The 288,358-nt window shown below is 38.1% G+C and overlaps 4 protein-coding genes and 2 pseudogenes across 4 annotated transcripts; 3 read left to right on the forward strand and 3 right to left on the reverse strand.

Moving 5' to 3' along the window:
- The first annotated feature begins 13,060 nt into the window (after window positions 1-13,060).
- LOC128855340 (NADH-ubiquinone oxidoreductase chain 5-like) lies at window positions 13,061-14,303 on the forward strand (annotated as a pseudogene).
- A 14,119-nt stretch (window positions 14,304-28,422) lies between these two features.
- LOC128855347 (RYamide receptor-like) lies at window positions 28,423-200,923 on the reverse strand. The gene is made up of 4 exons (XM_054090200.1): window positions 199,111-200,923; window positions 157,688-157,801; window positions 130,125-130,368; window positions 28,423-28,554 (listed from the first exon to the last, which is right to left on the reverse strand). Exons 1-4 carry the CDS (start codon window positions 200,013-200,015, stop codon window positions 28,423-28,425), a joined length of 1,395 nt encoding a protein of 464 aa, XP_053946175.1. The 5' UTR covers window positions 200,016-200,923.
- On the reverse strand, window positions 137,186-138,795 carry LOC128855604 (phospholipase A1-like). Its single transcript, XM_054090637.1, has 3 exons — window positions 138,725-138,795; window positions 138,385-138,658; window positions 137,186-137,931 (listed from the first exon to the last, which is right to left on the reverse strand). Exons 1-3 carry the CDS (start codon window positions 138,762-138,764, stop codon window positions 137,208-137,210), a joined length of 1,038 nt encoding a protein of 345 aa, XP_053946612.1. The 5' UTR covers window positions 138,765-138,795; the 3' UTR covers window positions 137,186-137,207.
- Window positions 200,924-200,927: 4 nt separating the features above from the next.
- Window positions 200,928-211,236, reverse strand: LOC128855354 (piggyBac transposable element-derived protein 4-like; annotated as a pseudogene).
- Window positions 211,237-225,681: 14,445 nt separating this feature from the next.
- LOC128859967 (phospholipase A1-like) lies at window positions 225,682-226,967 on the forward strand. The gene is made up of 3 exons (XM_054097151.1): window positions 225,682-225,756; window positions 225,823-226,096; window positions 226,193-226,967. Exons 1-3 carry the CDS (start codon window positions 225,717-225,719, stop codon window positions 226,914-226,916), a joined length of 1,038 nt encoding a protein of 345 aa, XP_053953126.1. The 5' UTR covers window positions 225,682-225,716; the 3' UTR covers window positions 226,917-226,967.
- A 48,460-nt stretch (window positions 226,968-275,427) lies between these two features.
- On the forward strand, window positions 275,428-276,716 carry LOC128855606 (phospholipase A1 VesT1.02-like). Its single transcript, XM_054090639.1, has 3 exons — window positions 275,428-275,477; window positions 275,548-275,830; window positions 275,913-276,716. The coding sequence occupies exons 1-3, from the start codon at window positions 275,438-275,440 to the stop codon at window positions 276,628-276,630; spliced, it is 1,041 nt and encodes a 346-aa protein (XP_053946614.1). The 5' UTR covers window positions 275,428-275,437; the 3' UTR covers window positions 276,631-276,716.
- Window positions 276,717-288,358: the final 11,642 nt, after the last annotated feature.

A 288,358-nucleotide genomic window follows, 5' to 3' on the forward strand; every position in this document is an offset into this window, starting at 1 on the left:
GTTGCATTGCATAGTAGTACCAAAATGTTGCATGCGGCAAAAAAGTGTCTTAAGATTTTATTGCCCATTGCCTGTCTGCATTTTACTTGCTAGTGGCGTCTTATTTTTATGCCTATACCATGCAGAAGTATCATATAAGTACTCTATTGAGCTAACTATTGCGTGGTGTGATTAACACTTACACATTTTTATGGGGCTCCAGTTCGGAGAACTTCCCAGATCGCTGAATTTTTATACCCACGCTCACTATTGCAGCAAAATATTAGAGACTTGTTTACATTGCTAATATTATGGAATCCCCACTGGTTCACACATATATGTATGTGTGTATATGTGCAGACTGTATGTCAAAATGTTCAGAATACCGGAGACGTCGGTTTGGATGTGTGTCATGACCATTCACGATGTGAAAAAACATAGAGCACATGTAGTTCTTGAGCGATTCCATGTTAAACTAGCCAAGTAGGATATTTTGAACATTTTTGTGAATTCCTTGAATACAATAAGAAGAAAGGGCTGAACAAATTTTGAAAAAAACATTTAATATATTAATTTTCAGATTTATTCAGTGATGAAACTTGTATATGTATGTATGTATATATAATTGGCACGTACACCCTTTTTGGGTGTTTGGCCGAGCTCCTCCTCCTATTTGTGGTGTGCGTCTTGATGTTGTTCCACGTATGGAGTTATTTAGGGCAAAATATCTTGGATTTTTTAACATTTTTTTTTAGTTTTTGAAAAAAAAAAAAATTAAAAAAAAAATGTTTTATTCAATGTTGAAAATTTTTGTATGGGGCTTTTTAAAGTGAAATATCCACGTTTTTTATTAATTATTTGAAAAAACAGGCTACTAAAAAAAATTTGTATGAAAAAATTATAGCATGAAAAATGTCAAAATAATGGCTTGGAATGCAAATCGTATTATACAGCACCAAAATGAGTTAGAACTACTGCTGCACACGGAAAAAATTGATATTTGCCTTATATCCGAAACACATCTAACTAAGCAAATGTATATTACATTTAAAGGTTACAATATGTACTGCTCAAATCATCCCCTAGAAAATGCAAGAGGTGGCAGCGCCATTATTATAAAGAAATCCATATATCACTTCGAGGATGCAAAAATAAGATTAACAGAGTTCCAAGCAGTAGCAGTCCTCTCTCGACGAACAAAACTAACACTCTACAAGACCCTCATCATGCCCGTCCTAACGTATGGCGCAGAAGCGTGGACGATGACAACATCCGATGAAGCGACGCTTGGAGTGTTTGAGAGAAAGATTCTGCGTCAGATTTTTTGACCTTTGCACGTTGGCAACGGCGAATATCGTAGACGATGGAACGATGAGCTGTATGAGCTTTACGACGACATAGACATAGCGCAGCGAATAAAGATCCAGCGGCTTCGTTGGCTGGGTCATGCCGTCCGAATGGATACAAACGCTCCGGCTTTGAAAGTATTCGATGCGGTACCAGCTGGTGGTAGCAGAGGAAGAGGGCGGCCTCCTCTGCGTTGGAAAGATCAGGTGGAGAAGGACTTGGCCTCACTTGGTGTGTCCAACTGGCGCCGGTTAGCACGAGAAAGAAACGACTGGCGCGCTTTGTTAAACTCGGCCAAAATCGCGTAAGCGGTTATAGCGCCAATTAAGAAGAAGAGAAGCAGTAGCAGTTTGTATAAAACTATCTGAAGCTGATTTAACAGTAATAGCGCTATACAGTCCACCTAGACATAACCTAAAGTCAGAAGACTATAAAACACTTTTTGAAAACTACAATGAAACACAATGCGAAATATGTAAGATGGGGTTCTCGCCTAACAACAACTAAAGGTCGTGAGCTATGGAAAGCGGCAAAACAACTTGGCTGCCAAATTATCTCAACCGGAAGTCCAACCTACTGGCCTTCAGACCCTGACAAAATCCCCGATGTTATAGATTTCTTTGTAGTCAAACAAATACCAAACCATATCATCCAAGTAGAAGACGGCGCAGACCTGAACTCAGACCATTCACCTATTTTTATGTATCTTAATGGCAAATCAAAATTTAACGAACGAAGTCCCGTACTCTCAAATAAAATGACCGACTGGAATTTTTTCAAGTATGAACTCGATACGTATATGGAAAATACCGACACAATTACCAACGAAGAAGATATTGAAGACGAAACAATAAAACTTACAACACATATTCAGAAAGCAGCTTGGATAAGCACGCCAGCAAGCAAACAAACACGAGATAACCATCAACAAAGATATCCACAAGAAATATCAGAAATATTAAGAGAAAAAAGAAAAGTAAGAAAAAAGTGGCATTCAACAAGGGTGCCCTCCAAGAAAACTGAACTAAACAGATTAACAAAATTGCTCAGAGAAAAAATACAGGAGCTTAAAAACAAAATCATAAAAAACACTCTGAAAAACTTATCAGCAGAAAACACAGGTGAGTTCTCGCAAACGACCAATTCAACATAATCCGCCAATAAAACAGCAAAATGGTATTCACATTTGGGCTAAAAGCGATGCAGCAAAAGCTGACGTATTTGCCAACCACCTGCAGAAAATCTTTCAACCGCACCGAAAAACAATAAATTTCACTTCGCCATCAACTGTACAAGAGTTCGTTAAAACAAAGCATTTCAGTATAGATGAAGTTGCTAACGAAATTTCCAGTTTAAAATTAAGGAAGAGTCCAGGGTTCGACTTAATAGCCGCCGAAGTTTTGAGAAATATTTCAACTAAGGCGCTAATGAAATTGACTTTTATAATGAACGCATGCCTAGATTGGAAATATATACCATTCCAATGGGAAGTATCCGAAATAGTAATGATACCTAAACCAGGCAAAAATCCGAATGAAGTGTCATCTTACCGGCCAATCGCTCTGCTTCCAGTAATAGGTAAACTATTCGAAAAGCTGTTCTCCAAACGCTTAAAATCTATAATTGCATGTAGAAACATCATACCCTCACATCAGTTTGGCTTCCGGGAAAAACACTCTACCGTCGAACAAATACACAGGATAACACATACAATAGAAGACGCGCTAGAGAGTAATAAAGTCTGCTCAGCAATATTCCTTGACGTTGCCCAGGCATTTGATAAAGTATGGCACGAAGGACTACTTTGTAAATTAAAATCCCTTCTTCCGTTGCAGTTCACTGACATTTTGGAATCGTATATAACAAATAGGTACTTTAGAGTAAAGCAAAAGCAGGCGTATTCGGAAATACCTAAAACAAATATTGGCCGGAGTACCACAAGGCAGCATACTTGGCCCAGTACTGTACCTACTCAATACTGCAAACCTGCCAGTACCGAAAATGTGCAAAGTAGCTACATTCGCTGACTATACATGCATCTTAGCTGTTGGATCAACTGAAAACGAATCCATCCAGAAACTGCAGAAGTCCATTGACGAAGTAGTCACATGGACTGAAAATTGGAATATAAAGCTAAATGAAACCAAATCAGTTCACGTGGATTTTACTAATAAAAAATTATCTACAAACCAGTTCATATTATGTCAGCAATAGTGCCAAATGCTAATAGTGCAAAGTATCTAGGCATGACTTTAGATGTAAAGCTCAAGTGGAAAGAGCACGTGAAAATCAAAGCTGCTGAGCTGAATCTAAAGACGCAAAAACTCCAATGGCTAATTGGGCAGAAACTCTGAGCTATCAGCTCAAAATAAACTCCTCATTTACAACCAAGTGCTAAAACCGGTGTGGACCTATGGTCTTCAATTATGGGGATGTACTGCATAGACCAACATCGACATTATACAGCGCCTCCAAAATAGAGTAATCAGGGGAATCGTTAAAGCTCCCTGGTACGTGCGTAATGAAGATCTGCACAAGGATTTAAATTTAAAAACCGTCTCAGACACAGCCAATCTCTGTGCAGTTAAGCATGCTGAAAAATTAAAAAAAAAAACACACATTAACGCAGAAGCTTCCGTACTAAGGGATGTAGCAACTGTAAAAAGAAGATTAAAAAGAAAGAAACCTCAAGACTTAGTTGCCAATATTGTTTAAGCTAGTTCAAATTGTGAAATGAAAATTACTTATTAGTTTAATATTAGGTGTAATCTTTATGGAATGTAAATAAAAAACTATAACATTTCAATAAAAAAAAAAAAAGTGTTGAAAATTTTTGTCTACAGTTTTTTCAAATGAAATATGAAATATCTTCGTTTTTTATTCATTATTTGTAAAAATTAAATACTTAAAGAAAATTTGGGGGAAAAAAATTCAATGAAAAAATTACAATTTATTTCAGAATTTTGCAGTTATTTAATATTGAAATTAAATTGTACGGAGTTTTCTCAAATTTATTTCTTTTATTAACTATTTCAAAAAATAAAATACTTAAAGAAACAATTTTTTTCAAAATTTTGGTAATTTTTGATCTTACTCAAAGCTCAAAATTTTTATACGGAGTTTTTTGAAGTTTTTTTCTTTTTTATTATTTATTTAAATACATAATAAAAATACTTAAAAAAAAATTGGGGGAAATTTTTTTATGAAATTTTGGAATAAATTTACTTACAAAAAAATGGTGTTACTTAATTTTGAAAATTTTGGTATAAAGTTTTTTAAAAGTGCAATACCTTCGTTTTTTTATTAATTATTTCGAAAAAATACGTAAAAGAATTGGAGGAAAAAATTGTTTATGAAAAAATGGTAATTTATATTTTTTCAAATTTTATAATTATATTTTTTTTCAAAATTTTTGTAATTTTTGTAGTTATTAATGTTGAATTTTTTGTGCGGAGTTTTCTCAAATTTATTCCTTTTATTAATTATTTGGAAAAATAAAATACTTAAAAAACATTTTTGTTTTAATTTTTGTGATCATTCAAAGTAGAAAATTTGTATATGGACTTTTTTCAAATGAACTATCGTCGTTTTTTATAAATTATTTAAATACTAATTGTTTAAATAATTTAAAAAAAAAATTTTATGAAATTTTGGATTAAAATTTATTAAATTGTTATTTAATGTTGAAAATTTTCGTATGTAGTTTTTTCAAGTTCAATATCTTCGTTGCCTTATTAATTATTTGGAAAAACATACTTATAAAAAATTGGGGGGAAAAAATTACGGAAACAAAATAGTTTAAGAAAAAATTTAATTTTTTTTTTTAATTTTTTGTAGTTATTGTTAAATGTTGAATATTTTTCTGCGGCCATCAAAGCCACGGTTAGCAAATGGGTAACTACCACCCACAAACGAGCTTGGCAGGCTGAGAGAGGCTGCAGATGGACTAAACTGATGTTACCTGTCATGTCGGATCGACTGTCGCAAATCCTCCTGTCATTAAGCAGAAGGGACTGCAGACAGCTGATTGGACTGATGGCGCGCCACTTTCTGTGGACGAAGCACATGGAAAGGTTGGGCATCTCAGACAGTGTACTATGCGCAGCTTGTGAAGAAGAGGATGAGACGGTGGACCAATTCCTGTGTGTCTGCCCCGCCTTCGCTCGAATCAGGTTTGAGGTCTTTGGCACTGATATGCTAAGAAGGGACCATCTTGGCTCCGTGGCACCACAAGATCTACTCAGATTTCTTCGGAGATTGGGTAGATTTAAAGAAAATTAAAAGGGAATCCTAGTGTAGTACAATGAACTTAATTAATGTCTGAGTGTATTAATGTCTGAAGGTATCGAATTGATGCGATTGAGCCGAGCACTGCGCGAGAAGCGGCCGCAATACGCGGAGAGGCATGAAAAAGTGATTCTACAGCATGAGAACGCTCGGCCTCACGTTGCCAAAACCGTTAAAACCTACCTAAAAACCTACCGGAGACACTGAAATGGGAAATTTTACACCACCCGCCATATTCTCCAGATATTGCGCCGTCCGATTATCACCTGTTCCGATCGATGGCACATTGTCTAGCTGACCAGCAGTTCTATCCATATGAAGACATCAAAAAATGGCTTAATGCGTGGATAGCCTCAAAAGATGAACAGTTTTACCACGACGGTGTACGAGATCTACCAGAAAGCTGGGAAAAAGTAGTAGCCAACGATAAGCAATACTTTCAATGATTCACTTGTAACTATTTTTTCAGAATAAAGTTGTATTTTCATCAAAAAAAACAACGATAACTTAGTTGCGCACCTACATAATTATTTTATTATTGGTGGATAGTGGTGATTCCTTTCCCATAAGCCAATACATATTTCAATACTTCAGTTCCATTTCTTCTTTCTTTTTCTTTACATGTGCGTTCCATCTTAGCTTGGCGTCTAGAATCCCCAGGTATAATATTTTGCAGTATTTCAGTTTGTGTGCCATTTATATAAATTGGAACATATTAGATTTTGTTCTGGGTGAAGTTTATATGCACACACCTCCTTTCGTTTAATTTAATATGACATTTATTGGTCCAGACGCATATTATAATATACGAGTAATAATATAAATATGAATGAATGTATTTTAATTTCGAAAAGGATACGAAAATGTAAGCAGCTTTTAGTTTTTAAATCATTGCTGATTTTAATTTAACTTTACTTTTTTTTTGGTTTTTGCTATACACTTAATATACAAACACATAAGTCTGTACGTGTACATTTTATGCTAATAGGTTCACTCATATAAATTCAAGTGTTTATTTTAAATGCTTTTGTATAGCCCATTGAATATAGAACTCGTGTTTAAACTACAAATTTCGTAAGCATCACAGCAGCTACTACAACTTAATTCAAAAAACCAGTTCAACACCTGCAACATTCTTGCAAAGGCTATAAGGTGATCTTTATTCTGTATAGAAAAAAATGTAAAACCGTATGAAAGGTGTAAGAATTGGCACTTGGACTTTTGGACGTGGAGGAGCTTCACAGTTGCTTCTGGTTATTTTCTCGGTAGATGGTTGTAGTGATCGATATTTCGTAAAGTATCGATCAAACAATTAAAAAGTTTATGCTCGTTGTCAAGATGACATTTCACACTAAAAAAATCGTTTGCTGTTTTTTAGTTGTTCCATTCAGTTGTGAGTTGCAGGGTGCTAACAATGGAAGTCAGCAAAGGGAAAATTTGGTACATTTTACTCGGAAAATGTCTGCATGCCGCCATAAAACAACACGCCCCATCAGGGCAAAAGATGGGAGACTACGAGAGACATCGAGCAAATGCAGCGCTGAAGCATTCCAAATCAAGAGAGCAAAGCCACTTTGGAACCTTCATGCCATAATTCCCCCTCCCTCTCCAAAATATCTTCTTCTCCACCAATCAGCAACACCAGATACTCACTGCTATAAAATCGCTAAAAAGCCATGAAGCGAGTGACTACGAAGATCTTCCAGCAGAGGTGTTTAAGGCTTGCACAGAGCAGACTGAAAATCTTCTTCAGCCTATTTTTAATGCTATCTGTGCTAAAGAGAAGCTCACCGATGATTGGTTACAAGGCATTATGTTGGTACTGCCAAAGAAAGGTGACCTTTCGCATTGCAAAAATTATAGGGGAATAATGCTGCAGTGAATAGTGTCGAAGAGCCTACCCAGTGTGCTGTTAAATAGCACCAAAATCATCATAGTCAACACTTTGGGGAAACAGCAAACAGGCTTTAGAAGCAACCGATCCTGCGCCGATCAAATCAGCACTCTGAGCATCATTGTGGTACAAGAATGGCAGACAACCCTCCAACTAATGATGGTGGACTACAGCACAGCTTTGATAGCGTATCTCGTATCGCTTCATGTTCGGAAATTGATTGCGCTCATTCGCGCTCACTATAACAACTTTAGATGTAGAATTTTGCATAATGGTAACTTGTTCGAAAGTATACCAACCTGTACTGGAGTATGACAAGCATGCCTTTTGCCTCCGTTGTTGTTGCTGAAAAGCTGTACCGAGAAAAGAAGGAGAGGTATTGAAATTATGTTAACATGAACACCATGAAGATCTCGTTTACGGCTATGATATCTGCCCCTTATCCGTCAAACACGCCGATATCCAGAACAAAATTGAAGACTTATTCTCAGAGCGACAAGTCAATTGTCGACTTATTCTCAACAAATCAAATCTTTTGTTTATTATTCCGTTGTTTATGCCAAATCATCATGGCAAATTACACGATTGAACAGCACGTTCAAATGATAAAACTTTATTATCAAAATGAGTGTTCATTAACGCAAACGTTGCGCGCATTGCGCCCATTTTTCGGTAGACGTGGTGGCCCTTCAAAGTCGACTCTTCAAGGTTTGGTGGCCAAATTTCAGATGACCGGGTCAGTAAACAATCAGCCAACACCCGTACGTTCAAGGAACGCAAGATTAGCTGAGAACATTGCCGTGGTCCGTGAAAGTGTACAGCAGAACCCGAGGCAGTCTATTCCTCGCCGTGCACAAGAACTTGGCCTTTCGCAGACTTCATAGACAACGCCATTTGTTCGCTGACTGGGCTACGAATCGTTTGGAAGAGAACCCCAGTTTTGGGCGAAAAATCATCTCTAGTGACGAGGCGCATTTTTGATGAATGGCTGTGTAACAAACAAAATTGCCGTATATGGGACGACACCAATCCACACGAGGTTGACCAGGTGATAATGCATGCTCAAAAAGTTACCGTTTGGTGTGGATTTTGGGCCGTCGGCGTCATAGGTCCGTATTTTTAAAAAAATGACGTTGGTGAGGCGGTCACCGTCAACAGCGAGCGCTACACAACGATGATAACCAATTTCTTATGGTCCATATTGAACCATATGGATCTAGACGACATGTGGTTCCAGCAGGACGGCCCTACGTGCCACACAGCAAACACCACGATTGACATTCTGCATGAACGATTTGAGGGTAAGGTTATCTCTCGCAGGGGTGATGTGAATTGGCCACCAAGGCCATGCGATTTGACCCCGCTAGACTTTTTCCTGTGGGGTTTCTTGAAGTCTCAGGTCTATGCAAATAAACCACAATCGACCGATGCTCTAAAGGTGAACACAACACAGGCCATCGCTCAAATTCAGCCGGATCTATGCGGAAGAGTCATTGAAAATTGGACTACTCGGATCAGTTCCACCGTAAGAAGCCGAGGCGGGCATTTGAATGATGTCATATTCCACACTTAATGGCATATATGCGCCTTTCAAATAAAAAAATAATTTTGTCAATAACTTACACACAGATTGTTTTATTCTATTTCAATATCTACCAGCCCTTATTGAAAAACCCCTTATATTTGTCGATTGCAGTAAAAAAATAGATTTTTTGAAGCCGATTGATAAGAGGCCCGCCCCCCTTTAATTTGCTGTAGGAAAGTTTTACCGAAAGAGCGAAGTCTCTCATCTGTAGATGGGATTAAAAGGCAGGTTGAGTCTGGCTGCATGATCCTCTATCTACCAGTGACCTGTAAGGGTTCCAGTGATACATGAAATGTTTGAGCGAGAGCATTCTAACAGGTAATTCGTCCTCTGGATGTTGTACGACGCCCATGTTTTTCTTATTGCTTCCATCTTCTTTCGGCGAAAGCATAGTAGTGTGACGCGCTGGATGATTTCATTGTATTGAATGGGGTAGCAACTGCCACCACCTCTGCTATGTCTAGCGCCGAACCTTTTCTTGGCAGCTCATCCGATATCACATTATTCACTATATTCCTCTGCCTCGGAACCCATATGAGAGTAATTTGAAGCCAATGCTCAAGCAGTTCTAGTTCCCTTCTACATTGTGAAACTTGTTTGGATGAAATGGAGTTGGATTCTAAGGCCTTAATAGCTGCTGGACTGTGTGAAAAGATAGCTACTCTTACACCAATTTCTTTGTAGTGTTTCAGTGATTTGCAAGCTCCCCTGATTGCTAGTAGTTCTGCCTGGAACAAGCTGGCATAGTCAGAAAGTTGGATTGGTTTGGATATGTTCAGCGGCTCCGAACAGAGGCCAGCTCCCATACCACAGTACTTAGGGGTAATTCTGGACTCCAAACTAAGCTGGAAATTAAATGTTGAAGAACGGGTAAGGAAGGCAGAAATTGCTTTATATGCCTGTAAACGTATGCTTGGAAGAAGATGAGGTCTTCAACCTAAGCATACATTATGGTTGCATAAGACGGTTATACGACCTATTCTATCGTATGGTTCGGTAGTTTGGTAGAAGGCTCTAGGGAGAGAGTACAATACCAAACTACTCGGAAGAATACAAAGATCAGCATGTGCAATAACGGTCGGTGCAATCAGATCATGTCCTAGAGAGGCTCTCAATGCACTGACACACGTTATTCCAATAGACCTACATATTAAGAAGACGGCAACCATGAGTGCATTTAGGTTAAACGTCATGCTAGTCTATTATTGCACAAAGTCAGTTAACCTCGGAGAGCACTGATTACATCGTCCCAACGGTAACATTCAATAGAAATTTCGGCACTTTATTTCCATCTCAGGAGGAATGGAATAAAGGATTCTCAATAAACCACTTCGATACTTCGGAAGTAAAATGGATTGCGGAGTTAGAGCTGATATATATTCTTACAGATTTAAAATTACAAAAATCTGTGCGCCTCCCTAACAGCAACAGTGTCTTCCAGGCGGAAGACTGGCAATTGGGGAAGCCTGTAGGCTACTAATCGGATATTTCTCTTTCAAGGGTAATATCGCTATTCTCTCGGATAGCCAAGCTGCAATCCAGGCACTGGGTTCGGCCACAACAACCTCCAAAGTGGTGGAACAAAGTAGGAATAGCCTCACCATCTTGAGTGAAAACCATAAAGTTACCTTAATCTGGGTCCCGGGACATCGGAACATTGAAGGTAACGAAAAAGCAGATGAACTGGCAAGAGGGGATCTGCCATGAATAACGCTCTTGCAGAATCGGTACTTACACCATTAGGTGCAGTCAAGAGCACAATTTCCCAAAAATATCTCCGAATCGCAGACTGTAGGTGGAAAGTCCAGACGAAATGCAAAATTAGCAGAACGTTATGGCCCACCTACAACCTCAAGCAATCGTCGGCATTAATAAAAATGAAACGACGGGACGCCTGGAGACTAACGGCAGTCATAACTGGCTTTTAGTCTATTGGAGATGGGTATCCCTCACAATACATACTGTCGCAGTTGCAAACAACCGGAGAAAAAGGAGACAATCTTCCATTTCCTCTGTGAATGCCCTGCCCTATGGAAGGACAGAATGTTAACCCTGGGCCAACCGCTGTTCGAGAATCTCGAACAACTATCTGGCTTAGACGTTAACAACCTATAGTCATGCTGTAAATAACTGGCAAACAAGTTGGTAACGAGGATGTGGCAACAAAATGGCGCGGAAGCGCTAGTTGGATTCTGGAAGAATCATCACTTTAACCAACCAACCAACCACAGTTCATTTGAGAGCCGTCAGAGTAGATTTCGACATCGAATCTACCAATCACTTTTCCTTTCCTCCATTCGGCTCTTGGTGGAAGACGTACCGTGAAGTCTTTCTTGAAGTTCGCATCGGGGATTGTGAAGTCTGATTTGTTTTTGAGCAATATGGGTCTCTGTAAGAGGATCTTACTGTGACCGTACAATCTTGTGGAAAAAGAAGGTGGATTGGCCATACGCTTCGCAGAGATGCAAGTGAAATTTGTTGCCAAGCCTTGGTCTGAAACCCGCAAGGTTGGTCGCCCAAAAATGTCATGAAGGATAACGGTTTAGAAGGAAGTAGAAGATTATGGAAAGATGTGGAACGAAATTAAACTACTGGCTAGGTAGGTAGGTTTAGCAGCCGCATCGCACATAGAGACAACGATGCCTCTTAGACCACGAAATGGGTTCGTTGTGAACCGCAGGGGCTGAGCTGTATTTACCTATCCATATTAAACCATCCTGAGCTTTTGACAAAGCTTAAAAGGTTGTTGATACCTAAAATGTATAGATTATCTATATTCGTTAAGAAGTAGGATTTTAAAAATCGGTTCCTGCTTCTGGCTAGAGCTGGGCATGTTCAAAAAAGGTGTTGAATTGTTTCCAACTCCTCCTCATTTCTGCAGCTACGACAGAAATCATGCTTGTAAACGCCTAATCTCTGCATGATTTCCTATGAGACAATGTCCTGTGAGGGCCCCTACTAAGGTCCTGATTTGAAGTCTATCCAGTTTTATAATACTATTGGACAGACGTAAATTTAGCCTTGGCCATGTTTGCCTAGCAATTTCACAGGTGTTACGCTAATCCATCTTTGATTTGTAGACCTGATTAATGCGTCCTTAATGAGAAGCTTACAAGTTGCGAGAGGTATCTCCATAAAATTACTTATGTCTGGGAAACAGGTACCTTCTCTTTCAAGTTGGTCTGCCCTACAGTTCCCTGGTATATCTCTGTGGCCTGGAACACAGCATAAGATTATACGATATTGTTTGGCCATCTCATTTAGAGATTGGCGACAACGTAAGACACTCCTTGATGTTGTTTGGAATGCATACAGGGCTCGTAGGGCAGCTTGGCTGTCTGATAGAATGCAGATATCCGTTGATGATATTCTGTTTATCTTTAGCCATTTTAAGGCTTCATGAATAGCGTTTATTTCGACTTGAAAAACAATACAGTAATCTAGTAGTTTAAAGGATTCACTAGTAGAAAGCTCTTCGCAAAATAACCCTGATCCTACACCGGTATCCATTTTAGACCCGTCCGTGTAGATCTTAACGGGTGTGTTGGGTGTTGGATCTTCTTCAAACCATCCCAGTCTAGAAGGGATTTTCATTAGGAAATTCCTTTCGAAGCAGAGAATGGGAGGGTGATAATCACAGTCACTGGGTATATACGTGTAGGAGTCTAAGATTGTTGAATGTCCATATGTGACAGTCTTCCATTGTGAGCTCGCTTTGAGCCTTACAGCGGAGCAGGCCGCTAAGTATTTGCAGAAGAGATCTAGGGGTGGCAGATGTAGTATGATATCCAAAGCCATCGATGGTGTGGTTTTCATGACGCCACATATTGCTAATGCCGTCAGCAGATGCCTTTCGTAGTGATGTAGCAGTATTAGGACCGGAGCCAGATTCCGCCGTGGGGGCTATCTCAGCTCCAACCGGGTTCTTTAAATTAGACGTCTTGTCCTTATTATAGACCCTCAGTGTTATGGACGAAAACCCAAAGCTTACTACACCGTCAGATCGCGCCAGTGCGTCCACCGAGTCCTTGCAGACTACGAAAGTAGCGCTTCGGTACTCACCTTTGGGATCGTCCAGCTTTGTGACCTTCCACGACGATGTAGGAAGCTCCCGATTACATACCCGAATTTCAAGGATCTTCTGATGGCTCCGCTGGTAACCAGGCCCTAGCTTTTGGTAAACTGGGGATGTCATCCCTTGAAATTAACTCGAGTTTAGACCCAGGCTATACTTCGCCGATCCTTGAAATGGCTACTTTATAAAGATCAGTTGATCTCTGATCGGCACAGGCTATAAGCTTCACGTGGCTCTGATGCCATCCACTATCGCGACAGAAAGGAACTAGACCAGGATTCTCCTTCAGACTCTTGTTACTGCTGGAATTTATTTGTTAATTCGGTTTAATATTTTATTTTGTAATTCTTGAATAGGTCAAGCTTTACTTTTATTATCTGGGTTGACTATATTTATAGCTGGACTAGGAGCTAATTTTGAATTTGATTTGAAAAAAATTATTGCTTTAACTATTTTGAGTCAGTTGGGTTTAATTATAAGAATTTTGTCAATAGGATTTTATAAATTGGCTTTTTTTCATTTATTGAGTCATGCTTTATTTAAAGCATTATTATTTATGTGTGCTGGAGCTATTATTCATAATATAAATAATTCACAAGATATTCGGAATTTATATACCTTTAACTTCTGGTTGTTTTAATGTTGCTAATTTAGCTTTATGTGGTATACCTCTTTTAGCTGGATTTTATTCTAAGGATTTAATTTTAGAAATTGTGTCTTTCAGTTATATTAATATATTTTCTTTTTTTCTTTATTTTTTTTTCTACTGGATTAACAGTATGTTATTCTTTTCGGTTGGTTTATTATTCTATGACTGGTGAACTAAATTGTGGTTCTTTAAATATATTAAGAGATGAAGGATGAGTTATGTTGCGTGGTATAAGAGGGTTATTGATTACAAGAATTATTGGTGGTAGTATGCTTAGATGATAAATTTTCCCGACTCCATATATAATTTGTTTACCAATTTATTTGAAATTATTAACTTTATTTGTTTGTATTAGTGGTGGATGATTAGGTTATTTAATTTCCAATGTATCTTTATTTTATTTTAATAAATCTTTAAATAATTATTTAGTAAGTTATTTTCCTGGTTCGATATGATTTATACCTTATATTTCTACTTATGGTGTAATTAATCCCCCTTTAGTTTTATGTAGAATTGTTTATAAATCTTTTGATCAGGGGTCATCTGAATTTATGGGAGGACAGAATTTATATAATAAGTTGGTTGAATATTCTCAATTATATTATATTAGTTTATTTTTTACATAATAATAATTTAAAAATTTATCTTTTATTATTTGTTTTATGAATTACTTTCCTTTTTAATTTTTTTTTTTTTTATTTTATTCAAGTAGCTCAAATTATAGAGTATAACACTGAAGATGTTAGGGTAATTATTTAATTCTTGAATATAGTATATAAGTTTCCTTCCAAACTACTGGCTAAGAACAAAAAAAGATAGAGATGTTTTATCGAGGCCTGATGCTCCAATGGGAGAAACAGGAGCTGTCTCTTAGCATAAGCTGATGATATATTTATATATATGTATGCACGTACATATATTTGTTGCGTTTACCACATATTTATTCATAACATAAAGATATGCAGCGTAGCTGTGAAAAACATTGTAAATGCCATTTTTATATCCCTCTTTTTCGGGAAATTCCCGTTTCAGAGATTAGCGTAAATTAACGCAATGACACGGGATTTTTATTAAATAAGATCTGGTATTGTATGTATGTATTTGTGTGTGTATATAAAGTACTTGTGTGGATAGATATGTACATACTGCATTGTCTCCAATATTAGCAACAACAAATATTGCCTTAGCATTTAGTTGTAGTACTTTATGTAACCAGGAATCGAACTGAAATTGCCACGCGGATGCACTTTTCGAAACTTGGTTAACTTTTATCGGCGTTGTTTTTTTGTTTTTTTGGCGTTGATTTTGTTTTTAGGTGAAAGGATGCTTGCTATGCGGGCTTGTTTATGTCATAAGTAATAAACAGCAATGATAAGAAAAACAACCAGATTCAATGCAATGACCGCTATGGCAGGTGAAGCGGAATGGAATCGCAGAAGGCCGCAGATGAAGACGCATTGGCGTGTAATCGAAGCAAATGCAAGCAAAGCTGAAAAAGGCGAGTGAAATAAATATTAAAAAAAAAAAAAAAAAAAAAAATTGCCATGCAGAGGCGTGCAAATGAGTGGATGCCTATACATACATACACACACACACACATTCGTATTTGCGCATATTTGCCAGTACTGTTTGCATGCGATGAGTTGAACTCGGGTGCACACATGACACTTTTAGCAACTTGAATATATGCAAGCTTAGCGCTATGAGGGTGTGTGTGTGTGTGTGTGTGTGTGTGCGCGTATGCATAAGAGGTGGATTATGCAAGCCTGCTGGAATGAAGTTGTGCGGCTAATCACTGATAAAAAACACAAATGAAGTGGAATCTTTAGTTCACTGACGCACAAGCACACAAACACACAGGCGCGCATCTTTGGCGTTTTTGCCTAAAAGTCAAACGGCGGCAGCTGCAGTGGCACATTGCATAAATCACATTTGGTTACATTCGAATTTTAACAGGAAAAACGATTTGCATCACAAGAACAACTAAAAAACGAAAAAAAAAAAATTCACCTTAAAAAAGGATAAGCGATTAGCTAATCGGGCATTTGCATGTAAATGCTTTATTGGCAGTTGGTGAATCTCTGCCTGCATATGGTAGTACATGCACACACACACAGATAATAGGTCTATTTATAAGTTCGTGCGGTTTTACAACAGATGGCGTAACTTGATTATTATTCCATCGATCCACATTTCCAAACATTCATTGGAGAGCTACTGTCGTAAGGCACAAACGTCAGTATAAGTTTTTTATTTGAAGCGTAAACAACAATATTTTTACCACACTTGAAAATGTCGAATTTCGTGCCAAATAATGTGTTTTTGCGGGGAATTCTTCTTCATTATTTTAATATGAAGAAAAAAGCAGCCGAAAGTCATCGTATCTTGGTGGAAGTTTATGGTGAGCATGCTCTATCTGAGCGAACGTGCCAGAAGTGGTTTGCACGCTTTAAAAGTGGTGATTTTGGCTTGGAAGACGAAGAACGCGAGGGTGCGCCGCCAAAGATCATGGATACCGAATTGGAGGAATTGCTCGATCAAGATCCGGCTCAAACGCAAGAAGAGGTTGCAAAAACTTTGGGAGTTGATCAATCAACCATTTCCAAACGTTTAAAAGCCATGGGAATGATCCGAAAGGTAGGCCATTGGGTGCCGTATGAATTGAAGCCAAGAGACGTTGAACGCCGTTTTATGGCATGCGAACAACTGCTTCAACGGCACAAAAGAAAGGGTTTTTTGCATCGAATTGTGACTGGCGATGAAAAGTGGGTCCATTACGACAATCCAAAACGTCGGGCAACGTATGGATACCCTGGCCATGCTTCAACATCGACGTCGGCGCAGAATATTCATGGCCTGAAGGTTATGCTGTGTATCTGGTGGGACCAGCTGGGTGTTGTGTATTATGAGCTACTGAAACCGAATGAAACGATTACGGGGGATGTCTACCGACGACAATTGATGCGTTTGAGCCGAGCACTGCGAGAAAAACGGCCGCAATACGCCGATAGACACGACAAAGTTATTTTGCAACATGACAATGCTCGGCCACATGTTGCACAAGTGGTCAAAACATACTTAGAAACGCTCAAATGGGATGTCCTACCCCACCCGCCGTATAGTCCAGACCTTGCGCCATCCGATTACTATCTCTTCCGATCGATGCAACATGGCCTGGCTGACCAGCACTTCCGTAATTACGATGAAGTCAAAAAATGGATCGATTCGTGGATTGCGGCAAAACCGACCGAATTTTTCACAAAGGGAATCCGTGAATTGCCAGAAAGATGGGAAAAAGTAGTAGTAAGCGATGGACAATATTTTGAATATTAAATTTGTAACCATTTTACGTCAATAAAGTTTCAAATTTCGAAAAAAAACCGCACGAACTTATTCATAGTCCTATTACATAACATACATACATACGAACGGTAGCGGGAGCATGAAAAGCAATCATATAATTTACATACAGACTTTATTAATTTATTATGCGCATTCGCATAAAGGCTCCTGGCCGCACAAAACACGTTGCATACCTTTCACTGAGTATTTAACTTAAGCTGCGGGCAACATGCTTTCGCACTTAATTTTATTGATCAAAAATTTAATTTTGTTTAACAAAATTGCCTTTCATTTTTACGCTACACTAACACTTCGACTTGCCTACGTCTACTCGTATGTATTTTGGTATGTATGTAACTAAGTGTGTCCAGCAAATTCATGTGCCTACCACACAACTGAAAGGTGACACTTTTGACAGCCAACCAAAAAAAAGTGACAAATAATCCGTACGCTTTAAGGCTACAATTTAATCCACCTGCCAACCAAAGCGGCTTGCCATTAAATGTCTACAACTTTCTGGCCAAGTAAACGTAAGGACGCACAAAGAATGGCTACGGACACACATATCGACAAGTGCATACCTACATACGTTTGCCGTTTACTCTGCAGAGGCCCCGATGGAAATTTATTTGGCAACTATGTGCGTACAGTTTCCATTTAAAAAAAAAATTGTTTAATTTTTTTCTTATGAAAACATAAATAATGAAATATTTTTGTATATTATCACGTATTTTATCAATTTATCAATAAAGGGGTTACATATGTCCAGAAGCGCCCAAAATGCTCTAAAAGAAAAACTGTTTTTAGAAGGGAAAACAGTAGAAATAATTATAAAAAATTGTATACATTGTTAATTAGTAGGGTAAAGTAGGGTACCTGTGACTATGGGGCAGCATTGACTTTAACGTTTTCGGTGTCAAATCGATTCAAAAACTTCGCAAACTGTACGCAGCCTAACATAATAACACGTGCTTATATGTAGTTTGGAAGTTCTCCATAAATGTTCAGCGGAGCAACACGTGTTTAAATGATTTTCGATTGGGTGATGTAATTTTTATGTACCGCTACGTAAGCATGTTTTAAAATAAAAGCAATTGATTTCTAAAGGCTAAAGTTATTAAATGGTGCTTCGAGATTTCAATTTTGGAAAAAATCGGTAAGCAACAATAAGGTTCTAAGAATAAAATAATCAAAACAATGAATGTGGATAAAGTCATTTGGGGCACATTTGACAAATGTGCCCTATGTAGTGATTATGTTAATATGTTTGGTAACTGTAAGTAACTTGGCTTATTTATGTATGACTTTTGTACAGTAATGGGACGGAACTATAAGAAAAAATCATCTGGAAAAGAAATTCATGAAGAAAATATTAAAAAAGCCATGAATGATGTAAAAAATGGATATGAGACACAAACTTCGGCAGCAAAAAAATACGGGCAATTTGTGAAAAAGACTCATTCCAGCCAAAGGATATATATAACTTAGATGAAAGTGGAGTAACTACGGTCTTAAAACCTCATAAGGTAAGTAAGTAAGCTAGTTCATCTGATACAAAACATCGAATGTCATACCTGTCTAGAAAATTTATTATATCTCGGTTTCCTATTCTTTTAAATAGATTATTGCTCAAAAAGGTCAGAGAACAGTGTCTCAAGCCACTTCAGCAGAGCTTGCAAGCCTAGTCGCCATTGTTGGGATTATATGTGCCACTGGAAACCATTTGCCTCGGTGTATGTGTTTTCTCGTACACTATTTAACGAAAGATTCACATATGGATCTTTCCCAGGTTCATTGCCTCTGCACTTAAAATCTGGCTGGATGACTTCAGAACTATTTATCGAAGTAGTAAAATATATAAAATGCAGCACTAATTGTTCAAAAGATAAGCCCATTCTCGTTTTACTAGATAACCAGTCATCTTATAGTAGTCTCGAAAGCATTAACTTTTGCAGAGATAATGGAATTGTGATGCTATCTTTTCCACCTCATACCTCGCACCGTATGTCCATTTTCAGACCATTTAAACAACTTTGTCGAAAGAGCTTCAACGATTTTACTGTTTGCAACATCGGAAAACAAATAACTATTTATGATGTGGCAAAATTAACGATAAGATTTTGTTCTGGTTAAATTTGCTCCTAAAAATCAAAAGCCATTCCACTATATTGGTGAAATAACGGAAAAGTTCAGTAATAACGCTTTTAACATAAACTATTTACGAAGATTTGCACCCAATAACTGGGTGTTGGTAAAACCAGAGGTAGAAGACATCGCACTAGCTTCAAGAAGTAAAATTGAACTTAAATTACCACAGCCAACTAATCCAGCTGGCACATCTCGATGCAGGACGAAGTATTTGTTTGATGTTAACTTTGGATACTACTATTTTAAATAATCAAATACTTTTTAATTTACTTTGTTCTCTCTTACAAATTTTTACTATATTATTATTTCGATATAGCTTCGATGGAAAAAAAGATGCCTGTGTTTTTGTTTTGTTGAAATAAATATATTTATTTTGTTTTTTGAAATAATGTCTTTTTTTTACGTTATTGTAAGTATAAAATAAAGTAAACAACACGATGATCAAATGTGCCCCTTTAAAAGTCAAAGGTACCCCTCCGGCGGGGCACATTTGATAAATTGGCTATTTTTTAAAAAGAGGCCGAATAAAGTATTTACACTGTCTTTTGTAACTCCTTGGCCAGTTCAATATTAAGATTAATTTCTAATAGTTAAGATCAATTCTTAAAATCTACGTTTTTCTCGAAAAATATGTGAGAAATATGGCTTCGCAAAAAACACACATGTCACAGGTGCCCCACTTTCCCCTACTTCAACTTTATAAAAAAATTTATTTTAATTTTTCTTTACCAAACTTAGTATTTACAAAATCACGAGACCCGAAGTACTGTGAAAAAAAATTGCCCCACGGTCTGCATCATTTCTTATGGAAATCAAATCTATAGAGAAAACACTTTCGAATATTTAACACAAAAAGCCGAATCAAAAATATTAAAAGCTGTATGAGTTATCATGCCGATCGTACCGAAAAAAGCAGTTCAAAGTTTGAGGTACAGGAGCGCGCGGACCGCTCTCTACCTCTCTCTCTACCTAGTTAATGGGCTGTAGAAGCTATAATAATAATATTCTTAAGATACTATACTTTCGAAATATTGAAAAAGACATGAATTTTTTGAAAATTCTGGACGTATGTAACCCCTTAAGAAGCGGAAACGCGTCCCCTACATTCCCAATCACCATATCGTGTTGGCTACGGCTCAGGCAATTTTAACTGTATACGGGTTGATGGCCTTCGGTTAAGGTTTCAAGGGATCATTTTAGTATTCAGCTCATCAGGGTTTTCCACCATAAAAGCATAAACAGGAATGACGCGCTGCTACAACACTGTAAATATTATGAGCTGAGTAGTGGGACTACACCCTATCAGCTAGCTCAGAAGAAAGGAAAGGTAAGACCACGTCTCGCAAAGTCTTTACTGGTGGTTAAGAAACGCAATGCCTTCGAGTTTGGTGACTCCGTTGTAATGGAATTCCGTTGAAGCATTCCCGGGATCCCGCTTTTAGTCGCAGAACTAATTGATTCATTATTTTACAACAACTTAACTCTAAAAAATGTCATCAACAGGGTTCGAAAAACTCTTCTACCATATAATAAATAATTGGGTTTTAAATAAACTTTTCTATTTAAAGTAAAAACTATTTCGTTAGTTACAAAATAAATGGCATTCATTAAATTTATAGGTATTTAATAATACAGTAAACTTTCTTTAACTCGAACCACCATTACGGAATTAAAATGTTCGATTTATGGAGACTTCCATTTAAAGAATATTATTTTTTTTGAAGGAACCACCATTATGAACATAAGTGAACTCATTTATTAATTCAAAACCAATTTCATTCCACATGCAATGTAAAAGTTATAATGATTTGAAATAATCAGAAATTATTCCCTGCAAACCTACTCTCCTTTTGAAGTTTTTCGTCAAAGTAGGTGGTAGGAAGGGGGGGGGTGTGGTTTGGTTGTCGAAATAATACACTTAGACCTTTCGTAGGTCCATTGTGATACCACTGGAACTTATCCTTACCCTTTGGTTTCCTTTTCAAACCATCCGATAACTTTAATAAACGAGCAAAGCTTCGTTAGTTTTAGATGCGCTATGTCCGCTACATCAGTTAAAAGTGCCGTATCAAGAGTGCGGAACCTCATTATAGCTAAGCTTTTACACTCACATAAAAGGTGTCTGACTGTTTCCTCTTTTTCTGTATTAAGACAGCGTCTACAGAGATTGAAATACGGGAGTCCTAACCTCCTAGCGTGACTGCCTCTTAAACAATGACCAGTTAATACCCCTATCATTTTTCTTATAACTTCTCTGATAGCTTTTTGATCGACCGCTGCTCCATTTTGTCCATGTCTGTCTGCTTAGTTTTGTATTTACGTGGTTAATGGTTTCCCTTTCTATAAATAGTTTACAAGCGGCTATAGGCATAGGTATCAGCGTCTTATTCACTTAGAGATCCAGCGTTGTACCGGTTCCAGCAAGTTCATCTGCCTTGCAATTCTCTGCTATATTCCTGTGGCCTGGCACCCAAATAAGGTGTATTTTGTATTATTTTGATACGTACTTTAGAAGTTTAAAACATTCTAAGACTGTTTTTGTCGAGTGCGTTTTAAATTCTAGCGCTTTTATTGCTGCTTGACTGCCCGAGTATATGAAGACTTCATTTGTGGATAACGCTCTCGTTTTTATTACCGTAAGTTACTCTTTTATGGCAGTGACTTCCGCCTGAAATACACTGCAATAATCAGGTAGGCGAAAAGATTGGCTAACTTCGAGTTTATCGGAGTAAGCCCCTCCACCTACTCTGTTGTCTAGTTTTGAGCCATCTGTATAGATGTTTATATCATTTTTCGTAACAATAAGCCCGTTATCCCATTCCTATTTGGAAGGAAATACTGTGACGAAGGATTTATTTAAGTTGAAATCCTTGGTCTTACAGAAATCCGCTGTACCAGGAATGCAGGGGAATTTTTCTATAATTAAACAGCGCTTGAAAGAGAACGATTCTAACTTGTTCACAATATTTCCTTAAATAAGAACTTCAGTGAAAAAAATTCGACATCATATGGGATTTTCTTATTCGGGGACTACAATCTAGAATCGGAAGGCCAATTCGAGTATATCGAAGTTCTAAGAGATTAAAATTGAGTTTACTTGCTCTCTAACCTATCTCGAATTACTTTGAGTTAAAGAAAATTTGACTGTACTTTAATGTGCTCATATCTGAGATATTAGCTCGAGATATGCCGAAAATAGGCGGCCGCGGTAGCCTAATGGCGTGACTATCATTCGGAGAATGTAGGTTCGAATCTCCGGGAAACACCAGAATGTAGAAAAAGTTTGTTCTGATAGCGGTCATTTTTGTATGTAAAAGAAGTTAAGTAAAATGCCTAAAGAATTTAAATGTCGTTTTTCGTTTTTTTATTGTAAAAATTACTGAAAGTACCCTACATTTTCTAGACCACCGGGACCTCTTAAGGATAGTTGGTAAAATATTTCTGTTCTCAAAGCTTTATGGATTTAGCAGACAAAACTTTTTTTCATAAAATTATTTCTAGTTGAAAAAAAAGGAGGAGATGATTCAGGGTGGATGAGTTTTATTCCATCAGCATTCTATCCAGGAGGCCGCCGTAGCCGAATGGGCTGGTGCGTGACTACCATTCGGAATTCTCCGAGAGAACGTATGTTCGAATCTCGGTGAAACACCAAATTAAGAAAAACATTTTTCTAATAGCGGTCGCCCCTCGACAGTCAATGGCACACCGCCGAGTGTATTTCGACCATGAAAAAGCTCCTCATAAAAAATATCTGCCGTTTGGAGTCGGCTTGAAACTGTAGGCCCCTCCATTTGTGGAACAACATCAAGACGCACACCACAAATAGAAGGAGGAGCTCGGCCAAACACCCAAAAAGGGTGTAAGCTGTAAGCGCCCATTATATATATACATATATATTCTATCAAGCAATTTTGTCGTATTCTTTAGAACTGGTTGGTATTGAACACATGGAGTTACCATTTCATTGGAGAGTTTGCGTTACAACCCATTTTCAAATAAATCTTCTGAGTCAGACTTATCCGAGGAGTTGATGAATCCAAACTGCTTTCTTTCATGGCAGTATTGCGAGTATAACTCTTCCTCTTATAAACCCGCTCTAATATTATGTAAAATGGTCCTTATTTGTCATACTTCTGAAACCTTTGCTTCATCTCGATATCAAAAAGCCGTCAACTAATTGTCGAGAAGTCAAAGCAGCCACAGAGAACAATAGTTACGCTCGGATCTGTAAGAGCTGCAAGGGCATGTGGGATATTTGCCTTTAACAGCGTGGCGTGCTTGGCAATCAAATAAATAAGCCAGCTTATACTGGGGTATTCAGTATGGAAGTCGGGTACTCAGCTGCGATTGATGCCGATGTTTTATTTTAAATTTTAATAAGTGTCTTGAAGGATTGCTGCTATGCGAACAATACCGAAGCAATTCAAGCAGACGAGGCGAATATTGTTCGAGGCGTACAAGAAATATAATCCACACTTGTCTATAATATTTTAGAATGCATTACAGCAAGGACTGTCGGACATACCTTAAAATGTAGAAACACTTTTCAACAAAAAGTAAAAAAAAAATATTTATTATTTATGAAAAAAAAAGTATAAATTATATTCGCACTCAAAACATTTTTGTGGGCAGGTAAATACCTCAAGACGTGGTGTGTGATTTTTTAGTCAGAGCAAAAAATTATAAAATCACAAAGCAATCACATCGGAATTCTCAGCATTTTATCTACAGATGAATAACTGATAAATTCGAAAAATCAAATTTAAGAGGGTTCATCATCCCGATTGGGGCATTTTCTTAAATTGATGTGTGTACATGTCCCTACCTTCTCTCCGCAATGACCTTAATGCCCACCGCACCGCTTTGAGCGATTTTGCTTGTCACTTGCTGACACATTTACCAGATAATATTACGGTGCTTACTCGCCTTTTGGGCAACCGTAAATCAAAACGAGATATACTCATGTTTACGCCCAAATTACTCGCAAGGTGATCAATTATAATTTCATGCATTTTTTCTCATAAGTATGACATAAAAAAAGGTGTAAGGATGTGTATGTATATGCGAGAGTTTATTGAACATGTACCTATGCATATGAACATTTCATTTTTGCTTGCGTTTGTATGGTTGCTTTTAAGGTTACTTTAATGTATATTAGGTATGTATATACTTTTCTCTTGAAACGCATATTGATAAAAGTTTTTTTTCCTCTATTTTGTCGAAAAATGCAATTTTAGTTCGTACGGTTTTGACCGTATTGATTCGCAGTGGACGAAGCTTCCGACCTGCCAAAACACTGCATTAAGGACCGCGACAGGATGTCTTCTGATGTCACCTATGCAACACCTACATAATGAGGCTCTAATGCTGCCTATTAAGGAGCATAACAAATTGCTCAGTGCTAGGGTGTTACCGTAGGCCTCACCCATGCAGATACCTGCTCGAGCCTGAGCCACCTCTCAGGCACATCAGGAGGCATTTGCTCAACTACGCGTACGAGATCTCAGACAAAACCAACAGACAGCTACTGGATTGGACAGTGTACAGACAGGCCATAAACGACATTCATCGGTAGACTCTCACCACCTTCTTGAGCTCCCGACTGCCGAATGCCGCTATCGGAGTCCAACCGCCACCAATCGCAGACGAAGATCTACAACTTCCCAGAGAGCCCCGCGTAACCTTGGCACAATTGCGCTCTGGATATTGTAGCAGGCTAAACTCCTACTGATAGAGAATCGACCCCGACATACTAAACATATGCCCAGCATGTGAAGGCACCCCGCACGACACTAGCCACCTTTTCACATGCCTCATTAAACCCACTCATCTAACACCCCTCTCCCTCTGGACCCAACCCGTCGAAACAGCTAGTTTCCTGGGCCTACAGTTAGATGAGCTAGGCGAAGGCGACCGGTGATTACGCTACACTAACAGGGCAAAGGTACTCCTACAACAACAACAACAACAACAACAACAACAACAAGACGATTGGAGAGCGCCTGTGGCGGGTGCTGTCACAGCCTCCTGGTGGTCAATCGATGACTCAAATTCTCGTATGAACGGTCGGTCAAATAAATCCCATCGTTTTGGAAGTTTACGAATTGCTGAATTTGAAAATTTTTCTCGTCAAACGAAATGTTCGGAAATTGACCGCTTTCGGCCAGACAAAGCAACTCCTTCGCTTTCTCAAGTCTGACTTATTGTTGCATTGGTGTGAGATTTTGCGCCTGTTGCATCTTGTAAGGCTTGACTTTGAGATAATTTTTCAGTATGCGGCGGATACTATGGTCAGATATTTTCAGTTCTTTTGCCATTTGATTGGCACTTCGTCGGGGATTTCACTCAAGTCGCTTCTTCACTTTTTCAACTATTTCATGAGACGTTGCAGTCTTTTTATGACCACCTCCATGACGTTTCGCGATGCTACCAGTATCAATGTAATGAGTAATGGTGCGGTAAACAAAAACTTTGTTTACTTAAGGGTGCTAGAGCTCACGAACAATCTCTGGTTGTGATTTTCCAGCAATATATATTACTAGCAAACCCGGCCCCCTTCGCTGGGCACACTAAAATAGAATAGATATGGTTTAGAACAGAAAATATATGATTTTCATATTATTTATTTCTTTATTCTTTATTCAAGCGCTTTGGCATAAACAATATTTTTCGTTTTTCTATTTGTTTTTGAGTAAATATAAAATATAAATTGAAAATCAGGAAAAAAGAAGATTGTTTTTAAATTTCAAATCAGCGCAAACGAATAACTAAGAAACAATCGTCTTTTTTCCTGATCATCCATGAATTTTTCGTTTCAATTTATATGTTTTATTAAGCATTGGATCATTTTTAACCATTATCCATTTATATTTTTCAAAAAAAAAAAACGAAAAAAAATTTTTTTTTCCACGAACACATAATTTCATTTGAACATTCGGATTTCACATTAAATTCTGAAATTTGGTTAGAAATTATTCCTGTTCCAAAATCCACTCCAAAAAAATTCACAAACAATTTTTACATGTTGCACTTACGTTTTTTCCTTATGGCATCCAAATCAGAAAGAAATATAGACACATTGTAACTCACACTGTCAATTTGACAGTTTAGTTCCGCCCCAAGCGTAAAAAAAGTAAGCGACATTATGGCTGGTTCAAAAGAACGCTGTACCCGTTGCCAGTGCTCCGAATTACAACCAAACTTTACGAAACCCATTTTCAATACTTACTTAACAATGTGCGTAAGTTTGGTTTAATTCGGTGCAAAGACACGGCGGGTACACGTTTTGGCATATATTTCGAGGCGCTAGTCATCAATAGGTATGAAAATTACCCCGTATTAAAGCACTTATCAACAGCTTTCATTTGATACCCATATTGTACATACACAACCAAAGGTTACCCGGGTCCACGTTTTGGCCTATATCTCGAGACCCTAGTCACGGAGCGGATGGAAATACTCTGAACTAAAGCATTCACCAACAGCTTCTATTTGATACCCATATTGTACATACACAACCAAAGGTTACCCGGGTCCACGTTTTGACCTATATCTCGAGACCCCAGTCACGGAGCGGCATGAAAAATATTCTGTACTAAAGAATTTTTAAAATCGGTCCAGTAGTTTTAGAGCCCATTCATTACAACCAAACAAACAAACAAACAAAATTTTCCTCTTTATAATATTAGTTTAGAAGTATAGATAAATCGCAAATGCCAGGTGTCTCTGGAAAAAATGTCGGAATATTTCTGCATCCATTTTATATGAGTTAATTGTCTGACAAATAATGTTAAAAAAAAGTTGGCCAAAAGGGGACGCTAGTCGCTCAAAGGCACTACTTAATCGATCAAAGAAAAACGTTTCCATGTTACTTGCTTTGATCAAGTGAAATTGTCGTCTGGGTCGACGTGCTCAAATATTGAATGGAATCCATTTCGACTAATGCAGAAGCTGCAAGAAAGGAGGACGAGTCTGCCGGACAACTGCTCTGTTACTATCCTGGGTGGTAGATACATTGGCTCATCGTTATTAAATTGTACTAATGACCTTGGGGATATAAGTGTCAGCCAGTTCATTGGGTTTGCACTTAAAATAAATAGCAGATAAACTGAAATGCATCGGCAAGGGTCTAAGTGAGTTGGTTGCAAGACCGACTGCCATTTCCGCCTATGTACCGACTTACCTACCTTGATTCTTAAGGGACCGCAAAGACAGTCAAGTTTGGTTGAACCATTTTTGTTTTACTAACAATTCCAGTCCAACTTTCCTCCATCAAATTGGAATACAAAGAATGAAGCCGGTGTCCAACTTCGTTATAAATGCCAAGCCCATAAAAATGTGTTTCTTGCTTTTTAACCGCGCTGTGCAAACGGACGTGAAACGACATGGATGCCTACCAATGAGGCATATAAAATATGCAAATAAACATAACAAAAAAGAAATAAAAAAACACAAAAAAGTATACACAAAAAATTAAATTGTCAAGCAACAAAAAAGGAGCTGAAGAAATGGTACTAAATTGCAAATGTTACCGAACAAATGAGATTTTTGCTGCTGTTGTTTCTGTTTCTTTTGCTGCTAAACGTTCGCAGCCTCATCAGAGCCGATACAAATGCTAACCTTGTAGACCTTGCAGTGCCAGCTTGAGTGCTGTGTCATGCCAAAAAACATTACCACAGCAGCAGCAACGGCAACACCAGCAACTGAGGAGCAAAACGAAAATTCACAAGCTCAGTGATTGCAATGTCGTGGACATGTTGTCTGGCACTTTGCAAATTGTACTTTGGTGTTGTTGAATTGCACTCTTTTCGGTTAAAGTTGCAACTTTGGGACTCTTCCGTATTTTCGGCACACAAAAAATATAGTGAAAAACAAAAAACAAAAACAAGAAAGTATTACACAAAATACCCGTTAAGGCAACACGAGACAGCAATTGAAGGTTTCAGGATATTTTCACAAAAATTCCATTTAGACAAATACATACGCGACCATAGGAACCATATGAAGATACACAAGTACGTAAGTAAGTAAGTGTACGCTGCTCTCGTCTTTTCATCACTTTTGTTTCTCTGTAATTTTCAATTGAGTCACTGTAAACTGATAGGAAATGCAACGCTTCATTGGCCCGCATTGGCAGAGAAAACGTGCAGACGTGCCACATGACCAAGACATTCGCCATTCAGCTGGCCAGCCAGCCAGTCATGCAGCCAGACCTGCTGGGCGATCATCTGCTGGTGCTGCTGCTGATGCTGCCGAAAGACAATCAAAGAAGCTTTGCGGCTTGTGAATAAATGAAGCAAAAGCAAAATTTGGCAACATAGTTACCGATTTTAAATGGGTTAGACAATGATTTGATTTCTTCCTTATTTGATTTTAACATTTCCCCCCCCCGCCCTGCATGCACTAACTCCTCTCACAGCTACTTAGTTAACCACTCAGTGATGTCGTTGCTGCCAGCCATATGCAACTTTGAAGCGCATTGAAAGAAGCCCGTTATTTGCACAGCTGCTTCACTGGAATTTACGTTATGCAATCGACAAAGCAACAACAGCCACCGGCCGGCTGTCCCTATTAGGTAGGGTAGCGACATTAGGCGGGCGCACGGACAGGCAGACATTAAAAAGCTTGATTGTGAGGAAGTGGCGGTGCTGTACGGAAATCCCAGAGACTCTGCCAAGTTGCCAAGTTGACGTTGAAGATGCCGTACTTATTGTTGCTGTGGCTGGCAAGTAGTCGCATACGCGCGCACATTTATCTTCCTGCCTGCTGTCATCTGCACATTCGCCTGATGCACACGCTAATATTAATTGCTACAACGCCACCACAGCTGACATTTAGCTCAAAATATCTAATTAGACTTGTAGCCAAAACCTAACAGCCTGCCGCCAGTCGCATTTCTTCGTATGCCTATCTTGTGAATGTGTGTGCATGTAAGTGTGTGGCCGCATGCGTATAAACGCCTAATATTGGCTGTTAAGCTCGCAATAAGTGCATCCCACTAAACCATGTATTTATCCTAAGCCAAAAATATAGCAACTGCCGTAGTCGAACGGGTTGGCGCGTGACTACATTTTGGAAGTGCGTAGGTTCGAATCGCCGTGACAAAAAAGGCGGTAATGATAATAGCGGTCGCCCCTCGTCAGTCAATAGCAAACCTTCCTGTGTATTTTTGCCATGAAAAAGTTACTCATAAAAAATATCTGCCACTCGGAATCGGCTTAAAACTGCAGGTCCCTCCAATTGTGGAACAACATTAGGAAGCACTCTACAAATAAGAGGAGCAGCTCGGCCAAACACCCAAAAATGGTATAGACGCCAAGTATGTATATAGACTTATGTGGCTCTGGACCGCATCACAGTGCCCTCCTACACAAAGTGCCATCGCAGTAGAGATGCTGATGGTTTTGCGACAAATCAGCGCACAAGCACAGTTGTGATAACTTATCTGTTGGCAAATCTACACGTAGATATGTATATGGGTGTGGATGTGTTTTTGGGTGTCGCACGCTTGTTAATAACTAAAAATATCCATGTGTCTAAATACATTTTAGCTCAGATTTAAGTACATTTCCAGCAAAACACCCACAAAACTGACGAGGCCAGACGCTGGTCATACCATGTGGGTGGCATTTTGACAACGCAACCAAAGTTAGTCGGTATGCAGAGACATAAATATGCAGCGAATATCGTTGCCAACATTTAAACAGCAAATATTTCTTTGTAATACTCCCGCGCTGAATTAGGCCACAGGTTGTGTGCTGAAAGTAAAACTCAAACGCAGATTTTACCAATGAAGAGCCATTCTCCTCTGACATCTTTCAGTCGGCAGACTGAGTGGACAAATAAAACACTTATACAGGGTTGCCCATATTCGACGGATCCATCGGGAAAACCTGTATCTTTTGACAGGGACGTCAGATCGCTTAATGACATACTGCGTTGGAAGCATCAGCGCAAGCAGATTTTTACCATGGAATAGTACACGCCACGCGAGCGTTCCCAATTTGTTGAAATTTACATTCAACAAAAGAAGTCAGTTGTGAAAACTCAACGTGCGTATAAAAAATTATGTGAAAAGTGCGCCTTCTAAGAACACCATTAAAAGTTTGTACGAAAGGTTTTCGACTGGTGATGCTCTTTCTAATCCAAAGAAGCCAAATCAAAACCGACCAAGGCGATCGGACGAGAATATTGCTCTTGTACGGGCCAGTGTTGAGACGTCGCCAAGGACATCCTAAAATTGCCGTTCTCAGCAGTTGGGCATTGCTCGGACCACTTTACAACGAACTATCCGCATTGATTTGCATTTATTCCCGTATAAGATTCAATTGACGCAAAGACTGTTGCCTGCGGACAAGCCTCGTCGATTGGAATGGGCCCAAAAAACGCATGGGTCCGTCGAATATGGGCAGCCCTGTAGCTTAGCTGATGCATCTGAGTATTTGGGCGATAGTAAACAAATGTCGCCCGCATAGTCTAGGTCTTCAAGGAATAAGTAATAAATCCGGCAAAGTTTTCCTAAAAATAATACAAATTTACCGCGCACACCTTAAATGAGACTCTCGAAAGACTTTGTTTACGTTTCTTTATTTTTAATTTTTTTTACTCAACCTATTAGCCTTGGAAATAATCATTTTTATATTTGAGCACAAAAAGCAGAAATAAAATAGAAGCAACTTTTCGTTTTTTTATTATTGTTATCACCCTGAATAGATTCGCCTTAGTTGCAGATGTGAACTTTCCAAAAAATTTTCAAATATCTACAAAGAACCCTTAAAACACTAACATGTCGCTCACTTATGAGCCGCCCTTTGCAAAACGTATTTTGTTTGTAGCGCAGACATATTTTCGCCTCTAACTAAGATTGTCAAGCAAATAGTAAATATTTTCCCGGCAATGTTCCGCCTTTCTAAATTATGCCTTCATTATTTATATTTATACGAGCATCGTGATTGGCCAACATACCGTTACATTTATTAGCACACTCATGACAAGCAAAACGAAAACAAAAGAAGTAATTTCCAAACAAAAGAAATATAAAAGGCCCAAACGCAAAAACAAAAACAAATAAAAAAATAAAACTTGAATGCAAATTCCGCACCAGATGCAATATTTATTGCGCTAATTCGCGTAAGGCTGCCAGTTCCGCTGTGGGATTTCCTATATAACGAACTTCTCAGCGCCAACGCAATGCAACACAAACCCACACACACACACATATATCATTTGTACAAATACTTGTTGCACGTTCATTAAATGCCTTGCAACTCAACAACGCAACGCGTTTGTGTCTTAATTCTTTTGTTGCATTCTTCCCCCTCGCGTCTGCTCCAAGTGGAATGACTGTGCACAATTTCATTGCTAATTGCTTTTAAATGTATTCACTCCGCTTATTACTGAAATTGAGCATAAAATTAAGGCAACCTGCAGTGCGCGCCGCCAAAGCCGTAGACTGATGACGAAGGAGTAAAATAAAAGCGACAAGCGAAAAATTTGTTAGCTGTTAACTGTAATGGAAGAAAAAATGTACTGCAAGCTGCTTTTGCGTCAGAAAAAGCAAATGTCGCTGTTGTAGTTAAGATTCTAGCTGCTCATTTTTTTCTGATTTAAAAACGTTTGTTTGTTTGTTATTGCTTCTTTCTGCTTATTTCTCTCCAGTTTTTCTGCGCTTTGTTGCGATGGGTTTTTTTTGCCGCCTCCAGCTGGACTTTGTTGTGCCCAGCAGCTCCTTTATTTCTTCTTATTTATCTATATATAGTACCTAATATATATTTATATACTTTCATATACAAGGTAGCTCAGAGGGCATCACCACATTCTCTTTTGTTGTAATTCCAAAAAGAGTAAAACAAAATAAGTTCGCACGACATTAAGCAATAAATTTCATTTTTTAATGTTTCCGAAATAGCATCTGATAGGCGGTTGCTATCAGCGTTTATGCAAAGGCTATAGACAAATAAGCATAAGGTGACCCACGCACGGATTACATTGGCATATTTTTATTTTATTTTTTTTTTTTTTTATTTTTTTTTATTAAAATTTCAATTTTCAAAAATTTAAATATAAAGTTTCAGCTCTTAAAAATTTATCCCGGGGTGAGATTTATTTATTTAGGAGTGAAAAGTTAATTTTGAAAAGTCGTAAGCAGTTCTCATTTCCGTCGGCTGCTTTGGTCGCATTTCAGTGCTACTATATTAAAATTTTTGTTCAATGCGTTCGGGAGCAAATTGAAAAATGAAAGGATGACGCCGTGCCAAGCGATTCAAGTATTTTGGGCATTGTCGCAGATATTTTTAAAATTTGGCTTGTTTTTTACCATTTAATAAAATATAATAAAAAAACTAATATAATACCTTGGCAAGTGCTTTATTTTTTAGTTAAAAAATTGTATGTAATTTTTGTGAACATTCTATGAATAGCTGAAAGTTTCATAGTAAACTTTGAAGCAAAAAATTGCTTGCCAAAAATTTATTTTCTGGTAAAAACTTATGGTATGATTTTTTTTTGTTATTTAATGAATAGCTGAAAGTCTCATGGTAAACTTTTAAACTTCCAAAAAAAAAATTGGTTGGCTTCGAAGTAAACTTTCAAGAAAAAAATATATTTTTTAGTAAAAATTTGCATGAAAATTTTTTCTTGACACTTTGTGAATAGTTGAAAGCCTCATGGTAAACTTTGAAGCAAACATTTTTTTTAAGTAAACAATTTTCATTATTTTTTTTTTGACATTTCAAGAATAGCTTAAAGTTTCATAGTAAACTTTCAAGCAAAAAATATATTTTTTAGTAAAAAATTTGTACGAAATTTTTTTTTTGACACTTCGTGAATAGTTGAAAGCCTCATGGTAAACTTTGAAGTACAAAAATTTATTTTTTAGTAAAAAATTTTTATAATTTTTTTTTTTTTTGACATTTCAAGAATAGCTAGGGGTTTCACAATATATTTCCAAACAAAAAATTGCATGGCTTCATAATAAACTTTCATGCAAAACATATATATTTTTTTAATTTGTTTGAAATTTTTTTTTGACACTTCGTGAATAGCTAAAAGTTGCATGGTAAAATTTCAAGCAAAAAATATATTTTTTAGTAAAAATTTTGTATTTTTTTTTTTGACATTTCAAGAATAGCTGAAAGTTTCATAGTAAAATTTCAAGCAAAAAATTTATTTTTAGTAAAAAAATTGTATAAAATATTTTTTCTGACATTTTATGAATAGCTGAAAGTTTTATGTTGAACTTACAGATAAAAAAATGCTTGGAAAAGAGTATTTTTAGTAAAAAATTTGTATGAAATCTGTTTTTTGTTATTTTGAAATTTCAAAAAATTAAATTTGAAATATTTTGTTTTGGACATTTAATGAATAGCTGAAAGCTATCTATAACTTATATCGAGTTATATTTAACTACATACAGCGAACTAATAAAAATCAGTGCAAAGTCCTGTTCTAGTGAAGCGCTAACAAAAGTTTTATTTTTTCTTAAAAAACTTGTTTCTAAATAATTAAAGAAACAAAATTTTTAGAAATGTTAAAAATAACCGCAGATAGTTGACTTTAAAAATTCTACACCAAAATGTTCAACACTTAATAAATCAAAAAATTATTAAATTGTTTTCCAAATTTGTTGTGTTTAACCTTTATTTTATAGAAGCCCACAAATAAACCAATTTTTAAAACTATTTAAAAATTCGTCCAAAGTACCTCGATCACTTAACTTGGACCAGCTCTAAAACAAATTATAACTTAAAAAAAACTGAATTTTGTATACAAAAAATATTTATCAATAATTAAATAAATTTTTTAATTTTACAATATAAAACAAAAAAATTTTGTGTTCCAAATTAGAAAACAAAAACAAATTTATTTTTAATTTTTCAATTTAAATTTTTATTTTTTAAATTTTCAATTTAAAAAAATATTTACCTGTTAATTTTTCAATTTAAAAAATAATAAATTTTTATTTAAAAAGAAATTTCATTTTCCAATTCAAATAGTTTTATTTTTTAATTTTTCAATTTAAACTTGTTTTTATTTTTTAATTTTTCAAGTTAAAAAAAAAAAAATTATTTTTCATTTTTAAAAAAACTTCATTTTCCAGTTAAAAAAAAATTTAATTTTTCATTTTAAAATTGTTTTTATTTTTCAATTAAAAAAAAATTATTATTTTTTAATTTTTCAATTAAAAAAAAAACACTTGTTTAAGTTTTCAATAAAAAAAATATATATGTTTTAATTTCCGAAAAATTTTATAAATATTTTAATATTTAATTTAAAATTGTTTTTATTTTTTAAATTTTCAATTAAAAAAAATTTATTTTTTTAATTTTCCAATTTCAAAACAAAATTTTTAATTTTTGAATTTAAAAAAGAATTTATTTTTTAATTTTTGAATTTAAAAAAATTTATTTTTCATTTAAAACATTTCATTTCCCAATTTGAAAAAAAAAATTATTTATTAAGTTTCCAATTTAAAATTGTTTTTATTTGTTAATTTTTCAATTAAAAACAAAATAATTTTTCAACAAAAAAAGAACTTATATTTTAGTTTTTCAATTTAAAAAAAAAATTGGTTTCCAATTTAAAAAACAAAAAAAAAATATTTTTAAATTTTTCAATTTAAATTTTTACTTTTATTTTTTAAATTTTCAATTCAAAAAAAATTTACCTGTTAATTTTTCAATTAAAAAAAAATTATTTTTCATTTAAAAAAAACTGCATATTCCAGTTTAAAAAAAAATGTAATTTTTCATTTTAAAATTGTTTTTATTTAGTTTAGTTTTTCAATTAAAAAAAACATTTTTTTAATTTTTCAATAAAAAAAGATATAATATATATATATTTAAATATTTAAAAAAAAAGTTGTATATATTACTTTTTAATTTAAAATTGTTCTTATTTTTTAAATATTAAATTAAATAATAATTTATTCTTTAATTTTCCAATTTCAAAACAAACCTTTTAATTTTTGAACTAAAAGAAAAAAAAAAATTTTAATTTTTGAATTTAAAATTGTTTTTATTTGTTAATTTTTGAATTAAAAGAAAAAAAAGTATTTCTTAATTTTCCAATTAAAAAAAAACATAATTTTTCAATAAAAAAAATATATATTTTAGTTTTTCAATTTAAAAAAAATTTAATTTATCAATTAAATTTAACTTATCAATTAAATTTTTTTTTTGTATGTTCATCCTGCAATTAGTAAAGATTTTCCTCATGTACTGATATTGGCCAAAACTATTTCAACATCAAGTTCTAAATTTTAATCAACATTTACATGCCTAATAAAAAAGTTATCAACAGAAACTAAAAGTACAAAGAAACTCAAATACAACTCTTGCCCACCACGGATGACAACCCTTATTATTTTTATTTTGCTTTGGAGAAAAGTTAATTATTATTTTTTTTGGTTTTGCAATTTTTTGAAGTTTTATATTTTCCTCACATTTGACATGTGGTTGATTCAAGAACACACAAAATCACAATAATTTTTCCATTATAATTCCGTCTATTTTTATGAATACGGAACCACTAAATGTTTCAACAAAGTCATCTGTCGGTAGGCCTAAGAAAATTACTGTTTCTACGGCTTGGCACCATAGAGAGAGTGGTGTTAAATTAGCTGGTTTGAGCTGGCGCGTTAAGGGGTATTTCGGATATTTATTCATAAAATGGAACCACTTTTAATATATCGGGGTCTATTCTGTATAAAGAGGAGCTTAACCTGCTGCTATATCCAGAACATAGTTGTGCCAGTGTTATGCGACTTTCGCGAAGCAACTGGATCACTTTGTCAGCGACGTGATGTGGTTGGTTTCCGATGCGGCATTTGAAAGGGCGAGAGCTTGTGAAGGCACCGATGGACTCTCCGTATATTAACCAACTACTAATGTATGCCGAAAACTCAGCAGAAAGTTGAAAAAGTGTGGCACTTTGGATGCACCTAGATGGTTCCCCGATTTCAGCAGTTAGTCCTTCGGATTAAGCGTTCGGAATACTCATTACTGAAACTGGCCGTAGAGCTCTTTGAGCTGACTCTTAATAAAGTGCATTCATCTATATTAAATTTCTTGTTTCAGATTTCTAGATTTCTTGATGGATGCTATTCTTGAAGGCATGGACCAGATATCTGCATAAAAAGTAATGTCGAGCTGTGAGAACGGCCGATCTCTCGTCAACTAAAATACACTGCCTAATCGAGAAATACACGACGACACAGACAATGTGCAGCGGCTTCGTTGGCTGAGTCACGTCAGCCGAGTGAAAACAAACGCTACGGCTCTGAAAGTATTCGATGCGGTGCCAGCCAGGAAAAGGAAGGCCTCCTCTGCGCTGGAAAGATCAGGAGAAGAAGGCCTTGACTTTACTTGGTGTGCCCAACTTGCGTCGGTTGGCACGAGAAACAAGAAACAACTGCAGGGCTTTGTTAAATTCGGCCAAAATCTCATAAGCGGTTATCGCGCCAATCTAGAAATAAAACGGTTTAGAAAATTGGTGCCACCGTCTTTGCTGGAAACTCATATCCCCCAACTCATGCCATCAATGTGAAGAAATCGTTGAATATCATCCGGTACTATTCGTCAATGACGCTTATCATATTTGCACAAAAGAAGGTATTCCGAAAGTTCGCATATCCAAAGGTAATGCAGTCCATCTTTCAACATTAATTTCTAGAAAAAATCAAGCACTTCGTTATTCAGATCCAATCTTTGCTAAAAACTATTTGAAGGGATCAACTAAAAATGACCAATTGCCACTTGTGCTGATGGTACTGGCTCCTCCGCGTCACTATCTCTCAAAGCTTGGATGTCTCCCTGTGCATTGCTTGTTCGAGGACATCCAAGTACATTTCGAGGTCGGCTTCAGCCAATCTCTTCTAGTCAAGCCACCACACTTTCTGATTGTTTGCTGAATATGGGCCACACGGTTAGGATATATCTTTCAAAATTAACAATGACTTAAAACCATACAGAATTGTTTCACAAAAGTACTAAAAATTCCGTTTTTGGTAGTGTAAACTTCTCCATTTTGAAACACAATAAAGTTCGTAACTGCCACCTTTCAAATGTAAATGGCTCAAAATCACCAAGGTTGCGAATTTCAAAATCGGTTTTATGACAAAAAAAATTGCAAGCTATAAGGATGACTATTAGTTTAGACTGTTGCTTAATTTGAATATTTTTAAACCTTTACAGGGCAGCGCACAGAATTCTTTATTTTTTTAGTAATATTGCTTAGTAGTAAATATCTTGTAGAAAACCATCATTTCGGGAACGTTTTCCTAAGTTTCATAAAATCCGCAAAAACCAAACAAAGCGCAGAATTTGAGCTTTGTTTAAAAACATGGGTATATTATGTATATTATCTACATATATTGAATAAGCAATAATGAAATCAATACATTCAAAATTTTCTACAAGGAAAATACGTCAAAAAATTAAAGAAGATGCTATTATTCCGCATAAAATTTAAGAAATTTCAAAATATTTAAAACTCTTATAATCGAATTAACGTAATATGTACAGAACAAAAGTTCTGTAATCTAATAAATATATATATAATATTTAATATCTCCATTTATGCGTATTTTATTGAAATATTGTAATGTTCCCGAAAATGATCAACCGTTCCCGGAATGACAAAAATGTTCTCGAAATGATTATATTGATATAATTAGGTAGAAATAAGGAAATATTTAAATTATAAACAACCGTTTAAAGAACTAAGTTATTTATTTATTTATTTTTTTACAAAACTTATTATTTTTCAAAAACATCAATATCATTATCAAAATAACAATATTCTTGACTTTTTTTCTTTTTTTAGCGTCGGTGTTGAAATTTTATTTGCTCAAAATCAATATACGATATATCCTTAGATTTCAGCTTAAATTTTCTAATATTGTTACGCACAGATCTCAAAAAGGGTACTAAGATTTCTTCATCATCGTCATCGACACATGTCTGGTAGGTAGCAACATATCTGAAGCAAATATTTGGCTTCTCAGTAGGAACTTTAACAACCAAGAAATTCCCAGCGGATACGAAATCTGTTTAACTTTAATCTGCTGACGACGAGATATTGTCTCTAAATTTTCATTGTCCGAGGAAAATGACCAGTATTCAGATTTATTAATTTACTCTATTTTTAAATCTCAAATCGTTATCTGTGATCATGGGCTCTTCGTCAACAGGAGATTCAACTGCAGGCATAAAAACTTTCTCAGGTTCAACTGCACTCATATTACAAAGGCTAGAAAGCCTCGATAGTTTTAGCTCTTTATGAAAATGTTCGTATCGATATAATTGTATTAAAACGTCTAGTCCTTTTTGCCAGTACACTTTTGTGATGTCCATTATACCTGGAATAGCATCCAGAGGCTTTGGAACGCGGTTTTTCTACTCAATTACGTTATCTTCTGGGATTACTTTTACTTCGATAGCAGCATTTTTGAACAAATCGGCGAATTCTGAGGCTGTTCCAACATCATTACCCATCAAGACATCTTTTCATCTTTTTCGGTATCCTCCTACCCCATCCATTGGGCCTTTACCATGACCAGCCTCGCCTTTTTTTTCTATAATATTCTCTCTCCCGTTTAATGTCTTTCTGCTCTTCAGTCATCTTATCCAAAAACTTTCTTCTTCTAGCATTCACTTTTTATCTTTGGTTACTTGCGCTGCACTATCCTTTTTAAGCTTTTTTTGAGATTTTGTTTTATTTTTTTCTTTACCAGGAGTTTCCATTATGCTGTAATTATAAAAAAACAAAATTTTAAAATAAATTTATTAAAAAATTGTAAGTGATCCGCCCTTGGAAATAATAATCATCATTCCGAGAACGCAACAGTCATTTCGGGAACGTGTCATCATGTCCGGGAACGTTCCCGAAATGACCGTTCACGAAATGACGATTTCAAATAAGCGCGCGCTTTGATTAGACGGCGGCCATCTTAAATGCGATCTGGGTTTGCCAATAGGAAAAGTGTGAGTTTACTTTCTTATTTCGTGTCGTAAAAAAGAATTTCATCAATAATTAAATGTAATAATTACGTTCCCGAATTGACGGCCTATTGATGTACGCTCTACGAATAATGAATTGAAAGGTACTTACCAATTAGATTTATTTTATTTGACGATAAATACTCTGACAGCCCGCTTTGTTATTCTTTTGTTCACCGACTGACGTTAGACACCGAATGGCTGCATTCACTTAAAATTATTTTTGATCTATTATCGATACGTTCACTGAAATGACTTGTGCGGTATCGGACAAACTATATTGGACATTTTCATAGTTAAAAATAAATAATCTTTTAGTATCCTTTCTAAAACTAAATTTTGTATAAAAAATACGATGTATTAAGTAATGAAATGGGTAACTTACCTCAAATTTTTATATTAAATTTTGGACTTGTTGCTGAAGATTGTACATTAGGACGCGTTCCCGAAATGATTATCCATGCATGTATATTGATTTTATTTAAAATTTGCTTTATTAATTAGTTATATTGTTTGATGTAAACACAAAGCAGGTTAGTTGAAGTAATTTATTAATTTTTTTTTCTCAAATAAGTCAAGATTTAAGACATTAAATTGCTAGCAAAGCCAATTCTGCACCTTGGTGATTTTGAGCCAAATGCAGTTATAAAAAAGTTACATAAAACACCAAAAGAAAAAAGTTTTAGCAACTTCAAATATTCTCATACTTTTGCTCTATTTTTTTTATAAATAGAAGCGACTTGTGCAGCTTTTACAAACCTCAGTTGACTTCAACTTCGCCAACGACAACCACCCAAGCAGACAGCATTTGTTTCAATTTTTTGTTGCGGCCGTTGATCGGCTGTACGAATATATTTATCTTCTCCTCGTTTTGCGGGTACTTGTGAACTGCGCTTTGTAGATTTTTCAGAAAAATGCTGATTTCCCTCACGTGCCCTTGCTTTCTTGGCCCTTTCACTCCCACACAAAGCTGTGAATTATTATTTTTTCGCTATCCTACGTTTATTCAATTATTTTGTTGTTTTTTATTTCTCGCAGGAGAAAGTGCTAGAAAAATACAAACAAAAGAAAAAACAAAACCATTTCCCATGGAATTCAATTGCACTTCAATGCCTCGCCGCTGCGGCTCTTGCTTTAAGTGGAGAATTTTAGTTACGATTTAAGTGTGCACACATACATACATACATCTGCTCCCGCAACATTTTTTATCTGCTCATATTTGAGATAGATGTTTGTGTGTTGGTAAGTACAACACTGCTTAAATTTTGTGGCATTAAAATGTAATCAAACTAAATCTTGAAATTAAATCATGAAATTAGTGTAAAAAATTGTATAATTTGAATTTCTTCAAGGTGCTGATTGTTGGGTAAGAAATATTGAAAATTTGCTGTAGCTATAAGTTTTTGAATTTCAAATGAACTTTACTATCGTATTGACTCAAGCTCTTTGCTTAAGCTATTTGGTTTTAAGTCGCTCTTCAGCAAAAGTCTACCCGACTCTCTCTCTTCTTTGCTGACGGGCAGCGTCTTTAAGTTTGGAGTTTCTTTTTTAGCACCGTTTCGCTTTGACAGCTCTCACAGTGACACTTACGAATCAAATACCGTTGAGATATCTCAATTTATACTTAAGTTTACATAGACCTTTCTAATATTCCGCATACAAACTCCAATCTTTTCAAACACAAAAATCTCAACGATTTCCAATCAAAGGCTGCCTGTAAAAGATCTCACACTATTCAGTTACAAGTAAATATTTTTTAGGCTACCACTAACTAAAGTTATGCGCTCTAAATTTAATATCCAAATATGCATACCAGTGCAACAGCTACAAGAATTTAAGCTAAACTCTCAAAAACAAACAAAAATTCATTTCCTAAACTCATAACGGAAATCAGTTCATATTCAATGATGTTTTTGCAATAAAGTTTCAAAACGGTTTTTGTGAATGAATGCACAAACACACACATTTTATTATATAATACCCGAATTATTATCGCATCGGCCTAAATTTTCCAGCCAACAGCAGCTCATCAAATGCAGCCATGAAGCAACTTCAACTGCCTGCCTTCTCAAGTGGCAAGAAGTGTGCAATGAGGAATTTTCTATTTAATTATGCCACCATTTGAAGTGTACCTAATTTGGTTGAAAACATTTGTTCATGAAGAAATTTAATTATGCATTAAAATATGCATTCCAACTGAGCTGGTAAAAACTCGACCTAAATCTTTTCAATTACTTTGTCTTCGCATTGTTTCAAGTACTGGTATTTAGTGCATGTGCGCATAGATCGTCTGAGCTATAATTAGCTACATACATACACACATACGTGCCTATATATAATACTTGTGCTCATTTCAGCATAGTGAAGTCAATGGGTCTCTGGTGCATAATTTAACAACTCAGCCAAGGTTTATTAAGCAATTTACCAAGGCTTAAACAACTTAAAGGCGACTCCTCATGGTAGCAGCCTCCTCGTAAAAATATAAAAAATATATAGCCCACCTGGGTACTATTGAGCATATGTTACATATACCTAAGCCTGAAATGAAGTGTTTAAGAAGCAAGTCATGGCTTGTTCAGCTTCCTTGTAGCTGTGAAGCTGTGACGCTCTACTTTTTCATGAGCGAAAAATACTTAGGCGACATGTGAGCAGATATATGGACCACCAAAGGGGCGATAAATACACAAGTTTTTTCTTTTAAGTAATTATTTAAGTGCTAGTCTTTAAGAGCGTACAACAATAGTCTAGACTTAATGCTTCAAAAATAAGTAAGGAAGAGTTTGAGGTCAAGACTAAGGCCAAGTGTTGGATACAGTGGGGAAGGAACTAGAACGAATCATCTGTGAGCGTTAGCAGAAATACGTAGAGGTGCCAACAGGACTTGCGGGGCGACATTTTGGCTTCAGGTGAGTCAACAGCCAACGCCATTCGACTGGTGGCCGAAATAGCGAACGAGGCTATTAATAGGACAGGTCAGGCATCGGGCTCTATAAAATACTGCGCAGTCATAACGCTGGATATACAGAACGCTTTGAGCCCAGCAAATGGGACGCTACTTCTTTCATCACTGAGTGGTATTGGAGTGCTTTCGTACCTGCTTCGGATTATCCGGAGCTGTTCGATGCCAGTAGCCTTGAATACGACACAGCTGACAGATAGTGTACCGCGAGGTTCTTGGCCCTACTTTGTAGAAAGCAATGTGCGGTGGCATCCTCAAAATGGAGCTACCCATAAATGCGACACTGGTGGGATACGCAGACGATATTACGCTGGTTGTAGGCCCGAGAAACACATCTACAAGAGGCCCTGCAAGTTTAGAGGGTGAGTGCTTTGCGAGTAGCCTGTGCTTACCGGACAGTATCGGAGGATGTAATTTGTGTGATTGCGGGAAAAATTCTACTGGATATCCGAGCACGTGAAATAAACCGTCTCTATCCAGGGCAAGGATAAGATGGAACGACGCGCACATCAAATCGAACTTCCCGACAAGTGCTGGATTGGACATGAATCAGTGTTCTAGAAGAGGTCGACTCAGACATACCGAGCTGAGTTAACGACTCACAACCATATCATACGTAGACAAGACGGTAACGCACACGACAGTACCGCACACTTTCAAAGTTCCATCTGCTTTATAACGAAAGTAATGGAGACCATCAGAGAGGTATAACCTCCACACATCATAGGAAGAGAGACTGGACGCAGGTTTTTTTTTTGTGGTTGATATCGACAATCATGGCTTCGTCCTCGATGTAGCGGAAATGCGGTCCCAGGGTGGAAGTCAGCTGAAACGTGAAGGTCTGCTTTGATGGTAGCATGACCCACATATCATTGGCGCGACGGCATCAATCGAATGTTTCTGACATTTTTATTCTTCCCTTCAAACAAAAAAGTTCTAGTCACACCTATATTAATAATTTTTGTTATACTCTTAGTCATAATCATAATTACAGTCATAGTGATAGTCATAGTACAATAAAAGGCTTAGTCGTAGTTCAAGGATCATTGTGTGGCAGCCAGCAAAAAATCGCAGATAGTACACAGTGCGCTTTCAAGACTTATGCCAATTATAAGGGGACGACAGCTGTTTTCAATGGTCACCATATCCGTGATTACAAACGCAGCGCCGATCTGGGTAAATGCGAAAAAATCGCTTATGAAAGAAATAAGAACACGCGCTTAGAGTTGCGGGAGCTTATGCTTATCAAAGAGTTGCAGAGACTGTATAATCTAGTGCGCGGTAAATCGCTCGGTGTCATTGAAAGGGAAGAGAGGCAACGAACTAGAAGAGAGTGACAGCAACGCTGAAACCTTTCAAAAGATGTTCGTTGGACGCACAAACTGATACCAGACACAGCGAAATGGTATCGAAGAAAGCACGGAGAAGTTGACTTCTAACAGGTGGCGCTAAAGTAATCCTCCTTTCAGAAAATGCTATAAATTTTGCCATTGGCCCCTAATGTCAGTTCTGTTTTGACATTTGTGTAGTAAACACATGCGAAATACACGTTAATAAACAATGTTACGCTACACTGCTCCAGAACGCGGAATATTGTGAATTTCGTTGCAGATTTCCTCGCCGTCCAACGCCTACTGGTGAAACACTGCGACGTTTATCCGCTCGCCTCGAAGAGACTGGTACAACACGAGATGCTGCCAGGCGTGGCAGACCCAGGAGTAGCCGTTCTGCAGAGAATATTGCTGCTGTAGCCGAGGATGTCATGGAAGCGCCGCCGACATCGACCAGACGACGTGCCACGTAAATGGGTATCAGTCGACTGTCTTTACAGCGAATTTTGGTACAAGATTTGAAGATGTTTCCGTACAAAGTCCAGACGGTGCATCAGCTGTTAGCTGCTGACCGCCAATCGCGTCTAACATACGCTCAAGCCATCCTTAATCACCACCACGAGGAAGATGATTTTTCATCAAAAATAATCATGAGTGGTGAGGCCCATTCCATCTTAGCGCAGGAGGAGTCATCGGACCTTTTTTCTGCGAAGACGTCGCAGGCCAAATGGTTACTGTGAATGGTGAGCCCTACAGAGCAATGATCAACGAGTTCTTTTTGCCGCAACTTGATGAATTGGGATTGGAAAACATGTGGTTCCAACAGGACGGTGCAACGGCACACACTGCACGTGCCACAACCGATATGCTGAAGGATGCATTTGCCGGGCGCCTAATCTCCCATTTTGGCGATTTGCAGTGGCCAGAAAGATCGCCTGATTTCACCGCTCCAGACTTCTTTTTGTGGGGCTTTTTGAAGTCGCGGGTTTATGTCAACAAGCCTCAGACTCTTGCAGCTCTTAAAGACAATATCCGTCAAGAATGTGAGGACCTATCGCCGGAAGTTTTGGCCAAAGTGATGGAAAATGCCATAAAAAGGGATCAAATGGCAATCAAATGTGGCGGCGGCCATTTACATGACATCATATTCTCGACTTGATGTAAAAAAATTAAGAATCAAAGTTGTTCATTTTTTTTTTAAATTACAGCCAAAAAACATCCCAAGGTTACTTTTGCGCCACCTTGTACATAACGTAACAACTGAGCGGACACGGATGCTTTAAAAAGTATCTGCATCGCTTTAATTTAGAAAACGACCCCTTTTGCCTGGTCTGCCCTGACCAACCAGAGAGGGCAATGCATGTGACATTTCGGTGCCCGCATTTCGACTATAAAAGAGCAGATCTTTGCGCGGTCTTTGGCGAGTATACCACAAAGGCAAATCATACGATGGAAATGGGCGATAAACCTGCAAAATGGCGGACATTAAGTGGTGTAGTAGCGCGTATAATGAAAACGCTGCGTGATAAAGAATGGCTCCAAAAGGCTAACCTGCGCTATCTACAGCTTGATCTTGAGGTAGATAGAAATGCTGAAGAGTCGTTGCAAGACGAACACCTGACAGATTCTCGTACTGACAGAGACTAATTATCATATATTAATTTGAGTTAAAATACTCAATAACGGCTTCTCGACGTATTACTTAATGGCACGGTTCCGGGAGAAGAGCCAGAAAAAGTTTTAGTTAAAGCTCGAGTTAAAGTCCCACATTGGCGGCCGCAATAGCAAAAAACAAAGCGCATAGTCGTGTTGATAGTCATATGTCGATATACAATCATGGGGTATCTAAAATACCTTGGCGTCTATATTGATTCCAGACTAAACTTCAGGGAACAAGTTAGGGTTGTTAGTGTGAAAGCGAAAAAGGTTAACAAGGCGTTTATGGGTATGCTAACGAACATAGAAGGATCACAGGAGAAGAAAGTTTTTTTGTGACGGAATCTAAAAGTTCGTTCGTCTCTCCAATCTGGGCTCGAGTAAATGAGTGCCATTTTAAAGAAACTCCGCAGGTCAGTACAGAACAAGCGTGTTGAGCACCGCGGTGGGCTGTAGCACTTTGTCGGATTACGAAATTCGCGTCTTAGCTAGCAAAATGCCTATAGAAATCCGATAAAATGAACAGAAGAGGTTGCACGGCTCGCAAGGTCCCACGCCGACAGAGGAACTCAAACAAGCAGAAGGTTGAACCTCGATAGCTGAATAGCAATCAAAATGGGACCAGCCACCAAAAAGCTGGTAGACGCATAGGTGGATCCCACGGATTAACGAAAAGATCTGCTCGGAGACATTAATTTCCTGCTGACGCAGCTTTAAAGCGGTCACGGATGCTTCCAGAAATATCTGCATCGGCTAGACTTAGCTGGTAGCCCTTATTGCCAAGAATGCTTGTACAAGGAGCAGACTGCCGAACTTGTAGCATTTTATTGCCGCAGGTTCGCTAAGAAACGCGATGACCTAGCAAATAAAACTGGGGTGTTTCTAATGCTTAATAATCTAGTTCCACAAAAGCTTGAGTCAAATGAAAGGTGGAGCTTCGCAACATTGGTTGAAGGTGAAGAAATGATGCTAGAACAACTGGCGTATTGATAAAATGCAGTAAGACGAACAGCAGACGAATGTAACTGACGACTGAGCTAATAACTCACGACAGCCTCCAGATGTAATTACCAAATCGTTATCCCGGTAGGGTAAGTCCCTCGGACTTGAGGTGTTTTTAGTGGCGTTAAAATCCCACACTGACTAAGGCTTTCAATTGTTTTGACCACTCGCAATAGTCATAGTCAAGGTCCCAGTCTTAGTCATAGTAGCAATTACAGCTATTTTCATAGTCCTAGTCAAATCTTGGTCATTTTTCTGTTTTTGTCAGGACAACTAGAAAGTGCAGCTCTCAGACTTCACCTCAGAATTCTCTTTTAATTTTCTTTAAATCTACCCGATCTCCGAAGAAATCTGAGTAGATCTTGTGGTGCCACGGAGCCAAGATGGTCGCTTCTTAACACATCAGTACCAAAGGCCTCAAACCTGATTTGAGCGAAGGCGGGGCAGACACACAGGAAGTGGTCTCATCCTCCTCTTCACAAGCTGGGCAGAGTACCCTGTCTGAGATGCCCAACCTTTCCATGTGCTTCGCCCACAGAAAGTGGCCCGTCATCAGTCCTACCAGCCGTCTGCACTCCCCTCTGCTTAATGACAGAAGGGTTTGCGACAGTCGATCGGACATGACAGGTAACATCAGTTTTGTCCATCTGCAGCCTCTCTCAGCCTGCCAAGCTCGTTTGTGGGTGGTAGTTACCCATTTGCTAACCGTGGCTGTGATGGCCGCAGAAGGGAGTGGCAAAACGGGCTCTGAGCCAAAGAAGTTGGCCTTAGAGCCCACCTTCGCTAAGGAGTCAGGCTATTATGTTTACCGACATAGTTCAGCCTGGATTTACACGACTTGACTACACCTGATGTGGTTGGAGGGCTGTCTAAGGCCATAAGCGCAGCTTGGCTGTCGCCGCAGACACATATAGATTTGCCTCTCCATCGCTTTTCCACAACAAAGTTCATCGCTTCTTGAACTGCATACATCTCCGCTTGAAACACAAATACATGCATTACAAGAGCAAAGTGCAGTTTTGTCCTGCTGGATTCCACGTAGACCCCAGAGCCGGAGCCAAGCTCGGTGCTGGAGCCATCCGTAAAAATGCGAAAACAGTGTTTGCCGGGCTCATTTTCTGAGTCTTCCCACAACTCAGCCTCGGGTAGCACTACCTCTATCTCTTTTCAAGTACGACTCTTGTTGGCATGGAGTTAAGGGGCACGGAGAGAATCGTTGGATCGACATCCATGCCTTCTGTGTGTTCCAATGCCGGACAGGGGCCGTACCAGTTCCCATTGTGTTTCAGCCTGCAGATGGCCTTCAAGGCCTCTACTTGAACGAAAGCATAAAGTGGTGGTAAACCAATCAGAGCATCTAATGCCGGGCCTGAAGTAATCGGAAAAGCTACGGTGCAGCATATCGCCACACTGCGTTGTAGTCTCGATAAGGTCCTCCTGACTCCCACTAGAAAGATTCTACTCATCCAGACCACTGATGCACAGGTGATAATAGGTCTTAGCATAGTCGTGTAGATCCATAGGACCTTGCTAGGAGAAAGACCCTACGTTTTCCCAAAGACACCTTTGCACTGCCAAAAAGCTGTCAGCGCTTTGGATTTCTTTATTTCAATGTGTGATTTCCATAGGAGATTACTATCGAGAATTACTCCAAGATATTTAATTTCCTTGGATAGATAGATTGTGACTCCTTTTAGCTTAGGCAGAACAAGTCCATCAAGCTTCCTCCTTCTGGTGAAGGGGACAATACCAGTCTTGGCGGGATTTGCCGATAGCCCATTCGCACAGCACCAAGTGTCAATCCGATCCAGAGTTTTCTGCACTTTCCTGCAGATGTTAACAAGCGAAGGGCCTGTTATCAAACAAGCAACAATCTTGGTCATAGTCATAATTATAGTTATAGCTTAGCTATAGTTAAGTCATAGTCGTAGTCATATTCCTAGGCATAGCCCGAGTCATGATTACAGTGTTAGGAAAAATTTATCCCAAAGTCCATAATAACATCAACGAGTATTTTAAAGCTTGTACAATTCTTCTCAATACATTAAAACTCGCTGCCCCATAAAGAAAACTTCGTCCGCAGTCCTTTCACTAAGCACAACCGACACCAACACCAGTCATACGCCAACCACCAGTTCACCATTAAATCGCATTAAAAAGGCGATACACCGAAGCGCCAACTACTCTCCAACACACAGTTGAGGCCCTCCCAACGCCCAACATCCATCAGCGCAGTGATGCAAACAACAACGGTAATTACCATGAAAAAGCACTCAGAGAAAAAAAAAAAAAACTCCAGGCTATAATTATTACATGGATATTTTTGTATATATTTATCTAATTAGCGCTTACATTCCACGTTAGGTTTTCGGCCGAGCTTCTACTTATATTTGTGGTTGGCACCTTCATGTTGTTCTATTTACAATCGAAAGTTTGTAATGTTTCATGGTGCCACAGTAGAAGGTTTTAATTGAAAACTTTCTAATTACAGAAGTCCGCACGGATGCTTGCGATTGCCTGGCTGTGGGTGGCCGCTATTACAAAACCAATTTTCTATAACTTGGTATTTCATATCCATAGTGGGATCGGAACCTGGGACAAGCCGAATGGTGAGTGTAGAATAGTACGAAGCAATAAGCTATTATTTTCAACTTAGTTGGATTTGTGGTCTGTCACCCTACCGCGAGGCAACCACCTCAATTCGGTTTCAGTTCGGTGACAAATAACTAAGTGCTGGTTACGTACGGAATACCCACATAACTACAAATTAAAATAGATTTTGCTGTGGTAACAGGTGTATGCTTATTTGTAGGTATATACAGCTGTGTTCACAATAATAGCAGCGCCACATATTGCAAAGCTTTGAATATTTATTTAATTTTGATTTCATGTTCTTTGGAGATCGAGAACCTTGGATCTTGAAAAGGCTCACACATTTGCTCGTCACTTATCTCGAGTCTTTACACCACATGAAATCGAACCCTTGCTAAGCAGTGCCGAAGAAGTCAAAGACACCCAGGAACTCGTCCATCGGATGCGGGTCGCCCATAAAAGAATTTTAAAAGCCACAATGAAACACACAAAAGAAAAAAAAAGCTAGAGGATATGATATCATCACTGGAGAACTTCTCAAACAACTGCCCGATAAAGGAATCTCTTTTCTCACGTACTACAGTGGGCAAAAAGTAAGGTGAATTTGGTTGTAAAATGAAAAATCTTTATTTATTATTGTAAATCAATTTCATTGCCTTCAAAATAATCCCCTCTCGATGAAATACTCGTACACTTATGCCAACGATTTTTTCAATCCCCGAAACATGCCAAATAGTCCATTTCCGGTATAGCCATCAGCACCTTCTTCGATTCAGCTTTTATTTCCTCAGTCGACTCGAAATGCGTTCCCCGGAGTGGTCTCTTGAGTTTTGGGAATAGCCAGAAGTCACACGGAGCCAAATCAGGCGAATACGGTGGTTGCGGAACGATATGCGTGGAATTTTTGGCGAAATGGTCACGAAGAACGAGTGCAGTGTGAGACGGTGCTTTATCGTGATGCAAAAACCAAGAGTTGTTGGCCCATAATTCTGGTCTTTTTAGACGAATTGCTTCACGTAAACGACGCATAACGCTCAAATAATATTCCTTATTAACAGTTTGGCCAGGTGGAAGGTCTTCATAGTACACCACACCGCGAAAATCGAAAAAAACTGTCATCATGACCTGTATTTTTGAACGACTTTGACGTGCTCTTTTCGGTCTGACCTCGCCTTTAGCACGATATTCGCTTGATTGGTCGGTTGTTTCAGGGTCGTAAGCATAAATCCAAGTCTCATCTCCCGTAATGATGCAATTGAGCTTGTCCTGATAGTCTGAAAGCATTGTTTCACACACATCAACGCGACGACTTTTTTCCAAGAATTTGAGAGTTTCGGTACCAAACAAGATTTGACTTTTCGTAGGCTCAAATGGTCTTTCAAAATAGTTTTCATAGATCCTTCTGATATTCCGATCATATCAGTAAGGTCTTTAACAGTCAACCGACGATTTTTGAGCACTAACTCCTTCACTTTATTGACGTGTTGGTCATCTGTTGACGTCGATGGTCGTCCGGAGCGCTCCAAGTTATCAACACGTTCTCGACCCTCTTTGAAGTCTTTGTACCACTTATAAACATTTTTCTGCGACATGGTCGAATCACCAAATGCCTTCTGGAACATGCTAAACGTTTCCGCAGCCGAAATTTCATTCCGCAAACAAAATTTGATGACACTTCTCTGCTCAATCAAATCAGACATTGTAAAAATCGAAAAATGCACTCTTGGTCGTTTGGTAAACACAAGCGTAAATATATTACTGATAATGACATTCACATGAAAGTTGGCCCAGATGTTATTAATAGTGCTGCCAACCCATGAAAAAAATAAGTAGAGCGAAATTTTAATCCCGCGAAGTTTGACAAATAAATTCACCTTACTTTTTGCTCATCAGTAACAACTGATTTTGTTTGGTCCGAAGCCCGTTCTGCCACTCTCTTCTGCAGCCATCAAAGCCACGATTAGCAAGCGGATTACTTAAACCCACCAGCGAGCTTTGCAAGTTGAAAGAAGCTGCAGGTGGAAACTCAAAGCATTCGAGCAGAAGAAGTATTGCACGGCCACATTCCTCGACATATTTCAAGCCTTTGACTGCTTTTGGCAAGACAGCTTGCTTTGTAAAATAAAACTCACTCTACCCATTAATTATTATAGGTTAGGTTAGGTTAGCCAGGCTGCTTGCCTAAGACAAAACACTCGGTGGTCCTAAGGCCCATTGAGATACCTGCATTTGATTTGCATTCCCTAACTAAGTTACTTAAAGTACTTATGTAGGTTCATTAGATCGTTTTAAGAAAGTAACTAGTGTCACCATTGATACATTTTGTAAAATTTCCAGCTCTTCAAAGCAATAACCGCCAAAATATTTGGCATGACTTCTTTGAAGTCTGGGGCATTCTCGGAGGAGGTGTTTTACCAACTCAATGTCTTCTTCATCTCCACAGCTCCTGCAGAAGTAATTATGATGAGCACCCATTATACTGGCTAACGTTATAACACCTGTAAGAACGCTGGTAGTTGATCTCTGAAATCCAAGCTGAAGTTTTGTCCTTTTAAGAATCAGTTTTGGCCAGAGCACTTTGGCGATCCTGCAGTTAGTAGTCAGCGACCCCCTTCTATTGGTTTCTGCGATTACGCTCTGGTCAATCGCCGTGTATAATTCGTTTAGAGGAATGCTTATGTCCTCTACTACTCGTTGAAGGTCAAGCACAGAGCCTTTCTTTGAACACTCTTCTGCTTTTTCGTTTCACTTCACTTCAGAGTAGCCGCGTACCCAACTAAGTGTGGTGTTGTGTTGTTGGATAAGCGAGAGCGACCTCCTGCATTCTTTAATACATCTTGAATTGATGCGCGCCGAGGCCGGTGCCTTTATGGCTGCTTGACTCTCAACAAAAATGATAAGAATGGTAAGGTTTGCCGGAGGTGAATCCTTTAGTTTTATCGCCTTTACTGGTTTGTCTATAGCGTAGATCTCAGCTGGGAAAACGCTACACCAGTTTGGTATTCAAAAGGGGTAATTTAAGAAAAATTCTTCCGAGAACACTTCCGATCTAGTGCCGTTGGCCATCTTTGAGCCTTCGGTGTAAATATGGTGACCTCTATTATCTGATATGCCACTATCATCTCTGCCACTTCTTTCTGTCGGGCTTTCGTATTTTATAGTCTTTATTCAGATCTATCTTGGGAACCAGATAGTCTGTTTTCGGTGTGTCTTGCAAGTGTTCCACAGATTGTAGAACTAACGCCTGATCGTGCGTGCTTTCTTTTTGCCTGTCTGCTGCTTTAATCCTGTAAGCAGATTTTGCCGCTATTCTTTTAACATAAGTATTAGGGGATGGAAGATGTGGAATCGCTTCCAGTACCGCCTGAGGCGTCACACTACAAAAAAAAATGTTTAACTCAAGGTTTCAAACTTTGCTAAAAATTTAATAAATTTTTCAAAAAATAAGTAAATAAAAATTTAAAATTTTCAGGGTATGCAGCTTGGTCTGATGTAGTGCAAGCTTAGAGTGGCTCCACTTATTCAATATTTTCTATTGGCTGTCTTGGCTGTCTTGGCTGTCTAGAGACTGATTGAACCTCGGCTTTGACTTCGATTTTGGCCATGCTCGGCCTCGAAATTTCGGTTCGGTTTCGGATCGCTTTTGAGCAAAAAAGAGCCTAGGTAGGTAGATAAGATGGCAATAGTACACCAGGTACGCTTCAAGTGGCACTTACGTGCCGTTTTGATACCATAATGTGGACCACCACCTGTGAAAAAATTAAGAGAAAAAAACCGTCTACAGCCATCCAGTGCTGTTGATGTAGCGGAGGAGAGAAAAGGGATCTCGGCTGGAATATTTCTTCAAGTCATCCCCAAACGGCACGCTAAGGAATCTCAAGCGTCTATCCGCCAGAGCCAGACATTTGCAGAGAAAGTCTTCCACAGTCTCTTCCACAAAAAGAGCGTAACTTTGATCGAAAATTTCAGTGAACCTATTTTTGATAAAATATTTAATCAAAGCATTCACAAAATTTTGACGAAAATTCTGACTAAAAGTTTGAAACTTTGGTTATTATTGCCTTTTTTTCAAAATTAACTTCTTTTATTAAGAAACAAAAAAGTAAATAAAAAATAATAATTAGTTGAAACTTTCCAATGGGTCGCGCTGCTATTTTTGTGCACACCGCGTGGGTGCTGCACTACCGACGCTTGTGCGAAAACGCTTTTATTAGCTGTTAGTTTTGGTGCGTGTGGATTATTTATAAAAATTTAATTGAAGCGCTGGCGCTGGATGCGAGCAACGTACATTAAATTTTGTTACATTCTCATTTCACTTCGCCTACTTTGGCGCTTGTTGTTGCTTCTCGCTTCGCTGCTGTAATTGGCCTGCAATTCGTTTGTTGCTGTTGTTGTTTGTTCCTGTCAGCTTTGGCGGTTAACGCATATCTACGTTGACTCACTGATCTCTATGGCTGTGTGCTGTGCATATTCCATTGGTCCCACACACACACACACACACGCCGGCGTAATTTAAATTGGGTTAATGTGGCTCAAAGTGCTTGTGACTATGGTGGCTGACCGCGTTGTTGTCAGTGTTGGCGCATAGTGGCATTACTGCGTATTTGCTGTTGTCACACAGAGTAGCAGCACGCAGTTGCATGTGGTACACACCCACATTCGTGCAAATCCTAATTGAGTTCTCCATTTTTTGTCAGCAATTTATTTCCAATTGACTTCTTGTTAAAAGTACTTTTCTTTTTGCAGTTTTCGCTTGACAGCTTTATCGATTTGTTGCCGTTATCGTGGGTAGTTAGGTGTGGCAAGATGTGGCACTTAATTATCAGAGTTGTTAGAGAGAGATGAAGTTAGAAAATGAGAAATTGCGTCTCTGAATAGTTGAAGTAATTAATGTTTAATCGGTATTGCTAAACCACTTTTTTGTGACTTCATTTGACACGTTAATAGATCGAGATTTGGTTTTGCATACTTGCAAATATTTTTCACGCAATTTCAGACACATTCGGGTGCACTTTTATTTGCCTGAACTCATTACATAGCAGGGAATTCTCTATGCCTAGTAATATGGCACACATAATACTAATACAAGCATATCTGTGGCCAAGGTGCTATGTCGTGGGGACAAATACTTCATTGTGAAGGGAGTGTGAGACCGCGAGCATGTACAGGGTGCGCCATCTTTTATGTCGGTGTGTAAACGCTGAATAACTTTGTCATTTATCAACCGAGTCGATCGGTACATACATGTTTTCGATACGTCAATTCAATACAATTTCAACCATGGATCGCAATCGATGCTATAAAACCCGAAATGCTTGACAAGGTGATGATAAACGCAGAAAAAAGATCGCAGGTTGTGAAGGTGGCTAATAAAGGTGGCCCTTTATTGATATCGTATTCAAGAAATAGTTTTAATAAATTGTAAGTAAACAAACCAAATAAAAATGTCTCACTTATTCAAATTAATTTTTTTTTTCAAAGTTATTCAATGTTGTCTTACCGATATATAAGATGAAGCACCTTGTATTATCATGGCAAGATTGATTGTACACACGATGTTAAAAGAGCTATGCTCCAGAGATATCGTTGCTGCAAAAAGAAAGTACTGGAAGAGTGGAAACAGTGTCGAAGGTATCATAGTCTCGGCCCACCTACCCTGCGACACTTTACCCACCTCCTTCGAGAGTGCTAAGAGAAGTAGTCAAGTATGCAGAAGGCAATAATCTGGGGCTAATAGTGGGCTGTGATGCCAATTCACAGAACATTGTATGGGGAAACAGCAAATACAACTCCAGAGGTCACAAGTTACTGGATTTTATCCTGTCATCTGATTCAAACCAACTTTTGTGACCAAAAGGAGACAGGAGGTGATTGATTTAAACACTTACCACTAGGTCAGTTGGAAATCAAATCAACCGATTGCGAGTTTTTGAAGAGGATTCCTTTTCGGATTATCGTCTTATCGAATTTCTGATCATCGTTTTATCGAATTCCGACTGGGAATTGACACAATATCAATACCTTCCGGTAGGAATCCTCGAAATGTGGACTGGGACAGGTATGGTAAGCTTGTAACAGAGCGATTACCAAACCTGAAAAAACTCAACTCAATAGAAATGATTGAAGATGCTAGTGAGAAATTAGAAGGTACTTAATCAATTCCTTTGATTAAAGAAATTACTGAGAAATTAGAAGGTACTTTAATCAATTGCTTTAAGGAACTGTGTCCACTCAGGCAAAGTAGACAGCGGAAAGCGGTTCCTTGGTGGAACCCTGAACTGTCGAACTTTCGTGTACGGCCCAGAAAACTTCTTAATGAGACCTTGAAAATCCAAACATAGGAGAACTGGATCAATCATCGTCTTACACAGAGGGAATATAAGAAAAAGTACGGAAAGCCAAATTCGAATCCTATAGAAATTTGTCCACTAACGTCGAAGAAATGAGCGAAGAAACAGCGCGACTTTGTAAGGTCCTACATCTAGACCGCTTTGTAAGGCTGGATTCCATTCGAAAACCTGATGGTTTATACATCATTTCCAAATCGTAAACGTTTAATGCTCTACTCGAAACCCATTTTCCTGGTAGTAGAACTCTCTCTGAAGTTGAGAGTGGCATGAACAATAACGGTAGCGACGGTGGAACCTCTAGGTACAGCTGGTATATTGCTAGTCGGATAGTGACAAAAGAAACGAAAAGGTTTTCCTTGTCTTCCTTTGAGAAGTTTAATTCCTCTGGACCTGATGGAATATATCCAGCAATGCTGAAGAAAGGAGGAGACAGGCTGATTAAGGCCCTCAAATGGATCTTCACAGCCTGTCTTGCACTTGGTCATATACCATCCCAATGACGACGCGTAAGTGTAGTATTTATTCCGAAACCAGGAAAAGACGTCTATTCCCTCGCATTTTCCTTTGAGCGAGTTCAACACTTCAAACATTTGGAAGTGTTAATAAAAAATGACAACAGTAGTGACGACGCAATATAAGACAGAATGTTGGTAGCAAATAAAGCATATTACTCCCACACAAAACTGCTGAAGTCTGAACTGAAGTCGGCTGCGACAATTTCAAGAAAAGACGAAAGAGACTTAAGAGTGTTTAAGTGAAAAGTGTTCCGAAGGCTGTTTGGCCCCATACGCTACAACGATGAGTTTCTTGTTCACTCCTCTCGGGAGCATAGGGCCTCGCTAAGACTCAGCCTTGTGTTGGTTTGGTTAACCTATTTTGATTTCTCACAGGGTAGGTGATTACCCAACCGCTACCAGCCTTAGTAGTGGGAATGCCTACCTGTCGTTACTTAGAAACAACGCCTTCTCACTGCTTGGAGCGCCATCTGTGTGTCACATTTTTCTACCAGAAGGATCACACAGATGGTTTAGGAATTCGATAAAATGGCGTGTCTGCGCTTTTACCGCGGTTGCTTGCTTCCTCTTTCTGGCGCCAGTGATACAATGTGTAACTGTGTGCTTTTCTTTGTTTTTGCTTGTTTTAGCAGCCTAAAAGCAAGTAATGCGCTGACTATTGTGCGGGAGTAAGGATGCAAAGGATAAATTTTTAGGTTTGAGGAATGAGTTTTTTTTAGAAACAGGGAATGTAGGTAAATAAGGAAAAGTGCGAGGACCGTGCTTTAGGTGGGATTCCAACCCACAACCTCTGGGATGTGCACTTACGCTAGACTACCGCGAATAAGTCATAGCCGACCTGAAAAGCCTACGAGTTAGGAGCTGGAAGTCTACAGCTATGAACTGTGCAGATTGGAATAGGATTGTGGACGAAGCTAAAACTCAACCTGAGCTGTAATCCCTACTTGATGATGATGATGAAGCATTATAGCTTTAACGAACTATGACGAACTTAAGTTGAATAATTTTTACAAATCATATTATGAAACTCTAATGGTTTCTCCATAGCTTTTACTCAAGCAAGTTTTTTCTGCGGTCAATAGTTAATGCAAAAGAATTAATGGAAAAATTGATAAATTCTTTAATTGCAAACATCTGGTGAAATATAAAGGTTGGTTAAATTTCAAGGGCCGATCTTGAATGTGAACCACACCTAAACTTCAACGACACCGTTGGACTTCTTTCTTTGGGGTTATTCGAAAGAATAGGTGTACGCCAGCAACAATTCAAGAGCTAAAAGATGAGATAATTCGGCAAATTAACGGCATAGAACCTCAATTATGCCTCAGTGTCACCGAAAATTTGGACCATCGGATGGAGGTGTGCCGCCGAGGCCGCGGTGGCTATTCGGCCGATATTTTGTTACATACGTAATTGAGCTATACCAATATTATCATAATAAAGAGAAAGGACAATAATTTCCTAAAAAAATTGTATTTTATCTAAAATCAAAACCGGCCCTTGAAATTTAACCACCCTTTAAAAAAGTTTGCAAAACTTTTTAGCGCACTTATTTTACACTTCAAATGCTATAAAATCACAAAGTATTAAAAGAATTTAAAATTCTTCGCAAATATTATATCTGACCGTAAATGCACTCAGATTGCTTTCATTTGCATTAGAGTTATTTAGAGTGGCTTCAAAAATCCTTTCGTCAAAAAAAAGGAATTAAACTGTCAATATTTTCGTACGAATATTTTCGTGCGACTATTTTTCACTCTTTCCAACGTGAATTAACAAGACAAGAATACAGTGATGAATTAAAATCAGTAAAGGGCGAGTAACTACCATCCTTTAGCACCGCAAAAAACTGGTGCAATGAATTTATTTCGCCGACGAATTCCGGGAAGGTCGGCCAAAATCAGTTGTTGAGCCAGAAAATATCAATGCTGCGCACGAAATTTTTGTTCAAAACCATTCAGCCACATACCGAGAGGTTGAGTCACCCTTGGGCATTAACATGACGAGCATCAATAAGATTTTGCATGATTACCTTGAGTTAAAAAGGGTGTGCTCGCGTTGCCTTCCACACAATTTAAAAAACGCCCTAGAAGTGAGATTTGAAGAAAGTGCTTCGAAACTTCATTCAAATTAATACAAAAGTGTATTAATCATCATGGCGAATAATAAAAAAAATTGTTCTCAGATAGAAATATAATAAATAGCAACCTTCGTATGTTACATTTTATTTTATTATATATTAAACTCGAAAGTCGAAAATAGTGGCGGCTTAATTCTATAAATAAAAGCTGTATATATGTTCCCCTTCCCCTCTGCTCTCTGCCATCTTTGTTTGTATTTACATGATAGCAAGCCTACATCACCAACACTACTGTAACCTACTACATTAACCTATTGACTAAGGCATCCAACTAAGGCATCCACATACACGAGCAAATGTGGAAATCATCAATCAATCTCAATCGTCTCTGCTACGATTGTTGTTACTGATGCTTTGCTTTGATTAATAAGTCGGAGTCAAAGTGCGAGCATTGAGAACTCTACAGCATGACCTTCCTCCACTCAATACTTTTGATAGGCAGAACCACAACAACAGCACCAGGATTAACATCAATCAGTGGATTGCAAGAGCTAGCAAACTTTCGCTTTAATTTTCTCTCCCACTTCATTTGGTTACACTCTAATACTTTTCAGAGAATGTGTGTTTTGCTATGCGGTTTACCATTTAATTTTCGTAATGTACTCCCAATGGAAAATATTCTCACCTTTCACCCTGCATCAACTAACTTTGTATGGGGGGTAGAATTTCATTCGTTTCAATGGTCTTATTTTTACTTTTGTTTGCTAGCTTGGAATTAAATTTGTGTTTACATTTCAGATGTTTTGTTTTCGGAAATGGAAGAAACAACATTGAACGAGTTAATTCAAGAATTACTTTTGTTTAATGAAATTGCAGAGAAATCGACAGAGAAAAACTTTCGAATGGTTACATTTTCCCCTTTTTTATGCCTGCAAATTTGTGCTCAAGGGTATAAAAAATGTTTTCAATAGCGGTTGTGTTAAACAGCATAGAGGAATATACATTCACAGTGGTAGATATATTCGCAGTTATAGCAAAATGCTCCGAATGATGAGAAGAGTCGTTTCATCCATGTCTCTCTGTCCGTCCCTCTGTACGCACGATAACTCGAGCAAATATTAATTTAATATAGTGCTATTTGGTACTCAAAATTCTCTTTGTCAGATTTAGTTTAGAAATCTAAAGAATAGAAAGTCATAGAGTCTGCCCGGCCATGTTTCTACGTAGTCGCCTCGGCTGAATATTCACACTGCGAAGGCCTCGTTACAAGGGTATGGGTTAAATTTGGAGAATCCATGCTTCTCACATGGACAGCTCTATGTGGCTTGCTCACGTGTGGGAAAACCTTCTGATTTATTCGTCTACGCACCAGATGGAAAAACAAGAAATATTGTGTATCCCACGGCACTTCAACAAACATCGAATTGAAACGAAACTTTGTAATGTCAGAATTTTTTCGAAATAAACAAAATCAATAAAATGGTTTAGAATGAATTGAATATTTGTGTACTGATTTTTCTTTAAAGTTATTTTTCTTAAATTTATTTTAGTTGTTGGTGTAGCAACGCGCGCCGGGTACAACTAGTAGTAGATAAATTCGAGTAAATGTACTCGAACTCAATAGGGAATGAGTTTTTCAGCACCAGAGACACAATGCACTGGTCCAAGAAACGAAAATATCGCAGACGCAAGTACTTCTTATTTTTTGAACTATAATTTAAATGATGGGATGTAAATCCATTAAATGCCAGGGTACTCCACTTTCTTTATTTTGTTTTTATAAAGGGTGGTTAAATTTTAAGGGCCCATGTTGAATGTAAACCGCAAATAAAAGTCAAGTTTTTTCCAGATTTCATTTAACACTTTTCAATTTCAGACTAATTCAATTTGAACTATGGAAAGACACATAATCGAACAATGCGTTAAAGTAATTCAGGCTTATTATGAAGACGGGCGTTCAAATCAAAATGCATATCGAAGAAAATTATTTTCAGTGATGAGGCACATTTTCATCTCAGTGGATTCGTCGATAAGCAGTATTGCCGCATTTGGGCGAATGATAATCCAAGAGTGATTGACGAAAAACCAATGCACCCACAAAGAGTGACTGTTTGGTTCTGTTTATGGGCTGGCGGCATCATTGGGCCGTATGTTTTCCAAAATGAGGCCGTTCAGGCAGTTACTGTGAATAGTGTTCGCTAACGTGAGCTAATAACGAACTTTTTATGGCCCGAATTGGAAGATATGGATGTGGACGATATGAGGTTTCAACCGGACGGTGCCACTTGTCACACAGCTAACGAAACAATGGCTCTTTTGCCCGAAATATTTGATGGCCGAATAATCTCACGTCGCGGCGATGTTAATTGGCCGCCAAGATCATGTGATTTGACACCGTTGGACTTCTTTTTTTGGGGTTATTTGAATGAAAAAGTGTACGTCGATAAGCCAGCAACAATTCAAGAGCTAAAATATGACATAATTTGGCGCATTAACGGCGTAGAACCTCAATTATGGCTCAGCTACAACGAAAATTTGGACCGTCGGATGGAGGTGTGCCGCCGAGGCCGATATTTTGTTCCATGCATAAATGAGCCATACCAGTATTATCATAATAGAGAGAAATGACAATAATTAAAAAAAAAAATTGTATTTTATTCAAAATCAACACCGGCCTTAAAACTTAACCATACTTAATAAAAAAAACTGTTCTTGGTTGTGTCGTTAGTATGGCAGCTTCTTCCTATTTGAGCTTGTATATTTCGACGTGGAACTGAACTTGTCCCGTTACTACATTATTTATTTATTTCTATTTTTTATTTCTATATTGGGTTATTTTAATTTTATCCGATAGGTGTATGCGACCTGCTTATCGAGTAGCCATTTTGCGACTGCCGTCAGCACTTCAATGCAAAATAAACCATTCCACACCATAAACAAGAAATGGGAATTTCTCAATGGGGAATATTGTTCAAAGAACCTTGGTCCACACTCTTTGCGGCTTCATAGTAGGTTAGGTAAGGTTAGCCTGGTTCGCAATAAGCCACGTATAGACCTTTTGGTCCCTAGCGATATCAGATGGAGACCAACCTCTATGAATACCTAAAGTAGACATCATATAGGATGTCAGCGCTTTTGGCGAATCTAGGCAGCGCTGGCCGATCCGCTTTTGAGACGTCCTCCACACCGTCAGACAATGGCAGGCATTTTAAACGAGTTTTCATAGTAACTCAGCATAATTTGACAGCCCCAATTGAAGAAGCCTATTTGCTTAATGAAAGTTTGTAAAGCAAAAAATGCTGCGTCACTAAATTTAATAAAATGTGGCTTCATCAGTGCACTTTTTAAATATTTTCAACACCTGCGACTATGACTGCATCAAACGTTTGCCAAAAAATACAAATTAACAAAGTGTGACTTTTAACCGCACGCACGCACGTCATTAATAATTTTAGATACGTAAACATAAGAAAACAAAAAACAGCAACATGAAATTCCAGAAAGCAATGGAAGACTTAAACGAATATGAAAAAAAAAACAAATTGCATTTCACGCTTAAACCACCGCAGCGCATCTCCAATGGAATGCAAAAGTTATTATGCGTTTTTAACGAGGTTGATCTCAATTACTTAAGTGTATATGTATGTGTGTGTGTGTGCGTGTGCGTATAAAACAAGTCAACTAGTCAAACTTGAAAATTTGCGAGCCAGCTCAAACAAAAACAAACACAGAAATCTATGTTTGCGTTAAACGCAATTTGGACAAAATTTTAGAAGGTGGCCGACCACTCGCTGACCTTGCAGCGGCCTGTGGCAACTTCAATTCAATTAAATGCAACTCACTTGAAAAATAGCAGCTAATAGCTTGCGAGCGCAATCTATTTTTATGTCACACCATAATGAGTAGAGCCAGACGATCACTTTTTGCCAACACAAACACAAACGGCCAATGGATGGCCGGCAGAGAAGTTCAACGCGGCTAAGAGTACAATGGCAAAATTTGGAACAATTGCAGATGTACGCAAATAAATTGAAGTGTTTTGAAACTGAAATAATAGAGAAGAAATAACAGTGAAAAATAATTAACGCAATTTAAATTTGTTGCAAAATACCAACACACAAATTTGTGTGTTGCAGCTCACGTCTCTGTTTGACTATTTAAAATCATATTGTAAATAACTGCGTTTTATTTTTAAATAAAGGGTGGTAAAGTTTCAAGGGCCGGTGTTGATTTTGAATAAAATACAATTTTTTTAAGAAATTATTGTCATTTCTCTTTATTATTACAATAATAGCATGGCTCATTTATGCATGGAATAAAATATTGGCCAAATGACCGCCGTGGCCTCGGCGGCACATCTCCACCCGATGTTCCAAATTTTCGAGGACGCTGAGACATAATTGTTGCTGGCTTATCAACGTATACCTTTTCTTTCAAATAACCCCAAAGAAAGAAGTCCAACTGTGTCAAATCACATGATCTTGGCGGCCAATTGACATCGCCGCGACGTAAGATTATTCGGCCATCAAATTTTTCGCTTAAAAGAGCCATTATTTCGTTAGCTGTGTCACAGGTGGCACCGTTCTGTTGAAACCACATATCATCCACATCCATATCTTCCAATGCGGGCCATAAAAAGTTCGTTATCATCTCACAATAGCGCACACTATTCACAGTAACTGCCTGACCGGCCTCATTTTGGAAAAAATACGGCCCAATGATGTCGCCGGCCCATAAACCGCACCAAACAGTCACTCTTTGTGGATACATTGGTTTTTCGGCAATCACTCTTGGATTATCATTCGCCCAAATGCGGCAATTCTGCTTATCGACGAATCCACTGAGATGAAAATGTGTCTCATCACTGAAGATGATTTTCTGCGAAAGTGCGCGAATGCATTTTGTTTTGAACGCCCGTTTTCATAATAAGCCTGAATAACTTTAACGCGTTGCTCAATTGCGTACCTTTCAACAGTTCAAATTGAGTTACTCTGATATTGAAAGGTGTCAAATGAAATGCAGAAAAAAATCTTGACGTTTCGGTGTGATTCACATTCAACATCGGCCCTTAAAATTTAACCACCCTTTACAACTCCAAGTACTCCAATCGAATGCCAACAAATTACGACCGACGTACCGACATGACAGAGTTCGTATAAATTAATAGTAATTATTTATGACTTTTTCTTCGCTGCACTTTTCACACACACACACACACACACACCATTCCATACACGTCACTTTTGCGGCATTTTTACTTTTTTTTTAATATTATTTCGAATTTGCAATGAGTGATGAGAGCACAGTTCGCTTGTCTTGTTTCCAAAATTAGCAAGTCGATTTATTTAATTTGCTCTGCGCCATTAGTAGTTATGTTGCGTTGTCGATGTGAGGTAATGAGCCATGCAACATGACACAACAAGAAGATGAGCAAAAACTAGTAACAACCATTGTGCATAAAATGGAATTACAAAAAAAAAGTGTCTTTAAATGAATTTTAATGCGAAATTTTTGTACTCTGCGTAAGCTGTTTACATGCCTCGAAAATTCATCTCAATTTAGGTGAACGAAAACTATCAACTTAATGCTGCGACATTAACTAACCCAGCAAGCAGTTTTCTAAATAAGTTTACCAAATAATTGTTTTTTTCCTTGTTCACTCCTCTCGGTAGCATAGGGCTTCGACAAGACTCTTCCATCATATACGGTTCTGTGCTGTTGTTTTTGCACCCATGTGATGTCTGCATCTGCTAGTTCGCGCAGCATCGACCTTCTTCAAGTGTGTTTTGGTCGACCGCGACCTCTGCTCCCTTGCGGGCTTCAGTCCAGTGACATTCTCGTGATGCTCCCTGGTGGTTTTCTCGATGTGTGACCTATCCATCGCCAGTTTCTGCGTTTGATTTGCCTAAGGATGATCGTTCCTCGATCGCTAATCTCCACAGTGCGTCGTTACTGATGGTGTTTGGCCAGAATATTTTGCAGATAATGCGGAGGCATTTGTTGGTGAAGGATTGCAGCCTCTGAGTGATGGTGTGAGAGACCAGCCATGTTTCGCTTCCGTACAATAATACTGCCTTTACGCATGAGCCGAATGGTCGTAGTTTAGTGCGCCTGGCGATTTGCGTTCGCCTGAATGCCACCTTTGCTTTGTTTAGCCTGCAGTTGACATCTTCATCTGCTCCACCATCTGCCGTGATGATTCAGCCGAGGTAGCAGAAGTTTTCAACGAACTCCACCGGGAATCCGTCAACCATTATCATCGGCCTTTCATTATTGTGGTTAACTCTCATGGCCCTGGTCTTGGCGTAGTTTGGGTAAAAAGAAATCCATTATTTTTGTTTAAAATTTTTGTGCCAATGGTTAGAAGGTTTTCATGGTCGATCACCTGGGCGATGCTACGACTACTAATATGCCGACCAACTTCGATTATTTTTGTGATTTTCTCGACATTTTCTTTAACACCAAAAATACCAGAACGGAATCGGCGAAACCAAAGTGCACCTAATTATCGGCTCCATAAGGTAGGTAGGTGTAGGTAGGTGCTGGTCTGGCACTCCTCAAGTAGCACTAAAGCGCCTCTTTGATACTATTAAGTGACCTTCAACAGGCAGATATCTACAGCCAGCCAGAGCTGTTGATATAATGGAAGGGATTGATTGAATTGGCGCACTGCCCCAGGCTTTTGAAGAAAGGAGCGCCCAGTGATCTTAATCGTCTAGCTGCCAAGCCCGGACATTTACAGAGAAAGTGCTCAACAGTCTCCTTCTCTGAAAGGTCCCACAGCTTCTGCAATGGGGTGTAAATAGTAACCCTAACTTTTCCGCGTGTGTGCCGATCGTCCAGTGACCGGTTAACACAGCTACGAGTTTGGAAATTGAATGGCGAGGAGTCCAAAGAACTTTCTGAGTCCTTCATATATCGTACTGGAGCCAAGGGATTTTCAAACTGGCACATGAAGAAATGGAGCTAAATCTTTTCTGCGCTTTCCTGAGAAATAATTTGTGCAGTTCCCCTTTAACAACTGTCAGGGGGATGCCGATGACCGGGTAGGAGGTCTCTTAGGCGAATTCAGTCCCCTTCCGGGCAAGCTCATCAGCAATTTCATTTCCCTCTATGTTCCTATGTCCTGGAACCCAGATCAGATACATGTTACCTACTCACCCAAGAGATTTTATCTCCTTCTTACACGAATTTACAAGTTTCATTCTGCACCATGGCGTCGTCAGAGCCTTGGTAGTGGTTTGACTATCGGAAAAAATGCCAATATCTCCCTTGCTCTCGCGTTCCCTAAGCATTTTGCATGCTTGCAGGATCGCAAAAACTTTCGCTTGAAAAACACAAGCAGTATTCGGCAGTTTAAAGGAGATAGATAAATTGGCTGATTTAGAGAAAACCCCTACTACAACTCCCTCTTCCATCTTGAAAACGTCAGAGAAGACAGAGATGCAAGCTTCGGTGCAGATGTTCCCCTACATCCAATCCTGCCTATTTGGAAAGATTGCCCTAGCACGACCCTCAAACTCTAGTTTACGGATAGAAAGATCTGTTCGAAGTTCGGAGAAATACGGTGCTAGCTGCTCGAAAATGCTACCATGTCCCTTGAGAGATTTCCTCCAGAGGCCAACCTCCTTTAACCTGATTGTAGTTTGAGCTGCGATGAAAATGACGGAAAAGTCGATGGGAAATAAGTGCAAAAGGACATTCAGGGCAGCACTGGGGCAAGTTCTACATGGTCCGCTGATGCCAATGCATGCTGTCCTTTGTACCCTCCCCAGTTTAGTGATATTAAAGCCCTTCCGAAGAGCTTCCCATCAAACTAAGCATATACACTATACTGGCATTCTTTACCCGATTTTTAATGTGTAGCTTCCAATGGAGCTTGGAGTCACGCCAAGATATCTATTGTAACTTCCGATGAGAGCGGGAGAACGTGGTTGTTTAATTTGGGAAGTCGAAGGGGTGGAGGTTTATATTTTCTGGTAAATAGCGCCAGCTCCGTTTTGTCGGAGTTGACTCGGAGGCCGCAAGTGGCAGCCTAGCAACTGAGTACAGCCAGTGACCTTTTCAAAATCTCAGCCATGACTGAGGGAAACGGTCCCGATACCATCAGGACCAAGTCATCGGAGTATGCTACTATCTTAACCCCGCCCTTATTTAGCATTGTGACTTTAGCCCCTCTTGCGACAGAATTACACCATTCACAATTCACCGGCTACATAAACACCATTCACAATTACAGTACAAGTTGAATTAAACTTTGAGTTAGAAATGGATTCAATGGTTCGGAAGATTTTAAAAATGTTGGAAAACTGTTTCGGTACTGCTACTCTAAAGAAGAAAATCGTTTACGAGTGGCATTAACGCTTGACGACCGTAGTGGCAGGAATTTGAAGAAAACCTCAATAAAGTGAAGGAAAAGTTGATCAGTATCCGCAAATTAGTCATCAGAGTGTTGGCAGAGGACTTCAACATTGCTTATGGGTCCATTCAGGATTTTGTAATTAATGATTTGGGTTTGCGGCTTAGTGCTGCTGAGAAAAAAAAATTATATTTTTTGGCAAAAGAAACAACAAGGAATAGCACTTTGGGTTTGCAATGCTTTAGCGATAAAAATCAGCTGGTTTTTATAGGTTCACTGTGCAACTCTTGAAATTACTGAAATATAAATATTCAAGTTGAAGCAAAAATTATGAAAGTATTATGGATGACGAGGCATTCAAATCGAATATGTATGAAAATAATAACAAAATAAAATTCTAACTTTAAATCATTTCAAAATTAAACCCTCTGTTAAAACCTGTAAAGGTTTTGTCCAGCACAAAACTAAACCAGAAATTTTGCTTCTCCGTTTCTAACTTCTTTTTTTTGCATCCAGCTTCTTTCGGTACAGCTTATGCTACTTTATTAGATATGGACACACTAAGGCATTATTAAATGTTTATAAAATTAACTATGCCTTTTGTTTTCAAGTGTTTTTTCTTTCAAATGGCATAATTTTTACTTTAAATAAGAAAATATGTACAGCTGTGAACATGAAAATAGCAGCACCCTAAAAAAATTATTTTCAAGCCATATATTTATTTCCAATAAATCACATAAAAGAAAATTTCAATATCAAATATCTACGAAGGGTTGAGGAATTTCAGATGAGTAGAGTTTATCTGAATGAATATGGAAGTTAGATTAGCAGCTCGCAACCAACGAAAAAAGGCACCACACCATAAGGTGACACCAAAACATAAGAAAAGCAGAAGGAAAGGAACCAGACAAGTGTAAGACGGGGTTTTCGATTAGAGGACGACGACCAACTGTGGCTAATTACGTTCGTATTAACCGCTTCAAGCTACTGATGAATTTCACCAGGTGTGTGATATTTAAACTCGCAATGTCCGCAGGTGTAGCGAAGAAGTCAGAACCCAGATGTCTAAATATTTGCCCGACGAGAGCAGGGCAGCTGAGAAGAAAGTGCTGATATGATTCCAGCTCAATCTCCAGAGAGCTTCTGCAAAAAGAACTTGAAGCAACCCGAAGTCCACCGCATAGCCACATAGCGGGAAATGTCCTGCAAGGATACGAAATTCGAGAGCTGCGGCCTTAATAGAAGTTTCCTGTTTCCGCCCGTGCCCAGAAGAATCTTGCGGCTTTGCATGTTTGCTCACTAGCCCAGCACGCAGCGTGGTATATCTTCCCGGAATAAACCATAGGTTCTCAAGGAAACCCCAAACCTCTCGTTTTGCGATGAAGCAGTCTCCAGGGTCCCCTGTTTATCCAGCTCAACAGCCCAGCAGTTTCTTTTCTATGCCATAACCGTGACCAAAATGAGCCTAATATCGTAATATTGGATGTATGGTAATTGACAGAAAAGTCATGCATTTCCCGACTAAATAACAAAAAAATACGTGTGCCATTATTTTGACCAGAGAGCAACATATTTGAGTTACATCGAAATCGAAGAACATGACCGAATAGCCCGGTTGAATTGAAATGGAAAGCACCTATATGAAATTCAAGTGCGAAAAACGCACCTTATTATCAATATGAAAAAAACAGAAAAAAGGGGAAAAATTTGATATCAAGTGAAATAAAGTTTTCAGTAACTTTTGAAATTAAATGGGGTCCTCTACTTTTTTCTCTGCTTATTAATCCTTCAATAACTTTTTATTTACTTTTATGGCAAATGGTTAAATTACAGCTCGTTCCAATCTAAAATCTGATAGTTGTTTTAATTGAAACAGTTTGCAGTTACGAAGGCAAGGAAAGATTAACAGTCACCACACAAAAACAACAAAATTAACTACCAGCAAACGTTGTTGTGCAAACATTCGCAACACCATACATATGATGTGCCACTGGCCATTGTTGCCGTTGATTGGAGTCATCCGTAGACGTTGGGCACACCACATACACACATACATACATACATTCATTTAGCAACGACACATCGCATTTAATACTACATTCGTAGCACACATTTGATGGAGAAGGTGGGGCAGCTGAGGTGGAATCATGCCAAATGCGAAACACAGCCAAGTAAGGCAAAACGAAGCTGTGCCAGTAGATGCCGGCCAGTCAATTGCCCAACTAACCGCCTGCCCGAGTCACAGCGTATAAGAGGCAATGCGTCGAATAAAAGCGAATTGAGCGAAGTTGAGATGAGCTGAACTGGGCTAAGTTGACCGCATGACCGCTGCTGTTGGCTGCCACATTAATTTGTGCTGCCAGTCTCGCTACTTTACCATCTCTCTGCCCATCGGAGCGGTCTGGCCAATGTCTGTAGTGAGCAGATGTTCTGTGAAAAGTGAAAGGGAATCAATACGTTTTACAGCAAGTAGACACATAAGGTGAATAAAACCGAAAAAGAGGAACATGTCCACAAATGAACAAAATGTTTCGCACTCACACACACATACACACATAGGCACAAACATGAACGAACGGTTGTAAGCACGCATGTAATTTTGTTTTTATGGCTGCTGTCCAGCTTGTGCCCATCTACTTTTGCTATTTTGGTGATGTTGAAATTTAATGCCTTTCAAGTTAACATTTAATAGTTGGCCATTCTGAATGTGTGAATGGATTAATTATTGTTTTTTTTTTTCTGTTATTCCTGTGCGCACTAGTTTACTAGGGTAGCCAAACTGTAGCTGTATGCGCATAACGCTTGCGTGTAACAGGGGTAATTTATAGGGGCACCCTATATAATCAATATGGAATACTTCTACAGGGTGTCTAATGAAATTGCTGATAAATTCTGAAATAAAGAAGCATCAACCCCTTCTTCAGATCCAGATTCATGCAAGAGAAGGTGATGAAGCTAATTGAAAGACTCATTAGAGTTAACTACCTTACTTGAAGCACCCGAAGCACGAGCATCAGCTGTTTGTTAGTTAGGTAAATGACAGTCCAGAGTAACGTTTACAAGTGCGCGGAAGCATTTCGCCGAGAATAAGTGTTCTAGTCCTCCCATTCTTAGACGAAGCTACCTCATAAGCCACCTGTTTAGCCGGCAAAATATCTGACCGTAGTATCCGCCGCATACTGAAAAGTTATCCAAAGTCAAGCCTTACGAAGTTGCAACAAGTCAGACTTGAGAGAGCGATGGAGTTGTTTCGCTTGGCCGAAGCCGAAAGCGGTCAATTTCCGAACATAAAGTTTTCTGACGAGAAAAGTTTTCAAACTAAGCAACTCGTAAACTCCTAAAACGATAGGTTTTATTTGACTGATCGTTCATACGAGAATTTGAGTCATCGATTGGCCACCAGGAGGCAGCACCCACCACAGGTGATAGTTCGAGCCGCTGTAACCGCAGATGGGTGCTCTCCAATCGTTTTCATCGCGTCTGGCGTCAAGATAAATGCGAAAGGCAAGCATTTCGGTGGCAGACTATGAACATATCAGCAGGACTCGGCACCGTCTCAAAAAGCTCGAGTGAACCAAGAATGGCTAAAACACAACGCTCCGAACTTCATAACGTCCACAAAACGGCTCTCAAATTCACCAGATGCGAATCCGGTGGATTATTCTCTTTGCGCTGTTTTGGAGAGGAAAGTCCGAACTAAACGATTCACCAGTCGCGAGGCGCTGAAAAAAGCCATTGGCCGCGAGTGGGCCAAAATACCTGTAAGTCACATTCGGGCAGCTTGCCATTCGTCCGTCTCAAGGCCGCAGGCAAGTCAAAAGGTGGTTATATCGAGCAAAAGTGAATTGGTTATTAATTTTGTATTATTTTCACACATTTTTTACTTTGAATTGAATAAAAGGAGTTTTCCCGACTAAATGTATGGCCTTTTTAATTGGTTACGCTTCGAGTGCCAGAACCGGTATATACATCCTTTGTTAGGTGTCTGGCCGAGCTTCTTCCTCCATTTATATTGTGCGCCTTTAGGTGGTTCCATAAATGGAGAGATTTACAATTTTATGCCACCTTCAAACAGCAGATGGTTTCTTATGAGGACGTATAAATGGATGTTTGACATTGCCTGCCGAAGGGCGACCGCTTTTAGAAAAAACCTGTCTTATCATTTGATGGTATATGGCCACAATAGGTCTCGAACTAGGATTCCTACCGAATGGTAGTCGATCTCAAAACCACACGCCTACGGCGGCTTCTCTTGATTAGACTGCATATTTATTTGTGTGGAATCTGCAGATTCTGCAAAATAGAGAACAACGCATACATGTAATAGAATCCCAGGTCAACGGCAAGATACAGTTAAATTCCGGATACTTAGACTCGCTAGGTAGGTAGGTAGGGTAGCTGTCGTAAAGACACACTTACCTTTCGTAGGTCGCTGCTAAAGTTACCCTTCGAGGTAGGACTAAAATATATTCTTCAAACCGTTGAATGGGGGCACAATAGAGGTTTAAGTCGCTCTTTATTCGATCGATAACAATGTGTAGAAGTAGCCTTCTCAACTCGGGACGTACGAAAATGTGGTCTCTATTATAATGAATAATAATCCGCCTTCACTGAGATCGTTTGACAACTTTCGTTTAAAGAACAAGTACAGTCCAATGGCGGATTCAGATCCGAGTACGCAAAAGCTCTCTATGGAAAAATAAATAGCGTATACCCCATGTTCTGGGATCTATTGCTTCATATACAGCTACTGAAATGTTCAAGGAAGTTAGTTACAAAGAAGACCTGAATGGAAGAATGAACATATACGATTACCAGAGGTATGTTTAGATCAGATGTCGGCAAAATTGACATTGCGAGTGAGTTGCTGAACACAGAGTAATCGAACTGCACAGTGGTGAAAATACAGGGTTGCCCATATGCGACGGACCCATCTGGCAACCTTGTATCTTTTGACAGAGACGACGGATCGCTTAATGAGATACCGCGTTGGAAGCGTCAGTCCAAGCAGATTTTTACCATAGAACAGCACACGCCACGCGAGCGCTCCCAAATTGTTGAAATTTACATTCAACAAAAGAAGTCATAAGAAGAAGAAAGAAGAACAAAATCATCTTGTCCGATGAGGCTCATTTCTTATTGAATGGGACGGTAAACAAGCAAAATTGCCGTATTTACGCCACTGAAAATCTTCACGAAATTCAAGAGGTACCTCTTAACGATGAAAAAGTCACTGTTTGATGCGGCGTTAGTGCGAAAACGATTATTGGGCCATTTTTCTTCGAAAATGAAGATGGTCAAGCTGTTACCGTCAATCAGGAGAGATATGATAACCACTTTTGTGATGTCAATTATTCGTCGAAAGCGTATGAGGCAGTTCTGGTTTCAACAAGACGGCGCTCCACCACACACAGCTCGCACCAGAATCGGTTTTTTGAAGAAATTGTTTCCTCGTCGTTTGATGTCGAGAAATGGCGATTTTGACTAGCCACCGCGTTCACCCGATTTAACGCCACCTGACTACTTCTTGTGGGGATATTTAAAATCAAAGGTTTATATTAATAAGCCAAAAACCATAGAAGAGCTCAGGAATAACATCCGTGAGGAAATAGCCACTATTCCAGCCGAAATGTTAGCTAAAACTTTGAAATTGCTGCAAAACGGACACAATACGCCGTACAGGCTGTAGGCGGCCATTTGGGAGTTATAATATTCAAAAAGTGATGTCAACAAATCTACTTGAACCAAATAAAATGACTGTTATCGTCCACATAAAAAAAATTGTGTTTTCCTTTGATTTAAAAAAAAAAACACATGGGTCCGCCGAATATGGGCAACCCAGTAATAAAATTTAAAGACCAATTACAACAACTATGAAACATTAATAATTTCAAGTATGATACGTATACAATGATAGTTTATATATTTGTATAATAAAGGGTTTCCCAATAAGAGGTGTTATTTTGATATTCAAAGAAAAATGCTATTTTTTAATGTAAGTGATCGGACGTTTATTTCATTATAAAGAGGAAGGTATGCCGTTAATAGTGGAAAATAACATCAGGCAAATGACCACCACGACCACGCTTACAGGACAATATCCTTTTCATCAAATTTTCCATAACCGAATTGCCAAGTGGCTGCCCTATGTTCTCGATAGCCTCACGAATTCCATCATTGAGGTTTTGAACCGACCTTGAGCTGTTGGCGTAGACCTTCTCTTTCACGTGGCTCCGAGGAAAAAAGTCACAAAGTGTTAAATCACAAGGTCTCGGTGGCCAATTGTGATCACCTCTTCGAGAGATAACACAGTCCGGAAACTTTTCCCGTAAAAGATCGATGGTTTCGTTGCTTGTGTGACACGTAGCGCCGTCTTGTTGAAAATAAAGGTTGTCCCGATCAATACCATCCAATTCCGGCCACAAAAGATCGTTCATCATCCCTCGATAGCGCAATCCACTCATTGTACATCACTCGTACATTACCTTTTCATTCAAGATAAATTTGTATATGAAAAAATTACCATTTAAATAATAAAAAAACGTGATAACTCTGGTGCAAGTGAAGCAAAATTATTCAAATTTGATACAACTAATAAACGCATAAAATGGAAAATGACTTTGAGAGGTTAAATTTCGCGGTGCCACACCCACTTTTGGGTAAATTGGTATGCCTTCATAACGACTTAATAAAACTCGCTAAATGTTATTGAGATCGGCTAAAAACCACGCCCACTCTGTTCATATTACGACCAAATTTCCATCCGTGCCTCTGATGTTGCAAGCTGTAACTTTCACCGTTTATGAATTTGTTTGATTCCAAAAATTAGCAACCAACCCAAATTAAATTATACTAAAAGATAAGCTGTTTCATATAGAAAATCTATTTCATATAGACAGAATCTAGAATTTCCTTACCATTTTTAGTTAAAATTTTGAGGTCAGTTCATTGTGTGGTTTGATAGCATTCAGAGGTGAAAAATTAGAAAATATCTTCGGCTTGGACGGTAGCTCAATGGATACATCAAGAGAAAGAATACAAACTCTACTTGGACATAAAACGTAAGATCAACTCAAAATTTATGCACTTCCAATCGGTGGACGACCAAAACAATTAATTGAACTGAGCAGTGTAAAATTACACTAAATATACTCCCAATAGCTCAAAATTGAAAAAGGACGTCAACAAGTTGGATATGGCTAACTGAGGGCTACTTCTACACTACCGCGCTGAATTTTTGAGTTGGAAGAATGAAGTTGAATTTTGAGTTGGAAGATCTCTGCATTGTGTAAAGCAGGTATCTTCTAAAATTTTTGAAAAGTTCACATTGCTGTGAAGGAGATCAAGACCAGCTCCACATGTGGTATTACAACGAGCTGTGAGCCTGGATATGTCTTTTAGTGCTGCAGTCTAACATAACCAACTGCACTGATCATAATTGACTGTATTCGTATCTATGCCCGATGGATTTGCCTTAAGAGGTCCGCTACGTCGGGACAGAAAGAGACTTTGCAAGTTTCATTTATTTGAATGCTAGGCCTTGGTTGAATCTTGACAAATTTTTTTTTTTAATTAATTTTTTCCCCCCAAAAAATATACGAGAAATGTTGAGAAATAAGATTAGTTTTCAATTTCGTGGGCAAGGTGAATTCGATTTTCAATTTTTTCGAATCTTTTCAACAGTTTCGAATATATGGCATATTTAGTTGGTTTTTGTCAGGTACAAAGTTTAGACGTGATTTGCTATGCTCGACGATTTTCTGCTATGGAAAAAAAATGTATGAAATATTTCCGAATTTATTGGCCAAAATAACGCCTTAGTCTTGTTTCTATCGCTGTACTCACTAGGGTAGGAGCATTGCCTCCGAGGATACACCCGCTCTTGATTATTTTGGCCTGGCGCTGGTTAAAAAAAAAGTATGGAAAAAATGATGGAAAAATGACAGAAAGAAGACAAAGAGCAGCCCTTTCGTAAGGAAACCACGATTGCTTCGCTCGCCACCAAAAAAACGAAAACCCTTCTTACGAGCGGATCTTTGTCAACTAGAAAAATCAAAGACGGTCGCGAATTAGAAGTAAGAGTAACGTCAAAATAGGCTAAAAATACTGCTAATGCGCCCAATGCGCTGTCACAAACCCCTGTATCTGCAAAGGACGCAAACACAGAAAGGGAAAAAACTGCATCTCCGCGACAAGAGTTTATTCTCAAAATGCGAGCTGAAGAAGAGGAAGGCGAAGAGAAATGTTTGAGAGTGGTTAGGAAGATGAAAGCAGTTATATTGAAGAGTAGGAATACTTTCACGGAAATGAAGAGCGGGGTCTCAGAGCTCGATGAGCTATTCGATATCATGAAAAACTGCAGAAGAGGTTAGATTCGAGCTCAGAAACCCGACAAAGGAAACAAAAGAAGTCAGAGGTGACACTCCCGCAACAGCTCGAAAAACAGGTCGATGGTTTTCGAGAAAAGCGACACAACTCAAAATTGACTCAAATTCGGACTTTTGTCGTTAAAAGCAAAAATCAACTACAGAGTTTATATATTTTTATGTGGAAAAGCGTCATAAGTGAATCTTGAAGCAATACTGAGAGATGGCGTTAGTGTCGTTTTGTCAGGTGATCGAATTGGCGCATGACCTATCTAGAAAACTGACCCAACTCAGTTTTGTATTTTTGAATTATGTCACTTTTCTCGAAAACCATCGAGTTGCTTTCCAGGAGAGTACTCCTTTAACCGCAAAACAAAATGCTCCAAATCCTGCCACACCCGACTCTTCGAAGAAACTAAGAGTTCGAAAGCCTGAGAAATGGCAAGTGGTAAGCCGGCAAAAATCTGAACCCATTACCATGCCAAAATTAAGCGATGAAGCAAGGAGGCTATAGTGAATCAAAAGGAGAATGATCAAGTTTTGTTTTAATATTTTTTTTACTAAATACAAAAAAATTATTTACTAAATCTACTAAAAGGGTGGTTAAGTTTTAAGGGCCGGTGTTGATTTTGAATAAAATACAATTTTTTAAGAAATTATTATCATTTCTCTTTATTATGATAATACTGGTAAGGTTCAATTACGTATAGAACAAACTATCGGCCAAATGGCCGACGCGGCCTCTGCGGCACACCTCCATCCGACGGTCCAACTTTTCGATGACGCTGAGGCATACTTGAGGTTCTATGCCGTTAATGTGCCAAGTTATCTCATCCTTTAGCTCTTGAATTGTTACTGGCTTATCGACGTACATATTTTATTTCAAATAACCCCAAAGAAGCCCAACGGTGTCAAATCGTATGATCTGGGCGGCCAATTGATGTCGCCGCGACGTGAGATTATTCAGCTATCAAATTTTTCGCGCAAAAGAGCCATAGTTTCGTTAGACGTGTGACAAGTGGCACCGTTCTGTTGAAACCACATATCGTCCACATCCATATCTTCCAATTCAGGCCATAAAAAGTTCGTTATCATTTCACGATAGCGAACACTATTCACAGTAACTGCCTGGCCGGCCTCATTTTGGAAAAAATACGGCCCAATGATGCCGCCAGCCCATAAACGGCACCAAACAGTCACTCTCTGTGTTTGCTATGGTTTTTCGGCAATTTGAAAATTTGCCCCATCACTGAAGATGATTTTCTTCACGAAGTGCGCGATATACATTTTGATAATAAGCCTGAATAACTTTAACGCGTTGCTCGATGGTGTATCTTTCCACAGTTCAAATTGAATTAGTCTGGAATTGAAAAATGTCAAATGAAATGCAGAAATAAGCTTGACGTTTAGGTGTGGTTTACATTCAACATCGGCCCTTAAAATTTAACCACCCCTTACCAAAAAAAATTATTTAGAGTGATGAAAATCTTTATTTGGACCTGTACGCGCTCTGTTGTTTGTATATTTGAATACTGCAGCTACCTGGTTCACAAGTGTTAAATATGATTGACGTAAATTCAATGAAATATTCAAAAATTATAAATTTTCTTATACGGTGATTAGTTTTGCGACACTTTGATTGTAAATAAATATTTTTCGAGCAAAATAAAAAGTCCCTTTTCTTTTTGAAATTACCTCACTGCACCTCCGTTCTCATCATATCCAAGGTCTAGTATACCTATGTATCATATTTTGAATGATCTCCGCAATTTAACCGAAATTTAGCTAACTAACTAAGCTTCTAAACCACTCACCTTCGGAGTTGAGACTAGGCAGGTACGTTTCTGCCCTCCTTAAATCTATCAGCTTTGTCAAGAGTGATGCATTATTCTCTTCAACTCTTCATTCTCTTCAATATTGCTGTCTCACGGACCTTAAGGTAAACAATTCTAGTTAGCGCACAGAACAAGTTTTTACTGTTGTTGGCTTCATTACTTTGAGTCCTAATGAATTCTACAAAAGTAGTCTTGCAGCGAAGGAAGTGGCATTCCTTTGAAACTTGGGAAACGCCATACTAATCTGGCCGAAAGTATACAGTTTGATGTGAAGCCACACATATTTCCTTGGCTCCTTGGCACCACAAGATCTACTCAGGCTTCTTTAAAAAGGGAACCCTAGTGCAGTGAAATTAACTTAAATAAACTTAATTGTGTATGAGTGCTGTACTTCCTAGTCTGTCCCGACAAAAAAACCAAACAAGAAAAACCTTTCCCACCTCCATTTTTTAGCCATTAAACACAGATAGTAATACTACCTAAATGAGGCTTACTACCGTGACTTTTTATTGTTGATGCTGTTAATCTGAGCACTTTTGCAAAGGCAAACTATCTGGCAAAATGGGAACAGCAAACCAAAAAAATCATAAGAAATTTCAAAAATTCGCAAAAGTTGCCACAAATGACTTTCGCGTAAATATAATTTTTAATTACTAAAAATTAATCCAGTAGGCAATAAAGCTAATTGTTAAATTGGCAATCTGATTGTGCAACGAAATACAAATTGTAATAATAGGAATGCTTTTGTTGTAATCAAAAAAATTGATAGAAATGAGAGTAGATAATTCCACTCGTCTAAACGAAATTTCATACTTGCACACGAATACTGACGTACTTGCATTTGCGACATAAGTGGAATGAAGTTACTGTCAAGCATTTTGATTACTTTCTGTAAAGTTTTCCTATTCGAATTCGAGTTTAGGCTATAAATTGTTGCAAAGCTGTTGAATGAAATATTTTCAAATGGGTTTGCAAAAATAAAAAAAAAAAAAAATAAAAAATAGCCACACTATGTAAACTCATTTAAGTACTTTAAGGAGGTAGGTATGTGAAATGGTTGAAGTTCCAGCCTGGCACTCCTCAAGTAGCACGAAAGCGCCCGCCGCTTTGATACCATTATGAGACCTCCAACAAGCAGATATCTACAGCCCGCCAGAGCTGTTGAGATAATGGAGAAGATTGATGGGATTGGCGCACTGCCCCAGGCTTTTGAAGAAGCGAGCGCCTAGTTACCGTAATCGTCTAGCTGCCAAACCCGCACATTTACAGAGAAAATGCTGAACAGTCTCGTTCTCTGAAAGGCCCCCCCCACAGCTGCTGCAATGGGGGTTAAATGGTAACCCTAGCTTTTCCGTGTATGTGTCGATCATCCAGTGACCGGTAAACACAGCTACGAGTTTGAAAATTGAATGGCGAGAAATCCAAAGGACTTTCTGAGTCCTCCGTATATTGTACTGGAGCCAAAGGGTTTTCGAAATAGCACATGAAGAAATGGAGCTCCATCTTTTCTACGATTTCCTGAGAAAGAATTTGTACAGTTCCCCTTTAACAATTGTCAGGGAGATGCTGCTGATCGGGTAGGAGGTCTCTGAGACCAATTCAGTCCCCTTCCTGGCAAGCTCATCAGCAATTTTACTTCCCTCTATGTTCCTATGTTCTGAAACCCAGATAAGAGAAATTTTACCTGCACACCCAATAGATTTGATCTCTTCCTTACTGGTATATATCGGTTTCACAGATATTGACACTAATCCATCTTTGATTTACAGAACTGAAAATCCTCGATATCCTAAAACATATTGAGAAATGTGCAAAGGGCATTCTTTCACATATCTTTGTCTGGACCGATAAGCTTCCAGCTTGAACTGGTTAAATCCGCTATTTTCTCAGTACTTAATCAGTTCTTTATTTATTATTTCTTATCGGTTTCAGTTGAAAAAAATAACCAGCGTGTGCTCGGGTTATCACACATCCTTCAAGGCCCGGAGATATATAAGCTAGTACGGCAAAATCCTTCATTAACTTTGTGCTTGTGCCTGCTGGGCGAAAAATCTAATTTTCGACTGCCGATTTCGAAACATTCACATTTTTTGCATTAGAGCTTGAATTTACAGTGAGTATTCATTTTCATATCTTTGCTGTGAGTAGTTCAATGGTATCCACCTGATCACATCAAATATTTTCCACCTTCATCTTCTTACAATTTACTTTGAAAGGTTCTCGGTCAGTGAACATGAAATGATTTCATTCTTATTTTTACTTTGTGATTTATTTCCTATCTTCACTCCTCTTCAATCTACATTTAAGCTATTTTTAAGTCTGTTCACGCTTTTTTAACGATTTTATTTGTAAATTTGTTGCATGTTGAATCCTGGAAGTTACAGACTCATCTACCGTGCCGTGCAACACAATCAAGTGTCAGTCCATGAATAATTCACTAAAGTGTGTTGCCACCACTGTTGTAGTTGTTGGTGTTATTGGAGTTGCTGCCACAACCAGCCAACTGCCAGCAGTCGTATAAATTCATTGTGCCTGCCACTGCCTCAGTTGTAGCCCACATATGTGACATATTGCAGTGATTTTACGTTTATTACCACAACTAAGTAGAGGGGCGCGCGCACGTGTATGTGTTTCCAGCGACAACGCCAGCAGCAGCAATAAAATCATTCAGCAAACACATAATGATGCGACTGGAGAGCCTGCAACAAGCGTAGTTAAACACAGAGACCCTTCAGGGAAAATCACTCGTACAGTAAAATCGTAGTAGAAAATCACTCGTGCAGTAAAATCGCAGTAGTAAAATCAATCCTCAATTCAGTTTTAGCACTATTTAACCAATCTATTTTGATTTGAGTTATTTGTAGCTCTTTTTATGCGTACAAAAGCAAATCCCTTATTTTTATGCGCTTCAAGAGCGACCTCATTTACTGAGGCACCAACATTAATTTTTCTACAAGGAAATCCATTATTTTTGCATGCCAGTATAGGATTTATTTAGCATTTCAAATGATGATCCTATTTAGGTCAAATATGCACTGTTCTGTTCGATTGCTGATTGCCATTTTGAAAGTAATTCAATCAATTGCGCTCTCATAGAACCTCTCACCCGAATTGGCAACAAATAGAAGCAGTGCCACTGTTTTTTTGATTCTGCCGATGATTTGTGCTTTACAGTGTACGAGATGAAGGTTCTGAGAAAAATTTCTTAATAGGTATAGCATAAATCAACGTGGCATTAATTTTTTTTTTTTTTTTATATTCAATTTATTATCAAGGACATAAAACAGAACCCATATGCAAGTCCGAAGCGGTATAAAACATCAGCAACATCTGTAGGGAAAATTCGGAAGATGAAATTTTATTTGAATACCTAATAAATGATAAAAAAGCTAATGGTATATTTATACAAATATTTTATCGTAAGAATATATAAGAGTGACTTACACGGCCGGAGTAGCCGAATGGGTTGCTGCGTGACTATCATACGGCACTCAGAGAGAACGTAGGTTCGAATCTCGGTGAAACACCAAAATGAAGAAAAAGTGTTTTTCTAACTAATAGCGGTCGACCCTCGGCAGGCAATGGCAAACCTCTGAGTGTATTTCTGTCAGGTAGTTACTGTGAATAGTGGCTCTAGAAACAATGGCTCTTTTGCGCGAAACATTTTATGACCGAATAATCTCACGTCGCGGCGATGTCCGCTGGACTGCTTTCCTTGGAGTTATTTGAAATAAAAGGTGTACGTCGATAAGCCAGCAACAATTCAAGAGCTAAAGGATGAGATAGTTCGGCTCATTAACGGCATAGAACCTCAATTATGCCTCAGCGTCATCGAAAATTTGGACCATCGGATAGAGGTGTGCCGCCGAGGCCGCGGCGGCTGTTTGGACACTATTTTGTTCAATACATGATTGAACTATATGAATATTATCATAATAAGGAAAAATTACAACAATTTAAAAAAAAAATTCTATTTTATTCAAAATCTACACCGGCCCTTAAAACTTAACCACCCTTTATATACAAGGGAAGTCCAAAATAAACAAGACTGACATCGTAAAAATATTTTTGATGGGGCCATCTTTTTAATGAGTTAGTGAGTTGCAACTTAAATCCCTGGCTGACTTCCAGTGAAAGCTTGTTGACATTCGGTTCAGTGGAAGCGAAGTTATTGCGTCTAAAGTGTCAGTATGTTTGTGTCATCGGTACAAAACAGAGTTTCCAACAAAGAGCTAATATCAAATTTTGTTTTAAAATCGATAAAACGTTTACCGAAACATTTGAGTTGCTTAAAAGAGTTTATGGCATTGATTGACTATCTCGTGCCAGAGTTCATCAGTGGTTTATACGTTTCAGAAATGGTTGTGAGGACATAAATCACAATGAAGACTCGAAAACTCCATCGAAATTATTAGTACAATAAATTTATTAAAAATGAACAAAAATCATCGTTGAAATTCATGGAATCGATGGAATCGGATTTGAATATCTCCAAAACATTGATTTACCACATTTTAACTTAACATTTGGGCTTATGAGAGGGCAGTGCACGTGTCATTCCGTACAAGTTAACTGAGGATCATAAATTGCTCAGAATTCAACATTCGAAAGACCTAATTAAAGAGGCGAGAAACATGAGAATTTCCTTTGGAAAACGTAAAGGTCATCCATAAGGCGTATACCGACAACCTGAAGGACATTCCGAATTCCGGTCAATGACCTGAAACACTTTTTCGAAAAGCTTTTAGATCGCGCAAAACGGTCTATCGACGCCAGAGGGGACTATTTTGAATAAATAGACTCGATGTTATCAGAACAAAGCTCCCGTAGTCTCTACTTGAGATCAGTCTTATTTATTTTGGACTTCCCGTTTTGATACCATAATGTGGACCACTACCTGCGAAAAAATTTAGGGAAGAGAAAATCGTCTACAGCCATTCAGTGCTGTTGATGTAGTGGAGGAGAGAAAATAGATCTCGGCTGGAGAATTTCCTCAAGCCATCCCCACAGGACACGCTAAGGAATTTCAGGCGCCTAGCTGGCAGAGCCGGAGATTTTCTAGAGAAAGTGCCCAACAGTCTCTTTCTCTGTACACAGCTTCTCCGCATAAGTTCCGATCGCCCAGTGGCCAGTGAACACCGCAATGAGTTTGAAAATTGCATGGCGAAGAATTATCATCATCTTAAGCGTCCTGTTCCTATCGTATTGAGGCCATAGTGTTTTCGAAACAGCACACGATGAGACAGACCTCTTCCATCTGTTTTGCGCTGTTTTGAGAAAGAAAGTGTGCAGTTTCCCTTCAACAGCGGTCAAGGGGACACCGATGTCTAAGAAAGGAGCAACTGAAACCGATTCTGTCGACCTCTTTCTGGCAAGCTCATTCGTAATTTCATTTCCCTCTATATTCCTGCGCCCAGGAACCCAGATAAGGGAAATGTTTCCTGCACGTTCGAGACGCTTGAGTTCCTCCTTACAGAAGTTCACCAGAAGTGAGCTGCAATACGGCGACGACAGGGCTTTGATCGCAGCATGACTATCGGAAAAAATATTAATGCCTTCCTCCCAACAGCGATCTGTAAGTATTTTGCATGCTTGCAGGATCGCGAAGACCTCTGCTTGAAAAAACGCTGCTCGTTTCCGGCAGTTTAAAAGAGAGTGAAATATTGGCTGGCCTACTCCAGATTCCATCTTGGATCCGTCAGTGAAAACGGACCTTCCAAACTTGCCTGCTCGGAAAGATAGCCCTTTCACAACCCTCGAAACCCAGTTTGCGGATGGAGAGATTTGTACGAAGTACAGAGAAGGAAGGGAAGATCTGCTTCAAGACGCTACCATGTCCTACAGGAAGTTATCTCACCAAGTCCCCAAGCTTTCACTGGAAGTCAGCTGGGGATGTAAGTTGCAACGAAGTAACTCATTAAAAAGATGGCACCATCGAACACATTTTTATGACGCCAGTACTGCGTTCCTTCTTTTGCATGTTTCGGTATTCCTTCAGAGATTAATCGTAAATACGTACGAAGGGTCTTCCAGCCGGCGGAGAGAATTGAAATTAATCTAAATACAAGTATTTCCCGCCGTAAAAGTAACTGGCGGCAAGAAATACATCCTCATCGCAATTCTGTGCAATTTAATGCAAATAAATTTTGGCAGCGGTTACCCTTCAGTACGTTAGCCGTTGTCCGCTGCAATTCTGGTTAGCGAATAAAACTCTTTAGCAAAAAAAATGGAACAATGGGAGTATTCAACTCAAAAATCAAGTGCCAAAAATCAACAGCTGCTAAACTTATTTCAGAAAGCACAAAATATGCTTCAGAATAGTCAATAGTATAAAAAAAGTCGAATATTCTATAATCTTATGGTAATCCATTATTATTATTATTATGTTATTTGATAAATTTTGTTAGTCTCTAATAAAATTTGTTTTGTTTGGAAGGAGAGACTAGCGTTCAATAAATAGATACATAAAAAAAGGTCATAACTTGCAGAGAGGGTAAAATGTGATTCAGGGTATATTAAATATAATTACTTAAAAATTTAAAAATCTTTCAAACATGTACTTTGCAGTACATTTTAAGCTCTCTGAAGTATGATACTTAAAGGATTATATACCTTGCGAGCCCGAAAAAATGGACAATTTTTTTTTATATGTTTTAGAACTTTTGTTCAAATGAGGGATATATCATATTGAATGGTAACTCTCGAAGAATATATTTTGGTGTTTTTATTTAAAAAAATGTTATTATTTATTGTTGATATCGCCCCTCCCCCGAAACGCCGTTTTCTAGAAGATGCTTGCGGTGTTCACGGTAGCGCATGAGCAGCTCAACTGAAATCAAACAAATTAAATGATTGTTGTAGAAAAATGATTTTTAGTGAATCTGAACGGTTTAAAAAACATTCTTTTCGATATGAAAACCGCTTTGCACAAAAGAAAAAACGATTTTTAAGGGGCTGAAAAATTAAAAAAGAAATAATTCTAGCGTACTATGCAAATATTTGTAAAAAGTGAACCGTTCAGATTCACGAGGTTGTAACTTCGAATAATTAAAAAAAAAAGTTTATGCAAATCGGACAAATAAAGGGCTTTTCAATAAGGGCGGGTAGATGTTGAAATGGAATAAAACAAGCTGTGTGTCAGTTATTGACAAAATTATTTTTTTATTTGAAAGGCGCATATATGGCATTAAGTGTGGAATATGACATCATTAAAATGCCCGCCTCAGCTTCTTACGGTGGAACTGATCCGAGTAGTCCAATTTTCAATGACTCTTCCGCATAGATCCGGCTGAATTTGAGCGATGGCCTGTGTTGTGTTCACCTTTAGAGCATCGGTAGATTGTGGTTTATTTGCATAGACCTGAGACTTCAAGAAACCCCACAGGAAAAAGTCTAGCGGGGTCAAATCGCATGACCTTGGTGGCCAATTCACATCACCCCTACAAGAGATAACCTTACCCTCAAATCATGCCAATCGTGGTGTTTGTTGTGTGCACGTAGCGCCGTCCTGCTGGAACCACATGTCGTCTAGGTCCATATGGTTCAATATGGGCCATAAGAAATTGGTTATCATCGTTGTGTAGCGCTCGCTGTTGACGGTGACCGCCTCACCAAAGTCATTTTCAAAAAATACGGATCAATGATGCCGACGGTCCAAAATCCACACCAAACGGTAACTTTTTGAGGATGCATTATCACCTGGTGAACCTCGAGTGGATTGGTGTCGTCCCATATACGGCAATTTTGTTTGTTAACACAGCCATTCATTCGAAAATGCGCCTCGTCACTAAAGATGATTTTTCGCCCAAAACTGGGGTTATCTTCCAAACAATTCGAAGCCCAGTTAGCAAACAAACGGCGTTTTTTGGTCATCAACTTTGAGCTCCAGGGTCAGTTGGATCTTGTACGGGTGTAGGTCCAAGTCCCGACGCAAAATTCGCCAAGTTGAAGTCTGCGAAAGGCCAAGTTCTTATGCACGGACCGCGGCAATGTTCTCGCCCGATCTTGCGTTCCTTGAACGTACGCGTGGTGGATGATTGTTTACTGATCCGGTCGTCTCAAATTTGGCCACCAAACGTTTAAGAGCCGACTTTGAAGGGACACCACGTCTACCAAAAAATGGGCGCAATGCGCGCAACATTTGCGTTAATGAACACTCATTTTGATAATAAAGTTTTATCATTTGAACGAGCTGTTCAATCGTGTAACTTGCCATGATGATTTGGCATAAACAACTGAATAATAAACAAAAGATTGTCAGATTGAATAATAAATAAACAGATGTCACCAAAACAAAACGGCTGCCACATGGCGCCAAAATCGACCCGCGCCAATTGGAAAACCCTTTAGTTTTTGATAAATAAGGATCATCGCGACGGTAATTTTCAAAAAACACGACGTCGAGATAATCGCGTCTAAAGTTTTGCATGCACTTCATTTATGGATAAGGTCGCGCGCTTCCACGGTCTGTATATTTCGTTCTAGTGCTACGATCTTTATGATTTCTTGAATTTATATTTTTAAGATGATGTACTTTCAGAATATGTCATAAAAGAATTTTCGATTTTTTAGTCCAGCACAAGGTATATAACCCCTTAAGTGGGGAAACCGGTTTAGGAGGCCAACACTTTGGTGTTTTTCGAGAATTTTTTGAACAAAGAAGGAATAATGAGAAATTGTTTAAGTTAAGCGGATATTTTATTTCTATGTTTATGTACATTTTTAAATTTTTCTGAAGCTATTTCCGTGGGAGATAGTAGCGTTAGAGCGTGCCGTCCATCCGAGTGTCTCGCTGGTGGGAATTCCTCAAGCTGCAATTTTTCTCTGAAATCAACAGCAATTTTTTTTTGACGTGATAACGTCTTATAATTCGATTTAACAGGCTGCACGCACGAAAAAATGTGTCGTTACCTTGCTCATTAGTGTTACCTTGCTCATTTGTCGTTACCTTGCTCATTTGTCGTTACCTTGCTCATTGCCGTTACCTTGCTCATTTGTCGTTACCTTGCTCATTGCCGTTACCTTGATAACTGCAAGCGAGAGCGCGGAACGAATGACAAAGAGCACAATCGGCCCCCGCGTTCGGCAACGCTCGACATCTGGCTCTGTCCTACTTGAGTGAGCATATATATGTATGTATATGTATGATACGCGCATTTGTATATAAATTCACATACTTGTATTTGCATATGCCTTCTTCCTGTGTGCATGGTAATGAACCATTTCTCTGTTGAGAATAGGACGATGATAGAAAAAGTAGGAAATGAAAGGGAGTGTTTCGAGTGTAAAGTGTCTTGAAAAAGGCAAATCGATGATGATGCCTCTAAGTGTTGTTGACTTATTAACGTCTGATGCACAATTGAAGATATCTTTCATGAATTTGATAAATGTTTCGTCATTTTTCACGTTTGTGTAAATGTAACTTGACCTATTCCATTGCAATTCCATTTACCTCCTCCTCTATATCCGTAGCCAACCATTCCATCAATATTTTCTTATGACGTTGTCACGTTAAACTATCGTCAGTAAACCGACCTTACAGGCAACCTCTTTTTTTAATTAACAACATATTTCCTAAGAACAGGAACCTAATTGTGCTAAAAAAATACTGAAAATTGCATGCTTTTGAGGCGCTTGAACACAAAGTAGTTTTTTTATACCATATTTTTTCATCTATTTTGCTTAAAAAACCATATTTTAAATAATAATATAATCCCAGAATTAGGTTCATATAGATTAGAATTGAATAAAAAAAATCCCGAAAAATTTTAGAACGATTGGTCGATAACTTTTTAAGCTAGAATGCCCACCAGTTGAAAAAAAAGTAGTTTCGAGAAAAACGTCGTTCTATCTAACGCGCGCTACGGTGCGGAATCGACGGGCAGTCACTTAAGTGTTCATAGAATCGGGAATAATGCGAATTTCGCTTTAAAATTTTTACCACATATTCTTGAGTAGTTATACTAAATATTTATGCAATAAAAAAAAAATCGATTTTTTGATCGATCTAAGCCGGTTTCCCCCCTTAACACCTTCTAAAATACTAAAAATAATAAATAACAAAAATTGATTATCTTCAAATACATTTAACTCTCTCTGCACCATTGAAAAACATGCATGCATTTCAGAGCTTGTGAAATTTCCTGCATGGCATCCACGTAAACGCCCATGGCATGCAACGAAACAAAAATAACACTAAGTAAATCTAACTGTGATCAGCCAGCGTTGGCTGTGGCCCACTGCGGGACGCGACTCCGACTCATTGTGCCATTTTTTAATTTAACTTTTTTATTTTTCTTTTTTTTTCTTTATTTTCACTTCTCCCTGTGCGCTCAAAAGCAAATGCAACTTGAATTAACTGGAAATCCGCAAGTGTGTGTTTTTCATTTTTTTTTTTGTTTGTTTTGAATTTTATTTCTCTGTTATTATGTAATTTGAAATCTCACTAACAGAATGGACAACAGCAGCGCATAAAGAAAACCAACAGACATTAATGAATGACGGTTGCAAAGGCAGAGAGAATAAAAAAATGTAATGTGCTTCCAAGCACTCCAACAGCCAGAGCCCAGTAGCATCAGCACCAACAAAAGCAAAAAGCACAAGACGCGCTGTAATCGACAATGGCAACTAAATAATGAAAAGTGAGAGGATTCCCAGTACACTTTTGTACTTTTTTGAGTTGCTGCTACACGGGAGTCGGAACGGATTGGACTAAAAAAAGAAGTGTGCCCGTAAATATAAACAAATAAACAGGTGGCTAAGGTGGATGCTTTGATAAACATACGTGTGCACGCAGATGTGTATGTATGTATGTAAGTCAGACAGGTCCGTTTGCCCTATTTCGGTACTGTGTTCCATAGCTGATTTTATGTGCTGCACAGTTTCACAAAGGTGAGAATTTTTTGGTTAAGTTTGAATGAATAGAAATGATTATTTATAAAATTTCAGTTTCCAGTCATTGCGGATAGTTTAAAAGGAGCGTAGTGAGGCGCTTTTACTCAGAAGCTTGAATTGTGGAATCTTTCCAACCAATGTGGCGTCTCTCATTTGAAGTTTTATAACTGCTGGAATGTATTGGATTTTCTTCTTTTCCTGATTTCTTGACAATCAGATACCGATCAAATATTGTTACTACCATCTCGAAGTGCGTTAAATCAGGACACCAAAATATACAAAAATATCGAGAGCGTACCAAATTATTTCTGATTTTCAAGAGGCGTTGAATAATTAAAGATATGAAGTTGAAAAAAAAGAAATACTCTATTTTCTCCGAAGATGGCTGTAGTGATCGATATCTAGTAAATTATCGATTAAACAATTATCGATCGAAATACACCGGCATGTTAGTGTTCGTAGCATCGCCTAGGAGTCAGGAGGTCGACTATAAAGCAGTTTAAAACCATTTGCGCAAAATAAAAAATAAAAAGAGTGCATTTCCTTTTGCCCAACCTGATATATAAATTATCTGAAGTATTTTTCTCTCGAGTGGTCTAAGGACTGCCCTAATGACGATAAGGTCACTGACTGATTTACAAAAATATATCAGAAAATGTGTATTTGTATTTATTGTTGGATTGGAGATAAATGTTAAGAGATAAAATAAGCATACAACATTTTTCCTGTCATTTGAAATTTAACATTCACGGTGGGCATCAAATCTTGCTCCAATGGAATGGTATGTAAATAATTACCAGAAATTTTCATCTAAGGTATGAACTTTTTAATGTAAATTTTTAGAAAAATTTCGAGCATGCGCTTTTGTAGCCCACTGAATTTCTTTTAGTTTTATGAGGTTGAAAATTTTGAAATCGGCTCTTACGTTTAGTGTTATTTTTTTTAAGGTAATATATAATAACTGGAATACCCCTCTTGGGTGGTTCCCTTACTAAATTTTCGTCTAAAATTTTTCATGTAAATTTCTTAGAACTGCATGCCCGAAAATTGCCTAAGCATTCATTATAAAAAGTGAAGCATTTAGATGAATTTTTTTTCAATTTTCAAAGAAATTTTTGTTTTTAAAGCCAAGCGATTTTTTAGCTGCTTAATCTCACCTTATTTTACTGAATTATCATGTAACTGCGTACCCGAAATTTTTTTTTTAATTCGCATTAAAAAGTGCAAAATTTAGATGATAATTTTTTGAATTTCGCTAAACTTTTTATAAATTTTGAAGATCTGAATTGTATGATTCAAAATCGAACAAATTTTGAAAAAACGAAAACAGTTCTTGCTCGAAAACTTTTCAAATATTTCAAGAAAAAAATCTTTTATGGCACATATTGAAGGTTGAATTAGTTTTAAAGGTGACACACAGATGGCGCTATTTATCACTTTATCGCGTTGGCAATACTGAATATATATTCATGACAAAGCCTCATCCCTAGGCTTTGTTTATCAGTATCTGTCACTTCGCTGAAGTATAAACAACGCAGTGTTTTCGTGCTCCGAGTATGTCAACTTTCGTGCCGTCGAAACGCAATTTGCGGGAAGCTTTGCTTTTCTGCTTCAATTTGAAAAAAATACAGCCCAAGCCCGTGAATTGCTGCAGGAGGCCTACCCAGACCATACTACGTCGATTTCAACATGTGAGTACTGGTTTCGACGATTCAAAAGTGGTGATTTTCACACCGAAGACAAGGAGCGTCTTGGCCAGCCCAAAAAGTTCGAGGACGTGGAATTGGGGGAATTGGTAAACGAGGACTCGTGCCAAACCCAAGAAGAGCTTGCTGAATCATTGGGCGTTGATAAATCAACCGTTTGCAAGCGTCTAAAAGCGATGGGAATGATCCAAAAGCAAGGGCATTGGGTCCCGTACGAGTTGAAGCTGCGCGACGTCGAACGGCGACTCTTTACGTGCGAATTGCTGATCCAGCGACAAAATCGGAAGGGTTTTTTGCATCGGGTGGTGACTGGCGACGAAAAATGGATCCACTACGATAACCCAAAACGCAAAAAATCATGGGGTTTGCCCGGCCACGCATCAACGTCGACGGCCAAGCAGAATATTCACGGCAAGAAAATCATGTTCTGCATTTGGTGGGATCAGGTCGGCGTCGTATATTTTGAGCTGCTCCAACCGGGCGAAACAATCACGGGGGATCGTTACCGACTGCAATTGATGCGTTTAAGCCGGGCATTGAAAGAAAAACGGCCGGAAACGGTAAAAAGGCACGTCAAGGTTATTTTGCAACATGACAACGCTCGGCCGCATGTTGCTCAACCTGTCAAAAAATACCTTGGAACGCTTGGCTGGGAAGTGTTACCCCACCCGCCGTATAGTCCAGACATAGCTCCCTCCGATTATCATTTGTTCCGGCATATGAGTCTCGATTTGGCGGACCAGCGGTTCTCCTCGTACGAGGCTACCAAAATATGGGTTGAGTCATGGATAGCCAAGCAGCGGCCAGAATTTTGGAGAAACGGCATCCGGAAATTGCCCGAAAGATGGGCGAAAGTTGTAGCTAGCGATAGCCAATACTTCGAATAAAATATTTTGTACCGTTTTTTCACAATAAAGCCCCAAATCTTCGAAAAAAACCTTTAAAACTAATTCAACCTCCAATATTACACACGTTCCGAGACTTACTTACTAACACACATTCAGTAAAAATTCGATTAGCAGTTTGCTTGTACTTAAATTAAATCTAAAGATACGATTATGATATGGTGGAGCAAAATTAATCACCCTGTCGGAAGGTTTCTAATTTTTACAAATGACGCAGAATTTTAAAAATTTTTTTTTTGTCAATTTAAGCTAATTAAGTAAATTTTTTGGAAAATCAAAGTTATATAAAGTGGCGCAAAATTAATCATCCTATAAGAAAATTTAAAGTTTTAAAAAAATGGCGTCGTAAATCAAATAAATTTCAAACTAGCGAACTGTACAGCTACAGTACTATATACAAAATTAGCATACAAGATCGGGAAATTTTTTTTTTTTTCGTTTTTTTAAATTTTAAGGAACGTAAAAATAAGAAAAATTGTTAAACTCGACCAAAATCCCTTAGGCAGTTATCGCGAAAATCAAGAAGAAAAATGTTCATAAGAGGTTTGACATAAAAATATTTAATTAACTTTGTAAATTAATATTAGAAAATGAAATATATGCACTTCTCGAAGAAACCTACTTATAACTCATTGAAATCGGTTATGAGGCATTGAGGATGACAAGTTCTAATCTTAAGGGGGAAGTCTACTGTGAATTTTTCAAAAAATCGATTTTTTTTTTATTAGCTTAAAAAATACTTTGAACCCTCTTAAATAAGGTACAATATGTGTTACAGCTGGCTAAATTTTTCTTCGTTGAAATTTCGACCTTTTCCTGAAGCGCTCCAAAGCGCGTACCTGCTATACTGAAGCTTTAAACGCATTTTTCTCGAAACTAAGTTTTTGTATACGGTGTACACGATATCTCGAGTTCTGATAAATGAATCAGCTTAAAAATTTAATTATATATTCTCTGTAATAGTGTCTCTCGTCTGACATAGGATTTTTTTGATATCGTTATTTGTTAAATTGTTATAAACAATAGTAACATCAATTTTAGGCAAAAAAAAGAAAAAAATTTCAAGAATTTTTTTTTCAACGCCAAAATTTTTTATCGACATAATCCTACGTCAGACGATAGTCAATACTATGTATATGATAACAATATTTTGTTTTTTTGTTTTAGATCACCGAAACGTAAGATTTCATGTACACCGTTTAGGCACCTAAGAAAAGCGGACCTGCGCTTGCAGAAGTGCCACAGCGGCCATTTTGAATATTTTGACTTAAAATTTTTTTTTCAAAAACTTAAATATATAATAAAGATAAGAGTTTAAATAGATTTTATGTACGAGCAATATTTTGTTAGAAATAAAATCCGGAAAATAAGCCTGTTTTTTCCCTTGTCACAGTAGACTTCCCCCTTAAGTCTCTTCATCGGCAATAATTCTGACACTTCCGTGGCAATAAATAACCGAGTAAGAGCGGCAAATAAAGCATTCTTTGCATGCATAAAATTATTCAAGTCTCGATTGCTATCAAAAGCTCAAAAGATGGCAATGTATAAAGCGACCCATGTACGACCCACCGCACGAGGTATGGGTACTTACAACAACAGGCATCGACCAAAAACTGAGTTTTGAAAGAAATACACTGCGAAAAGTATATGTTCCCTCCGCTGATATGCCGGAACATATCGAATAAGATACAATCTCGAACTCGATGCAGTAATTCAAAATGGATACGCAATATGCTTTATTAAAAAGTCAACAAATCAGATGGCGGGGGCGCACGTGCCCGAATGCCCAAATGGAGAGCCGATAGTATAGCGTTCCATAGGTAAGTGGTTGGACGGAGGGATCGAACAAGACGAAACAAATGCTTGATTGATGAGGTCACAGACGATTTGCGGAAAATGGAGTTCGTAGCAGATAATCGATCGGAGTGGAGAGTCTAAGTTGTGAAAGAAATGGTTTGCACAAGACTGTAGTGCTATTGGAGCTAATGATGATGATGTGCATTAAGATTATTTGAAAACAACGCTGTAATAGAGCACTGAGTGTTTTTTTTTTACTTTTTTCCATTATTTGCGAGACCACATTTTAATGCCGTATTTTTTGTTTCAACTAAATTTTTTATTAAAAAAAAATGTTTCTTATCAAAAACAAATTTTAAGTGCGTAAAAAATTACGATTTAAATTGTCACGTGCAAGTAGCTAATTTATCAAACTAAAAATTACAATAATATTAAGGATTTTAATGCTCTTCTTCTTGATGGGTGCGATAACCGCTTACGCTATTTTGACTGAGTCGTTCCTTTTTCGTGCTAACCGGTGCCAGTTGGACACACCAAGTGAAGCCAGGTCCTTCTCCACCTGATCCTTTCAACGCAGAGGAGGCCTTCCATGCCAGAGCATTTGGATTTTAATGTTAATATTATATTAAGAAATTTCGGAAAATTTAACAAATTTTAACGATCTCTAAGATACATTTCTGTAGATTTAAATTAAAAAAAAACAGTGCGTGCAGCGTAGTGCACATAACAGAAGTGAAGCTTTCACGGCAGATAAAGAAAGAGAGAGAGAGCCGAGAGAGAATGAGAGAGAAAGAAAGGCGGAGAAAGAGGATTTTTTAGAATTTCAAAAGCACCTATAACCCATAAACTCGGGATTGACACTTTGGGTTCTCATGGGATACACTCTCAGTGGGCCAGTGACTAAAGAAAATTAAGCTATTCCTTTCCACCTCTACATTTAATAAGCATTGCGCTGAAAGGCAATATAAATATTCACTTCACAAGTCACTTTTCACCTCAGTGCATTACAAATTTTAACACTGTCCGACCACTACTAGGACCGTTTCCGTATGTGCCCTAGATTTACATTTAAGATAACACGCGGAATTCGCATGCGGTCTGCGTAGGTACTTCCTCGTCTTTTGTGGAATTTAATACCCCACACACCCAGCCACATGCACACCAACACACCCCCGTTCGTCAGCATTTGTTTAGCTTAGCTGCATCTGTTGATCAGGTTTTCGCTCATTTCTCGCCAACTTACGTACCCTCACTCACAGGCGTGTGTATGTGTTAGTACGCATGCATGTATGTGTATTGTATTTGCTGCAAGCCGCAAAATGTGCCAAATTAAAAGATATCCATCACATAAATTACCTGCATCGAAAGTGTAATTGTTATCACAGCAGCATAAGCCAAGCACCGCCACAGCTAAGCGGCTAAAACAATAGCAAGTCAGCGCGAAATTAGCCATGCGCTCATGCGCACGCACATTTACACGCCAAAGCAAACAGCAAATGAACGTAAGAGTGGCTCATCAGCTGCACACAAGACACGCAAAGCTCCAAGCAGTCGAATCCCAAACCGCCAACGCGTCTGATTAATTTTTTAGCTGCAAAGCAAAGTGAATTTCGTAGCCCGAAAAAGTTGGCGCTCATTTTTTTCGTTTTTTATTTCTGTTTGCTGATTTTGTATCTTTGGTCATACGTCGGCGGCAACACGCTTCACCTATTTGCTACGGTGCCGTTGAGTGCGTGCAGTTTTGTTGTTTTTGACGTGTACGTGGCTGACATATCTAGCCGGCGGCAACTGACGTGCAAAGCCATCGTCAAACACCGGTAATGTTGCTGCCTGCGTGTGTGTGTGCGTGCGATGTTGTGGCTGCTGAGGTGATGGCTACTGCCGACATTTTTCAATTATTTATTTTGCAAATTTATGCGAATCATGTCAGTGGTTTGTTGGTTTTAATTGAATACGATTTGTTTTTTCTTTTATTCGCACAAATTTGTCATAAAATTTAAATGACAATCACACGAAGTATTTTGTAAATGTTTGGCATTAATTTTATTGGCGAAAATGGGGCTAATCTTTCTTTTTTTGTTCTTCTTGTTTTTAATGATTATTATTATTATTGTGAGCACTGAAAAAAAAAACAAATAATAATAAAATAACTACTGCACTCCCTTCATGGAATCAGAGCATTTCTCTGAGCCCCACTTCCTCAATAAATGCAATAGAAATAATCGTCAGAGCCAATGACTCCAGCAAGCAGAGATTTATAGCTTTTAAAGTTCACTTCATAGCCTGCAAAGATTGAAATTCACAGACTTCTATAAACAAATAAAGATCGTCAAAAGCTCCGCTGATAAACGAAAGTTTTCTACATTTCCATTTAGAACAAAAAATTTGGCTAATCAACGCCGTACGCAGCAATCTAATCTCTGCCTGTCCAGTTCAGTGAATTTTTAGCAGAAATTTTGTCAGCGAAAACTAAATAGACTAAAATTTTATTAACCCTCTCATGCCCGATGTTGCATATCTGCTACATTGTGTTTTCCAGCCTCTAACTCCCGTTATTTTCTAGTTATTGTTTTGAATTTTCTTTTAAATTATAGCTTACTGTGTTGAGAAAGCAAACAGCAAGTTGTTTGGCAGTCAGCTGTACACGCTTTCAGTCTGTAGCTATATTTGTGAGCGAGAAGTTGAACAATTGGTTTTGCGAAAAAACGGTGTTCTAAAAAAGTGGAAGAAAATTATAAAAATAATTATTTCATCCTGAAACCAACATTACTACATAAATGTAGAAAGGTAAGAGAGTATTTAGAAAAAAACCCCACATGAAAATATTTATTATTTAGTTTGCCTGTAATAATTTTGTTATTTTCGTGTTGCGTATATGCAACATTAGTCAATTGTGGTAATTTTCGAAAAATATAATTTATTTCAGTATACTCTTTCTAAGATGCACCCAAAACGTCTGACTCAAGCATAGATTGAAAGAATTGCCAACTTTGATTGGGATGATTCGGCTGACGATGAAATTGAAGAAGAAGAAGATCAAAATATGGAGAAAATTATAGAGGAAACATTGAAAAATTTAGATAACAGAGCTGAACATGTGAAAGTTGGTTTGATTGACCAAATTATTGGAAGCAAAGATGTTGAAGATTTGAATGATAATGAAATCGTTGTACAGGAGGTAATGGAAAAAATTGATTTCAATAGTTTGAAGTGGAGTAGCTCTGAGTTTATGGAATGTGAGACCACCTGGAAAAGTATTTAAATTATGCAGCAATGCGGTGAAAAACCCCATAGAATATTTTAGAACTTTCTTTACGGATGAACTTTACGGATGAATACGTGAGGAAACGATATGCCATGCAATCAAAGGAAATACAATTGAGATGCACTGTACCTGAAATGAAAAGGTTTGCTGGCCTGGTACAGTTCGAAGCAACCGATTGAAAAATTGTGATCTAAGCAGTGAGAAAATCCTTCAAAAGCGAGGAAGTGGATCAAGCGATTTCAAATATGAAGAAACGTACAACTTGATTGCTTGCCGTTGGTATGATAATAAGAGCGTACAACTGGTTTCAAATTATGTAGGTAAGAATCCCATGACTGAATGCAACAGATGGTGCCGCAAACAGAAGAAATTTATAACTATACCTCGCCCAGATCTTGCAGACATGCTGCTTGAATTGTACAAAATCAACCACAGCTCAAATGAATGGTACATGCGCGTAGTATACAGGTCCATAAATTCGAGTTTAGTAAACAGTTGGTTGTTATACCGCAGAGACATTGCATATACAGACGGCGAATCAAAGTATATGCCGCTTATAAATTTGCAATTGGATGTTGCTGCCAAACTTTTGAACGCAAGTCTAACTACAGATGTCGCTAAAAAGGAGAGGTCGTCCATCATCACTCCTTTTGACAATGAATTCAGGAACTGCACCATCTTCCCCAGCATCACCAGCTCCATCAGCCCCAGCTGCTTCTACAGGCTTTGAATCAAATCCCTATAAAAGAGCTTATGTTGAAGACCCACCAAAATCACTATGACTTGATGGTTATAATCATTGGCCGGAATGGAGAATAAGAGGCAGATGTAGAGTATGCACCACTGGGTTTCCAAGCTGTAAATGCAGCAAACTTGTGTTCCAATCCCCAAAAACACTGTTTCGTGTTTTATCATAATTACATAAAATATAAATTAACGGCATTTGTAAAAGAAATAAACTTGTTTTTAAATATATACCACCATTGCCCAATGTTGCATATACGCAACATCCTGTAGCACTTGAACCAGGACACCTAGGACCTTGAAGTTTTGAACAGTTAATATTGATGTCAACCCTATCTTAAATATTTACTCAAAAAAATTCTAGCCCCGTCCATTTTAATTCGGGCATGAGAGGGTTAAATAAAAAAAAAAATATGCCGTACGTGGAGTGAGACTATCGATGCCTCATTCATTCCTCACAAAGAAATTTTACTAAAATATGCCTAATAATCGAAAAAGAAGGAAAAGAACCAAACAGGTGGAGAAAGAAAGAAGTGGCTTTGGATCAGAGGATGACGAGCAACAGTGGCTAATTACGTTCGTATTCATCATTTCAAGCCACTGATGAATTTCACCAAGTGTGTGATATTTAAACCCGTAATATTCGCAGGTGTAGCAGAAAAATGAGAGCGCAGTTGAGAAATAGGTGGTGAGATGATTCCACCTCTTCCTGCAGACAGCTTCTGCAGAAAAGAGTTGAAGCAATCCCAAATCTCACCGCATGGGCACCTAATGGACAATGTTCGGTAAGGATACCTACCAAATTCGAGATCTGCGGATTTCTTACCCTTAGGTGTACGTGCCCGATTATGGTAGAGGAGCGTCCCCGATCTGCTCGTGATCAAAAAGGTCCAGGGCTTTACATGTTAGCTCTTAGGCAACCCAATTCTCTCGTTTTGGGATTAAATAGTCTCCACGGTCCCCTGTCTAGCCAGATCATCAGCCAGCCTTTGCTATATATGTATATATATAATTGGCGCGTACACCCTTTTTGGGTGTTTGGCCGAGCTCCTCCTCCTATTTGTGGTGTACGTCTTGATGTTGTTCCGCAAATGGAGGGACCTACAGTTTCAATCCGACTCTAAACGGCAAGTATTTTTTTATGAGGAGCTTTTTCATGGCCGAAATACAATCGGAGGTTTGCCACTGACTGCCGAGGGGCGACTACTATTAGAAAAACTTTTTCTTAATTTTGGTGTTTACCTGAGATTCGAAACTACGTTTTTTCTGAACTCCGAATGGTAGTCACGCACCAACCCATTCGGGTACGGCGGCTACCTTTGCTATAGCGGGCCAAAACCAATAAAAGTGATCTGATTTATAATCCCCTTCCCATCAGGGAACACATGTTGGGTTATCGATTATTCCAATGAAATCTAGTTCTTTAAGAAGACCATCGGTATTACACTGGTGCTGTAGCCTCAGCTGTCTTTTGTGCATTAGATCCCGTTCCCTACCAATGTTTATTTTGTGCGTAAAGCTCTAGATCCACTTAATCGGTCCTGCAAATTCTCAGCCGATAGGTGTCTTTAGACGCATTAGGTCGGACCCATTAGTTCAGCCGCAGCTCTACTGCTTTTCAGTTCATTATCGAGTTCGTTACTCTGAGCAAGACAATCCTCATCGCGAGCGTTTCCAAAGTATTTAAGGCAGTCTGTAGTAACTGTAGACTCTAATCTGGTATATTCGCTACCACCTCCCTCCCAATTATCTGTCCCTCTGCACTGAGTATTGCGAAAATATCGGATTGAAAGACTGTCGGCAGAATAGCCTACGCGTAAGCGAATCCAAAATAATCCTTCAAATGCTATACAAAACCAGCTCTATTTCAGTCTTGGGAGCAGTTCGTGAAAAAATTGTTAGTCAAGTTTCTTATAAGAGATTCTGATCTCTCTACTGTTATCGATTACGCAGATTGATGTTGTATTTCCTTTCCAAGACTAGATGCTACTCATCACCAGCTCAGTTTCGGTCTTGGAAGAAATTCGTGAAAAAATTACATTTACATTTAGCTGCGCATTCAGAACGTGTTGGGTTGCCTATAAATGTAATGGTTTTAGACCTGTCGCATTCGTATGGGCAACCCATTCAAGATATCAAGAAAGTTACCTACATAATTAAAGAAGCAGTGGATTGGTTGCTTTCTTCGGTAATTGCCATTAAGGAAGTAAATATTTACTCCGAAAGCCAAGCGGCAATTAAAGCCTTGGGCTCGTTGTTTATGCGTTCGAGATTGGTCGAGGAATGTCTGGCTTCTCTCTCGATTGTATCCGAATACCGCGATATTAGGCTCATTTGAGTTCCCGGTCGCACATGGCATGGAAGGAAAATGCTGGGCTCATGAGCTGGCTAGACAGGGAACTTTGGATACAGTTTCCTTGCGAAATGAGAGAATCGGGATTCCTTTAAGAACCTGTGGTGTACTCCTGAAAAGATGGGTCTCGAGTCAACTCAGCGAGCGCTGGGCTAGTGTACAAATGTACAAGGTCGCGAGATCCTTCTGCCCACGCGTAGATCGGGGACGCTCGAGGGAACTCCTAAGGCTGACAAAGACCCAGCTCTCGAATTTGGTGGGTATCCTTACCGAACATTGGCCGTTAAGTGTCCATGCGGTGAGACTTGGGATTGCCTCAAGTCCGTTCTGCAGAAGCTGTCTTGAGGACGAGGTGGAATAATCTCAACAGGTTGCCAAATTAGCACAAACGGTGGCCCTCCAGCTAACGTTGAATGCAGAATAAGTAAAGCCAGAGCATCCTGGCATTCCAAGCAGCTAACCACGTAGGATTTTTAACTCCAACGTAAAATCAGTGCTCCTATTTATATGACTTTGCAACAAGATCTGTGGCCATTTCAATAACAACAAATCTTTAGACCATCAGAAATCGCTGCCTTAGAGTCATCGTACGTACGTGGTGGCCCGTTAGATGGTTGTCAAATGAAGAACTCCTCACCCCACGTAGGCAAAGGTCAATTGAAATTGAGATTCCCGTGCATAAGTGGAGATGGTATGCTCATACTTTGGGAAAATTAGCGTCTGACAGCAGCAGAATTAGCGTCTGACAGCAGCAGTGATGATCAGCGCAAGGGACTTCTGGAGAAACGGGCTCCACACAAACAGCGATGACTTCCCAGCGATAACAGCGTGCCTTTTGACGCTAAGGAAACTCAAGCACCTACCCGCCAGAGCCGGACATTTGCACAAAAAGTGTTCAACAGTCCCTTTCTTTGCAGGATCCCCACAGCTTCTGCAATAGGGTTTGTACGGAAGTCCAAGCTTCTCCGCAAGAGTACCAATGACCCAGTGACCTGTGAACACCGAAATGAGTTTGGAAATTGAATGTCGGAGGATTCCCATCATCTTAAGCGTTCTATTAATATCGTATTTAGGCCATAGTGTTTTCGAAATAGCCCTCCATCTGTATTGCGCTTTTTTTAGACAGAAATTGTATAGTTTCCTTGAACAACGGACAAAGGGACACCGATGTCTGAGATGGGAACAACTAAAGCCAGTTCTGTCGACCCCTTCCTGACCAGCTCAACAGCAATTTCATTTCCCTCTGTATTCTTGTGCCCAGGATCGCAGTTAAGAGAAATGTTCCCTGCACGTTCGAAACGTTTGAGTTCCTCCTTACAGGAGTTCACCAGAAGAGAGCTGCAATACGGCGATGACAGGGCCTTGATCGCAGCTTGGCTATCGGAAAAAATATTAATGTCTCCCTCCCAACAGCGATCCCGAAGTATTTTGTATGCTTTCAGGATCGCAAAGACCCCTACTTGAAAAAAGTTGCTTGCTTCCGGCAGTTTAAAGGAGACCGAAATGCTGGCTGATTTAGAGAAAACCCCCGCTCCCACTCCAGATTCCATCTTGGATTCGTCAGTGAAAACAGAGGTACCTATGTATATCCGTGCCGACTCTCCCCTCATTTCAGTATTGCCTGCTCGGATAGCAGGACCCTAAAAACCCAATTTGCGAATGCAGAGATCAGTACGAAGTACAGAGAAGGAAGGGGAAATCTGCTTTAAGATGCTACTATGCCCCACTGGCACATGCCTCCAGAGGCCAAGCTCCTTCAGCCTAATAACGCACTGAACAGCGATGGATTCAACTTGAAGATCCACAGGAAGTAAGTGCAGAATAGCGTTGAGCGTAGCAGTGGGACAAGGTCTACAAGTACCAGGGACCACACATACAGTTCTCGGTACTCTCTTCAGTCTAGTGGTGTTGTAGCCTTTCTGAAGAGCTGCCCAGCAAACTAAGCAGTCATATGTAAAAAGTGGTACATATAAAGTACGACACGTGGCTTGAGACCTCATTTTTGGACGAACATAGATGTACAGTCGTAGAAGGCTATACTGGCCTTCGTAACTCGATTCTCTATGTGCAGCTTTCTGTAGAGCTTGGGGTCAAGTATTACACCAAGATACTTAACCTCCGATAAGAGTGTAAGACACTGTAAAAGTTGCCACTGTTTATATTGCGCAGTCGAAAAAGTCTTTTCGTATTTTGTCAACAGATGTCGTTGGAGTCATCTATCTCCAGTGCTACCAATCACATTGTGTCATATCATATAGTGTTAGAAAGGTGGCATTTTAAGCTTCATTGAACCAAAAAAAAAATTAAATTCGGAGAAGTTGGAAAAAAGTTATAGCTGTTCAAAAATGAGTGAAAATAATGAAGAAATTCGCAATATTTTGAAATTTTTGTATAAAAAGGGGAAGAATGCCACGCAAGCCACCAATGAAATTTGTGAGGTTTACGGAGACGACGCTGTATCAGTTCGTGTAGCACAACAATGGTTCGCTCGCTTCCGTTCTGGAAATTTCGATGTGAAAGATGCACCTCGCTCCGGTCGACCTATCGTTGAAAAAGTCGATGAAATTATGGAAAAGATTGATCAGGACCGTCACATAAGCTGCCATGACATCGCCAAGGTACTAAACATTCATCATCAAACGGTTTTGAACCATTTAAAATAGGCTGGTTACAAAAAGAAGCTCGATGTTTGGGTACCACATGAATTGTCTGTGAAAAATTTAATAGACCGAATTAACATCTGCGATTCTTTTCTGAAACGAAATGAAATCGAACCATTTCTGAAGCGAATGGTAACAGGAGACGAAAAGTGGATCAAATACAACAATAAAGTGCGAAAAAGATCATGGTGGAAGGGTGGTGAAGCTCAACAAATGGTCGCAAAGCTAAGATTGAAGCCTCGAAAGGTTTTGCTGTGTGTTGCTCCAACCAGCTCGAACGATTGATTCTACACTTTACTCTCAACAACTGATGAGATTGAAGCAAGCAATCGAAAAAAAAACGGGCAGAACTGATCAGCAGAAAGGGCGTCGTCTTCCATCAGGACAACGCTAGGCCACACACATCTTTGATGACTCGGCAAAAACTGGGAGAGTTCGGCTGGGAAGTTTTGATGCTTCCACCATATAGCCCTGACCTTGCACCATCGTACTATCATTTGTTTCGGTCAATTCAGAACTCCCTTAATGGAGTAAAGTTCACTTCAAGAGAAGCCTGTGAAGATTACTTGTCGCAGTTTTTCGCTGAGAAGCCACAAAAGTTTTACACTGATGGAATAATGTCTCTAGAAGAAAAAGGCAAAAGGTGGTCGACCAAAATGGTACATATTTGGTTTAATAAAGTTCATTATAAATATAAAAAAAATTAGTTGAAGTTTGTTTAGAAATACGAAAAGACTTTTTCGACTACCCAATATTAAATTAGCTGAAAATAACTAGCCGACGGAGCTACTGGTAACATCCAGTGTGATATAGATTTTTAAGGTTCAACATTCCTAAACTGATCGGTGGTGATTTAGCCTGTAAAAATTTATAACATTTACTTGAGCATAAAAACAAACCGCCTTTGAGGAAGTATGCAGCTTTTCAACAACTTAAAATAAATATAATATTACAACGTATTACGAAAGGGCCATGCAAAATCCATTTCATTTATTGATAGGAGATTAAAAAGCTTTAACTTCGTATTGTAATTAAGACGCAACACGCCATTAAAAGTGCTTTGAAAATATTTGAGCCACAGTAAATCGTACGCCAATCCATAAATCAAGTAACTGAAACATTCGAAAGTGCTTGCGGCTGCATACCGAAATCATTTACTCCTTTTTCCCTTTGCAGTCGCATCGATCGCGTGAGAGTTTCCGCAATTATTTATGTACAATCACACAGATATACATTTTTACTATGTAACTATGCGAGCCTGTAATTGTACAAATGTGCAGACAATTCGAACGTTTGTGGTTTAATTAAATTTCACGTGCACTGACATCCTGTTTCGCCTAAAAATTCCAATTACCCACACTCGATAGCCATTCGTCGTCTGCTCAAAATGAAGATGATAATAAAAAGTGGTTTTTTATCAAACTTTGGCCACATTTTTGTGCATCGTTGCAGACGAAGCGGTAAGTGCGGGGGGGGGGGGGGGGAGAGGTGCAGATGCGCGACTAGCACTGGAATAAGTTGTGATGCGCGGGCATCAGACATCAGGCAATAACAACTTCAGCACTGCGATGGTCACCTGCATTGCAGCTGGTCAGCATATTTGTATTCATTTTCGGGTTTCAATTCACCGCTTTTTTTTGTATTATTATTTACTTTTCATTATTTTTATAGCGATAACCATCTGCCTGTGTTATTCGAATAGACAACGTGCGCAAAATCGGAATATGAACAGGCGTACACGCAGTAAATCGAACTGTGAACAAATTAAACGGAACCAATCACATTTTCGGGCAGTACTTATCTTTGTCCCATCTACAGATTTTCTCAGCAAGGCGCAAAAATATGTAGTAAGTATAGAGCCAACTGACCCTGAACAAGAGTGGCATCGCATTGAGTTTCACCAGACATCTTAAAGATCTGGACTTCACCAATGACATCTGCCTCCTCTCTCACAAGCTCACGGACATACAAGCGAAGACGGGCAGACTAATCACGACTGGCACGCACTGCCGGACTGGAGGTCAATATCGCCAAGGCAACAAAGACTGTGAGAGTCAACCTCGATAAATCAAGACTTATAAGGGTTGAATTGCCGATTTGGTATTACGTTACAGCGCGTCTTCGATTCACTACTTCTCTGCTCGCTTGACAATAAATTTGCACGCAAAAGCAACAATAAAGTTATCGAGCAAGACTTGCCGTTAGGGATGCCGCCTACTCTCTCCCAAGTCTCGTTCGACTGTGTTCAGACATGGCAAGTTTTGCTGTGGCAGTTCGTTGCTCTTCATAGAGAGGGCGACGGGAAAACGAGAGGGGCTCCAAGTTGTTGGTTCTCGCGGAACACGCTTTGTGACTGTAGACTAAAAACAAAAAAATGGCAAGCAACTCTATTAGCTGTTTTTGAACGCAGTCTTACTAACTCTCATTAAGTGCTACCCAAAAAATGTAATTGTTGGCAGCTCTTTTCCAGTACTGCCAACGCATATTTGGTTATGCCAGTTACTGAATTATGGATGGTTCCATATGTACAAGTCCACGCAAGTGGGGAAAGTCCCTGATCGCCATTCACTTGGGAGTGGCCAGAACGATATTCTGTATACGGTCCAAGCCCTCACAACTTCCGGGACTAGCCCAAGTATTCTCTGAGTAGCTTCCGAACACCCGTTCGAGAGCAAGCTATTGTGAGAAGGCGCAGTAACCCAGGATAGCTGGTTGTGCAGTGAATTAGGGTCCCGCCACGTAAAAATGTCCCCCAATGAAATCACGAACAAAACCTCGGATAAAAACTAACTATACTGATGACGACCACTGCGAACGAACTAGGAATTACAATGAGGGCATGCACCTGGAATGTCCATCCTCGTAGGAACAAATACTGGCATTACTGCCATTCAAGGAATGCGATGGACGTGGCAAGGCAAGAAAAGCATAGGACCATACGGCGTCTACTACAGCTATCATGTAAAGGAGCGCAAATTCAGTGTCGGATTTGTTGTAGGAGAGAAACTTCGTCGCTAGGCACTGTCATTCATTTCGGTAGAAGAGTATCTCACAATTATTCGCATCAAAGCGAGATTTTTTAACATCTCGCACATTTGCGCCCACGCCCCGATGGAAGAGAAGGACGATGCGACCAAAGATTCCTTCTACGAGCGCCTGCACCGCTCCCATGAGCGCTGCTCCCGTCACGACATAAAAATCGTGCTTGGCGACTTCAACGCAATGGGGGGCAAGGAGGGAATTTTTGGTTCCACAATCGGAAAATTCAGCCTGCACAACGAAACATCCGATAACGGACAGAGGCTGATCGACTTCACCGGAGCCCGAAACATGGTAGTCTGCAGCACGAGATTCCAGCATAAGAAAATACACGAAGCAACGTGGCTGTCTCCTGATCGAAAATGCGAAACGAGATCGATCATGTTGTGATAAATGGAAGACACGCTTCTAGTGTTTTAGATGTACGCACGATCCGACAACCTAACATCGACTCGGATCATTACCTCGTTGCAGCCAGACTGCGCATACGCCTCTGTGCAGCAAAAAAAGTACATATACCTAAGCAAAGAATGTTAAACATCGAAAAGCTGCAATCCCAACAGACAGCCAGAAGATTCGCCACTCAACTCTCACTCCTGCTCTCAGAGAGTACTGCCCGACAAGCGTTACGTTCCGTCGCCGAAGAGGAAATCGGATTTCGGCGAACTCACCAGTTGGTACAACGGGAATGTCGTGTTGCTACAGAAAGAGGGGATGCTACCTATAGATCGGGCCCAACGCGAGCCCGTTGGGATCGCTAACGGAAGCTAAGAAAGGAAACCGTAAAGCGGAAATACGTGAGTGTGAGGAGCTTGAGGTGCGCTGGCCAATAGGAACAACGGCCGATAAGTCTACCAGAAAGTACGGCGGCTTACAAAAGGCTTTAAGACTAGGGTGTTTTTCTTTAAGAACAAAGACGGCGAACTGGTGACTGACATCCAGATCAATCTTAAATTATGGAGGGAATACTTCTCGAACCTGTTAAAAAGTGATAGCTGCGCATGTCACCGAGAATGTGAAGATCCCGATACCGCAATCGTTGACGACGGAACTGTCCTTCTGCTATCAACCATGACGAGGTGAGAATAGCGATGACGCGGCTAAAGAACAACAAAGCCATGGGCGTCGCCGGCTCAGGTATTCAAACAAGTCCGCGAGGATCTGGTAGAGGGAACGCATCAGCTTCTATGCAAAATATGGTTGGATGATTATGCCTACCGATTGGAATTTAAGTGCATTCTACGCAATTCATAAGATTCGGGATACTGCAATCTGCGATTATCGCGTGATCAGTCTCCTAAATATCGCCTATAAAGTTCTAGCGAGCGTATTCTGTGAAAGACTGAAGCCCACCGTCAACCAACTGATTGGACCTTATCAGTGTGGATTCAGACCTGGAAAGTCTACCATCGACCAAATATTCACAATACGCCAAATCTTGGAAAATACCCATGAAAGGAGAATCGACACACACCATCTTTTCGTCGTCTTCAGAGCTGCATTTGACAGTACGAAAAGGAGTTACTTGTATGCCGCGATGTCTGAATTTGGTATCCCTACAAAACTAATCCAGCTATGCAAGATGACGTTGCTCAACACCAGCAGCGCCGTCAGAATTGGGAAGGACCTCTCCGACTTTAATACCAAACGAGGTTTCAAACAGAGTGACTTGCCGTCGTGTGATGTCTTTAACCTGATGTCGGAGAGGATCGTACGAGCCGCAGAACTTAATCACTTCGGCAGAGTTTTTTATAAGAGCCTATAAGAGTTGGCGTATGGAACCATCAGCCTTAGCAACCGCGCTGTTAGTTTTTCCTTTTCCAAACTGGATAAGGAAGCAAAGAAAAAAATGGACAAAACGAAGTACCTCCTGTCATCAAACAAACAGTTGTTTTACTCCCGCATCGCCATCCACATCACTGTTCACAGTTATAATTTCGAGGTTGTACAGGACTGCGTTTACTAGGAACCAGCATTAACACCGAAAACAATGTCAGCCTTGAAATCCAACGTAAAATCTCTCTTGCCAAAAAGTGCTACTTTGAACTAGGTAGGGAACTGAGTAGTGCTCTCTCGTGAAACGAAACTAACGCTCTATAAGGCTCTCATCATGCCCGTCCTAACGTATGGCGCAGAAGCTTGGAGGATGACAACATCCGATGAAGCGACGCTTGGAGTGTTTGAGAGAAAGATTCTGCGAAATATTTTTAGACTTCTGAGCGTTGGCACCGGCGAATATCGTAAGCGATGGAACGATGAGCTGTATGAGCTTTACGACGACATAGACATAGCGCAGCAAATAAAGATCCAGCGGCTACGTTGGCTGGGTCATGTCGTCCGAATGGATACAAACGCTCCGGCTTTGAAAGTATACGATGCGATACCAGTTGGTGGTAGCAGAGGAAGAGAAAGGCCCCCTCTGTGTTGGAAAGATCAGGTGGAGAAGGACTTGGCTTCACTTGGTGTGCCCAACTGGCGCCAGTTAGCACGAGAAAGAAACGACTCGCGCGCTTTGTTAAATTCGGCTAAAATCGCGTAAGCAGTTATCGCTCCAATTAAGAAGAAGAGAAGAAAAAAATGTTAATGCCGATGCATCGTTGTGCCATTTCCATGCCCTACACCAAAAAAGACGTCAATGTATTTTTTTTTCTGACATCTCTACTTCGGCGTAAAACTACTTAATTTCTGGAAATGCTCGCAATTTTTGCTGCTGGGTGCGTATGCGCACCATTACCTACTCTAAGTTCAGCATTTGGGCATAAATTTATTTGTATGCATCTGTCCACGCCATTCACTTTGTCAATAATTTTCCTTGATCACATAGAAATGCTGAAATGATAGGAAATTTTCAACTCAGCTATGTGCAGTTATTTATTTTACCTTTTCTTGTTATTATTTCATGTTTTTTGTTTTTTGGAAATTTTTGATTTCCACAGCTTGGCCAGTTGCTTGATTGCATTGCATTGCATTGCAACAGTAACTTTTGGTCAACTACAACAGCATTTTTGAAAATTTCATTTATCACGGCGGCAAAGTTGCTGATTGTGTACTTTTTTTTTGTAATTTGTATACTTTTTTTTCAAATGAGTAAAATCACTTTTTGCTTCCTCGTTACATGTGATTAGCAGCTAAGTATGTTTGGCGGTATGTTTGTATGTATGTGTGCATGTATGTGTGCATATGTGTATGCATGTATGTGAGCTTGCAAGGAATGGTTTGTGCTGGCATCACTAATTTTTGTCGCATCATTTTGGGAATTGGTTTTTGCTACATTCGCAACCACACACGATTTATGCCTGCTTCTATGCATTTACAAGCGCACAAACACATCTACACTTAAATGCATTTACAAGCACACACACACATCTACACTTATATGTATTTACATGCTTTGTAACTAAAACACGCATTTTCGTAAGAACGCATGTCGTTTTCCCCGTTAGTGCATCTGCAACATGATGGCCTGCAGGTGGCGCCCATCAAATATATGTAAGTACACATACACCCATGAGTATATACGTACATGTTGTGGTATTGTGTGTGCCTTGCCATGCATGTTTACATGTCTGCCTGCGCATTTATGCATTTTTGATTGCACAAATCTTGATTCGGCAGCATTTGGCATTTACCAGTCATCACAATGATTGATCAATTGCCAGCATTTCTGCATTTCTGTATTTCTGGCTCATCGTACATAATGCATTGGGCTTTGGCAAATCGATGATTTGCACATCTACACTTACATACATACATACATACATACATATGTATCCATGTATTTAAATTGCTTGCATAAGCTGTTTTCAATTAGGGTTTTTATTAAGCGACATTAGTCAAGTAAAAGTAAACTTAGGCGAGAGTTTTTGCTGGATTTTCAATTGCATCCACTTATCTTAGATTGTGGGCTAGTAAATTCGTATTAAAGTAAAGTAAACAAGTCTTAGCTATCTATTTCATACTTACTTTAGGCGGTTGGCAAGGGCTGAGATCACTAAAGTCATCAATTTCGAAAAGAAATTCAGCATTTAAAAGGAAACTCCAGCAGTGCACCTTGCCCCGACGCACAAACGGCTCGAAAAGAGACAGACTTAGCGCGCTGAGAGTGGCATGTGCGTACAGAACAGAATCGGATGATCCAATCTGCTTTGTAGCGAGAAAAAGTTCTCTTTCATAAACGAGCAGAGGAACTTAAGCGACTGTATCACTCACGTGGGCACAAACCGGCACCTGAAGAAAAGAAAAGCACAAACGTGCGATAGCCAAGTGGTAAAAGAGAAGGGATCAGTCCTCTAAGGGTCAATTAAAACAAGCTAAACAAGAACAAACAAACAACAGCGTGTATCCTAACCACAGGATGCATTGGCAAGAGAGGCTGCGGCTTCGTGAATAGGACTCGAGCCCTTCTCTGCTATGCGACAACACACCATCAAGGAAAAGCATAGGAGTGAAGAGGTAAGGCTAAGGGAGGTTAGCTGGCACCAACCTACGGGGCTACGCCAAGCGGAAAACTTATTGGGGAGTACAACCAAAAGTGGTCGACGTCTATCTGTTTCCAAGCCTAAAAATATGCAGGAGCGCTTAGCACCAGTCCCACTGAAGCGCTCAATGTACTAACTCATTTAGTACCATTAGCCTTATACATAAAAACAATCGCTACTTGCAACGCGGTGAGACTCGGAGATATAGGAAGCTGTACAACAAGATTGCACGGTCACAGCAAGATCCTCCAACAGGGACTCTTACACCTCAAAAACAAATCAGACTTCACAACCTCCGACGTCAACTTCAAGAAAGACTTCACGGTACGTTTTCCATCGAAAGCCGAATGGAGGAAAGGAAAAGTGATCGGTAGGTTCGACACTGAAATCTACATTGGTGGTTCTAAGATGAACAGTGGGAGCTGGCCTCTGTTCGGAGCCGCTCAACATATCTAAATTAATCCAACTTTCCAACACTGAAACACTACAAAGAAATTGGTGCAAGAGTAGCTGTCTTTTCAGACAGTCAAGTAGCCATTAAGGCCTTGGACCCCAACTCCATTTCAGCCCAACTAGTTCCACCATGTAGAGGGGAACTAGAACTGCTTGGTCATTGACTTCAAATTACTCTGATATGAGTCCCCGGAACATAGAGTGTAATGAGATGGCAGACGAGCTAGCAAGAAAAGGTTCGGCACTGGACATAGCAGAGGTGGTCCCAGTTGCTACCTCTTTTAACACAATAAAAACATCTATTGCTTCGCACTACTATGCTTTAGCCGAAAGAAGGTGGAAGCAAATAAATACGTGTAGTACTACAAGAAAAACTTGGCCGTCGTACAACATCCAGAGGACGAATTATCCCAACATGCTCTCGGCTAAACATTTAACGTATTACTGCAACCCTTACAGGTCACTGGAAAGTAGAGGATCACGCAGCCAGACTTAACCTCCCTTTAAATCCCATCGGCAGAAGCTGTCAAGCGGATGGGGGTTAGGCTAGGTAGTGTTGGTTGCCCAGAGAGTGGGCTCACTTGGACGAAAGAGTTTAGTTCATCCTTTATGATACCATTGCAAGAGAGGAAAAATAGGTGAAGGAAAAGGACGACAGGACGAAAGGGAAAGGGTTGGGGAGGGTTGAGTGTTTGTGGACTATGAACGGTGACTGGTCTGCGGTTGTGTTAACCTCTTAATGCTGCTGATGAAGTTCATAAGATATTTGTTATCAACACCTGCTATATCAGCAGGCGTAGAAAAGAAGTGAGAACCAAGATGCTTGAATCTTAGTCCCGCGAGAGCTGATCAGCTGAGGAGCAGGTGCTGAGATGATTCCGCCTCATCCTCCATACAGCTGACGCAAAAAGGGCTCGAAGTGATTCCGAGTCGGCATGTGTATCCCGAGGGCAGTGCCGCATGAGGATGCCACGAAATTTGTGAGATGAGATTTCGTCTTCCTCAGAATATCCCTCGAACGCCTCCTATCCAAACGTGGCCAGAAGGACTTCGCGACCCTACACGTTCGTGTTCTTACCCAGCGCTCGCTGAGTTGGTGCAAAGCCCATCCTTCCAGGAGTAGAGCGCAGGTTGTCAAGGGGATCCCGATCCTCTCCTTCCGCGGGCACACCGCCTCACAGGTCCCTTGTCTGGCTGATGGGGGTAAAGAAAGACTGTCGGATGGATGGGCGTAAAGAAAGACTTTTCCACTATTTATACGTATGTCTAGGTCTAACTAGAACAAGACTTCGGTCTTTCAGCAAGCACTCTTACAACAAATTAATAAAATCTCAGCTATAGAGATAAAAAGTTTGCTGTTATACCCAGATCTAACGAAATGGATCTGACTTAAAAAAAAACACAAAAACAAAATCATCACACTAGAACAGGGGTAGTAAAACCGCGCTAGTCGCTGTTTATGAATATTTTAACAGGAATACTCAACCACTAAAACAACAACATCTAAAGGCGACTTGAGAAATAAGTTGATCCTAAAGTGGATGAATGTTTAAATAGAAAACATGGCGAACCAGATTTCTATCTAACCCAGATTCTCAGGGGACATGGCGACTTTCCTGCACCATTTTAATCTAGCAGATAATTCGACCTTCACGGAATGCCACAGCGAAAATAAGAGTGCAAAACACATGACCTTTCACTGCGCTAGATTTTACGAAGATTTTACGACTTTTCAAATGTCCTCAGCATCAACCCCAACCCATATAACCTACTAACACAAATGCCGAGCTCGAAAAAGAAAAACAGCGAGCTGTAGAAAAGTTCACAGGAAAGATTGCACTAAAATTCCGAAACATAGAATGGAAACGCAAAGTGAATACAAGGCGAAAGCGACCGAGCCAGAGCATCCGGTAGAAGCGGCATCCAAAGAAGCCGCACTGAAGCAGATCTCCCGTGGATGTGATTGTATTTACGAATAAATGACAAGCACAAACGTCTAAGCTACGCGTCAAGACGAAACCAAAAAGTCGATAAGTTCATATCGAGCAACGATATTGCGATGCTTCATTGATCACAAAGTAATAATGGAAGCTGTTGATAGCGTGTAACCCCTATACGCAATTTGGAGAGGACTTTGAACGCAGTTATCTGGTGTGTGTCTAAAAGGCAACTAACGCTTCTCAACCTTACATAAATGATTTTAGCAGTCGCATGGTATGATAAGACGAGAGGAGGGAATGCTATAGTATTAGTGGGAGTATACCCTCCACTTTTGCGACAGCATCTTTGATAATGTTTCTGACATTTTCGATTTTAACCTCCTCTGAAAAAAAGATGGCTCGAAGACACCAGAAAGCATAGGGGCCGAAATATAGAACTCCAGTAGCAAGAGCTCTGTGCCGTTGTATAGTTTTCAAAGCATCTTCCGAGCGGAGGTGTATATACGAAATGAGCAAATTTCCAAACTGAACGAAAGTCAGGCAGAACTTAAGGTGCTGTCATCTTGTGAGGTTAAGTCCTCACTGGTCTTTGAGTGTATAAAAACAGAATTTGTTAGGAACGCACAATTGCATTCGACTTATTTTGGGTCCTAAGGCACAGCGGTATAACTAGGAACAAAGTAACGGTTGCATTGGCAAGAGAGGCTGCGGCTTCGTGAATAGGACTCGAGCACTTCTCTGCTATGCGACAACACACCATCAAGGAAAAGCATAGTAGTGAAGAGCTAAGGCTAAGGAAGGTTAGCTGGCACCAAACTGCAGAGCTACGCTCCTTGGACTAAATGTATTGATGTTGAGAGAGACTAAACTGAATTTAAAAGTATATTTGAAGCCATAACGTTGTGTTTTTTTTTAACGAACCACAAAGCATAGTGAACAGTCTAGTGATAAGTTTAACCAGATCTCATCTCTTATCTGGCTGGATTTTTCTTTGTCTAATGAAGGTTTCATTAACCTTCTGAAATCGTGGATGTAATCTTACTTTATTTATATTGGTATTCTATAAGAATTTGTTGCGCGTAGACTTTCGTTATGAATGAATAAATAAATAATTGTAAGGATATTATTTTTTTATATTTCCTTTTTTTGTTGGCATTGTTCGTGTTGGAGAAGCTGCTGTTTCTGAAATTTTTTAAAAGCATACTTGTGCATTCTATACAAATGGCTTTTATTGTATTTTAGTACCAAAATATATAACTGATAGCCAAGCGAGTGTTAAAGCAATTACGGCTTCTGAGACTAACTTGGAATGTGTTCAACAATGCAGATCCAAAATGGATGAACTCTGCGGAAATGGTCAGTTCATTATTTACTGGATACCAGGACGCAAAGGAATAAAAGGAAATGAGTGAGCAGATGAGCTCGCTAAGACTGATGAGGCACCTCAGGGATATACCCATCACTCTCCTTTCTGAAAACGGAACTGAATGAGGAACTCGCTCTGGAAACACAGTCAATATGGGAACACTCAACCTCGTAGAAAACAGCCAAAATTATGCTAAGGACTTAAAATACGAACACTACAAGCTTTATTTATCACACTTTGGAAGAGATTGCAAAATATAGGTTAGAGGACTGACTGGACAATGTCACAGCCTACCTCACGAAGCCAAAGCGAATGCTAGACGTACTTTGGAACACCTACTTTGCCACTAGGCCCGACAAATGTGCCTAGGATCATTTTTTTTCATCATTCAAGGATATTGACAAAAGGCTAAACGGCTTGTTTAAACAACTCATTAAGAATTACATGAAATAATAAGTCGACTCCAAATACATAGCACTGGCAACTCATTGGACCTTAGAGGTCTAAGTAAGATCTTTTTACAGATCAGCTAGCACTGCCTAACCAAAGTGGCAATTACGACGTGAGTGATAAAGATCTCGAAGGGGCACGGAAAAAATTCGAAGATACTGAACTACAACAATTATTGGATGAAGACGCATGGCGAACCCTTGATGATATGTCTAAAGAGTTGTAGATTGACAGATCAACCGTCGGAAAACGTTTGCACGCGATGGGAATGGTCCAGAAAGGAGGTAACTGGAGAAAGAGAGGCATACCGAGCGATGTTTGGTGAAGTGTGAGATACTTCTTGAACGGTAGAAAAGAAAAGGTTTTCTGCATCGCATCGTCACTGGCGATGAACAATTGATCTATTATGATAACCCTAAGCGCCGTAAGTGTTAGTGCCCGCCAGGTGAACCAGGTCCATCGGCAGCGCAAAAAAAATTCATGCTTCAAAGGTTATGTTGCGCATATGGTGGGATCATCAGAAGGGTGGCATCTATCATGAACTCCTTAAACCACCTGAAATCATCACCGCCGATCGTTACCGCTGCAGCTAATGCATTTGAAACGAGCTGTCAAAGAAAAGCGTCCTGAATGCGACGATAGACATGACAATTTGATTTTGCTGCCTGACAACGCCGGTCACTCGTTGCTACATCGATCGGGAAATATTTAGGTCTGAAATCTGAAATATTTGGAGGGTGGGAAATCTTGCTCCAGCCGCCGTATTCCTCAGATATTGCACCTTCGGATTACCATCTATTCCGATCAATGCAGTCAGCCCTTTCTACAAAGCGGTTCACTTCTTACGAGAGCATCGCAAACTGGCTTAATTAATGAATCGAATGAGAAAAACTCGAACTTTTCGTCAGAGGAATCCGTATGCTGCCTGCAAGATGGCGTAAAGTTTTAGCTTCCAATGGCACATATTTCGCACAATTTCATGTATTATTTAATTGTTCAAATAACTCGTAACTTTGGCTAAGAAAGAACGGAAACTTATTGCCATACCCAATAATTTTTGCAAATAGCTTCGCACGGCATTCACTGACATGTGACATTTTTTGATTGTTTTAAAAGCATGGGCAACATGGTTGACAACTGTAAAGGTTACGCGCGGTAAAGTTGAAAAATAGAAATTTTCATCACTCACTGTTTTTTTTTTTTTTTTTTTTTTTTTGTTTAGTAAGAAAGTTGTCAAAAAACAAAATTTTGCAATTAACAAAATTGGCAGATCTGATGTACATTTAAATGATAAATGAATGAATAAAGCATTTTATTTGGCAGATTTTTATTATACAGAATTTTAAGCCAAACTTTTGAGCACTGAATACTGCTCCATAAAAATAGTTTACCCAACCTGCTTTGTAGGAATATTTATTAAAAATTTTTTTTTTAATTCCATTGCAGTTTGCCAGCTTCTTCTTGTAACATTTACAGCAGCTATTCACCGGGCAGTAAAGCAAGAATACTCCCCCACTTAAAGAAATAAAGCGAAGTGTATGTAAAAGTGTAAAAACCGAGATAAACTTGCATTTTTATGGCGAGCATACAAATGACAATGCGGGAAGCGGTGTGCAACAGCGAGAGAAATGCAATTAGTGTGTATAGCAAAAGCAACGTCCAGTAAAAGAGACGCCGCCGAGCTCTGATGCGTGGATGATGCCACCACAACAACAGAGGCAGCAGCACCAGCGACAGCGCAGCAACAGCGCAGCACAACATCCTCACACCCTCTGGACAGAAGCAACAATTCAATTGGCAATAAAAATCTACAATTTTGCCATCCTGTTTGACGACTTGTTACGTCGTTAATTCGAAAACAGAAGAAGACGCACACACACACACACCCGAAAAAGCCTAGCGATGCCGACTCATTTATTGGCGGCTCACAGAGATGGAGGCAGCTGTTAAGCTACAACACTGCGGTGGAATATCTCCGCTGTATGTAAGTTGCAATGAGGTGGCACCCGCAATCGCCTTGCAATTTGGTTTCCTGAACTTACAGGTAGTGGCATCTTCTTCGCGCTCCAAACGCCACTGCAGGGCGGATGACGCGCCGAAAAGTGAATGGCGGCTGCATTTGATAAACGTCGTGTGCCACGCAACATTTTTTTCTTTGTACCACACTGTCTATGGAGGTGGCAACGGAGGGAGTGTGTAGTGCGGATTTACGGCTTTCAAGTTGTCACAACGCGCATGCAAACGTGCCGATTCGCAGATGCTGAGCTAAACTGCGACGCTTCACTCCGCCAAGCAGGTAAATGCAGCCGGCTGTCGATTCATAGCACTGACGGTGGCTGAAGAGCGCTGACCTGTTTGACGGTTTATTTGTTAATTTGCGGATGCAAACAATTTGACGCCACGCAGTTGTAACCGCAAGTGGGCATATTTTTGGCAAAGCAAAAAGTAAGCTAAAGACACAATTTGGAAAACCGAGTGTGAAACACTAACTAACTAAATAACTGTACATTACCGCTGATGTCTAGGCTAAAGTTTTATGCTGTTGTTGTTGTTTTGCGCAGCATGCCACAATTACTCAATGAATGCGAAAGTGTAATCTTGATAGGCTTACGAGCGTCAAAATTCGACTTGTGGCCAGCACAGACTGGCATCTGCTCTTGTTGCTTAGTGCGAGGCGGCAATGTGTGACCGCATGACATGACACATGTCGCACCATGCCACAATAGGCAATGCGCCGCAGCACAACGCCACGGTTATTACGGCTACTTACGAACAATGAAATGTCGCGGGAAGATATCTCATTTTACATAAAGGTGTCATTATTTTTTATGGCGTGGTAAGTTTTGTGGATAGTAATGTTTGTTTTTTTTTTTTTTTTTTTTTGCACTACAAGCAGCCTATTCAATTTTTCCATATTTTTCTTCCTTTCCCTGGTAGGCATTGATTACAAAGCCGCGCGCATTTAATGCGCCTACTTTCAGCGAAAACAAAGATTTATCCTAAACTTCGAGTTAGCTAAAAAATGTATTGTACTAAGCAACAAAAAAACTATAAATTAAGGCCAACGAAATTTCTCATATTTGTATTATCATTTTAGGCCAAACAATTTATGTTTTTAATATTTAAACTTTTAATGGTAAATAGATATTTAAAAAAAAATCAGAAATAAGCACACATTGGAGGAGACTTGAAAATAATTATTAATAAAAATAAAATCTATGGAAGGAGGTGAAGAACCAACATATGTTGGACCAACCTCGAAGAATGTACTAGATTTAACACTTTACACAAGCAAGAATGTTATGGTACAGGAACGGGAAGTGTTGAGTAGACCCTCATTCTCTGATCACAGATACATAAGCTTTCTGGTTATATTCCGCTTAAAATAAACTTATATATTTTAGAAATTCTAAGAGTACGAACTGGGACTTGTAAAGGGATATACTATCAAAAACACCAATGATACCCCGCAAATACAGGTCACACGTCGCATTTGAGAAAGGGGTTGAATTGTTTGCAACTACTCTCGTCAAAGCCTTCAAAAGATCCTACCCCCCAACACGTTATAGACGCAAGGTGAAGCCTCCTTGGTGGAACAAAGAATTAGGAGCACAAAGGTGTAAGGTTCATTATTATTATTATTAGAAGGCCATTACGCACTGCGACCAGAGCTGATCTATTGTGAAAGGCCTATTTTTGTAACCCTAGAGTTTTAGGCTTTTTAGAAATTTTAGCACAGTTTTGGGTTTGTTGTTCCAAAGATTGCATGGAGATACTACGATACCACCAAGGTGGTGAAGTCTTTGTCTGCCCAGCGCAGGACATTCACAAAGCACATGTTCTGAGCTTTCTATGTCCATTTCGCAAAAGCGGCAGACATTGGTCTCGGATAGACCAATATTATTTAGATGGTACCTCAGGCTGCAGTGACCTGTAAGGTATCCGGTTAAAAGAAGCAGATCTACTCTGTTTAGTGAGAGAAGTTTGTCAGATATTCCTTTGTTGGGACTTAGGAATAGTTTGGCTTGACGCTGACCGGCACAGTTTAGCCAGTGTGCGGCAAGTTTTCTTTCTTCTCATTTCCTAAGGAATTCATTAATGTGGTCTTTTATCAGTCCACAGAAAGGCTCAGGACCAGTAAGTTGCATATTTGCTCCTTGTTTTGGAAGGTCGTCAGCCATTTCATTTCCCTCATGCCCTTCATGTCCCGGAATCCAACATAGTGTAACTATGTTGAGGTTTCCTAACGTGTTGAGAAGGTTTAGGCAATCATTTACCAATTAAGAGGTGATAGTTGTTGATAGAAGGGCTTTTAGAGCCGCTTGGCTATTTGAAAGTATGTAGATGTGAGTACCTCTCATTTTCCTTCTAAGGCATTCTCTCACACAAGGCATTCTCTCACACTCGAGCGAGCTTCCCTTTCAATTAGAATTGGAAGCGGTGGTATGTTCAGGAGCACACCCAATGCATCCGTGGGACATGTTTTCATAGCCCCTGTAATACCAACACATACCAGGCGATGCAGTTTGCTTAATTGTAGGGTACATACATTTTATAGGTTAGCCAAAGATGCTGACAATGAGTTCTGTTGGAATTAATATAAGGATCTACTAAAAGTATACAAGAAAGAGATACGTAAAGCTAAGAGAGAATCTTGGAAATACTTCTGTAGCAGTATGGAAGACACTAACGAAGTGGCCAGACTTAGGAAACTGTTATCCAAGAATCCGTCTATGCCAAGCACAATACGAAAAATTAACGGGAAGTGGGCTGACAGCTGTGAGAACTCTCTAGAAGATCTGCTCAGCATACATTTTCCAGGGTGTGCGGACACTACAGATCTCGAACCTAGAGGAGATATTGTGCACGACATCCCGACGAACGTAATTACGACAAACAAGATAGAATGGGCTGTACAAAGTTTCGACCCATATAAATCGCCAGGACTGGATGGAATCTTCCAAGCCATGCTCCAAAAGGTAAGTCATCTTGTGGTACCATGGTTAAAAACGATATTCAGGGGATGCTTGAGGTTCAGCTATGTTCCTGTATTGTCGAGAGCAGCGAGAGTTGTGTTTATTCCAAAAGCTGGAAAAAGCAACCCTCTCTACTCGAAGGAATACAAACCCATTAGTCTGACCTAATTTCTCCTGAAAACGTTATAGAAGATTCTAGACACATACATTAGAGATACAATTGCGCCGGACGTCTTATCCAAGCCGCATCATCCCTACACCAAAGGCAGATTTACTGAAACTGCACTTCACTCACTTGTACTAAACATAGAAAAGGCATTAGAATATATGGAATATGATCTAGGAATATTTCTAGATATATCAGGGGCCTTAACAACGTGACGAAAGATGTTATTTCAGGTCTAGGGATAAACGGCGGAAAAACGGACATGGTACTTTTTACCAGGAAGTACAGGGCCCGACGTTGAACCTCCCGAAGCTAGGCAACAACGAACTACTTCTCAAAGATAATGCAGTAAGTACTGTCGGAGTAATACTAGACAGTAAATTGCTGTGGAAGCGCAATGTTGAGGAAAGGGAGAAAAAGGCCAGTAACGCGTTGTCCTTTGATTAAATCTTCTTGAAGTCGTCGAGTCATCGATATGATTACATTTTTTATAATATTTTGGTCAGTTTTTAACTATTCAACATTAATCGCAATTCTAAAGCTCTTTGCGATATTAAACAGTCTGCCATTTTTGGGAACCGATTTACCCATACAGGCAGGCATTCTAAAATTGGTATTTTTTCTCGCTGCCACAATTAATGGATGCGTTGTTATGCTAGAAAATCCACTCACCATCGAAACTATCATCAAAAGACGTAAATGGACTTCCTCCAGAAGTTTCATATACTAGACACTATTAATTTTTGTGGATATGAGACACACATATAGGCTTTTTGCCTTGCCCAGTAATGGATGCCAACCATTTACTCCTCCTTTTTTCCATTTATCATGCCAATACATTTGGGAATTATCTGATTCAGCTGGATTGATTTTGTTTTCATCAGAAAAAATTCCGGAAGAAAGTAAATCAGGAAGGGCCCTTCTTCTTCTTCTTGATTGCCGCGATAACCGCTTACGCGATTTTGACCGACTTTAATAAAGCGCACCAGTCGTTTTCTTCTCGTACTAATGGTGCCACTTGGACACACCAAGTGAAGTCAAGTCCTTCTCCCCTGATCTTTCCAACGCAGAGGAGGCCGCCTCTTCCTCTGCTAGTACCGCATCGAATACTTTCAGAACAGGAGCGCTAATATCCATTTTGACGACATTACCCAACCAACAGAGCCGCTGTATCTTTATTCGTGCGCTATGTTTATGTCGTCATAAAGCTCATACAGCTCATTATGGCATCGCCTTTGATATTCGCCGTCGTCAACGTAACCGTTTTAAATTCTTTCGCAGAACTTCCTCTCAAATACTACAATGGACGCTTCATAGCTTCTTCTGCGCCATACATTAGGATGATGAGAGCATTATAGAGTGTTAGTTCTGTTTGTCAAGAGAGGACTTTACTACTAAGTTGCTTGCTTAGTCCCAAGTAGCACTTGTTGGTAAGAGAGATTCTGCGTTGGATTTCCAGGCTGACATGGTTATCGATGTTAATGCTGGTTCCTAAATATACGAGGTCTTTTACCACCTCGAATTTATAACTGTCAACAGTGACAACAGTGGGTGCCGATACGAGAGTGCGCCGACTAATTTTTTGATTGCAGGAGGTACTTCGTTTCGGCCTCGTTCACCACCAGACCTGTAACAACCTACCTATCAAATAATTAATACACATGAATTAATTCTTGATTTTGACCGCTTGCCTCTTTATTTACGTGTTCGCTTCGCAACTGTCTGACATCGACTACGACTCTCACTACATTCTTTATCGACACTGACCGCTCTGCACATGCAAGTGCATACATACAAGGTGACAAATGTTATTTCTCATATAATCTCTAAACGTCGTTTTCATTTACGGACCTCCACGAGACCCATTCGCTTTGCTTCTTTAACCAGTTTGGGAAAAGGTAGTACTAACAGCGCGGTTGTTAAGGCTGATGGTGGCAAACGTCAACAATTGTACGCTCTTATAAAAAATTGTACCTAAGTGATTAACTTCTTCGACTCGCGCAATCCTCTTCAAAATCAGGTGGAAGAAGTCACACGACAGCTAGTCTGAAACTTAGGAGAGCTCCTTCCCAATTCTGATGGCGCTGCTGGGATAGTTATTAGTTTTGCGGGGATATCAAATTCAGACATCGCGGCAAATAGGTAATTTCTTTTCGAACTGTCGAATGCAGCGTCGATTCTCCTTTGAGGAGTCTTTTCCAATACTTGGATTATTATGAATATCAGATCTAAAGCCAGGTCTAAAGCCACACTGGTAAGGTCGAATCACTTGGTTAATGGTGGGCTTTAAAATTTCGCACAATATGATCGCTAGAAACTTATAGGCAATATTTAGAAGAACAATCCTGTTAAAAATTTCATAGACTACAGGACCACGAATCTCATGGATTGGGCAGCGCACACTTAAATTCCAATTGACAGGCATACTTTCATTGCATGAAGCTGATGCATGCACTTCACCAGCTCCTCGCCGCCATGGCTGAATAGGTCAGCCGGCAGTCCGTCGGCGCCCGCGGCTTTGTGTTTCTTTAGCCGCGTTATCGCTATTCTCACCTCATCATGACCGGGTAGCGGTGACGATTGGGTTATCGGGATCTTCATATTTTCTATGGCATGCGCAGCTAACACTATTTAACAAGTTCGAGAAGTGTTCCCTCCATAAATTAAGTACGTCAGTCATAAGATCGCCGTGTTTGTTCTTTCAGGAAAACGAACGAGAAATGTTGTTTCATTGCTCGTACATGCGGGTTGTTGGAGAGTGCTCTCCCAAAACATGAGTGAGACTCGCTAGCTTATCTAAAAAACGGTCACCACTATAAGCTAAACAAACAAAAACATTTATTTAATTCATCTGTGGGTAAATATATTTAAAAAAGCAAGTATTTTCAACAAATTTCCAACATTTGTATGCACAGAAAAAAAGTTTGAATCCGCTTCGTTCACTGTCAATTGCAAACAGATATGAACCAAAATTGTTTCTATTTTTTATTAATACTTTTCGCCGAACTCCTCTTGTATTTGAATGTCGGCACAATACATAACTTAGAAACTTGAGTCTGCTGAGAGTTTACCCCTCGAAAAGTAGAGAGGCAAAAACAAATCAATATCAAATACATGCTTATATACATACACACGACTAAAAAAACGCACAGACAGACTGGCGCTCAAACAAACTATCAACTCAGAGACAGGCGAAAACTTTTGACACAACAAGGTAAGAGACAATGAATACCCCTTCAACGGCAGCAGCAGCGATAACAAAACCCTGAACGAAACAATAACAAAGAGTACTAACAGAGTTGCTAACAGTAGCAGCAGCGGTAGCAGTACCAGAGTGGGGATGAATAAATTTGTTGTTGACATACTTGTCATTAAAAGACTAGGAAGTTTGACATTGAATGCGCGACATATTGGAACAGAATGAAAACACTCACCTTCACTGCGCTGCATTTGCCAACAGAGTTTCCAAATTTAAATTTTCGCAAGCAAAATAAATGTGGGCGAGTGTATGCAAATTCATTGAGGCAAATTTTTTTTTTGCGTTGAGTTTTCGGTCATAGAAATATAAGCTCAGATTTCACCGGCTTCCCAAATGGTTTTCCTTAAATTATCTACTTCAATCACTTTTTTTGCTCAACGCAGTTTTAAACTATCACTACTTATAGCAAATCTGAATAAAATCTTTCTTAGAATACTTGAAATAAATTCTTCCGGGGCAGAGCTGGACTGTACGAACTCTAATTGGAATCATTATGTTGGGTTAGGTTGAAGCGGTTGTCCTGTGGAAGGCTCATAGCCCATTTTGATGCCGCGTGAGGAGCTTTCCCTATTTCTCCTAAAACCAGTGTATGATTTTCAAAATTTTTAGAACACTTCTTATTTTTGCAGAACTGACGTCTTCCAATTCGTTAAAAAATTGTCTGCCTAGAATAGCAAATCTCCGTCCGGATAGAGCAAGACAAAGAGAACGTGCACGATTGTCTCTTCCTCTTCCTCATCAAGACAACTTCTACAGAAGTCACGTGCTTGCACACCCATCTTCTCTCATCACTCTTTAGGCAGTGCCCCGTTATGACTGAATTCAGTGTGCTAAGACTGTGTTTATTTGCGTGCGCTTAGAGTCGGCCACAGTTGACGGGCGATTTTGCAGATGGCTTCATTGCGCCATCTTTCGTTTGCTTTCTTTACGATTTCTTAAAGGATGAGTAGCTTACATATTTTTAAGGGTATTCCTATGTCATTGTCTATGTACTCATAGGTCAATTTGGTGCCGAGTCTCGCTAGTTCATCGGTTCTTCATTTGCCCTCAATGTCGCGATGGCCAGCAGTCCATATTATCCAAATGACTCAGCCATCTCGTAAAGAGACGTGCGGCATTTCAGGGCTACCTTGGAGGTTGTCGACTGTTTTGTGAGGGGTTTTATCGCCGCTTGACTGTCAGCGAAAATGTAGATATCATCTCCAAGTATCGCATCACACTGTACCAGTGTCGCGGCTTTCATTCTTACCATCAGTTGAGCCTGAAAGACACCTCAGTAGTCGGGGAGCCGAAAACTGCAGGAGATCCCCAGATACTCGGAGTATACACATCCGCCTATCCTGCCCTCGAGCTTTGAGCCACCTGTGTACACATGGATAGACTCACCCTGTCTTGCATCGACCCGTTCGGACTCTTCCCTTGAGGGTAGGAGGGTCGTGAACGTTGTAATGGCAAGTGTAGCCGGAAAGCTCCGAGATGCCAGCCAGAATTTTTCCATGGAATCATTAAAAATGAATTGAATTCTGTGAGGCGATTTTTATTGCAGCGAAGCAGGAATCTATATTAAGACCGGTTGGTTTATGTTGATACTGGTTCTGCGAACCCAAATTTAATAATATTTTACTTTCTTATGTGACAGCACTACAGCGATAGGCTGGTGAAACTTTTATTGTTGTTCACGCCTGCTGAACCTAATACCGCAATTTTCTTTTAAAATAATTCTAACAACTAATTTCCTCAACACTTTTTATTTTTAAAGAGTTTCACAATAGAGACGAGTCGATGTTGATGGGATTTGGTCTCTAAACGCCTTTAAGGTCTATTGTTTATTATTCAGTCACTGAAGGCGTATCACAATGACTAGTTTACACTATTGAGCAGAGCGTGCAAAGGATAGAAATTTATTATCAAAATGAGTCCAAGTCAGTGTACGTTAGTGAAGTCTGTGAAGTTATGCAAGAGACTCCCAAGCAGCCAAATCTTCCTCTTGAATAAGAACGCGGACTTTCGATACCTAGAATTTTAAAACTTAGGTCAACTTCCGTACAATATTCAACTGATCCACGAGCCTCGGTAATCTAACCAGGCAAGCGCTGAAGTCCCTTCTGCGGTTCGTTTTAATGACAAATCTGCTACTACACTTGTGGATGTAGCCAATTTGTGTGTTATTTAAATACTTTCATCTTTGAATCTCTCTGTTTCTCTGGACATTGAGAATAGGATTTTGGGTTTAAAACCTTCTTCGCAGACTGATAAGGAAGGAATCACAACTATCACCTCGGTTTTCAAAAGTGGCAAAAAGGAATGCTGTTTGCAACTACAGGCCGTTCTCGAAGCTTTCTATTATATCCAAACTTTTCGAGGGAATTGTAAAAGAAAAATATTTTATTTGCGACTAAGTACTTAGTCTCGCCCCATCAACATGGATATATCTCGGGTAGGTCTACAGTTTCCAATATGGCTGCTTTGGTGATTGTTGCTTTTCACTGCTGCTGAAGGTTTTCAAGTCATTTGAGTTTACACGAACTTTTCTAAAGCATTTGATAGAGTTTCTCATACAATTCTATTACATAAATTAGCTTCGCTTGGTTTTCATTCCATTTTACTTCAATGGTCGAAATCTTCTTTAACCGATAAATGATGTGTGGCAACGATTGGGAGTGAATATTCCGAACCTTTCATTGCATCTTCGGGGGTGCCACAAGGCAGTAATTTATGATCTCTTCTCTTCGTTCTATTTATGACTGATACTAGCACCTGGTTTTCATTTGTCAACTTTCTTCTTTATTTGTTTTATCAGATGATTTGAAAATATTTTTGCAATCAGAAAAAATGTGGATGTTCCTAAGTTGTATTCGGAAATTAATGCGCTCGTTCGCTGGTGCAGTAACTTTGACATCTCTCTAAATATCGGACAATATTTTCATGTCACTTCGCCAGAACTCAAAATATTTTTCAATCATATTATTGTATTGCTAATACTTTACTTCAAGCTGTTCATCAATTCAAAGATCTAGCAGTGATCTTTGACTGCCATTTTTCATGCAACAGTCACATTAAAGGTGGTTTAATTTCAAGGGCCGATGTTGAATGTAAACCACACGTAAACGTCAAAATTTTTCTACATTTCAATTAAAAATTTTATAATTTCAGACTAACTCAATTTGAACCATGGGAAGATATACAATCGAGCAACGCGTTAAAGTTATTCAGGCTTATTATGAAAACGGGCGTTCAAATCAAAATGCATATCAAAGAAAATCATCTTCCGTGATGAGGCACATTTCCCCCTCATTGGATACGTCAATAAGCAGAATTGCCGCATTTGGGCGAATGGTAATCCAAGAGTGTTTGCCGAAAAACCAATGCATCCACAAAGAGTGACTGTTTGGTGCGGTTTATGGGCCGGCGACATCATTGGGCCGTATTTTTTCCAAAATGAGGCCGGTCAGGCAGTTACTGTGAATAGTGTGCGCTATTGTGAGATGATAACGAACTTTTTATGGCCCGAATTAGAAGATATGGATGTGGACGATATGTGGCTTCCACAGGACGGTGCCACTTGTCACATAGCTAACGAAACAATGGCTCTTTTGAGCGAAAAATTTGATGGCCGAATAATCTTACGTCGCGGCGATGTCAATTGGCCGCCAAGATCATGTGATTTGACACCGTTATATTTCTTTCTTTGGGTTATTTGAAAGAAAAGGTATACGTCGATAAGCCAGCAACAATTCCAGAGATAAGGATGATATAATTCGGCACATTAACGGCATATAACCTCAATTATGCCTCAGCGTCATCGAAAATTTGGACCATCGGATGGAGGTGTGCCACCGAGGCCACGGTGGCCATTTGGCCGATTTTTTGCTCCATACGTAATTGAGTCATACCAATATTATCATAATTAAGAGAAATGACAATACTTTCTTAAAATAGTTGCATTTTATTCAACATCAACACCGGCGCTTAAAACTTAACCACCATTTACAGCGTCCTAGCTCGCTGTTCTTGGACTCTTACACTCTCAAATTACTATCTGCTTGCTCTGTTTGCTCTAGATTAGAGTAATCAACATTTATTTAGAGGCCTTGTCACCAATTTGCAATTGAGAGAATTTAAGGCGTAAAGAAGATGGTCCTTAAATATACTCTCAGGTAGTTAAAATTCTCAAACCCAATAAGTCCCGTCTTTACTCTCGCTGTCTTTTGTTTTTAGGGTAATTAAAGGAGAAGTCCATTGGGCATCCCTACTACGGAGCCTTCACTTACCCATTTCATCTTAAATTTTTAAAGGGAAACTTCTTAGGCGTCGATGGACGAGCGAGAATGGAGAGTAAAATTTCAAGAGCATGCAACGGTTTGGGAATTTTCGTTCCGCGAGAGAGAAAAAAAGATATAACGTAGAGGAAAAGGAGAGAGAGAGCTATACCTTATATATATATCTTAGATACATTTTAGGCTATTTTTCTTTAGCTTTTCCTTGTGGTTGCTAATTTCGAGTGAGCAATAACATAACCTACTTTTCGGCGCTCGTTTGTTGGTGCAAACTTGTAGGAAAATATTTTTGGTGCCTCCTTTTTGGCGTTATATTTCCTTGGTGCCTACTGTTTGGAACGTTTTTGGGTCGGAGTAGTGCGCGTTGTTACCACGGTTTGTGTCCGGCGTTTGCCTACACCGGTCGACTCTTCTCCGTTTTTTGTAAATTTTGTCTATTTGTATTCTCTGCAAATGTTGTGAATTTATTTAGATATATATTCTTTCTCTCTCTCTCTCTCTCCCATTCTCTCTCGGCTCTCTTCGTCTTTCTTTGTCTGCCTTGAAAGTTTCACTCCTGTTATGTGTACTACTCGTACGCTACACGCACCTTTTTAACACGAATTGTGCGTGCAATGCTTCTATTGCCGGCGCTCTAAGAGAATTCAGTAAGATCCCGAGATCCGATCCGCAGGACTTTTTGGCTTAAAAGAATGAATTTTATAAATTTCTGCACCTTTTTTTAATTTTTTTAATAATAATTTATAGTAATTTAAGCTCATGTTAGCTCTAAGTGATCTGTAAAAACAATAATTATGTTTTAGACTTGAAAGAAATATCGTTTATACGAAATAGATATCGTTTATTAGGTGACCGCGAAGGTGACGTCAACTGAATATGACGATCGTGCAATTTGGCACAGCCAGACCTTTTCTTATGCGGTTTTCTGAAACCGCAGGCCAATGTCGCTAAGTCACAGTCAACTGGTGCCTTTAAAGTCAACGGAGCTCAGTGCATTGGGCAAATTCAGCCGAATCTATGCAGCTGAGTTATTGAAATTTGGACTTTTCGAATCCATAAAACTGAGTGAAGCTACGGCATATATATTTTAACTATATCATATTCTCTACCTATGATCATAACAGGCCTTTCAAATACGAAATGGAAAAGAAATTTTGTGAATTTCATTTGTAGCGCCCCTTATTGGAACACTCTATATACATCATAGATGTTAATCACCTCCGCTGGAAGCCACTTTTACGCAATACTTCAACGAATATGGTAATTATAATTGACAAGAACGCTTTCAATGAATTGCTGACTTCTCTGGTTACCTGGCAACATTGTTTCTCGTTTCCAAATTAAAAACCACACGTAAGCATGCAAAACTTTCATTGCGTACTAGCCGCACTACAAGGCAATATTGCCAAAGTTTTACGTTAAACACATTAAAATATGCAAGACTCCAAGAATTTCAACAACAGAACCAAAATGTGTGGCAAGTGCAACGTGCATATGTACGAACTAAGTTGGTGTTGTCAGCCCCTATACGCCCTTTGAAAATTCGCATAAACACAGTTTCCATTTAGCAGCAACTACAGAATATTGTCGCAGCTGCATAATGTAACTGAAGAATTAAAATGTTTAAATGCACAAATGGAGGCACACAGACATAAATACATGTTTTTTAAGCCCGCGCACTTGCGGACAAGGGTATTAAATTTTTGTTCACAAAACGGTTGTATGCAACGGCATAGAGAACTCGAGATAGGTACAGACATGCACTTGCGCTACCCACCCGCTACCCTTACGATTTCTTCTTATACACACTTTGCTACAAAATGATAAAAATACACCTATTTCTTTATAAAAATATAGTTCATATTGCAGTAAAATCCGTATGGGTCAAAAACTCAAACTTTTTAGAAAGTTTTTCAAATTTATCAGGCAACTAAGTTCCCGCCGTTTGTCAATAGATGCCGCCAGCAGTGGGTGCTAGTCGATTCTAACATAACCTAAACGTCATAAACCAAGTTTAGTCATATGGTCAACAAACTGCTTTGACTCATTGGTGAGATTGTTTTGGTATCACATACTTTTGGTTTTGTGAAAATGTCTGATTTTGTGCCGGATAATCGTCATTTGCGGGAAGTGTTAATTTTCCACTTTCATTCGGAAAAAACGGCGGCTGAGGCGCATCGAGAGCTACAAAAAGTGTATGGAGATGCTGCTTTAAGTGAAACAACGTGCCGAGATTGGTTTCGTTGCTTCAAAGACGGTGATTCTAATGTTGACGACCGTCCGCGTGAAGGAAGACCACAAACCTTCGAAGACCCTGAATTGGAGGCATTGCTCAATGAGGATCCATGTCAAACGCAAGAAAAGCTTTCTTCAGTATTAAGAGTTACCCGACAATCCATTTTCAAGCGATTGCATGGTTTGGGAATGATTCAGAAACAGGGGACTTGGTTTCCTTATGAGTTAAAACCAAGGGATGTTGAACGTCGTTTTTTCGCCTGTAAACAACTGCTGCAGCGGCAAAAAAGGAAGGGTTTTCTTCATCGCATCGTGACGGGTGATGAAAAATGAATTCATTACAACAATCCAAAGAAAAGAAAGTCATGGGGACTGCCGGTCATGCTTCTACGTCATCGCCTCGGCTGAATATTCACGCTGCGAAGGTTATGCTATGTATTTGGAGCGACCAAGTTGGTGTTATTTATTATGTACTGTTAAAACCAAGCGAAACCATTATTGGGGATCTGTACCGACTTCAATTGATGCGATTGAGCCGAGCACTACGCGCGAAGCGGCCGCAATATGCGGAGAGGCATGAACGAGTGATTCCACAGCATGACAACGATCGGCCTCACGTTGCCAAACCCGTTAAAACCTACCTGGAAACACTAAAATGGAAAATCCTACCCCACGCGCCATATTCCCCAAATATTGCGTCGTCCGATTATCACCTGTTCCGACCGATGGCACATGGTCTAGCTGACCAGCAGTTGCATTCATCTTTAGACATCAAAAAATTGCTTGATCCGTGAATAGCCTCAAAAGTCGAACAGTTTTACCGCGATGGTATACGAGATCTACAGAAAGATGGGAAAAAGTAATAGCCAGCGATGGGCAATATTTTCAATGATTCCCTTGTAACCATTTTTTCAGAATAAAGTTGTATTTTCGTCAAAAAAAAAAGCTGCGAGACCTTAGTTGCTCACCTAATACATCAAAACTTTCAAATCGCAATAATTTTGAAATCTCATTTGCAAAAATTCCCAAATGAAGTAACTATACTACTAAAGCCGGCTTGGTATTTTCAGAAATACAGGTAGTTTAACTATTGCTGTATATCTACTTATAAATAGTTGCTTTACAATTTTAAAATATTTCTTATATAAAACTAAATTGCAATTCCCTTCATGCTTTGGTAGATCATTCAGAGGATACTTTGCCTGGTAACGCTAGTTAACAGCAGAGAAAAACGAAGAACCAGATCCACATAATTTTCCAAATAATAACTTTGAATTAAAGTGAAAAAGGTATACCATAAAAATTTCTAACATCTCGAGAATATCATTCGACCGCCGTAGCCAAATGGTTTGGTGCGTTACTACCATTCGGAAGTGACCCTATCAGGCTATGGCAAACCTTCGAGATTATTTCGGTCATGAAAAACCACTTAAGGGGGGAAGCTGGTCTAGAGCGCAAAAAATGGGCATATTTTATGAATTTATTTTGACTCAACAAAGGAATCAATCGAAAATCTGTGAAATAGGTTTAATAATATAGCTTTCATGGTACAAATACAAAATTTTTCGTCTGAATTAATTTCAAAATGGCCGCTGTCCAGCAGTTCTCCTAAGGCGCCTTTTTTTCTAGTGGGTCCATTGCCGAAGACGTAAACTCCTTAATTTTTGTCCTGGATCAAAAAATAAAATTTTTTTAGTTTCTATATAACAACAGAAAGAGACGTACGTAGGATTTTTTTGATATTTTGTTTTTTCGCGAAATGGTGCACGTTTGAACAAAAAGTTACAATTTTCACTATAAAGAACGACATAAAATTGTTGATTAAAAAAAAACTATGTAATATAAATAAAAAATCCTACGTACGTCTCCGGAGAAAGGTATTTCGAATGTATTGTCAAAATTTCGTAAGAATCGGTAAAGATTTGTTCGAGTTATGTCTTCGGCCAGTTTAAAAAAAGTGATTTCGAGAAAAACGCGTTTAAAGTTGTAAGTAGCGTTCGGGGCATACCTGCGAGGCACTGCCGTCGAATGAAAAATTTGGGCATTTAGACATTTTTGCTGGCGTCCCTCATTTGGTATATTATTTCTAAGACCCTAAAGCACCTTTTAAGACAAAAAAAAATTTTTCGATTTTTTCAAAATTCTAGACCAGCTTCCCCCCTTAATATAAACAAATTGCCGTTCACTGAAAAAACGTAACATTTTTTGTGTGTTAACACAAAATTTCTTTCCGTCGATCTGATGTTACTCCTCCTTGTCTATGATTTTCTTTGACATCGAAAACTAACAGCCATCCCAAAATGAAATTTTTCTAAAATGTGCGTGAGTATTTAAGCACCGAATTTAGCACTTTCTTACTTCTTTTGGTTTTTGTTTTTGTCATTGCACGAACGTATATGAGTAGTTGCATATGCGACAACTGTTTGTGGTTGCAAGCGAGCACAGTGGCATTTCACTTATGTCTGCAAGTAAGTACTTATATTTACGGCTATGACTGCACGCGCTCCCACTTAATAGCTACCAGCTTGGGGCTAATTGAATGCAATATATGTGCATGCATGCATTTCGCGTTGCAAACCCCCACATACGTAAGTATTTGTGCATCTGTGCGTGGTTTCACAGTTAATGCTTAGCTGCTTTATTGTCAAACGCAATTCGCTGCACCAGCTGCCGCAACCAGCAACCAGCAACTGAACGACTGACGGCTGTTGTCTGGTGCACGCACGCCCACAACGCAAGTCGGCAATCTATAAATCTTCTTACAAGTAAATGAAATGCATACACACATACATATGTATGTGTAGGTGTGTGTACGTGCACAGGAAAATCGCATAAGAGAGTCGGGCATGGATTACTTACCTTTCGCTTGGAGCGCGCCATCCGTTGATCGCGTGAATTCTCTGCCTCGCCAGGCGGTCGTTTGCCCCACACCGCGCAGGCGATGCGCGTATAGGTGAAGACGAGCACCGTTAAGGGGACGAGGAACTGCAGTGTGAGCAGCACCAAAGTGTAGTAGTAGTTTTGTTCGTTTGAGGGCCACTCCTCGCGACAAATGTATCTGCAACATGCACCAATAAAAGAGAAATGCTATGAAATATTATAATTAAATTATCTATTCAAAAATGTGCTTGCCCCAAGACAATGAATGCCTGTGGCTATGACAATGATATTTTACATGCATTTATAAGCGTAACAAATAAATTAGATTGACATGAGAAAGGTGTTTTTACTGATTCGAAAATATTAGTTGATTGTTATTTGACTTTAACTTTGACTGCTTGTTTTCCCAGGTCTATATTTTTTGAATAATTTCGTAATTGTGCACAATACCACATTCGGTCACATAATTGGGCTTACGAGGAATGTATCAACTGGTGGAGAAAAGAGGCAACGCGCTCGCTATGAAAGGTGGGTAGGTGGAGTAGTTGTCAATTGACGCACCTGGACTTGCTGTAGGCCCATTGTGATACCACCAGAGATGTACTTCTCACGCGACACTGTCCTCATTGAACCAGCCTATGGCTTTAATGTATCTAACAATCTTTGTTATTTTTAAATTTTGGTTACTTCTGTCAGTCAAATCGTGCAAAACACTTTTTCCTTGAATGTTCAACTTTCTTTTACCCAGAGCTATGCGGTAGTCTAGCATAAATGCACTAACCTGCCATCCCAGATGTTGTGGGTTCGAGTCCAACGTCAAGCACGTTCCTCGCACATTTCCACATTTACCTACTTTCCCTGTTTCTAAAACAAAAAAAGAACTCATTCCTCAAACCCAAAAACTTATCTTTTACATCCTTACTCCCGCACAATAGTCAACGCATTATTTGCATTGCTAAAACAAGCAAAAACAAAGAAAAGCACACAGCAAAAGGGAGCGGGCAGCCACGGCAATAGCGCAGACACACCACTTTAGCGAAGTCCTCAACCAACTGCGTAATCCTTCTGGTAGAAAAATGTGACATATAGATGGCGCTCCAATCAGTAAGAAGGTGTTGTTCCTAAGCAACGATAGGTGGGCATTTCCACCACTTAGGACTGATAGAAATCAAATAGATTAACGAAACCAACGCAAGACAAGTCTTGTCGAGACTCTATGCTCCGGAGAGGAGTGAACAAGGAAAAAAAACCCCAGAGCCATGCACAAGTTTAGAAAGTGTTCTACAGTATCTTCTTCTTCAATGACGTTACAGTTTCTGCAGTAGTCGCTTCTGTTCCCAGTCTGCCGACACGCCTGCCTATAACACAAATCCCTGTTAGAACCCCAAAAAAATATCTTACGCCCTTTCTGTTTAGTTTCAACAGTCGGTTTGTGCGCTCCATATTACATTTTGGCGACGTCATGCGACTTGTAGTTCAGGTCAGGGACTGAGTCCATAGTATCTCGGCAGATTTGATGCTTTGTCGATCTGTTAGTAACATACAAGTTACGAGGGGTATAGATATGTTTTCGGGTGGTACCCCGTCTTATTAGTTCATCTGCTTTGCAGTTACATTCTACACCTCTTTGTCCCGGTATCCAGAGCAGGTTTATTGTAAAGTAGTGCCGGTTAGTTCTGGCAAAACGTCGATACATTCGTTTATTGTCTTCGAGTTAATATAAGGTACTTGTATTAATTTCAGGATCGATTGCTATGTGTATATATATTTATTTCTCTTGTGGTGCGGACACTTTTCTTTAAGACCAACAGGCTTTCCCTGAGAGACCGAATTTCAACTTGAACTACGCTACAATGACCCGGTAGCCGGAAGGAAAAGCTGGTATTTATCCCCTTAGAGTGAAAGCCTCCGCCCATGTGTTCATTGAGTTTGGAATCATCAGTATAGATACTGTCAGTGTTTTAATAATTTTTTGTACGTTAAATTTGATCCCGCAAGGACAATCAAACAACAAATTTGGACTCAAAACGTATACATGAATTTTTATATTTTCAGTAAATATTCTATAGGGTTATCTAATAAGAGGTGTTATTTTGTTATTCAAAGAAAAATGCTACTTTTTAATATAAATGGTCGGATGTTTCTTTCATTATACAGGGTGGGCCATATAGCGTTTGCTTTTTGAACCACCTATTTTTTTGAGAATGGTAACGCAAATGACATGTCAAATGTGTTCATAATTTACTTAAAGGTTTGACATTTACGAAATGGGATGCTATTCGCTTGAACAAAATTGCGAAATATTGAAAACCTATTTCCAAAGTGGTGAGTCTTCTTCTTCTTCCGCGGTTCCATTAAATGGCGAGCGTTACCGTGACATGCTCAACGAGTTTTTGTTTCCAAAAATTGAAGAGGATGACATGGACGACATTTGGTTTCAACAGGACTGTGCAACTTGTCACACTGCCAAGCTGCTAGACATTCCGCCGCAATATCAATCGATGACAAGTTGAGTATTCTTTCAAGCGTTGCCGTTGGAGTAGTTCTCAATGCATCTGTTGTGCAGAGTGCACCAAGACGGTGAATACTTTCCATAGGCTTTTTATATGTCGGTTTCCTTAGCGCAGTCCGCCACACCAGAACACCGTATAGTAATATTGGTTTTACTATAGCTGAGTAGCACCAATGCATTATAGCAGGAGATAGCCCCATGTAACTCCCAGCATCTTTTTACATGCGTATAGTGCTTTGCTGGCCTTTTTCTTCCTATCTAATATATTGTACTTCCATGATAGTTTAATATTCAAAATTACTCCACGGTACTTTGTGTCTACAAATACTCCTAAAGCATATTCCTTGTACTCTAGAGCTTTCTCTATAACTAACACTGGTGAGTGTAACTCAGTTTCTGTGGATCTGCCTTTAGTATATGCGTGTGTGCGTCAAGGATTTTCTCAAGCGTTTTCAGAAGAAATGAGGTCAAACTAATGGGTATATAGTCCTTTGAGAGTATCGGGTTGTTCTTACCTGCTTTCGGTATAAATACAACCCTTGCTTCTCTCAATATATAACATATAGTTAAGCCTCAGACATCCTGTGAATATGGCTTCCAGCCATGGTACCAAAAGATCGCTCATCTTTTGGAGCATGGCTGGAAAAATTCCGTCTATACCTGACAATTTAAATGGGTCAGTTTAATACCCATTCTATTTTTTTATTGTAATAACCTCTTTCGTGTTGTTTGATACGTTAGCTCTCAAAGGATCGTGATTCAAGTAGTCTATGCGTCCTGGAAAATGCGTAGTGACTAGATCTTGTAGTGATTATTCACAACTATCCGTTCAGTATCAGTTAGTTTTGCGAATTAAATTGGGCATGGTGGAATGTTTCGACAGCAGTTCCCCGAGCCTAACCGCTTTGTTTGTACTTTCTATGCTGCCACAGAAGTCTTTCCATGATTCTCTTTTGGCCTCTCTTTCTTATATGTTCGTCGTAGATCGTTATATTCCTCCCAGCAGGATTCATTGTCGGCTGCCCGTGCCAGCTTATAGAATTCTAATACGCTTCGCCTTTTTGATCCCAGCTCCTTGTTCCACCAAGGTGGCTTTAATCTGCCTTTTAAGCGTAAGTTACCATTATTTTGGCAGAAATTAATACAAAGGTAAAATGGTGCCCTCAATACCCGATTTTACTTTAAGCTTATCTGGCTCATAATTTTAAAATATTTCTTCTGTGAAACTGAATTGCAATTCCCTTCATATTTTGGTATATCATTCAGATTCTCTTCAGTCAGTGGTAAAACTGACATAAGCATGGCCGAGAAAAATGAAGAACCAGACCTCCCATCGCGAAGACTGCAAGTCCACAATCATTTTTGTTGTCATATAGTTTTCGTTTCGCCAAATAACGTCTTTGAATTGAAGAATAAAAGGTAGATCATAAAAAATTCGAATATCTCGAGAATTCGTTAATCGATTTAAAGAAGTCATATGTCAAATTAAACATAATTGAGTTCTTTTTTTTTTTTATACTTCATTTCCCATCAGAATTAAATATTCCATACGTGACAAAAGAAAAGCAAAATAAACCCAATAAACAAAATAATTTTTTGTTTACTTTACTCGGAATAATTTTAGCATTTATGTACATATTTGTAAAGTTTTTAATTTATTCCTTCCACAAGGTGGCTCAAAATTAATCACCCTAATGGAAGATTTATAATTTTTGCAAATGGTAAGTGATTTGCGAACTTCTGTAGTACACAAACAAGCCCATTTGGTCATCGGCATTGTCTTCATTGGTGTTAAAGGAGGATGCCGATGACCAGGTAGGAGGTCTTGCGCACGAGTCACCTGTTTGGGTAACAGTTTCGAATAAATAAAGCTGGATATCATCTGCATAAGCAGGCATTCTTGCATGGCGGCAAGCACAAAAAATATCATCGATGAATAAGCTAAGTAGCAGTGGTCTGAGAATTGAACCTTAATGATTGCGCATGATTCCACTTGACGAAAGTAGCTTTAGCTGAGAGAGCTCGGAACCAGGCTTAAGCCTTAAGGCTACAGTAGCCATAGCTATAACCTTATTGTATTTTTTAGTTAAGTGTGCACACAATTGTCAATAAAAAAAATAATAATAAAAAAAATCTGCACATTCAATTCTGCCTGTTAGATAGGGACTCATTAGCCTCACTGTGAATTAACCCAGATCCTGATTAGCCCAGTTGAAAGCTTTAGAAAAATCAAGTAGACATTTCGTTTGCTCTAAAGAACACTTTTAACCTAGGATTCGTTTGTCGACTCGAATAGTACCATAAAGCCCACTTTACAAGATAATTGTATGAGAAAATAGTTCCTAGATAACTTCTAAGAAAATTTGACTAAATTTTCTCTAAATACTTGTCTTGCAAAAATATCGGCTTGAAATTCCACAAGCGAAGACAGGTGTAAGTAATTTTTCAAGGTCTGTTAAGTTTTTATAACGAAAAACTAATTACATTGTCCTTGCACTCTGCAAGAGTGCATTCGTAGTAAATATTTTTGCCTTTTTCGTTACTCATGACACAAACGTCAAATACCTTTTCTGGCAAAAAAAAACAAAAAAACAAAAAAGAAAGAAACAAAAAAAATTAACCAAAAACACACTGGAGCAGAAAATATTAAATGTCCGGTGCAAAAACCACATTTAATAATTTTAATTGCCCTGAGTAAATCGTTGTAAGTGTCATCATCAATCAAGCGGTCAGGCAGCAAGTAGACGACAACAGCACAAGAAAAAAACAGAAAAAGCTGTCAAAAATAATGTACAAATGGAGGCCCAACGCAGAGAGATGTAAGCAAAAGCACAAAAACAATTAAGAAGCAGTTACAGCCAGCCGTAGGCAGGTGAATAGCTCATGAATGTGGCGCAGTGGGACAAGGTACGAAATTAATTTTTCTGCCGCAGCAGCAGTAACTGTAATAAATAGTCACAGCTGCTCTTTCTCTTGTTTAGCAATAAGAGTCGCCTCTTTAGTGGAGAGCAAACACATGTGGGTGATGCGTTGAAATGACAATGAATGTACGACTAAGTTTTTCGTAGCTGTTCGTTGCAGAAAACCACAAAATTCAATTTACCGTATGTTTCTCTGAAATTCCACTGATGGTTCGCGTTTCTATCCATTTCTCTTTCCATTTATATTCACCTGCACGACGAGAGAGTTGTGTCTGAGGGTAGTGGGGTTTAACAGCAGGTTGAGTAAAGATGCTGAACAGAATATTTTATAAATATTAAGAGGACAGATACCTGTAAACGGCCATATTTTCCCTGATTTTCATTAAAATTATTTAAAATGAAGAAGTCAATATTATATATTTTTTAAAAATCGGCATACAGTTTATTTATACATTCAAATAATATAAACTTTTTTTTTTATTTTAATCATTTAAAATGGCGGATGTACACTCAATTCTTCCAGAAGGTCGCAGCAGGGCTTCTCAATCGGCGCGCATTGTAGCATCGGCGTCAGTGACCTGAATACAAAAACACTAAATTTTGTTTGCTTATTAATGTCATAATTTCTATATGATTTAAACAAAAATGGAAAAATGGAACAAAAACTTTGCGGAATAAAATGCTTAAAAAAAAAAGAATTTTGGCGCGAGTTTTCCTACTATTTTTGCTTCGAAAAAAATTCTTTCGAAAAATTTTCGAAAACTTGAAACACATAGAAAGTAATATAATATCATAAAAAAGATGTGTGCAAAATTTCCGGGAGATCGGTAAATAACTTTTCGAGTTATCGTGTACGCCAATTCAAAAAATTTAGTTTTGAGAAAAACGGGTCTGAATACATGAAAATTCCTCGCCCAGCGCTCGAACGCATAGAATAGAGTCCTCACGGTTGACGATCTATAATATAATATAAGAAATACTTAAATTTACGTCCTAAATTTATTCTGGCATAGTCTTAAAAAAAAAAATGTTTTTTTTTTCGAAATTTTACAGGTCTCTGTCCCCTTAAAATAAATGTCATGAATGGTTGCACACAAAAATAATAATAATTGCCAAATCAAATTGAATTTTCGTTGTTTTATTTTAATTTTTTGGGTGTTTGGCCGAGCTCCTCCTCCTCTTTGTGGTGTGCGTCTTGCGTCTGAACGGCAGATATTTTTTATGAGAAGATTTTTCATGGCAGAAATACACTCGGAGGTTTGCCATTGTCTACGACGGCCGGTGTCTTTGTAGTAACCCTTAATAGAAAAATACTACACGGTTCGTTGTATATTGGCAATTTCGAATGGCACGTGGGCAATAACAGACGTAATCTATCAATCATTTTCATGAAATATTTAGAAATATATATCAGCTTTGGCCAGTGTGCCATGGTAATTAATTTAGGGTCATATAGTATATATCCCCTATAAATAATAGTAATAATATATAAGCTTAGTAGGCAACTGCCTTTGCGCATACAATAAAACAATACTTTATTTATTTTTATTTTATTTTATTTATCATTATTTTTTATCAAATTTTTTAAGCGTTGCCATAACCATGAGGGGAAAAACTCAGTACAGGTACATAGTATTCGCCCGAAGCCACATAAGCATTCGTTTGTGAGCCCATATTTACACTGCTGTAGGTGCTGCCACATGAATTCTTCACTGCTGACGTGTAGTCACTGCACTTCACACTGGGATAATCGTTTCGAGACACTGACTCAGCGTAGTAGGTAGTAGAGCGCTCATGATCACATACACCAGTTAAATCCCAGCCACAACCAGGTTGACTCTTACCGCCATTTGGATAGAAAGAGGTCTTACCAATGGGCTCCAAAAAACCCAACATTCCAACATTGGTTTGAATAGTTTCAACATAATTGGCGTCAGTGGAACTCAAACGTTTCTTTGTCTTTTTGTAGCTGAAAAGCGGCAAAGCGGGATCCATACCGATGATCGCGTGAAGTTTGCCATTCTCAACTAATTTACCAGTATAACCGGCAACATGAGCACCCAAACTATGACCACTTACTTCGGTCGTGTTGAGAAGCAAACCGTGGTATTCTACCAAGTAATTAATCAAGCTGGCAACCTTCTTTCCCACTTTGGGTACAGCCGCAACGGAAGAAGCGTAATCAACGGAACGAGCACGCGCCCAATCGACAACGATCACATTGTATTTGTCACGGGCCAGCCATGCAGCGCGAATATCCTTGTTCATGCCGGAGGTGTAGCTCTGTATCCAGCGATGGATCACGAATCTGCAATGGTGGTGGAGTGGTACATATAAAAAATCAATATTGTGCTAGAAATTTTTACACACAAAAAAAATCTTGGCACACAAAAAATGTTTAGCACAGGCTTTTCTTAAATTTCATGCAAGAAAGTCATTCTCATAAATTTAAAGTTTGCTGCCAGTGGCTTTGCAATTTATTCCCACGTTTTGCCTTTGGATTGGATTATAATTCATGAGCGTAAATTGTAAATCTGCTGTTGCGTTATAGAGTTATTTATGAGAACGATTTTTTCATATATATTGTAATTCACGATGAAGCTGATTAGTTCGCACACGAAATAACTGGCATAAGAACTTCAAAAAAAAAAACAAAGAAATAACCGAAAAATTATAATAAAAAGAAAAAAAATTAAAATAAATTCCTTGCGAATTTGCTGATTTTTGCTAAGTGCACCCATATTTGCAATTCTTTCATTACCTCGTTGGATTGCTAGCATCAAAGTTAGAACTTCGAATCAATGAGGCGCTTTCGCTAATCTTTTGTCCTTTGGAGGGATTTAGGTTTGTATACAAGTAAAAAGTTACAGGCACAAGTGACAGGCGCCCCTCCATTTCATCCTGTTTCTCCAATTCCTCCAACATGCTTTCGCCCTCTTCCATTGAAACCCATACGTATGAGCCATTAGCCTGAGGTACATACCAACCATTTTCACCATTCACGCGCTCCTCCTCAGGAATGGGAACAGCCGACACTATTCAAAAAAAGTTATGGTTGTAGTTACTGGCCTTAAGAAATTTCGGTAGCACAATTAAGTTACCTGCTAAGGCAAAGACTGCCAAAATCCAAAAGACTTTCATTGTGGAACTATTTTCAACTACGAATGATTTCTGTTCAGAAGGTAAACAGTTTATATACCTAGCGGGGGGCACTAAATAACGAATTTTAAATGAATCAGCTAATCGCATTTATTGCATCGATATCAGCAAAATAGAAGCTCGACTAATATAAAATTTAAATCGTCATCAAGTGGTGGCGGTGATAAATGGAAACCGTTAATTTATTGCAGTGTTGGACAAGAAAAAAATTACTTTTATATGAACAAAGCATTGCTATGTGGTCGATAAGAATCAATGCTACAACGCATGATAAATACAAGGTGGCGCAAAATTAGTCACCCTACCGAAAGATTTATACTTTTTGCAAATGACGTCGTATGTCAATCACATTTCACACTTGTGAACTCGAGAGCTGCTGCATACGAACAGACAAGCAATGGGGTGCGCCTAAGGGCCAAAATATAGATTTCCATCACTCAAAATATTTTTGTTTTTATTTGGTAAAAAGTGATTCGAAAACAAAATTCGATCATTAGTTTTGCGCCACCTTGTGCTGTCGTGGGTAAAAAGTTTATTTTTGATTTTTAAGAAATGCATTGATGTTATTTTGTTATTTATATTGTTATCTAATTTTGGAGTGTTTTAAACTCTGGCATAAATCGTAGATATTTTTAAATAGAAATTCCCAATTTTGCAATAGATGATGAGGTCGGTAACTGCTTGAAAAAGTGTTTGCCCAGAAATTTCATTTATAGGGTGGGCCATGTAAAATTTGCTTTTTGAATCGGCTATAAAGAAAAATAATCAATATTTTTTCAAACTTTTTTTTTATTTTGAAGTAGCTGACCACATCTTTATCCAGAGATAAACTTCTCTATGTTAGACACTTTGATCACTGGCCACTCTTAGGTCGACACTGTCAAATATTGAACGTACCCCATTTCGACTATGTCTGAAGCTGCGAGAATGAGGAGAAGGAAGAGTCTGCCAGACCTCTTCTTTGTCACTGTCCTACGTGGTATGCCACTAGGTTTTGATACTTTGGCTTATCGTTCTTGAATGATACTGAAGAGCTTAGGGATATATAAGTGTCAGCTAAATCAATGGGCTTCGCTTAAAACAAATTGGTTTCACAGGGAGTAGAAGGTGAATTGTTACTGTGGTATCACAATGGGTTTGAAACGGCTTAAGTGAGTTGGTTTAAAGACCCCCTCGCCACTTCTACCTACCTATTCAAGGCGAAAACACAGGTGCTGTGGGCCACAATGGCTACCGTGAAGAAGAAGTCCAAGCGTTGCAGATGGGTTATTTTAAGCATTAAAGTATTTTTGAACGTTTTTATTTAATATTTATTTAAGGCCAAATAATTTTAATATGGTTTTCTGTTCCTATTCCGTAAAACATAACTACATACATGCGAATTTGCATACATACAGCGAATGACTCAAGTCTACCTACAGCAGCATATTTTCTTATTTCCCAGAAAGTATACAAAAAAATAAAATAAACTGTTCATTCCTTTTTGCTTTGTTTAGAAATTTTAGAGGAGGACACTGTGTCTTTCTCAGCATTTCACACGAAAATAATTTCCTTTCACATCCAATGTTGGCACTTTGGTCTCATTTATTTGTAGTTGGTTCGAGTGAGTGCGCTTGCATAGAAAATGGCTAAGTCAATATCAAACAGTATATTTTGGTGCTTCTAGGAAAATGGAAGTCATTCTCAGACGATTAAATGTTGAATGAGAAAAAGAAAGAATTTGTATATTAAATTATTATAAAATTTATATCGACAATTTTTGTTAAAATCTTTAAGGGCACCATAAAAGCAGTGCAGCTCACAAATTGCTAAAGCAATGTACTGCGTTGAATTGATCAGGTAACCCCATTCGAAAGGGTGAGAAGACGACACCTGCACTTGTATCATCGAATCTTCAACTGTCTGTATAAACGGTACAATCAGTGAAATGTTATTTTCTTCGCCCTCTGTCCTGTTGGGAGTTCGGTTTTAAAAATTGTTTCTAGATATTCCATAGTAATTGCAAAATATTTAGAAATTTCTCAATGACGATTGACATTTACTTGGCAGCGCTCCCAGAGGTTTAAGGACGCACTTAAACGCATTCACGCATACACTCAAAGTTGTTCGCAGTAGTTGAGTTTGCTTATACGCCAATGTGCGGTTTTTCTAGTCACATTTATGCACACATCCATACGAAAAATACTTGTAGATGTGAAAGTGCTTGTGTTTGTTCATGCTTGCATGTATGTATTGAGGGGTACGAGTGTTTATTATTTACCAATTTGACATGAAGCCACCTAATTTTGTAGCTGTAACTCGGCCAATCAACCTATTCGACAGCCCCAGGGGAGAAATTAGTCCGGCTGGCAAGCATTTGCTTCAACGGCATATTTGGGTAAAATGTTTATTAATAACCAACATTCGTGCGTTCGTATGCTCGTAGTTAGTAGTGATGTTGGTTTAAACTCCCACAACGCGCGGCTCTACTAACTAGGGATAATATTGATTGAGGTGTCTCGGAAGTTTTTTGTTAGTGGAGACAAGCTTGGAAATTATTCAACAGCAAACTAAAGTTATATGTTTTTGGATAGTTTAAAAGCTAAAATGAATTGGGGTTTTAGATAAAAATAAGGTGGATTATACGAAAAATAATATTTATAAGAATCTTAAACTCGAAAATGTTTCTCCCTCACTTCCTAACACACAACTTTTCTTATAGTAATAAAACTAAATTGTCCACGCGTGTATATTTCTATGTAATATATATGGAAATATTATTGTATAATAGGGTTAAGGCCCATTTATTGAAAATGTTTTATCATATTTGATATCACTAAAGTATTGGGAGTTTCGAAAAGTTGAGTTATACTTTGCAGATAAATGATAAAATATCTGCGGTAAGACATTAGCGCCTCATTTATGGAAAAAAGAGTGCCTTTGTGAGGAACTCTGCCTTTCAAAATATTCAATATTTCTGTCACATATTTTTTTATTGGTTAGTGGGTAGTCTAGAGCTCGAAAATTTAGGGTATTTGCAGGAATTTTTTTAACAATAAAAAAAATTAAAGACGATACTCAAATTTGTTAGGCTTTTTATTTAATTCTTTTACGTAAAGAAATAATTTTGTTTTTTATTTTAATAATTTAGAAATCGGCGTTGAAGTTGACTCTCCCTGACCTGGACGGTGTTGTCCATTTTGGACAGTGACTGTAGCTTTGTCCCGTACTAGAATAAAAACAAAAATTGACAAAATGGCGCAGTTTTGAATTTGACAATTTAAAAATCAGGGTTTTCTCAGTTTTTTAATAAAAAAATACGAAACAATGGAAATAATAATCTTCTATATATATAAAAATGAAATGATGTTCTTTTGTACGCAATTTTTTGGGCCGAAACGAGGCCAATTTTATTCGTTCTTTTTTTCATATTATAGGGATCCACTAGGGGAAGGTTTTTAGCAAAAAAAAATTTTTTTTTAAATATTTTCTTCATATAAAAAAAGAAAAAATTAAAATATTGTACAAAACAAAACTTGCTCGATTCTTAGATTCTAGTAAGTTTCGAATCGACATTCATTTTATGTGTACAACTTTTTTTGAATTTTTCGTTATTATGAAACGATTTGTGTTGTGTTGTACAATAATTAAAGAGTCGAATACAGAAATTTCAAATGATTCGAATGAAAATAATGTTTCAATTCAATTGAGCAAATGCTTTCCTTGACCAATTCTAGATGGAAATGAATGCGTTTGCAAACGATGTTTTCGGCTATGAACAAATGTTGGAATCGAATGAAAAAGGAAAGAAACGCGAAATGATAAAAAAAATTCTTGGAAAATTTAAAATGAATGGTGCTTCATTGGAAAAATTCAAAGGTAATAAGAACATACACAAGATAAAGTTAGAATTCGAATTTTTAGATTTATTTTGTTTATTTCTCATTTTTTTCAGAAGTACACCACACAACAACTCATTCCAACTCTGATTTTGAAATCCTGTTGGAATTGGTGATCGATAATTTTGTCATTATAATGGTCAATGGAAATTTGCGTGTATCAGACCCTGCATATTATTTACCATATCAACTTTTTATGGAACATATGGACCAAATGAACACAAAAAAATAATTTAGTTTTGTTTTGATTTTTTGCAACATTTTGGTTTTCAGTTAATACAATAAAAACAATACTGTTTTTTCGTGAACACAAGTGAACACAAAATTCTAAATTTATTACGTTGTTTGTTTAGTATTTTTTTAGAAAAAAAGTAAATTTTTTGGTTTTGAGGAAATTTGTTCATTGTTGCTATTTGTGAAAGCGTAGATATTTGTAAGTATTTAACTATAATCCTAAAAGTTAATGGAATACCACTATGACACATACACAAAATTTTTTCAAAGGGGTGTTTTTCAAAAATTATAAAAAAAATTGTTTTCAAAAATTTTGAAGAAATAAAGTAAAATAAAAAAATTTCGAAAGCATGAAATTTTTTCAAAACCAAATTTTCCTCAAAGAGATAAAAGAAATTTCTTCGAAGAGGTGTTTTTCTAAAATTACAAAAAAAAAAGTCAAAAATTTTAAACAAATAAAATAAAACTTTTTCAAGGGTATAAAATTTTTTCAAAACAAAATTTTCTGAAAACCAAAAAAAAATGAAAAAAATGGTGTTTTCAAAGCATTTCATATTCAACTATTAATAGAGAATACATTTTTTCGAGGAGGTGTTTTTCAAAGCGGAAAAAAATCTTTTTTAACAAATCAATTTAAACTTTTAAAAAAGTATGAAATTTTTTCAAGAACAAAATTTTCTCAAAAACGTTAAATTAAAAAAAATAGTTTTTTCAAAATATTTAATTTTCAGCAATTAACTGAGAAGAAATTTGTTAGAGCGAAGTGTTTTTCAAAACTTAAAAAAACACTTTTTAACCAAAAAAATAAATCTTTTTTCAAAAACAACAGGAATGATAACATTGCCTAACAATTTCTGCACTTTTGCACAGTCTAAAGAGGCATTGACACAGAGTGTATTTCCAAACATAGTTCAACATTACAAAAACCATGATTGGCTCAGCGAAAGAGCAATTTTAGCTGGGAAATGATATAAATCAATATATAAATTCAGCTATTTTAAATCAAATACCTGGTGACATAGTTGCGTATAAGTCAATGGACACTATTACTGATCAAGATGATGTCGTAAATTATCCAACTGAATTCTTAAACTCATTCGATTTGCCAGGTCTACCACCTCATAATTTACGATTAAAAATTGGAGCACCGATTATTATGCTGCGCAACATTAATGTGCCACGACTTTGCAACGGTACCAGACTCGCTGTGAAGAAGCTAATGGGTAACATTATCGAAGCAACAATTTTGAAAGCGAAGTACAAAGGAGAAGACGTTTTGATACCCAGAATTCCACTGATTCAGACGGATTTACCATTCGATTTCAAACGTTTGCAGTTCCCTATTCGCCTTGCCTTCGCTATGACAATTAATAAGGCGCAAGGACAGTCTCTACAAATGTGCGGTATTAATTTAGAATACCCAATTTTTTCTCATGGACAATTGTATGTAGCTTGCTCACGAGTAGGCAAACCATCGTCATTATTCATTTACGCGAAAGATGGAAAAACCAAAAACGTTGTCTACCAAAAAGTGTTACAATAAAGTTCGAATGAAATTGTATCAAAGAATTTGCTTTGTTTCGTATTAATTTCATTCTCTTTCAGCAAATCATTGAATTTTTCGCCTAGCGAAGCGGGCGGGGGTACGCTAGTAAAATATAAAAATTATAAAAAAATCTGCAGACGATTCGGTTGAATAGTTCTTTTTTTCGTTTTTGACAACACCAGGCCTAAAAAAGACGTTTGGAGATAAATGAGTTGAAAGTTTGAGGTACAGGAGCATGCGGCCTATAATGGCCTGTAGAAGCTATAATATTGGGAATTTCCGCATGGAGGTTTCACAGTACATTCTTAAAATACTATACTATCGAAATATTAGAAAAACAAAAAACCGATTTTTTGAAATTTCTAGACCACCCAAAGGTTGCTCAAAAAATATGAAAATTATTAACATAAACCCACTGCGAAATGGTTTGCTGAATTGCGTTAGGATAATTTTCCGGTTTAGCAAAGGAAATATTTTTTTTTTTTAATTCATAAAGCCGGCTATAGAAATATTGGTAGCGATCAATTACCTTAAATTATTGACCTTTTGATGAAAACTGTAATCAAAGAGGGCCTCTCTCGACAAAACGCTCTTGAACGAAATGGAATCGATGTATTTCAAAAGACATTAATATGCAAAGCGAGAAATTTGTTCAAATGAGACATTAATGAGCGAAAAAGATAACTGGTTAAGCGAAGATGATATTGACGCACGGATGATAGAATACTTGGTTGCGCCTTCCGAATTCGCTGTGTCGTTAAAGCTTCCTGAAAAATCAAACTACAGTAGAGGGAATTACTTGTTTGTGGAGAGGAAGAGTAGGCGAAGAGTAAGCGAAAGCAATAGAAACTACCAAATAAGGTTCTAAATTACGCTGCGTCATTAAGTGCAGTCGAGAATACAATTTCCCTAAAATACCTCTGAATCGAGGATTTTAGATGGATGGAGAGAGCGGACGAAATGCAAAATAAGCAAATCGTTACAACCTCAATCGACGCTTGGAGACTAACGGCAGTCATAACTGGCTTTTAGTCTGCCGGAGAACAAGCAACCAAAATGGGCATCCCTCACAACATATACTGCTACAGTTGTAAACAACCGGAGAAAAAGGAAACAATCTTCCATTTCCTCAGTGAATGGCCTGCCCTATGGAAGGACGGAATGTTACCCCTGGGAAAACCGCTGTTCAAGAGTCTTAAACAACTGTCTGGCTTAGACGTTAATAATTTAATAAGGTTCTTAAACCGCACCGACTGGATATAGTCTTGCTGTAAATAGACGTTAATCAAGTTGCTAGCGAGGATGTGGTAACAAAATGGTGCAGAAGCGCTAGTTGAGTTCTGGATGAATCACCACTTAAACCATCCAACCAACAACCGCTGCGCCAGTCTGGTCGCCTGGAACTAGTGATGCGCAGTGGACAAACCTCCAGACATGCCAAAACACTGCCATTCGGACAGCGGCGGGTTGCCTCCTGATGTCCCCACTACAACACCTACACATCGAGGCACAGATGCTTCTTGTAAAGGAGCACAATAAAATGTTCAGCTAACAGTTTCTACTTGGGTGCTACCGTAGGTTCTACCCATGTAGACACCAGCTTGAACCAAAGCTGCCACAGATTCCACCCATGCATACACCTGCTTCAACCAAAGCCGCCTCCCAGGCACATCAGGACGCACCTCTTCAACTATCCATCAAATTCACTCATCTAGCACCTCTCTCCCTCTCACTCTGGACCTAACCTGTCAGAACAGCAAGCTTCCTGGGCCTACCATTAATCTACATTACACTGATAGGGTTTAGTAAGCTGCTACAACAACAACAACAACCTTATACAAGAAGTTATACATACACACATACACTTTCTTGCCACGGTGTCTTTCGCATAAAAACGCAAACAAATTGCATTTCGAGATATTTTTATAATTTACGATTTCACAATTTAACACGCGACAATTCGATTTCATTAGTTGGCTTAGTTTAAATATCACAAATTGCAATATTCCCAAGCCATGCACTGAATTTTCACAAACAAGTAAATTCTCCTGCTTTCCTTCGTTTGTTCATTTGCTTTGTATTGGAAAGAAGCCTGACGTCAGACTTGTCAAAATAGCGAAAAATAGAGTAAATGTTTTGGGAAGACGCCACTTTCAGTATTCAATTCGCCTTGGTATTCACGCTAGGCAAAACTGGAGAAGAGATTGGAAGAAAAGAGTAATTTTATAGCCTAGGGTGGGCTATGTAAAATTTGCTTTTTGAATCGACTATAAAAAAAAAGTAGTCAATATTTTTTCAAACTTTTTCTTTTATTTTGAAGACTGAACATTGTCATTTATGAATGAAAAATAATATCGTTCAAATGACTGCCACGACTGGCTTTACAGTAGGTCATTCGATCAACCCAATTTTTAAGCACATTTTCGATAGTTTGGGCTCCAATTTCATGAATGGCAACTTCGATTTCGTGTTTTAAAGCATCCATAGTCTCTGGATGGTTCGCATAACGGCTCTCGACAAAAAATAGTCCACCGGGCTTAAATCACAGCTCCGAGGCGGCCAATTGATATCGGTTTTCAAAAACGGTAGCCAAAAGTTCGAGTGTAACTTTGGCAGTGTGACAAGTTGCACCGTCCTGTTGAAACCAAATGTCGTCCATGTCATCCTCTTCAAAATCAATCAAAAAAAATGGCCCGATGATGCCGCCAGACCAAAAACCGCACCAAACAGTGATTCGTTGTGAATGCATTTGCTTCTCTACAGTAACGTGTGGATTTTCTGAGCCCCAAATACGACAATTTTGCTTATTGACGTAGCCACCGATGTGAAAATGAGCTTCATCAGAAGAGAAGAAGAAGACTCACCACTTTGGAAATAGGTTTCCAATATTTCCCAATTTTGTTCAAGCGTATAGCGTCCCATTTCGGAAATGTCAAACCTTTAAGTAAATTATGAACACATCTGGCATGTCATTTGTGTTACCATTCTCAAAAAAATAGGCAAACGCTATACGTGGTGGGCGTATAAAAAATTTATAAAATTCATTGACTAATGAACATTTTTCCCTCCTACTACTAGGCCTTCCAAAAGACGCGCGTAGGTGTTATTTTTAAATAAAACGTGGAAGAATTTAGATTCACTATTTTTATTTAAGATTCAGAAAATAGGACTCTTAAGATCTGTATGTGAAAAATTGCATCATTTAAATGTCCATCATGCGCGTCTATGGGTAAAATCGGCCAAACAAATGCCGAATTGTGGAGTTCGTTCAGTATCGATATTGAAGGTTGTTCAGCAACATTTTTCGGTAAAGCAGAATTTTTCCCAATAGACCGTCTAGTGTTTGGACTGCCACTGATTTGTTCACCCTTGACTGAACCAGTTTCCTGATAGCTTTTGACCAACCCTTCAATTGTCAATTCATTCGGATGATCATTTCCGCAAAAAAAAATCACAAATTTTACGATATGGGCATTTCCACAGAAATGTCAACCGAAGCCAAAAAATTCAAAGTCTATAAAATATGTTGTTTTAACATATTTTTATAGGGAATATATCAAATGTAACTAAAGTAAACAAATTTTACATTTGTACATACCACATTTTGAAATATTCGAATGCAAAGTCGAACCAGTGCAAAAGTTCCGTTTTAAAGATTTCTGTTGCATGTTTTGTTTTGATTAATGATCTTGATGAGATATATTATGCCGTGACATTTGCTTTTTTAAATCTCGGTTTATATGTAAAGAATGTAAGAAAAATGTAAAAGGAACGATGCGATTGCCAATTACGGTAAATTTTTTCTTTGATTTACCGTATAACTCGATGTCGCGTGCGACATTGAAAAAGAACATTTGTTGTCAGTGAGTCGAAGGTATTTGTACAATTTGCATCAAATATTAGTAGCAAATAGATATTTTTATTGCTGGAAAATAATCAGCGCTTTGCTCTTTTTACTTATTTAAAGTTTGTAGCGTGCGACATCGTAAGCGTAAAATGTACAGATTCAAAATAAATTTTCGTTCGAAAATATCTTTATTAGTATATGTAAATACAAAATATAAAATTTTTGAATGTAGATGAGTAAAAACGGCGGCGAGAAAAATAAGGCGAACTGTAAACGGTGGAGAGAAAGGTTAAAGGATGATGATTTTGCCGAGAATTATAGGTTGACGTACCAAAACGAAATACAAAGTGCTCATTTCAGCTACCGCCAGGTAACAATTTTTACTTGCGTAGCTTGGTTCACTGGTGCTTCTCAGTCGTTTGCAGTTATAAGCGATAAACTTACGCATAATAAACACGACGTATTTGTTTTTGTTTTAAGCCTTTTAATCGAAATTAAAAAGAATTATGGGCATTTTTCAAAAATTTTAATATTTTCTGATGGAAGCTGCGCTCAATTTAAAAATAAATACATTTTGACAAGCTTGAATGACATTATTAAACAAATTGGATGTATATATATGGAATGGAATTTTTTTGCTAGTTCTCACGGAAGGGGAGCCGTTGATGGAGTTGGAGCCGTCATTAAAAGAAAAGTTTGGCAAATAACAAAATCTAAAAACGTTGTTTTACCAGATGCACTATCGTTTTATCAATGTGCACAAAACAACACAAATGGAATTAAAATGTATTCTATGCCATCTGCTCAAATTGAAAATTTGTCTCTTCATTATAAGTTGGACGAAAAATGGAAGGAAGTGAAAAATATTCCAGGTATATCCCAGTTGCATTCGTTTTGTTGCGATGGTCAACAGTTAGAAGCAGCTTGGACTGCATATTCCACTAAAAGAACTTTATTTGACAATAGTAATACTATTCTCAGTTAAGTTAGTTTCCGTTCTTTGTTTTTACATAGTATATAAGATTAATATACAATACTTATTTTTGTTTTTCTTTATTGAAGATATTTTGTTAAGTTTATAATTTTGGTTGTGAAAATAAATATATTGAATATATTAAAAATCATTTATAATCATCTTTTTCATGTCTAATTACATAAAAAGTAAAAAAATAAACATAAAAAGTATGATGGAACAAAATGTCGCATGCGACATGTCGCGTGCGACAGTGATTAAAATTAAATAAAAAATAAACTACTTAATATTTTTGAATAAAATAAAAAGCATTATTAAGATACATCAATGCATAACATTTAAAAATTAGTCGCATTAATATATTTCTTCAGGTTTCGCTGAAAAAAGTGTTTGAGTTTTTTGCTTTGAAAGCGACTTCTGTTTTTGTCGCGTGCGAATGGCTTGGTTGTTTGTAATTATCTTGAAAACGAACAATTTCCCAAAATCAACCTTAGCACCAATCATAGTGCTCATCAAGTGCAATAGCTTTCGCCTTTTGTCAAAATAAAATAATGTTTTGGTATATGTTTTTTTTCACTTTGAATGCGTACGAATGTCGCATTCGACATTGGAGAAATGCCCATATGTTGTTTTTAAGGGGTTAGGGGTAGTCAGAATTAAAAAAAAATGGATTTTTGTTTGCATATTCTTAAAGCATAATATCATAAAAATATTGTGTGAAATATCATAAAAATATTTGAAGTGAATCCGACAAATACTTTTCGAGTTATTCAACAATTAACAAAAGGCGCTCGGGCGCTTCAGTTCGATAGCAAAACCTGAAATGCGTTTTTCTCAAAACTATGTTTTTTTGAACTGGTTATCACTGCAGCTTAAAAATCGTTTGGTAGATTTCAATAAAATTTATACTGCTTTGAAAAACATAAAAAATTCGTGGCTGGTTGAAGGATTTTTGTTTTTTAAAATTTCGATTTAAAAAAAGAATTATTTGTCTGTTTTTTTTCTCGAAAATCTGAAAAAATCTTTCCTGAGGCCGCCATGTTGTTAATTTGAAGAAAAACTTCGATCAGGCACAGGATTTTCTATAAATAAAACTAGTTTATGAATCTCCAAGGATGGAATTTCCACACAAACAGTTATTATTACAACATATTTTTTTTTGAAATTCGAAACAAGATGTATTAATGCTATGTTTTTATTTTTGTAAAATAAAGCAATTGACTAGCAAGAGAAAAAGTGATTGGAAATCATCATTTTTTTGGGCCTCTGACTACCGCTAACCCTTTAAAGGTCGACCATTTTTGTAGTAAGTTTCAATAATTTTAACGCGTTTTTCTATCGGTAAAAATTTTACAGCAGGCTACTTGAGAAATGTCAAAGGTGAATTATACTCGTACCTAAAACAGGTAGATGAATAGCGAAAAAGCCTTTTATAAGCCAGTGCGCCTCTTTTACGGGACACTTTATATGACAGCGAGAGCCATTACGAGCGCTTCGATGGAAAGGTTTGATGGATCCATATGCATTTCTGACCTCGAACCATTTTTTTTTTTTTTGGCGGTAAGGTTGGGTTAAAAATGCCTTCGCACCATATAGTAACGTGTGTGGTGATTTCACTAAAAATATCCCTCCTCTTCTCTTGGAGTTTTCCCTCAACCCCGGGACGGCTTCCGCATTGCTTCGAGGTAGAGGGCCAAGACGGCGTTACTTACTTACCTGCGCCCAGGGTCACCTGTTTTGAGAGACCTCAATGCTCTTCATGCTCTGAAAAGTTATTCATATCGCGCTTCTTTTTTCGGATAATATCCTCCACAAAAATTGTGACGGCATTCCATTTTTCTTCGTCTATCACCGTTTTCTCGATAATTTATTCAGGTGTAAATACACCAATAGCTCGTTGCAGACCTGTTCTCTCTACGTTCCACCTCTTGCATTTAAAGAAGGTGTGCTCCGCATCATCATACTCAGTATCTCCATATATGCAGTTTGGTTGGCTCACTTTACCCATTCGCCACAAATACTTGCGAAAGGACCCATGTCCGGACAAAACTGTGTGAGGTAATAGTTAACCTCACCGTACTTTCTTTCTACCCACTTTTTTAGATCGGCTATTAGTCTCGCGGTCCATCTACTATACCATTCACAGTTCCATCTTGCCTGCCAAAGTGTGAGTGTTTGAACTCTAATATCGGAGAAGTGTGGTACTGGGATTCCCGAGATTTTTGCCTCCCACCTCCGTTTGCGCTCTTGTGCTAGAATATCTATAGGGATGGTTCCGCTGATAACTAACACCGCTGCTTCAGATACTGTTCTGTATGACGAAGCCACCCTGAGAGCGCAGGTGCGTTGCACAGATTGCAGAGTTTTCCGCCGGCATTGCACCCTTTGCGAATCTGCCCATATTTCGCATCTGTATAAGAGAATCGAGTTCTCCCTGTCCATTAAAAGTTTTCGCTTGTTCTGCGTTGGACCTCCAAGGTTTGCCATGAGCTTACTTAACATGCCGCTTACTTTGGCAGCTCTTGTGGCAGCACGATTTATGTGCGCCCAGTAAGTTAACCTCGTATGTAATTTCACTCCTAGGTATTTGACCACTCTTTTTGTCGAGAAAGTGGCATCGAGTACTTGTATGTCTACTTCTAATGGGATACGTCTGTTGGTTAGAAGGATTAGCTCTGTTTTCTCTGTGGCCAGCTTTAATCCATGGTCTTCTAGCCATGTCTGAGCTCGGATCATCACCAGATTTAACTTCCTTTTGACTTCGTTAGTGTTTCAAGCGATTATTACAGCTGCAATGTCGTCTGCGTATCCCACTAAATGCACATTCTCAGGCATCTCTATTCGAAGGATTTCATCGTAGCTTATATTCCAGAGCTCAGGTCCGAGTATTGATCCTTGGGCCGCACCTGCTCTTATTTGTGTAGTCTCGCGCTTGTACAGCTTTCTCGCGCTTCGTATAAGAGCACGCTTTTGCTTAGATAGCTACGAATAATATTCAATAGATTATTCGGGATCTTCAATTTTACCTTTAACGCTTCAATTACGTCGTCCCAACTTAAACTGTTGAAAGCTTTTCTAATATCCAGTGTGGCTAGCTGTGCAGCAGCACTGAATGCTGCATGTTGCTTTGTAGTTAGTTTATTGTGACAGGATTTCATATTTCTAAACGATAGCACTGTCGGACTATAAAATGCCGTACCCACCGGATCCGCACTCAATCAAAACATTCATTGCACACATACAAGTACATACTTCACACACACACTTGCACACACAGCTGTATGAAGCGCGAAATCCCCGCTGACGCTGCTGCTGTTGCAATAAGAATCGATGTATGTGCATAAGCAGTAGCTTTCCCAGGATCCTGCAACCAACCGCAGCACTAGAACGAATCTAGCCGTTTTTATGTAAATATGTGTGGCATATAGTTTCCATATTTTACTGTTATGCCATGCAGCAAAGTAACTTGAGTAGCAAGCAGAAAAAATGTCAATACATATGGCTCTATTCCTCAGCACTTTTATGCGTGGACTTTGTGCTCATATTTTAAAATTTTCTGCTACACATATTTTTCATCTCCTATCCACTTGGCTGCTTTACTCACCACCCACACGGATGGATATTTTGTCGCAAGCCAGCATAATTGAAAATGTCATATTCCGCAAATCTCTGCAACTATCCAAGGCACCCAGACACTGTGTTGACAGGCTGTGTACCTACTTGAAAACGGACCTCAACAGGCGTACACAATTTATTTACTGCTATCCACAACTGAAATCGTTGCAGCCATGAAGAAGTAAATGTCTTAAAAGGCTTTGAAAAATGATGCACAACCGCCACTATAACTTATAAAATGCTTGGGTGAATAGGAGTAGTGAATGTGTTTACCATATATACAGGGTGGTAAAGCTAGCGTTTCGGTATTGAACTACCGATTTTTTTATTTCACTTTGAAAGCTAAGATAAAATTCACGGTGTGTCAGAAGTATGGGTTATGGATAGACAGTCACCAAATACAGGGTTGCCCATATTCGACGGACCCATCTGGCAACCCGGTATCTTTTGACAGAGACGTCTGATCGCTTAATGACATACCACGTTGGAAGCGTCAGTCCAAGCAGATTTTTCCCATCGAACAGTACACGCCACGCGAGCGCTCCCAAATTGTTGAAATTTACATACAACAAAAGAAGTCAATTGTGAAAACTCAACGTGAGGAAAAAAAATTTAATAATGTGAAAAGTTCGCCTTCTAAGAACACCATTAAACGTTTGTATGAAAGGTTTTCGACTGGTGATGCTCTTATGCTCTTTCTAATCCAAAGAGGCCAAATCAAAACCGACCAAGGCGATCGGATGAGAATATTGCTCTTGTACGGGCCAGTGTTGAGACGTCGCCAAGGACATCTCAAAATCGCCGTTCTCAGCAGTTCAGCATTGCTCGGACCACTTCACAACGAATTATCCGCATTGATTTGCATTTATTCCTGTATAGGATTCAATTGACGCAAAGATTGTTGCCTGCGGACAAGCCTCGTCGTTTGGAATGGGCCCAAAGAGTCATCGAAATGGTTGAAGATGACGAACAATTTTGGAACAAAACCATCATGTCCGATGAGGCTCATTTCTTATTGAATGGAACGGGAAACAAGCAAAATTGCCGTATTTACGCCACTGAAAGCCCTCACGAAATTCAGGAGGTACCTCTTTACGACGAAAAAGTCACTGTTTGGTGCGGCGTTAGTGCGAAAACGATTATTGGGCCGTTTTCCTTCGAAAATAAAGATGGTCAAGCTGTTACCGTCAATCAGGAGCGTTATCGCGATATGAGAACCACTTTTGTGATGCCAATTATTCGACGAAAGCGTATGAGGCAGTTCTGGTTTCAACAAGACGGCGCTCCACCACACACAGCTCACACCACAATCGATTTTTTGAAGAAATTGTTTCCTCGTCGTTTGATGTCGAGAAATGGCGATTTTGACTGGCCACCGCGTTCGCCCGATTTAACGCCACCTGACTCCTTCTTGTGGAGATATTTAACCCTAGAGAGATAACCCTATTGGAAGTTACGGAGAAGATAACCATACGTCTGTGGGACGTATCATAGTTTTCCTTTATGATGACAATATTTTTAGAAATATTTTTTACCTTTTTGTACTTTCGTTGATTCTTTATATATTTCCTTATTTTTTAAATGCATTTTTGGAGAACCTTTTTTTTATTATGTAAGAAAAAATCACATTTTCAGTATTCTTATAAAATAAACAAAAAAAAAACAAGTATTTTGTAAAAGGAACTGCCGTTTTCTTTAAAACTAAAATGAACACATTTCTTTCGCTTTTTAAGCTTATTTAGATATAACATTTATGATAAATAAAAAAAAATATTAAGTATCGTCAAATCAAGTACAAGTTTTGCACACTTCATTTTTATGTTCTCCGCATATAGGCTTAGTACATTTTACACACACCATTTTAGACATACGCCTTATTTTTGAGGGGCAATAGGAACAGTATATTTTTTTCTTTGGTTCAGGTTCTTCTCTGCCTCATTTATTGTCTCTCTCAACCTGTTGAGGCAATGCATCTTTGGTTATCTTTTAACGCAGCTGTCAAAACGAGAATTCCAATCAGAGCGCGGAGTTCGTGTTCACTTGTATCCCTATAAGTTGTTGTCGTCATTCCATCGTTACGTTTCAGGGATATTTCCACATTTGTCCATTTTACAATTTCCTGAATAATATCGTCGGTAAAAATGCATTGAAGCAGGAAAGGGGCTCAAGCAATCATTTACATTGTCTAGTAGGACCTCTTGCCGTTCGAATAATGTTGGATAAAGAAACTCTGCCAACGTTTTTACCTTTCGACGTTGTCCAGCAGTATTTACTTTTGCTTCTAATAGTAGGTTCAGAAAACGTAAGAATACGGCTATCTGAAGAAGAAACACAATTGGAAGATCCTGTAACTTGGTCCTCCAATAAAGCTGTGTTGATATCACGATCTTCACTGCCGATTTCCTCATCTTCGACATCGCTCTGAACATCATCTTCAAATAATTCATTTTTTGTTTCACTGTTATCAGATGATTCCGGATCGTCCGATAAACCTTGCAAATACGTACTTATTTCAGTGTCATTTAAGAATCCATTTCGGGCCATTGTTCTTGGTTTAACTGATGAAAAAACGAAATCACGATCAAAACAAATTTATTCAAATTGAGTGTAAAAGTCACACAAAAGCTAACCATACGTCTCCGAGACGTATGCGATCGCCAAAACTCAAAAAGTATCGAACTTACCACAAAAAAATAACCACCACCGGCAAGCTACTGTAGACGACTGAGAAAAATAAAAACAGCAACGTGGTACTAAAACATTCGAGAGAGGGAGAGCGAAAAATTAAAAAGGCATACGTCGCTCAGACGTAGGTTATCTCTCTAGGGTTAAAATCAAAGGTTTATATTAATAAGCCAAAGACCATAGAAGAGCTCAAGAATAACATCCGTGAGGAAATAGCCACTATTCCAGCCGAAATGTTAGCTAAAACTATGAAATTGCTGCAAAACGGACACAATACGCCGTACAGGCTGTAGGCGGCCATTTGGGAGTTATAATATTCAAAAAGTGATGTCAACAAATCTACTTGAACCAAATAAAACGACTATTATCGTCAACATCAAAAGAAGAAACACGTGGGTCCGTCGAGTATTGGCAACCCAGTCCTTTTTACCACCTGGACAAAGAAGGTCAAACTGTTACTTAAGGTAAAAGTCGACGGCACACCAATACCGTCTGTTAACAACTACAAAATCTTGGGAGTTACCTCCGACAGTTTGATCTCCTTCTCTGCATACACAACCACAATTGTTACTGAAGTCCAAAACCGCAACAAGGTCCTCAAATCGCTAGCCGGCAATACCTGGGGCAAAAACAAAGAAATATTGTTGGCGACATTTAAAGCAGTTTGCCGGCCGATTCTAAACTATGCTGCGCCTGTCTGGTCGCCTGAAACTTGGGATGCGCAGTGGACAATAAACTGCTCAGCAAACAGTTTCAACTAGAGTGCTACCGCAAGTTCCACCCATGTAGACACCTAACTGAACCAGACCTACCGCAGGTTCCCCCCATGTAAGCACCTGCTTGAACTAGAGCTGCCACAGGTTCCACCCATGTAAACACCTGCTTGAACCAGAGCTGCTACAGGTTCCACCCATATAGACACCTGCTGGAACCAAAGCCGCCTCCCTGGCACGACAGGAGACATCTCTTCAACTACTTCAACGAGATCCAGGACAAAACAAATCGACAACTAGTGGACCAGAAAGTGTTTAGACAGACAATGAACTACATTCATCGGGAGACTCTCTCCACCAATCACAGACGAAGAGCTCCAAAGTACGTTGTGAATATTATAGCAGGTTACGCACCTACTTATCCAGAATCGATCCCGACATACTAAACGTATGTCCAGCATGTGGAGGCACTCCGCACGATATTAACCACCTTTTCACATGCCCCAATCTGACGAAACAGCAAGTTTCCCGGACCTACCGTTAGATGAGCTAGACGAAGATGAACGGTAATCTATATTGCACTGACAGGGCTTAATATATTGCTACAACAACAACAACGCCGACCACCCAAAGACGATTCCCGGGTTGAATCTTGCAATTGAACCTTTCATTGAGGAATGAGTACTCAAACTGGAGAAACTGTAACGAAAAATATATTATGACTAATAGAATGAGCTGGCTGCAGCGCCACAAGCTAGGCTGGAAGACGAGGTGGAATCATCTCAGCCTTTTTCTCAACTGTCCTGCTTTTGTTGGGCCAAGGTTTAAATATCTGGGCGCTCACTTTTTCGCTACACCAGTGGATGTTGCGGACTTAAATATCACCAATCTGGTAAAATTCATCAGCAGTTTAAAGCGATTAACACAAACGTAAATCGCCGCTCGTTATTTGTTGTCCTCAAATCCTCTAATCCAAGCACTGGGTTCTGTCTGATTCCTTCTCTTTTCTGTTCCCCTCCCCTCTCCTGTATGATATCAAATTTTAATTGTTTGGAAGTTGTTTGCATCAAACTGTGATCCATATTTAAGGGTAAGTTTTACTCTAAAAAAATTTAATTTATTCAAGCATTCCTTATATCCCGCCCAAGTAAATTTTAAACACTAAGCACTAAATGAACCACCCTGTGCATAAATTTGTTTCACAGCGCTGTTGTACACACCCGCACATATCGAACGTTGCGCGCTTTGTGGTGCGTGAGTTCTACTATAAAAAATGTATGCATTAAATTTCAGAAATTATCTCACACAAGCACAAATGTGTCTATTTTTCATGCCAGTGCATATACATTTTTAAAGGCATCATATCCGCGTTACCTCCTTGTGGAAGTGTAAGTTATAAATAATTCTCACTCACCTCTGACACTCGACGAACCAGCGCTCCGGCTGCGCCAACTTGGATACGATGAGTATCGGCAGTGCCGTTGCCAGGGCAATAAACCAAACGCCTGCTATGATGAATTTTGCAAGCCTAAAACGAGAGGCGAAAACAATGAGGACTCGGCTATCAAATATACAATATAATAAATAGTAAACGCTTAATCTACTTGTACTGTGCGTAAAGGGACATATGCCAGCTACGGCAATCAACAAATAAAAATACTCAGTTTCACATAGGAGTGGTTGTGTGTGTGTGTGTGTGTGCTCAAGAGCAATTGGCTTAACGTGTTGTTGTTTGCTTATGAAGAAACTCAAATCACATTTGTGAGCCCATTTCCATTACGCGCATATTTCATTTTCGCCTTTTTCGTGCTATCCGGTCGTATATTATGACGAATTCTGGTTTTATTGAAATTCACATTATCTCAAATCACTTTGTTAATGGTGATAAAATTTTTATGATCGACCCCACGCAATGATAATAGAAAATATACGGTTGTGGGCATAAAAGCGCGGGCAGCTAGTAAGTTTGCTTATAAATTCATAGAGTGCGTACTTTTTTAGTACAAATGTATGTATTCGATAAGTGCCCTCTTTGAAAAAACTATGTATTTGTGAAAGTTAATGTGTACTTTAAATGGCAGAAAATTGTCATTGGACGCAAATAAAATTGTCCAAAATCAACGCGATTTTGTATCGACTTGAAATTTACATTTTATTTTACTAAAATGGAAAATATAAAACTACATATGTAGAAGTTTTTAGAAATTTCTTGATTAAAAAGTAAAATTTTTTTTTAAATTTATCAAATTTTTGTGAAATTTTTGAAAAGTTGAAAACTTTAATTTATAAGATTTTTGTTATACAAGAAATTATATTTTTATACAAAATTACCAAAAATAATTTTACGTAAAAATATAGGTTGTCAAAAAAGTATTGCGGTAGTTTTATTGAATTTTCAATTGTTCATAAAATTGGTTATAATAATGCGATTTAAGTCAAATATGCGCCGTTTTGTTCGATGACGAGTTCCCAACGAGATACCAACTTCATAATGCCCCTCTTATAGAAGCTCGCTTCCCTATTGTCAAAAACCTCGGAGAGCCAATTTTCACAGGACTCTCTTGTGGACAACTTCCGACTACCAAACTCGTTCGCCATGGACAGAAATAGGTGGTAATCACTTGGTGCGAGATCCGGACTATACGGTGGATGCAAAAGAACCTCCCATCCGAGCTCCCGGAGCTTCTGGCGCGACACCAAAGATGTGTGTGGCCTGGCGTTGTCCTGATGGAAGATCAAAGATCTGAGATCAAAGATGGCCTCTTCTGCATGAGTGCTGCATTCAAGCGGTCCAGTTGTTGGCAGTACAGGTCCGAATTGAGCGTTTGGCCATAGGGGAGCAGCTCATAGTGGATGATTCACTGCCAATCCCACCAAACACACAGAAGAGCCTTCCTGGCCGTCAATCCAGGCTTGGCCACCGTCTGGGCAGCTTCACCGCTTTCGACCACGACCGTTTGCGCTTCACGTTATCGTAAGTGATCCACATCGCCAGTCACCATCCGCTTCAAAAACGGGTCGATTTTGTTGCGATTCAGAAGCGATTCGCATGCGTCCATACGGGCAAAAATGTTTTCTTGCGTCAAGTCGTGTGGCACCCATACATCGAGCTTCTTTTTGAATCCAAGCATCTTCACATGGTTTATAACGGTTTGATGACTCATGCCCAGCTCTTGGACGATGCTACGGCTGCTACTATGCCGGTCTCTTTCGATCAATTCAGCGATTTTATCGCAATTTTCGACGACAGGCCTTCCGGACCGTGGCGCATCTGCGATCACCTCTGCACCAGAACGAAAACATTGAAACCATCGTTGTGCAGTGGAAATGGAAACTGTATCGGGTCCATAAACTGCACAAATTTTATTGGCAGCATGAGATGTACTTTTGCCTTTATCGTAGTAGTACTGTAAAACATGCCGTATTTTCTCTTTATTTTGCTCCATGTTTGCGACGCTATAACTCACGAACGACTAAAAGCAAACAACAATTAATCAAACACGTGTTAGCACGTGAAAAGAGCTTTCCAAAAAGCTCTAGCGTGAACCGATGCGACGAATACAACTAGAACTACGCGCTTGCAAAGACAAGCTTGCGGAAATACCGCAAGACTTTTTTGACAACCTTTCAGAAGGTCGCAAAGTGCGACCTAATATACAAGTTCGATATGCCAAAAGAGCCAACGGTGGCTGATTTGCGTTCGTAATTAGCCGGACAACAATGTCCGGTAAGGATACCCACCAAATTCGAGAGCTGGGGCTTTGCCAGCCTTAGGAGTTCCCTCGAGCGTCCCCTATCTACCAGTGGCCAGAAGGATCTCGCGATCTTGCACGTTTGCGCCGAGTACAGCGCTCGCTGAGTAGATTTTTTCCAAGAGCAGACCACAGGTTCTTAAGGGAATCCCAATCCTCTCATTTCGCGACGAAACCGTCTCCAAAATTCCCTGTGTAGCCAGCTCATCAGCCCAGCAGTTTGCCTCTATACCGCTGTGACCGGGCACCTAAATGAGCCTGATGTCGAAGTATTCGGATGCAATCGAGAGAGAAGGCAGACATTTCCTGACCAATCTCGAAGCACAAACAACAAGCCCAAGGCCCTTATTGCCGCTTGGCTATCGGAGTAAATATTTACTTCCTTAACGGTAATTACCGAAGCAAGCAACCAGTCCACTGCTTAATTAATTGTGAATACCTCAGCTTCAAAAACACTACAGTGGCCCGGAAGCCTAAATTTAAGTTTGATGGGAAGCTCCTTACAGAATATTCCCCCACCAACCCTTCCGTCCAACTTCGAGCCATCCGCGAACATTTTTGACATTCCTTGCCGCCAAATGTTGCACCCCGCCCAGTCATCGCATGAGGATATATGTATGAGTAGAAAACGATCCGCTCGGACCTAGCGTGGGTGTACAGTGATCCAGCACCATGGGGATGAACTCAAAATTTTTAAGAATGCTAGAGTGTTCGTAACTTAAGTCTAGCTTATGGCCCCAACACTTTAGTCTGATTGCGGCGCGTGCAGTGGTATTTTTTCCTCCAATGCCCACTGATACCATCCTTTCTAGCGAGTTCCACCAGACAAGGACTCCGTGTAGCAAGATTGGTTACCAAAAAGTGACTTTAGGCGAGAGACCCCATCTTTTGCCGATAGCGCCCCTGCAACCATACAAGGCGACTGTTGGCTTCCTAATTCTCTCCTCAGTGTTTGGATTCCACGTAAGACCTCTGTCAAGGATAAGTCCCAGGTACTTCACCTTGTGAGAGAGCACCAATGGAGCGCCCGCTATTGAGGGGAGAAACAATTTAGGTATTTTGTATTTCCTCGTATATAGGACGAGCTCCGTATTCAGATGATTTATCGAAAGGCCGCAATTCGCGGTCCAATTCATAACTAGATTCAGATTACCCTGCATCAGTTCCATCAGAGTATCTAGAAACTTGCCTCTGACAATAAGTGCCACGTCATCCGCATAGGCAATCACTTTACAGCCCCTCCTCTCCAGCTCCTCCAGCAGACCATTAATTACGGCAATCCAGAGTAGTGGCGAGAGAACACCGCCTTGCGGAGTGCCTCTGTTCACTTGCCAGCGGAGAGAGGTGTCGCTCCATTCTGCCACGACCGTTCTATCGCTAAGCATCATGTGGATAAGCCATATAAGTTCGGTTCCGACTCCTACTTTACCCAGAGACCTGGTGATTGCCTCCGGGAGGACATTATTAAAGGCCCGAGGAAGACTCCTACAGTGACCTCCTGTTGATGGAGGAACACCTCGATGTCCTTAACAATTGTATGCAAAGCAAACTCTACCGATCTGCCTTAACAGTAAGCATGTTGAGCGTACGATAAACGCCCCCGAGGAATTTCACTCCATATGTGCAGATCAATCAGCGTCTCCAGGGTTTTCAGCAGGAACGAGGAGAGACTAATTGATCTGAAATCCTTAGGAGATACGTATGAGATCTCTCTCTAAGTAACTCTCACAACCCTCCAAGATCTGGGTATGTAGCCCCTATCTATGCAGCTCGCGTAGATAGGGAGAAGCCAATAACCCCAAGGATGCTATTTTGCGCGAACAGACGTTAAACTACTGGCATTAAGTAAAACATTCACAAATACTCTCATTAGTTTCACAGGTAATTGAATAATAGTTAAAAGCAACTCACAAATCAATCCTGAATATGAGATAACTCTATAATTTTCTTTTTCTGTTTTTTTTTTTTTTGTTCTTTTACTATCGTACAGCGCATCAGCATAAACAGCAGCGAAGTTTTACGAGCAAAAACAGGTGTTGTTGTTGTATTGTAACAGCTTAAAAATTCGCTATAAATATTTAAGGAACGCTATTGGAGTGACAGTTCTTGGCCGGATATAAACACGCGTCCTTTCAATAGCATAGTCGTCGCTTCCAACTGTCGACAGATCGATCGAACAAAAACAAGTGGCACTTTACGGTACGGTATACAGAATATCGATGTCCAGGGAACAACAACATGGCATATTACCGAGCTTTCCACACTTACATATATATTTACTAGGGCTGGTCGATTTAAAAATCGCTCATTGCTCTGTGAAAATCGTGATCTAGGGATCAATAGCCATTTAGCTGATTTTAGCTACCCAAAAGTTCGACCCAAATTGGGGGACATCAGAATTCGTTTTAGAGGTATGGTTCCTTCGGCAAAGTTTCTTATTTTGATCCTGGGCGATTTTTTTGCCTCCCCACAAATCGACCCGGCCTAATATTTACATATAATTGTTTCATACACTAATGTTCTTGTTTACCTTTGCGTGGCGAGGAGCAAACTCTACTCGAAAAATACTCTACCTTTTGAGTTTCCACGTCCACAGCTCGATTCAAGAAGGCATCTAATCAAAATCGTGACTAATAGTCACCCACAAATCCGTAAAACTAAACATATACACCTCGCATTTTAGTAAAGCTCGCGAGAAAACTATTCCCTATCCACTTAACGCTCACGATTTTCTCCGCAACGCGATTTTAGTCTAATTTTACTATAAATAAAAAACATTAAAACAATCCCTTCTTCTTTATGTAAATCACCTGATGTAAAAAGAAACAAACCACAAAGTGGCACATAATTAAAGAGGTTTCATAAAATTAAAACCCGTGCACTTCCCTGTGTAAAGAGCCACCCCCACGGGGCGTATGCGTGATTTTTTATGCTGATGCGCAGTTAGTATTACTCAAATTACTCGCGCGCTGCCCGTCAGTTGTATCATAAAATTCCCTTTTAGTCAAATAAGTAATTTAATACTATGTTTGTCACAAGCAGTATACTAAATGATGCCCACGTCTTGCCATTCACTGACCTCTTTCACTTACACTAACGCATCCCAGCCCACTCAACCCAACCCTAACCAACCCAGCTTTATAGCTGCATATAACTAGCTAGAATTATGCGAATACCTTAGTTTTTATGATGAGCAAACAATAGCATAGAAAGAATGTGCAGCACTGGCTTACTGAGCATATGTCTAGGCCTCTACCTTCTGTTGTATTCATACCCAAGTACATACAGCCCGCGTGGAAAATATATAATATTACCTGCACATTTTTACTTTTTATTTATTTATTGCTTAATTTTAGTAAATCTTTTTTATAAAAACTGTTTTAAACAAAGTTCCAGAATTGTATATAAGATTCGTAGAAGCTTGAGGAATTTTCATTGTAATTATAAAAATTGTACGGAAATTACAAAGAAAAATTTGGTACGCAGTTTTATAATATGGGTATATGTTATAAAGGGTTCAAAGTTTTAATTGGTTTTCGAAGATTTTTTTCCCATACGAAGAAAACAAATGTCAACTTTTACTCAACTCAAAATAAAAAATGTGTGAAAATAATACAAAATTATAAATCAATTTAGTTTTGCTCGATATGACCACCTTTTGCATTGACTATGGCTTTGAGACAGTCTAGAAATGAAGCTGCCCGAATGTGACTTGCAGGTATTTTGGTGCACTCGGGGACAATGGCTTACTTGAGACTGGTGAATCCTTTAGTTCGGACTTTGCTCTCCAAAATAGTCCAAAGAGAATGATCAATCCGATTCGCGTCTGGTGAATTTGAGCGCCATTGTGTGGACGTTATCAAGCTCGGAACGTTGTTCCTTAGCCATTCTGGGTTTACTCAAGCTTTGTGAGACGGTGCCGAGTCCAGTTGACTTTAAAGTAACCCCCAGAATACTTTTCCGATGAAAGGTGTTTCATATTTACCTTGATGCCAGGCTGGATGAAAACGATTGAAGGGCGCCCATCTCCGGTTACAGCGGCCCAAATTATTACATGTGGTGGGTGCTGCCTCCTGTTGGCCAATCAATGACTAAAATTCTCGCATGAATAATCGGTCAAATAAACTTTAACGCTTTGGGAGTTTACGAATTGATCAATTTAAAAATTTTTCTCGCCAAAAAAAGCAATGTTTGAAAGTTGACCGCTTTCGGCTAAGCGAAGCACCTCCTTCGCTCTCTCAAGTTTGACTTGTTGCTGCTTTGGTGTGAGATCATGCGCCTTCTGGATCTTGTATGGCTTGACGTTGAGATCATTTTTCAGTATGCGGTGGATGCTACTGTCAGATATTTTCTATTCTTTCGCCATTTGATTGGGACTTCGTCGGGGATTTCGCTGAAGTCGCTTCTTTACTTTTTGAACCATTTCACGTGACGTTTCAGAGGTCTTTTGATGACCCCCTCCATGACGCTTCGCGATGCCTCCAGTATCATTATAACGAGTAATGGTGCGATAAAAAAAAACTTTATTTACTTCATGGTGCTCGAGCTCACGAATAATCGCTGGTGGTTATTTTCCAGCCAAATATAATGCAATCTCACTATTACGTCTAAAAATCCATTACTGATTTTCTTTTTTCATATTTACTCTCGGCAAAATGCTTCCGCGCGCTTGTAAACAATACTCTGGACTATCATTTATCTTGCTAACAGACAGCTTATGGCCGTTCATCAGCTGCGCGAGCGGTCTGAAATTATTTACTCCTCGAGTGCCGGACCCTGTACGAGTTATGCTTTAAACGAACCTATCACGTGATCATTTTTAGAATTCATCTACTTATTATAGAGATTTCCCTAAAGGTGAGTTGTATAAAGTCATGGCAAACTCCGATTAAAAATGACTTACTTATATTAATAATTTTATATTCTATCTGAATTATAAACTTAGTCTGTGAGGATGTAATACTCCACTGACTTGAAGAAAAATAATAATAAACGACTGAAAGCCTGGTAGTTAGTGTCGCTTTTATATCAATACTGTAATTTATTATTACATAAATTGTTATAAATAAAAAAAATAAAAAGTAAAACAATAAATAAATAAATAAACTACGTACTCTATTGTTTTTAATGCCTATTTCAATTTTTATTAGAAATGTTTCCAATTTTTGCACAAGCTTTGCAATTTGGACTTATACAGTTTTTGCTAGACAGAAGCTAGGTTAGGTTAAGTTTGGCAGCCGCTTTGCACATAGAGACAGCGATGCCACTTAGACCACGAAATGGGTCCGTTGTGAGCCTCAGGTGCTGGGTTATATTTCCCTTTCCATATTGAACTATCCTGAGCTTTTGACAAAGCGCAAAAGGTTGTTGATACCTAAATTGTATAGATTATCTATATTCCTTAAGAAGTAGGATCTTAAATATCGGTTCCTATTTCCTGGCTAGAGCCGAGCATGTGCAAAAAAGGTGTTGAATTGTCTCCAACTCCTACTCATTCCTGCAGCAATGACAGAAATCATACATGTGAACGTCTAATCTTCTTGCGTGATTCCCTAAGAGACAATGTCCTGTGAGGGCCCTTACTAAGGTCCTAATTAGAAGTCTACTCAATTTTATAATATTCCAGGGCAGACGTAGAGTTAGCCTTGGCCATGTTTGCCTAGCAGTTTCACAGATATTGGCACTAATCCATCTTTGATTTACAGAACTGATTAATGCGTCCTTAATAAGAAGGTCACAAGTTGTGAGAGGTATCCCCATAAAATTACTTATATTTAGCATACAGGTAACTTCTCTTGCAAGTTGGTCTCTGTCGCCTGGAAACCAGCATAAGATTATACGGTACTGTTTAGTCATCTCATTAAGAGATTGACGCCAATGTAAGATTCTCCTTGATGTTATTTGGAATTCATCCTGGGCTCGTAGGGCAGCTAGGCTGTCTGATAGAATGCAGATATCTCTTGACTATATTCTGTTCTCTAACCATTTTAAGGCTTCATGAATACCCTTTACTTCCGCTTGGAAAACACTACAGTGATCCGGTAGATTAAAGAACTTACTGATAGAAAGCTCTTCGCAATATAACCCTGATCCTATACCGGTGTCCATTTAAGATCCGTCCACGTAGATTTTAACGGATGTGTTGGGTGATGGATCTTCTTCAAGCCATTCCAGTCTAGAAGAGATTTTCATTAGGAAATTCCTTTTGAAGCAGAGAATGGGAAGGTGATAATCACAATCACTAGGTATATTCGTCTAGGAGTCTAAGGTGGTTGAATATCTATGTGTGACAGTCTTCGAATGTGAGCTCGCTCTGAGCCTTAAAGCGGTACACCCCGCTAAGTATTTGCAGAAGAGATCTAAGGGTGGCAGATGTAATATGATATCCAAAGCCATTGATGGCGTGGTTTTCATGACGCCACATATTGCTAATTCCGCTGATCTTTGCACCTTATTCAATAAGTTAGAATAGGTTTTTTTCTGCATAGCACACGACCAGACAACGTTTACATATAGAAGAATGGGTCTGATGACAGCAGTGTAAAGCCAATGAGCAAATTTGGTTTAATTCCCTAGGTCTTACATAAAGCTCTCTTACAGCTAGGTTCGCTTTCCTAACTTTTTCTAAGATTTTTGACTTCCAAGTCACTTTCCTATCTATGTTTAGTCCCAAGTACTTGGTTTCTTCCGACATCACAAGAGCTTCCCCTTTGAGCATAATTGGACTTAGCTGAGGGATTCTGTGTTTCCTTGTGAACAACATGAGTTGTGTTTTGTCTGGGTTGACTCCTAGATCACACTTTTCTGCCCACCTAGAAAGTATGTCTAGAGCATTTTGTATTCGGTCTCTCAATGTAGATACAAATTTACCAGAGACAGCAATAACAACATGATCGGTGTATGCTATCACCTTACAAATCACCGATTCCAGTATTAACAGAAGTTTATTTACAGCTGCGTTCCATAAAAACGATGAGAGGACTCCACAGGACTTGCGGTGTGCCTCTACTAACCAATCTCCTGAGTACCGATTCTCCTAGATTCGCTTCAATGATTCTAGACAGGAGCTACACTTTTATAAAAAAACAAAAAAAAAATCAACATTAGGGGAAAAACAGTTAAGGACAAGAGGAAAAAAACACAAGAGGAAAAAAACAGTCAGAAGTGGTCAAAAAATTGGGGTGCTATATTATATTTTTTGCGCGGGCTGTACATTGATTGCCTGTATGTACGGGTGTGTATTACTGCTCATAGAAAAACTCTACACTAACGCCCGTTTCAGCCTACTTAAATAAAGTAGTTATATTGAGGACAGTGCGTCTTTTTTACGCACGCATATCCCTTTCGCACACAACAATTAAATAATATTTTCCCATATGCCTTTATTTAGGAAAGTGTGCATATGTAAATATGAGCATAAAAGTGTGTAAAATGCACACGAGTCGCTTTATGATAATGTTGTATATGTATTGTACTTATATGTACTTGTATATGAATGTTCAGTCAGTCATGGGCGGGGTCGGAAACTTATAGAGGGAGCGATTAAATCGTTAATTTAGTTGTGTACAAAGTAAAAGCTAATTATTTTTACTCCCAAGTTGTCCCTAAATATCGTTCACTTGTTCCATATACAAGGTGGCACAAGGTGGCGCAAAATTAATCATCGAATTTTATTTTTGAATAACTTTTCTACTAAATAAAAAAGTTGCTTTGAGTGTCGGAAGTCTTTATTTTAAGGGGGAACGCCACTGTGCGGGGTCAAAAAATAGTCGATTTTTGGGATTTTTTTTCGAAAGTAGGAATGATTATTTGAGGATCGGACAAAAGGAAATTTATTACATATGTATTAAACTATGTTGATGTAAATTTTTATTAAAAAATAGTGAAAATTGACAACTTTATGTAAATAAACGTAACGAGTTAAAAAAAAAATGACGTCATCTGGTGGCAGCGATACAGCAATGAATAAAGTAGTAGTCCGGTGTAATGACCGAAATTTCGACATTTTTTCATGACTATTTTTTAAAAAGAAAATAAAATGCGATCGCTTTAAAGTTTTTACATGTTTTTATTGGTATTTTGAAGAATATAAAAAAAAAATTTTTAAGTTAATTTTATATTAATTTGTTTAAAATTTTTGACGTCAAAGTGGAGTCCTTAAAAAAAAGATGAGTTGTTTCGGGGAAGCACACAGCCTTCCAAGGTCATCTAAAATAAAAAATTTAAAGAGATTATTATTTTGCAGACTTTTAGGTCATTTTAGGTCCCGAACTTAAAATAAACATAAAAATAAAAAACAAAAACAAAATGGCGGACTGAAAAAGTTCTCAAAATCTGATTTTTTTTCTTCATAATTTGCTTAAATTAAATAGTTTATTATTAAAAAATTAAATGTTTTAAAGGTCCAGGATCTAGATATGTGTGTTTAGAATACCGGGTTAAGCCTTTAGCCAAATCGCTCGAATAGTTTTGAGTCAGTGATTCCCCGTAATTTCGAAAACATGGTTTTGAGAAAAACGCGTTTAAAGTTTCGACAACAGCTGCTGCTGGCGTGTCACACGCTTTCATATACACTACGGTGCGCTCGCTTATTTTAGTTATAACTTTAAAAATAATTAAAATATCTGTCTGAAATTTTTATAGTATATTTTTAAGATGTTTTTCTTCTTAAAAATGTAAAAAAAAAATCGATTTTTTGAACCCTTCACACCGTGCTACTACCATAATCATCTGAAATCAAAAAACCAAAAATTGTATTAATCTACACAATAGTGGCTATCGTTGTACGCAGCCGTTTTTTTATTTATTTATTTTTTTTTTTTGACAAAATGGTGGTGATTTGAATTTCGATGTGTGTTTGTCACCATTTTTTTGATTTTCAACAGGCCCAAAAAAATAGTTATTTCCAAAATTTCGAAAATCAGCTACGTACAACGATAGCCAATTCGATAACAAAAATTTGAAAAAAAAGAAAATTAAAACCGGTTCATTAGTCTTTGAGAAATCGTGGCCACCGTATCAAAAAAAGTCGTTTCGAGAAAAACGCGTTTGAAATTAGGCGTCGTATCGTAAGCGCTACGGGGCCGAACTGACGGGCGCTCACTTAAGTGCTCATAGAATCGGGAATAAAGCGAATTTCGCTTTAAAATTTTTACCACATTTTCTTGATACTAATATCGTGCCGGAATTTTTCCAAGATTCACTTCAATATTTACAGCTGAAGCAGCTACGTTACTTGAAGCAGTAATCTTTGCCTCCCAGAAATGTAGCAAGCACTTAATTTGCACCGATAGCAAATCATCAATCGAAGCTATCTTAAACCCCACAAATGACACCCCGATGATAACAAAAGTCCCCAATATAATTTCAATACACACAGGTGCAATCAAAATTATGTGGATTCCTGGGCACTCTGGCATAAATGGTAACGAAAAAGCTGACAAGAGAGCGAAAGAGGCGAATAAGGAACCTCTACACACATTTGACTATATTACTTGCAATGACATAAAGATACTAGCGAAAGAACTTGCCGCAGATAACGCAGCAACTAAATGGAACATTTATCTGCATCCTTATAAAAACTTTAACCGCTTTGGGGGGAAAAAATATCTACCCTCCATCTGCATTATGTCACCAAGCAAAATCTTTACTCGACTGAGAATCGGTCACACACTCATGACGCATGCCCACCTACTCAGCGGTTCACCGAAGCCTCCATGCCCTTTTTGTGGCTCCAACGAATTTACTACACTTCGTCTGATAGATACTTGTCCTCCCCTACAAAATATCAGAACATCCTTTTTCTCAAGCATCAAACCATCGGAACTCCTCAAACAGACAACGGTATGCAATTTAAATAAGATTTGTGATTTTGTATCTAGATGTAAGTTAAGGCTATAAGACACGCTGTCATTTTTATTATACTAATAGCCGAAGGCCATAATAGCCAGTACTTTAGCTCTTTAAGTGGAATAATTACACCGGCACACAAAAAAAAAAAAGTGGGGAGTACTTTTCCATGTGTAGAAGTCCACGCAAGTGGGGAAAGTTACTGATCGCCATTCACTTGGGAGTGGCCAGGACGATTCTTCTACATATGGTTCAAGCAGCTCACAACGGCCGGGATTAGCCCACGTATCCTCTGGGTAGCTTCCGAACACCCGTTCGGGAGTGAGCTAACGTGAGAAGGCGAAGCATTCCAGGATAGCTGGTTGTGCGTTGGGTTTGGGACCCGCCACTTAAAAATCCCCCCCAATGAAAACAGCAACAAAGCCTCGGATGAGAACTGCCTTTACTGATGACGACCCCTGCAAACGAAATAAGGAATATGATTTGAGGGCATGCACCTGGAATGTCCGGTCCCTTAATGGGGAAGGTGCCTCTGCCCGGCTGGTTGATGTCCTCGTGAGAGTAAAGGCTGACATCACTGCCATCCAAGAGATGCGATGGACGGGGCAAGGTAAGAAAATCATAGGACCTTGCGACGTCTACTACAGCTGCCATGTAAAGGAGCGCAAATTCGGTGTCGGATTTGTTGTGGGAGAGAGACTTCGTCGCCAAGTACTGTCGTTCACTCCGGTGGACGAGCGTCTCGCAATAATCCGCATCAAAGCGCGATTTTTTAACATCTCGCTAATTTGCGCCCACGCCCCGACGGAAGAGAAGGACGATGTGACCAAAGATTCCTTCTATGAGCGCTTGGAACGTTCCTATGAGCGCTGCCCCCGCCACGACATAAAAATCGTGCTTGGCGACTTCAACGCCAGGGTGGGCAAGGAGGGAATTTTTGGTCCCACAGTCGGAAAATTCAGCCTGCACAACGAAACATCCGGTAACGGACAGAGACTGATCGACTTCGCCGGGGCCCGAAACATGGTAGTCTGCAGCACCAGATTCCAGCATAAAAAGATACACCAAGCTACCTGGCTGTCTCCTGATCGAAAAACGCGAAACCAGATCGATCATGTTGTGATAGATGGAAGACACGCTTCTAGTGTATTAGATGTACGTACGATCCGAGGAGCCAACATCGACTCGGATCATTACCTTGTTGCAGCCAAGCTGCGCACCCGCCTCTGTGCAGCAAAAAACGTACATCTACCTGCGCAAAGAATGTTCGACATCGAAAAGCTGCAATCACAACAGACAGCCAGAAGATTCGCCACTCGACTCTCACTCCTGCTCTCGGAGAGCACTGCCCAACAAACCGGCATGCGCGAGCAATGGAGCAACATTTCTCGTTCACTACGTACCGCCGCCGAAGAAGAAATCGGATTCCGGTGAGCCCGAAAAAACAATTGGTACGACGAGGAATGTCATGCTGCCGCAGAAAGAAAGGATGCCGCCTATAGAGCCACGCTGCGATCGGGCGCAACGCGAGCCATGTGGGATCGCTACAGAGAGCTGAAAAAGGAAGAGAGACGTATTATCCGACAGAAGAAACGAGAGGCCGAAATACGTGAGTGCGAGGAGCTTGAGATGCTGGCCAACAGGAACAACGCCCTAAAATTTTACCAGAAAGTTCGGCGGCTTACAGAAGGTTTCAAGACCGGGGCGTTTTTCTGTAAGAACAAAGACGGCGATCTGGTGACTGACGTACAGAGCAATCTTAAATTATGGAGGGAACACTTCTCGAACCTGTTAAACGGTGACAGCTGCGCATGTCATAGAGAATGTGAAGATCCCGATACCCCAATCGTTGACGACGGAATTGTCGTTCCGTTACCCGACCATGACGAGGTGAGAATAGCAATATCACGGCTAAAAAACAACAAAGCCGCGGGCGCCGACGGACTGCCGGCTGAGCTATTCAAACATGGCGGCGAGGAGCTGGTAAGGTGCATGCATCAGCTCCTATGCAAAATATGGTCGGATGAAAGCATGCCTGCCGATTGGAATTTAAGTGTGCTCTGCCCAATCCATAAGAAGGGCGATCCTGCAATTTGTGCCAATTACCGCGGGATTAGTCTTCTAAATATCGCCTATAAGGTTCTAGCGAGCGTATTGTGTGAAAGGCTGAAGCCCACCGTCAACCAACTGATTGGACCTTATCAGTGTGGGTTCAGACCTGGAAAGTCCACCATTGACCAAATATTCTCAATACGCCAAATCTTGGAAAAGACCCATGAAAGGAGAATCGACACACACCATCTTTTCGTCGACTTCAAAGTTGCATTCGACAGTACGGAAAGGAGTTACCTGTATGCCGCGATGTCTGAATTTGGTATCCCCTCAAAACTAATACGGCTATGTAAGATGACGTTGCTCAACACCAGCAGCGCCGTCAGAATTGGGAAGGACCTCTCCGAGCCGTTTGATAACAAACGAGGTTTCAGACAGGGTGACTCCCTGTCGTGTGACTTCTTTAACCTGATGTTGGAGAGCATCGTACGAGCCGCAGAACTTAATCGCTCAGGCACAATTTTTTATAAGAGCGTACAATTGCTGGCGTATGCCGATGATATTGACATCATCGGCCTTAACAACCGCGCTGTTAGTTCTGCCTTCTCCAAACTGGATAAAGAGGCAAAGCGAATGGGTTTGGTGGTGAACGAGGACAAAACGAAGTACCTCCTGTCTTCAAACAAACAGTCGGCGCACTCGCGTATCGGCACCCACGTCACTGTTGACAGTTATAATTTTGAGGTTGTAAAAGACTTCGTGTATTTAGGAACCAGCATTAACACCGATAACAATGTCAGCCTTGAAATCCAACGTAGAATCTCTCTTGCCAACAAGTGCTACTTTGGACTAAGTAGGCAATTGAGCAGTAAAGTCCTCTCTCGACGAACAAAACTAACACTCTACAAGACTCTCATCATGCCCGTCCTAACGTATGGCGCAGAAGCTTGGACGATGACAACATCCGATGAAGCGACGCTTGGAGTGTTCGAGAGAAAGATTCTGCGTAAGATTTTTGGACCTTTGCACGTTGGCAACGGCGAATATCGTAGACGATGGAACGATGAGCTGTATGAGCTTTACGACGACATAGACATAGCGCAGCGAATAAAGATCCAGCGGCTTCGTTGGCTGGGTCATGTCGTCCGAATGGATACAAACGCTCCGGCTTTGAAAGTATTCGATGCGATACCAGCTGGTGGTAGCAGAGGAAGAGGAAGGCCTCCTCTGCGTTGGAAAGATCAGGTGGAGAAGGACTTGGCTTCACTTGGTGTGTCCAATTGGCGCCGGTTAGCACGAGAGAGAAACGACTGGCGCGCTTTGTTAATCTCGGCCAAAATCGCGTAAGCGGTTATCGCGCCAATTAAGAAGAAGAATAGCCGAAGGCCATAATAGCCAGTACTTTGGCTCTTTAAGTGGAATAATTACACCGGCACACAAAAAAAAAAAAGTGGGGAGTACTTTTGACTAGACCCATATATCCCTATGTATTTTGACGCGCTGAATCCGAAATCGGTGTCCGTTTTGCCCGTACACCCCCAAAATTTTAAGTAAATAGCGAAAAACCGTGAAACCCCATGAAAAATCGCTGAAAATCGCATTTATAGACGTTTGTCAATTTTAAAAACTTTTCTTATGAGTGTATTATACCTGAGTTCAGTGTATTTTGACGCACTGAATCCGAATCCGGGGTTTGTTTTGCCCGTACACCCCCAAAATTTTGATTAAATAGGCTAAAACCGTGAAAAACCGTGAAAACCGTGAGAAATCGCTGAAAATCGCCTTTTTATACGTTGGTAAATGTTAAAAAGTTTTCTTACGAGTGTATTATACCTGATTTCAGTGTGTTTTGACGCACTGAATCCGAATCCGGTGTTTGTTTTGCCCGTACACCCCCAAAGATTTGATTAAATAGCGAAAAACCGTGAAAGCCCGTGAAAAATTGCTGAAAATCGCATTTGTAGACATTGGTAAATGTTCGAAAGTTTTCTTGTGAGTGTATTATACATGATTTTAGTTCATTTTAATGTGCCTAATACGAGTTAGGTGTTCGTTTTGCTTTTAACTACAGATTTTGCATAAACTGTACATATGCGACTGTGATTGCATAAAGAAAATGATAAATTTTTTTCATTTATTTTTCATTGAGTGCTTATAATAGAGATGGAAAAATATGTGAGAAATGCTGCTCTTACACTGTTCTTCTTCTTTTGTAACGTACTCTTTTTTCTTCAAACGATCTATGTAATGGATTTCTATTTCTCTTCTTGTTCTTCTTTTTTCGTCTCTCTGTAACATCCAGCAAAAATCCGCCATCATGTTGACATCCCATCATCCCTGATACCGATTCTCCATTTCACTTATGTCTTGATGGAATCGTTCACCTTGTTCTGCACTGTAATCTTCTAGATTTTCAGGAAATTAGTCGAGGTGAGGGTGTAAGAAGTGCAATTTCAGTTAAAGGTTTGCGATATTTTGCAAGTTCAAATTCGCCGCAGATGTAACAGAATGAATCTCGATCTTTGTTACAAGTATGTATCTGATTTCTTGTAGCATTATACTCTAGAGAAGCCAAGTTACCCACTAATGTGGAGCTGCGGTCGCTGGATGACGACGACTGCGGGCCCGCTTTCTCACCCTGACCAGTCGCCGATACTGGGGTATCCCTCCCCTGCATCGTAAAGCACTTGCTTGTACTTGCCATGACGGCACGATAGCCATTAACCCAGGGCTCCGCCAGATTGCTCTGTTGCCCACCGTCACCTCGTGGAGGTGCCCTGGTCGCAAGTACAAGCAAAAGAATAGATCCATATGCCAAGGTTTCTTCAGTAGTAAAACTATCCATGAACTAGCCTATTTAATCAAAATTTTGGGGGTGTACGGGCAAAACAAACCCCGGATTCGGATTCAGTGCGTCAAAATACACTGAACTCAGGTATAATACACTCATAAGAAAAGTTTTTAAAATTGACAAACGTCTATAAATGCGATTTTCAGCGATTTTTCATGGGGTTTCACGGTTTTTCGCTATTTACTTAAAATTTTGGGGGTGTACGGGCAAAACGGACACCGAATTCGGATTCAGCGCGTCAAAATACATAGGGATATATGGGTCTAGTCAAAAGTACTCCCCACTTTTTTTTTTTTGTGTGCCGGTGTTATTTATAATTGTTACTCTTTTAATAAATAAATAAAATAAATAAATAACAATTTATGCAAAAGAAATCGATTTTTTTTTTAATTTTCCCAGTGGCGTGTCCCCTTAATCTCTACGTGTGCCAATGCTTATCTGTTTGTATTCTCCTTTCTGCCTTATTCACAAGTTGCTCGGTGTCTATTGCTTCAATTATTAAAGAACTAAATAAAAGCGGCATTCCCTTTAACGCACCGAAAAGTTCTATGGAGCATTCATGGTGTAACTTAGAACCCCTTGCCCCTCACGAATAAGTAAAAAAACTTCCCCACTTACATCCGCTCTTGCAGACATACAACAAGATATACCTACATACAGCTAGTCCTGCTTCAACCAGCTTCGGAGTTGGAATAATCTCATGCAATTATTTTGTCAGAAAATTAAAGTTAAGTGAAAATGAATTTACATACAAATTTTTATATGTAAATAGTCGCAGCAACTGGCAGCTTAGCTTCTGTTCAGAATTACCCGCATCTGATATCATGGCGGTGGTTTCTTTTGTTCATATGTAGGAATGCAAGTATGTAGTAGGTCATGAATTTGAAGTAGAATGTGACGCTGCAACAATAAAAGTAGAAAGGAAGTCAGAAAAGTTGTTGTTGCAAGTTCTCGAAACAATTTAGACAACTTTTCTGTTCATACAAAAAGTTTTAGGTCATTTTTTTAATGCAACAGAATTTTAATAATGTCCTCGATTTGAATACTTAGACATTTGTCCTCCAAAATACGTTTGTATTTGGTTACCAAAGTTTGAGGAAATCAGCACACATACCAAATATACCAAAATTTTCTGAACTCCTACGCTTATCCGAAATACAATGTTTCAATTTGCGAACTAAGAGATATTTACTAATTTATTATCATAAGCAAACACAAATCTGCAGAATGTTCTTAAGTGATTAGGCCAACGTAGCGGTGAAAAAAGTTCACATATTTTGCGAAATTTTGTTCAGCGGTACAACTAACTAAATAAAATTACTGGAAAATAATTTTTTTGTACAAATATTTGGAAGCCATAAAATATATTTTTTATATTTATTCCCATCAGAAGGTCCACCGCAGACAAGATTGTACAAGCTAGCAAAACCATATTGTTTTAGCAAGTTTTCATTGAAAAAGCATAGAATTTAATGTGAAAAGTTTAATGTAGATAATAACCCATTTCGAGATATTCGTATGCAAAGTCGTGCAAGCGGAACATTTCTTATTTGGATATTTCAATAGCAGGTTTTGTTTTGATAAAATTTCTTTAAGAGAGGAATTAAGCGTTGACATTTTCTCTCTAAAATCTTTCTGAACGTAGACAAAAGTAAAAAAAGGAATAAGGTGTATTTTAAGAGCTTGAGAACTTGGAATGATTTTTTTTTATTAATTACAATGTGGTACATAATTTCATGGCTTTTATTTTTTCAATATAATATCCGGGATATGGATGCCGCGGCTACGATTTCCAAGGCCCATTCGATCAGTCCAATTTTTGACCACTACTTCCAATAAATCTGAATAATAAATCTAAATGAGCCCAATTAGCAACAATACGACGCAAAAGTTGGCCACTTGACTTCAATTCTTGCACGAGGCACTTAAGTGAAAGACCCTAAATAAAACAACAAGTAGAGAGCGACAACACACCGACCTTTCCGCATCTTCTTCAACACTTCGCTGTATAAACTTCGCAAAGGGATTTATTTCATTTTTTTTTTTTCAAATTAAATTTCTACAATTTAGAAGCGCTGTTCTGGCGTTATACGATTCATGGAGACTTGACAAGCCTTACTGAGCAGAAATATATATTTAGACAGATCAGATTCTTTAAGAGTGGGTGGATAACACAGGCCAACAACCAAAAAACTTTTTCGATAATTTTAACTAAGGTTTTAAGGTTTTTTTATGCTGAAAACGAATATGACCTTGAAAATGCTCCAGCACGTCAGGATTTTTGGCAATTTGAGGTTAAAAAGTCAAAAAATGCAGATTTTGGCCATTTTTTTAATATTTTTTTGGGCAAGGTAAAGTTTTGTTTTAATTTTCCACAACGGCATCGCAAAGTACTAGTCTTCAGCTTTAAAATCCATTTTTTTAAATATTTTTACGATTAATATAAAAAAAGTTATTCTATTTTGAATTGGAGACTTTTAGATATGCAAATTCAACCTTTTTAACTCTCTAACGCCCCTGTAAAGGGCGAATTCAAAATAGTATAACTTTTTTTATATTAATCGCAAAAATATTTTTAAAAATGGATTTTAAAGCTGAAGACTAGTACTTTGCGATGCCGTTGTGGAAAATTAAAACAAAACTTTACCTTGCCCAAAAAAAAAAAATAAAAAAAATGGCCAAAATCTGCATTTTTCGACTTTTTAACCTCAAATTGCCAAAAATCCTGACGTGCTGGAGCATTTTCAAGGTCATATTCGTTGTCAGCATAAAAAAACCTTCAAGAAACACTATAGCCGTTTTAAAAGCTGTAAAAAAGCGAGATTTTGTTGGCCTGTGTAATTTTTGCTACTTGGAACGCATGATCGGCGCATTTGGAGGAACCGAGACTGACGTTGAAAGCAGAATTGCCAAAGCCAAAGCGCCATTCGGCACCCCCAGATCGCTCTGGCAAAATAATAGCACAACTACGCGCACCAAACTACAAATTTGAAACGCAGGCGTCAAGTCCGTCCTGCTATACGGCTGTAGAACATGGAAGGTCACCGCAATGATTACAAGACGTCTTTAATCGCTGTTTTCGCCACATAATGCGAATGTTCTGGCCTCGGACTATATCTAACACCGAATTACTGAGGAAGGCTAATTAATCGGATTTTTTTTTTTTTGTAATATGTATTTGTTTATTTATTTCCAACTAATAATATTAATTACTACAATACACAATAGTATTAGTATAATAATGATGTGTCGTACAATGTCTCTAAACGAGCTCTCAAGTACCTATGTACCTATGTATAGTATTGAAATTAATTTCGTTTTAACTTAGAAGTTATTAAAATATTTTATATCTTTGATGCAGGGAAAAAGGGAACAAAAATGATGCATATACATATTATTGTTTATAATTAAAGGCTTAAAAGTAGTAAAAGAAGGTAGTCAGACTAGAAAGGTGGTGTCATTTAGTGTTACGTGTCATTTGTTAACCACCAGCAGTTTTTAATGGTAAGAGTGCATTCGATTTTGTCACAGCTTGAAATATATGTATCAAAACGTTGATTATTTGCATTAAGTGTTTTTGATGTGATTATTTTATTGTTCGCTCTTCTGAATATGTTATATTATATATTAATGGCGTGTGGTTTTCGTTTTATATAAAGCATTTTTTGTCAAGGTATGAGAAGGACTTGGGAGCTGCAAGTCCATTAGAAATAGCTAGTGAGAAATAATCGTCGCTTTCATAGTAAAACGCTCTTATTAATATGTTATTGGTATTGCATAGGCAACGCCCGATATGCTTTCTTATTAAATTTATAATATAACAATCAATTCTGGCCACTTTCGCCGTATTATAAAGCTTTGAATTCGAGATGTATTTGGTATATATTAGTTACTATTTTGTGATCTGTATAAGGAAGTACATGATCGTAGTATTCTTCTCTCAAGCTTCCTCAGCCGTTCCATATATGAGGGTGAAATATTGTACCAAATTGAGCAACCATATGTGAGTATCGGTCTTACGCGGGTTTGATACATTAATATTTTGACTTTCTTGTGCAGTAGTTTTAATGAAAACATTTTTTTATAGATATGAAAAGCTCTTGCGGTCTTCTCGACTTGGAGGTTAATGTGATCGTTATAGAATAAAAAATTATCAAGGTGAATACCGAGATATTTGACTCTCTCAGTGGTTTGAATATGACTTCTGGTTTGGTTTGATATTATATTTAGATTTTTCCAGTTTTTTCTGATCTTTGAGTTACATTTTTTTATGGGTGGACGAAACAAAATGCTTTCGCATTTCGTTGTATTTATTTTAAGATGTCAGTTTGCTGCAAAATCTTCTACAATATTGTGTTTCAGTTGCAGATTTCTATTAATATCCTCTATTGTTCTGTCTGGATGGTAAATGACAATATAATCAGCAAAGGCTATGATATTGTCTATTTTATGCAGTAAGTCAAGTTTAAAGAGATTGACTAGAACTGGGGCATTTACTGTCCCTTGTTGCAAACCATTTGCTATAGTAAATTCTCGACTACTTTTTATATTATTTATATGTACTGAAAATTTTTTTTTTTTTGACAGCATGTTATAAATGAGAATGGTGAGGTGAAACGGGAATTTATAACCAATGAGTTTAGATATCAGGCTTTCGATCCACACTTTGTCGAAAGCTTTTTCAATGTCTAAGAAGCAAGCTCCTGTGACATGTTTTTTATTCCAACTCCAGTTAATTTCGGAGGTCAAAAGGTTAATCCAACCATTTAAAACAAAAGTGTGTAGGATTTACTAAATTGTTGGTTTTAGTGACCCTATTTATATTTATGTTGATTACGACCTAAAAAACTTTAGGTCAAACAAATGGTTGTGTACCACTGAGAATTTACTGTTCTGCGTTGCTCTAGTGGTACGGTTGCGACATGTCCAGTTTTTCCGAAAAAACAGGCGACCATTTGCTTGGAAGTGCTTCGTGCGCGAACAACTTTTGTTGGATTTGGCTCATCTTGAAACACCCATACAGTCGACTGCTGTTTACTTTCGGGCTCATACGCGTATATCCATGATTCATCACCTGTCACGATGTCATGGACGTGTTTCGAAGCCCCGCAATCATATTTTTTGAGCATTTCCTTCGACCAATCGACACGAGCCTTTTTTTTGAGCGATTGACAAATTGTGTGGGATCCAACGCGAATAAATTTTTTTGACAGTCAAATGTTTATGCAATATTGAATGTATGCTGGTCCCACTAATGCCTAAGATTGTCTCAATCTCACGATAGGTCACATGACGATCTTGCAATATCAGTTCGCGCACCGCATCAATGGTTTTCGGAACAACAACTGATTTTGGACGACCTTTACGAAATTCGTCTTGGAGTGAACTACGACCACGATTGAATTCACCATACCATCGATAAACACTGGTCATTGATGGAAATTCATCGCCAAAAAATGAATTAAGTTCATCCATGCAATGTTGCTGAGTTAATCCACGTCGAAAGTTGTAGAAAATAATCGCACGAAAATGTTCACGATTTAATTCCATTTTTGGACCGAGATAAATCTTTTAAGTTACTGTAAACAACACAAATAGCGCTGGTATTTCAAAACGTTCTGAGTACGTAAACGCCAAAAAATGTCAAACTTTGCGATACGGCTGTCAGTTGCCAGATTGCAACACCACGGTTGTCAAATCCCGACATATAAAAGGCACCCCTCGTAGTGTGCCATATTCTGAAATTAGTTCTTGGGATAAGTTCTTCAGAATAATGTTAGGTATTTGGACTAAGCCTGAGGACAGTTTACTTTTATGATTGGAAAATATCGAAACGAATAAAGAAGCCTGTTTGTTCTTCGGTTAAATTATTGGCTTGTTTGATGGCATCAAAACTTGTTTTAGTTGCTCGAAAGCTGCCAAATAAAGTTTTTGTTTCTAAAAACTTATTGAAGCATTCTTGCACGTGTAAGTGAACGAGATTGTCAGGTTTGCACTGTTTTGAAGAATGAATTGCTTCAAAATGAAGCCCTACTATATCGGGTATATCTTCACTGTTTTTGATGGAGTAATTGCTCGTTGTAAAATTTTTTTCTGGTAGAATTATATCTGATGAGTTAAAAGGAACGTTTATGTGACTAATTGAGTTGTCGTTTTTTAGAAACGATCTTTTAATTACTAAAAATTTTGAGGGGTCGCTATTCTTGAGGGAAATAAGTGTGTGTGAGTTGATTATCAAATTGAATCTTTATATTGTCATTGATTAGTTTTTCGATAAGCTTTAGTTTAGTTTTTTCTTGTTGGAGAATGTTAGGAGGGAAGTATATTTGTAGACGGTTGTGTTTTTTGATGTTAGTAAGAATCTTACTTTTTTCTTTCAGTAATGTTTTTATGACAAGTAGGTTTACAAGAGTATTGGTAGGGTTTTTTGTCTTTACTTTTGGTACATTTTTTTCTACAGCTGCTAAAATAATTTTATTTAGCTTAAGCAAGTGAAGATCAATTTCTATTTCAGTTTCTATTGTTTGGTGCCAAAATGTCTTCCTGAAGTTGTGTGTTCTAGGTATTTCGAAATTTTTTCCAATTGGTTTTTTTATAGTTCAATGTTCATTGGATTGGATTGCCTACCCAGTTAAGATAGAATGTGCCAGCCCTACAGGTATCACTTATTCCCCAACTGATCGGCTTTCTGCTAAATGACCCGAACTCCTTCTTATTTTTATATTTAGAATCGAAAGCACGCCCTGTAGTTCCACGAGATTAACTGTTATTTCTACTCGAGTGATATTTTCTAAATTAGAACAATTTCTTAAAAAAAGTTGCATGCCTCTAGCCTTATTAGAGTGGAAATGCTACTTAGTTGTTGGTAAATAGGGTTTCGTAAATTATTGTCCAGCTCCTACGATTGGATTTTCTTTGGAGAATAACTAACTGGGGAAACTTTATGTTGAAAGGTTTCTCCTAGCTCAAATGCTGGTTCGAGTTATAGACGTTTGACTGTATTTTAGGTGGCGTATTTTAGTAGGCGTTAATTCGTACTTTATTTCATGAAAAAATGATGAACCAGATGACATTACGGAATAGAAGAATATACATATTTATCTATATCCTTTCTGCTTTATATTACTTTTGATAAATCTTTAGTATTGGCTTAAGCAAAACTGTCTATAAAATGTAGGCCCCATTTAAAACCACGCTTTCCTTAATTTCCTTAATTTCGTGATATGTAGAACGCTATTGAAAGATTTTTTCAATGTTTGAGTATCTTCCTTATTATTTCAATACAATTACGTACTCCTCTTCTTCTAGTTGCAGCAACCTCAGTCCCTTTATTCATTAGCCACACCTCGTATAAACGCACATTAATGCATTAGGACTAATTAACACATGCCATCGAGAACAATTAGTTAGAGGCCAACTAATTAATTCGATATTTATATTTGTTCAATAAAACCAAAACTAATAAATAATGAATATTTGTGGGTGCAGCGAACCGCTAAGAGGCAAACATTTAGCCGAGCACATTAAAGCGCGTCATATGCACACGCGCTCATATTTGTGGACAGACTAACGAACATAACATTTTGCCCAAAATTGATAAATATTTGGTGATGACCATTTTTTTTCCTTCATTAAATATTTAAGTTGATGGTTCGACTTGATCAGCTGATTGCTTGATGGACATTAACGAGTTTGATGGTTTGATGCGCTGATCGCATGATTCATTATATGGCTGGCATGCCTGAGTGCTTGGCAAACTGCTTAAAGCGTACTTGACTGCCAGGCTGTCAGCACAACTGTTTGCCCATTGGCCCATTTGCCTGTTGGTCTACCAGCTGCTACTGTTGCCTTTACATTTGTGTGTGTGCGGTTGTTTAGTCATATTTGCGGTAGATTCAAAGGCGTTGCGCTGCGTTAAATTTCCATCCGCCTGCATTTGGCTGTGAAGCAAAATATTAAGTTGCTAAGTAAATTTACGTTACGCCTTAAGCGCCACAAAAACCAATATAACTTTGGATGTACGTTTGTACTTATAGTTTCAAAGCACTAGTAGATGTGTGCGCACACAACTACATACACACACACACACACATCTGTCAGCTTGTTGCCACTTTAGCTGTTGCTAATGTTGGCACTTTTTCGATAGGCACTCCGATGTCGCCACTGTTGTCACTTAGTTTTAGTGTTGGTGGCGGCGCAGCACAGCAGGAAGCATTTGTATGTAAGTTGCGCGCTTGAGTGCGTAGCGTGGGAGCCGTTGCAAGTCGATGTTGGTATTTATGTATACAAAATTGTATGTGAATGTAATGTGCAGACGCGTGACAGCAAACGGAATTCTGTCTATATGAAATGTAAAATAAATGAGTCCCAAGTATGATATTGTGCCTACAATAAATTTGTATGGAAACTTCTCTCCATGCGTCTTGTTCACTCTACGTGCTTTTTTATATTTACTTTTCTCACTTTCCTGTCTATTATTAGGTATCCTTGTAATTGGAGACGCAATTAATGGCCTCGTCTATTGTTGAAATACTTTGTAGGGTTTGCTTTTACTTTGGCCGGAATATGCGTACATATGTAAGTCTATGTCTAATGTGTCTACTTATATTCGTGTGCTTAGATATGCCAGTCATTCAGATTGTGACTTAATTTGAGAATTATTGAGAATTCATTTCTAATTTATTCTCTACCTATTATTCTCGTACTCTTCCTCTTGATTGCAATGGGAAAATGCGTCAGCGTGTTGATATTATATTAGCTACAAAATATATTCGGGTTGTGGGAATGAGTGACTGTTGAGTGAAGAATTGGGAAAGCTGAAACTCGTTTAGAAGATATATAGAGTGGGTCACTTATTTATGTTAGAGCGCACTCATTCAAAGTTCGAAGTATATGGAGTAATAAAGTAAAGAACTAATCTATGGGATAATTCACCTAATGTCCAGTTTTTCATTTTATTTTATTTTGTTTTGTCTGTTTTTTGGTAGCTAGAATTGTATATGTAATTGGCAAAGGTTTAGTTCAATTACGATGAAGCTTTTGCAAATTAATTCATATGAAAGCATTTATTTCAAAACGAAATCGAGCGTATCGAAACCAGAGGTGCTATGGAATGGATATTTTTTACAATGAATTTGAAACTCTTCGAATAGCACAAAAAGCAGTAATCCATAGAATTTACTGCCACTGACATTTAAACTTTTACTGATTACCGAAAAAAATTGCATTAGAAATATTTTTATTGATTACTGAAAGAAATTGCAGAAAAAATTCTGATAATGTACTTTGATTTGCACTATCAGTAAAATATTTACTCTTTATTGAAAATAGTTACTGGTTACAAGTTATTATTACTGGCCGAAATCAAAATAGCCTGCCAGCTGTTTCAGTCCTGCGCTCGCTGGTGTCAATTCAAAAGCCCGAGAGCTGACAGGTTCTGTAGCTCAAACAAATATTTTTACTTCAACTTTTTCCCGTAATCAGTAAAAAAATATTTTTAATAGAATTTTTTCCCAGTAACAGTGACTGGACAAAAAAAATATTTTTACTGAAATACTGAATTGCCCAGTAATCTGTAAACAATATTTTTACTGCAATTTTTTTCAGTAATAAGTAAAAAAATATTTTTACAGAAATTTTTGTCCAGTAAGCAGTAAAAAAATTTGTTCAGTAATCAGTAAAAAAATATTTTTCAGTAACTAAAATTTTTTGTCAAAAATATTTTTACTAAACAATTTTTCAATTTTTTTATTTTCCTGAAATTTTTGTCCAGTAATCAGTAAAATAATATTTTTAATGCAAATTTTTTGAGTAATCAGTAAAAAATTTTTGTATTTTGGTCAAATTTTTGTCCAGAAATCAGTAAAAATATTTTTTTTGCAATAATCAGTAAAAAATATTTTTGATGCAATTTTTTTCAGTTATCAGTAAAAAAATATTTTTACAGAAATTTTTGTCCAGTAAGCAGTAAAAAAATTTGTTCAGTAATCAGTAAAAAAATATTTTTCAGTAACTAAAATTTTTTGTCAAAAATATTTTTACTAAACAATTTTTCAATTTTTTTATTTTCCTGAAATTTTTGTCCAGTAATCAGTAAAATAATATTTTTAATGCAAATTTTTTCAATAATCAGTAAAAAATTTTTGTATTTTGGTTAAATTTTTGTCCAGAAATCAGAAAAAATATTTTTTTTTGCAATAATCAGTAAAAGAATATTTTTGATGCAATTTTTTTCAGTTATCAGTAAAAAAATATTTTTACAGAAATTTTTATCCAGTAAGTAGTAAAAAAATTTGTTCAGTGATCAGTAAAAAAATATTTTTCAGTAACTAAAATTTTTTGTCAAAAATATTTTTACTAAACAATTTTTCAATTTTTTTATTTTCCTGAAATTTGTGTCCAGTAATCAGTAAAATAATATTTTTAATGCAAATTTTTTCAGTAATCAGTAAAAAATTTTTGTATTTTGGTCAAATTTTTGTCCAGAAATCAGTAAAAATATTTTTTTTTGCAATAATCTGTAAAAAAATATTTTTGATGCAATTTTTTTCAGTTATCAGTAAAAAAAATATTTTTACAGAAATTTTTATCCAGTAAGCAGTAAAAAAATTTTTTCAGTAATCAATAATAAAATACCTTTCAGTAACTAAAATTTTTTGTCCAAAAATATTTTTACTAAACAATTTTTCAATTTTTTTATTTTCCTGAAATTTTTGTCCAGTAATCAGAAAAAAAATATTTTAAATGCAAATTTTTCCAGTAATCAGTAAAAAAATATTTGTATTTTGGTAAAATTTTTGTCCAGTAATCAGTAAAAAAATATTTGTATTTTGGTCAAATTTTTATCCAGTAATCAGTAAAAAAATATTTTTAATGCAAATGTTTTCCAGTAATCAGTAAAAAAATATTTGCATTTTGGTCAAATTTTTGTCCGGTAATCAGTAAAGATATTGTTTTTTGCAATAATCAATAAAAAAATGTTTTTACTGAAATTTTTGTACTTTTTTTTTTATAAAAAAATATTTTTGCTGAAGTTTTTGCCCAGTACTCAGTAAAAAACTATTCTTCAGTAACTGCAATTTTTGGTCCAGTAATCAGTAAAAAATATTTTTACTACAAAATTTTTCAATTTTTTTATTTTATTGAAATTTTTATTCAGTAATCAGTAAAAAATTATATTTACTGCATTTTTACTGCTACAGCAAAGTGCCCATCTATGGTCACAAATAATACAAACCAAATTGATTCATAAATGTCTCCTAATTGGTATTTGTTTATTAAATCCGTACTGTTGATTTTTGACAATTTTTTTGGCTGGTAATGTAACGCATTTTTTCTATACAAAGTACTTTCCACAAATTTTTTTATAGAAGAAAATGGCTATCACCGTAAAAAAAAATGTCAAAAATCAACGGTATTATGTAGCCACAAGGAGCTTGCACTTTGTTACGCTTAAGGTGCATGAGCTACAGAACTGTATACTAAAAATTGTTCTAAAGATTCTCATTAAGAAGTGATTCAAATGCTTGTGCAATATTCAGAACCTTTGGAAAACTCCTACAGAATGAATATTCTCTACAGCGAATTCAAAACTCTTCGAACAGAGACGAACAAAGCAATAAGAACCCAAAAAACTATATTTTACGACCAACGATTTAGTGCAGCAATTGGCTCAGAGCAATCATGGCAGCGTATTCACGCAATAGCTATTGGTAAAGAAAAACACAAGTCTTTCACGCTATTGACGTAAATAATATAAATTAATAGTTCCAGCTTTGAAGGGTTACATACGTCCAGAATTTTCACAAAATCGATTTTTTTCATGCGAAAATTCCCAATATTATAGCTTCTACAGCCCAATAAGTAACTCCTGCACCTCAAACTTTAAACTCGTTTTAATCGAAACTACTTTTTCCGGCACGGTCTGCATGACAACTCATACAACTTTTAATATTTTAGCTGCGGTTTTTTTTTTTGAAAATACGAAAGTGTTTTCTCTATAGATTTGATTTGTGATATTTTAATACAAAAATGTTATAAACATAATTGAAGTGTGGTATTTATGACGTCAAACGCATTCTTTTTTTAAATTGCCGCAAATTCCAAAATTTTTCGGAATTCATATATTCGGCTCGATAGACCATAATTCCAACTTTATTTAACAACATTTTTTTTACTTTCTACAGATCCACCAACATCTCATGGAGAAATGATGCAGACCGTGGAGCAACTCTTTTTCATTGCATTTTGGGTCGCGTGGTTTTTTATATGCTAATTTTTCCAAAAAAAATTAAAATAAATTTTTTTATAAAGTTTAAGTACTAATGAACAATGTATACAATTTTTTATATTTATTTCTATTGTTATCCCTTCTAAAAACAGTTTTTCCTTTAGCGCATTTTTGGCGCTGCTGGACGTATGTAACCCCTTAATTGTCTTAAATTGTGTGTCTGAAGTTAAAGAATTTATTTTACTTTTCATCCTCAGCGGTCAACCTAATTAGCTCATATCTTTTTGGTCGATCCGCAAAAGTCAGCATAGAAAACACAATATCTAACTTTCTCTTCATATCTAGCGGAGTCTCACAAGGGTCGCAAGATAACCTCGATATCACTCGATGATATGTTGAAGTTCGAGTGCCTTATAATGCTTCACGAAATCACAGTCTCGGTGGAGCATCCGCATCTCAAAAGTCGTCTGCAAATTACTCAATCATGACAATTACAAGAGCTTTTGCACTTGAACTTTACTTCTGTAATAACTGAACGTCAGTTTTTGTCCCTACTGCCCGTCGATGGAGCAAACTTCCCCTAAATCTCAGTGCTACTAAAGATACATTGCACTTTAAAATGCTATTACTTAAATACAATACTATTTACAGTACAGGCTAATTCGTGCTATTTAATCATTTGTCTTTCTCATTTGTTTTAATTTAATAAATTTTTGATGGTAAGTTCAAATTGTATAAATTTTTAATTTACATTTTTAGATAAATATTTGTAATATTTCATCAAAACCATTTAATTGAAACGATTAGGAGATTAGTTGGGAGCGTGCTCGTTTGCAAATTGAAAGGCCAAATATCGTGAAATGAAAAATTTTGGTAAGTAAAAATGCACATACATTGTAATATATATTACAACGATTTACAAATATACATACATACATGTACGCTCCATACAAAAACGTGTCAAAAAATCGTGTAAAAAATACATTTGGTGTTGTAAATTTGGAAATATGTTTCAAAATATTACAAAATCAACGCTAATTGCGTATCTTAAGTGACGTCTTCCCAAATCAGTTACTTTAGTTTGCGCGATTTTGACAAGTCTGACGTCAGCTCCCTTCGCAATACAAAACAAGCGAACAAAACAAACAAAAGTAGAAAAAAATCACATGTTTGTGAAAGTTCAGTGAATTCGGTGACATTCGGTTCAGTGGAAGCGAAGTTATTGCGTCTAAAGTGTCAGTATGTTTGTGTCATCGGTACAAAAATGAGTTTCGAACAAAGAGCTAATATCAAATTTGGTTTCAAAATCGGCAAAACGATAACCGAAACATTTCAATTGATGAGAAAAGTTTATGGCGAAGATTGTCTATCTCGTGCCAGAGTTCATGAGATGAATGTGAGGACATAAATGACAATGAAGAAACGGGCCGCCCAAAATCTGTAATCATCTGTAAATTTATCAAAAATGAACCGAAATCATAGTTGAAGTTCATGGAATCGGTCGATTTATCGCATTTTAACTTATCATCTGGGCTTACGAGACGTCTGTGCACGTTTCATTCGGCACAAGTTAACTGAGGACCAAAAATTGCCAAGAATTCAACATTTGACAGACCTCAATAAAGAGGCGAGAAAAGACGAGAATTTCCTTTACAACTTATAACTGGTGATGAAACCTGGTGTTTCTGACATGGACCTGAAAATAAGCGTCAAAGTGTCGAATGGAAGACCCCAGACGAGCCACCACTCAAAAAATCCCGTTTGGAGAAGTCAAAATTGAAGTCGAGGCTCAATTGTTTTTACGATTACGAGGAATTTAACCACAAGGAGTTCGGGGGGTAAGGTTAATTCCACTAAAAATATGCACTTATTTATGAATTTTGTTTGGAAAGATGATTCATGTAAATTTATTTATCCAATTAGTATACTCTAAACTCATATTTCAAAAATATTTTCAATAATTTCCACAAGAAAATATACAAAATTGAGCCGTTGACAGCAGATCTACGCAGACATCTCGAAAAAAAGGCAATTTGCCATGGACAGTTTTTCTCAGCATTGGATCATCTGAAATCAAAAAATCAAAGAGTTTTCATTAGGTAATCAATTGTCCGAGGTCACCCTGTCGAGTTTTTATCAAAAAAAAAAATTTGTTTCCATTTTTTTTTTAACATTTGAAGTAGAAGTGCGATTTTTAGACGATAAATCGCATAATATTGTTTATTGTAAAATAAATAAAAATTGAAAAAAAAACCTCCCAGGGTTACCTCGGTAATTATATAGAGAAAGTGTGTACAAAATTTCAGGAAGATCGATCGAGTAGATTCAGAGAAAAAGTGTCCACCGACTTGAAAAACGTCGTTTTCCATAAAATGTGTCAATGGTGTTCGACCATAGCAGGTAGCCGAGTCGGAGCGGTCAACGGTTATAATGCTCTAACTTTGTGAGTTTTGCACCGATTGACTTCAAATTTGGACACAACATTCTTGAGATTATGTACATTCATTTACTCAAATAGACCAAAATCGATTTTTTTGACCCTAAAAACCCTATATATTTTGCAAATGGCGTCGTACGTCAGTCATACAGACAGTATATAAATACAAATAAACAAGCAATGGATCCCGTAAACTTCAAAAGATATTCATCACTCAAAATAATTTTTACTACTGAGTAGAAGGTGTCGTACAGACTCTAGTTAAACGGAGTCTGGGGAGAAAGAAAGTCTGAAGAAAGCACTGCCCACTGTCAGATATACCACCTGTTGTCGGAGCCGTGCACACTGTTCTCGATGCCTGCGGATCATCGCTTGCCTCTCGTTAGCTTCGGTAGGAAGTACGATGCTTTGATCCCAGATAGAGATCAATGGTTAAGTCCAGAGAACCTATTAACGAGATTTCAGCACACCTTCCACACGGACGTATCCAAACCAGTGATGGTAGTGGATCTGGCCGGTACTTAGACGAAGACTCTAAGTACTCCTATGCCACAGGACAGATGGCTGCGGTATTCTTAACGGCAGCAAACTGGCTAATTGAGAAAAAGTGGCGGGGTAGTAGTATTGGAATTAGTAGCGACAGTCAAGCATCAAGCACTAAGAGCCCTTGCTAACTCACGCTGATGCTAGCTGATAAACTGGCAAATGAAGGCTCTGCAAGTATGCCACTGGCCCTGAACCCTTTCCAGGTGTTAATTCTGCATCGGTTCAACTATGGATTTACGACTTCATGAGGTATACCCATAGCGGTCGTTGGTCTGGGTTGAAAGTGGGCAGAGTAGCCAAATGCTTTGTGAAAGAACAAAACAGTAACTTATCTAACTTTCTCCTAAAACTTAAAAGGAAGACCTTGAGAGTACTGGTGCGAGTAATCACAGAGCTCAACGCCTGTGGTCAGCATATGGCTGCCATGGAGGTCGTCCACAGTCCGATATGCCTAACCCGTCTTGAGGATGACGACACTGCAGAGCATTTGCTCTGTAGCTGGCCGGCGTTTTCCATAATCAGACTTAGGATATTGGGTTGCGATATACTGAGTATAGATAAAGTTCATACTCTTCCTCTTCCGGATCTGTTCAGACTCATCAATGAATCCAAAAGATTTGTGAAAGAGTGACCTCAAACAAATTTCTCCGTCTTGCGACCCATACTTTAACTTTCTTATACCTCTGTTCTTTCTAGTGAAGTCGATCCGGGTGTAGTACAATGGTCTCCTGGCTGAGTGCGTGGACTTGTCCCACCCCCCACAAATCTAATTTAATCTAATCTACTATTCATTAAAAAAATGATGCGAAAATAAAATTGGAAGATTAACTTTGCGCCCCCTTACTCACAATTTATTATCCAGCTACACACGACCGAAATATTATGTTGTACTTTGAACGCACAGTTCGTCTTGGTTAGTTCTAAAATCTTAAGTACTTTTTGCATTATTTTTGAAGGTACGTTTGTATGAATGTATCTTTACTCAATCTTACAAGAAAAATTTTACTTAAGGAGACATCCTTTGAGGAATTATGTTTTATTTAGAAAAATATTTTTTGTTTTGAGATTGCTGCAACGAAATTTTGTGTAAAAAAATTACTTAAAAAATGTGTAAAAAAATACGTGATTTTTAAATAAAAACTACTGATGTGTGGAATAACTGATTCAAATTTCAGATGAAACAGATGTCCTCAAGATCCAAAATCCTGTTGACAAGCCACCTATCTTTTTTTAAGACGCTTACTTTGGTGCCACAATACTACAAAAAATATTCAAACAAAAAAAAACAAAAAATATTTTTGTATACTATGTGATGTTTTTAATAGCATACTATAAAAACAAAACGGTCGCATTTTATTTTCTATAAAAAAAATTCCTAAAAAATATCTATAAAAAATGAGTATTTGACCTTAAATTTATTGAAGTAGTTGGGCTCAGAGAAATACTTTGAATCTATGAAGGCGCTCAATCGATCTTTCAGGTCACCGTTCTAAGTCCGCTCATAATAAAAATAATAATAGCAAATACTCAATGTGAAAAAAGCGACCCTAAGGCAACTACCATATATTTAAAGCAACGGCAATGCAATATTTTTTTAGACTTTTTTGTCACTTGCTAAATTCGTTGAACCAAAACCTTTTGCTAGCTGAGTAGCTCATGCGCTGAGGTCATAAATGTAAAAATTCGCTGAACTAAAACGTAACTAATGGTTATAAACTCTTGAAGAAGAAAAAGCAATCAAAAAATCAACGAACATAGTACACGCATTGTGCACACACACACACACACCCAAACAATTTAGCACAGATATGTATCATGTTTTAGATGCTCGTAAAAGGTAAATTTTATGCAGCTCGTTACCAAGCAGGAGGTGAGCAACATATGTTCGCGTGCTAGCTACAAACTATTTGCGTGTTACTTTTTTATTTTTTTTTTATTTTTTTTTTTGCTGCGTGAATTTCAAAATCTCATACATTCGCGCGTACACCAGCAGTAATTGTTGGGCGCGGAGGAGTGCAAATAAAAACAAGAAACTAACTGGATCAGCTTACTTGCTTTACAGCTGATTGCATCACTTTCGCTTCACAAGTACGCATAGAAATGTTCAACAGCGCCGGCTGCAAGGGGTAGCGCGTACATGGCGTATGAGCAACCTTGCCAAACAGTTGGCAGAATGTTAACAACTGTGCCTGTGTCGTTTATTGCATTCTTCCACAGCTGTGCGCTTGTGTGACTCTTTCCCCACTCACTCCCACACTATAAATTCTTGTTACACGTTGCGCGCTCCAAGCCAGACGACACAATGTTTTGACACTTTTCAAAAACTTTTACTGTGCGATGTGTCAATAAGAAATTTTTATTACCCTATGGTTTTAAACTTGCAACAAAGTACCGACAATTCATGTCTGGCGCTATAATTTCCAAATTTCAACGCACGACAATTCGATGCTTACTTTCCTCTCTCTCTCTCTCTCTCTCTCTCTCTCTCTCTCTTTTTTTTTGTACTGGTAGGTTTGGAGAGCGAAATTATTTTACGACACTCTACCTTCTGTATGCGTCAGTACACAAAGTGAAATAATTTAATTTTGAATCTCATTATTAATTTATGCGATATGCTACTAACGAGCTGACAGCTGACGGCTGGCGCGTAACAGTTCATTGAAAAAAGTAACAACTAAAGTGAGAGTAAATACCACAATTTGTTGCGTTTACTTGCTTTTCTATGTTTTTTTTTCTAACGAACTCAAAGGCGGAAAGTTCGCCATATCAAGAATTTACATATTTCATTCAAAATGAATTTCTCGTGTCTCTCTTAAGCACTTTAGATTTTATACTTTCAATCTGTTTTTGATTTTTTCTGTCCGTAAAATATGCAATTGCCCAACTAGTAAGGAAGCTGATGAGTGGAGTGTAGCTTCTTCTGCAAGACTGGCCTTTGAGGTTGACAACCAAAGCCGAATGGTTGGTTATGCCCAACTCAATGTATGGAACACTACTTTTAGGGCTCCCCTTTCGAGTGAATAATTTAAGGTTGCCTGTTCTAAGGAAGTGGGTTTTGGCAAACAACGAGCTAAACAAAAGAACAAGACGAAATATTTAAGTGTTGCATCATCATCATTCGCATCATAGCATTTACCGCTCGGAGTCAGCCAATGCTTCCTTTACTATTGCGCACCAATGTCTCAGTTCATTGCAAGGTTTCTTTGTGCGTTTATGCTATACAGGTCGTTTTCTACATCATCCGCCCACCTTCTTGGTGGTCGTTCGCGCTTTCTGCTCTCTAAAATGATAGAGTAAAAAGTCTTCTTGCAATTCCGTTACCATTTATTGGAGGTGCATGCCCCAGTCATCAAAGACGTTGTGCCTTTACAAAGTGCACTAGGTTTCGCCCCTTTTACAAGTTCTTCGGTCTTATTGTTGTATTTTATTTTATAAGACCTATCAGGCTCTCGTACATGGTCAACAATTCTCCTCAAAAGTTTACACTCAAAGCGTAAGAAACAGTTCTTTATATTAGTAGTCAGAATTCGTGTTTACATCCATATGTTGCTAGTAATTTTATAAGAGTCCTATAAATCTGTAGCTTACATGTCCAAGATAAGAGGTTCTTTTTAAGCTTAGTTTGAGGTACAGAGTGGGCAGTCTGTCGTTTATGTTTGTATTATAAACGAATCTGCTTTACTACTTAAGTTCACTCCTAGGAACTTGAAGGCTTCGATATTTTCAAATTCGTGAGACCCGACTTTCAGGTTACCATTACGACCACAGCTTCGCAATCTAACAAAATATTTAATTTTTCGATATTGACTTCCATACCAACTAGCTTTACTTTGTTAATAAGATTTAACGCGGTGTCGCCGAACACATATCGGTTTCTTACGATTACAGCAAGATCGTCATCATAGCCACAGATCTGAACGCTCCTAGAGAAAACAGTGCCGCCAAAGTCGATGGCGTTGATAACAAAATCAAAAACTACACACCTGAGAAAATATCGAAAGGATCAGAGGTTATTTTTCACCTTCACTTTAAACAGCTTAAATAAACAAAAGAACAAATTGAAATACTTAGTAAGTAAGGTAATTGCAGAGCATTCAGAAAAATATATGTATTATTTTCCGCTTAAAGCATTCAATAATACCTTAAATAGTTTGGCGTAGTCAGAGGCCCGAAAAAATGATGATTTTCCATAATTTTTTTTTTTTGACGTGATAACGTCTTCTAATTCGATTTAACAGGCTGCACGCACGAAAAAATGTGTCGTTACCTTGCTCATTTATCGTTACCTTGCTTATTGCCGTTACCTTGAATGAACTGCAAGCGAAAGCGCGGAACGAACGACAAAGCAAACAAAGCAAGCGAAATGCAACGTTCGACATCTTGCTCTCTCCTATTTAAGTGAGCATATATATGTATGTATATGTATGTATATGCGCATTTGTATATAAATTCACATACTTATATTTGCATATGCCTTCTTCCTGTGTGCATGGTAATGAACCATTTCTCTGTTGAGAATAGGACGATGATAGAAAAATATTTTCTGATGACGTTATCACGTTAAACTATCGTCAGTAAACCGACTTTACAGACAACCTCTTTTTTTTTGCTAGTCAATTGCTTTATTTTATAATACAAAAATAAAACCATAGCTTTAGTAAAGGGTTCTCCAATAAGAGGAGTTATTCCCGTAAAAGATCAATGGTTGAAAATAAACATTGTCCAGATCAATACATCCAGATCAAAAAATCGTGAATCATCTCTCGATTACTCCAGCTTCTTTTTCGAAAAAGTAAGGTCCAATGACTCCGCCGGACCATAAACCCCACCAAACAGTCACATGTTGAAGATAGAGAGGCTTTTCAAGAATAATTCTTGGGTTTTTGAGCCCAAGATCCGACAATTTTGCTTGTCGACGAAGTTACGGAGGTGGAAATGGGCCTCATCACTCAAGACGATTTTTCAATAGATTCCGCATCATTTTCATGCGTTTCAACGACCCAATCAGCCAAGACACGACGTTGTTGATAATCGGCCGGCTTGAGTTCTTGTATTAACTGGTCTTTGTAAGCCTTAGGACCCTAATCTTTATGAAAAATACAGTGTAATGACGTTTGTGGAATGCCTAGTTCCAAAGAACGACGAGGAATGGACAAACCTGGGTTTTCTTCAACACTTTCGGCTACAACAGCAATATTTCCGGTTGTTCTTGAGCACCGTGCACTGGTTTTATTCTTCACATCACTAACTTCTCCCAGCAGCTCGAATTTTTCTACCAATTTCTGTATTGCGGTCCGACAAGGTGCTTCACGATAACCTAAAATGTTTGAGTTTAACGAACCGTCTCTGCCAAATTTTTATAATTTTTGTGGTGAACTTTAATAACTTCAGTGCGTTGTTTAGGCTGTTATTTTTTCATTTTTATTAATGGTGTAGTTTCTACTTTCAAATTTCAAAATATGACAGCTTCAAAAGTGGCATCTGCCGAAATAGTGGGCTATTCAAAATAACACCTGTTATTGGAAAACCCTTTACATCATATTTCGACTTAAACTTAGCAGGTTAAAAAAAAAATATTAATAATTGTATTATATTTTTCAAAGTGTAAAATATGGCGGCATTAGGAAATATTTTTCAGATTTTTGAGAAAAAAACCGAGAATTAATTGTTTAAAAAAATCGAGATTAAAAAAAAAAATCCTTCGATCAGGCACAAGTTTTTTATGTTTTTCAAAAGCAGTATAAATTTTAATATATTGCAATCCACCAAGCGGTTTTTAAGTTATAGTGATCATCAGTTCAAAAAACATAGTTTTGAGAAAAACGCATTCAAAAGTTTAGCTACTTGCTCTCGAACGCTCCGGAGCGCCCGCGCGCCCTTTGTTAATTGTTGAATAATTCGAAAAGTATTTGAGGAATGTACCTACTTCAAATTTTCACACAATATTTTTAAGATATTATGCTCTAAGGAAGTGGAAAAAAAGAATCCAGTTTTTGAAAATTCTGTCTACCCCTAGCCCCTTAAAAATACTATAATCAGCGGATTAGTGTTGGAAAATGTTTCAACAAATATTTCTAAATCCTTTTGTTTTGAATTTTGGCACAGTCTGTATCAATATAATGCAAAATGTACGGTAAACCTCAAATGTGTTTTATGTGGAACTACATTTCTTAAATTTGAACAACTTTTATTATTACAAATGAATTTTGAATTAGAAGTAAAGCATTTTTTTTGAGATGTATTTCTTTATTTACTTGTTTTGTTCTTAAAAAATTTGAATTAAAAAAACGCGCTGTTTCTGCATTAACCAAAACCTTGTTTTATACTTGTATAGCTAGTCAAATATATATACATCCCTAAGGACAAATCGCTTAGAGTAACGGTAAGCGCCAAATATCTAGACCTTGTATTGTAAAGGAAAAAAAATTGGAGGTATAACAGTTGCTAATAGAATAAACAAGTCAATGGAGGCGAATGTAGTCCTGCAGTTGGTTTTTTGAGAGAAAATAGAGGTGTACACCAGAATAACGTATATCGCACACCGCTGTAGTTTAGCGAAATCTCTACTTTGGTATTGTAGTAATATGGAATGCCTTTGAGGAGGATGTGAACACTAAAGGGGTCGACAAGGCTCGCATCTGTTCTCATAACCGATGCAATATCAATGACGCCATCGAAAGTATTTTATGCGACACTAAACTTCCTTTCAATAGATCTAAAGGCAGGCAAGATATTTCATAGGCAATGCGGCAATAAGATTGATCACCATAAGTAAGTGGTGAAATATGGGCGGTGAGATCCTGACTGGCGTAACCAACCCACATTCAGAACCGCTCGACAATTGTGGGCGACTCTCAATACTAAACACACAGAACCTTTCAAAAGTCAAGATATGCAGAGTCTTAGCACAGTGTTTTCAGTTATTAAGGGGCATTGTCTAATAGACAGACACGCCCAGAGAATAAACATGCAAACCAAGGACTTCAGCAAAAGCAGTCTAAATGAAGAAGAGGAAGAAATGATTTTACACCTTGTCCTACTTCTGGTTTAAGGTTTTTTTTTTTAATTCTAGCACATTCTGGAGCTTACTGTTCTATAGCTTCCTTTTTCTTTCCTCGTGCGGGTCATTCACAAATATTGTGTTCAGAACTTTCAGTGTCCATTTCATTGACAGATGATATTCTCAGGTAGACCAGTTTTGTTTAAGTGATATCTCCGGCGACAGTGGACTGTAAAGTAGCCAGTTATTACGTAACCTAACATAACAAATGTCAGACGGAAGCTTCCTCTTCGATCATAGGGAGTAACAATCAAAATTTCAAATTGCGAAGCTCAAAGTCCATTTAAGGGGGGAGCCTGGTTTACAAGGTAAAAAAAATCAATTTTTGTTCGTTTTAAGCGATTCCTAATATATTTCAGAATATTCACAGAAAGTTACAGAGCCTAATTCTCAATATTTCCGTAGATACAAAGCCAAAGGTAGGCGAACGTTAGGTAGTTACGCTGTGACCGGACAGCTATAGTACAAACTTTATCTTCTTTCGACTTTTCATTTTTATGATTTCTTTGAATTGGCGTACATGAATGAAAAAAACTAATGAACCTTTTGAAATGAATCATAGCTTGTTCCCTTCAGTATTAAATTCTCTTCTATTTGAACGAACAAAATAGATAAAAAAAAAATTTTCAAGATTTTTATACCAAGTTGAAGTGAATTTTTTTTTTATAGAAAGGCATTTTTTTCTTTAAAACCTCCAAAAAGTTGAAATTTTGGAATTTCTCTCAGTGTTCTTAGCTCATCTAGAATAAAAAATCATGATAATTAGAAATCCATTTGAATTTTTTGCTTTAGATAATAATTACGAGCTGTATCTGGTACGCCAGTTTGAAACTCCAGCGTTGCAGCGCTCTACTAATTTCTATGTTAAACATTTTTTTCAACTTATTTTAACCAGTACAAAAATTTTTTATACTTTTTAAATGTTCATTAAAAGATAGAAAAAACTTTGCAGTGCTAAGTTAATTTTTTCCTTAAAAAAAAAAAATCGCAAAGAGATGCAATTTTTAAACCTCATAAACCAGGCTCCCCCCTTAAGGACTATGCTTTCATGCATTACTTTTGTTCAGAATATGTGGATATTTATACAAAGTGGAGGAAAAGTTTTGCCAATTTTAAAATGTAGATGTATGTATTTATATAGGACAATATGAAGTCTTGACATTCTTGTGTTTGTGACTTGTATTTGTGAGTTTTAAGTTATTGAATAAAACCGCTTTTATTTTTTTAATTCACATTTTATATTATTTAAACTTTTTGTTCACCACTTTAATTTTTTCTGAATTTTTCCTAATTTATTTTACCCAATTTTTCCAAATTTATTTTTCTAAATTTATTTAAAAACTGTCATATCTTAAGTACTTTTTTCCGACCAGTTTTTCGCAACTAATGCGCTGACTATTGTGCGGGAGTAAGAATGGAAAGAATAAGTTTTTGGGGTTGAGGACTGGAATTGGAGGCTTTTTTTTAGAAATAGGGAAAGTATGTAAATTTGGAAAAGTGCGAGGACCGTGCTTAACGTGGGATTCAAACCCCCAACCTCTGGGATGACAGGGTAGTGCACTTACGCTAGACTACCGAGGCTGCAAATATACACGTATATTACATACAATGTGGCGCAAAATTAATCAACCAAATACGTTTGTAAATAACTTTATATATATATATATAATTGGCGCGTACACCCTTTTTGGGTGTTTGGCCGAGCTCCTCCTCCTATTTGTGGTGTGCATCTTGATGTTGTTCCACAAATGGAGGGACCTACAGTTTTAAGCCGACTCCGGACGGCAGATATTTTTTTTTTTTATATTTTTATGAGGAGCTTTTTCATGGCAGAGATAACTTTTTACTAAATAAAAAAAATAATTTTAAGAGACGGAAATCTTTATTTTCCCCTATAAGTCCTATAAGTGCTACATTGCTTTTCTGTAGCTGCCTCTTCACAAGTGTCAAATATGCCAGACGTGCGCCGCCATTTGCAAAAATTGTAAATCTTCCAATAGGGTGATTAATTTTGCGCCACCTTACTCATATATGCCTTGCAAAATATTCTTCTCTTCTTACCTTTTCGTGATTCGCGGACGAAGCGGCCACATAATCGCTATATATCGATCAATACTTATAGCGACCAGGGTGTATGCGCTCACCAACACCGACACCGCCTGTGAGTAGTTCACCAAATTGCACAGCACCGTACCAAAAGGCCAATGATTCAAAATAAAAATCGAAACAAATGAAAATGGTACGCAGAAGAGCGACATCAATATATCGCCCACGGCTAAATTGGCTATAAAATAATTTGTGACAGTGCGCATGCGTGGCGTCGACTGCACGATATAGCAAACAGTGCCATTGCCCAGTAGAGCAAATATAAAAATTGGAATGTACATCAGATAGACGGCCGTTTTGAAGTAGACAGTCGACAGTGCTGATACATCCTCAGTACCATTCTGCACTGAGTCATCACAGATAATGCCGGTTATATTGAAATCGCCAAAGCCACTCACATTCACATCGACATCGCCATCACCAAAATCTGCGATTGAGCCTGACACCGATGCCACCGCCGCCACAGCTGTCGTGGTGGCAAGATTGCCAATATTTTTCATTGTCCCCGTGAGCGACGATAATACCAGCACCGAAGGACTGTCACCACTTTCGTTGTAGGCCAGCTGCCCGGGCATCAGCTCAGCAGATGATGAAGAGGTGGTAGCTGCTGCGGCTCCGACACTTTCGCTGTCGTTGAGCAATCGCTGTGCGCCGGATGCAGATGTAATAAAGTAATAGTCGCCACTGCTACCCTCAGCCCCTTTCGTATCCGTGGCGCCAGCGAGTAGACTATCGTTGCTATTGACTGCACTTTTCAATGCGTAGCGCACATATCGCTGTATCGCGCTGCCCGAGGTGTGCAGGTGTGGCAGGATGCTGCGCATTGCATATTCGTGCAAAAATTGGTCCATGCTGTGCATAAATTATATATTTTTCTGTGTGTGTACGTGCACCTTTGTTTATGAGTCGTTGTTACCGTTGTCGTTATTAAATTTTACACACCAGCACGTGATTTATAGTGGCCCAAGGAAATTGGCTGGGTTGCGTTGTCAAGCAAATTTTATCAGCGCAATTGTGAGAATATTTTTTTGTCACTGCCGAAAAGTTGCGAATTTTACTGCTTGCATACTTATGTATGTGGGTAAAAGTATATGTAAATCCATACAATCCAATTTCGCAAAATTACTCATACGCCCAGTGCGTCCATTTGGCCTTTGCATATAATTATGTAAGTTAAAATTTCTGATTCATGGATGAGCTGACACCACAAAGTTATCAGCATTCGCCTCAACTGCCGTCTCAAGTCGTTCACAACAACCACAACAACACTTCACTTGAAACTGACAAAAGCCCCACAATACTCAAAGTTACTTTTTGGTTGTTCACTTCTTCACTTCTTATTAAAATTCTGCTTTGTTCTCTTCATTTTGTGTGCATGCATGCAAACTTGGCAATTTCAAAGCACAAATGCAAACTTCTGCATAACAATCAGCAGCTCTCAGCAACTCTTTGCTTTTCCGCCCACTCATATACCACACATTTCTTTGTTAAAGGGATTTTTGGAATCCCACTCGTATGAGGAGTCAGTTCCTCGTAGCAATTTTGTTACTTATCACAGCACAATTTCAGTTTCCGCTAGAGGTGTTTTCCTTTCGCACATAAATCTACAAATTTGCTGCTCCTTTTTATGCCTCAAATTTCGCCTTTGGTTTTATTCCGGAAAACTGAATTGAATTCGCTTAGATAGAAATTTTCCAAATAAGCCTTAGAAGGTTACATTGTGATTTATTGCTCTGATGCACACGCACGTACACACGCCTGAAAGTAGACCTTTACACCTGCAATTAGAAAAGATTTATTATTATTACAAATACTGTCTGCGATTGAGTGTAGTAAAAAAGAAGCAAAGCTGTTTGATATGAAAAATTGCCGATTGGGTGAAAGTGGTCATAAATTCTAAAGTACTCATTTTATCCCCCATTTTTTTCATTTCATCACCCATTTTATCGAAGGTACTCTTATAGGTATGAAAAACAAAAAAACAAAAATAGTTAGAAACAAGAGAATTACAGAGAGTTGGTAAGTTTGTGAAATTAGCGAGCACACAACATAATTATTTACGACAAATACGAGGTGTCTTCAAAAAGTATCGCGAATTTTGAATTTTCGCAGGTTATGTATATTCGAATTTCGATTTTTTTGTAGCGATATGTTGGTACTCATGTCTCTCACTCATGCCAACGAGTTCGGCCATTTTGAATGTTCAGTTAATTATTGACAGCTGCTTTGCTTGCACGTGTTTCGGCTCGTCTTAGATTTTTATCTATCCAAAAAGATCGACCAAAGAACCTGTATCAAATTTAGTTTTAAAAACGATATTAGCTGCGCGAAAGCATTTCGAATGTTGACTGTGTCATACGGAGAAGCTACTTTGGACCAAAGCAACGTTTATCCGTGGTACAAAATGTTCTCAGAAGGCCGAGAAGATGTGAACGACGAAAAGCATGTCGGACGCCTGAGCACTTCAACAACAGACGAAAAAATTGATGAAGTGAAGAAAATGGTATTGGCCAATCGTCGAATCACCGTTAGAGAAGTTGCTGAGGACCTAGACATATCGGTTGGCTCATGTCATTCGATTTTTTTCAATGATTTGGGCATGAGACGAATCGTCGCAAAATTTGTACCAAAACTGCTCAATTTCGACCAAAAGCAGCATCGCAAGAGCATTGCTAATGAGAGGTTGGACTCTGTCCGCAACGACCCAAATTTGCTACAGAGGGTCATACTTTTTTTTTTGTTTTTTTTTATTAACGCTTCTTAAAGTATAAGCAGAATAACGTTTAGAAATTACAACTAGTACAACTTAATAAAGATACTAACGAGCAATTTTTATTGAACATATATGTATATTAAAAAAGGAAAAACTAAGATGCCTCAATATTCATAAATTCCTTATGAATGTATAAATATATAAGGTACAGCTGCTACTGGGTACCCATCTAAAATTGTTTTACGCTTGAGCCGCCGACGATGAGTATTTGGCTGTAGCAAAGCCAATGCTTCAGCGTTGACATGTGTACTTAAACGTTGTATGTGAGCCATAGCGTACTTTTTCGCTACGTGATGGGTAGGATACCAAGATCACGATGGAGGTCGAGATTTCTCACATAGTTGCGCAACACTTTATTTTGAAATCGTTGGATAATAGTCATGCAAGATTCGCTTGAGCATCCCCATAGCTGAATACCATACGTCCAGATCGGTTTGAGTATTTGATTATATAGCAGTAGTTTGTTGTTCGTTGACAGAATAGAGTATATGCCAATAAGATAAAGAAGGTTTTTTGTTTTTAATTCCAGCTCTTCACGCTTTTTCTTGACATGCACCTTCCAACGCAGTTTAGCATCAAGAGTTATACCAAGATATTTCGCCTCGTTGACGTACGGTATATTTACGCTGTTTATGTAGACTGGCTTGTAAATTGTTTTTTTCAGGCCGAATACAATGTGAACTGATTTTGAATTATTTAATTTGATACGCCATTTTTTTGCCCACGTTGCCCGCTGATTGCAATTTCGTCGTTGTAGTCTCGATCATTTCCCCAACTGCTAGGATAGCCGTGTCATCTGCAAAGGTTGCGGTAACGTGTTGCTCGTGAACCGGTAAGTCATACGTATACAAGAGGTACAAGAGAGGGCCTAGGATGCTTCCTTGAGGTACCCCCCCGCGGGCTTTATGCAATGATGAATAGGCGTTGTCAAGTCTGACACGAAAGTATCTGCCATCAAGGTAGGAAGAAAGGATTTCGCAATAATTTCTGGGCAGAATCAATTTTAGTTTGTGGAGTAAGCCCGTATGCCAAACTTTGTCAAACGCCTGCGAGACGTCAAGGAACACCGCTGCGCAAACTTAGTTTTCCTCTATCGCACACTCTATGGTTCTAACAACCCTGTGAACTTGGTCGATTGTGGAGAGATTTTTTCGAAAGCCAAATTGGTGCGTTGGAATAATTCTCTTGTTTTCTATAATCGGCAACATTCGAGTCAGTAGCAGTCGTTCAAAAAGTTTTGACAGCATTGGTAGCAGAGAAATAGATATAGGTCGGTATGAAGGCACATCATTTGGCGATTTTCCGACTTTCAGAATCATAATTACTTCTGCTGTCTTCCAGTACATAGGGACATATTTTAACAAACAACACATATTAATCAATTGAGACAGACAAGTAACACAATTATTGGGCAATCCCTGAAGAATTTCTGCAGTTATGAGGTCGAAACCAGGCATTTTTTTCATTTTCATTTTGAAAATTTCGCTCATTACTTCTTCGTAACTAACTGGCTCAATGCTGACATCGCTTTCAATCCAATTTGACGAGATGTCAATATCTTCAGATCCATCATTATAAATTTGCTTTTTGCTCATTGGATTTTGCCCATTGGGTGTCGTTTATTTTGATGGGTTCTACGTGTTTTATAGGTCGATTAAATGACTTTGCTCCCTTCCATAAAGAGTAGTCTGTGGACTTATCAGAGGGTCATAATTGGTGACCTGTCATGGGTTTATGGTTATGACGTAGAAACCAAAGCTCAATCATCTCAATGGAAGCTGCCGCACGAACCAAGACCGAAAAAAGTTCGGTCGAATGTAAAAGTTTTGCTTACCGTTTTCTTCGATTGCAGGGGCGTTGTGCATCATGAGTTCTTGCCACAGGTAAAACGGTCAATAAGGAATATTACCGGTGGCCACCGTAGCCGAATGGGTTCATGCGTGACTAACATTCGCTATTCACAGAGAGAACGTCGGTTCGAATCTCGGCGAAACAAAAAAATTAAGAAAAACATTTTTCTAATAGCGGTCGCCCTCGGCAGGCAATGGCAAACCTCCGAGTGTATTTCTGCCATGGAAAAACTCCTCATAAAAAACTATCTGCCGTTCGGAGTCGGCCTAAAACAGTAGGTCCCTCCATTTGTGGAACAACATCAAGACGCACACCACAAATAGGAGGAGGAGCTCGCCAAACACCCGAAAAGGTGCGCCTATTATATATATACCTGCAAGTTATGCGCAATTTGCGCAAAGCAATCCGCCAGAAAGGCCCAGATTTGTGGAAGAACAAAAATTGGCTCTTGCATCACGATAACGCCCCTGCTCACACATCGTTGCTTGTGTGCGACTTTTTGGCAAAACAACACCCTAATGATGCCACAGCCCCCGTATTCCCCAGATCTGGCCCCCTGTGACTTTGGCTTGTTCCCGAAACTAAAGAGGCCCATGAAAGGACTACGCTACGCTACGATTGTCGAGATAAAGACGGCATTGAAGGAGGAGCTGAACAAGATAAAAAAATGATTTTTTAAAGGGATTGGAAGATTTGAAAAACCGTTGGCGCAAGTGCATAATATCTCATGGGGATTACTTTCAAGGGGAAAAAGTAGATATTCATGAATAAATAAATAATTTTTGAAAGAAACACAAAATTTGCAATACTTTTTGAACACATCTCGTATACCCCGCTATATAACAATAACTTTAGTTATATTTTTTTAAATATTTTTCGACCCTTTAGCAAAAGTTTAGAAGATCATAAAAAAATGTACGAGTTTCTCTCAACCCCTTTCCAACTACATTTTTTGATTCCCAAATTTACGCGGAAGGAAACAAAACGGACAGAATGCAAAGCGTTAGCGCCAAATAAAGCACCAAACTACGATCTCGTTAAAGCGCAAAGTATTGAAAGCACTGCCAACTTGTGGGCCATATAGCGTTTGCTTTTTGAACCATCTATTTTTTTGAGAATGATAACACAAATGGCAGGGTAAATGTGTTCATAATTTACTTAAAGGTTTAACATTTACGAAATGGGACGCTATACGCTTGAACAAAATTGGGAAATATTGAAAATCTATTTCCAAAGTGGTGAGTCTTCTTCTTCTTTTCTGATTTTCACATCGGTGGCTACGTCAATAAGCAGCAGATTTGGGGGTCAGAAATTCCAAACGTTACTGTAGAGAAGCAAATGCATCCACAACGAGTTACTGTTTCGTGCGATTTTTGGTCTAGTGGCATCATCGAGCCATTTTTTTTGATTGATTTTGAAGAGGATGACATGGACGACATTTGGTTTCAACAGGACGGTGCAACTTGTCACACTGCCAAAGTTACACTCGAACTTTTGGCTACCGTTTTTGAAAACCGAATAATCAGCCGAAATTCCGATATCAATTGGCCGCCTCGGAGCTGTGATTTAAGCCCGTTGGACTATTTTTTGTGGGGAGCCGTTAAGGACAAATGCTATTCGAACCATCCAGAGACGATTGATGCTTTAAAACACGAAATCGAAGTTGCCATTCAAGAAATTGGAGCCCAAACAATCAAAAATGTGCTTAAAAATTGGGTTGATAGAATGACCTACTGTAAACCCAGTCGTGGCAGTCATTTGAACCATATTATTTTTCATTCATAAATGACAATGTTCAACCTTCAAAATAAAAGAAAAAGTTTGAAAAAATATTGATTAGTTTTTTTTTTTATAGCCGATTCAAACAGTAAATTTTACATGGTCCACCCTAAATAAAGCAATACTAATCATACTTATCATCGTGATCTGGAAGAGTTATCCGTACAAAAAAGAAGTTGGCAACATCAGCATAAGATATAACAATCGGATTCCTAACCATCCAAATCTTTGGATGTCAAACCTCTCACACCAAACTAACACTGCACGCAGACTTAAAACGTTTATGCCTACTGATTTGCCACAAAGATTTAAAATGTGGCTTTAAGTAATGGACTTTATAGGGGGTATTATAGGTGCCATCTTTTCAAAGTTTTCATTAAATGTAATACAGAAAGTTATATATGACCAAATGTATGTAATAATTGGGGTTGAAAAAAAAAAATATAATCTCTAGATTAAATCCCGGTATTAAGTGCAATAGCTCGTTGAATTTTGATATTAAAAAGTGGAGTATCAATTGGCGCTCTCAATCTGGTAGGCTACTCTTCCCTTTTGTGGTATGCATCTTGAAGTTTTCTCACAAATTGAGGGATCTGTTTGTCATTGTCCACCGAGGTCGACGCACACAAACCTGCATCGATTGAATGGATCAAATAGTCACACATTTCATGTCACAACGGCCAACAAGTCGATGGACTTTTGCTTTCTTTTGCAACATCTTGGATTTCATGACTTTGACCGCATTTTGTATTTGCAATGAAGTTGAAGGGGTCAGAGCACAACTCGTTTGGATATGTTATCATTTTTCAACAAACCAATTACTACCCCTGGGAATATAGTAGTCAAACAACCAACCAGAGCCGATGCACGCACAGTGAAGAGAGATTGGTGTCTTTGTCTGGAAGGGGGCGAAAAACTTCCTTGAAAAACTCGTTACTATTGATTTTATGCAAGAATCCAGTATGTCACCAGCCCTCAAAAACTCTCATACATGTATTGCTTGCCTTCCACCGAATCCATAAATAGATATCATTTCATATTTTACCACAAATTTCATTGAAAGCAACTTTATTACTTCAACTTCATGGAAATGCGTCAAAATAAAGAACAAAACAAAAAAGTGCTTCTTTTCACAAACCAAAATATTTTCAGCGATTATTTTTGCTTCTATAGGTGACTCAATACATACCAAGACCAATGAAAATTGTAATAAATTAGAAATGCATACCTGCGACACTTAAAAAGGAATTATAAATGCATGTAAATACAGGGTCCGGCACTCGAAGTGCAACCAATGAAAAAGGCCATAAAATTTTGGAATATTGTTTTATTGAATTCAAAGTAGAAAATGTTTGATAATAATACAAAATTAAGATTGAATTTACTTTTGCTCGATGGTGGTCACACCTTTTGCTTCGACTATGACTTTGAGACGGTCCAGAAACGAATCGCAAGCTGCCCGAATGTGACTTGTGGGTACTTTGACTCACTCGCGGACAAAAACTTTTTTCAGCGCATCGAAACTGGTGAATATTTCATACCGTACTTTGCTCTCCAAAATAACCCAAAGAGAATAACCCATCGGAGTCGCGAAGCATCTGGTTAACATTTGGAAACGCATCTTCATTACAAATATCGAGTGCTTCAAGTGAGTTTTTTATTTCCTTTCCGGCAATGAGCTTCCGCCAAACCTGATAGAATACGCGTAATACTGCATCTACATAGACACCAGCACTTCACGCCGTAGCGACGGTGAAATGTTGCGCGACAGCAAATGTTGCGCGACAGCAAATGTCGCCGCAAATCCAGCTCCAAAAATATTTTGAAAGCGGCAACGACAACAGCTGATTTTAATGTTATTTATAAATAATTTTTGCATTATTTTGAGCATAAATTATTATTTAATGCTTCTGTGATTAAGTACTATGAGATTTATAAAGAAATTTATAAAATGTCACAGTTCCTACTTAAGTAGCAACATTTGCTTTGTGAGTTGTCGTCGGCAAAATTAGAAATAGATTTAATTCGGCGACAACATCAATTTGAACCCCCAAACAGCCCCCCCCCCCCCTGTGCACGGGCCTGGTGCCGAGTCCTGTTCAAACGTGTATGGTCTGCCACCGAAATGTTTGTCTGCCCACGACTTCAAAGCAACCTCCAGAATACTTTCCCGATAATATTTCGCATTTACCTTGACGCCAGGTTTAATGAAAGCGACTGGAGAACGCCCATCTGCGGTTACAGCGGCTTACTCAATCTGAAAAATTGTCTAGTTAGAAAACACAATGTTCGGAAATTTACCGCTTTCGGCCAAGCGAAGCAACTCCTTTGCTCTCTCAAGTCTGAGTTGATGCTGCTTTGGTGTGAGATCATGCGCCTTTTGGATCTTGTAAGGCTTGACTTTGAGATCATTTTTCAGTATGCACCAGTTTTTTCGCCATCTGATTGGTAATTCGTAGGGGATTTCACTCAAGGCGTTTCTTCTCCTTTTGAACCCGTGCATCAGCTGCGCGAGCGATCTGAAATTGGTTACACTTTGAGTGCCGGACCCTGTCCAAGTGGCCAATCGAAGGTTTAAAAAAAAGGAGGATTAATTTTGCGAAGAAACAAATTATATTTTTTAATCCTACCTCTTAAATTTTTTCTATGGCCAAAAAAATAATGAGTTGCCTATATTTTTTAATATAATTTTCTTTTTTGAATAATACCGGGTTTGATTGAAAAGTAATGTTTTAACAGTGTGTTAGGATTTTGAAGTGGCGAAAATGCAGCGATCGTTGGAGCAACGTTATTAGATCAAATTGTGGGTAAAGCTAAACAGTTTGTACCTCCAGGAAGCACTGTAAACGTGGCATTTTACAAAGAAGTGCTCCTTCGGCTGAAAAACCGCGTCGCCCGTTTTGGGCCCGACCTCGTCAACAATTGGACCCTCCATCACGACAATGTGTTGGCGCACAGCGCCTTCCTCTGCACATCTGCATTGGCCAAGATGGGGGTTCCGGTGCTTCCCCACCCTCCCTACAGCCCAGACCTGTCCCCTCCGGACTTCTTCTTGTTCCAGCGCCTGAAAAGAAAGCTGAAGGGGAGGCGTTTCGACTCCATCGAGGCGATCCAAAAAACTGTGACAACCGAATTGAACGCTATTCCGGCGAATGAGTTTAAAAAATGTTTCCTGCAGTGGAAGGACCGTTACCAGCGGTATATTGACGCTCAAGGGTCCTATTTGGAACAATATTAGTTTTATAAGCCAAAAGGTTTAATAAAACTGCTTAAAAGAAATAAGGCTCACTACTTTTCAAACAAACCCTGTAGTAATAAAAATTACCAGTCAATTTGAATAGAAACAAAATATATTTTTCTATAAATAAATAAAATTTAAATAAATAAATATTGATAAATCGATATTATTTAATCTCCTTTTCCCCTTCTTTAATTTCATTGCATAAATTGGTTTGTTTTTTTATGGATTTTTATTTTGTCTTTTTTGTTTGTAGGATACCCTAACGTACATATGTATATAATTTTAAACTATATACAATAATAAAATGAAAACATTTTTGTTCAGTGGTTTCGCCCAGGCTACGACGTCGAACGGATCAAATCTTTTATATATTTTTTGCCATGCCCAATAGCCGTGCATCATTTACGAAGTCAAAGTGCCTTAAATTTCTTGAAAATTGTGCACATTCACCCTCTTCTTAAACAAAATCACAACTTTAACCTTCCTACGGTCTTCAAATTAACTGACGCGGACGGACTTCGGGTCAAATTTGACCCAATACTATATTTTCAAGGTTTATACTTGGTTTTTGATTATTTTTACTGTTAAGTTTTTTTCCATTAAATGGGTATCTTAAATAAAAATCAAAATCCAAATATATTTATTCCATTATCATATTTTTTTATTAATGTATTTATGAAAATTTTTATTTTATTTTTATGTGAATAATACAATATTCAATTATTCAATAACAAAAAGATATTCATGAATAACGAAAACTTTAAATAAAAAGTGTATTTAATAATGAAAGAAAAAAGAAATAAATTATTTCAGACAGTTTGTACACAAAGTAATAGTTTTAGAATGTTGTTTACATATATATTTATTACAAATATCGCAAACTAATCCTGTTTTGTTATCAGTTTTTGGGCATAGTTGATATCGACTTCTTTTAGTTATTTTCTTTTCCGACGTGTTTCCAAATTGACCTGATGAGGATGGTTGTGCATCCAGTTGAGAATCCTTGCGTTTTTTTTTTTTGCAATTTCAAGTGAAAAATGTGCTCGTGGTAAAGTTTGTCGCTTTTTTATATAGGGTGTTACGAGCTGCATACCAAGGTTTTGCAAGTAAAAACGGCGCTTTGTAAGACAGCCCTCTTTCCAGGTGTGGTTGGCGGATTTGAATAAAACGAAAGCGTTATAAGCTGAAATGTCGATAATGTTACTAAACACTACTTGAGGCCACCGTTTTGTCATTCGTTTGCAAGTGTAACCGCTTACAGCTTTGTCCAATGTGTCAACACCGCCTTTACATTTATTGTAGTCCAGTATTACTTCTGGCGTTTTATCCCGACGATTACTAATTTTTGAATGATGGTGTAGAGTGCTAAGTAGAATCACAGCTCTATTCTTCTTAGGTATGTACGAAACGAGAGTTGTTTGTTCGGTAAAAGCGAAAACTGATGAATTTAGTGGTCTTCTTTTTATGTTCACTAAGTCTGGTGGTAGTTCGGGCTTGTTTTTGCGTATTGTTCCTACTATCGTAATACGTTTCTCCAATAATTTTTAGCCCTTCAATCAAATCAAGAACAACACGCATGCCTTGATTTTTTTTCGGGGGTTCTTCCGATTGCCTTGCCAGTGTAAGGTTGGATGTTCCAAATATAGCTCGTTGTTGAATTACAAAGTACCCAAAATTTGATTCCATACTTTGCAGGCTTTGCTGGCATGTACTGGCGGAATGGACATCTTCCTCAGAAAGCTACTAATTGTTCATCGATGGTCACGTTTTCCGTTGGATTGTAAAGCTTAGGTAATGTCTCAACCCATTGATTCCACAAATCACGTATAGGAGCAAATTTATCCAACGATCTTCGTTCACTTCGAGTTTCCCTGTTGTCGAACCTAATCACTCTCGATATTTTTTTGAAAATTTTCAAAGGCATAGTTGCAGCGAATATTGGTCTTCCGGTTTCAGGGTTCCAAAGACTTTCACAGCTTTCGTTATTTGATCGAAAAACGCCAGCTAATATTAGTAATCCAATAAATGCAAATAGTTGGATGTTTTCAATATCCAGCCATTCTTCGCCGCATATTCGTTTTCCCTCAGTGTTTGTGTAGGTCAATATCGTACGTATCAAAGGAGGTGGAAAAAATAGTTCAAAGCTAGAAATTTCTTTTTCGGTAATTCGTGAGCACGAGTAACGCGTTAGTCCAGGAATCAAGCTGATAATATTTTCTCTTGAAGTTCTCCCGGCACTTGTTACAAGAGGGGTTTTTAAAAAGTTTATTTGACCATTTTTTGACGACATGATTTCAGAAGGCACAAGAGAATTTTCGTCATCACTAAAATCACTGTCGGAAGAATCTGCAACCTCAACATGATCTTCGAATTCAGAACATGATTCCTCATCATCCGAAAACGCGTCCAAAGAGAATTCACTTTCACTATCACTCATCGTTACGAAATAAATAGTCGAATAACCAAACAAAGCACGTGCTTTTAAATTTATGTTTACTGTGAACTCAATAAAAGCAGATTAAATAATACAATGCAACCGCTGAGCCGAAAATTTGCAATTAGCAAATAAATTTAACTCAAATAACGTCTGATTTGGGTCAAATTTGACCCGAGGGTCGTAGATGTATAAAAATTTCTACGCGACAGAGCCTAAATTATTATTTTTTAATTTTACGCTTATTAATATATATAAAATATAATAAATTAGAAAAAGTCACGAAACATCAAGTCCTGAAAAAATTTAGTTCTTGAAAAAACTTAATTTTTTTCCTGAAATGGGTCAAAAATGACCCGAAGACCGTAGGAAGGTTAACGCTCCGAACACACACAGAAAGTGAGATTGTCAGATTTAATAGCAGTTTTAGTGACCACTTTTGCCGCTCTAACTTTAGAAATCAATTACTTACATATGAGTAGTATAAAGATATGAATTTTCTATTAAGTATTTAAGGCTTAACTTTTTTTTTTTTTATAACTTACTTTATTTGCAATCTATCTACTATAAGACATTCAGCAAATTAGATCTTATAAGATAATGGCAGCGGTAGTTTTGCTTTTGTGCAAATCTACATAGAAATTACAACAGCTTATTAACTTGTACAGTTCGTTCTTAAATTATTAAAATTCATTAGTACTTCCAGATTGCTTAAATTCATTGTTTGTTAATATTATCACTTAAGAATAACTTACCTAATTTTACCTTAAAGTTTATAGGTTGAGTAGATTCATACTAGAGGAATGGCAAGTCTAAGATATGATTGCGTTTTAACCGTATAGTTTCATTGGTTGTGTCTAATAAACAAATAGCAGCTGGATTTATGTGATTAGATAATCGTTTCAGATATCTAGTACTATATTTTCGAATTTCATTCTTTACAAAAGGAATACCTAAGTCGTTATGGATAGATTCATTGGTAATAAACCAAGGGGCATTAACAAGGCTTCGTAATGTTTTCGATTGGTAACGTTGCAAGATCTCCACATTGGAGTTGCTAGCAGTTCCCCATAGCTGTATTCCGTAGGTCCAAATGGGCTTCAGAATAGCTTTGTAGATCCGTATTTTGTTTTCTAGGCTAAGTTGAGAGTTACGGCCAAGCAGCCAGTGCATACGTGTTGTTTTAATTTTTAGTTGTTGTTGCTTAGCCTGAATGTGACTTTTCCACGTGAGGCGTCGATCAAGATGCATCCCTAAATATTTAACTCTGTCACTAGTGGGAATTTGTTTATTATTTAAAAATACAGCAGGGCATTGCTCTCTTCTTAATGTAAAAGTGACATGTGTAGATTTTTCCGAATTAACTTTTATTTTCCATTTGTTAAGCCAAGACTCCAAAATTTGGAGTTGATTTTGCAAAAGATATGAAGCTTCTACTTCTACTTTTTCTGAATTGGGCATATCAACTGTAAATATAGTATAAAGGACAGGACCTAAGACACTACCTTGGGGTACACCGGCATTAATGTTATAAATTTCAGATGAGGCATCCCCGTGCCTTACATAGAAGTGTATGTCACTTAAATAAGATTTAAGTACCAGATATAAATGTGCTGGTAATATCTTTTTTACTTTGAACAGAAGTCCCTGGTGCCATACCCCGTCAAATGCTTGTTCAACATCTAAAAAGGCTGCAGAACAGTATTTTTTCTCTTCCAGTGCAGCTGTAATTACATTTGCGACCCTGTGGCACTGCTCTGGTGTACCATGTCTTACTCTAAACCCAAACTGATGTTCAGGTATGATGTTATGATCCTCAATTACAGACAACATTCTTTGCAAAAATATTCTTTCGAATATTTTCGAAAATGTTACCAGCAGACTAATAGGACGGTAAGACTTGACACTATTCTCGGGTTTATTGGGTTTTGGTACCATGACCACAATGGCACATTTCCACTGGGTGGGATAATGGTATAAATTAAGGATAGCATTGTATATTATGGTTAGGAATTGTATAGCTTTTTTAGGAAGAGCCTTAACTACTTTGCTATCGATGTAGTCATATCCAGGTGATTTGTAGTTATTTAATCTATGAATTTCTGTAGTAACTTCATTATTTGATATCTTACTGATTGGTAAGTCCATTTGACATGGAGATTCGAGAAAGTTCAATATCTCTACTTCATCACTGTTGGTACCTACGGAATTAGGTTGAAAAGTTTCAAAGAGGTGTTTTGCAAATGCCTCTGTTTTGGCTTCGTCACTCCTACACCATACGCCGACTGAATCTCGTACTGCTACTTTACGTTTGGTTGGTCGCTTAAGGTATTTGGTAGCTTTCCAAAGACTGTGATCATCATTTTTAGTGGGTTCAGGGTTCTTAATAAACGAGCTAAAAGTCTGGTTTTTAAAATCAGCAAGCTTTAATTTCAGTTGTTTCTTTGCTCTATTAAGATCTCTCTTTTGAGCAGGGTATCTATTTTCCTGCCAAGCTTTCCTTAATCTTCTTTTGGTATTAATGAGCAGCAATATCTCAGATGGGACTTGGGAATGGTTATTAGAAATGGGTTGGTCCTTTGTTGGGCTAGACAGGTATGCGGCCTCATGAATAAGGTTCGTAAGTGATTCTATGGCTGCTTCTAGTTCAATTCCCGTTTCTAACGGCGCATTCAGATCAATATGTTTATCAATCCAATATTGAAAAGATTCGAGGTCAGTTTTTGGTCGAAGAATTTTATATTTCTTGGAAATGTGATAAACGTTGTCATTGTATATAACAATTAAAGGAGAGTGATCTGAACTGAGATCATTACTGTTCTGAATGCTTAACTTACAACTGGGTATGCCAGAGTATACCACAAAGTCAAGAAGGTCCGGAATTTTTTTCGGATCGCTTGGCCAATAAGTTGGCGTACCTGTAGATAATATAGAAAAGTTTCTTTGGGTGATGCATCTTTCGAGTTCTTTGCCCTTTGGGTTGATGAGCCTAGAGCCCCACCAAGGGTGTTTTGCTTTGAAGTCTCTACCAACAAAAAATTTGGGTCCAAAATTTTTAAAAATCTCAACATATTGGTCAGCTTTAAGATTGAATCGCGGAGGAAAGTATACAGAATATATTGGTAACTCATGGGTATAACATTTAATTTTAACCCCGGCTGCTTGTAAGTATTGTTCTTTGACTTCTTCCAGACTTTCATATTTGATCTCAGATCTAATTAAAATGGCTGAGCCATCATGGGCTTTGTTGCGTGGGTGCTTTGCACAAATAAGGTCGTACCCTACAATTTTAAAGTATGATTTAGTCGTGAAATGAGTTTCGGACACTAGCAAGATGTCAATATTGTTTAAATTGAGGAACATTGTTACTTCCTCGGTATGATTACTTAAACCATTGGCATTCCAGACCGCTATTCGTAGATTTACTTGCACAGTTTTTCCATTAAAAGGGACAAGGGATTGACATTTATGTTTTCTCTTTGTGTAAAATTATTTAGTTGAGGAAAACCTTGAGCAGTGTAAGAATAGGATGCAACATTTTGCCTCCTATCTGAAATGTTTGGTTTTTTGGCAAGGCTTTGGTACACCTTGCAACCCTTATAATTCGCTGGGTGGTTTTGCAAACAGTTAATGCATTTGGCAGGAGTATCTTTGCTTTTTACGCATTCAGCTTAACTTGACTATTATTATTGCCGCATAATCACCTCGTCTGTTTCATTCACCACACAACGTTTGAATAGCAATTATTTTTATTGTACTATCGACTCACACTAAACCGTTGCATACTTTTTTGCGTTATTTAATACCTTTAGCAGGTAAAAGATAAGGCAAAGTGGCAGCAAGAATTTATGGTGGCTACCTTTCGTTTATTGTCTAGATTATAGCATATTTCTTGGCGTTTAGTTTATTAGTGGCGGTCATTAGGTAGCTTTACTCAATTACTTTGATGAGCAGTGGAATGATGAGAAGCTAAAAAGTTGACGCTGTTTCTCTTTGCTTTTCATAGTTTTGAAGTAAGCGAGGTGCAAGACAAGACAAGGAGATGAGTACTCAAAAGTTTATTTGGTAGTTAATGTGTAGTTGCAACAAATAATATTTATACAATTAGTTTTTATGTCCAGGAAGCAGTCCATAATTCATTTAAAAAGGTAATGTGGTAATTTATGCAATAGCACCGACATTTGAAATTTAGAAGGCTTCGTAAATGGTGTACATGAATTTATGTATGTCCAACACGCTAACCCTTAAGGCACTGCAAATCAAATTCGGTAGTATCCATGAGGATGAGGATGAGGATTCTAAATGTTAGATTGCTAAAGGAGCTCACTGAAATTTGTTGCCTTCTTAATTATCGATGCAATTTGTTACACTAAAGGTAAGTGTAGATTTAAGAAATTAATTATTTGTGATAAAAAAAAATTAAATTTTTTTAAGAAATGGATTACAAATATGCATCATTCTGATCGTTGACTTTCTGGCATTTATTGGGTAGTCTTCTAATTTTTGTGTTTACTGAATGAAACACTAATTCTAGTGCGTTTTTTCAGATATCTTTTGAACTACAATCTACTTAATTGGATGAATTCGGGAGACTATGAAACAAATCATAGCCAACCTTATGGTTCGAGATCAGAAATGCATATGGGTCCATCAAACCTTTCCAGCGAAGCGCTCTTAGTGGCTGTCACTGTCATGTAAAGAGTCCCGCAAAAGTGGCGCTTGGATATGTATTTTATGCACTGGCTTATAAAAGACTTTTTCGCTATTCATCTACCAGCTTTAGGTATACTTCACCTTGACATTTCTCAAGTAGACGTACAATTTTAACCGATAGAAAAACGCGTTAAAATTATTGAAACTTACTACAAGGGGTTGGCGGTAGTCAGAGGCCCGAAAAAATTATGATTTCCAATCACTTTTTTTCTTGCTAGTCAATTGCTTTATTTTACAAAAATAAAAACATAGCATTAATACATCTTGTTTCGAATTTCAAAAGATTGGAGATTCATCTAAACTCAATCGGAGAAGAGAAATTATTTTCATTAATCGAAAATCTTGTGCCTGATTGAAGTTTTTTTTCCAAAATTAAAATATGGCGGCATCAGGAAAGATTTTTTCAGATTTTCGAGAAAAAAACAGACAAATAATTATTTAAAAAAAATCTAAATTTTTGAAAAAAAAATCTTTGAACCAGCCATGAGTTTTTTATGTTTTTCAAAGCAGTATAAATTTGATTGAACTCTATCAAGCGGTTTATAAGCTGCAGTGATCACCAGTTCAAAAAACATAGTTTTGAGAGAAACGCATTTAAAGTTTTGCTATCTGCTTCGGAGCGCCCGAACGCCCTATGTTAATTGTTCAATAAGTCGAAAAGTATAAGTCAAAATTTCACACAATATTTTTATGATGTTATGTTTTAAGGGGTTCAATATTTTCAATATTTTTTTTTCTATGTAAAAATTATTTATTAATTCAAACTTTTTTCTGTCTTATAAATACATATTTAAAAAATAATTTCAGAAATTTTCAAAAAAAAAAAATTTAAACTCCTCCATTGTGACGTCGGTGACCTTTCGAAAAAAAGGTGCGCTCGCTGTCAGCATAACTCCTGACAGGATCATCAAAATTGAAAAAACAAAAATAAGTGTTTTAGTTAAGACAATAAACTCGTGCTTGAACGAAAGAAAGAAAAAAAGTAAAAATTGGAATTTTAGCAGACATTTTTCCAAAAAAATTAAAATTTCGGTCAAATTTGCTTGACATTTTTTTTTTTTTTCAAATAGCTGTAATTGAAAAAAGAATCCTTCGTCCAAGCACGAGTAAATTGTATCTCGAACACCTGTGTAAAATTTCATAAAGATCGATTGAGTAGTCTTCGAGAACATTTGACAACCGACTTTGAAAATACGGTTCCGAGAAAAACGCGTTTAAAGTTTTGAGTAACAATAAAAGTGGCTTGGAGCGCACACCTTCCAAAGGCTGTATCTCCGAAACTATAATTCGGATTGACTTGAAAATTTAGGATAATATTTCTGAGATGTTGAAGAAATTAATAAGCCAAAAAAACTTTTGAACCCATGTAACCCCTTAAGAAAATGCAAACAAAAATTATTTTTTTTTTTTAATTCTGACTACCCCTAAGCCCTTAAAAACAACATATCGTAAAATTCGTGATTTTTTATTTGTGAGAATAATCATCCGAATGAATTGAAAATTCAAAGGTTGGTGAAAAACTATCAGGAAGCTGGTTCAGTTGAGGGTGAAAAAATCAGTGGCGGACCGAACACTAGACGGTCTATTGGGAAAAATTCTGCTTTAGCGGAAAATGTTGCTGAACAACCTTCAATATCGATACTGAACGAACTCCACCATTCGGCTTTTGCTTGGCCGATTTTATCCATGGACGCGCATGATGGACATCTTATTACTATAAGAAAAGTTGTGTGTTAGGAAGTGATAGAGAAACATTTTCGAGTCTAAGATTCTTATATATATTATTTTTCGTATAATCCATCTTATTTTTATCTAAAACCCCAATTCATTTTTGCCTTTAAACTCTCCAAAAACATATAACTTTAATTTGCTATTGAATAATTTCTAAGCTTGCCTCCACTAACAAAAAACTTCCGAGACACCTCAATCAATATTATCCCTAGCTAGTAGAGCCGCGCGTTGTGGGAGTTTAAACCAACATCACTACTCACTATGAGCATACGAACGCTCGAATGTTGGTTATTAATAAACATTTTACCCAAATATCCCGTTGAAGGAAATGCTTGCCAGCCGGACTAATTTCTCCCCTGGGGCTGTCGAATAGGTTGATTGGCCGAGTTACAGCTACAAAATTAGGTGGATTCATGTCAAATTGGTAAATAATAAACACTCGTACCCCTCAATACATACATGCAAACATGAACAAACACAAGCACTTCCACATCGACAAGTATTTTTCGTGTGTATGAATGCATAAATGTGAGTAGGAAAACCGCACATTGGCGTATAAGCAAACTCAACTACTGCGAACAACTTTGAGTGAGTGTATGCGTGAATGCGTGTAAGTGCGTACTTAAACCTCTGGGAGCGCTGCCAAGTGAATGTCAATCGTCATTGAGAACTTTCAAAATATTTTACAATTACTATGGAATATCTAGAAGCAAGAAAATAACATTTCCACTGTTCGTATAGCTGTTTATACAGACAGTTGAATGTTCGATGATACAAGTGGTTGTGTCGTCTTCTCACCCTTCCGAATTGGGTTACCTAATCAATTCAATGCAGTGCATTGCTTTAGCAATCTAACATTTTGTGGATCAGCAAACCTTATCAGTTCTGTGAGCTGCACTGGTTTTATAGTGCTCTTAAATATCTTAAAAAAAGATCTGAAATAAATAAATTTTATAATACTTTAATATACAAATTCTTCTTTTTCCATTCCATTTTCCTAGAAGTACCAAAATATGAAACAGTAACTTAGCCATTTTTTATGCAAGCGCACACACTCGAACCAACTACAAATAAATGAGACCAAAGTGCCAACATTGGATGTGAAAGGAAATTAGTTTCGTTTGAAATGCTAAGAAAGACACAGAGTCCTCCTCTAAAGTTTCTAAACAAAGCAAAAAGGAATGAACGTCAATATGTTTTATGCAGCCATTTAATATTAATAGAAGAACTATTGCGAAAGGTTGGGATTGATTTTACTTTTGCTGCCAACCACACATTTAATAGCATTCCATGCAAAGAGATTAGGGTCATGGAATTGTATGAGCGCGAGTCGGTTGCGTCCGTTGATTGGTCTGCTGTGAATTTATCTATATTTTCTTTAGCTATGAGGGGTGTGTTTGTATGCGCGTTTTAGTTTAAACACCAGATTTTTCTTTGCTCTTTTCCTCCTTTTCTCTAAGTCACTCTAAGTAAACGTCCAACACGTAGACATCCAGATAAGCCTGTCAAATTCCCTCTAATGCGATTACTTTATCAATTTTTCATTTCTTTAATTTTCCCTTGCATTTTCGATTTTTCATGTTAGCCAGTTGTCAAAAATAAGTTTTCCACTTAATAAATCCTGCATTAAATTTTATTGGTTTCTAATATATTTATATGTTTTTTTATTAGCTAAATTGAGTGGTGCTTGAACTAACAAACACACACAAACCTGTTGCTGGCAGTCGTATAAGTGTTGCTCATGGCACTATAACGAAATCGAGAAAGACAAAAAAATAATGGCTGATTGGAAAGTTTTAAAATCAATGCTATTAACTAATAGAGAAAAGCCAAAGTTTGTAAGCCTTTTTAACATATTTTCTCTCATTTGACAGCAGAATAAATTTTAGCTCGAACTTTGATTTCATTCTTTGTTTACAAGCCATTTAAATTGTCTGTGTTAGTGTGTTTTTTATAATGAAAACAAAAAAACCGAATATCGGTCAATGATAATATTCTTGTTTTGGGAAGTTGATCAGCAACAGAAATTTATAAAAAACAAAAAAATTTTAGAATATGTTGAAAGGGTTCCGCTCCCTCATTTCCAACTTCCCATCGATAGGTTTTAGAGGTCAAACATGGCCGCAGAAGCTTTGAAGAAGCACCACTTAGTAGACGTCCGAAAAGTAGCACAACTACAGAAATCATTAAGCCAAATTTACGATATTGTTTGTGAAGTTTCAAGTTTGACCAAGCATAAAATTACTGATACGGTGCCTTTGTCGCAGAGCATACTTCGCGTTAAGTTATTCCAGTCTAAACTACCAAAAACTACGTATTTATTATGCTCTCTTACGACCAATCATGGCGCACGGTTGTGAAGTGTCGACGAAGATGATGAATGAAGTGAACCAAATAGCAACGTTCGCAAAACGTTCGTACTTAACCCTAGAAGGGTACTGTGAGTAAAATTTACTCACATAAGGAATAGATTTGTTCGTAAATCTACAGGTTGGCCACACTGAAAGTCAAGCCACTAGCAGTGCTTGGCCCACTCTGTCATTAGTCGGCTGCCGCAAGCATTGAATGGTGTTGTTTAATTTATCGCGCTTGTGGACAATTTAAAAAAAGGTAGTGAGTAAAATTCACTCTTCGGTACCCTTTACGTACTAAATTGTGTGAGGCAAGTTTATTTATCAGTAACTTACTATGTGTCTAAAAAATATATTTTCTGCTGAATTATGACAATTATGTTTATGTTTTGTATTATGTTACCGTAAAGAAAACTACAGAGCATACAAATGGCAGGTCGCGGGCTATCAGAACAAAATATTTTGGATGCAATACTTGAACTAGAATCTGAGGAAGAAGACAATTTGGAGTTGGAGCTTTGCAACTTTGATGAGGATTCTTGGGACAGTGTTGCAGATCCGGAATATCAACCAGAACCGGAAGAATTAAATGATGTCGAAGAAAATTTGGGACACGGAATCATAAATGCAGAAGAAGCTGAAAAGGAAGAAAGGGAGGAAACACCTGGTAGCAGCAAACGTAAAAAACAGAAACTTATTGAGGGGAGAAGAAATGAAAGATTAGCTGTCCAAGAAATTCGTGAAACAGAAGAGGTAATTACAATTATTACACCTAGTACCAACAATCTGATCGGAAAAGATGGAAATTTTATTTGGAGTAAGGAACCTGTTGCTGCGCTAGATCAAAAAACTCCCTCAAAAAATATTGTTCACATTCGCCCTGGCCCAACGGTAAATGCAAAAAATTCGTTGTGTCCTGCCAGCTGCTTCAAACTGTTTTTTACCGCAGACATATTGGAAGAGATTTTGGTTTATACAAATAAAGAAATAAACATTCAAAGGGAGAACTATAACGATAAATCTCACGCGGTTTTTTCATGTGAGTTAACGGAAAGATTTCAAAGTAAAAGATTAGCAACTAATACAAACATGAGCCTGGCTTTGAAAAATTCCATTCAGAATATTGTAGGCGCAAGCCAAGAGGCCCATAGTGCCGGAGAAGACTAAAAGGGGCCAAGAAAGTACTGTAATTTTTGTAGTTATACCAAACGTAGATACACCACCACTTATTGCAATTGTGGATTAGCTATTTGCGGTGAACATGCACAAAAAAAATTGCCTTGAATGTGCTTGAAAAACAATTTTTATGTATTCATAATCGTCAAAAATCAATAATAAAATATTATTTTTGCTTATTTTACACATTATAATAAAAAACTACACTTATATTATATGCTAGCTTTAACTTTTTTCAATTAAAACTACTATTTTACAAAATAAATCAGATAATAACGTAACAGTTCTGAAGTGAGTAAAATTTACTCATCGGTACCTATAAGCGCCTACAATTTAACTGTACCCTTCTAGGGTTAAGTGCCTTCCTTAAGAATTTTTAAACAGTGAAATTACCACCTGCGGACACACCTCCCATGAATGGACAAAAGTCTAAGAACCAAGTTTTACGTTGGAACAAATCTCCCTGCGATAATCAGCCTACTCTTATCACCTAATCGCTAGACCCATATTACAAAAGAAAAAACACATACAACAATAACCAGAACTTGATATACTCATAAATATGTTAAGACATTCTAAATTTGTAATAAAAAACACCGCAAATATAAAACACACACAAGAAGTTTATTAGTTGTTTTCAAAAATTCCAAAATTAATCATACTTATACATAGAGTGAAGGACTTAAGGGGCAAAGTCCATGTAAAATTAAAAAAAAATCGATTTCGTTTTTCGATTTTTCGAAAGTACAGCATCTTAAGAATGTACTGTGTAATTTTCATGCGGAAATTCCTAATTTTTTAGCTTCTACAGCTTCTTTTTGGGGGTTAAAAATGTGAATAAAATAGCCCTCAATTCTTACTTTTCTTCAAAGACTTATTTTATAATTAATTGTATAGTTGTTTTTTATAGGTTCATTCTTTCCAACAATATATTTTAAAAAACACCAATTGTTTTTTTTGTTTCAGATCTATAGATTAAGAGTATTAAATAGAGCAGTTTGGCACCTCGCCCCGTAGGCAGCCGGCAAGAAATGATCCTGAGCCGCCATTTTGGAAAAAAAATGAAAGAAATTTGTTTTTGATTTTTTTTTACTCTCGAAAGGTTAAATAAAGTTTTGTTAAAGCTTCACAAAAATAGAATTATTTTTTCACCTTTAAAAATATGTTTAAAAAATTACCTAAATTTAGACTTCTACATGGACTCCCCCCTTAAGGGGGTAGTATGGTTAATTCGGTGTAAAACAAGCATATTTTTCGAAATTTTTTTTGTCGACACAGTTGATTTATTCAAAATTTTAAAATTACTTCATTATAAAGTCATATTTAAAGAATATTGTGTGAAATTTTCATTGATTTTTATGAAGAAATGAGTTGGTGGCAGCGAATCTTCGCGGACGTCTCATAGAAAAGTTTTATTGCGGTGTCCCTCAGAACTCATTACTGGATCAACTAAAATCAAAAAACCAAATTGATTTCATCAGCTAATAAAGTTTCGCAGGTAACAACGTCGATTTTTTTTTTTTTTTTTTTTTTAATTTTTTAAAGCGCTTTGAAGTCAAAACACCGATTTTTCATAAAAAAAACTTGAAAACTTTGTTGTTTTAAAATATGACAAAATTTAAAAAAAAAAAAAACTCGACGTCATTACCTCGTGAATAAAGTAAAGAAACAAAAAAACCAAATTTGAAAAGAATCGGTGCAGTAGATATGAATTTACAGTGAACACCGACCGTAAAAAAGGCAAGTGTGAGAAAAACGCGTTTAAAGATTTGTGAAGATTTTTACAGCGTGAAATCCGGTTGGAGAGGTAGATACTTAATCCTTTGTGTCTTTGTCAATTTTACTCTAATGCACTTCAAACTTTCACACAATAATCTTAAGATGTTATAGAATAATTTAAAAAAAAAAAAAAAAAAAAAATGAAAAAAAAAAAATACCATACTACCCCCTTAAGTCTACATACAGCAGCATATTTTCTTATTTCCCAGAAGGTATAAAATAATTCAATAAACTGTTGATGAAGTTTTTTCGGAATTTAAATTTATTCATAAATTTACTAAAATTAAATTTTTTCACTTGCTTTATAACAAAAAAATAACAAAAGAAGAAAAAAGCGGTATGACAGAGGTCTGCATGCAGTTCAATTACCTTAAAAAACTAATATATTTATATTAAAAACTATCTCCTTTGAAAACTTTTAGTATTTAGTTGGTCCACTAGTGTTATCAATCACTGCTTGGAGGCATCGTGGCATTCATCCAACGACTTGGGTAAGCTCTTCCCGCGTTATTTGGTTCCATGCCTCCATCAACTCTTTCTTTAGCCATTTTGTGTCAATTACTTTACTCCGTAGAATTTTTTTTTTTTCTAAAAGCTCCCAAAAAGTTCTATCGGACTCAAATCGGAACTCTGTACTTAGTTGCATGGATGCGCCATATAAGCGCCATTCTTTGACAGTTAGTGCAGGGTGCTTAGAGTAATTGTCTTGTTGGAAAACTCAGCCTTGCCCAAGACCCAAGCATTCTACCGATGGCTTCAACTATTATTCCAATATGTTTTTGAAGTGAAACTTCTTAGGCGTCGATGGAGGAGCGAGAACGGAGAGTAAAATTTCAAGGCCATGCAACGTTTTGGGCATTTTCGTTCCGCGAAAGAGAAAAAAGTTATAACGTACAGGAAAAGGAGAGAGAGAGAGAGAGAGCTATACCTTATATATAACTTAGACACACTTTAGGCTATTCTTCCTGAGTTTTTCCTTGTGGTTGCTAATTTCTAGTGAGCAATAACATTGCCTACTTTTTGGCGTTTGTTTGTTGGTGCAAACTTGTAGGAAATATATTTTTGATGCCTACTTTTTGGCATTATATTTCCTTGGTGCCTACTGTTTGGGGCGTTTTTTGGTCGGTGTAGTGCGCGTTGTTGTCACGGTTTGTGTCCGGCCTTTACCTACACCTGCGACCTTCTCCGTTTTTTTGTAAATTTTGTCTATTTGTATTCTCATCAAATGTTGTGAATTTATTTAGGTATATATTCTTTTTCTCTTTCTCTCTCTCTCTCATTCTGTCTCGGATCTCTCCCTCCTACTATGACTGCAGGACCGATAGTCCATAGTACATTGAGTAAAAGTCATATTTCCAACGCCAGATGAAGCTTTATCTTCCATAACCCACTACGCTACCTCCACCGTGCTTGACAGTAGGCATCAAATTCTTCATTTCCATATCCGCATTTCATCTCTTCCATTTGTATTTTAGCCCGGCCATTATTTCGCCTTAAATAAATATTAAACAAAGAAGTTCAAAAATATTTTAATGCTTAAAACGCTTAGATTTCTTCTTCACGGTAGCCATTGTGGCCCACAGCATCTGTGTTTTCGCCTTGAATAGGTAGGTAGGTAGGTAGAAGTGGCAGTGGGTATTTAAACCAACTCACTTAGGCCGTTGCCAACCCATTGTGATACCACAGTAGCAGTTCACCTTCTACTCCTCGTGAAACCTATTTATTTTAAGTGAAAACCCATTGATTTGGCTGACACTTATATATGCCTAAGGTCTTCAGTATCATTCAAGAACGATAAGCCGAAGTATCGAAACCTAGTGGTATACCACGCAAGACAGTGACAAAGAAGAAGTCTGGAGGACTCTTCCTCCTCCTCATTCTCCCAGCTTCAGACATAGTCGAAATGGGGTACGTTCAATATTTGAGCGTGTCGACCTAAGAGTGGCCTGTGATCAAAGTGTCTAACATAGAGAAGTTTATCTCTGGATAAAGATGTGGTCAGCTACTAAATGAAATTTTTGCGCAAACTTTTTCAAGCAGTTACCGCTCTTATCCTCTATTGCAAAATCGGGAATTCCTATTTATAAATATCTACGATTTGTGCCAGAGTTTAAAACACTCCAAAATTTAAATAACAATATAAATAACAGAATAACATCAATGCATTTGTTAAAAATCAAAAATAAACTTTTTACCTACGACAGCACAAGGTGGCGCAAAACTAATGGTCTAATTTTGTTTTTGAATCACTTTTTACCAAACAAAAAAAATATTTTGAGTGATGAAAATCTATATTTTGGTTCTTTAGCGCACCCCATTGCTTGTCTGTTCGTATGCAGCAGCTCTCGAGTTCACAGGTGTGAAATATGATTGACATACGACGTCATTTGCAAATCTTATAAATCTTCCAGTAGGGTGACTAATTTTGCGCCCCCTTGTATTTATCATGCGTTGTAGCATTGATTCTTATCGACCACATAGCAATGCTTTGTTCATATAAAAGTAATTTTTTTCTTGTCCAACACTGCAATAAATTAACGGTTTCCATTTATCAGCGCCACCACTTGATGGCGATTTAAATTTTTTATTAGTCGAGCTTCTATTTTGCTGATATCGATGCAATAAATGCGATTAGCTGATTCATTTAAAATTCGTTATTTAGTGCCCCCCGCTAGGTATATAAACTGTTTACCTTCTGAACAGAAATCATTAGTAGTTGAAAATAGTTCCACAATGAAAGTCTTTTGGATTTTGGCAGTCTTTGCCTTAGCAGGTAACTTAATTGTGCTACCGAAATTTCTTAAGGCCAGTAACTACAACCGTAACTTTTTTTGAATAGTGTCGGCTGTTCCCATTCCTGAGGAGGAGCGCGTGAATGGTGAAAATGGTTGGTATGTACCTCAGGCTAATGGCTCATACGTATGGGTTTCAATGGAAGAGGGCGAAAGCATGTTGGAGGAATTGGAGAAACAGGATGAAATCGAGGGACGCCTGTCACTTGTGCCTGTAACTTTTTACTTGTATACAAACCTAAATCCCTCCAAAGGACAAAAGATTAGCGAAAGCGCCTCATCGATTCAAAGTTCTAACTTTGATCCTAGCAATCCAACGAGGTAACGAAAGAATTCCAAATATGAGTACACTTCAGAATTCAAAAATTTTTAGCACAATACTGATTTTTTATATGTACCACTCCACCACCATTGCAGATTCGTGATCCATGGCTGGATACAGAGCTACACCTCCGGCATGAACAAGGATATTCGCGCTGCATGGCTGGCCCGTGGCAAATACAATGTGATCGTTGTCGATTGGGCGCGTGGTCGTTCCGTTGATTACGCTTCTTCAGTTGTTGCTGTACCCAAAGTAGGAAAGAAGGTTGCCAGCTTGATTAATTACTTGGTAAAAAACCACGGTTTGCTTCTCGATACGACCGAAGTAAGTGGTCATAGTTTGGGTGCTCATGTTGCCGGTTATACTGGTAAATTAGTTGAGAATGGCAAACTTCACGCGATCATCGGTATGGATCCCGCTTTGCCGCTTTTCAGCTACAAAAAGGCAAAGAAACGTCTGAGTTCCACTGACGCCAATTATGTTGAAACTATTCAAACCAATGCTGGAATGTTGGGTTTTTTGGAGCCCATTGGTAAGACCTCTTTCTATCCAAATGGCGGTAAGAGTCAACCTGGTTGTGGCTGGGATTTAACTGGTATATGTGATCATGAGCGCTCTACTACCTACTACGCTGAGTCAGTGTCTCGAAACGATTATCCCAGTGTGAAGTGCAGTGACTACACGTCAGCAGTGAAGAATTCATGTGGCAGCACCTACAGTAGTGTAAATATGGGCTCAGAAACCAATGCTTATGTGGCTTCGGGTGAATACTATGTACCTGTACTGAGTTCTTCCCCTCATGGTTATGGCAACGCTTAAGAAATTTGATAGAAAATAATGATAAATAAAATAAAATAAAAATAAATAAAGTATTGTTTTATTGTATGCGCAAAGGCTGTTGCCTACTAAGCTGATATATTATTATTATTATTTATAGGGGATATATATTGTACTATATGACCCTAACTTAATTATCATAGCACACTGGCCAAAGCTGATATATATTTCTAAATATTTCATGAAAATGATTGATCAAGACGAACACCACAAATAAGAGGAGGAGCTCGGCCAAACACCTAAAAAATTGAAATAAAACAACGAAAATTCAATTTGATTTGGCAATTATTATTATTTTTGTGTACAACCATTCATCACATTTATTTTAAGAGGGCAGATACCTGTAAAATTTCGAAAAAAGAAATTTTTTTTTAAGAATATGTCAAAATAAATTTAGGACGTAAATTTAGGTATTTCTTATATTATAGATGGTCAACCGTGAGGACTCTATTCAATGCGTTCGAGCGCTGGGAGAGGTATAATTACGTTGTATTCAAACTTTAGACGCGTTTTTCTCAAAACTATATTTTTCGAATTGGCTTACGCGATAACTCGAAAAGTTATAGACCGATCTCCCTGAAATTTTGCACACATCTGTTTTATGATATTACTTTCTATGTGAATTTACAATTCGAAAATTTTTCAAAAAAATTATTTTTTCGAAGCAAAAATAGTAGGAAAATTCGCTTCAAAATTCCTTTATTTTTTGAAGCATTTTATTCCGTAATTTTTTTCCCCATTCTGTTTTAATTTATATAGAAATTATGACATTAATAAATAAATAAAAATGTTTGGTTTTTTGTATTCAGGTCACTGACGCCGATGCCACAATGCGCGCCGATTAAGAAGCCCCGCTGCGACCTTCCTGGAAGAATTGAGTGTACATCCGCCATTTTAAATGATTAAAAAAAAAAAACATGTATTATTTTAATGTATAAATAAACTGTATGCCAGTTTTAAAAAATATATATTGACTTCCTCATTTTAAATAATTTTAATTAAAATCAGGGAAAATATGGCCGTTTACAGGTAACTGTCCCCTTAAAGACAATCCCTTTCGAATGTTGGCCGCAGCGGTGCCGTAATTCGGCCACCCGTAAACACCAATTTGACACTGAATGAATGACTCATTGGAGGACTTCGATCGGCATCTCCCGCTTAAATTTAGTAATGTTGGTTCCAATGCCTCAATCGAAGCTGGTTTATCCACAAAGCATTTAGACTTTACATATCCGCTCAAATGGCGTTCACCATTTGCTTTTATAGTGACGCCAGAGCCTCATCTTTGAAGAAATATGGACCGTTGGTTCCTCAAGCCCATAGGCCGCACCGAATGGTTGTTTTCAGTTGCTTTTTTTCAAAGATTTCAATATTTTTGGGCCTTCTTACTTATGTTCAATCGACAAAAGAAACTATGTGATCTCTACATTTTAGAAATACGACTCAGTCCATCAGTTCTGTGGAAAAAAGAACGAGAAATATTTTTATGGATTATTTTAACCCTCTAGCTCATCTACAGATGCATCACATTTGTCGCTCTCAAATGCTCACACAAATATTTGCCATAAAATTCTACTGAAAGTTTCTTAATACATGAAAGCTTGAAATCCAAATTAAATGCCAGAAATAACTCAACACAGAAAATGTGTAAAAATTAACTTCGTTAGTGCGTTTTCAAAATCGCATAAGCAGACTAAAGAAAACGCGACTGAGGTGTGCATACAGAGTCTCGCAATAGCAAAAAAAATTTTTACCCGACCTGCCAGCTACTAAGCAAGTAGAGTTTGGAAACGACGTTTCGTTATGTTGGATCACCAGCTGAGTCTATTCAATTGGCTTGTTTTGAGAAGATTATACCTTTTCGATAGCTAAAGAGATATATCGAAATAGTTTGCACAATAATTTTTTGACGTGATAACGTCTTATAATTCGATTTAGACGGCTGCACGCACGAATAAATGTGTCGTTACCTTGCTCAATCGTCGTTACCTTGCTCATTTGTCGTTACCTTGCTTATTGTCGTTACCTTGAATGAACTGCAAGCGAGAGCGCGGAACGCACGACAAAGAGCACAATCGGTCCCCGCGTTCGGCAACGTTCGACATCTGTCCTACTTGAGTGAGCATATATATGTATGTATATGTGCATTTGTATATAAATTCACATACTTGTATTTGCATATGCCTTCTTCCTGTGTGCATGGTAATGAACCATTTCTCTGTTGAGAATAGGACGATGATAGAAAAAGTAGGAAATGAAAGGGAGTGTTTCGAGTGTAAAGTGTCTTGAAAAAGGCAAATCGATGATGGTGCCTCTTAGTGTTGTTGACTTATTAACGTCTGATGCACAATCGAAATTGAACATATCTTTCATGAATTTGATAAATGTTTCGTCATTTTTCACGTTTGTGTAAATGTAACTTGATCAATTCCATTGCGATTCCATTTACCTCCTTCTCTATATCCATACAAAATATCTATCAAACAAATAAAATTAAAATTTTCTTTTGAAAAATGCAGCCATTCCATCAGTATTTTCTTATGATGTTGTCACGTTAAACCATCGACAGTAACCCGACTTTACAGACCTCTTTTTTTGGTTTTTTTTTTTGTTTTTTCGTTTGAATGACTTGAAGTGGGAAACATTCAGTGAAAAACCGTAAGTTCAAAATATTATCAAGCAGCTATTTTTAAGTCGCAGGGCCTGGTTCGGGTTTTATTGACAACATTTATTAGCTATTAATTTTACCCTCTAATTGAAAAACAGAAAAGAATCTAACCCTTCAACTAACATTTTAAATAAAGTCCAAAATCTTTATTTCTAAATAATCTCTAAAACCGAATATCTCGAAAATGGTTATGTTTTTCACCAAACTAATCTGAAAATAACCCAAAAAATAATATTCTTAAGTATCCAGCACATCTGTACCGGTTTCAGCACGCTTTTAACCAATCGCCCCTTCGACGTTGACACTTACAGTGCAGTGCAAGGTTTCATTGTCGCGTAATTTTCGCTGGCGATTTTATTAATGCAAAAATATTTACGCAAAGAAAATTATTTTAGTAAAAATCGACCACGCTCAATAGTTTCATTATATTTTCCTTCACGGCGTAAAATCGCAACTACAGTTATATTACCTTATATTTTTAAATCACTTGCTGCACTTTATCAAAACTTTATCAGTTAATTCACCTTGATTCAATTTGTGATATGAGAATACAATCTGACGCATACGTGCAGTAATATATAAAAGATTAATAACAGCATTAAAAGATTATCTTTTTCTAATATAATAAATAATAAATATTTTATTTTAAAATAATAAATTTATTACCTTAAAACCTTCGATGAAATTACTCGATTGAGCGGAAAGGTTGAGAGAGTATTTTCAGTGCTAGTACTAAGCGATTGCACGGGACTCGAATGATTAGTATTTATTTATTTATTGTTAGTTAGTCTAGAAATACATGATTTATTATATACTACAATAAAAAAAGGCCAGCCGCACTATGTGCGATATTTGAAGTGAAACTTCTTAATTTCTGAATTAAATTGAAATATTTTAATGAGGATTGAAATGATTTTTTAAAAAATTACATACAATAATAGTGGATAGTAGTGGATAATAGTGGATAATATTATTATTCATTTATTTCTGAAATTTGTACATTAGTCGATGCTTCAATAGCCTGTACATTTTGTATTGATAACTGAAATAGGCTGAAGTCGCGGGAGGATCACACTCTATTTCCAAGGTTTGAGATTGTAACACTTCAGCAAAATCAACTTGTATATCACTCACATTCGAAGACACTGGTCTTTGGACGACAATAGCATTTGCATCTTCTAGCATCTTTTTTCGCTGTCTATATTCACAACACCGCTGAGCGACTGATTTCCTTGTCTTTGTGTATGTAGTTGACGTTGGATTCATTGGACTTTACGATGCATTGGCCTGATGCACGTCGACTTGAACGACTATTATTCTTCCCTCAATATTTTTAACAGAAACTTGAGCCTGCTCAGCTTGGCCACTCGTTTGTGATAAATATTGATGCAATATGTTACCATTGTCTCTGCTGGTACTGGGTTGTGGATTGTCTGGATTGACTATGGGTAATTCACTTGGCCTAGTGGAAATCGTCGATGATGATTCGTCTCCGATAGTGGCGACTGCATTTCGCAAGGCCTTCTGTCGAGCCCTACATTTTCGATTGTGTTATGGTGCTGTTTGCGCTGGCGGTTTTTCTTGTTTCGACAATTTTTTCCGAGCTCTGTATTCTCGTGCACGTTCAGCAGGCGTTATTGGTATATTGAAGTCTATAACATATTTTTTTTTTTTTTTTTTTTTTTTTTGTCGGGACAACTAGCAAGTGCAGTACTCAGACATTAATTGAGTCCATTGTACTAGACTTGGATTCCCTTTTAATTTTCTTTAAATCTACCCGATCTCCGAAGAAATCTGAGTAGATCTTGTGGTGCCAAGGAGCCAAGATGGTCACTTCTTAACACATCAGTGCCAAAGACCTCAAACCTGATTCGGGCGAAGGCGGGGCAGACACACAGGAAGTGGTCCGCCGTCTCATCCTCCTCTTCACAAGCTGGGCAGAGTACACTGTCTGAGATGTCCAACCTTTCCATGTGTTTTGCCCACAGAAAGTGGCCCGTCATCAGTCCAAACAGCCGTCTGCACTCCCCTCTGCTTAATGACCGAAGAGTTTGCGACAGTCGATCGGACATGACAGGTAGCATCAGTTTAGTCCATCTGCAGCCTCTCTCAGCCTGCCAAGCTCGTATGTGGGTGGTAGTTACCCATTTGCTAACCGTGGCTGTGATGGCCGCAGAAGGGAGTGGCAAAACGGGCTCTGGGCCAAAGAAGTTGGCCTTAGAGCCCATCTTAGCTAAGGAGTCAGAGGTCTCGTTACCCGCGATACCCACGTGTCCCGGGACCCATGTTAGCATCAGGTTATTATGTCTGCCGACATAGTTCAGCCTGGATTTACAGGACTTCACTACCCCTGATGTGGTTTGAGGGCTGTCTAAGGCCATAAGCGCTGCTTGGCTGTCGCTGCAGACACATATAGATCTGCCTCTCCATCGTTTTTCCACAATAAAGTTCATCGCTTCTTGAACTGCATACACCTCCGCTTGAAACACAGATCCATGCATTCCAAGAGCAAAGTGCGTTTTGTTCCGCTGGATTCCACGTAGACCCCAGAGCCGGAGCCATGCTCGGTCCTGGAGCCATCCGTAAAAATGCGAAAACAGTGTTTGCCGGGCTCATTTTCTGAGTCTCCCCACAACTGAGCCTCTGGTAGCACTACACTGTATCTCTTTTCAAGTACGACTCTTGATGGCATTGAGTCAAGGGGCATGGAGAGAATCGTTGGATGAATGTACATGCCTTCTCTGTGTTCCAATGCCGGACAAGGGCCGTACCAGTTCCCACTGTGTTTCAGTATGCAGATGGCCTTCAGGGCCTCTCCTCGGATGAAAGCATCAAGTGGTGGAAAACCAATCAGAGCATCTAGGGCCGGCCTGAAGTAGTCGGAAAAGCTTCGGTGCACAAGATGGCCACAGTGCGCTGTAGTCTCGATAAGGTCCTCCTGACTCACACTAGGGATAGTCTACTCATCCAGACCACTGATGCGTAGGTGATAATGGGTCTTGTCATAGCCGTGTAGATCCATAGGACCTTGCTAGGAGAAAGACCCTACGTTTTCCCAAAGACACCTTTGCACTGCCACAAAGCTGTCAGTGCTTTGGATGCCTTTGTCTCAACGTGTGATTTCCATAGGAGCTTACTATCGAGGATTACTCCTAGATATTTAATTTCCTTGGATAGCTGGATTGTGACTCCTTTTAGCCTTGGCAGAACGAGTCCGTCAAGCTTCCTCCTTCTGGTAAAGAGGGCAATATCAGTCTTGGCGGGATTTGCCGACAGCCCGTTCGCACAGCACCAAGTGTCAATCCGATCCAGAGTTTTCTGCACTTTCCTGCAGATGTTCATAAGCGAAGAGCCTGTTACCAAACAAGCAACATCGTCCGCATATGCTTGTGCGTAGACTCCCGACTCGTTTAAGGTGGTGAGTAGAGGATCGATTACCATGCACCATTGCGAATTTTAACTTCACTTTCACTGAATATATATTTAAATATTAAGTATTATTTAATAATAATTTTGATGAAAACGTGGGCTACACAAATCCACGTCGTTTTCTACGTGTCTAGGCGTCTGCGTCTTATCGCCCTTGTATAAGTTAATTTACCCGGTCACGGTTGTTTAAAAAAAAACAATTTTTATCCGGTGAACGGTCTTTATTTGTTGAAACTTAATTTACAACTGACTTAAAAAGTATTCTTAATTCTAATACTAAAGCTAAGCCCGTGTGCCAGCAACGTGACCCATTCTTTGCTGAATAGGCGTTTCCCACGGAAACGCCAATCGCTGCTCTGGTATCTCTTCAAAAGCGTTGCGCGTGTGGAGTGTTGGGTTACCATCATATTTTGGTTGAGGTGTGTGAACTGTTGCGTTAGCTTATACTCGCCCTGTATGCATGCGCATGTATACGGATGTCACCATATGGCATAGGCTGTAGGCTGCAGTATATGGCATAGTATAATATTAGTGTATATTGTCTGTGTATACTCTGTAATACATATCTACAGAGTGGGGAGACAACGAAGCCCGCACAAAGCGGAGAAAGAGAATAACTTGTATGGCGTAGGCTTGTACATTTCGTGACGGTTTTTCGTAACGCTAGCTCGTGTGTCGCAGCCTTGAAATTTACTCTGACGCGCATAAAAAAGTTTCACTTCAAAAACTTGACGACAATAGTTCAGACTTATCTCTTTATGTAATTCGTTCAGTCACAATTTGAAAGTTTGCTGAGAAGATGCAAAATCAAAACCCAAGGAATTTGAAATTTTATTGTATTCATTCAATCTTCTGGTATTAGAGCATAAGTGGCATAAACGGTTCTTATCCACTTCAGAAAAAAAATATTACTATAAAGATTTTTGTGTGAAATGTAAAAATAAATGCGCTGTAAAAGATGAGGACAGTCAAGTATAATATTGATGATATCAAAGATAAAGCGAAGGGAAAGAATATTCCTTTTAAGAATTTTCTATAGACTTGAAATTGCTTATGGTATGATATTTTACAACTAACATCATACAATTTTCATTCGAATCAAAGATTGTCTAAGATTTTCCAAATTTAAACTTTCAAAAACTGAGACTTTCTGACTACAAATTGTAGTCCAATAGATTCAGATCTGGGCTTCCAGATGGCCAATCTTCTTCTTCTGAACCCAGCAATATTTTATTTTTTAGCCTTACAGGCTGAACAAAATCAGTAATTATCAAAAAGTCCATCGAAATTGTTCGTAAATTTATCAAAAATGAACCGAAATTATCACTAAACTTCATGGAGTTGAAATTGAATATCTCTGAAACATCGATTTATCGCATTTTAACTGATCATTTGGACATGAAAGGTATGAGCACGTTTCATCCCTCTCAAGTTAAGTTTTATCCAAAAATTGCTCAGAATTCAACAGTCGAAAGACCTCATTAAAGAGGCGAGAACTTCCTTTACAACTTTATAACTGGTGATGAAACGAAGTGTTACCAACATTTCAGGTTCATGTTACTAAGCACTAAGCGTCAAAGTGCCAAAGGGCAGACCCCAGACGCACCACCACCCAAAAAAATCGCGTTTGGTCAAAAATGAAGTCGATGCTCATTTTCACGATTCTAAAGGAATTAACCACAAGGAGTTCCTGCCAAAGAGCCAAACTGTCAATGCAATTTTTTATCTTGGCGTTATAAAGCGTTTGTTGCATCGCATTCGTCGAATTCGCCTTGAATACCGCGAAAGAGAAGCTGGCGCTTATTGTATGATAATACACCATCTCATCGATCGACTCTTGTTACTGAGTTTTTGACTAGCAATCGCAGTTTAACCATCACTCACGCACCGTATTCGAATGGTTTGGCTCCTTGTGACTTCTACCTATTCGGAAAATTGTGTTTGGTCATGAAAAGAAAACGTTTTGCGTCCGTTGAGGCCACCCAAAAGGCTTGTATCGACATCCTGAAGGACAGTCCGGATTCCGGTCAATGAACTGAAACATTCTTTCGAAAAGCTTTTCGATCGCGCAAAACAGTGCATCGAGGCCAGAGGGGACTATTTTGAATAAATAAACTTTAAATTATCAAAATAAAGCTCCTGTCGTTTCTATTTTAGCTCAGTCTTATTTACTTTTAGACTTCACCTTGTAGGACTTCCGCCTGGTACACTTTTGCCCCGGTTTAGCCCAGAAATGAAGAGATATAACACCTTTACAAGACACCTCCTACCAAACCATTACGGAGGCTGGATGGAGGCCACCCTTAACCCTTAAAACAACATTTTTTGCGTCTTTAGAAGTTTAAGCCTAGATTTAGTCGTTTTGCTTATTAAAAACGTCTTCAGCAGTGAACATTTTCTCATCTGTGAAAAGAATATTTTCACGGCTGTTGACCGCGTGCCACCGAAGAGCTGCTTGCATCTGTCGAGTCCAATTTTATTCAAGAGCTTTGTCAAAATATGACGAGTTGAGCGATGAAACGCTTTGATGTGGAGGTCATATCTACTTAGCCTTAGCATGGATCTGGGCGATATATTCATTTCCTTGGATATGATTTTCTGCTTTCTAAGGAGGTTTCTCGAACGCCTTTTACGGCTGCATTGGTTCGAAACACACGAGGACGACCACTTCTTTTTCTGGCTGTCACTTCAGATACTTGGGAAAAACGATTGGTCGAGCGGTAAACAAACATTCTCGAAATATTAAGTTTTTTCAGCAATTCGTAAATCTCACTTGCACTTTTACCACTTTTCTGTAGTGCAATCCCTGCAATGCGATTTTCCTTAGCTCCTCACTCCATTGTTAACGAGTGAAATTTCCCACGAAACTGAGTATAATTTATGAGTAGACAATGCATACGAACAAAAGCAAAAATAACGGAACTTTTTCTGCGAATTTGTTCTCGCCCTTCTTCTTCTTCTTAATTGGAGCGATAAGCGCTTACGCGATTTTGGCCGAGTTTAACAAAGCGCGCCAGTCGTTTCTTTCTCGTGCTAACCGGCGCTAATTGGACTCACCAAGTGAATCCAAGTCCTTCTCCACCTGATCTTTCCAACGCAGAGGAGCCTTTCCTCTTCCACTGCTAGCACCAGCTGGTACCGCATCGAATACGACATGAACCAGCCAACGTAACCGCTGGATCTTTATTCGCTGCGCTATGTCTATGTCGTCGTAAAGTTCATACATCTCATCGTTCCATCGTCTGCGATATTCGCCGTTGCCAGCGTGCAAAGGTCCAAAAATTTTACGCAGAATCTTTCTCTCGAACACTCCAAGCGTCGCTTCATCGGATGTTGTCATCGTCCAAGCTTCTGCGCCATACGTTAGGACGGGCATGATGAGAGTCTTGTAGAGTGTTAGTTTTGTTCGTCGAGAGAGGACTTTACTGCTCAGTTGCCTACTTAGTCCAAAGTAGCACTTGTTGGCAAGAGAGATTCCACGTTGGATTTCAAGGCTGACATTTTTGTCGGTGTTAATGCTAGTTCCTAAATAAACGAAGTCTTTTACAACCTCGAAATTATAACTGTCAACAGTGACGTGGATGCCGATACGCGAGTGCGCCGACTGTTTGTTTGATGACAGGAGGTACTTCGTTTTGTCCTCGTTCACCACCAGATTCATTCGCTTTGCCTCTTTATCCAGTTTGGAGAAGGCAAAACTAACAGCGCGGTTGGTAAGGCCGATGATGTCGCCAACAATTGTACGCTCTTATAAAAAATTGTGCCTGAGCGATTAAGTTCTGCGGCTCGTACGATGCTCTCTAACATCAGGTTAAAGAAGTCACACGACAGCGAGTCACCCTGTCTGAAACCTCGTTTGGTATCAAACGGCTCGGAGAGGTCCTTCCCAATTCTGACGGCGCTGCTGGTGTTGAGCAACGTCATCTGGCATAGCCGTATTAGTTTTGCGGGGATACCAAATTCAGACATCGCGGCATACAAGTAACTTGTTCTCGCCCTACGCATTGTAAAATTTGTCATAGAATTTATGGCAAGACTAAGTACTTGGCAAATGTCAAAGGTGACATAGAAGAGGTGGCTTCTAGGAATTACTCAGTACTGACATCTAGGCGTCACTTTTGAAAGGTCTTTTACCAACAGACAAGCAATAGAGCGGGTGAAAAAAGGTCACAGCTCCAGTGCGGGTGCACAAAAGTACTTCAAAATTTATAAAAATCGTATTATTTTTACCGATTTCGACAGATAATAGCTAACCTCCGCTTGTCATAAAATCCACCTTAGCTGGCACGCGGCATGAAACTGCAGGTCCTCCATAAGGTACAATTTTATAGAGTAACTCCAAACAATTTTTATTTATGAGATTGCCCTTAACACTAGAAGCGAATTATAATATTCTCGAGTAATGAAAGCTTATCGTAAACGTATTTTTGCCGTCTTCATACACAACTCTAAAAAAAGAAACAAAAGCACTACATTGCCCCTTTCTATTCATTATGTTTAAGATAATATTTTTTTTAGTTTCAAAAGCACATCCAAATTCGCTTTATGCTTCTTTTGAATACAAATACATGTACGAGTAGGTATGCACGATTTCAGGCGTCATGGGGCGTGTAATAAAAATTAAAATTTTCTTATCTCCTTGCCGACAGTTATGATAATGCGTTGACGCACAAAAGGAGACGAGATGCTTATTTTTTGTCATCCTGTTGTCTAAGGAATAAATGTACGACTACTTATCACCGCACAGTGACGGTATATGTTTGTATGTATGTGTATTGCTGTCCTTTGGAGTTTTTCTTTGCGTTTCTTTATATCAGCGAATTGAATGTATTAACTGCTCCTCTCGTATAAATAAACTCAAACTCACACATCCATTTGTGGGTATCAACTTAATTATGCAAATGTGCAAAAGTATGCGCAAATACCCAGTAGGAAAAACCTGAGCTAGCGCAAAAAAATATGCATATGATGACGATTTCGAGTCACGCCACAACTTATGTGGCGAATACGTGATGGAAAGAATAATAATTCGTTCAATAATTCACTCAATTTTATTTAGCTTTACTTTTTTAACATCTGGTCGCATTGCCCGCGATTGCAGTTGTTGTTGGTGTTCTTCTCCTTTCAGCAGTCAAATCTCTCTCTCGCTACTGTAGTGTTGCCTAGCTTTGGATATACTCGTAAAAACGCACTAAAATGCCCATTTAAAGGAAATAAAATACCACATTTTTATTGAATTATTTAAAGAACTTTTTATGTGTAACAAAATGTCTTTAAAATGTGCGTTTTTTTTTAAATAAATGTATTATGGTTATGTACAATTTATTTTATGAGTTTTTTGTTAAGAGAAACTCTTTTGTCAAGAGAATGACTTTTTTTGCTATATTTCAGGTTATGTAACAAGATAAGGTACCCTTTTTGTAAAAATGTCGTTATGGTATTTCCAATATTTTCTGGTATTTTGTTGCTTTTTTCTTACTGTGAATACACCTCTGGATGCCCTATGTGCCACTAAGGATTGAGGACCGGAAGCAACGAATACACCTCTATGGTTTTAATTCGCATTCAGTAAATTCAAAAGCTTTTTATGGGCGCAATCTTGTTTCTATCATTCTTTTGGCGAATAGTTACATTCGCGTTCAGAGCGTCGATCGAGTCGACCCTAACCCATATTACTAGGACGGTGATGTCCTGTGATGACTGTGGCTTGTGTTACAGTCAGTTGCTCCGGGTGATAGATTACAAAACTTAGCCACATCGCATTCATTAAAGATGGACGAACTACATTGAACAGCCGACAGCAGTTGGGGTTAGAAGCATACGACGATAGTGCGAGTGCAACGCGTGGCACAGTGGTCCGGCGGCCGGACAAAATTCAATTTTTCAACATTTTTGAAATAAAAATTCGACAATGTAGAAGTTTTCTTAAATATTCAGGACAGATTTCCTGAAAATATTACTTAATTTGAAAAATTTTTCATTATAGTTTTTTGACTTTAAACATGAAATTGTATGCAAATCGTACTTCATACAAGAGTTTCATTTTCATGTCTGAAAATAAATATTACCATTTGATTGTTAACCAAATATTGAAAAAAAAAAAGATAATTGAATATATTAACGGAAACAGTAATAATTCTCTTAAGTTGTGGTACAAAATCTAATTTTTTTTTTTGAAATTTCAAAATTTTTCGAAAATTTTTTTTTAAAGAAAATTTATTCGAGTGGTCCACACCGGTCCACTTGAAATCAACATGAGTTATGTAGCCACATATTTCAGCTATGATCTCAAACTGAAACCTGTTGCGCAAATTAAAAATAATGTAGCTTATGCAATTTTTTGTAAAAGACAGAAAAAGACATCACAGACCCCATCAGCATTAAAAGACAACTAAAAAAAACAACGTTTTATTATAAAAACAAAATTTTTTTTTAATATTATTACAATATTAATATGATATACATACATATAACACTATATACAATAAAATTATATATAATAATATAACATTTTTATCTGTCACTGACAGATTTATTAAATGCTTTGCTTTGTTCATCAGATGTAGTTATAATATCAAAAACTTAGGTTCCGAAAAACAAGCCAAAACCATTTTCAAAAAAGGTTCTAGAGCTTTTAAATTTGAAAAATGATCCAGCCTCAGAAAAGAGCTCATCAGAAACCGAGGATTCTGAATCATAAAAAAAAATTAAAAATGAAAAACAAAAAAACAACTAAATATCCGAAAAAAATTTAAAAACTAAAACAAAAAAAAATTTAAAAATTAAAAATAAAAAAAAAATTAAAAATTAAAAATAAAAAAAAAATTAAAAATTAAAAAAAAAAAAATAAAAATAAATTAACCTTACCGTAAACCTCCACGTGGTACTCTCTGCGGTCATGAAAAATGTAAAAATGAACTCACCAGCTAATTACGGAAGTAAAAATGTCTTTATATAGGACTATGAATAAGTTCGTGCGGTTTTACAACAGATGGTGTAACTTGATTATTATTCCATCGATCCACATTTCCAAACATTCATTGGAGAGCTACTGTCGTAAGGCACAAACGTCAGTATAAGTTTTTTATTTGAAGCGTAAACAACAATATTTTTACCACACTTGAAAATGTCGAATTTCGTGCCAAATAATGTGTTTTTGCGGGGAATTCTTCTTCATTATTTTAATATGAAGAAAAAAGCAGCCGAAAGTCATCGTATCTTGGTGGAAGTTTATGGTGAGCATGCTCTATCTGAGCGAACGTGCCAGAAGTGGTTTGCACGCTTTAAAAGTGGTGATTTTGGCTTGGAAGACGAAGAACGCGAGGGTGCGCCGCCAAAGTTCATGGATACCGAATTGGAGGAATTGCTCGATCAAGATCCGGCTCAAACGCAAGAAGAGGTTGCAAAAACTTTGGGAGTTGATCAATCAACCATTTCCAAACGTTTAAAAGCCATGGGAATGATCCGAAAGGTAGGCCATTGGGTGCCGTATGAATTGAAGCCAAGAGACGTTGAACGCCGTTTTATGGCATGCGAACAACTGCTTCAACGGCACAAAAGAAAGGGTTTTTTGCATCGAATTGTGACTGGCGATGAAAAGTGGGTCCATTACGACAATCCAAAACGTCGGGCAACGTATGGATACCCTGGCCATGCTTCAACATCGACGTCGGCGCAGAATATTCATGGCCTGAAGGTTATGCTGTGTATCTGGTGGGACCAGCTGGGTGTTGTGTATTATGAGCTACTGAAACCGAATGAAACGATTACGGGGGATGTCTACCGACGACAATTGATGCGTTTGAGCCGAGCACTGCGAGAAAAACGGCCGCAATACGCCGATAGACACGACAAAGTTATTTTGCAACATGACAATGCTCGGCCACATGTTGCACAAGTGGTCAAAACATACTTAGAAACGCTCAAATGGGATGTCCTACCCCACCCGCCGTATAGTCCAGACCTTGCGCCATCCGATTACTATCTCTTCCGATCGATGCAACATGGCCTGGCTGACCAGCACTTCCGTAATTACGATGAAGTCAAAAAATGGATCGATTCGTGGATTGCGGCAAAACCGACCGAATTTTTCACAAAGGGAATCCGTGAATTGCCAGAAAGATGGGAAAAAGTAGTAGTAAGCGATGGACAATATTTTGAATATTAAATTTGTAACCATTTTACGTCAATAAAGTTTCAAATTTCGAAAAAAACCGCACGAACTTATTCATAGTCCATTAATTTAAAATTTGCTAAAACTAAGGTCAGATTCGTCATCACTGATCCTTAAAACCCCTAAATATATATTTTCAGCTTAATTAAATGAGTTTTTGAATTTTGTCCGCCAACGCCTTCTGATCGGACCACTGTGCGTTGTCGTCATTTCATTTTGTGCCGGTATCCTTATGTAGACGGGAAAAAGGTTGGTCTATTGATATCCGCTTTAATAAATTCTCTTGAATTTAGCCATCTGAAAGCGAGAGTGATAGAATACCAAGCCGAATTGAGTACTGAAGGTGGCGCCATTAAAAAACAGTTACTTTACTCTGAGGTCAGCTCCCTTCGAAATACAAAACAAACAAAAGTGGGAGAAATTACATTTTAGTGAAAATTCAGTGAATGGGTTGCTAATATTGTGATTTATGAGATTTAAAGGAAGAGAAATTACTTGTTTGTGAAAAGAAAGAGTAAACGAGTAAGCGGAAGCCATAGAAACTGTCAGACACAAGAAATTGTGCACACACACACGCTTTCTTGCCACTGCATTATAGGCATAAAAACGCAAAAATTCTGCAATTGGAGGTATCTTTATAATTCGTTCCTTCAGAATCCACTTCGTTTTCATTAGTTTATTTAGCTTAAAGGTCAAAAATCTTTAAATCAGCCATTCTATGAATATTTACAAACATAAAATTTCTCTTCCTTTTGTTTACTTTGCTTATTTGTTTTGTGTAGTTATGGTGCATGACGTCAGCCGGTGCAAAATCGCGAAAAATTAAGTTCCGGTTTTTGGAAGGCGCCATCTCCTGTACTCTATTCGCATCGATATCTAGGAAATGTCGGCGGTAGTAGAGCAAAAAATTTTACTACGGCGGTGTCGTAAAAATCTTGGTTTCCTCTTAACTTTACAGAAGACTTTTTTAGGATGAATACTCGTAAAAGTGTATTACTGGAAAGCTGTTCCATAATCGTGTGTATTATTTTCGATCACAAAAAATACAGATTATAAAATACGAAGGACGCTCAATAAGTACCTGTGTTAGAAATGAGGACACATCTATTTCAAAAAAACTTTTTTATTTTTCAACATAGTCCCTTTTTAGAAAAACACTCCGGCCATTTTTTGTAACCCCTTAAAATGTTGGATTTACCGAATTCTCTGAAATACGCCTCTGTCTCAGCGATGACTTCCTCGTTTGAAGTAATTTTTTTCCCTGCGAGCCAGTTCTTCATGTTAGTGAAAAAGAAAAAGTCGCTGGGAGCCCGATCGGATGAATACGGGAGGCGGCACCAATTCATAAAGCACTTCATGCAGTTTGACGGCGATTACTCCGCATGAATGTGCTGATGCATTATCGGGATGAAACAGCACCTTCTTTTTCGCCAAATGTGGTTATGGTTCCTTCAATTTTTTGTGGAAGCCGTCCAATAACTCACTGTAGTATTGTCCAGTGATCGTTCTTCATTTTTCTAAAATCCATGGGGATGACGCCGTTCGCATCCCAAAAAATCGTCGTCATGCCCTTTTTCGGTCGATGGGACTGCCTTCGCCTTCTTTGTAGCAGATTAACCGGAAGAAATACATTATTTTGATTGTTGCTTAGTTTCTGGTGTGTAATGATAAATTCAGTTTTAATCAACGGTGACAATTCGACGCAAAAATTTCTTCGGATCTCCCTTGAATTGATCCAACAGCTGCATCCGCTTGTTGTAGCTTGTGAGCAATCGCGGTACCCATCGGGCCGACAATTTTTTTATAGCCAACTTATCACTATAAAACATTAACTGAGGTTCCGATCGACACACCTTTGGCCTCTGTTACTTCGTACACTTCCTTCCATCGATCAGCGAAAATCATGTCGTGGACTTTTTGAGTGATTTCCTCAGTAACCACGTCTGCCGAGCGTCCTGGTCGCTCCTCATCAAAAATGGATGTTCGCCCGCGTTGAACCAGTATCTAACTGTGGTCGTAGATGGCGAAGCTCCTCAACTTTACTTTTATCTCCTCGCACTTTTTCTCATCCAAAAACGAAAAGCGAATTACCGAACGACAATGGTCTTTACCCACTTAGCAAATATCACGAAACACGTCTTACTCGAATACCTGCCAAATTCAAACTAACCTATCAATCAGTCTGAAATTGGTTTTGCCGGTCGAAAACGCTTCCCCTTCAGCTTTCTTTTCAGGCGCGGGAACAAGAAAAGTCCGAAGGGGACAGGTCTGGGCTGTAGGGAGTGTGGGGAAGCACCGGAATCCCGGCTAATGCAGAGGTGCAGAGGAAGGCGGTGTGCGCCGGCGCATAGTCGTGATGAAGGTTCCAATTGTTAACGAGGTTGGGCCGAACCCGGGCGATGCGGTTTTTCAGCTTATGCGGCTTACATCTTCATCTGTTTACGTCGTCGAAGGCCTTCCAGATCGCTGTTCGTCTTCGACGTCCTGCCGGGCTTCTTGAACGACTTGTGCCACAATTTTACCTGGACACTGGACAGAGATTGGTCCCCGTAAGCCTCCTTGAGTAGCCCAATGGCTTGACCGAGTAACGTTGCTCCAACGAGCTTTCACGCGCGGAGCGATGTTGACTGCACCGCTGTTGCCAGTTAGCTGGGACCGGTTTCTAGTGGAAGGGGAAGGTCCAACGATCATTTCCCCCCACCAGCCGATTCGGTTGAGCACTTGGCAGACGCTCCGCGCGGGAAGGCTCATTACTTTTCAATCAAACCCTGTAGATGACAGCACACGATGCTAACACCAAATTCCCTCAGGAACACCCTCTGTCATCAAACACGGGCACTGATTGAACCGCCCTCGTATTAAGTTGACCTTTGACAGGCTTCTGAAATAAGAAGTCTGGTTCAGTATTCTATCAGAAATAATCTTTCAAATGTCCGATATTATAATGGAGTAGAACAGGGACCAACGGAAATAAGACCCGAAAAACCTAAAAATTTCTATGTTTTTTTTTTGGTTTTTTTTCTTTTGTTTTGTTAATGAGCTTTTATATAATATCGAAATAAATATAAATATGTATTTTAATTAATATATTTTATATCAGAATCTGTAATAGGCTTTACCAGCGCCGATGAATACAGAAGAACTGCGGCCTTCCTCATAAAATTAGTAAAATTGTCTTTTCGACGTAGGTACTGTTTGTCGAAGTAGCAATAAATTCGCAAATTGCATAGATTTATATTGGGCACGCAGCTGCGCTGAATTCGCTAGAATGGCGTTGGTTGGGTATTCGATGATTTTCTTGCTGGGTATATTTATTACGCACACTCATTCCGCTTTCAATTCAGACATATTATAATAGATTACTTGTATGTTTACATTTCTACTTACATAATCATACACATATGCATGTATGTATGTATGTCTATAGCAAATGCTCATTTTGTCGCCAAATACGTGCATGGGTTTAAATGTTTAATGAAAAAGTTCCGACAGAAAATATAAATGTATTTCTTTTCTTTTCTTTTTTGGATTTTGACTTTAGGTGTTTATTTTATTGCATTGCCATTAATTTCTTTCAAACTTTCCATCGCTTGGTTGCCATGGTTCCTAGGAAGCTTTTGTATCTACTTAACCAAGTTGCTCCCTCTTGAGGCAGTGGGGAGTTCAGTTGCTGCCCCCGACTGTCTACTAAGTTGACTTAAAATAATTCCATAGATTACCTTCTTCTCTTGTATGAAATGTTTTATTATCCTGAATTAAAGACTTGCGCTAATTGAATAAAACCATAAGCATTTGGTGTAAATAAGTGAAATGAAATGAAATGAAAAATGCAGGGTACTATTTATGACAGTGTTAAAAGTATCGAGAGGATATGGGTTTCGGCGTATAAGTGCCCAATTCTGGCATCATCTGGATATAGTTTTAAACCACAGAGGCTAAAGTGTCCTAAGAAAGAGGATGCATGCAGTTCGCTAATTACACTAGTTTACACCAAAAATGGTCCTCGACCAAAAGGCGTTTTTTAAACTAATTTGAGGTCGCTGAAACCAAAAATGAATTTTATTTTTTTTTTTTCAAAGAACGGTTCCAAAAACCTGTTTTTTGGGCAATAGTGCAGTTATTACCTGCAATCTCGAAAACTGTGCGCGCCATTTCATTGAAGTGCATACATTTCCAAAGGCACACATGTAACCTACATGGCACTTTTAGTATTTTTATACTGTGCGTTTCGGACGTGTTTTACTGTCGATCCGTGTTAATAAAAGTTTTCTCAATAAACTCAAAGTGCATTATTGCTAACAAGAGATAGGACTCATAGCAAACTGTATAGAAAGTGCAAGGAATGATGAGCGACTACTGCTGGATGCAACTTCGTGAAGATTACGTGCAACATAAAAGAAGAAGTTTGAGAGTAAAAGCATATTTTCCACCTCAAACACAGCCAAGTCAAAAGCTGCAAAATCACACGTGTTGACTTTATGGGTCATAACTTCTTCAATTTTTCGTCGATTCAGACAAACTTAGGCTTAAAATGTAGGTGACAAAATTGTCTTTCAGAAAACCTATCTTAAATCGATATAAAAAAATTTTTTGTTCCAGAAAAAAGTTAATAAACTTTGATAATTTAGTAAAAAACGTTAAAAATGTCTTTTTTTGAACTTTCAACAGCTGTTTTGCGAAAACTACGACTTCCATTAACACGAATTATATATTGCCATGTAGGTTATATGTGTGCCTTTCGAAATGTATGCACTTCAAAGAAATGGCGCGCACAGTTTTCGAGATTGCAGGTAATATCTTCACTATTACCCAACAAACAGGTTTTTTAGAACCGTTCTTTGAAAAAAAAAAATAAAATTCGTTTTTGGTTTCAGCGACCTCAAATTAGTCTAAAACTCGCTTTTTGGTCGAGGACCATTTATGAAAATTCGTAAACTAGTGTTATTAGATATAGTTAGATAGGCTAGATAGCCAGAGTACGTAAATATTTTGTTAAACCCCGCAATAAAATGTGAAAATTTTAAAATTTTTTTTCTTTTTTATGAATCTTCATTGCTTTTTTATAAAAGTATGGCACGCTGCCTAATAAAAACCATACAAGCCTGATTTTCGAAATTTTATTAAAAAAGGCATGTCGTGCATTCCTTATATGGAGCAAATGCGCAACGCCTTGAAAGAAAAGTCTCAACGGGGACTCTCCAGCAGCTTCAAACTGACACTTTATTTACTAAAATTTAATATGATAAAAAAATACGCACCAAAAATATTTTTGGAAATTCTAATTAAAACTCGCGGACCAGGAATGAAATTTTTTAATTTTTCCAATTTTTTTCTTAAGTTTGAAATTAGAATTGGCATGGTTTTTGTTAGACAAAGAGTTATATCTTATGACAAAAATTATCATTAAAAAAGAACTAAAAGAAAAGTAGTCAAAACAGGTTAAAATAATGATTTTTGATATATTTTATCTCGCCTCCCTTTTGGATCTAGACTTCTCCAGGGCGAAACATGTATTTAACACCCAATTAAAAAATTTCTTCCTTTGTAAGAAATCTAAATAATTACCAAGTATATTTTGTTAATTTAGTTTCCTAAGCTTTAATTTTGTTAATTACTTCTATATAAATACGCTTAGTTCTATGTAGTCTGTAAGAAACTTTGTATTTCTTGACTTACTAAAATGAATAAATGAATAAATATTTTTTTTATTACCGATTCTTATTAATTTTTTAGAAGGTTTATACACTTACACCATTTACAATAAAAGGATACTAATAAGCAATTTGTTTTTACGTTGCTCAACGCCGTCAGAATTGGGAAGGACCTCTCCGAGCCGTTTGATACCAAACGAGGTTTCAGACAGGGTGACTCGCTGTCGTGTGACTTCTTTAACCTGATGTTGGAGAGCATCGTACGAGCCGCAGAACTTAATCGCACAGGCACAATTTTTTATAAAAGCGTACAATTGTTGGCGACATCATCGGCCTTAACAACCGCGCTGTTAGTTTTGCCTTCTCCAAACTGGATAAAGGGCAAAGCGAATGAATCTGGTGGTGAACGAGGACAAAACGACAGTCGGGGCACTCGCGTATCGGCACCCACGTCACTGTTGACAGTTATAATTTCGAGGCTGTAAAAGACTTCGTTTATTTAGGAACTAGCATTAACACCGACAAAAATGTCAGCCTTGAAATCCAACGTAGAATCTCTCTTGCCAACAAGTGCTACTTTGGACTAAGTAGGCAACTGAGCAGTAAAGTCCTCTCTCGACGAACAAAGCTAACACTCTACAAGACTCTCATCATGCCCGTCCTAACGTATGGCGCAGAAGCTTGGACGATGGCAACATCTGATGAAGCGACGCTTGGAGTGCTCGAGAGAAAGATTCTGGGTAAGATTTTTGGACCTTTGCACGTTGGCAACGGCGAATATCGCAGCCGATGGAACGATGAGCTGTATGAGCTTTACGACGACATAGACATAGCGCAGCGAATAAAGATCCAGCGATCCGAATGGACACAAACGCTCGGGCTCTGAAAGTATTCAATGCGGTACCAGCTGGTGGTAGTAGAGGAAGAGGAAGGTCTCCTCTGCGTTCGAAAGATCAGGTGGAGAAGGACTTGGCTTCACTTGTTGTGTGCAATTGGCGCCGGTTAGCACGAGAAAGAAACGACTGGCGCGCTTTGTTAAACTCGGCCAAAATCGCGTAAGGGCTTATCGCGCCAATTAAGAAGAGACGAGAAAACCTAGAAAATTCGCCTTTACTTCACTGAAATTTCCGCCAAGCTCGATTCATCACTTCTGGAGATTAGTGTGTTGAAACAGAAAAGCGGATTACCAGCTTGTCTAAGAAGGGTAGTCAATTAAAATTAAATATTTTCAAAAAAAGAAAAGTTTGGGAACTAGCAAAAATGCGCAAAGTGATATGCTTTTGATTACTAGTGGACAAATAATACTTGGAAAACTTTTTATTTAAATAAATAATTATTCCAGTTAAAAGGTAAGAAAAAAAGGAACAATCATTGGCTGCTAAGGTCTTCGGCTATTGTTTTAAATGGTTAATAATATAGATAAAGAAGAAAAAAGGAAATAATTATATTATACTAAGTTTACTAGATGCTAACTGCAAGATTATAATATATTATACCTATACTGGAGAAAAGATGAAGATAGTACAATCGAGGGAATGTGGAAGTAACCACTACTATATACACCAGATAACTTAGAAGCCTATGAAGTTAAATTTTTAATTTACAGCAAGAAAGGTATTGGTTTATGATACTAATATTATAGGCCATGTATGCTTCAGAAGTTCAGATGGTTTGATATTTTTAAACACTGATGATCTAATATTTTGGATTCCTGAACATATATCCATGAAGTGAGTTACGGGGGTTTCGGCAAACCATTTAGCAAATACGAGTGGGTTGAAATTGTATGGCCAATTCTCAGACGAACAACATTTGTTCAGGGAACTTTCATAATTGGTACGCCTTACCAGTTTTTTTATATCTTCTGGAAGAGTGTATTCGAACATGTACAATGGCTCTTTGCTTGCCTCCTTAGCTCTACTATCAGCCTGTTCGTTACCTTTGATGCTACTGCGAACCGGGATCCACATAAGTTTGATTGAACCTTTTCTTTGTGTGAGCACGTTGCCCATTTTTGTGATTGGAAAATTATTTTTTAACATTTTCGATGTTTCGTATAAAGGAGTGTGCACATTCATACACACTCACGCATACATTCTCAAAGAGTGTTGCGATTGAAAAGTTCAACTTTTATTGCCACTGTCTTACTTTGTAGTTTTACACTCGCAAGTGGAATATTTTTACTATTTTTTTAAATATTTACATGAAAACTAATTAAAAATAATTAAACCACTAAAAATAAATGCGGATAGTTTAACTAGAAATTTCAAATAATAATAGCAAAAATACATCAGCTCCAAATTGTTGACGTGATAACGTCTTATAATTCGATTTAACAGGATGCACGCACGAAAAAATGTGTCGTTACCTTGCTCATATGTAGTTACCTTGCTCATTAGTGTTACCTTGCTCATATGTAGTTACTTTGTTCATATTAGTGTTACCTTGCTCTTTAGTGTTACCTTGCTCATTAGTGTTACCTTGCTCTTTAGTGTTACCTTGCTCATATGTAGTTACCTTGCTCATTAGTGTTACCTTGCTCTTTAGTGTTACCTTGCTCTTTAGTGTTACCTTGCTCATTAGTGTTACCTTGCTCTTTAGTGTTACCTTGCTCATTAGTGTTACCTTGCTCATATGTAGTTACCTTGCTCATTGCATTGAATGAACTGAAAATTCTTTCACCATTCGAAAGCTACATCCTCCACGAGTAACATGGATTATATTTTATTTTGGAAATAGGGCTCGAGATATAGGTCAAAACGTGGACCCGGGTAACCTTCGGATGTGAATGTACAATATGGGTATCAAATGGAAGCTGTTGGTGAATGCTTTAGTCCAGAGTATTTTTCATGCCGCTCCGTGACTAGGGTCTCGAGATAGAGACCAAAACGTGGACCCTAGAATGTGTTTGTACAATATGGATATGAAATCGAAGCTGCTGGTGAATGCTTTAGTACAGAGTATTTTTCATGCCGCTCCGTGACTGGGGTCTCGAGATATAGGTCAAAACGTGGGCCCGGGTAACTTTTGGCTGTGTATGTACAATATGGGTATCAAATGATGATAAGTGCTTTAATACGGGGTAATTTTCATACCTATTGATGACTAGGGCCTGGAAATATATGCCAAAACGTGGACCCGCCGTTTTTTTTCACCGAATTAAACCAAACTTACACACATTGTTAAGTAGGTATTGAAGATGATTTCCGTATAGTTTGAATACCTATTGGTAGATAGGGTCTCAAGATATAGGTCAAAACGTGGACCCGGGTAACCTTCGGACGTGTATGTACAATATGGGTATCAAATGAAAGCTGTTGGTGAATGCTTTAGTACAGAGTATTTTTCATGCCGCTCCGTGACTCGGGTCTCGAGATATAGGTCAAAACGTGGCCCGGGTAACCTTTGGTTGTGTATGTACAATATGGGTATCAAATGAAAGCTGTTGATAAGTGCTTTAATACGGGGTAATTTGTTATGTTATGTTATGGTATGTTATGTTATGTTATGTTATGTTATGTTATGTTATGTTATGTTATGTTATGTTATGTTATGTTATGTTATGTTATGTTATGTTATGTTATGTTATGTTATGTTATGTTATGTTATGTTATGTTATGTTATGTTATGTTATGTTATGTTATGTTATGTTATGTTATGTTATGTTATGTTATGTTATGTTATGTTATGTTATGTTATGTTATGTTATGTTATGTTATGTTATGTTATGTTATGTTATGTTATGTTATGTTATGTTATGTTATGTTATGTTATATTATGTTATGTTATGTTATCTTATCTTATGTCATGTTGTGTTATGTTATGTTATGTTATGTTATGTTATGTTATGTTATGTTATGTTTTGTTATGTTATGTTATGTTATGTTGTGTTATGTTGTGTCATGTTGTGTTATGTTATGTTATGTTATGTTATGTTATGTTATGTTATGTTATGTTAAAGTATATTATGTTATGTTAATGTTAACTCATTCTCTATATCCATACAAAATATCTATCAAACAAATTTTCTTTTGAAAAATGCAACCATTCAATCAGTATTTTCTTATGACGTTATCACGTTAAACTATCGTCAGTAAACCGACTTTACAGACAACCTCTTTTTTTAATATATGAAAAGTCCTATAATTAAATATATTTCTTGCTTCAAGTTTTTAGCGCTATTTAAAAAAAATTATGGCAAAGCATTCCCTTGGACACAAAAGGTATTTTAAGTCGAATGGTCGGCCTTTGGGCTCTCTACAGATTCTAAATTATTACAAACGTATTTCCTTTTCTGATTATCTAACTCATTTCTCAATATTCTGAACTAATTTGTACACCACAAATATTTCACCGCCTACTTAAATCGACTTGAATTATGAACTTCTACCTCTCCCACCAAGCCTTTATTTTGCACAAGAATAGATCAGCCAGTAAAGGGCATCTCTGCAAGTATAATATTTCACCTTGGCACACAAATATATTTACTAATACTGTATCAAGTAACCACAAACAAAAAAAAAAAAAAAATAAAACCCTGCAATCTTTCCCTTACAAGTGAGTCGTGGTCTGTATGGATGTTCGGTTGTAGGTGCAACCGCCACTAAATATACTTAGTAAAAAACATATAAACATATCAGAAAACACAAGATTTAATGAAAGTTTTATTAAGTGGAAAAATCAGCTTTAAAAATATGGGTGAGAAAAAGAAAGAAATGAAAAATTGAAAAAGTAATCGCATTAGGGGGAATTTGACAGGCTTATCTGGATGTCTACGTGTTGTGACTTTACTTGGACTGGCTTAGAGAAAAGGAGGAAAAGAGCAAGGAAAAACCTGGTGTACAAACTAAAACGCGCATACAAACACACCCCTCATAGCTAAAGAAAATATAGATAAATGCACAGCAGACCAATCAATGGACGCAACCGACTCGCGCTCATAGAATTCCATGACCCTCATCTCTTTGCATGGAATGCTATTAAATGTGTGGTTGGCAGCAAAAGTAAAATCAATGCCAACCTTTCGCAATAGTTTTTCTATTAATATTAAATGGCTGCATAAAACATATTGACGTTCATTCCTTTTTGCTTTGTTTAGAATTTTTAGAGGAGGACTCTGTGTCTTTCTCAGCATTTCACACGAAAATAATTTCCTTTCACATCCAATGTTGGCACTTCGGTCTCATCTATGTATTTGTAGTTGGTTCGAGTGTGTGCGCTTGCATAGAAAATGGCTAAGTTACTGTTTGATATTTTGGTGCTTCTAGGAAAATGGAAGTCATACTCAGGCGATTAAATGAACTGGATGAGAAAAAGGAAGAAAGACAATTTTTGTTAAGGTCTTTAAGGGCACTATAAAACCAGTTCAGCTCACAAAACTGATAGGATTCACTGGTCCACAAAAGATTTGATGTCCGAAGCAGTGCACAGTGTTATTAACAAGTTTTGGCAATTTATTTGTTTCTCATTTAATTTTAATAATTTGTGGTTAGAAAGTTCATTATCCTACAAAATCCAAGATTCAAACTTTGGATAAATTAAAAAAACAAAATCCAAAACTTTTCATAAAATTTTCACTTTTTAATCAGAGTTTTCGATTCAGACTCGCAGTCGATGGCATTCAGCAATGGCAAGATAAAAGTGTGCTTATCACTCTTAAAAGTGGCTGACGATATTAGGCTTAAGATGAACAAAAATCTTGTGACTTTTCTAGCCCTTCTCGACCATTCCAAAGCATGAGCCTGACTTATTACGCTTAAAGTTGAAACATCTTTTTAATTTCTCATTCTCAGCGTTAAGTCTGGTAAGGACTTATCTGTGTGAGTTTTCGCTGGCTATTTGTGTTAATATTTCTTAGTCCAGTTTCATGCTCGTAGTTAAAGAGGTCCCGCAAAGTTTTGTGCTTGATTTTCCGTACTATTTGTATTAAATGCATATTGAGGACCTTCCTGAGGTACTTATATATATATATATTTGGCGCATACACCCTTTTTTGGGTATTTGGTCGATCTCCTCCACCTATTTGTGGTGTGCATCTTGATGTTGTTCCACAAATGGAGGTATCTACAGTTTCAAGCCGACTCCGAACGGCAGATATTTTTTATGAAGAGCTTTTTCATGGCAGAAATACACTCGGAGGTTTGCCATTGTCTGCCGTGAAGCGACCGCTATTTGAAAAATGTTTTTCTTAAATTTGGTGTTTCACCGAGATTCGAACCTACGTTCTCTCTGTGAATTCCGAATGGTACTTAGTCACTATGATATTCATGTCTATGCCGATGAGGTCCAATTGCATCTTAGTTCTCCCTTTCATTCAATTAATGCAAGTTTATTTGTGATTTAAATAACGACCTAATTGTAGCCTATGAGTGGACTAACAATAACCCCAAACCCAATCAGCCCAATGAAACTCAAAAAACTCCGCGATTGGCTATATTGACTCCGCAAAAACCCATGGGGATATATTTAAAATGATGACTTTCAGCAATGGCAAAATAAAAGCAGTCATACCGCTATAAAATCCTATAGAATCGAGATCGACCTTATTAAGACCTTAAGGCCTTAACGAATTGTGTTGTCGTGGAATTATGTCTCTTATGAGTTGTTTTAGCTCTAGTTATGATGCGCCACAGGGATCAACGAGCAAATTATTTCCAAAAAATGTTGCATATCTCCAAATTATTCTTACTTCTTAGCTTATTTTAGAAGGCATTCTATAGAATCTCAAATATTCACTTTTTTTTGTAATTAGTAACAAATTTGGTGTAGCATTCATAGGCTTAGAGTCAAAAACTAAAATTCTCTCACCCTGAAAGTGTCGCCGGCGAAAGCCAACTACAAATAGTCAAAAATAATTCATGGGATCCGAATTAGACTGGCGGAATTAAGTTCTGTTAATAGTTTACCAAATACAGGCAAATAGCAAATACAGCACTTTCTTGACTGGAAGGTAGCCCGGCGTACTCAAAGCTGCCAAGAAGTGTGAAGATCATTAAATTTACTTCAGGAAGGAAGAAGTTAATAAAAATAATTAAAGTCAGCTGAGTTAGAGCGATGATGTTAATATTAAAAAAAGGCCAAATTTGATATTTTTCTAAAATATGTAGTTATGACGAATTTCTTGCCATAGAGCGAAGTTATATTCTTTACTTATTTGTTAAAAATTCTATTTTTAGTCTGTAAGAAAATATTGTGAACTGTAAGTATAAATATCTATAAAGAACTGTTCTATCCCATTCTATTCTATTCTATTCTATTCTATTCTATTCTATTCTATTCTATTCTATTCTATTCTATTCTATTCTATTCTATTCTATTCTATTCTATTCTATTCTATTCTATTCTATTCTATTCTATTCTATTCTATTCTATTCTATTCTATTCTATTCTATTCTATTCTATTCTATTCTATTCTATTCTATTCTATTCTATTCTATTCTATTCTATTCTATTCTATTCTATTCTATTCTATTCTATTCTATTCTATTCTATTCTATTCTATTCTATTCTATTCTATTCTATTCTATTCTATTCTATTCTATTCTATTCTATTCTATTCTATTCTATTCTATTCTATTCTATTCTATTCTATTCTATTCTATTCTATTCTATTCTATTCTATTCTATTCTATTCTATAACCCAATTCAAAAAGGGCGAGAAGACGAGAGCTCCTTTTAAACCAATCCAACCTTAAGCCGTCTTTATAAATTTCTATGCGAACAGTGGAATGTTATTTTCTGTTTCCTGTTAGGAATTCGGTTCTAAAAATTGTTTCTATATATTCCTTGGTAATTGTAAAATATTTTAAAATTTCTCAATCACGATTGGCATTTTCTTGGCAGCGCCCACAGGGGTTCAAGTACGCACTTACACGCATTCACGCATACACTCACCCAGAGATGTCCGCAGTTGCTTATACGCCAATTTATGGTTTTCCTACTCACATTTATGCATACATACACACGAAAAATACTTGTAGATGTGGAAGTGCTTGTGTTTGTTGATGCTTGCATGTATGTTTTGAAGGGTACGAGTGTTTATTATTTACCAATTTGACATGAATCCACCTAATTTTGTAGCTGTAACTCGGCCAATCAAACTATTCGACAGCCCCAGGGGAGAAATTAGTCCGACTGGTAGGCATTTGCTTGAACGGCATATTTGGGTAAAGTGTTTATTAACAACCAACATTCATGCGTTCATTGTTTGAATGTAGTGGTGTTAGTTTACGGCAGCAAAGTATATGTAAGCTTTACTTACTAAGGATAATGAATGAGGTTTCGTGAAAGTTTTTTGTTAGAGGAGTCCGGCCGATTAACTGGCAGTCGTATAATTTTGATGCGTCTACTGAGTCTATTTGAGTTGATACAAGGAAATCCAATGCCACTATTAATTTCATACATCACTCGGTAACTCTTGCGAATGTTTGGAATGGAATTCAGCCAATCAGAAGCTCTTCGTTGGCATCTGATCTTTTAAGTACTCATCTTAATCTTTCAAGAACTGCCGAGCTTTGCATAGCCTCATTTTCTTAGTTTTTCATAAATCTATAGATTGCAAAGCCGCATCTAAATATTACACATTTATTCGGAGCATATACAGTGCACTCGCGGTAACTCGAATAGCCGCTAAGTCGAACGACGTGCTAACTCGAACACATTTTTTCCCCTATTGACTTCTTTGTAACTCGAACAATAAAAAAGCGCTATAACTCGAACAAAAAAACAAATTTATTTGTACACACATTCTTTTCAAACATGTACATTTTGTACATAGATACATATGTAATAGTATATGTATATAAATTATATGTATACTAGTGTATTGTCCATATGAATATTTCGGCGTTAATATCCCGTTAGTTTTCTGGGAACAACATCTTGCATTGACCAAATTGCTTTAAATTTGTCATTTGTAGTATATCAGTGCACGTGAGTAATGGATCGTAAAAGGTTGAAGTGTTTAACATTCAAAGAGAGGGCTGAAGTCCTTAACAAAATTAAACGTGGACGTAGTGTTACTTCTCTAGCGAAGGAATATGGGGTAGCCAAGTCCACCATAAGTCTTATAAAAAAGAAAGATAAGGCAATTTATGGCTTGCACTAACGCTACCGGCAACCATAAGCTTAAACTTCTCGTTATTGACAAAGCAAGAAATCCTCGTGTTTTCAAAAATTTTAACTGTCCGGTGGAGTACAAAAATTCCAAATCAGCCTGGATGACTTCGGCGATTTTCAAAGACTGGTTTCATAATTCGTTCGTGCCGCAGGTAAAATCCAGATTCATTAAAACAATTTTTTTAACCAAGTTAAATGACTTTAATATTTAGGTAAGAAAAAATTTGAAAGATGGGGACTACCTGAGAAGGCTCTTCTTCTAATTGATAATGCCCCATCACATCCCAACGAAATCGAATTAAAGTCCGAGGATGGTTTAATTTTAACTATGTTTATGCCGCCGAATGTGACACCATTGATCCAGCCAATGGACCAAAATGTAATTCGTATAACGAAACTATACTACAGAAATTTTCTACTGGCTTCCATTTTCAACAATCGATCGAAAAATCGATATCGATGACTGTTTTTTTAACATAGCACACTCAATTGATAAGTCGAACAAATTCGATAAATCGAACAGCGCCTGTTTTAATTAGTTCGAGTTATCGCGAGTGCACTGTATTAAAATTAACTAAGGGCCCATTTCTAAACGTTTTAAATGGTAATCAGATTGGAGGTACCTTTTCTAATCGATTGTTTTCTTTTTTTTTTGACACATCACGCCTGACTACTGTCAAGCTAAACATAATTTTTTTCAGTGTTCATTGACATTTCATCAAGGAAAGACTTGCGCCTCAACAATGCTTACAAATCGTGCAATTGCATTACGAAAATCGTGCTTGTGGTATTCAGCGATAAGGGCCATTTTTTAGCTTAAGCTACGTCAATAAGCAAAATTGCAGTATTTGGGCTGTAGAGCAACTCGAAGCCCTTCAAGAGCGTAATTCAATTGGAAACCACCGTTTGATGCGGCCTATGGGCTAGAGGAATCATCGGACCATATTTTGTGCAATGATAAACGACTTTTTGATGCTGGAAATTGCCCGTTATCTCCAAAAAATTTGCTTTCAGCAAGACGGCGCTACTTGCCATACATACCATTGTCTGGTCTCGGGCCACTGGATTGGGGGATATATTTGTGGGGCTACATAAAGTCTAAATGCTTTGTGGATAAACCAGCTTCGATTGAGGAATTTGACAGCCAACATTCAGCCAACTAAAGTTATTCACGAGATACCAACCGAAGTCCTCCAGCGAGTCATTCAAAATTGCCGTTGACGGATGGCCGAATTAGTTACGGCGCAGTTCCAGCTAACATTTGAAAGGGGTTATCATTCAAAAAATAAATGGCATGACTGGGTCTAGGCAAGAATAATAAAGACTGCCAAATCAACTATCAATCAAACAGCGATACCTCAAAATTGATCACCGTTTACTTATGAGAGTGCATTTTTCTTATCTTGTTTCATCAAAGACTCAAGTGTCACGAGCTTCTTAATGAAGCCAATTAGAATTCAAAGAGGTTCCGCATATTTGGTTTCTTTTTCTTTTTACTAGAACCTGTTATTCGTACAGTGAATCTACCTGCAAAATAGCAAAATATGATTTATCAAAAAAGGCCATGTAATTAGGGTAATAAATTAAAAAAAAAAACAAGAAAAAACAAATTAATATTTTAAAACCTTGTAACTGTCCATCAAACACTTTTGCTAATCTAATAAAAATTTACAACATCTGAATACCATCGATTTTGATTTACAATGCTGTCCGATTTATTACGATTACATACAGTGACTCAAAATATTGATCTAAATGAAAATGCTTTTTATTTGTCGTTTTGGTGACTAAAGAGAGAGAGATGCGCAAACGGTGCACGGATAAAAGGGTGCCTGCGAGAAATCGTGTGGGAAAACGAGTACATGAACACGGAAAAAAACACGAACCTATAAAAAAATTCTAAGGTCGATATTGATTTATGGAGTAGAAGCTCGTGCAGAAAACATGAAAACGAAACAACTGCTGTAGTAGCACATCGTCAGGGCCGACCAACAAAAACAACTGACTAAAAAGGAAATTCGGGTATTGTAAGAGAGCTACAAAACTTAAAAGAGACCCACAGTTGGTAAAAGAGCTTCAGTTATCAATATGTTCAAGAACTGTTGCTCGTCGCCTGGGCGAACCCGATTTGCATATTACCAACCTGCAAAGAACCCGATGGATGATTAGTAAACATAACCGCAAAAACCGTTGCTATTCACTAACGATCAATTAAACTGGCGTACAATCAAGTAGAAAAATGTTCTGGGACGAATCCAAATGTAATTTGGCAAGAAGTGATGACATATGCCACGCCCAACTCCCACAAAACAAATACCTTCAAAAATCTTACTGGGTCAAGACAGTAAAACATAGTGGCTATGTTATTGTCTGCGGATGCTTTTCCTCTTCCGGTCGTCATTTAATAGCACAATGGACCAGTATCGAATCCGTAAGGCTACCACATGTCGAGTGGGAAATGCCACCAAAGTGGGTCCTGCAACAGGACAATGACCCAAAGCATAATAAAAAGTTCCTTAAATCGTAGTTCTAGAAGAATAAAGTATAATGGAGTGGCACCCACAATTTCCTAAATTTGAAATGAAAATTGTAGAGAAAAATAATTAAATAAATAATTATGCAAGGCGGAGCTCCTTCTCCTATTTTTGGTGTGCAAATGGAGGCATCTACAGTTTGAAGTCGACTTCGAACGGCAAATATTTTTTATGAGGAACTTTTTCATGGCAGAAATACACTCGGAGGTTTACACTGCCTGCCGAGGGGCGACCGCTATTACAATAGAAACAACTTTTTCTAGCATTTGGTGTTTCATACACAGAGACTCGAACGTCTGTATTTTCGAATGGTAGTCACACATCAACCCATTCGGCAATGGGGGCCACCAGAATGTAATACTACGTTCATTTTTGATGAGTCCCCTTTTTGTAGGAATCTTTAACCCAACGCCTTGAAGAGTCAATTTATTTTGATATATTATAAATTGATTCATTTTGATTACACTTGTGGTTTCATAGTTCATCGTGGGTATAAGAAACATTCTCGATTGCTGTCGGTAACGCTTTTACCTCGACACATAGGTGCTCTATGGGGTTAAGATCCGAGAACTGTCAGTTGAGTGCCATGACCAACTTTTCTTGAAACGTAAAAAAATTTTGTTCAAAAACTAATCAAGATCTTAAATTTTTAGATTCAGGTTCATAATTTTTAATTTAGCCATTTACAGTCATTAATCTCTCAGTTCTGCAGCCCTTTCTTATATTATTCTAACCAAATGGCGAGAAAGAAAATATGTAAATATTTTTTGATGCAACTTCAAATTGTCCTCATACAAAGTAAAATTTGTACTGCTCGCTACACGTTTTTCAACTCACTCACTCACAACCTGTGCTAGGCATGAAGAAATATAATAACTATTTTGCTTTGCATGCTTCGAATGCTTAAGTAATTGAATAAAGCTTGCCTAATGACCGCCAATAATAAACTAAACGCCGCGAAGTATGCTACAAACAAAATATAGCCACAATAAATTCTTCATAACTCTTTGTTACTTATTACCTGCTAAAGGTATTAAATAACGCAAAACAGTATGCAACGGTTTAGGGTGAGTCGATAATGCAATAAAAATAATTTATGTTAGTATTTAGTGGTGAGTAAAAGTGGAGAACATTTGGTTTTTTTTGTTTTGTTGAGGTAGTAAATTAACCAGAGAATGGTCAAGGTTGTTTCGGAAGATGTTGTTGTTGTACTAGCGAATTATCGTTTTTAGATACAAAGGTACGTACATATGTAGATATGTATGTATATGGAATATGCCATCGAATATATTAAAAATTGAAATGAGTTTGCAATAAAAAATAAGGATTGGCTTAAAATGGTTTTGGGAATGCCAGCTAATTTCTGTTGATATGCACATATAGGGTTTTTCAGTAAGAGCGCTTCAACTTTTGAACTTTTTTGAATAAAACACAAACGGTTTGACTTTTTTAACTAATTTTTTTTTTATCATCGAGTTTGAACATATACATTTAAGTATGAAATTCGATTTCTTTTGTATGACCACCGCGTGCACGTTTTACGAAGTCCAATCGTTGAACCCAATTTTCGATCACTCTTTTGCATAAATCGGCCGAAATTCCAGCAATTTCGCGTTCAATATTGGCTCTGAGCTCACAAATCGTCGCCGGCTTGTTACTGTAGACCAATGACTTCACATAACCCCAAAACGGGACGGCTTGTTAAATGGGCCGTAAAATGGCCGTAATGCTCTTAAAGTAGCAGCAACAGAACGATTATTTTCATAAAAAATTTGCACGATTTGCAATCGTTGCTCAAATGTGTAGCGTTCCACTAATGAATTTTACAAATGACAAGCGAAAAATAAAAAATATTGCGTCGTTCGCCCTCCCTATCGGAAAAAAGTTGAAGCGCACCTATTAAAAAACCCTATATATGGGCATTCCGTTACAAAATGAGAGCAGCTCAACATTTTGAACCGTTTTGACTATTTTTGTGTTTTTTTTTTCGTTTTCTTGTGTGAATATTAATTTTTTGAAGCTGATAACTAAAGCAAAGCTAGTCGGCCTTGAAGTTAATGCCGGTAAGACAAAATACATCGCTAGGTCTTCAAGCTCCTCACGATATGGCAACCAGGAGGTCAGCCCACACATTTTTCATTAAGAGGAGACTTTAAAATACCTGGGTGTAAACCTTAGCAGCATTGCAGACCCCAAATTGGCGTGAATGAGAAGTTATTTTGCTCACCTAAAACTTCTTAAAAATAAATTACTATCGGAGTCGTGTAAGCTGCAAATCTACAGGACGCTTATACGACTAGTAGCAGCATATGGGTACGAAGCGTGGGCGTTGATATCTAAGATACAGGACTACCTTCTGCGCCTTGAGCGTAAAATCCTAAGAAGGATATTTAGACCAATAAGTGAAGCTGAAGTGAAGCGGCCGCCTTGAGCGAATGGGTTAGTGCGTGATTACCATTCGGAATTCACAGAGGGAACATTGGTTCGAATCTCGGTGAAACACTAAAATTAAGAAAAAGTTTTTTCTAATAGCGACCGCCCCTCGGCAGGCAATGGCAAACCTCCGAGTGTATTTCTGCCATGAAAAAGCTTCTCATAAAAATGTCTGCCGTTCGGAGTCGGCTTGAAACTGTAGGTCCCTCCATTTGTGGAACAAATCAAGACGCACACCACAAATAAGAGGAGGAGCTCGGCCAAACACTCAAAAGGGGTGTACGCGCCAATTATATACAGTGAAACCTCCCCTTGCGGACACCTCCAATAAGCGGACACTCCCCATAACCGGACAAAAACTGAGGAACCAAACTTTATATGGGGTTTTTAGAACGAATTCCACTCTAATAACCGGACGCGGACACTTTTTCTCATTTTTTTTGTTCTAATCACCTCTCGAAAGCGGACGCGGACCTCTCGGTAACGGACAAGCAAAATATATCACTGAACAAATGTGTAAAGAAAACAATAAAAACCTCTCATAAGCGGACGCGATACTCTAATCCACGGACAACAAAGATAGTAGATAGTTGAAATAAAAGATAATAAAAGAATATGGATGGGCGGTGCTAACGTCAACAAAAAGAAAAAGTTCTTAAACGCGGATGGCTCAAAAATTGACCATTTGAGTTTCGAATGGTTCGAATACGTCGTTAAGGCCAGAAGCCAAAATATAATATACCAATATCGGGTATTATTATAAAGGAAAAAGCAAAAGAAAACCCTGGCCGATTAGGTATTCAAAATTTTTCTGCGACAAATGGATGGGTGGAGAAATGGCGTAGGCGTCATAATGTGACTTTCAAAAGAATATGTGGGGAATCTTCCGAGGTTAATTTCGAGAATTGTGTGCCAATATGGTTGGAGATAAAGAAAAGCCATTGGTTATCGGAAAAGCAGCATGCCCACGCGCCTTTAAAAGAGCCAATATAGGAAGTTTGCCAGTGGAATGGAAGTCAAACCGGAAAGCTTGGATGTCTCGTGAAATTATGTATGAGTGGCTAGATAAAAAAATGGGCTACAAAAATGCTACAACTCACCCTCGAGATATTAAACTAGATAACATAAAGTTGATCTTTTTACCTGCTAATACAACATCCGTTTGTCAGCCCCTCGATCAGGGTATAATAATATACAAAATTTTAAGTGTCATTACAGATGCCATATAATCAAAAATATTTTGACAAAATTAGGAGGCATTCCAATGGACAGACTTTCAAAAACTTTTGACATTTTGGAGGCTGTTTTTTTATTAAATCTTCGTGGGACAACGTAACGGCAGAAACAATTAAGAGGATGATATTTCCATATCGAGGATGATATTCCCATATGACACGCGACACAGCGATAGCGGCTTTGATAAAGATTTTAAATGAAAATCAGCAAGGTCAGTATACAGAAGAGTTTTTGTTAATCGACGAAGTTGTTAATACAGAAGACAATAATATTGACGTTGTCATTGACGAAATTAATACTGAGGAATTATCTGACGGAGAAAGCGAAGACTCAAATCATGTATGTGTCCAGGATGGATGTCAGATCAAGTCATATCCTGAAGCATTAAACAATTTCTAAGAGACGATATTACTGGATTCCAATACGCCAAGACTTTAGAATGTCATCTTGAAAACCTTTTTCTGAAACATAAACAGGAAAATCTACGACAGACTACGGTATATGAATCTTTGAAGCCTAAAATATAAATATGTTCAATCAAATATGTATATTCAAATGTGTAAATATACTCATTGTTCCCAATATAAAAATGTACATACATCCATATATATTTTTCAATAAATATGAAAAAAACTGAACGTACCATAAAAGAACATAAAAAAATTATTTAAAGAGGTGGGATAGTAATTTTAACCTAGAGTTTTTTTTCAACCCCCATAAGCGGACACTCCCCATAAGCGGACGAAAATTGTGGAACCGTGAGTGTCCGCTTGTGGGAGGTTTCACTGTATATATATATATATATATAAGTGAAGCTGATGGATCTTACAGAATAAGGTGCAATGACGAGATCGAACAGCTGATATCAGGTCAAAACGTTGTGCGCTTCGCTAAAGCTGAGCGACTGAGATAGTTTGGATACCTACTCGGGACGGACGACAGCAGAATTACGAAAAAGACCTTTAACTCTCTTGTTCTAAATAAAATTCGACAACTGCTGCTGCAGAAATAAACACGGACTGCGTTAAAGTGGTTTTCAAATCCCGAAGTGGTAATAGCGACGTGGAGGATGCGCCGTGCGCTGTTCGTCCTGAAGACTTTAACTCCGACGCCTTGCTCGAACTCGTGCAAGCTGAGCGAAATTTGACAGTCGATATGACAGCTCAGAGGTTAAATTCATCGCATGGAACAGTTCACAGGTACCTGGTTCAGTTGGGAAAGGTTTCAAAGCTGGGAAAATGGGTTCGAACCAACAAACAAACAACAAAAACCCAAACGTTTCTTGTTGTATTTTGTCAAGGAAATCCCTATCTTTATTTTAATTATCAAACATTATTTTGACTGCTGAAGTCTTATCTATGTATACCTTTTCATCCCGCCACCGAAGCCTAGTTCATTTGTGCTTGACAGCCATTGTGTCGGTCCGTGATTGCAGTCTACTTGCGGACAAGAAATAACAAATGAACGTTTATTTTACCTTGGAAAAAGCTGATTTGAAAAAAAAAAAACAAATATATAATTTCCGCATACACTTATGTTATGTGCTTGGTAGGTCCGGAGGGACCTACAGTTTAAGGCCGATTTTGAACGGCAAATGGTTTTTTTTTTTTAATTTTTTATGTGGAACTTTTTCATGGCAGAAATACACCCGGACATCGCGATCGCATAGACATTACTTTTCACGTAATCCCACTGAAAGAAGTCCAATAGGCGACCATTTGATCTCGCCATTCATGCGATAAAGCGTTCCAGGAGCCTCTTTCGCAATAGAGTCATTGTTTCATTCTCTATGTGGCAAGTGGCACAATTTAGTTGAAGTTTTCGAGTCTCTGGCATCTAATGTCGGCTTTAAAAAGTGCCTTATAATGCCAGAATTTTGTTCATCGTTCACCTTAAAATCGTTAATATTTTCGAAAAAGCGCATTCCGATGACTTCGACAGCCAAATACCGCAACAAAATGTGACTCTTTGTCGGAACATATTTTTTTTTTTCATGAAATGAAAGAATCGTGTGGATTTTCAATGCCCGTAAATCTACCTGTTTTGCTTGCTAATGTACCTATTTAAATGGAAATGCACCTCATCGCTCATGAAGAAAAAATCAATGCGCGAAAAGTATTCCTTCCAGACGACTGCTTTCATAAAACGTTTGTATGACTTTTACGCGTTGTTCTACTGAATCTCGCCCCAAAACTAAGTTTACCAAAGTAGGAGGAACAAATAGCCTGAAAAAAAAACAAAGCATTATAATAATAGCAGTCAATCTTCTTCGTTCTTGGATCAACTTATTCTAAACGTTCTTTTTCCATTTTGGCATGACAAACAAGAGCACAGAACTTTTGTGGAGTTTTTAATTTGTACGAAAACAATAGTATACCACGTTATATTACCCAGATAACAAATGGGCTGAAAAGTCCCAGACCTAACACATACATAGATGGCACTAGTTTCATTGCATTCCCCTCTTTTAGAGTTAATACTAACCTTAAAAAGGCAGCTGTTAAAATTTCATGAAAATCTATTCATTAGTTCGTGAATTATTGGGCTAAGACTGATACTACTTATGTTACTTTCAAAATGAGGGATCAAAAAGAATTTCGTGTTTTAATTGTATACTGCTTCTTGATGAGGAAAAATACCGTTCAAGCCAAGCAATGGCTTGAAAAGTGTTATGGGGACTCCACTCCATCAAAAACCACAATAAAACTGCTGACTTCAAACGTGGTCGCAAAGGCACCGATGATGCACATCCCAGTGGATGCCCAAATGAGGGGATAACACCAGAAAACATTGAAAAAATCCACAAAATCATTTTGAATGATCGAAAAGTGAAGTTACTGAGTTAGCTGACATCGTAAAGATATCAAAAGGGGATGTTGGCTTTATACTGCATGAGCATTTGCCTAAGAGAAAGCTCTGTTCAAAGTGGGTGCCTCGTTTGCTCACTGTTGACTAAAAGCAGGACAACACACCGGGTCAAAAGTCAATCAAAGCAATAGAAAAACTACATGAATTGAACTTCGATTTGCTCCCACATCCACCATATTTATCAGATTTGGTTCCCAGCGACTACTGGCTATTCGCAGACATAAAAAATGCTAACCAGTAAGAAATTTCGCTCGAATGAAGAGTTTATGGCTGAAACTGAGGACTATTTGGAGGCAAAAGATAAATCGTGAGATGTTAGAGCGTCAATGAAGTGATTACGTTGTTCTTCATGGAAATTATGTTGATGAATATAAAAACCAGTTTTCTTTGTTAGGCCCGGGACTTTTCAGCCCTTGTGTTACATAAATATTTGAAAAGCAACCAAAAGCTTATTCTTTGTTTTTGGCAACTCATCTCAAAAATTCCATTCACCATTGAGTAAATTTGAACACACAGAACGACCTTTGAATCTACAAAAAAGAAAAATTTTGGAATGGAGCAGAGAAAACCAGTCAACAGACAAACGGGAGGTGCAATGAGAATAAATTCTGAACATCGGCGCAGGCCTCATAGAATTCGAGGCTCTCATTGAATATGCTTTTGTTCTACCAGGGCTGTCCACGTTAGACGAACGAGTCTCTTCGGCAGCTAAAGATATCTGGACGATCGTTACAAGCCAAAGTGCTAAAACCTTTCCACATAATTTGGAGCAAAGTCTTTTAAAACCCTGCGAATATTTGAAAGAAAAATCAAATTTGTTGAAGAAAATTTCAGAAATCGATTCAACTTTCGTGATATTTTATAGTAAAAATTTATTTGAAGTGAAATATTAGTTTGGGGGAAAAAATACTATTATTTCTTGGTAGATGGCTGTAGTGATCGATATCCCGTAAATTTTGAAACAAACAATTTAAAATTTATGTGACATTTCATATTAAAAAAAATATTTTGCTATTTTTTGTTTATTCCATTCAGTCGAGAGTTACAAAGTGTTAACAATGGAAGTCAGCAAAGAGAAAATTCGGTACATTTTAGAGTTTTCTTTTTGATTAAGGTGAAAATGCAAGCTGAAATTGTGAGTGGTGTTTATGATGCCGATACTGTAACAGTTGGTTGGTTTAAGGGTGACCCTGCATCGGAGTGCCATATAGATCGCAAGTTGGGTCCGTTGTGTTGCCCTAGAGCTCATTATATTATATGATTTACCCCCCTAATCGAGATTTTTATTAAAGATTTTGGTCAAAGATATTAATTCGTTTCGAGAATTTTAGGAAAGATTCGATTTTCAGGTCCGAGAGTACTGAAAGATTGTCAATTGTTGGAGAGCCTAGAAGAGCGAGTCGACTTCTGGCTAGGCCGGGACAACTGCACAGCAAATGCCTGCTCGATACTTCCTCATCTTCGTCCTCGCAGTATCTGCACAGGTCATTTTGAGGAACCCCGAGCCGACGTGCGTGAGTGCCCAAAAGGCAGTGGCCGGTGATAAGAGATATTATATGTCTTATTCGTGTTTCGAAAGACTTATAAGGGTTTTTGTCTGTTTCAGATTGTAGGATGACCAGATTTGTCTGGTCGTAACGCAAGTAGTTTCCACTCGCCACCTCTGATCAGCAATGCTGTGAAATTCTCGATCAACGATCATTTTGCATGTTGAGAGCGGAATGTGGATTGTGGGTAAGTTACTAACATTTGACTGCGCAGCTCCAGCTTTTGCGAGCTCATCAGCTTTGCAGTTACCTTCGAATCCACTGTGACCCGGTATCCAGATAACTTGGACAAAATTCTGAACACTTATTTCGTTAAGAGATAAGAGACAGGATCGAACCACATCTGAGTGGGTATAAGAGGAGCTGAGTGCTCGAACGGCCGCTTGACTGTCAGTGAAAAAGCGGATATCCTCTACTGATATTCTCTTTTCGAAGAGAGTTTCCGCGGCATACCAGATAGCGCATAACTCCGCTTGGAATACACTACAGTAGTCGGGTAATCTAAATGATAGATTGATGTGAGGGGAATTGGAAAAGATTCCAAATCCCACTTTACCTTCTTGTTTTGAACCATCTGTATTAGGCCGGGTCGATTTGTGGGGAGGCAAAAAAACCGCCCATCGCTCTGTACAAATCATATTCTAGGGATCAAAATAAGAAAATTTGCCGATGGAAGCATTCCTCCAAAACGAATTCTGATGTCCCACAATTTGGGTCGAACTTTTTAGTTTCTTTTCTCATGTAAAGGCCAAAAATGGTGATATTTTGAAATGATTGTATGGGGAACCCGCCAGGGGAGTTCCAGGGGGTGTGCCACTGTCATGGGTGGATCGGCCGTGCAAAGTTAGTGGGGGTCGGTCATACATTTGGACTCGATTGGAGCACTCTAAATGGGTCAAAGTGGGATATTTCGTTCGACCCGAATTGGGGGGCATCAGAATTCGTTTTAGAGGTATGGTTCCTTTGGCAAAGTTTCTTATTTTGATCCCTAAAATACGATTTTCACAGAGAAATGAGCGATTTTTAAATCTACCCGCCCTAATCTGTATATATAATCAGAGGACCATCGATTTCGGTAAGATTTGCCATCCATTTTTCCCTAGTTGGGAGTGAACAGGAGAATAGCAAGGGTGGTGATGGAAGACTTACATGATAGTCTGTGTCGGAAGAGATAACAGTGTTCCTGTTCAGTATGGCCGAATGGCCAAAATACTTTTTCCATTTCGATATGGCATTCATGCGTGTCGCTGCTTTCGCTGCAATCGCTTTGCCAGCCAGATCGATAGGGAACAAGTGAAGCAACGTATTTAGAGCCTTTGTAGGTGTTGTACTTAAGCATCCTGTTATCAGGAGGCAGGCTGTTCTTTGGACTGTAACAGTTAATTACGTGCAATCTTGGTTTCGTCGGTTCGGTTCAGACATTTTTGATATTAAAGCAAATGTCGATGATGCCAAAAATGCCGATAAAATCACAAAAGTAATCGAAGTTGACCAAACCTTAGTAGTCATATCATCGCCCAAGAGTTAAATTTCGACCATAAAACAGTTTAAAACCATTTGCGCAAAAATTTTACTAATATTACCATATCACACTAATATTCCTTTTTGAGTTATCAAACCTTTATCATGACATTAAATTTGTTTCACTAATTGATATTAATTATATTTTGGCCAAGAAAATGGTCACGCCACACTAAGTGCTATGCTTGATAACATTTTGTGTTTATTTTCATTGAACACACAAACAACCGAAGTTGCCGAGAGTGAAGTGGCTCTTATAGATGAAAGAAAGCTTTTAGCATTGATTCAAGCACATCTAATTGTTGACAGCTCCATAATTTTATCAAAATTGAAATTTTATTTATATACTTAACTACTAGCCAAATCCGGCGCGGAATTTTGTTGTTAAAACCCAAACAAATTGAGGTTTGATAATTTTGTTGAATATCTCTGAAGGTTACATGAACCCTTAACATCAAATTCACTTTTTACACGGTCTTTTTTAACCCGTCTCGGAAATAACACGGTTCACTAATAAATATTTTTAATCGAAATTTTTGTTCTTCTACGAATCTCATAACGAAACATGTTTTTCTAAACAAAACATAGGTTAAGTTAAAAGTACGTTCACATATGCATTAATTAGCAATAAACCCACAAAATTACTCTACCCGTTTACAATTCACAGATTACCTGCAAAATTGACAATCAGCTATCAAGACTGTTTTGAAAGGTCTTTCTTCATAGAAATTATTTTGGTGGAATATTTGGAGTTTAGTTTAGTACAAATTTTTAAATTAATAAATTTTAAAGTTTTCTCAGAAAAAAATCGGAAAAATTAGCATTATTTCGACCTTCCAACTGAAAGAGGAATCATATCGTCACAATACCGGTCAGACGCTTTTCAAAAAGTTTTTGAAACGATGACTGAATTGAAGTTGCAGTAAGAGCATCCCATGCACTAACTAAAAAGTATATTGCATTTTTCAGCTCAATGTTTCGCATTGACTCATCAATAATTTCTCCACAAGGAACGTTTTAATACATGGGCTGTATTAGAGTTGTACAGTTTGACACATTACCGATATTTGGCCATCGCCATCTTTAACGCGACTTCTTTGGGATGGCATGGAGCATTGTCAATAAGAAGCAGTGATTTTTTCGGAAGGTTTTGCGCACGAAAGAGCTCTTTGCAAAGTTCTAATGATCGCCGATTCGCCGATTTCCCAGTACCCATTATTTTTACTTTATTAGCAGCATTTATAGAAGCAAGGAACATTATTCGCTCCTTACTTAACTTATGCCCCGCAGCCGAGATTTCTTTTGAGTGCTTTTATAGGGTAAAATAGTTAGTTACTTGTAGCAAATGAACTGCTCAAGAAATTCAATGGAGGTAATGTGATGAATAACACACTTAAAACGGTACACCAATGGACATCTCGCGCAGGAATAGGACTAAACGTCGGAAAACGGGCATGGTACTTTTTACCAAGACGTACACAGTCCCGACGTGGAACCTCCAGAAGCTGGGCAACAACGAACTACTTCTCAAAGATAATGCAGTAAGTACTGTCGGAGTAATACTAGACAGTAAATTGCTGTGGAAGCACAATGTTGAGGAAAGGGTGAAAAAGGCCATAAGCGCGTTGTACGTATGTAAAAAATGCTGGGCGGTATTTGGGGTCTATCACCCTCTCTGATGCGTTGGTGCTACACAGCAGTAGTTAGACCGATATTGCTGTATGGGGCCTTAGTATGGTTGGCTGCGACAAGAAAACTGACATACTTAATGCCACTAGAAAGGATTCAACGACACTCTGCTCTGTCCATAACAGGAGCGATAAAAACCACTCCAACGGTGGCGCTGGAAATGATACTTAGCATGCCACCTATTGACCTAATAGCGAAAAACCTGGCAACGAAGCCGCGAGGAGGTTGGTGGCTGCTGGAGTATTCACCTGCAGAACCTTCGGTCACAGCTCAATAGGAAAGAGGAGCTCAGGTTGCACAGACTACACGACTCCGTACTTTAGTTGGGAGAGAAGGTTTCGCACTACAATTGAAGAGGAGGGATAGCACAAGGGCATGAAGCCTGGTGATAGAACATTTCACATCTATACAGAAGGCTATAAAACTTTAGTCGGAGTGGGGGCGGGCATTTACTGCTCAAAACTAGGGATAAAGCTGCCAGACCACAATTAATAAATACGTGAACAGTCAAGCAGCAATAAAAGCAATATTGTATTAAGTCTAAAAATGTTCGACGGAGCAGGGAGGCCATAGCAAGGCTAGCCGCAAATAGTAGACTGCATATCTATTGGGTGCCTGGTCACAAACGCATTATGGGGAAAGAAATAGTAGGTGAGATAGCAAAAAGTGCTGTTAGACTACCTTTTGAACAAGAGAACGACATGCCAAAAACGCTAAATACAGTATACAATGAAATGGGCGACTACATGAAAACACCAGTGGAAGCTAGGTTGACTAATCTGACCACATGCAAAACGGCAAAAGTTATGTGTGCAACTAACGACAAAAAACTGACTCAATTCGTACTTATGCTCTCGCAAATGGACTGCAGAACTCTCATAGGTATGCTAACAGGTCATCATCTATTGGCTGCACATGCGCACAAGAGAGGGATTGCCAACACGGACAAATGCAGGAAATTCAGAGAGGATGTTGAGGAAGCTTTAGAACACCTTCTGTGCGTTTGTCCGGCATTATTAAAAACGCGTTTAAAATGCCTGGGAGCCCCATGGTTTGAGGGTCTGGAGGACGTCTCAAAAGCGGATCTCCCTACTTAGATTCGCCAAAAGCGCTGACATCCAACATGATGTCTACTTTCGGTATTCATAGAGGTCGGTCTCCATCTGGTATCGCTAGGGACCAAAAGGTCTATACATGGCTTATTGCCAAACAGTCTAACCTAACCTAACCTTTTATCGGGTAAGAGCTTCCAAAATAAGCCAGCCACATTGGCGTTGTTTATATGCTCTATCATCTGGTTGTCTGTTTGTCAATCCATACTTGTTTTGCTAAATATTTTCAAAAATGGGTTGTTGGCCATTGTATTCTATGGCTCTTTTTAAAGTTTGCAGCTCAACCATTGCTAGTGTGGAGACTTCCAGGCTTTTCTTTAGTTTTAGGTTGTAATAACAGGTGGCGCTAAAGTAATCCTCCTATCAGAAAATGCTATAAGTTTTGCGATTGGCCCCTAAGAGTAGCCGTTCTGCAGAGAATATTGCTGCTGTAGCCGAGGATGTCATGGAAGCGCCGTCGACATCGACCAGACGACGTGCCACGCAAATGGGTATTAGTCGACAGTCTTTACAGCGAATTTTGGTACACGATTTGAAGATGCTTCCATACAAAGTCCAGACGGTGCATCAGCTGTTAGCTGCTGACCGCCAATCGCGTCTAACATACGCTCAAGCCATCCTTAACCACCACCAAGAGGAAGATGATTTTTCATCAAAAATAATCATGAGTGACGAGGCCCATTTCCATCTTAGCGGGTACGTAAATAAACAAAATTTACGCTTCTGGGGCACCGATAATCCGCGTGTAACCCACGAAGAGCCATTACACCCGCTCAAAGTCACTGTTTGGTGTGCTGTTTTCGCTGGAGGAGTCATCGGACCTTTTTTCTTCGAAGACGTCGCGGGCCAAACGGTTACTGCGAATGGTGAGCGCTACAGAGCAATGATCAACGAGTTCTTTTTGCCGCAACTTGATGAATTGGGATTGGAAAACATGTGGTTCCAACAGGACGGTGCAACGGCACACACTGCACGTGCCACAACCGATATGCTGAAGGATGCATTTCCCGGGCGCCTAATCTCCCTGTTTGGCGATTTGCACTGGCCAGCAAGATCGCCTGATTTGACCGCTCCATACTTCTTTTTGTGGGGCTTTTTGAAGTCGCGGGTTTATGTCAACAAGCCTCAGACTCTTGCTGCCCTTAAAGACAATACCCGTGACGAATGTGAGGACCTATCGGCGAAAGTTTTGGCCAAAGTGATGGAAAATGCCATAAAAAGGGCTCAAATTGCAATCAACTGTGGCGGCGGCCATTTACATGACATCATATTCTCGACTTGATGTAAAAAAAATTAAAAGACCAAATAAAAATAACCCACAAGAAGAAGCAAAGTTTTTCATTTTTTTTTTTTTTTATTACAGCCAAGAAACATCGCAAAGTTACTTTTGCGCCACCTTGTATCTTGGCTTTGTCTTTTATCATTTCGATTGGAATTAATAAGTTTTTGGCCCGTTGATCCGCAAACCAATTGAACAATTTCGTTTTCATTTTTGGAAACTAAGAAATCTTAACAGCTTTTCTTTTACCTGGACCGCATGCAGATCACGTCACACTTTTCTCTAAGCACGTGAAAGTTTTAGCTAATGCATTTTATTGATCTAAAAATTTGTACTAAATTTTATTAGCAATATGTCTACACACCTGTTTTCTTTGCCGGCGTCCATTTTATTTAGTTTTTACTTTGACGTTTTTCTTTACACGCGTGGACATAATGATCTATAACACAGAAAACACAGGGTTGTATGCTAAGAAGTTATTATCTGGGATTATTTTATAATCTTAGATTTTGGGAGAGAAATTTTGTATGGAAAATCTCACTTTTTAATTACGCATTGGGGGTGAAGCACGAAAAAGTGGATAACCTACTTATATGTGAACGTATTATGAGGTTACATTGCTGGCGGAAACCCATCGGTCTTTAGTGGTACTAGATGGAGCTTCACCTTTACATTTCTTTGTAGTAGACTCTTTGTAGTAGACTCTTTGTATTAAGCCTGCGTTCTTTGCGAATCTAAGTAAGCCCTGATTATTGTAGAGCTCCTAGGCTTTTCATTCGGGTTGTAGCTAAGGGTGGTCACACTTACCAACACAAACGCACGCCCATGTCAGCTGACACGATGAAACTAATGAGAGCCCCATGTAAATGAATTCTCACTACCGTTCCATTCCGTAGTATCGTAGATCGTTGAGGTGGGATTTTGGACTATTTCCGTGTCAGCTGATTACTCTCGCATCAAACAGTGTCGCCAAACAGTACATTTCGAAATCATTTGCAAAATAAACTTAGAAAAAGTTTCATTTTTATGAAATTAACTTCAAAACAATATTGCATAATGATAATTATAGATAAATGAACTATTTGCATTTGTTGGTTTCGGCTTTGGTTTATTAAACAATGAAAAATATCAATGGCAACATTGTGTCGATACCGCGGAGCACAAACACACACAAATCGATGTATCGTGTAAATATAGTATGTAACCAAAGCAAAGCAGTTGTTTTCTACGCGCTAAAGTGTTGCTCAATTTCGTTAATCTTACGTGCAACGGAAAGGGACTACGGTAGGTTGGTGAGTGTGAGCACCATAATGCAGGGCCAGAACGTAGAAGGAGTTCTAGAGTTTCGTTCTCTTCCAGTTCATTGCAAAATCTGCAGTTATCGCTCTTTGCGGTTCCCATCTTGTATGCGTGTACTGCCAGCAAATTTTGGCCTGTCAGTATACCTACGATAGCTCTGCTTTCCTTTCTTGACAAGGGTTGCACGGATCTGGCGTATCTAACTGCATTCTGTGTAGACGTGGTTTTCGAGGTTTTGTAAGTGGCACCTCCTGTTTATCCGTCCGTTCATGTCCGCAACGATGCCATAGTAGATCGTCTTGAAGGGTTTTAATATGTCATTTTTTTGTTAAACTGGCATGTAAACTACGCTCTTCGCAATCTTATCTACAATTTTCTTTCCAGCAATGCCTTTGTGTCAGGGTATCCAATAGATGTGTAGCCGTCTGTCTGCGACCAGTCTCTCTATGACTAAAACATAATTCCTAAAAAGGTGTCTCATTAAGTAAAAAGTTTTTCTTGCATACATAAATATTTATTTGAAAATGGCGCCCGCTTTATGGGCCTCGAAGTTCTTATTTAATATGCTTTTGTTCTATCAGGGCTATCTGCGGCAGTCAAACGAGTCTGTGCGGCAGTTAAAAGTATTTGAACGACCGTAAAACACCACTCACATGTTAAAACGCTAAAGTCTTTTCTGTTCACCAAACATAATTTGGAGCAAAGTCGCTTAAAGATCTACGACTACTTGAAATCAAAATCAGATTTGTAGAGGAACATTTCAATGCTGCTGAAGTATCGTGGAGCGCTGCAACAATGACTATTTTTGCCAAAGAAATCTCGACTCAGCTTTCGTCAGCCTTGTAACGGGTGGGCCATATAGCGTTTGGTTTTTGGAACCACCTATTTTTTTGAGAATGGTAACACAAATGACATGTCAAATGTGTTCATAATTTACTTAACGCTTAGACTTTTACGAAATGGGACGCTATTCGCTTGAACAAAATTGGGAAATATTGAAAACCTGGGAAATATTTCCAAAGTGGCGAGTCTTCTTCTTCTTCCGCGGTTACAGTAAATGGCGAGCGTTACCGTGACATGCTCAACGAGTTGTTTCCAAAAATTGAAGAGGATGACATGAACGACATTTAGTTTCAACAGGACGGTGCAACTTGTCACACTGCCAAAGTTACGCTCGAACTTTTGGCTACCGTTTTTGAAAACCGAATAATCAGCCGAAATTTCGATATCAATTGGCCGCCTCGGGGTTGTGATTTGAGCCCGTTGGACTATTTTTTGTGGGGAGCCGTGAAGGACAAATGCTATGCGAACCATCCAGAGACGATTGTTGCCTTAAAATCGAAATCGCCACGAAATCGAAGTTGCCATTCATGAAATTCGAGCCCAAACAATCGAAAATGTGCTTAAAAATTGGGTTGATCGAATGGCCTACTGTAAAGCCAGTCGTGGCATTCATTTGAACAACTTTTTCATTCATAAATGCCAATGTTCAGTCTTCAAAATAAAAAGAAGTTTGAAAAAATATTGATTAGTTTTTTTTTTATAGCCGATTCAAAAAGCAAATTTTACACCCTATAGAAATTATTACAAATTTCACATATTAATTCATTGTCAAAATATTAAATACATAATATTTTGACCAGTTTTGCCTATTTCCCTCTAATTTTTCAATTTAAACCTTTGCACGAAATTACTTAAACATTTTTTTGGTTTATTTTTGAACCACTTCAAACTTCCCTTCTTTATTTATTTGATAAAATTTATGCAATTTTCAACGGTTAAATTCATCAAGTGGGTGTTCACTTTAGATAACTAAAATCTTTCAATTTGATTTCGCACGTGAACTAATCTAAATTTTCTTATCTAACCACCGCGCAATGACAAATTTTTAAATAAAAACCCCAGGCTATTTTGAATTTGATGTGTTTGTTTTCGATACCTTGAGCAATGAAGACTTTCTACTTGTTGACAATTTTTGCCTTAGCAGGTAGCTCTTAACTATTATAATAATAAAAGTATTATTTAGCATTAACAACAAAACGCAATTTCTTACTTAGTCACAATTTCGGCCTTCCCAGTGGAAGAAGGTCGTGAAAATGGCGAAAATGGCTGGTATATTCCGCAAGTCGATGGCTCTTTCGTCTGGATGACCACTGAAGAGGGTGAAGAACTGCTCGACGCAATGGAACAGGACCAAGGCGTGGAGGATCCTACGTACCTTACTCTTGTACCCGTCTCCTATTACTTGTACACCAGCAAAAATCCCACTACCGCACAGAAAATTTCGGCTACCAATACATCGATTTCGGAATCGAACTTCGATGCTAGCAACCCTACCAGGTATTTGCATTCATAAAAGACTTCAAAGTAACTTTTTTTTTTAAATAAACATTAACTTTACACATTGAACCATTGCTTCCAGAATTTTGATTCACGGTTGGTTGCAAGGTTACAAAGCCAGCATGAATACTGCAATTCGCGATGCTTGGCTGAGCCATGGAGATTATAACATCATCGTCGTAGATTGGGCACGCGCTCGTCTCATTGATTACGTCTCATCTGTTGTGGCTGTTAAACCCACTGGCGTGAAGGTGGCCAGTTTTATTAATTATTTAGTGCAAAACCACAGTCTCTCCCTGGACACAACCGAAGTAATCGGACACAGTTTGGGTGCTCAAATTGCCGGTTACACTGGTAAGAATACCGATGATAAGCTTCATGCTATTGTCGGTTTGGATCCCGCTCTACCACTCTTCAGCTACAGCAAACCCAACAAGCGTTTGAATAGTGATGATGCCGAGTATGTTGAGTCTATTCAGACAGACGGTGGTCAATTGGGCTTCTTGAAACCCATTGGTAAAGGTGCTTTCTACCCGAACGGTGGTAAGAAGCAACCTGGTTGTGGCTTGGATTTAACTGGCGCTTGCAGTCACGCTCGCTCTTGCACCTATTACGCTGAGGCTGTGAAAGAGAATAATTTCCACAGCATGCGTTGCGGAACCTACACAGAGGCTGTGGCGAAAGAGTGTGGCACCTCCTACAGTAGTGCGAACATGGGCGCCGTAACTAATGCTTATATGGTGACTGGAGATTACTATGTACCCGTACACAGCACTGCACCATACGGTTATGGATCTTAAATGGGTTACACTTTCAAAAAAACGCGCATAGATACATTTTTAAATAAAAAACTTGGCTAATAATTCAAAAAGTGATAATAAAAATACCTCCTAGTGTATTTCTGGCATGAAAAAGCAATGAAAAACCTTGTAAAATTATACGAATTGTGGAACAACAATATAATGCGCCCCACAAATAGGAGGAGAAGCTCTGCCAAATATCCAATAAAATGTTTGAACGCCATACATACAGGGTTTGATTGAAAAGTAATGAGCCTTATTTTTTAAGCAGTTCTATTAAATATTTTGGCTTATACAACTAATGTTCTTCAAAATAGGACCCTTGAGCGTCAATACACCGCTGGTGGCGGCCCTTCCACTGCAGGAAACATTTTTTAAACTCATCCGCCGAAATCGCGTTCAATTCGGCTGTCACAGTTTTTTGGATCGCCTCGATGGAGTTGAAACGCCTCCCCTTCAGCTTTCTTTTCAGGCGCGGGAACAAGAACAAGTCCGGAGGGGACAGGTCTGGGCTCTAGGGAGGGTGGGAAGCACCGGAACCACCATCTTGGCCAATGAAGAGGTGCAGAGGAAGGCGGTGTGCGCCACGATGTGCGCGAAGCGATGTTGACTGCACCGCTGTTGCCAGCAAACTGGGACCGGTTTCTAGTGGAAGGGGAAGGTCCAACGATCATTTTCCCCCACCAGCCGATTCGGTTGATCGCTTGGCAGACGCTCCGCGCGGGAAGGCTCATTACTTTTCAATCAAACCCTGTATAAGTATGTATGTGTATTTTTTTGACCAATTTCGATGAAAAGCTGCTGTGTATTTGAGTAGTTGAGATTCATAATTTGTGAACTGCAGCGCCGCACAATGGGCATTTTTCGACCAATTTTCTTCAATAATCCTTGAGAATCGACCGATTTTAATATTTTTTTTCTTATTAATGCTCGTAAGTGATTTTGGTAGAGATTTTTGAGGCCGGAATTTCAATTTTTTTTAATAAATCAAAACATACCCTTGAAGGGGTTACTTTCATGAAAAATTCCGAAAAACTTTGATAACCAAAAATTATATACCTAGATGTATTCAAATTCGGTTTGGCAATTTTTATTGCAGTTGTAATCAGCAACAACAACAACAATTAACGGTAATACTCGTACATCAGCGCAAGGACGCAAATTTACAACCACTCTTATGAGGGGAAATCATACGCTAAATACCTAAAAACTTGAAAAATACATTTTTTTCATGGAAACGAATATTCACGCGAAAAATTTCGAAAAATTTATATACACTTAATTCACTATTTATGCTATAGATACGTTCCCAAAAAATGCATGCAAAAAGAGAATATTAAGAAATTCAGTCATTCAAATTTGCTTCCAAAAATTGGGTTCAGTGCCAACCAGCGACTGTTTGGCCGTATTCCAAGCGACGTGAATGGTCTGCCAGCAATATTCTTTGTGTCATTTGCACTTTATATGGAAACAAGTTTGCTGAGCTGAGCTGAGCACTGACGCCAAAATGCTGAGTGCGACGAAGATATGACACTGTTGGCTCCTGGGCAACGCTCTCCCTCACTGCTTCAGCAAGTTCATTGGAACGTCTTGGTCGTGCTGAAAAAAATTCGACACCAAACCACGAATAGTATTGTCAGACGGTGCCTGTTTGCCGCGATACTTCTTGCGAAATGCGTGTTGAGTTAGAACAATAGAACGACTATTTTCGCTGCATAGCGTCACTATTTTAGCGTGTCGTTTCGGTATAAAGCGATCCATGGCTGAAATTGTACTGATTTGGCGTATCGAAAACATGTATGTTGAAGCCGATCGGTTGGTAAGTGACAAAGTTACTTAGCGTTTACACACCGACATAAAAGATACCGCACCCTGTACGTTTTTTGAGGTTGATGAGTCCTAATTCGTTGCTCATTTGTCCTTCAGAGGCCAAATTGAAGGCCAGCTCAATGGGTTTTAGAATATTTCTCTTTTATTTTTGACAAAATTTAACGAGCAGGAAATATTAAGCATATCAAATGCGAGATTTTTAGTAATATTTATTCCAAACATATGTATTTTCAAATAAGGCTGCCACGTATCTCAAACGAATTTATAAGTGTATATTTTCCCGTGGTTCCTAGGTGGAACATAGGGCCTCATATAAATATAGGTATATATAATATTTAATAATTTTTGTTAAATATGGATATCAATGAAAAACAGTACTTTTATACCAAGCACAAATAAATTTAAAATGAGATTTCCTAAAACCATTTTTTTTAATTTTGTGACTATCAAACTTTTTTTTAATATTTGTATCAATTGATAGGTATCTAAGAACACTTTATTCCATACATATGAGTCTTGAAAAAAGTGCCATTTATCTTAAAATTAATATGATTTTTTTTTAATTATGCAACCACTTACGGACATTCTGAACTCTCAACTAATAGATATACACCGTTCCGCCTACCCGAACACTAAAGTGTACATTTTGTCAAAAACATATCGGGAATCATTCATTTAATGTGTCAAAATTTTTTCTACTGGAATGTTGGCACAACTATCCTCTATAGTGACGCAGAGTTCGATCGTAGTCTCTCAAATAGCTTGTTTTTGGCATTTAATTATATCAGTCAATCTCTTTTCACTACGGATAAACATATATCGAATAAAGAATTTGTTTTAAATTTTGTGTTTTGAACAGGATTTCGTGAGCCGAATCGTTGAATATATCACAGAAAGCCTATGGCGAGTGTGCTTTATCAAAAACACGAAAACACGGGTCTACGAGTGGTATAAGGCTTTTGCAGAGGGCCGAGAAGTCGTGAATTATTTGGTCGCCCATCAACGTCTTCAGCGGATGAAAATGTCGACAAAGTCAAGGAAATGGGGCTGGAAAACCACAATTTAAATTTGAAAGAGTTAGCTCATGAGCTCAGCGTGCCTCACGAAACAATTCGCAACATTTTTCACCATCCATTGGGCATGATACGCGTGGCTGCTCGACTCGTTCCAAGGGAGTTCAACTTCTTTCAAAAAAATTCATCGGAAGAAGGTGACCGAAGAAATGCTTGAGTAAGTGAATCCGGACCCAACGTTTATCCAGCGCATCATAACAGGAGATGAGCCGTGCGTATATGAACTCAAAAACTACTGAACCGATTATTTTACAAATTAGTATATATATGTATTTCTCCACGGAGAAGGTTTGTAGAATATGCTCACTGATGCCGCTCGCCACCAGGTGGAGCTGCAGAGTAGCAACTTCTGCCCCGTTCAACCGATTGTCATAAAAATTAGTATGACAATGTAGTTTTACACGGAGGAAATTTTTATTGAAGACATATGTTTGACAATCGCTAACAAGGCACGGGTGCAACTGGGAGTGCCTGCTTCAAACCGACCTGCAAACAATCTTTTCGATCGTGATTTGTAACGAGAAACACATTATGATTTTGACGAACTGGGGTCATTCGATAGAACAAATCTTCCGCAGTTTATTCCAGAACAACGCATTGCCTTTGACAGAATTATGCGTGCAATCACAGAACAAAGCGGTGGACTGTTTTTCATACATGCGCCCGGTGGTACAGGCAAGCATTTTCTTATTTCACTAATTTTGGCAACCATACGATCACAAAATAATATTGCACTGGCTATTGCATCATCTGGAATTGCGGCAAATCTTTTGGACGGGGGCCGAACAGCGCATTCAGCATTGAACTGCCTGATGTCAATATCATCAGCCTACGCCAACAATTGTCCGCTCTTATAAAAAAATGTGCCTGAGCGATTAAGTTCTGCGGCTCGTACGATCCTCTCCAACATCAGGTTAAAGAAGTCACACGACAGCGAGTCACCCTGCCTGAAACCTTGTTTGGTATCAAACGGCTCGGAGTTGTCCTTCCCAATTCTGACGACGCTGCTGGTGTTGAGCAACGTCATCTTACATAGCCGTATTAGTTTTGCGGGGATACCAAATTCAGACATCGCGGCATACAAGTAACTCCTTTCCGTACTGTCGAATGCAGCTTTGAAGTCGACGAAAAGATGGTGTGTGTCGATTCTCCTTTCATGGGTCTTTTCTAAGATTTGGCGTATTGTGAATATTTGGTCGATGGTAGACCTTCCAGGTCTAAAGCCACACTGATAAGGTCAAATCAGTTGGTTGATGGTGGACTTCAGCCTTTCACACAATACGGTCGATAGAACCTTATAGGCGATATTTAGAAGACTAATCCCGCGGTAATTGGCACAGATTGCTGGATCTCCCTTCTTATGGATTGGGCAGAGCCCACTTAAATTCCAATCAGCAGGCATGCTTTCATCCGACCATATTTTGCATAGAAGCAGACATTTTTGACGACGGGTCTGACTGAGCGAGGTGCGTCTTTAACACCCAAAATGTCTGAACGGAATCGACGAAACCAAAATGGCGCGTAATCCACTGTTACCATATCGGTTCCATAAACACCATTCACAATTTAAGCGGCCTGGCTTGCATTTTTGCCTTTATCAAAGAAAGAAAAACTTTAAAGTGTGCTAAATTTTCTTTTTGCTGACTACCATTGTTAACACCCTGTAACTGACGACTGCATGGAACAAACAAAAAATATTAAACAATTTTGTTTAGTGAAATGTCACGTTGACAACCAGCATAAACTTTAACCAGCTACCGAGAAAACAATGGATTTCATATCGTTTGGCCGAAATTCTACTTCGACTAGATGTGCATTTTGATGTTTTGCTCTAAATTATTTGAAGAGGCATAAGAAATTTAACAAATAAGTAAAAGATGGGCTAGCGCTCTGGCGGAATACCACAACCAGTGAAGTATTTAAACTGCACGGAAACATTTAAATAAAAAATCTTTGCATTTGAATAGACACCTATCTGTCAATTTATCAAAAAATAGCACGTAATTTGAAATTCACTTACAAATTATTTACATCAAAACATTTAAATCTTAATAGCATTGCCGCATTTAAGTAAACGCGTCGACATGCTTTACGTAGAGGAGCCCATAAAAATGATTGAAGACGGCAATAAAAGGCAACGCAAAAAGGACGAATATATTTGCACACTTTTTGAAGCCGTAAATGCAACAAAATGGAGAGATTACGTGCCACGCAGCGAGTAGGGCACTTTCTTGAAAGGACTTTGCACTTTTCACCTTCGTTTAAAGCACTCTTTTAATTTTACTCTGCTCTTCCTTTTGATGTGCCTGTCATTTTCCTTGACACCTATGGATGTGTATGTAAATGGTGCGTAAGTGAGGTGGAGCGCGTGACACGAGAGGTAACGAAATATTCAGTAAATTGCAAGGACCAAAAACCGAACTACTTGGATTGTAGAAAGTGCGTAAGAAAATTGAATCGCCTGCAGGCAAATGCCATGAAGAGTTTGGTCGTTTTTTTTTCTGAGCAAAGCATACGCGTAAACGCCCTGTCGTGCTGCCTGATGTAATTTACGCCTACGCATAGCGAACACTTTTCTTGCAAATATCTGTTTTTCACATTATTATAAAATAAAATTTATATCATTATAAGCAATGGAATTTAATAAATTTTTTGAGTAATCGAATTATCTTCGAAGGCCCAAAATCCTTAAAAGCAAGCTGTTGCCGCATTTTTTGTTTCTATTTTCTTCCTCAATAAACACAAATAAACAAAATTACAAATCCACAGCTTCACTTAAGCTGGCCAATACTCGGAGCCTGCTGCTGCTCCATTCAAATTGTATGGCCACAAGTAAAGAAATGGCCAAACAAATGTTTACGTAGTCCAGTATAATTTCGTATTTTTACAAATATTTGTGTTTTTTGTTATAATTTTTTTATAGAATATTATTGCAAGTAATTCAATTTAATCAGTTTCTTAACTGTTCAAATTAGCCTCAAAACCCCAAAACTCTCAAATGCAAGCTGTTACTTTACATCTTCACTTCTCCATAAAAAACAAAAAAAAAAAACGACAGAAAAGAAAAATAACAAATAAAACACAACAGAATGGCTACAAGTGAAATCACTTTTCCCCATCCCCAATTATATTTTATCTGCTTTGGTAACCAGTAAGAAAAAGAACGAAAAGCAAACAAGGGTAACTTCCTGAGCAACTAAAGACGGCGGAAGTAATCCAAAAAAATGCCACAAAATAAACAGTTTTAATGGGAAAACGAATTTTGTTAGCTCTTTGGCTGCGGAAAATTGCCCCAAAGTTGGCGAAGGCCGGCAAAAAAATAAATAATACACAAAATACCTAAATATATTATGGTGAATAGCGGAATTTTTCTTGGTCGCAATCTATTGGATTACACAAAGGAATGAAAGCAAAAGATTGAAAAAGATGAAAAGTTGAGGTGTACCGAATAAAAAAGGACGATTGTGGGAGAAAGCTTAGTTGGAATGCACAGGGCCATTCAAGGAAGTTTTTTAAGCAGTGTTCTTTGGCAACAGCTGGCACAGTGCGATGGCGTTAGTTTTAGGGAGAAAATCTTAAGAAGAAAATTGGCAATATATTTTGTTATTTTTATTTATTTATCAAATTTGAAATTTTTCGCTATTTTTGGTCATTAGAGCTCTCAGTGTTGAATAAATAACACTGTGTGACAAAAAAAAAATTAAATACAATATATTATTATGGAGACCTAGCACAACTTGTGGCTATAGAAAAACTAAACAAAATGGTATAGGAGAAATTTCCAATAAACCCCCAAAATCTCATTTTATTCATTAACTTCGCCAATTTCCATCCGATTTCGAATTTGTGTTTTTAGTTCGAAAGAACAAAAACAAGCCTTTTTGACAGTGTGTTGACAATTTTTCTGAAATGACAACTGACGAGACTGTAGACGGAAGTATTTGGAATTTTTTTATTTTTTCTCTATTTTTTCAACTTTGACATAATTTTTCCGATATTATCCGATATTGAGGATTTTTTTTTAGTACCCTACTGTTATAGTAAATTTAATTTTGCGTCGAATGAGCTATATTTGACTGTAATTGAATAAAAAGTAATAGAGTTGTGTGAGTTTAAAAATTTTTTTTTTTGTTACTAATTTGGTATGTAGGTATAACTTACGCTAAATGGGAATAAGGACGTGTTTTGATGCGTTATTATAGATACGTAATATTAATTGGAGTATATATGTACTGTACTGCATACAACAGAACAGCTTAAAACTTACGAAAATATCTGACATATTATCACACTTTTTTTTTCAATAGAAATATGAAAAAGCTCCCAAGTGTACCAAAGTTCACAGTGTACATTGATTAACAAAAGAAGTTTGTTATTATAATTTAACCTTATTAAAACGTCAGAGTTTTATTGTTTGTTTCATTGAAATTCAAGAGATATAAATCAAATTCGAATTTCTCAATATTCTCCGATGATGTGGCATCATCAGCCTTATCATAAACCAGATGATTGTTATTTTTATAAAACGGACGTAAACGGTCATCATTATAAGGCTCGAAAGCACATAAAGTATGCTGATGTTGCAACTGTTAAGAACCCCGTAGTCTTGGACGATATGATTGACTCAACTGCACGAACTGAAGGAAGTTCAACTCATTGCTGATGATGATCAAACTGATAACAATAAACCTGATGATGAAGAGTACTTTCCGTCTGGTTCTAAGTCTTCAGAACGACACATTGTATCAAATTCAGATTTTCAGGGTCTTTCTCGTGATTTACTTCTATCGGGAAGACAATCTGAAACGCTCCCTTCTCGATTTAAGCAATGGAATTTAGTTGATGACGACTTCAGATGAATGATGATGATCGAATTTCTTACAGAGAAGTATTCGAAACTGATGAAGAGAATGACAAATGTACCGAACCATACTAAACTCCAAAGGGCCGTTTCCAATGGCCATAAAACGAGGGGGTGTATTGGAAATTTCTCCTATACCATTTTTTTAGTTTTACTATACCTACAAGTTGTACTAGGTCTCCATAAAAGTATAAAATCACTGTCGCACAGTGTAATTTAATAGAAAACCGGCAAAATACAAAAAAACATGACTCATGTTTATTATTATTATTATTTTTTTTTTTCAGAAATATTCATCATTTCCTGCCCATGCAATTGAACTTATTGCTGCAGCCAAGTAAATCATTGAAAATAGTCAAGAAAATCAGCTGGAACTTCATCAACGGATTGTGATATAAAGATATTTTTTTTATTGAAATGTTATAGTTTTTTATTTACATTCCATAAAGATTACACCTAGTATAAAACTAAAAAGTAATTTTCATTTCACAATTTGAAGTAGCTTAAACAATATTGGCAACTAAGTCTTGAGGTTTCTTTCTTTTTAATCTTCTTTTTACAGTTGCTTCATCGCTTAGTATGGAAGCTTCTGCGTTAATGTGTTTTTTTTTAATTTTTCAGCATGCTTAACTGCACAGAGATTGGCTGTGTCTGAGACGGTTTTTATATTTAAATCCTTTGTTCAGATCTTCATTACTTACGTACCGGGGTGCTTTAACGATTTCCCTGATTACTCTATTTTGGAGGCGCTGTATAATGTCGATGTTGGTCTTTGCAGTACATCCCCATAATTGAAGACCATAGGTCCACACCGGCTTTAGCACTTGGTTGTAAATGAGGAGTTTATTTCTAGTTGATAGCTCAGAGTTTCTGCCAATTAGCCATTGGAGTTTTTGCGTCTTTAGATTCAGCTCAGCAGCTTTGATTTTCACGTGCTCATTCCACTTGAGCTTTACATCTAAAGTCATGCCTAGATACTTTGCACTATTAGCATTTGGCACTATTGCTGACAAAATATGAACTGGTTTGTAGATAATTTTTTTATTAGTAAAATCCACGTGAACTGACTTGGTTTCATTTAGCTTTATGTTCCAATTTTCAGTCCATGTGACTACTTTGTCAATGGACTTCTTCAATGGACTTTCTGGATGGATTCGTTTTCAGTTGATCCAACAGCTAAGATGCATGTATCGTCAGCGAATGTAGCTACTTTGCACATTGTCGGTACTGGCAGGTCTGCGGTACAGTACTGGGTCGAGTATGCTGCCTTGTGGTACTCCGGCCAATATTTGTCTTATTTCCGAATACGTCTGCTTTGCTTTACTCTAAAGTACCTATTTGTTATATACGATCCCAAAATGTCAGTGAACTGCAATGGAAGAAGGGCTTTTAATTTACAAAGTAGTCCTTCGTGCCATACTTTATCAAATGCCTGGGCAGCGTCAAGGAATATTGCTGAGCAGACTTTATTACTCTCTAGCGCGTCTTCTATTGTATGTGTTATCCTGTGTATTTGTTCGACGGTAGAGTGTTTTTCACGGAAGCCAAACTGATGTGAGGGTATGATGTTTCTACATGCAATTATAGATTTTAAGCGTTTGGAGAACAGCTTTTCGAATAGTTTACCCATCACTGGAAGCAGAGCGATTGGCCGGTAAGATATATATAATAGGTTATATATATGAATAGGTTAGCAATGCTGCTGTAATGGATATTGACGGTATGTGGCTTCAACAAGGCGGGACCACACGACTTCTGGCTGGGGCCTTGATTCTAAGACGCGTTTCATAATCATAAGACACCCCTAATCTTACGAATTATTTTAATTTATAGATTTCAGAGGAAAGTAATAATTTTACACATCGATTAAAGTAATACAAGGTATATGTTTTATTACAGGTTTTAGAACTTTTTTTAATACATAACGAACATTTTCAGCAAAAACGTATTTCCAAGCGTTTCAAAATGATAAGACTCTGTATAATTAAGGCGGGCCTCTTATCAGTGGTTTCAAAAAAACGTGTTTTTTCTCAATTTTTTTGGAGGCAAAACAAACGACACACTGGAATAATCTTTTGCATTTATCTGAAGGAGTAATAAACAACTTTTTAACATAAATAAAAAACAAAATGGCGGGCATAAGAAGGATCTCGCACAGCTTCCCGTTGCGCGCTATTAAAACGGCGTGTAAGATTGCGGTCGTAGTTTTCACCTGAAACACAAAAGAAAAATATTGTCTTATTCAGAAGGTTTTCCCGCATATAATAGACTACTCTTGTATAAAAATATGAAAAAATTAACACACAATTAATTATTGAAAAAAAGTGTTTTTTTTCGCTATTTTTTTCAAGAAAGGTGTTAAATAACATTAAAAAATGCATTTTTTTCTATTGTCTTAGTTAATTAGTTGCGCATTTTAATTATCTTTAAATAGATTATCGGCTTGAAACGATAACTTTCGTCGTTTTTTTTTAATCTTACACGCCATTTTCAAAAACATGGTTTTGAGAAAACGTTTTCCAAAGATTTCAGAAGGTTGACAGTATTCCCACACGACTGTGTACCGTACACAGGCCTGTAACTCCGAAATCACTTTGAATTCCGCTATAAAATTTTGAGTATATATTCTTCTATAATATATCTATCGTTTGCAGTAAAAAAATCTCGAGTTTTTGAAGCCGACTGATAAAAGGCCTTCCTTAAAGTGATCATTTCAAAAAAGAATACTTTTTTCGGATTTTTTTTTTCTGCTGTCTAGAATATTTTAGTACTCTATGGACGCACCATTTGCTTTAGCGACACCAAATAACCTTTTTTTCATCGATTCTGCTAACTTTTTAAGTAAATTTACATTTAGAGAAGCCTATTTTGCCTTAATTACCGCTTTAAGCTCTTTGGTGTTGTCAAATTGGCGATTTTTTGGCGTAAACCCCAAATGTTTTCTATTGGGTTTAGATCCGGAGAACACGCCGGCCAGTCCATAGTTTTTATGGAATAATCGGTCAAATACTGCCTCGTTTCCCTGCTTACGTGGATTCGGGCGTTGTCTTGCTGAAAGCGATTATCCTGAATAAAAGGAAGGATAATATTTTTCACAATTTTTTTGTAGTCCCCACTATTCATTCGCGTTGATGTAAACTGTATATCAAGAGTTGCTTTCGATGTAAATGCAAAATAACAGGGGACTCTTTCGCAAATCTCTCCATCGGGTCCATCAAGGTATGGAACCTTGATCCGAAAATGAAACCTTTTTAAAAAATAATATGAAACTGGGCAACCTTAAAAATATTCCAAATATATTACTGTGTCTCAGTTGGTGTCTAAGTGTTTTTCTGCAAACTGAAGACGCACCAGCTTGCGCCGTGGCAAAAGGTGTGGTCCTTTTGTTATTTTTAATATTATAATTTTAAATTTGTTTTTGAAACCTTCTTTTGAACAACAGCGGCCAAGTTGGCACAAGACTTAGTCGAGTTAGAAGCTTTTCTTATGAGTGATCGCTGTTCTCGACTTGATAGTGATAATTTTCTTCCAACGGGCTTCAAAATGTTGTAATTCTCAGGACTCCGTCAAAAATTCCGGATAACTCAACTACTTCTGCCTGCTTTTTTTTTGCAATTAATTTGATTTACAAGCCTGAATCCCTTTAGGCCAAACTTTTTCCACACTCCTCTTGTGATAATATTGAATCCCTCGGCATTTTAGGTTAAATTGCATAAAATTATAATTAAAGTACTCCAAAACAACAATCAACACCTTCTATCTCTTCAGAAGCTTATTTTCGACTGGTGTGTTTTATCATTATGAAACACCGAAAAGACTAGCAAAAGTGCAGCTTCTTGGCAAAAGACAAGGGTTCTACAAAATAGAGGAAGCTTTCGCACCAGAAACAATTGATGGAAGTCTTAAGTCTATAACTGTTAAAATGACGCCAAATAAAAGCTACTCCGAAAGTAAATGCGAGCTT

The sequence above is a fragment of the Anastrepha ludens genome, chromosome 2 (genome assembly GCF_028408465.1).
Source record: "Anastrepha ludens isolate Willacy chromosome 2, idAnaLude1.1, whole genome shotgun sequence".
NCBI classification, from domain to species: Eukaryota; Metazoa; Arthropoda; class Insecta; order Diptera; family Tephritidae; genus Anastrepha; species Anastrepha ludens.

Bases quoted from the DNA above. Each gene is read 5' to 3' on its own strand.
- LOC128855604 (XM_054090637.1), bottom strand. From the start codon at position 138,764: ATGAAAGTCTTTTGGATTTTGGCAGTCTTTGCCTTAGCAG. The intron at 138,659-138,724 runs GTAACTTAATTG...TTTTTTGAATAG, and splicing joins GGCAGTCTTTGCCTTAGCAG to TGTCGGCTGTTCCCATTCCT. The intron at 137,932-138,384 runs GTAATGAAAGAA...CCACCATTGCAG, and splicing joins GATGCTAGCAATCCAACGAG to ATTCGTGATCCATCGCTGGA.
- LOC128855347 (XM_054090200.1), bottom strand. From the start codon at position 200,015: ATGCACAGCATGGACCAATTTTTGCACGAATATGCAATGCGCAGCATC. The intron at 157,802-199,110 runs GTAAGAAGAGAA...CTCTCGTTTTAG, and splicing joins CGTCCGCGAATCACGAAAAG to GCTTGCAAAATTCATCATAG. The intron at 130,369-157,687 runs GTGAGTGAGAAT...TGCATGTTGCAG, and splicing joins TGGTTCGTCGAGTGTCAGAG to ATACATTTGTCGCGAGGAGT.
- LOC128859967 (XM_054097151.1), top strand. From the start codon at position 225,717: ATGAAAGTCTTTTGGATTTTGGCAGTCTTTGCCTTAGCAG. The intron at 225,757-225,822 runs GTAACTTAATTG...TTTTTTGAATAG, and splicing joins GGCAGTCTTTGCCTTAGCAG to TGTCGGCTGTTCCCATTCCT. The intron at 226,097-226,192 runs GTAACGAAAGAA...CCACCATTGCAG, and splicing joins GATCCTAGCAATCCAACGAG to ATTCGTGATCCATGGCTGGA.
- LOC128855606 (XM_054090639.1), top strand. From the start codon at position 275,438: ATGAAGACTTTCTACTTGTTGACAATTTTTGCCTTAGCAG. The intron at 275,478-275,547 runs GTAGCTCTTAAC...TTTCTTACTTAG, and splicing joins GACAATTTTTGCCTTAGCAG to TCACAATTTCGGCCTTCCCA. The intron at 275,831-275,912 runs GTATTTGCATTC...CATTGCTTCCAG, and splicing joins GATGCTAGCAACCCTACCAG to AATTTTGATTCACGGTTGGT.